This window comes from Numenius arquata, chromosome 8 (assembly GCF_964106895.1).
Source record: "Numenius arquata chromosome 8, bNumArq3.hap1.1, whole genome shotgun sequence".
In the NCBI taxonomy this organism is placed as follows: domain Eukaryota; kingdom Metazoa; phylum Chordata; class Aves; order Charadriiformes; family Scolopacidae; genus Numenius; species Numenius arquata.
In genome coordinates this window covers 57,796,476-58,084,833 of record NC_133583.1, presented here as the reverse complement: position 1 = coordinate 58,084,833, position 288,358 = coordinate 57,796,476, and the positions used below count along the sequence as shown (strand labels likewise).

General features: G+C 42.0%; 5 protein-coding genes and 1 long non-coding RNA gene across 7 annotated transcripts; 5 read left to right on the top strand and 1 right to left on the bottom strand.

Annotated features, from left to right (window-relative positions):
- Positions 1–51,578: 51,578 nt before the first annotated feature.
- On the bottom strand, positions 51,579–123,732 carry LOC141467036 (uncharacterized). The gene is made up of 5 exons (XR_012463326.1): positions 123,602–123,732; positions 90,151–90,286; positions 88,316–88,437; positions 81,748–81,812; positions 51,579–56,663 (listed from the first exon to the last, which is right to left on the bottom strand). It is a non-coding gene; the product is annotated as an uncharacterized lncRNA (long non-coding RNA).
- JUN (Jun proto-oncogene, AP-1 transcription factor subunit) lies at positions 95,998–98,030 on the top strand. Its single transcript, XM_074151391.1, has one exon. It carries the CDS (start codon positions 96,428–96,430, stop codon positions 97,370–97,372), a length of 945 nt encoding a protein of 314 aa, XP_074007492.1. The 5' UTR covers positions 95,998–96,427; the 3' UTR covers positions 97,373–98,030.
- LOC141467883 (CARD- and ANK-domain containing inflammasome adapter protein-like) lies at positions 119,503–121,767 on the top strand. Its single transcript, XM_074152588.1, has one exon. It carries the CDS (start codon positions 119,503–119,505, stop codon positions 121,765–121,767), a length of 2,265 nt encoding a protein of 754 aa, XP_074008689.1.
- A 64-nt stretch (positions 123,733–123,796) lies between the features above and the next one.
- Positions 123,797–143,398, top strand: MYSM1 (Myb like, SWIRM and MPN domains 1). Of its 2 annotated transcripts, XM_074151365.1 has the most exons (20): positions 123,797–123,893; positions 125,629–125,704; positions 125,908–125,978; positions 127,001–127,078; positions 127,206–127,232; positions 127,768–127,846; positions 129,250–129,348; positions 129,962–130,725; positions 131,771–131,901; positions 133,027–133,130; positions 134,104–134,181; positions 135,297–135,385; positions 135,709–135,763; positions 135,848–135,898; positions 136,618–136,692; positions 136,954–137,142; positions 137,379–137,511; positions 139,173–139,278; positions 139,402–139,459; positions 140,740–143,398. In XM_074151365.1, the coding sequence occupies exons 1-20, from the start codon at positions 123,817–123,819 to the stop codon at positions 140,902–140,904; spliced, it is 2,505 nt and encodes an 834-aa protein (XP_074007466.1). In that variant the 5' UTR covers positions 123,797–123,816; the 3' UTR covers positions 140,905–143,398. The 2 variants fall into 2 exon arrangements, with proteins under 2 accessions (XP_074007466.1, XP_074007465.1); XM_074151364.1 differs by having other exon boundaries at positions 123,800–123,893; positions 135,709–135,898; positions 140,740–142,189.
- Positions 143,399–146,015: 2,617 nt separating this feature from the next.
- TACSTD2 (tumor associated calcium signal transducer 2) lies at positions 146,016–148,295 on the top strand. Its single transcript, XM_074151820.1, has 2 exons — positions 146,016–146,092; positions 147,311–148,295. The coding sequence occupies exons 1-2, from the start codon at positions 146,016–146,018 to the stop codon at positions 148,293–148,295; spliced, it is 1,062 nt and encodes a 353-aa protein (XP_074007921.1).
- Positions 148,296–158,353: 10,058 nt separating this feature from the next.
- On the top strand, positions 158,354–177,342 carry OMA1 (OMA1 zinc metallopeptidase). Its single transcript, XM_074152380.1, has 8 exons — positions 158,354–158,876; positions 159,311–159,539; positions 160,592–160,765; positions 160,857–160,964; positions 163,026–163,154; positions 167,073–167,147; positions 168,868–169,017; positions 176,498–177,342. Exons 1-8 carry the CDS (start codon positions 158,368–158,370, stop codon positions 176,714–176,716), a joined length of 1,593 nt encoding a protein of 530 aa, XP_074008481.1. The 5' UTR covers positions 158,354–158,367; the 3' UTR covers positions 176,717–177,342.
- The last annotated feature ends 111,016 nt before the right edge of the window (positions 177,343–288,358 follow it).

The following is a 288,358-nucleotide window of genomic DNA, read 5'->3' as shown; positions in this document are numbered from 1 at the left end:
TGCTGTGAAATGCAACTGGTAACTTTTTGTTCTATAAAGGAGAAAGCTGAAGAAATGCAAGATTATTTCATAACAGTTTCTCAATAACAAGGGTTTTGATCTTCATAACATTATCCAGAAATTAAGACAGATATTTCTGTTCAGCTGAACCCAGCTGGCTCTGTGGAAAACATTTCAAAATCTGCCACAAATCTTTTTTTTTTTTTTCCTGATGTCTGTTAATTTAGTTAAAACAAATCAATTAAATGTCCTAATTACAACTGCAATACATAATTATATTGTGCACTCAGTTCAGTGCATACTAATGAAGCAATCACCACCTTCTTATTAGTCACTCTTGAAAACTAAATCCAAGTGGGAGCTGAAAGATGTTTTTCTGTATCTTCAAACAAGGGACTCGATCCGTTCTTCACTTGTTTCTAAACTTGAAACTTGAGCAAAAAATATACAGGATCATTATATAGTCTTTTTTTTTTCTTACAGTAAAAATTCAAGAGGAATTATCGTCCACTAAGGTGGATTAGCTCACTTATAAATTAGAGACTATTCTTCACAAATATGTTAATATTTTGCAACAAAAAAACTTTAAGTAAATTAGCATACATTCAAAAAGACAATAAACAGCTCTTTTAAAATGACTTTGCTGTAATGTCTACCTCCACGGACGCTCCTAAACAGGTAATGCTTGATTTTAAAAAATTGTAAACATAGTCTGCTGCTGAGTATTGACATCTCTTGGAGGTGAGAGTGCTCAAATTACGGCTCTTCATACCTGCTGCCATTTTGTAGGTAAATCTTCTCTCAGCTGCATATACATAACCCCCATGAATCCCCCAGATCTGCCTGGCTGGAGAAAGAACAGTTCAAAACAAAATTTCCATAATTTACTATGAAAAAAGAGCTGGTGAAACACATTACCAAAGGATTCTCATCTAAATACCACTGCAGCTTTATCTGGTTCCTCTCCTGTTAACAACCAAAACCCAACATGTCAATACCATTAGAAGAGATGGGTGCACACAGATGTGGTCTGTGACCTCCTTCACTCCACCCAGGCAGCGGATGGAGACGGGGCAGAGTCCTGTCCACCTGTCATACGCCCATGCCATTATCTGCAGAGAAGGACCTGGGAGTCCTGGTGGACAACAAGTTGCCCATGAGCCAGCAATGTGCCCTTGTGGCCAAGAAGGCCAATGGTATCCTGGCCTGCAGTAATAAAAGCATGGCCAGCAGGTTGAGGGAGGTCAACCTCCCCCTCTACTCTGCCCTGGTGAGGCTGCAGGTAGAGTACTCTGTCCAGTTCCAGGCTCCCCAGTTCAAGAAAGACAAGAAACTACTGGGGAGAGTCCATGAAGATGATCAGGGGACTGGAGCACCTCTCTGATGAGGAAAGGCTGAGAGACCAGGAAAAGAGAAGACTGAGGGGGGATCTCATCAATGCTTATCAATATCTAAAGGGCAGATGTCAAGAGGATGGGGCCTGGCTCCTTTCAGTGGTGCCCAGTGACAGGACAAGGGGCCACAGGCAGAAACTGGAACACAGGAAAATCTGTCTGAACATGAGGAAAAACTTCTTTACTGTGAGGGTGCCAGAGCACTGGAACAGGCTGCCCAGAGGGGACGTCAAGTCTCCTTCTCTGGAGAGTTTCAAAACCCACCTGGACATGATCCCATCCAACCTGCTCTGGGTGAACCTGCTTTAGCCCAGGGGTTGCACTAGATGATCTCCAGAGGTCCCTTCCAACCCCACCATTCTGTGATTCTGTGCTTGGGGCCCTGCACAAATCCTTTCTTTCCCTCCCTAAGCTGTTGCTGCCCTAATTATTGCGGTGCCTGGTACTTCAGGTTGGACAGGCACCAACACCAGCGGGGACACAGCGGGGAGCTGGGTGGGGAGGCACCCAGCAGCCAAGAAGAACAAAAGGAGTAGGAGGCATCTACAGCTCACAAAAGCCGACACATGGCATCGTGACAAAAAATTCAGTAGCCTTAATTCACCACTACCTTGAACCCTGTACAGCCATATCCAGCTGCATAAAGTGGTCATACATCTTTATGATATCAACTCATAGAGGCAAGGGTTATCTTCTGAATTTGTTCCAGCACACCATGCAATGGAGGAGGCACCGTTTAGACCCACTTACATCAGAAGTGTGCCACAGGGAAGGACTTCTCAGGCTAAGAACCTGAGACAGCCCCCCAAAATATACTTCTGCAAGGCTCAATATTGTTTTCTATCAGGAATGAGCAACTCTGAACTCTTTATACCTTGGACGTGTCCTCTGTTTTGCGACTACTTGAATATGTCATCCCAAATCTAATTTAGATTAAAAGTATTTTGGTGCATGTGCTTTGCCTGCCTAAACAGAAATATTATAGCAGCTACTTAAATGGTAATTGATAAATGCATAAAATTACTACCATTCAAACTGCAAATCAGTTAGCAAAATTCAATGAAAGTTTAAACATTTCATTGCATTAATGATATAAATGCATAAATTTACAGAGAACGGCATCCAGGCATTTGGCAGCCTTCCACTGTATTTACTTAAAGGTGATAATGCATTTAAAAAGCACTTGGAGCAGAATATGTATTAAGCGCTACTAAACTTGCATAGATTTATTAGCACAAGCTTTTAGACTGTCTCTGCCCTGAAGCAAACTCTTTTTTTTTTTTTTTTATTTCTGGAAATTAAAAAAAAATAGAGCAATACATCATGTGAAGACACATCAGAGAGGTCTGTATGGTAGTTATCTTCAAGTACTGTATTTCTTCATGACAAGCGGAGTTTTGTAGCCTTTAGCTTGTATGTGAGTGACTGCTAGGACTGCCGAAGAAATGTTGATAATAACCACAGGAAGTTTCATTTACACGCTAGCGAAAAAAATGATTGTTTGGAAAATTCTCTAGCATTTCCAGAGACTAATGATCTGACACCTCTAGCACCTTCAAGTACCCTGATTTTTCAGACAGCGTTGAAATCCTGTCCATCCAGAAGAAAAACTGGATGCCTTTAATGGTGCTGCTACCCAGGCATTTCAAATTCTTTTGGGGAACTTCAGCTGACGAACATTATTAATTCTCACAACAGATGCCAGCAAAGGCAGCAAGAAAATATTTGCAGGTATTTAATGGTATTTGCAAAACTGTTCTATTAGCATCTGCAAGATAAAGTGGGTGCAAAAAGAAATATCCTAAGCACTATATACATAGCTCAGGATAAACTCACAAGCTGGGTAAGTGCCTGCATTTTTATCTTCACTGAAGAGAGATCAGTAGAAGATCTTGAAAAGTAAGTGGGAGGCAGAGCTTAGGACTTCGCTCTGAGTTGGAATAAAACAACGTGATTTAGATAGTCACAGAGCTGTGTCACACAATAGTCATAGGCCACAGCAGCTTGGGATGGACTCCCATCTCTTCGTTTAAGGAACAGTATTAGCAAAAAATACTTGTGGCTGAAGAATTAAATTCAAGTAAACCCATCCACTGTGACGAGTTCACACCCTCAAGAGTTCTTTCCCATATGTCAAGGCTTCTAAATGCACCTGAACCTTAAACACAAAGGTCAGTGCCTCCAATTTTGTCCAGAGGACATGGAGAAAGGGTGGCATTTCTGGTCATCCAGCAATCGTGTAAGGCACAGCATTCATGTCCCCAGAGTTCTGCCTCAGGGCTCTCTCTAAAGGCTGCCATGTCTTCCTAATCAGTGTTCTTATCACTGTAAGAAACAACTGCAATTAGTGAAGATGTGCCGCGTGAACCTTCTCACTTCCCGTAGAGGTCAGAGATGCTGGCACCGTACGGCCTGCATCCCAACGCCGGCACAACTCCTTCAGGCTGTCATGACAGAAGTGAAACAGAATGTATTTCAAGCACCTGCATAAGAAAACTTTCAACATCCACTAGCTTTTTTCACTTTTTTCACTTTTTCACGTAAACCCCCCAATGAACAGCAGGCTCTGGTGTAGTGACACGGCAGTGCACGCTGGCAGCCCAGAAAGCCAACCCCATCCTGGGCTGCATCAAAAGAAGCGTGGCCAACAGGGTGAGGGAGGTGATTCTGCCCCTCTACTCCGCTCTGATGAGACCCCACCTGGAGTACTGTGTCCAGCTTTGCAGTCCTCAACAGAGGAGGACACGGACCTGTTGGAACGGGTCCAGCGGAGGGCCACGAAGATGATCAGGGGGCTGGAGCACCTCCCCTATGAAGACAGGCTGAGAGAGTTGGGATTGTTCAGCCTGGAGAAGAGAAGGCTCCAGAGAGACCTTATAATGGCCCTCCTGTACCTGAAGGGGGCTACAGGAGAGATGGGGAGGGACTTTTGATCAGAGAGTGGAGCGATAGGATGAGGGGTAATGGTTTTAAATTGAAAGAGGGGAGATTTAGATTAGATACTAGAAAGAAATTCTTTCCTGTGAGGGTGGCGAGACACTGGCACAGGTTGCCCAGAGAAGCTGTGGATGCCCCATCCCTGGAGGTGTTCGAGACCAGGCTGGATGGGGCTTTGAGCAACCTGGTCTAGCGGGAGGTGTCCCTGCCCAGGGCAGGGGGGTTGGATATCAATGATCTTTAAGGTCCTTTCCAACTCTAATGATTATATGATTCTATGACGCTATGACATGGCTCCGTTTGGAAGGAGTGCACACAAAAAGCTCAACACATCTTCCTTCTCTCTCATCAGCTGAAGCCAAATTCCCTACCATCTCATGCCTTGTACAGCCAGAAATGCCGAGTGCATGTGTAAACACGGCTCCTCTGATCTGCTGCAGATATACACGTCCTGCACTTGTGTTTTTGTGTCTACACTTAAAGGGTAGGCCCCCTTCTCTTGGCTGGTACAGGTTCTGAATGGGCGAACTGGAATGAGCAGATGACAGAGATTTCTCCCCATTTCAGTGCTTTTCTGGCCAAAATCCTCTCTAGGATTCAACTCAGCAAGATCTTTAAATACAACTGAGAGCAGAATTTGGCTCGGGGAGTGTTTCCCCGTTTCATTCCCTACAGCTTTTCATTACCACCTTCTCAATCTGTAACGAAATCAGGAGTGTTTTTACGGTGCTCTGTATTAGAGCACTGCTAATAAATAGCTCCATTAAAAATAGTAAACATAAATCATTTATTCATTTTATGCATTTCTAAGTCCACTTGAGAATATTTTTGGCTGAGCTAAGAAACAAGTAAGGGTGTTAATTATTATCTTACTACAGCAATCAGTTACTAAGGCAGTTATAAGAGATGTTTGTTAGGAGGTTCTGGGGTGCCCGGAGGCTACTGAAGTCATTGTCTGGGGAAGAACACCACCGCCGGAGCTAGCAGGAGTCTGATGGCACCAAACCAAACCCCTCGAGGCCTCCGTCTGCCAATTAGCTGAGAGGAGAGAGCAGACATCAGGTCTGAGCCGGGGAACTGTAAACAAGGGAGCAGGTAGGAACTCCCAGCACAGAGCGGAGAAGTGTCTGGGGCCCCCGTGGAGGAGGCTGGAAGGGCTCAGTCCATGGGGAAGGGGTGGGAGAAGGACAGGCAAGCGGGTTCGGTTTCTTTCCGCTCCCCCAAAACATCAGCAGCCTTTTCTGGGCTTCTCTGTCTCCTTCCAGTCCCCTTCACGGGCAAGTAAAGGCAGGATCTTACAAAGCTGAGCACCTTGACACAGCCCTGCGTTCCCTGATAGACCATTCATCTGGTGTGAGGACTTTTCATTCTCCTCCAGGAGGGAATAGCTCCTTTATTCACTCTCCTATTGCACCAGCAATGGACCGACATCCAGAATGATGGGGTAATGACCAAAAGCCACCATGGGTGGAAGGCCTTTGCTTCCACCGCATTACCAGAGAGGTTGAGAGCACAAAACCCACTCTCATAACTGGCACCTTCAATCCAGAGCCCAGGGCCAGAATGCACTTTAAGATTAAATGCTAAAGCTAAGGTTCAAGGAGCACCTTGCTCTTCTTCTTCCTGATTTCTGCCTGTTCAGTGCTCAGTAAGTTCTATTTTCCATTTGCCATTGCAGCAGCAGAGGTGACAAGAGCTAAACACCTCCATTAGAGACTTGCAGAAGGAAGGTTCACCCAGTCTCCTGAAGCCGGAGGAAAACCACAGCTGCCTGCCCTCAGCCGAGGGTGTGTCAAGGAATCTGTCCATAAGGGAAGTGTTTCTGGTTATGAATTATATGCTACAAAATCCCCGTGGCCTTATTAGAGATGCACTTCGAGGTGCTCCAGGGGTAGCCTCTACTAGAAGCTAAAATCTCCCTGTGGGACGGAAGAAATATTGTAGTAGTTGCCGGGGAAGGGAGAGAAAGAAGCCACTTCTTGATGTACTTCAAAGCTAAATAATCTGACTCCTTCTGTCCAACATCAACAGGGGATGATCTTATGCAACTTCAAAACACTTAAACTGATTTGCAGCATAGAAATCATTTTTAAAAAGCCCTTTTACTTGTCCTCCCTAATCCAGCCAGCCCTCAAAATATGACTGTATGAAAGATATCCCATTTAGCTTGCGCATGGGAGACCCTATTTACTTAAGACAAAACAGTCCAAGAATATATCCCAGATCTATCCTACAGTTGGGGATAGTACCTGAGCAGAGGACTGTTCCTTGTCAGAGAGGGAAATACTGTCATTCCCATTTTGCAGATGGCAAACTGAGAAAGAACGGGGTTGAACAGCTAATCCAAGGACACAGGAAAATCCGTAGTCAGTCCGAAAAGTGAACCGAGATCTCCTGACTTCATCCAGGGGGATCATTGTTGGGCAGATTATTTTTCTTCTCTCAGGAGGATCAGTAAAGCTTTCAACAAATCTAGCGTGAATGGCCCAGAACCGACACTGTCCCAGGGAGCTCCTCCTCCGCTGGAAGAACATAGATGGAAAATAAATGTTAGATACATCCAATTCATTATTTAATAATCTATCGGGGTTTTATGCTGGAACGGCTTGCTCTGAAGTACAACAGGATTTCTGTTTGAATGAGGATGGCAGGACTGGAGCCTTGATATCTGATCTCACTGCTGGAATTCATCTGGCAGAAAGACAGCTCTGTCTGCCCATATTGCGATTTTTCACTAATCCTTTGATTATTCTAACCTATCTCTGTGTGGAGTGTTAACCTGTGGTGCAGAGGCTGTGCTCTCCTTCATACCTCTTCAGCACCTGGCACGCTGAGACCTGAATTCGGATTGGAGCTGCTCTAAAACTGATATAAGAACAACAAAAAGAAAAACAACAGTAAATTTCTTTTTTTTTTGGTGCCAGAGAGGGATCTGAAGAGCATCCATCCTTGGACAATCATTGGCCTGACGGAGCTCAGCATCCTTCTGCTCAGAGAAACTCCTCCTTGATACAGACAGTGAGACATTTCAGAGCCATCATACAATGTAGTTCAATTGACACTTTACCAGACAACTTCACTTTTAAAGAGATTAAGTTGATTCCTTCCCCTAAATTCAGTAGTTACCCCAAGTATGCCTCATTGAGAAAACTTCTTCTGACGAGAGACATGAATTATAACCAGGATAAAACGTTTCATTAAAATACAGAGAGGGGAATTTAGGAAGCATGGGGTTTTGTGTAGATAAAACCAGTTCTGCTTCAAAAGCAAATACTTCGCTTTTTTCAGGTCAGTAAATTGAAGGCTGGGTGTTATAAATCCATCATCGATGTTTTCTTACAGCTGATAGCTGTAGCTGACACATCTGAATCACGGGGAGCTAAAAGCATGCCAGAAGAAACCAGCACCATCAAAACACATCAGAAGGAGATGTACAGCAATTGCTTCTCTAATGTACCTGCCTGCTGACGGATCAGTATTAGCTCACTCTCTCTGCGAGTGGCCCTGCGTAAAAACGAGTTCATAATGAACAAATGTCTGTCCATGAAGGAATTGATTTAAGTGTATCAATTAAAAATTAGCCTCAGTATCACTAGAGGGATGGTTTTAAGCATAATTAATGCAAAAAGCTTAATAGCCGCCTTCTTGAGGTTCAGTCGAGTATCTCTGATGATGGTGCACACGCACCACTCCCCACTTCCAGGGGAGCGTAAATGACTCCCTCTTGCACTGATCCATTTAAGTCGTTGTAAAATCTTGATTATATCCAGGTCGGATGGGTTTAGTTTAGAATAGAACTGCCCAGAAAATTATTCCTTCCCTCCCCCAGAAAACATTACCATTTCATTAAAAAAAGATGATGATGATTAAGGAAACAATTGCGGACAGAATCATCTCCAAGTTTTTGTTTTTCTGGTGAAAAATGCATGTTAAAAAGGAGCTTCCTCCTCAAAAAGTTCAAAGGTCGTGTTTATGTCTGGATTCAAGTAAACAACAAATTTGTTGGCAACATTTTGATTGAGAGCATTGTTTGACCTAGATAACAATACAAGTTAATTCACAACCAAAATGACGTTCTAACTTTAATCTCTGAAGGACGAAAGTCCCAAGGATGACAACTGTGGTATCATGAAGTGTAGGACACTTCTGCAAAGAGTTTCAAATGTGTCTAGTGAGCTGAAAAACCCAAAAATGGTGGTACCAAGATCTTTTTGTTTTTGGAACTGGTTTTGGCTCATACACCCATAGTGCTTGATATTTTTGTCCCCTTCTCCTCAAGAAGGTTGCTCTTACATCCTGCTGTCTGCAGTGGAGGCGTGTGATCTCATGATGAGGAAGGGCACGTGAGGTTCTCCAAGAAGAGGAGAGCTTGGGGTCAGCTGTAGGACATCAGAATAATTCATCATGATAACTCAGAGAAGTCCCCAGGAAAAAGCAGGGCAAAGAGTGAGCTGGGGGCCAGGAGAATCGCTCCGGCACACGATATTTCAGATATCTCTTACCTCTGTCCCAAAGAACCCATTTTTGTCATTCTTCCCAGAATTTTGTGATACTGATACTGGCATGTAAATAATGAAGTGAGAAGAAGCTGTGCCAGTGACATCTGCAAGAAAGACTGAAGTTCAGTATTTCTTTTCATTTTTTGATATAATTTGTACAGAACTGTAAGAATCCTGAGCAATTCGGTGCTTCAAAATCTAAATTTTACACTATGATTTTGGAGGCACTTACATTAGGAGAAAAAATGAGGACATTCTGCCACTCTAAAGGTGTTCATCTTTCAGGTGTATGATACCACCAGAGTTTCAAAACCAAACATCTGAAGAAATGTTTTTTTAAAACTAAGATATTTGTGGCTTAATGCTAAATGATGATGTTTGAAGAAATCTGGAATGGTATTAATCATTTAAACTACTCATTGATTTAAATACAAATGTACTGATAGATGAATACGTGTCTACTGGTCACATTAACCTGCCTTCACCAAAAAAAATATTTCATGTGATACAACGAAATGCTGCCAAAATGAATCATTACCTTCTAAATCTAAACTAAGACCTTTAAGAAACTGAAATGATGGAAGATTTTTAAAAGCGGTGTTTCCACATTTTTGGAATACCGTGCCTCCATTTTTAAGACTTGATTTCATTAGGAATTTCGAAATCCCTTCCCACAGCCGTTCAAAGGAATATTGAAAACTCAGTGCCTGATTAGTCAGTTCTTCGTGACTTGGGACCTCGAAGCCCTGTGCGGCATCAGTGACTGTCACATCAGGAAACAGGAGTGTGAATGCGCAATGCTTGTGCTCAGAACACCGGAACTAAAGCAGTCTTCAGTGGAAGAGGACGAGGCTTGGGGCTCAGGTCTTCAATTCTCAGTCCACAAACCTGAAACAGGAGCAGCAGGAGGGATACAGAGGCTTCTTCATGTGTTCGATATTCTCCATGGTTTAAACAGCATCAGTTTAAACAGCTGTAATTTATATCATGCTCACAGGAGGAGTAGGAAGCCGTAATCTGCTTCATAGCCGCAGCTCCCATTTCACGTGTTCCACCCAACGCCATTATTTAAAGATTGGCTTGTGCAACTTCTCTATTTCTTGCTGGTTTAATTTCCCTTTTGTTGCAAGAATCAAGCTGACTGCTAAACACGTGTACCTACAATGTGAAATCGCGCTCATCAAGAAGAAACTAATTAAGATGTTGCACTCTTGGCCCATGCCCCGAACACTGATGGAAATGCAGCACAACTGCGCTGCCCTAAGAATGACAAAGATGCAATGGCAGAATCGCATGCTATGGGGACTTGTGCTCCAGGACCAGTCCATGGTTCAGTAGCAGCAGCAGCTGGAGAAGACCGGTTCAGGCAGATGACAGGATGATGGATGGACATGCCAAGATGAACCCAGGGAATAGACAGATCTTTAGCTACCAAAGGGACCTTGTAAATAACTCTGAGCAGGCCATTTTGGTTAATCCTGGCATGAATCATAACATGCCAAGAGAGGCAAGTGACTTTCTATCCCATCTATTGCAAGAGAGTCTTCTTGGCATGGTCAGAGCCACCACCGCAGCCTCTCTTCCCAAAATGTGGTCTGCACACGACAGGGAGAACAGAAACACACTGCTTCTCATACAGCTTTTTTAACAAAGCAGTTCTAAGAGCCTAGTGACAGAAATTCTGGTATGAGACTGCTGAAATTCAGCTGGTCACACGCTGACCCTTCCTGTTGACTTCTTAGTCTCAAAGTTTAAGGTTTCGTACACCAAAGGTGAAGTCAATCTCCTTCATACCCTGGGTGGGTTGGTGGGTGGCCCATATCACAGAGAGTCAGCAGGACTGAACGGTGTCTTTCTGCAGGTTTCCAGCCCTCCCCAGAAAGGTGTCTCAGCTGAAGGAGTCAGAACCCACCACGCTATCGCAAGAGGATCACATTATTCCTGATGCAGTAGGAATAAAAATCTTTCTGAATTGTAATATGAACACAGTGTAGCCTTTTTGCACAGCAAAAGCCTCCAGCCACAACAGCAGCAAGAATTAAAACCACACTTACAAGATGTCCAGATACGGTATATGTTTTATCATTATTCTGCAGACATATGTTTTGTGTGACTTGGTTCATTTGTTTCCTCTTTGTTTTCAAAAGCTAACACATGGCCCTGAACAAAAATTACACTTAATGTTTTATTTGTTCAACTCACTTAAAATCACAGCACTTGTTTTGTGGAATTTTACATAATATTGTGCTGTTTTGTATGACTTCTGTGTAATTTAATTTCAGTAAACTAGCCAGAAATAATTTAGAAAGTCTACAGAGATTTTGTGAATTCAGTGTTAGGAACTTGCATTTTATACATTTACTCATGTCAGACTTAAAATTCAATCTGAGTGTGGGAGTTGGTTGCTTCCCTGTCCCTACATGGAGATAAAACCCAAACCATGCAACAGGATAAATTCTTCCATCTTATCCAGGACTAGAAGAGAGGGCTGCTAAATTCTGATGTTCATCTGCTCAAATGGGGGACTATGGGTAAAAAAGAGACGGTTACCATTTAAGAAAACCATTTTTTCAAGTGCAGACTTCAAAGAGGTGGGAACTGATTGTCTAGTGGAAGGCTGGGATTGCCTGATAGCACTGATGGACAGGCTGGACGAAGGAGATATGTGACAAAGGAGATGAGAGATGAAGAGATGACAGTCTCTCACCGATCACTCAGGAAAAAGAACAACAAAATGTCATCAGGAGTAGGAGAGACTGTGTAAACTGGTGGAGAATCCATGATCTGGAGGAAACCTGGACGTCTCAACAATGCTGACCAAGACCCACAATACGCCATAGAGCAGCGAGGAAACCAGGACAGGTTTCCTCATTCCTTGTTTTGTCCAGATCTGATTTTAGTTTTTGACAAATGTAAAGGATCTCTTTTGAACAGACCCCCTCCTGCTGACCAAGGCTGGAACTCTGGGAAAGAGTATGCTTGAACAGGGGGAAGTAAAGGGATTAACACAGCTTTGAGGCTGAGGTCCTAGTTTTGTGGAAGGGTAGCACACGTGGCTGGTGTTCCTGAAAGCCAGGAAAAATGCTAGTGTGGCCACATGGCAAGGAGAGTCGAAGAGAGGGATGACCCTGAGCGATGGGGCCAAACACATGGGTCAAGTTGGGGTTGAACCAAGGGGGTTTCTCCAGGGATTTGGACACAGCTCTGCTGCAGCACTGAATCAGGAACAAGACAGAAGCCACTCACCAAGGATGGAAACATTCAGCGGGGCACCCAAAGTGGCAGGAGGCTACACGGCTCTGAAAACCCCACCGTGTGTCTAACTGCAGCAGTGAGTACTCACACAGCATTAGGAAGAAGGTTCTAGACCACTTTTGAAAACGTCAATTGAGTCTATCTGAAATGGTTTCCCCAAATCTGTTTCTCCTGAGGAACCCCCTGGAAAACAAACCAGGGGTCAGATTTGTAGCACCCAAGACTGCATTTCTTGTCCTCGTCCTCCTCCATCCTCTTTCCTTCCTCTTTCTTTGCCTCTTCTGCTTTCGTATGGACAGCGTATCGAGCAGTGGGATTTTGACATCGGAGGAGAAACTGGTTGCGACAGAGAGAAGCATGACGAGCAGAGAAAGAGGAAAGAGGGCAGCACGCAGACGCTAAGGAGCTTGTCACTGCTCGTCAGCTGTGACTGCTCACTGCGCTCATAATTGCGCTTGCGTTCCCTCATTCTTGCTTCAGCTGAAGCTACGCTGCACTTACAGAGGTTCAGAAACGCTCAGCCTGCATGTTTTAAATTACAGATAATTCATTTTGATACGCCTTTTCTTCTTGGATCCGTAGACAAAATGACTGCAGCGGGGTTTGAAAAAAAAATAAAAATCAAAGGCAGGTTTCCCTGGGAGATACACATCAAGCTCTGCCTGTGTCTCTGGAGTGTTGCAATACAGCCCATAGCAACCAGGGAGAAATCAGTTCTCCTTTCCACGGCAAGGGCTTGAAAAACAAAACAATTTCTTGTATCTTAAGAAAAACAGCTTCAGCGGATTGGTCAAGATGACTTCCCTCTGTATTTTTGGAGGACTGGCCAACATCAGGACCACAGCTCCAACAAAGTCAAGATGAAGCCCACTGTCTAAAGAGATGGTTATTATACTTAGATTCCTATTAAGGTTTTGAGGTAGCGTAGCACTAATTTGCCAGCAAGAGGCAGGGGTGGGGGGAAGAGTAATGAAATTACAGTCCTTTATTGTACACATGCAACTCGAGACTTTTTTTAGGATGTTATCTATCAGGCTGTCTGGCAAATGTCTGTCTGGTAATAATGTATCCGTCTGCTGAAACAAGCCTAAATAATGCAACGTTATATCAATAATTAATAGGCACGTAGGTCAACGAGTTCAAGATTGTGGCCCAACTCCCAAGCACAGGGAGTGTCTGCAGCCCAAACGCCAGAGAGGAGGACACGTCTGTCCACGCTGACATCTGCCCGGTCCACGCTCACTGACCAAAACCAGGAACCCACCAGGGTGGCACTTCCCAGGAATTCGGGGACTGCTCCATCTGAGGAGGAGGGGCAGAACCTGCCCTTTGATTCCCACCTTAACTGAAATCCCCAGAAATGTGACGTTCACCACCAGAAGAAGGAAGACACAGCTCTAGAAGTTGCTCTTTTCACCATTGGATGTACAAATCCAGCACGAGATCTTTTTTTTTTTTTTTCCCTCTAAATAAAAGGGAGGCTTTATCTCATCCACCTTTACCTGTCTGATGGCTAGGTGCCAGAGACTAGCTAAGGTTTTCCCTATATTCAGGGAAACAGATGTGTTCAGATGACAGATCACGTCACCCCAAGGAGAGGTTTCTAAGAGGGACGGGGAGAAGCACCCTCTGAAGGTGCACTTCTCCACAGAGGGAGACCAGACAACTACCCTGTACTAGACAGTTTTTAGATGGTTAGACACGGTCAAACAAACAAACCCCATGCAAAATGTCAAACTCTGTTCTTCCCATGAATGAATGGTCCAGGGAACGTTAGTGAGATCACATCTCCTGGGATGGTGGCAGCAGCACCAAAGGCAGGTTGATCTTCAAGCCTCCAGAGACACAGCTCCATGTCCGGCCAGCACGAGAAGTCAGCTCACAGAAGAAAAAAAGCAATTAGGGCATCCCACGCGCTTGATTTGGGAATCTAACTTCTCTAAGCACATTTAATAGCCCCAGATTAAATGCGAGCAAATTAGGTACTGCTGATTTTAGTAGAAGCTGACAATAACAATAGCTGAGGTCACCTACCACCCAAGAAAATTTGTGCCTGAAGTAGCCTCAAGTATTTTAAAATGGAAAGAGAAAAAAATCAAATTTACCATATGAAAATGAAATCGAAATCAAAATAGAAATATGGAGAATGAGGTATTAAAACAATAATGTCTCTCTTCTGAGAAGAGTGCAGAAAGTCATGGTATTTTGCTAATTGTAATTCCTCGCCACCAGTCAAACCAGGAGAGTTGGGCTCCCACCTGATACAGAAGCCTCCTGATATTACTTGGCATCCAGGAACATAAATGCAAGATTGAGGTTGCTATTTGTAAAACAAACAAATAAAGGAGGCAGACTAAGGTAGTGAAGGCTTCATCACCTGCAGTTATGGTCAAATATCCACACACCAGGTGTTCCAGCTGATCCATGCACGCACACCCCCTACACAGTGGGACGCCTTAACAATAAAAATGTTACTAAAACTCTCAAAATATGCACAAGTATTTTGTGCGGTGTGAACCCAGTATCTTGGTGAAGCAATTATACTGTGTATGTTAAACTTGTCTTAATACTATTAACTTAAGTGCGTGGGGGAAAGGATTAGATTTTGGCTAGGGATTTGGGTTTTTTTGCTTGGTCATTTGGGTTTTGCTGGTGTTCTTTTTTAACACAGGTCTTGTATAAGAAAACACAGCAAACATCACAGCTACATTTTCAGAAAACCACAGCCTACTTAAAACCCGGGCCATACAGAAGGGAAACTGAAAGTAGAAAAGAGAATCCCAAGCTGCAAAGGCAATTCTAGTAACAAGTCATTTTAAAAAGCAGATGACCAAGATAGAAAAATCCCAAATTAATATTTACAGTAAACTTTGCTTTTAAAGTTGTATGATAAGTTAGTTACTGAAGATTCTGTCAGAGGGATTTTCTTCAGAGTGAAGTCCTAGAGTATATGGAGGCTGTGTTGTCCCCTAGCCTGTTTCTAAACAGCAGACACTGATTCTGCTCACTCACGGAATTCCAGCAAGCTCAGGGGAGTGACACCGACAAGTGAAGTCAATAAGTGATCCATTTCTGAACTAAGATGAATTCATAGTGGGAAAGTTATGCAGTGCCACAGCTCACAGCAGTCAAGGCTCTCGAGAATGCATTATGAAGCTTTTCTGTTTTCTTCTCTTAACAGGGCACATGCCTTTTGGGTTTGAGTCTGCAAAAGCACCAGAGGACTTGCGTGCATCACCTCATATTCGAGAGACCTAAGCACTTGGGAGTGGATTCTACAGAAATGAGTTCCTAAATGCTGGAACCCCTTTTTCTCTCAAACCCTCTGCCTAGATAATGCTTTCTTGGGTGTTTCTGACCCGCCAGGGAATCCACCTGTGGTTGTGCTTGAGTGGGGCTGTATTCAGTCAGAGTGCACACCCACGGAATTAAGGACATCTGCATTTAGCCTTACGACTGTAAGCTTTTACAATAAATACCAACGCAATCTATTTCTGTAACTTTCCCAAGGACAGAGGTACACATTGCCTAAGGAGGCTGCATCGCTGGCCAGTGACAGAGGAGCAGGAGCACAGCACCCTGCTCCTGGTAAGGACAATGTCTCCATCCCCTCCCAGACCCTTCCCAGCTTCCACGGGAGCAAACCCAGCTGCTTAGGAGCCCCATTTATGCATCCGGAATCCTGTGGATGATCCTGGACATGGCTAAAAAGCAAAATATACCTTTGAGGGCACCTGCAAGTGATTCCAAGACGCAAGACATTGAATAGGAAAAGGAAATATCTGGCACCTAGACTTAGGTGGAGTGTATATTTTCCAAATTAAAGACACTACAGTTCTACAGAAAGGATCAAATGAAAGGACTCCTGGCAAGAGGCGTAGTATGTAATTTTATAGAGCCTTGGGGAAGTAGACACCCAACTCCCTTTCAATCTGAGTGGCTAATTCCCTTCTCCTCCTTTGAACATCCACCTGGGCTATGTGGGATGTCATTAGGTTCCCTGCTTCTCTCCTAAGGGTAAAACAACGAAGGCCATTTGTTTCCAATGTAGAAAATGGGATTTCCAAGGTTCACTTCTGGAGTGAGAGCAACCACCCCATAGGTGAAAAGTAATTACTTTTAGCATAAAAGACACCTTTTCCTCAGCTTAGTTGTCCTGAAATCAGAAAGTACCTTCTATCAGTACACATGGTCCTCACCACCTTCTGACTCCTGCACAGTTATATTTCCCCGACCTCTCTTTATGCCAGCTCCACTTTTTCTCTTTTTGTACTAAGTTCCTCTGCTCTATAATGAAAAATACTTTTCAGCCATTTAGACAAAAGAACTGGACTGCAAGAGGTACTGTGTTCTCATAGGAGAAGTCTGGAAGTCAGCAAATTCACATGGTTCTTTTTGTATGTACAGTTACTTGATCCCAACTCTTTTCTCACCCATATGGTAGGAAGGATTATTCTTCTATTCACGCCTCACAGTCTTTTAATGGATTTAGGGCACAGCTCTTAAAAATGTATAAGAGAGACAGGCATCGCATGATTTTGCTATGGATATTTTATGAGCAAGTCTGGGTGCATGCTGTGTGCCTGAAACAAAAGACTGCACAATTTGCTACCAGGGCAGGATCTGGGTTATTATGTCTTGCATTCAAGGCTTCTGAGAAGTCTTGGGCAAGAAAAACAACAAAACAAAGGCATGGGAGAGACACCATGATCTAGTAAATGGGTCGAGGCAGCACCGATTCGCTGCATTCATTGTTATTAAGACCTATAATTCAGTTGTTTGTCAGAGAACAAATCCGATTTAGGAAGCAGCAGCCCAGCCTGTCCTTTTTTATTGGCTGTTATTAGGGGGTTGCATTTGTCAGTTAATTGACTTAAACTACTACCTTGAAAAGATGCTACTGGTACCCAGGGCTTTTTTACTTCTGCACCTGCAGCAGCCATCATAAGATGTTCTGGTACCAAGAACCACTACAGCCATTATTTATCAATGGAGTGATTAATTTGCATCTGGAGCATAGACTTCCACTGCTACTGGACTGATTAAAGGCTTTGGTTAACATTTTTCAAAGTATCCAACTGACAAAGAAGAGCTCAGTGATGTTCAGGCATCTGAATCTTTCAGATGTGTTTTCAAAGAAACACACCTAAGGGAATCTGCTTTTCTGAGGAAGATGGGACATGCTCAGCATCGGGTACATTCCCATTTCCAGCTTGACTCTAGTTCCTTTGACCCATCTTTAGGGTTAGACTGTACTCACCAAGGCCTCGATCTACCAATGGTTACTAAATGCAGCAGGTTGGATGCAACTTCCAGCCCAGCAAGTCCTGAAAACTGCTGACTGCCAAACGCTGGGAGGGCATCCCAGGAAGGAAAGCTACATTCACGGTTTCTTACCTTCTTTCCCTAAGTATCTATGGTGACTGGTCCCCCCAAGACAGGACAAGGGTGGGGTGCCCCTTCTCCTAATCCAGTACCAAATTTTCCTCTTTCATATCATCGCTGTGATCTGCAGGAGCAAGAGCATGATGAATAAGGACGTGATACTGGATCCAGACCTTCTCCCCTATGGAGAGTTTCCACTGCATACAACAGCAACAACCCAAATTCTCCATCAACTTCAGCCTGAGCCTGCAGACGCTAGCGGGTGGTGTTTTTTCTGTGGGTTGCAATCTCATTTATCACGGTGGGCCTATGCACAAGAAATGAAGCACTAAAGCTCTTGCAATGTTTAACCTATTTATTGAGAATGATGGGCATGGGATGGAAGTAGGGATAGACATGCACAATCCACTGCTTATCAGCCTTTCCAAATCTAATTCCACCACCACCATTGCAAATACAGCAAATGCTCTTTATATTTTCTTTATTCTATTTATACTGTTTTCACTAGTATAGAACTATAGAGCAATACACTGATGTGGTGCATTACAACTGGAGAGCTGAAGGAAACTGCAAAGTGAAGTATCAGGAACAAATACCCAAATCCTAACCACAAGCACATGCATATATACAGGCAGCACCCCATCTACAGCTAAAAACGTTCGTGTTTTTATTGTTACCGTACACAGAAATGCTTTTAAAGAATGAGCTCTGCCAGAGATATTAGATTCAATCTTCAGTTTCAGTGTAGATTCATCACCAAGGAGGGCACGAAGGAATTTTTACACATTACTTTTACATGACACTATCTCATTTTTCCTATGGGGAGACTGGAGTCTATTACAATATATTCAATGGATCCACGGTTTATACAGCAACCCCCTAATAATACTTAGAATATACACAGTCTTTTGTAAATATTATTATACCAAATGTAACAACTTCTATTTGCTGTTTATGGCAATGCTCTTTCTCAAGATGCTTCATAGTAGAGAAATGTAAATACCTCTGGAGTGGTAGTTTCTATAGAAACTTATTTTTCCAGCGAATTGATGAATAAGCAGCCTAATCTTCTACTTTGCTTTAAATCTCACAGAAACCTAAAGCATCTTTCCAAAGTGGCAGATAATAATACTTTGCCTATGTGTAACCATTTATGTCTTTGAAGCTTGCTGTAAATATGAACTACACTCCTTCAGGAGTATCCTTCGTAATATCATTAGTCTCACTAAGAAGGGGAGGCAAAAGAGCAGATAAAAGACTTTATACAGAGTAATGTGTCACAGCTTGATGTGCACTCTCAGTTTTACTGCTGGCTCTGTGGCGGTTCACCTTATCCCAAGCTCAGAAATCATCAGTTTCCCTCCCATTAAGAAAAGGTTTCTCTCATTAGTAGCTGCAGAGTGAGGGCTGAATACAACCCCAAAACAGACATCAAAAGAAGCAGTATTTTTCAGAAGCTCCATTGGATGTGTGAGGAGTTTATCTCAGGGTTGGCAGCGCCACCGCACAGCAAAGCAGAGCATGGGACAACACTGGTCTGGGGCTGGCTTGTCTACAAGACTTCCAGCTCTCCAGAAAGCAAATTCCAGGAACCCATTTTTCCTGGCATCGACACAGCACGAAGAAGCTCCCACAAGAGTGGCAGTGAGGAATCTGTCCACTCCTCAGCCCTGTCAGGAATGCTGTGCCCATCAGGTCAGTTGAGGAAGGAAGCTGAAACTCAGCTGGGCTAAGCAACCATTTCTGATTATTTTGGTACGACACTTTTTTTACAGGGAACAAACCCAACAACTTTTAAAACACGTCCCCACTTGCCCATGAACGATGCTTTCCAGTAAGGAACCTGCGATAGATGTGTGTCCTCAGACCCCTTTCCCACTGCACTGGGGCTGTTGCTGCTCCTTAGGCTGCTATGGAAAGCTGCCTGGGCATCGGGCACTTCATCCCCCAAGGTGTTTAGGTGCCAGCTCCTCGCGCGGCTAATTGGGCTGCACATCCCCGTTGCTGCCGTCCCCAGTCCCGCACAGATGCTGTATGTTAGTGCTGAGATCAGAGCCGTAGGAGTTGGCCCTCCTCCACACACCAGATGGCTCGCTCTTCTGCGTTTGTTTTTAGTGCTTACCTATCCGCTCCTCGACTTCTGAGAGTCATGTGCATTTGAGAAGGGAAAAAAGAAAGACTTCCCTAACAACTAACAGAAAAAAAAAAAAAAAATCAAGAAGTTTCCTTTTCACATGGTATCTCAAAACACAGAGAATATACACGAGAAGCATCGTGAAAAGCAAATCCAAACCTTCTCGGAAAGGAGAGAAATCAAGAAATAGGGGCAAGTCAGAGCAGAGGAAAGTTTCTCGTTATCTGAGCAGCGTGGACAGCTCGGTCAGTGCTCCCTCTGCCCCAGAGACGACATTGCCTAACGCTTGGGCTGGCTTCCAGCTCCACCGCATAACGAAGAGCAGGTATTTTCCACTTTAACCTTCTCCTTCCTAAAACAGTGGTATTTAAAAGATGGCAAATCTGTCTAAATTTAGCGATCAGAATCCATCCGATTTCACTCTCTTGCTTTTAGGAACGGACATGTTTTGATTTTATCTTTAGATAAAATCAAAACATGTCCGTTCCTAAAAGTGAGTGAAAAACCAGCTTGTACGTCTGCACTACCTTTCCAGTAAATAAGCACATAAATATATAAATAAATAGAAACTAGTGCAAGTGAGGCATTTTACAAATGTGTGATATTTCCTCTCTGGACTTTTTCAATCCAGTACAGTTCCTACTAACTGTTGTGATTTATTCTGCAAGTTGAACGGGATCCAGCTCCTGAGGGTATATAATTATGTCTAAAAAAAATTTTCTCCAACTGGATTGCATGAAGAAGCCTGAAAGTGCAACCCATCAGGCGAATAGGGAGGACTCTAAGTGAATTTTTTAAAAAGCATCTTAGAAACCTCTTACAAAAGCCTATCTCAGGTTTGTGGCTACTCGACGTAGGCAAGCGTGGTAATGCTTATATAATAAATGGCACGGTAATGGTAATGCCATTTAATGATAGCATTTGTACTGGTGGCCATGGCCAGCTCCCGGGGCTCCCTCTCTTAATAACCCTCACTTAGAATGATAAGCAGGTCAACAGCAAATCCAAACCATGCTGGGGTCAAAACTGTATCTTGTAATCAGGTTGTAGTGAACACAAGCAATCGGAGGCAACAGCTCAGTTCCTATCTCTGAAGAGATATGGCAAAGCATCCATTAAAAATAGGAAGCTCTCTAATGAAAATGCCCTCAACCAACTGTGCAAGAAGAGCTACCGTCCCTTGATCCTTCCTTTCCTGTTGCAGATCCCTCCCATCTCCTGCTTTGGACTTAGCAGTACAGCCGGTGCAATCGAGGAGCTTCCTCTGGGTGATGTAGGCCAGGTGCCACCAGTGGTTCCTGCTTCCTGCAATGAACTAAAAGGGTGTCCAGCAACCCCAGGGGTGATGGCACTGCTAATACCGTTGCTGTAGCCTGCACGGAGACGGCCAGAAATGCATCATCTCTTCCAGACAGGGATATCAGTTTTCGAAGGAACCAGAAAGGCAAGCGTTACCTCAAATAGGCAAGCTGGGGATCCTCGTGGAAAAAACAGGCTGGTTTTTTTCCCGTCACTGTATTTTCCTCCATTTTCTTGCTAGGGCTAGGGCTTGACGAACATCCAGTTTCCTTTTCCCCACTGCTAATGTCTCTGTTGCTCTCACTTAACTACATCACTAACTGCTCCCACTTAACTACATCGATATCCTTCCACACCACAGAGCCCCATTCTCCCCATCAGCGGTTTCATTTCCTCCCCCACTTCTCCCATCGCCAGAAGCCCTGTCTCCTCCTATTCCCAGTGGAGAGTGCTTTGCTCCCCATCTGATTTGAATTCCTCCCTCCCTACGTGGGCGATGAATCATTCAGAGTAATGGCATTTTAAAAACTCTACAGAGAAGGTAGGTAGACTCAAACCCGAGTGGGAGTGCATATAAAGTACCATGTTAGTGGGTGCCTTCAACCCCAAGACCAGAAGTTCCCAAACTTCCCTGGAGCATGAACCATGCCTAAGGGCTGGAGGCTTCCTCCTGGACTTATGTGTTGATGGCAACTACCACAGCTAAAACCAGTGTTGTGTTACATATATATGAATAGAGAACATTTAATAATTATTCTTTACTTATCATTTATTGTTATTCTACCATACCATTAACATAGCATAGATCACAGAAGATTCAGAAAGAAATTAGTTAGAAAGATCATCTAGAAGGAAAAAAATGTAAAAACTGAAAAAGCGGGTTTCCATTCCATTTTAACACTTGGGGGACAGATTTCTTACCATGAAATGCTTCTGTGTCATTAGTAGTGCCCTTTCTATCAAGAACCACTCAACGTGGTTGAATTTTTCAACTTGTGGCTTATCAACTACTGTCTTTCCTGATGAAAGTGGAGCTTAATTCTCGTCTTAGCCCTGCAGAGATTATCTTAGCTCACGCTTCACCAACAAAAACCCCTTCTAACTACAGGGTGATTAGAAACAGTGGTCATACAGTCTCACTAGAGCCCATGTCTCAGTGACATTTTCATTCTGAGTCACAATTTGATTCAAGGCAAGGAATAAAATTTTTAGTGATGGAAGTTCTGCAGCATTCTTTATCACCTGAGCACATGAAACAGAAAAGCCGCAGTTATGAATTTGTCCAGAACTTGATGTGCTTAACAAATAGCATGTTGTTTAATGACTTTATTCCGAACACCTACATGTTTTGTTCCTGTTACTTCTACAGCTCTTACATGTGACAAAGAGACTAATTTTTCAACAGAGGAGGGAGAAGGAGAGGGAACAGCTTATGGACTTTTAAGCATGTCTTTTTTTCTGAGAAGCAAATATAATAACAGCAACATGGGGCTCCATACCAGTCATGTCTCAGTGACTTCTTTTAAACTTGTTTAGCCTATAATTGAAGGATAATTTTTCTTATTGCCAACTCTTGCCAGCTCACACTGACATCAGAAAACCCAACAGTGTTCTTGCTGGCTTATGTTTCATCACCAGTAAAGAATTTTGAAAACTAAATTTTCCTCTCTGTGCATGAGTATAATCCTTAAAATTACGGCCTTGGTTATATTTGTGCAATACCCTGCAAAAACTCTGCGGTGCAGACGTACCCCACCAGTCACTAGATGCACCAGGGTCTCCAGCTCCAGGCACGAAGCTACAGCTCTGCCACCACTGAAGCTGTCAAGCTCGTTAGCTCAACCGTGATTGATTGACATTTGATGTTCAGAGCTCCCCAGCGCATCCCTCAGAGTCAGCTCTATGTAGCTGCATGTTCCTCTGGGATTTCAGCAGATACAAGTCATGCCTGCCTGGAGTGAGCCTGAATTGAGCATCTTTTGCTCAAAGAAAGGTGTATTTCACATCCCATCCAACTTCCATGGGTAAAGATCTGTTCCAACTGCCTTCTGTGTGCTTCCTGCCTGACCAGGATGAAGAGGGACAGAAATAAGGAACTATAGAGCCAAAACCTCAGGTCTCTAAAGAGCTACTAAAAACCAGTGTTCTCTACACCCCCCAAACAGTGCATTATACAACAGCCAAAAAGAGCTCAGGCTGCCATAAAAATCCTACAGCCTGTTACAGGACTGAGAGAAAACTCAGCAGACAGAAGGATGTCGTGTTGCCTTTTCAGAAGAGTCGCCTCTTGCATTGAAAAATCTATTTAAAACCAATAAAACTTCTGTTTTCCTTTGGTCATGCTTTTTCTGTCCCTGATCCTGCCACAGTTCAGATTGCCGTGGTGTAATTAAAGAGACCACAAGGGACGAAGAAAACAAAATGTGTGCAAGTGTTACATATAAAAGCATTGAGGATAAAAAATTCTTCTGAAAACTCATTTTTGAGCAAACTGACATTGCAGGGTTTGGTTTTTTTTTTTTTTCACTTGGATTTCAGACAGAGGCTAGCAAAATTTACAGTAACAAACATTTTAATTCTCACTCAAATCAGAGAGTGACTCAGCACTGCAAGGAAAAGCAAGACTAAATGTTATGAAGTTTTGACAAACCCAGCTGAGGAATGAGCAAGCAGGAGTCCAACTTGGAAGCAGACACAGAGTTTGCATCTGATGAAAACTTTGCTGATTATATTTTGGAGGGGGTTTGTCACAGGGCAGTCTCACTGCAAAGTCAAATCCCATGTGTATATTGAATCCAGTGCCAAATAATTCCCTTCTGGGTACAAAACCGGTCGAAGAATTCCAGGAAGCCCTTCCTTACCAAGGAAGCTAATTCAAAGGCCCCAAATACATACCAAAAAAATAACTTTCCTTCCATGTTTCTCAATCACAGGCACCTCTTTCTGGCTTCGGGGCGACTCTACCACTATTTTCAGACTTCTCATCTTTCACCCGTATCCACAAGACAGCTGGCCCTGATGAACTCAACAGCCCGGTCTCTACTTGTCTCCGGCTTGGGATAACTTGTACTGGTTACAGATAGTGTTTCCTGAGAGCAGCCCCTTAGATAACCTCCACACTCAGATAACCCCCGGTTCCCTTCCCGCATCTCTTGACAGATCTGTCGATTTGTCCAGCTTCTGGAGGAGACTCTCTGAAACCAGGAGCAGAGGGGTCAGATGAGGGGTATCTGAGATAAGAAAGATGGAGGGATCTGGGGGAGGGCAGGGGAAAGGGAGGAGGTTACGCAGGACCAGAGGCTGGAGCTGAATCATGGTGTAAGATGCTCTGGGGTGAACTTGCAGTGGGGCCTGCAAACCCCTGTGACCAACACAGCTGGTAAATCTCAGGGTGAATCCCTTTAGCTTCTACCCTTTACAAATAAACAGAACATAAATATTGTTCTTCCTCTGGCTAATTCTTATGCAAATAGAGTCAAGGTCCAGTTATAAGAAGCTGCTGCTTCCTTGTCCAGGTTCACATCAAGTCTCTGCCTCACAGACACCAAAACGTGAACACATCACGGCTGGGAAGAAACACGTCGTTCCAGATCCAGGCTGGAACACCAGAGGAAAGTTGGCGGTCGGAGCAGCAGCTGGCATAACCTCAAATTTGGAGGAGAAGCCACCATGGGACATGAAGACTGATCTCTTCCTCTGCCTATTGCAACACATCTGCTTGGGCTGGGATTCCAGGCCATTCCCTTACTGACAAACGTCAGCAAGCAGCGTGTGCTCTTGAAGGCTGTTACATCTGTGTCCTACTCACGCTCACTCCAGAGGTTCCTGTTTCATATCCTGTTCTGATTGCTCTACATTTATCACGTAAATTCATTTCAAGTACACACAGGGGAAAAAAAAATAAAGTCGGTACACATACAGATTATAACATACGAGAATTTGTTAGAGGTTATAATAAAGCTCGGTGTTAAAACTACACTCCCACTACACAAATACACATGGACGCTACGCGCCACAAGGGGTATTTCAGATGAAAATTAAGGAACAAAAGTAAGTCTTCATCAGCCTTCTAACATGCACTTTCAGAGACCTCCCAACTTTCAGAGTCCTTACAAACGTCACAAACCAAACGCTACAGCCAGCAACTCTTATTCATCCAAATAAACTGCACTGACATGAGTCTTTCAGAGGCAGTGGATCTCTGTGGGACAGGAACAGCGAGCAGTAACAGACACGAATTTGAAGGGAAACATTTCTCTCAAACGCTTGGAACACGTTGCAGAACTTTAGAAACCTCATGTTTCTCACCTGTGTGAAAGAAATGTTTTAATTTCCAATAAACAGACCTGAAGGCCATACTGGTGCACGGACATTGCTCTGACAAGGCCATGGGAGAGCTCCTGAAGGCTGCGCTGCCTATGCCTGCTATTCTTGAAAGCAGAGATGGGATTACAGACTTCTGTGGGGCGTCCTCAGCTCACACCCACAGAGACCCAACATGCAATTCTCTGCCGATGTGATTTTTCCTACCATCTACTCCTGTGCTGGGCACTAATCCAGGGAAGTTAAAAAACCCTCCCCCATGACACCCACTCAGCACTACAAGATCTGTTTCCCAGTCCTTCTGATAAGTGTGCTCGTTATTCTGCTCTAAGATTGTCCCAGACACAACAGTATGCCCATAAGTTAAACAGCAAAGGAGGATAACTCAAACTAAGCATTTACCTGCAAGAAATTTTCCAACAAAAGGGGTAGAAAAATATCTCAGCCCAAAACCCAACAGAGCATCACAGCTCCTGTCTTCAGTGCCTGTGACCCTCTAGCAGTCACCACACCAGGACATCGAGGGCTACGTTTAGCCATCAGACTGGAAATATTCCATGCAATAGAACACCAAGCGCAGGTTGGTTGACTCTGTTTTCCATGCTGTAGGTTACAAACGTTTTCACAAATTTATCTGCCTTGCAATCAGTAAATAAGTCCTAAGACATTCGATATGGGAACTGTATTTCCCAGATAGAAATACATTCCCACACCATCTCCAAAGGGAGTATAATTATTCAGTAAGCAATACAATAGTCCTACCCCTAGAGCTTGCCCAAAATCATAGCATCATAGAATCATAGAATGGTTAGAGTTCGAAGGGACCTTAAAGATCATCGAGTTCCAACCCCCCTGCCATGGGCAGGGACACCTCCACTAGAGCAGGTTGCTCAAAGCCCCATCCAGCCTGGCCTTGAACACTTCCAGGGATGGGGCATCCACAACTTCCCTGGGCAACCTGTTCCAGTGCTTCACCACCCTCACAGTAAAGAATTTCCTCCTAATATCTAATCTAAATCTCCCCTCTTCCAATTTAAAACCATTACCCCTTGTCCTGTCACTACACTTCCTCACAAAGAGTCCCGCTCCAGCTCTCCTGTAGGCTCCCTTCAGATATTGGAAGGCTGCTATGAGGTCTCCCCGGAGCCTTCTCTTCTCCAGGCTGAACAACCCCAGATTGTCTCAGAGATTACCGACACCCATCAAGCAAGAAGTGCAACAGAGTTACTGCTATTTTTCAGTAAAATCTGAGAATAGACCAAACTCTCCGAGTTACTCCGTTAACGCTACAGCTTACTGTGCTCCTACAAGCAATGCCTATACCTTCTGCCAGCTCCAAAGGTGCAGGAGATAGAGTATATCCATTTAAAAGATTAAAAGGACGGTTCTAGTTCCTTTTTGAAGCTAATCTTCATTGACAAACAGCATTTCTTATTTAGAAGTTGGGCTTTAGGATTCACATGCACTTCCTCTCAGTCTCTCCAAGACAACATGAAGACCTTTTTCTTCCAACTCCAAATATAAAATGTGCCTAAAAAATTCTCCTGGCTTGTTTAAATACCAGCATAAGGATTCTCCCAACTGAGGGAGAGAAGGAGGGGTTGTATACCACATGAAAAAGAGGATTCCTCGTGCATTATCAGTTCTCTTTAGAAACTTAGAGGAGACTGTTTTGTGCACACACCACCACTGTCTCTGTTACAGACTTCTTTAAAGTCTGCAGAAAGGGATGTTGCAAAATGAAACTCCTACAGTGTGAGAGCTTATTTCGTCTGCCTTTAGGTCAACTCAGCTGGAGGAGACAGGGTCCTCATGGCTCACTTCACCGTCATCTCTCCCCTGCTGGGAAGGGTTTCATCAGTGTCACTGAGAAGATGTTCAAGGGTGCTGCATTCTTGAAGCTTAAAAACACTCTTATTTCATGACAGGCACAGCAGACCCAAGTGGATCACGGAGAAGGTTATTTGCGTCTATTTATACAACTCAAATGGTTGAAGACTGAATATGCAAATAAATGCATCTGAGGAACCAAAGAATACACTTTTCTCAGTCACTAAAAATGCTCTGCTCTTTATGATCTTCATTTATGTCTGTCTTTCTGTCTCCTAAAAGAAATCTTGAATGGTGCTTATACATATTTAACTGTTTCTAATGTGAAGAGTTTACACTTCCCTGAACATGACCTGAAGGCTTCAAATTTATTTAGACAGGAAAGCACATACCTTTTTAAAGATAAATTATGTGACTACAGAATCAGATATAATTAATATAGTGTGTCCTCATTCTCTAAGGGGGGGGGGGAGGGGGGAGGAAGAGAGAGATTATCACCACGAAATACCAGCCACAGATTAGATAGAGTACGAATGAAAAAGATTAAAATGTGGCTTGTGGCTCTTGTTCAGATACACATCTTTAGCAGGGTAAATTTCACCTAATAAGTCATTTTTGCTCCATCAACCAAGCACTAATCTCTGGTAATGGCGTTCCAGGTTACCGACCGAGTTGGGATACATGGAAAATGAAGGCAGGGCGCAGATCCTGGATACCTGTATTTGGGATGCTGTTGACACAGCAGAGGCTCGGTGTACTCCTGCTGCAGCCACCTTTCCTGTTTCTATAAACACGCTCTGTTTGAAAAGGGGCTACTATGGGCACACATGTGCTCTTTATAGCTCATTTTGTGCCAACATAAATCAAGCCCAAATGCCATCTCGGTGACATAATGTAAGACTTATGCTTAAGGGAGTCCATATACATAAGTAAGCGGGTTCCAAAGTAATTAATTTGAGGAGTCCACTTACATTTCAATCTCACAACCAGACAGACTGCCCCATGGTTCCCTTGGCTTTTTAGCGTCAGGCTCCCCAAATTTCACTCTTCCATTTCCTTCACTTCCTCACCTTTCAGGGTCAGAGCTTAACACCGCAAAGGGAAATGAAACAGAGAAAAACAAAACAAAACAAGCTGTGAAGCAGATTAAAGCTATGTTTGACATTCAGAGGTATATAGTTCCTTTTTCAGCTACAGGTATGAAGTAGTAATAATCTTGTGTCCACAACTCACAGTATAAACATGGTTTTTTAAAAAAAGGAAGTTTCCTAAATGCATCCTCACTCAAAAAAATGTCATAGCTTGTTAAACGTATTCTATTTAATGTTCAATTCAGCTGAATTCTAAATTGTTTTTGTTGGGCTTTTGATTAGAAATAGTTTGGGAAGTAGACAGAAACCCTCTTACACTTTCCTCAACTCTCGGTGCTCGGCCTCTGAGGGGAAAGTGTTTGCAGAGCAAGCAACAGAAGTACCGGCTTCTGCTTGTTAGAAAGGATGGATCGGCCCACTCTGCTCTGTCTGCCAAACATCTTCTCCAGAGTGGGACCAAGAAGATCGCCATCAGCCTGTGGCTCTTGCAGAATTCCTGCTCAAGAGACCTGCAATCCCATATTTTCACTGCAGAGAAAGCTGGAACAGTTTCACACAGCCAACACAAAGGGTATTACCTTGGTCCCACATTTCTCCCTATAATATGCTCACACCTCATGAGGAGGTCAGAAGGATTACAGCATATTTTTGGAGATCCTATTATATTCTTAAACTGCAGTGTTTCCATATTTGTTTGCACAATACTAGTGCAGAACCTGATTCTACCAGACAGATGCTTCAGTCTCTATGTATTTTAAAGAAGAGAGTACAGTGATAATATGGACATGTCCAATGAGATCTCCTCTGGTTCATTTTAAATGTTCAACCTCACTTTTGGAAGGGATTTCAGCTTTGTTTCTGATTTAGTTTGATGAATGCGCAGCAAGTGCCAGGACTGCCTCAATACTTAATGCATGCATTTCCAGGAGTTTCTATAGAGATCATCATTCTAGCATGATCGATATACAATGAAGGAGTAAGAGAAGCCAGTAAGAGAGGTCAGACTTCACGGACCTGCTCAGAAAAGCCCAGAAAAACACCATGAAAGCTGGTAACGGAGTATAAGAAAGCATGGCAGTGATTAACCTTTCCTGATGAATAAGTGTTTACACAGCTAAACTTTTACTAAACTTCTAGCCAGGCAAAAAGGAAAGACTCTGACTTCCGAGCGGATTGTTGCATTTCTTCTTCTTTCTCATTTTGAGACCTAGAAAAATCAAATTTCAGAAAATGATGCCATGGTTTTGAAAGCCCTAATACAATTTGCTGAACACCATTGGTTTTTCTACAACAGCTTAAATAGACATACAACTCTTCCATGATTATAAAGATCTGAGGGAGAAACCAGATTTTTCTTTTTCCTGGTTACACTTGGAATTCTTCTTCTGTGCTTGCCTTGTGTCTGAAGAGATGTAAATAGAGGGGAAGAAATGTGGCTAAAGGAGTTATTCAACAAAATAAAAAAGTGCATGTATGCACTCATACAGAAGCAATAAAAATACACAGTGTTAAGTTTCTTATAAGAATGGCCTTTATTTTAGAGGAGAAAATGTAATGACTGTATGATTTTAATGTTTACTTAAAGATAATCACAAAATGAACAGGTAGAATAACTGAACAAAGCCATTAAACAAGACTAAACTTCCCAGACACCATTTAACTTAATTCATGGTCATATAGGACCTTTTGCTCATGTCGGAAGACAATTCAGTCTTCAGAAAAATGAAAATAAATGTTCAGAGTTTTAAAGGGTGGGCCTGTAGCTCAGAGGGGAAACAAAAGTAGTTTTTGAACAAGTCATCCCAAATTTAGAACCAATGCTTCTTCTGCTACAAGGCAAATGGACGATTCTTCTAAGTCGGAGACAGAAGAGTCCTGAAAGAAAAGGCGCTGCAGTCATCAGCCACATTTAACACAGAAACAAATGAGATGAGAGTGGAGGAGTTAAAATGAATGTGCAAGTAGGAAAGAAACGCAGCACAAACTTGAGGCTTGTCTAAATTTTTTTGAGTTCTTAGTAAAAGAAAGGTCTTCTATCACATCCTGTCTCTTGCTTCCATGATCATTTTGCAATTTCCATATTTTTACCAGCCAAAAAGAGAACAATATTCTGCCTCATACGTGATGGTAGGATACTCTGTGTCGATGAGATGATAAACTGTGCCAGATTAGGGATCTCTCTGGTCCTTCTTGTATCTGTGGTTTTAACCACTAACAAAAATTTAACAAGAAAGTAAAAAGAAGTTTGCAATAGGCAGCTATGGGCAAATCTGCCCACAAGAAGTTTCTTTTTTCACCCTAAAAGTCAAAGCCTGATTTGGATCCTGAAGTAATTCCTGTGCTTTACACAACTCTTAATTATTTTCAATCCTTGCTGCTGTCACTGTAAGTGTCCTCATAAACTGGATAAATGCACCTTTTTCAGGGTTCTCCTGAATTCTTCCTGGTGATATTTTGTGACAATTAATTTCTTTTAAGATCCAGATACCTTCAAAGACGCCTTAATCGACAGCACATTCTGGCCTTAGCACAAAGCTTCTGAAATTCATACGCATTAAATCCAGAGAAGCCACTCCAAAAATACAGCCAAGTGCCCACAGGAAGGGCGAAAACACAAGAATTTCTCATGCACTCCCATCTGGCTGGTAAGAATGTGGCCCTGCTCCCTGCCCGCCAGCTCCTGCCACAGATCTGGGCAGAGGAGGTTTGAATCCAGCCAGTTCCTCTTCCTTATCCTGCTCCAGGGAGCTGTACCCACCAGACACCGATCCCAAGAGACGTGCTGTGGGAGCCTACCTTCCGGCTGCCCCTGGGAACCAGCTTCTGGCTGCAGAGAAGTCCTTCAGCGAGAAGTGAGGGACAAAGGAAGTGGGAACAGAGGCAGCAGGGACTCTCCCTGCAGCCTCTGCTACTCCCAGAAGATGTCCCCTTGGGGAGAAGGGGCAGGGAGCCTGACTTAGTGGTTTTAAAGTTTGGGGAAGAGGTGGAACAAGTCTTAAGACAACGTGGGAGGACACGGGAAAGAAACCCAGAGAACTGCTGATACAGATCCTTAGGTCAGTATGATCAACACAGGATCATGCAATACGCCAGGAATGAAATCATGGCTTGAGCAATGATTTTGTGCCACCAGTAAAATCCAGTGGGGAGCAGTCACTGAAAGGGTAGGCTTAGCCTGGGTTCTTCGTGTTTAGGAGCACAGGCAGCTAAAGAGCTGAGGGGAAATGATTTATGAGGACAGAGCGAAATGCTTATTACTAGGTTAAACAACAAGTAAGGGCAGACATAACAGTCTACAAATACCCATAGGAGTGAATGTCAAGGAGTGTGAGGAATTGTTTTGAACAGCAAGATAAATTTCCTAAGACTGAGGTGCAGTGGCTTGTGATATGCTTGCCCAAACAGTTGAAGTTTTGTTGGTTGTGACTAGCCTGGGCAAAGCACGAGCAAATGAAAGGCCAGGAATAATTCTGTGTTGCTGGACAGGTGAAAGAGATTATTCTTATCTGTCCCATGTTCAGATGAGCTCCACATCTCTGTCACCCGAGAAGCTATCTGCAATGTTCAGCGAGGGATAGGAGTTGGAGACAGCATTCTGGAGACACACTCCAACTGCTTTTCCCGTTACAATTTTTGTGTAATTTCAAAACATATTTAATCAAAACAGTTTCAGGTTGATTGTATAAATGAAGAAGTAACATAGCTGCTATTGCAAACGAATAAGCACACAACATCACTCATACCTAGAAAGACTATCCACCACTACAATTAACAAATTTATCATGCACAGAGGATAAGTGTTAAAATTGCACCCTATGTCCTGCCCACTTAAGCCCCTGAAATAGCTCTTAAATGGACTTGAGCTTTGTTCTGTGCCGAGCACCTGCGTGAGGGGTGAGATCCAGTCCAAGGTCACGTTTCAGGGAGGTAAAGATTTCAGTAGGAGGCCTGGGGGATGTGCCTGATCCTTCACACGGGGGGAAAAGAGCTGCTGGGACAACGCTGAGCAGGAATGCAAGGGAAGGAATGCAAGGTGGAAAAAAACCCAAACCAAACCAACAAACAAACAAAAAGAACCTTTGAACTTCGTTTCACAACATGGCATTGACACCGCGGCAGGGTCAGGAATAAGAGGTTACAACTAGGCAGAAAGGCAGAAAGGGAGAATGGGGTTGCTTCCGAATCCCTCAGATTGCAAAATTATCGCCTAATTAAAGGAAACAAATACAGGCAGAGGGGAGGAAAGAGCTCCTCCATAGTCCTGAGTTGTGGTAAGGGGGAGGGGACAGGAAAAACAAAACCAAAGCAAATACACAGCCACAGGAAACAAATGTAACCCTAAGATACCTTCTATCTCCCTCCTTTCTGGCAGATGTCTGGTTCCCAGTCCCTGTGGATCACTTTGTGCCCTAAGGAGGATAAAGCTTCCTTACTTCTTCCCACCCTGCCTGAGACACTGGGTCGCTAATGCAGAGCGTTGCTTAACCCAGGGGCAGCAGGAACCTAATTAATTCTCACTTAGCCCTGACTCCTGAAAAACAATCCCAGTGCTGGTGCCCAGTGACAAGAAAAAAGAGACCAACTGTTCCTTGGCCCCTGCGTGGAGGAAGAAGGTAAATTCCATGCAAATACCCCACAAACTATACAAGACTGCATTTTTTTCAGAATGCAAAAGTGAGAGGTAAAAAAAAAAAAAAAAGAGGAGCCACATGTGACTCCTATGGTGGGGGGGGGGAGGATTGAGAGACACCCAGGAAAGCTGGGAGCCGGGGGATTTGTTTCTGGTGAGCACCATTAGGTGGGTCACTTGATGGCTGTGTGGTCTCATTGCATGCACAGGACAAAATACATCGCTAAAAAGTCATCAAGAAAAGAGGTGGATTTCAGAACTATCTAAAAACAAACCACAATTTGTCTCCCATCTTCAGGCTAGGAAAGAGCTGACCATCCTAGAGAAAATTCCACCTAATGCCAAAGCACTATGGAGATTAAGGAGTAGATTAGGGAGAAATTCAGGCACAAAAAAAAAACCAAAGAAGCCAAGGAACTCTTTTTGTCAAAGGGTTTACAAGTGGCAGGAAAAAAAAAAAAAAGTGTTGAGGAAGAAAGGCCTTGTAATTAAATCCTTACCTGGAGATTCAGGTTCTTCCTCTCACCTTAGCATAATGCCGAAAACACATTCACGACAGGAGGTGCCTTATAAATTTGTAAACACTATGTTGCTTAAAGGTACACGATACAATACAAAATGTCTGTGCTGTGATACAAAATCCATGGCGTGCTGTCAGGAGGCTACAGTGGGAAGAGCTGACCGACTACGCAGTACCTTTGTTCCTGTGGTAAATATATCTAAGCAAATTCAGGTCATGGTACACAAACTTGTGCCACTGAGCAATTTTGAGTCTATTGTGTCTGTTTCTGTGCTGAGGAAGGAAAGCGTTTTGCACCTTCCAGACTTGTTTGAGGCTTTTTAGTAGGAAGCTAAAACAATTACCTGAACAGAGCCATACAGATTGTAGACTCTGACTGTCCCAAAGAAGCATTTTCTGTTGTACAACAGCTTCCAGTGAGTGAGATACCTTCTGCCCTTTACTATTGTTTCATTAGTTTTTTGGTGTGTCAAAACACATCACACTAAAAAGCGAGGTAGGAAATAAAAAGAAGAAAAGAATCCTTATTGTGAATCTTTACTTTTGTCTGGAATCCTTTTCTGGATGTTTACGGCATCCCATAAAGTTGCTGAAACATGCCTGCTGTATTTTTAATTGTCATTTTAAATGCCAAAACCCAGAAGTCTTGCTTATATTGTATGCGAACACAGTGTCTGCTTATGTTCAAACCCTCAGGCACTTTAAATAACTCTACTGTACACAGAGAACGTTGTTCATTTTGTTTTTACAGTTTTTGCCTGTGTAGAAGGAGCTCTAACGTCTTGAGAACATAAATGTATGTTCATAACCAAGGAGCAAGATCACAGCTGGAATCTACCTGAGCCTTGGATCATATTTCAGCAGTGGCACGAAGTGAAAAAAAGCAGCTTATTTCTCTGTTTAATTTACAAGAGCTACAACTGGAACAGCACATAGTAGACGTACTGACGTAACGCACAGGTGAGTGCGTGTTACAGGTCCACCTCTATGCCTGATCCACGGGGAATATCAGACTCTTTCAGACTTCAGAGCCACTGTAAGCCCTAGAGGAACCTGTTCCGAACCCTGGTGTGTTAGTAAAGGTGGCAGCTGCCATAACAGACTTCTGTGTAGGCTAAAAACTTGGGGCATAAAATCAGGGTCTTTTTATTGATTCCAGTGAGTTTCGTACCAAGCCTCCATTGTTCTGTCTTAAAGAATAAACCATTACAGAGTATTCATAAGCAGATTTGCTTTTTTCTTTCAAGGATTAAACAGGAGCAGATCGTAATTTCCTTTAAATGCATCTATTATTCATCAGTATGCAATAAGCTTTATTATGGGCTTAAAACCAACAGCATATATATCTTTGTACTCAGTTTCAATCTGCTCCCTACATGTGTTCTGAAACTCACATTTTATGTTTAGACGTGATTGACCATGAAAGTCACAGGGTAATACGTGTTTCCTGAGTAAAGACAAATATCTGGCCAATGTTCATTTTTCGCGTTAGTTTGCTGTAAATAACCTTACATGCAATTTTGCCACTTCCTTTCTGTAGGAATCTCTGCGAGTAGGTTAGCATACAGTGGCTTGCAGAAAGCTGACACGTAGTATTTATGAAGAGAGGGGAAGTAAATTAATTTCAGTGTTTGATTCAACATTGGAAAAAGGCTTTTTGCAGTATTTATTCAGCCACAATAAGAAGAGAAGGTACAGTCCCTTCTGCTGAGTTACGAACACAGACGAGGGGTCAAAGAAAGATGCTTCATTTCTCGGTGTACATCCTATACAGCCAGTCCTGTAATAGCCATCATGATTTGCAACATGCACAGCAGAGGAATAGGTGGAGAAATGAAGCCACGCACGTAAGGTAACACCCTTTTTTTAAGCAACCACCATATTTTGCAATGACATGTACAAGGGTCATTTGGGGTTTTCCTTCCCTTGAAGTCTGGGTTTCCTGAGAGGAAGGAGAGCTGAAATACAGGAACAAGTGGCTGCAGACCATTTCCAGCGGCGTAGTAGACCTTCCTTATTGACACAGGTTTAGGAACCACATCTGAATCTCCAAACTTCCTGATGTTCCCCCTTTGAAAGGAGGGAAGACAGGGAAGGAGATGGGTGGAGAAGGTGAAGAGGTGGTTCTGTCCCTTCAAAGGCCTTGCAAACACAGCAAAACAGCTCCCATGCCCTTAAATCTACCATAAAAAGTGGATTGCGATACAATTGGGAAACCCAAGGAAATGGTTCAACCAATAAAATGTGCTGGAATAGCACCAAACTTCTGCTTAAAAAGTTGTTTATAATAAACAATGATTACTTACAGTATCACTGCAAGATCATTAGAGGACTCAGAGATCGAAGAGTATCTGGTTCATCTGGTTGGGACCTGGAAAACACAGTATCACATATCAGCAAACACCACCACAAATCAACCTATTTTTTTACGAGGGCTGTTAGAACAGGAGGAAATGTTCAAACCCACGCTGCTGGGACGCTCTGTGACCTAATCCTGGCCAGAGAGAAGAAACTGTGCCGTTCGCTAGATCACCACTGATAAAAGAGAAAATCTTCACTGGGTAAGAGCATCAGTTTGTCTGGGTTGTTTCGCAGATCACTTTTAAGCCTCTAAAAGGGTTAATGGGACCCTGGAGATAATAAATACATTATGCAGCTGTGTAGGTGCTAGGAAGATGAATATAGGTTGATTTTTACAAACTTAACCTATGCAGAGTGAGTCATAATTTGCGCCTTGCGTCATTCAATAAATGGGCCTTTTGAAAGTCAACCCACTGTGAATGGGCTGCTCAGCTCTCAAAAAGCAAGAACCCTGCTCTCCTGCCCACAGGCTCCCTAGTTCTAGGATGAAAAAAAAAAAATAAAAAAAAAGGTCTTCTCCCAAGGTTTCAATGGGATGGCAATAATAGGATCCAAACAAACAACTCCACGTTTGTGCGTTTGCTGCATCTCTCTCAAAAGGTCAAAAGGTTTTGACTGAAACAACTGTTTGTATTTCATGAAAGATTGATTCTTAATCACAAATGTGTGTTAATCTCATTGCCCCGGCTGCTGTGCCTTGTAACATTGTTTCTTTATTCAACTATGCCTCACATCAACTTTTTTAATTAATACCTTCACTAGGAAAACCTTGAAAGTTTAGATAAATAACGTTTGCTTTTGTGCATTTCAACCGCAAGCTTCGGTGTGAAGGAAATGTTTCTATTTTGTAGTCACCCAGGGGAAAGAAAGGCAAGTAGAGAGGAGGTCTACATGTTCGCAGGGATCTCAGCACCCAGGAGACAGAATAATCATCTTTTGTTGCATAGGAAAATAACGAAAAACAAAGTAAACAATACTCTTTTGTTCCGAACGAGAAAGGCAGGGTTTTAATAGTCTTTAAACAAGATAGAAAATTTCCATCCAAATGGAACCATGGAGTAGGTAGACACATTACAAGGTTTTGGAGTTCAGTGATTAAATTTAATACTGTGCCAAACAGTGATTAGTTGACGAAGGGCGTTCATAAACAGAATAGAAACAAGGGAAGTGTGGCTCCAGTATAACACTGGGCCTCCAGTGCAGTTTGGTGTTCATCTTTCTACTTTAATAACAGGGTCAAATGAGAAAAAAAAGTTTAATTTGATTTATTTCCCTAAGGAAACTCAGTGCAATTGTAAACAGAGGCTGACTGGTACATATTAGTAAAACTTCAGCATTCAGGGTCAGATCCAAGAAAAGGGCTTAGGTACCAACTGAAGCGCAGAAACATATCCTTTTCTTCAGCATTTTTCCAGCTCGCTAACTCAATCCCCCAGCTCAGAGTACTGGTACATGTGAATCCCATTACTGGACACTGAATTCTCCCCACTCACTGTGCAGGCATGGTAGCATCCTAATTAAGGCTTCTGAATCCCAGGCTCAGAGCTGGGTGCCTGTGTCCCCTGTGGATCTTTGCCTTAGTGCATTAAAATCCCCCGTTGAGCCCAATGTGACACATTGTCCTTAACACCATATATACGTGAGTAATGATCCAGAATAGGAGCATAAATCCTTTTTAACTCAGCTGTGGTCTCTCCTAAGCCTGTCCAACCCAGGCAGCAGCAATACAGGAGCCCAATGCGTACAGGTAGATCAGGTCAACTTCAGCAAATAGTCACTGGCTTTGCAGAGGAGGACAAACAAGATTGTCCCCTGGTTTTATAAAATGAAAAGTTACCCCCTGAATTCTAAGAAGTAGCCTTTGAAGGAAATGAAATTTTCACCTCAGTTTCTGCTAAACGAACTGCTCCAGCCCATCCCAGTATCTAAAGTATCGGTATCTGAAGTCTGACATAATATAAGCTTCACATAACATGAAAGCCTCGCAAAATACAAGTAAAATTAAACACATATATGTGCAGTAGAAGACAAGAATCCTCTGTAAGCAGTTCTTTCTTTTCTATCATCACCTACTCCTACAGCCCAAGCAAAGGCCATCCTCATTCTAATTTGAACTAAGTCCTCTTACTTTAAAATCTATTCTGGACCAGCCCTGCTCTTCCCTGCATTAGTATAAATCTGCTGTCTTTTCATGGACTTTCTCCAACTATATCCTGGTGTAACCAAGATCAGAATCTTATTTTGGTGATAATTTGCTGGGTTGTGCTAAAGTTCAACATTGGTGCAGGCCACAGATTTTGGTGAAATCCCATCTATTTACGAGGAAAAGAATTTACTGTTATGAATTCTTACAATAGCAACATGATTTTTTTTGAAAAATGATAACTTGTAGATAATGTTTCAAGCAACTTGCTTAAAATTTTAAACCCACCCATCAATTAACAGTAATTAATCACTGAGCGTGATATGTGTGCTAAGTTAGCTGCAGCTTTCATTACAGGAATATAAACCAAAAAAATCTAGGAAAAACTGTCTCGGAGTCTCTATTTAACACTTCAAATGAATGGTTTTGTAAAGCTCCTATCAGTATCCTCTGTCACAGGCAACATTCCCGGCTGCCAGAGGGCCCGGGAGCTTTTCTCATCCATGGGAGAAGCAAGTGATTTGCACCAGAAGAAAAATTTCAGACTTATTCTTTGCGTATGATTTGTGTTCCAGGTGGTGGTAAGAGGTAAATCCTAGAGGCTTTCTCCACGATGATCGAATGCCAAGAAGTGGAGCAGTTACTGGAACAGCAGCAGCTTCTAATGTCTTTGCAATGACAGTTTTAACTAGAAAGGTACAATATTTTATATCCTGCGAAGCTGAGCTCGACCGTTTTGGCAAAGAGTTTGTCTGCCTACCAAGGGTGGGGTAAGTATTTACTATCTATTTAATGACTTCCTACTGCAAGTGGGTCGGGTAATTCAAATAACTGGCCAAAACTGCCTTTGGTCGAGTCTGGTGGAAGTCTCGCCTATAAGTAAATACATCCCTCCCTCTGCTACAGAGGGCACATCCTCCGTCATGTGACGTCTCAGCCGTTTCCTGGTACTGCCACTCCAACAAACACTGCACTTTATCTCCCTCCCACTGTAACATCGGCAGTTTCACCGCTGAGGTTGCTGTTGCTGCACTTTCTGGTGTCAATGGCCTGCTGTGAACTGGAAAAATACCTACTGAAAAAAAAAAAAAACGGTCAAAGCACTTGAATGATACCAGAGGCTCCTTCTTTCTCTGCCGTGGCTGTAGCACGCCGGGCAATCATCCAGTTTGTCGGTTCTGCCTGTCCAGCTCCAAACCAAGTGTTTCAGAATCCAGCCTGCACAAATAATCAGGTTTTAAACAAATCCTGCAGCAGCAGATCAGCTCGCTGCGTGTGATCAGTGTACTGCACGGCTTTCCCTCAACCTCAGCCTGGATGCCGTACATCCAAACACATGGATTGTGATCGTTCTGGCGTTTGGAGGGAGGTAAAAGGTATTGTGTGTGCTTGTGGTGGGGTGGTAAATCCCAAACTCGGCAAGATTGCAGAGGTGCTGCCTTGCGCCGTGGTTAAGAAATAACCCATTTCTGGTTGAAATGTTAAAAGAAAGGTATGAAGCAACCTGAATGGTAAGAAATAACCACCAGCTCCTACGCGGTTCCTGCAGGCGCTCTGGCTGGAGCAGGCTGCCCTGTCCCTTGGCAAATCTCAGCTCTGCACAAAGCAGCGTCCCCATCACCCTGCGCCGCAGCCCCTGAGAGAGCTGCTGGGAACGGATACAGCAGTTATTGAAAAGCTCCTGCAAGGATTCAGAATACAGCTGTTTGCCAAAACCAGAGTGGTATGGCTTTGTTCACCATATACATTCTGGGCAACGCTGTTCATATTGCGCCAGTTCACTACATTGCCTAGCTCTGAAAGTGAGCAGAAATTGTGACAAGCTTTGTACTGAGCAATAATACTTGCTAAGAAAGACAAAGTTATTCCGGCAAACTACAGTTGAACCACAAAAAGAGAGGTCCTGAGGAGCGAGGAGATCCTATAGATACAAGTCAGCATGACCAAGAGGTGTCACCATGATTCATAACTCCAGTCCTTTACTGGAAACCAAGTCAGCAAAACAAAAAGGTGTTCACAGGCACCAGTGGGCTCCGGACTAGACTGATGTCTTCTGGGGAACAGCTTCATGAACCCTGGCGGCTTCCAGTAGCTCTTTTAAAACAAAATTTCAGAAAATGAACAAGTTATTTCATAGATGAGCTACATTATCATGAAAAGTTGTTGTTTGTCTTTCAAAACAAGCACGCTCCTGTAAAGAACAAATGAATGTCAATATTACCCCTAAATGTATTTGAAAATTAATACTGTAACTGTGTGTCACTTAGAAGTACTCTGTTTTGATCTTCACTAGGTTATCCCAGTTGCTTCGCCCCATAAAATTAACCACAAACACAATAGTGAATGAGTCAGAATCCAAAGCTGACTCTAAGCGAAGGGATAAAGGCCTCCGGAGAGCAGAGCAAACAGGAGGCACGAAGCAAAGTTAAGGGTGCAGCAGTGGGTGGAAACAGTTGAATGAACAGGGACTGGGACAAAGAGGACGCTTTTCTGTAAGAATTCTCATTTATTTCAAGCTCCTCCACCTCCCACCAAGGCAAACACCTCTCGCAGGGTCTGGAACACCTGACCTGACGGACCAAAGTCTGAGCTGGAAAGACGTGAGCTACAAGATGCAATCTCTGAGCAAGAAGGTGGCCCACAGGCTCCGGCACTTCTGCGCAGGGGCTTTGAAAAGAGTTTCCAAGGGGCTTACACAAAAAGTCCTTTCAAAAGTGCTCCATAAAATACACCTGAAGAAAGACCGTTAGGAGGAGACTCGGTTGAGCTCTGTTCTCTTCTGTTTAGCTCAGGTGTTGTTTTTTCACACACAGAAACACATGTAGAGACTTAGTACCCCATACAATGCCTCACTAAAGTCATCAAGCGGTGGTTATAACTTCATCCAAGATCAACAAGGTCTTTTTCCACAAGCAATCCTTTGTGTTTGGGAAGCCTTTGCCCTGAATTTTACTGTCTCCCAATCAATTAACAGGTGCTCGGCAGTCAAACACCAGCTATTTAAGGGCAACCTGCATAACAACTTTCCAGGCTGGCAAGCGATCTTAAATAGTAGTTAGGTACTGCAATGGGGGAGTTTTATACAGACAAACAGAAACACTCCCAACAGGAAAAGAAAGGGGGCAGGGAAAGAGGGAAAATGATATCTTTCTTGGTTTCCATTTAGTTTACTCTTTCATATGTTGGCATAATAACTCTCACAGAAGAGAACGAGGCTCCCAAAACCAGACACCGTGGTAATGTGAGATTATACAGCGGTTGTTCCTAAAACTTTCCAGTTTTGTTTTGGTCAACAACATAATGCGCTGATTGTATATGTGATATTTTCTCCACTTTCACAGGGCACAGATATAGCCATATACTGCTAACACTGAAAGCATGTTATTTCAGGCAATTTGACTTATATTCTTTTCCCTGGAGAAAGCACTTCGGGGTAGGGAAAAAAAAAGTGAAAAAGCTCTCTCAGCTAGATGCCAGATGTGTCATTTTGCATTGGAAAGCCACATCAGAATTTTATAAGCCATGCAACTGCCCATTTGTGTACCATTCCCATATCAGATTTTTAAAGTCTGTTTCTAGGATTGGTGCACTGTATAGCATAAAACAGGATGTTTCTCATACAAAAGTCCCTGCTAAGAGCATTGTATATACGGTGCCGTATGCCCCCAGATGGGTGGAACCACACCGCTGGCTTCTTTGGTCTAGTGTCACCCAGGAAAGGCTTCTGGATTCTTATAAATTCATGTGAACCAGAAGAGACTGTTGCTGTGCTCCACTACTGAAGGTCTTAAAAAGACGTCAGCCAAACTCAGAGCACGTGGGAAAGGTGTCAGTGCCTTCGAGTTCGTTCAGATGAGGAAACAGAGAGGAGAATATCAAACAAAGACAAAAAATGCCTCAAAGTCTGGCATATGCCTCCGGTAACTTGCTGAATTGCAAGGAGCAATGCAGTGCTTTCACTTAGGCTATGCAAGAGTAAGCAATAGGCTCTCATCACAACCTCATCACAGAATCACAGAATCACGGAATGATATGGAGTTGGAAGGGACCTCTGGAGACCATCTAGCCCAACCCCCCTGCCAAAGCAGGTCCACCCAGAGCAGGTTGCACAGGAACGTGTCCAGGCGGGTTTTGAATGTCTCCAGAGAAGGAGACTCCACCACCTCCCTGGGCAGCCTGTTCCAGGGCTCTGCCACCCTCACAGGAAAGAAGTTCCTCCTCATGTTTAGGTGGAACTTCTTATGTTCAAGTTTGTGCCTGTTACCTCTTGTCCTGTCACTGGGAACCACTGAAAAAAGACTGGCCCCATCCTCTTGACACCCTCCCTTTAAGTATTTATAGGCATTGATCATTTCCCCCCTCAGTCTTCTCTTCTCCAGACTAAAAAGACCCAAGTCCCTCAGCCTTTCCTCATCGGAGAGATGCTCCAGGCCTCTAATCATCTTTGTAGTCCTCTGCTGTACCCTCTCCAGCTGTTCCCCATCCTTCTTGAACTGGAGAGCCCAGAACTAGACACAAAACTCCAGATGGGGCCTCACCAGGGCAGAGTAGACAGGCAGAGATCAGAGTCCCTCCACTCGCAGAGGGCACAGGGTGACACGTGGACTAGAAGGTAAGTTGGTTCAAAGGTGCATGGGAAGGCCTGTGTAAGCAGCATTGCTGGAAAGAAGTTCTGCATCAACCAATACGCATGAGCCCTCATGATCTCCTGGATGTATAAAGTAATACTCATTGCTGAGATGCTACACAATTACTCAAGAGTGAAATACATCCCTGCGTAAGGGCTAAGTTTCCAGGCAATGATGGAATTATATTATGCAGGAGATTGTGACATTACTGTAAGTGCCATCATTTCTGCTCCTGTAATGTTTCAGTCTGCGTAAAACCAAAGCTCTTTACCTCTTCTCTCTCCTCTGTTTCCCCTATGCCAACACACAAGTACTGGCACTGTGTCTCTTTTATATTTAATGATAACTATTGATATTTATGGGGCATGTGAATACATGGGCAGGAGAGATAATGACGAAGGGTGTTCATAGGCATTGCTGGCTGTGAAACAAAAAAGGCTGTGTCACAGGGAGCATGTCAAACCCATAAATAGCACCGATAGTGTTATAATAACAAAAAAGAAAAGTATTTTTACTGTGTAGTCTTAACACTACAGGCCCACTAACACACACACACACACACACATATAGGAAGAGCTATACCAGTGAGAGCCAGCAGAGCTCCAGGAACTACTCCACAACAAAATCCACAAAGCAGCAGGTAGGCCACAGCATCAGGGATGCAGCAAGAAGACAGACAGCATCTTCCCATGCGCAACGGGACATTTACTAGGATAGATCTCTGCACGCACCAAAAAAAGGCATCTTTTGTGCACAACTGACTAACGTCTCAAAGTAGATAGGTGCGGGAGATGGCAGCTTACATCACTTAGACCTGGCCAGGCCTGCGAGACAGACCGGAGGTCAGCAGGTGCAGAGACTTGCTCTTTGAAGACTCTTACTCAGTATCAGTTGTGCAACAGGTTATCAGCGTGGGTTGGTGCTTCCGGATACGGTCATGACCCGTAAGAGTGGAAAAACTTGTTTTGTAGTAGTGGAGGGATTTTCCTGAACTAGGTTAAATAATATTTATTTAACTAAAGCCTGCAGTTGCTGGAGCTGCTCTGGATTGACATTAGCATAGCTGGGCTCTTTAATCTTCTTTCATCTGCCACAATGCAGAAAATCAGTGTCTATTCATTTTTGTATTCATTCAACGTTCAGACCAGAAACTCAGAACTGGTTTTCTGGATCCCTCGATTCTTCAGACAGAGAAATCTGACAATTTCTCAAACCACAGGAAACTTAAAAATAGCACTTGTTCCAGCACAGCTACACATTGTTGTTCTTGAAATCTGGGTTAGAAAATACTTACAGAGTCTCTAAAAGAGAGAGGCCTGAAGCAAAGCGTCTCTCTTACTGCATTCCTTTATTTAAACAATTAACCCTGTGAATAGAAGAGCTACTGAAGCCAGATTTGCCATTGATTTTGTTCCTTGAGACTAATTCCTACATGGATTCCTAGTCAGTCTAGTGAAGTGTTTCACCTTCAGCGCAATCATCCCCTGGGGAGGGGGGAAGGCACAAGAGTGGGAGGCCACCGCACTGTATTTGACTTCTTATTTTCACTAAACATATGGGATTTTAAGCGCTTTTTAGGATTACTTTCAGGAAAGCAGAATACAGACCTCACCTGGCACAAATCGACAGCCTCTACTGAATGCAGCAATTTTGTAATTATTTACCCTTCACCCTCATACTTTGGGGGTGGTGGGGCTAACAATGCTCTTTCCTCTGGAGGAGAAGACCCTCACAGACTCAAGTCCAATTAACAGCTCCAGATTTGGACTCAGATGGATGCTACTATGCAGTGCTCCTCCCTGCTAAATATACCCACCAAAGGGTTTTATTAGCCCACACAGCAACTGCAGCTGCCTCCTCTCTCCCTACCCAAGCACACTTGTAGTTAAGGATCTTTCTGGCCAGCAAACTTCGAGACATTACATGTTCCAGCACAGCAAGGGTTTGGTAAAGTCTAATAAAACAATGAAAAGAAGAGCAATAAATGTGTCACCTTAATCCAGTTTAGGGACCTACATTTAGTTGATAGGCATTTGCCTATTTTAAGCAGCCTCTCAATATTATACGCTTCTCCTCTTGCCCCCTTTTTACACTTCACCTACAATATTTCAACAACTAAGGGGATAACTCACTGCAAAGATGTTTCACAGTATTCTCAGTTATAGCCTGCTCATGAGGAGCCTACTGCATACAAACTGAACACTTCTTCATAATTCTTTTTAAGTACAGACTATTAAAAAAGGCCTGTAAGTGTCCAGACAGAATCTTCACAGAGTGAAGAGGTTATGATTTGTAAATGATGTTTCCTTTCCACCGTAGGTGGATCAGTATGCACTTGGGAGTAAATCTCCTATCTTTTGGGAATGTTTCCAGTTAACTCCATTCTAACCACATTTGCTTTCCTTGGTTCTGCTTCAGGAACTGAAACTAGCTTGGCTCCAGCATTAAATAACCGAGCAGGAAATAGCAGAAGGTTTGCCATATACAGACTGGCCAGGGGTGGAGCGATATATTGAACTAAAAATACAGCAAAGATTGGTTTTGGGAGATTCAGATTGGTTCCATTTTAATTAGGAGATATACAAGCTCCCAGTGCTGGTGATGCAGTTATCTTCATTGAAAACACATTCACATACTCAAATGTCATCATGCTTCAAAAAGGGAAGAGTCAAGACATAGAAGATTAATGCCCCAAAATGAGGATCTGGTCAAAAAATGCATCCTGCACTTCATCAGTTTGTCTCCGTGCCCTTTAGCCATTCAGGTGCCTCCCTCCACCCCATCCCACACACCAGCAATGGGGTTAGAGGAAACTTTCAGCTGCACATCAGAAACTTCAGTAACAACACTAACCTGATAGGGAGTTTAATCACGGGTGGGGACGGTGTTTATTTTGAAACTGAGGGAAAGATAGGAATAGTCTCAACCACTCAGATGAAAAGGGGCAAGCAAAATACAAATAAAATTTGAGGAAGTTTTTGCAAAGCAGTAGTTGCAAACCAAATCCCAAGTCATTAGCAGGAGAGAATAAAGTACCAAAATATCCTTATAATCAAGACTTCAAATCCTTCAAAATACTGTCCAATCTTTTAATTAATTTGTTATAAAGACAGAATAAAAGAGTGTTTGTGCCCTTAGTTACCTCTGATATACACTAAGGTAGCATCAGCACAGTCAGTGAATCAAGCAAAAACAAGCAGAAATGAAATCAAGTTCCAGACTTGAGTAGCAAACTCTAGGTTTGACCTTATGTTATACTTTGAACAATAAATATTTCCTTGTCTCCCAATCACATTCTGGAAGAATGAATCCTGCTGCAGACCTTAACTGGACTGCAAAAATAAAACCTAGACAGCTCATTTATTGATACTGTGAAATATCCAAACAAGTGATTTTACTGCTATTAAGCAAAATATAACAGCTGGATAAATAAACCTCAAGCTGCCATTGAGAGTTCAGCTACAGAGAAAGAAAGTGAAATGGTTGAAACAAACAGGAAAAAAAAAAAGCACTTCCCAAGGAACGCTGCGAATGGGGTGAGCCCCAGCGGCTCTGATTGCTGGCAGATCGATGCGGCCGTTCAGTTTGACGGATGAAGAGATAGGGAGTCAGGTGGGAAAGTGTCCCCGTGAAAGTAAACCTGCATTGTATCTAACCCACTAGGGAGGAAACCTGTGGGAAAAAAATGCTGTTGGCAAAGTCCGAGGCATGCAAGCCTGCTACGCTATTCTCACTGAACTTCAGAGGAAAACAGGAGCACAGATGTTAACACAGGGGTCTCCCCAGCCTGGAAAAAAAAAAAAAAAAAAGGCAAAGAAAAGAGTGGCTAATCCAAGAAAGTTACTCCTATCATTATAAGTCTTTCCAGTTCTATTTAAAGAAGGCAAAAGAGCCAACAGAAGAAGCTGTGTTTTGCAGCCCTGCATAAACACCCGCAGATAAGGGTGGTACCAGGTGTCAGCTCGCCCTGCAAAGTCACTGAAATGTCAAGGATTGTTTTTCCTCTACTCCCTTTCTCTTTCCTCCGACTGGGAACTGCCAATGTTTATTTAAAAGATATCCCTTGTATTTGGCAAGAATGCCAGCGGGGCAGACGTTAATGGATTATTATTTGGAGCTGGAAGGCTGCCAAGGTGATAAGGATAGCCTGCCTACCCAAAGGCCCAAAGCCATGCCATTAACAGTGGGAGTCAGAAACGAAATCGTCCTGCCAGATGCTTTGCTATACCGAGTACAGCAGAGACTTTAAAAGCGAGCTGCCTCCAACTTCTATTTGATCTGACCTATAAAAATAATTAAATAAGTAAAGAGGCAGACGCAGGCTGTAATGGGGGACTAATCCATCTGTAAGACCCCGGGTCTGATTCTTCTCTTTCGGAGCCGCGTGGAGAATTTGTTCAAACCACCGTGAAGTCGCTGCCAATGTTTCTGTTCCTTTCTCTGCCCTTGAACTAGATCTCAACCTGGAAGCCTTGAACTCAACTGCTAAAAGCAGCGCAAGTGAGAGACCTCATTGTACCGCTGCAGCTCCGACAGCAAAATGACAACAAAAACATACCTCATTTTTAGCTCTGCTCCGAGCAGGAGGAGCATGTCCTTGTGTAGCTTTCCCCACAGTAAAATGGCTAATGCCAGTACCCCCTGAGAAGGCGAGCCTGAAGGAATGTGATATTTTATGTCTGAGATATATTTAGATTAACATTGTTTACTATTAATCTTCTCTGCAAAGCCCTTTCTTTCCCAACAGACAAAAAAAACGACCAGTATCGCTCCACCCTTGTTATCATACGTTCTTTGGGAGACGACCTTTCCCGTGGCCCATCAGACAGCATGCACTGCAATTAAGGTGCTTATAATACAATTTAGTAAAAGCAGGAGCTGGGGTGCAGTAGCATTTACTGCTGTGATTGAAAGCCTTAAAGGTTATGTGGAATTTACCGAGTAGTCATTGTATCTGTTTGGAGCTGACAAAAAAAAGAAACTTTGTGCTCATTTGAGAAGTTCGCCTGCCTCTAATGAAGTAAATAGAGCTGCTTTTCTACTGCTCATGAATACATGCAATGAGGTATTACCCCAGACAGGTGTTCCCTCTGAAAAGAAAACACGCATAAAGATTTAGCTACTTTTTTTTATCTGGATTATTTTTTTTTCTCACCTTACATCTGCCTAAACCAAACCCACAGGTGCATATACTGGTACCTCAGGGAGAACACACAGCCCACCTTTGCTGGTGACCTCTCCTGGCTCCAGTGTGGACCACAGTAAAGTCAGGTTCAGAGCATGGTAACAGCCTCACGTAGAGCAGTCACTCATTTCGTACCAAGGGTGATGGCTGACACTTCCAAAGGAAATTCAGTGCCAAAATAAAAATACATTTCTTTACTTCTGACATTTCATTGGGCCTTTTTGCAACCGCTCCTGAGGTTTTTAAGCAGGATTATTCTCTGAAGCAGGACTCTATCAGCAGCATAAAATTCAGACATCCTCAGTATCCTCATCCTCAGTATTTTAGATTAATACCCAAAATGGAATACACAATTTAACCAACTCTAGATTTATTTTACTCCACAGTCCTCAAGGAGAATCTTCACAACAGGAAGGTGCTAATTGCTGAAACTCTGCTGGGTTGTCAGTTGTGAAAGTTATTGAATTTTTGGATGTAGCTTTGTATTAGCACCAATTCCTGTGGTGATTATCTAATGTGGAAGTTGCTTGGTTGGTTGTTATCTATGCGCCTTGATCTTGTAGCCATGAATTACCGGAGATTAGGAAAGGTAAGTCAGTCACCCATGTATGTAGTGCGTGGGGTCTCCAGGCTCTGATGCCACAGGCAAAACAGTTTGTAGAGAAAAGAGCACTGCTGCAAAGAAGGATAAACAACTCGGGCCTGTAAACACCATTTATTATTGTTTCTTTATCATTCACTAGGAAACAAAGATTGTGTTTCTCAGCAGCAGTTTTACCATCACAAACAGCAATCTGATTCCATGGTATCACAGCTTATTCCTAGCACTAGGAGTGGGTGCACCAAGGAAGGACAGATGGAGGCTATGCCACAATCAACATTCAGTAGGGTGTCTGTCCTCACCCACTCATCTGCCTTCTCATTCCTCTCTGCCTGCTCTGGGACTGCTCTGACCCCACCCCGTAAGCTGTTTCTTCCATGCTGTCTCCTTACTTGTTTTTCAAGAGCTTTCTTGCTGCCCACATGTGTCTCCTCCTCCTCCTCTTGGATGCTGTGTTTTGTACAGAAGCAACAGATTGCTGCGATGTTGTCCTTTTGATCTAATGAGAAAAACTCCTACAACAATGATGTGCATGTGTTTCTTTCCACATTATTTAGCAGCAGGGTTTGGAGGCACACATCTCTCACGGGGTCCTACTTTTTCTATAGGTCCTACCTTTACTGCCTTTACAGCTTAATAAGCTTTTTCCCCCTCCAGCCCCAAATCTACACAGCCTGATGTGCAATGCTTACTAAGTCCTTAGTCATTGTATATTTGTCCACGGCTTGAGCATAACGCAGGGCTTTCTGAAGTCAGACAGAAAAGCCTTGCTGGCTTCAGTTGGGGCAGAATGGGCTCCGGGGTCACTGCTAAAGCACTGGTCCCTTTTCTCTGCCATCCCACCTCTGACAACAGCTCATCAACGGGATGAGCTCTTTGTGGTTGAGCTTTACAGGGATATCAAGTTTCTTTGTCATTTTTGCTCGTGATCACTTTATTTCTGAATCATGGACCCAAGGATAGATTTTAAAACTGGCAATGATGATTCCTTGTACTGATGCTCAGATCTCAAAAGCCTATATTCTCACACAAATAAATTTAGCCTTTCAAATCATCTGGGAAAGATAAGAAATAGTTGTACCCATCTTACTACAGTGAGGGAGTTACAGATCTGCCAAAGGATAAGCCTGGGCAGTGGTGGTAAGAAAACCCATCTCCAAAAGTTGCTCCCCAAATCGTTTTCTAAGTCACTTGGAGCATCAACCAACAAATAACCTGAGTCTTTGTGCCGGGGTTAATCTCAGGGCAGAAAGCAGCACTGCTCAGCACACAAGCTAACTCTCACCGACCGAAGGAAGTATAAAAGTGCATTTTCTTAGCCATTAGAAGTTGTACCTATCAAAAGGAACTTACTGCAATGAAGAATATAAATTCTTTGTCTCTCATTCCCTTCAACAATGTAACACATTTTCTTTTTAGAAAATTGTTCTTTACATGTCTCACCTTCTTTCTCAGCACTTCACTAGATCCCTTATATTTCTCTGTACATTCCACCTGCCTTTCAAAGTCTCCTGTCTCCCCCCACAACAGCACTGGTGGGCTCTTTCTACCACTGGTACTGACTCAGCCTGGGACCATGCACGGTTCACTACAGCTCCCAGGGCTGCAGTATGAACCCCATAAAACAGCTACTTCACTTCTGGAGGCTTGAAAGACTATGTATGCCAAGTGCTAGCTCAGCTCCTCCCATGCACGCACCTGACGAGAGTGTCACAAACCAGTAAGGGACCAGTCAGCAAGGGTGCAGTGCTCTCTTGGAAGAGACAGAAAAGCGAGTCTGCTACAGCGTAGAAGATGTATGAAGCCACACATGAAGGCTGGCTGTTCATACCCCTTCATGTGAAACCATACATGAAGGCTGGCTGTTCGTACCCTTCTCCCTTCGATCTCCACTACCAAGGCCACAATATTAAAGTATGACATGTCAATGTATATATTGGGGAGCCTCATGGAAGTTAAGACCCATAAGCTCCCGTGCGAAGCCACCTTAAAACACCTGGCAAGCCCTAGGCACAGCAAGGGCAAAAGAGTCCGTGTTGCATATGTAATTAGTTTGGACTTATTCTATTCAGCTTATGATGCAGAGTCCTCTGTACATTCAGGGACCAACCATCAGCAGGCCTCCTTTGTACTGCTGCTGGGGATGGGAGAGGAGGTCTTCTCTACTAGGGTTCTGAGCTTTAACAGAATCCCACCGCACATGGGATTCTCATCCAAGAATAAAGTGCATTTCCATTACTGCCAAGCAGACTGAATCTCTCTGAGAGGATGGTGACACGCTACACAAGACAAATGTGTCCTCCAGAGGAGGGCCATGAGGATGATCAGAGGCTGAAGCATGTCTCCTAGGAGGACAGGCTGAGAGAATTGGGGGTGTTCAGCCTGGAGATGAGAAGGATCCAGGGAGACCTTAGAGCCCCTTCCAGTCCCTAAAGGGGGCTACAGGAGAGATGGGGAGGGACTCTTTATCAGAGAACGTAGTGATAGGATGAGCAACCTGGTCTAGTGGGAGGTGTCCCTGCCCAGGGCAGGGGTTTTGAACTAGATGATCTTTAAGGTCCTTTCCAACCCAAACCATTCTCTGATTCTATGTACATAGCTTTACTCTTTTCAAACTTCAGAGTGCTGATGTTTTTTTCTGGTGTTATAGTGTCTTCTTGGTCGCAGCAAGGCAGGACAGTGAGCATCCATTCTGAACATGCTCTCTCAGAGCACAACCATGAACTCAAACTGCTCCCATGCACTTCATTAAAGTGGAAGGAAAAAAGAGCAATGCTCCTGGAGCTCACTTAGGTCAAATACAAGGTTTCATTTGCCCATTTGCCTCATTTTGCCATCATCTTGAAGGCAAAAAATAGGGGGTGGGAAGGCACCAGGAGAGAAAAGCATCATAAATCATTCAGTGTATTAGCAGGAGGCTGGATCGGCAAGCCTTGCTCATTTAGCTACCTTAAACTTCATCCAACCTGCTTATCCCCCAGCTGCAGGAATAACAGACCACTTGAAAGGTAATATTTTTGCTATTAGTGAAGAAAGGAAAAAATGTGATCTTTGCTGTAGCATGGGAATAATTTTTCCAGAGCTACATAGAATGAGCCTGAGTGAACACTGCTATTTTTGGCAATAACCCTCCTGCTTAGCTCACATCAATAATTTTAATGCTTTATTTGTGGTTTGGGCTGTAAGCAATGGTGAAAGCCTGCGGAGAAAAAAAAAAAAAAGTGGCAAAATTTGCTAAATAATTTTGAGTTCATGACATTCATAAAAATACACGAACGTTTTCAAAATTCTTAGAGTCCATACATGCTCATAAAGCTGAGCTATGAAAGCATTTTATTTTACATATGCAAACATCACCGAATTACTCTTTATGAGGTTTTAATTGGACCTTTAAGATTTCAGTGGTTACAATGACAGACTGTCAAACACACTCTTAGATTCCTGTGTCTTGCAATGTCATTAATACAGAGAATCTCATGTTTTGTCCCAGTAGAGTTTTTCTCAGTATTTTTCACTTTTTATATCACAGCAGCACCCAGAAGCCCCACTCAGAGGTCAGGGCTCTGGTGTTTCAGGTGCTGCATAAACAAAGACCTAAACCAGACTTTCAAGGTCTCAAAGCACTTTACATTTTATGGGGAGATACTTCACGACAATAATTACAGCTTATGTTGTACCATCTTCATTGCACTCCTACAGCGGTTTTGACCCCTTTGTAGGTGGCCTGCTTTTCAGAGCTGCAGAGATCCCAGTGCTCCCTCTGAACATCACTTCTCCTCCTACGTGCCACTGCTTCCTTTTTCTTTTTCCAAATCTGCTTGGAGAAAGAAAAAAAAAATAGCAGTACCACCGGCCTATATTTGGAAAAAGATGTACCAGAGGTGGGGATTTGTCCAGTCAAAAAAAATGTTGTCTCCCAAAGCTCACTGTAGACCGGTCACAGGGCTTAAACAACTATTTATCTCAGGAGAAAAAGCTTGATTCTTAACTGGAGTAAATCGGCAAAGCTCAGTGAATCTACTCTGATCAACCCTAGAATTGGCTCAAGTCACAGTAATATGCACTAAGCAAAACTATTTCATCATGGAAAACCAGATAAAACTGCAGGCACATCTGAACACTTAGGAATAGGCAGAAAAGTCTTCCCTTCCTCTATTTACAGAGCTTATTCAAAGTGTCTTTAATTTGTCAAAAATACACCAAAAAAGTATATAGTTGGCCATCCCCACAAAATCCACATTAAAGCATGAACTGGCTCATAACAGTCCCAACCCACCCAAGTATTCACTATCTCTTAAGTACAAGAGGAATCATGCTCTAGTTAGTCATACTTCTCAGGTTACTGTAGTTAAGCATGTACTTAACTACTCTGGATCAGACAAGGAAAAGTGTTAGCTGGGAAAATTTTGTCTCCAAGAAAACCAAGCAATGAAGACCCTATTAGCATCTATTGAAGAATAAAGTTATTCTCATATTTTTAACAGGCAAACAACTATACAGAAGCACTGGTTCAGGCTCAGCAGATATAGTTCAGGACTGTTGCTAAGCGAGTAACTTGGGCTAGAGGAGGAATAATCACTTTTACTACTCCCTAGCAACTCTGTTTTTTCCCTAAAAATTACATGTTTAAGTTCTGTGAATTGTGCAGCCAACATCTAATTCAAAATGACCACATTAACAGAAGGAAGAGCAAAAGTGCAAGAAGGGAAATTCTAGTGCCTTCCTCCAGTCAACAAATACACATTAACGATGTCAGGCTGAGACTTACACGTACAGGGTTAAGTGACCAGTAAATTTTATTTTATTTTTTTTTAATTGGAAGCTAACAGGGTAGCAAGGCCATCTGCATCATGTTTACAACACCATGTACTGGTTGCAATTAGAAGCTGTGGATTTGATCATTAGTTCATTGGTTTAAAGACAAATGCATTGGCTGAAATACAGTCATGCTGAGTTTAATAACAGCAATTGCAGAGTGCATTATTTTAGTTCATGTTAGTACTGTGAAGACTTGGGGAAAAACTGCTTGGCAGACAAACCCATCTTTTAAATTCTGTGGAGCAAACAACCGACACGTTGGCTCCTTGCCCCTTAATCAATGTATACCCAGAAAGTACATCTGGACCAGTTTCCCAACTGGGCAGTACAGCGTATTCTGGGCTATTGCCCAAATAAGCCCCTTCTATTTGTACTCCTCCTTTGTTTGAAGAACCTCAAAAAGCATCAAGCCAGACAGCGAGAATGAAAATGACCTATAAATCAGCAGCCCTGTGGACTTGACATGCACCTCGAGGGCAAGAGACCAGTTCCAGCGAGTGATCCAGAAAACATAATGTTCTCTCTTCAAAATGAAAACCCAATCCTAAAACGTAGTGATTAAGACCATTCCTGGAAACTGGAGATAGAGGTTCAAGTCCCTCTGGAGAAAAGGGACTAGAGCTCAGCTCTCTTACAGCCTGGGTAAGAATTCTCTTTATTAGACTCACTATTATTTAATTCTATAAATCTAATTATTAGTATTTGATAAAATATTGATGCATTCACAACAAAGAAAATATTATCGATTATTAGATAAATTAAAGATGAAACTAACTGGGAGCAGTAACAACTGCATTTTCTAGCAAAATTACAGTTCTGAAAAATAAGCTATAATTATAAAATATTAATGCACAGCCACCTTGGTCAGTTGTGTGTGCCTCCTCAAACATTCATAACCAATAACTCTGCAATTGCAGCAGGATCTTCGCTTAGGAGAAGATACGAGTTTTCACAATGTCTCTCTCCAAGATGATGGGTTGTTCAAATTGTGTAGACCATCTTCAGCCCAAGAACACTCCTTCCTTTTCACGCATCTCTTTAAAACCAAAACTGATATGTGGAAGTACTGTAGCTTTGCCGCATAACCTTCTAGCTCAAGCCACCACCTCAGGCACAGTTACTGTGAATCATTATGTAGAAAAATATTACCCTACATAAGGCAGCAAAAGGACATTAGAAAGAATATCAATATCTATATACCTGGAGCCCGACACACTAGAGAGTCACTCTGGTATAACCTGATGAGAACGAGCAAATTTCCAATAGCATAAAGCTGGAATAACAGTGGTTGAAAGGAACTAAATAGGAATCAGCCTCAAACTGATTAGGGGCCATAAGGGAACATGTGGCCTCAATCACGACAACGCTGGGCTTTGAGAACAAAAGCTACTTCTCCCTTTCATAGCGACACTTCTTGAATTACATCCTCCTTTGAGACAGGAGACGTAGGCCGTGATACACAGATAACCACTAGCCTAGGCAAAAGACTTCCTTCTGCTCTACACTACTTTAATTATCTTGAGCAGGATTTTACAAATAAAAAGCACTACTTCCTAGCCCCTCGTTTCAGTATATTCGACCCGTCACGATATATTCCAGGGGCCACAAACCACATGCCCAATATGCCCCCAAACTGCAGTTCAAATAGCATATGGCCACGGGTTTCCGAGTTATTATTTGATAATACTGAAAGGTATGAGGGTGTGTGGTCCATCAAAGGCATCTGAACGGTTCATTCACCCTACAGCGAAGGAAGGTTTTCCCATGCTGGTATATTTTAGCCTGCCTGTAATTTGAAAAGGATGATTTTTAGAGCTGGTTACAATTTAAACCTTCCAACTTTGAGCAGTTTTTGGACTATAATGTCAATGTTCATTAGGGGAGGGAAATACGAGAAAAATTCCATTAAAATTTAAAACGTTTTAGATAACTATTTGTTTTACTTCACATTTGGAGGGCTTCAGCATCCTTGTACAAGCGTTATTACACTAAATGCAGCATAATGAACTTTAGTGCAGAAGGGAAGCACAGTCGAATTCAGCATCATGTCTCCTCACACATCAGAAATGTATATTTTAGCCTAATGTGCAAAAACATTATGTAAATGTCCTTTCCCCTTCCCATTCTTCCTAACTTTCAAACCAAGTAGTAGACTGCAAAGACATTTAACAGAGCAGGAGAGATTTCTAAGATATTAAACTTCTATGAACTGTGTGAAAATAGGTATGTGGGTAGACAAGAAAAAGGTGATTAGTGCTTTCAGCAAGGGAAAGGTTGCAAAATGGGCTTGAACTTAATGAGACATCGCTGACTATTTTCCACATTGGAAATGAGAAGCATGATGCTTTTCCCAGTGGTAAGATATTTAATTACAGTTTTGACCTTATATTCACTAAAAAAAAATCCAACATAGAAAGCCAGAGTCTATGTATTTTACTACTCCTTGCTTGGGCTAAATTCCTTGTTTAGAAAACAAGGTAACAAGAAAGTTTTCTGGTTAAGATAGTTAAAATGGGAAGTGTGCAGACAAAGAAAAGACAATAGCAGCATTTTAATTTAAAATTTAAAAAAAAGGAGCATCTGCTAAGTTTGGTGAGATTTCCTCCTCTCACCCCAACCTGCAAATATAAACAGATGGGGTGCCTCAGGTAAAAGATATCTGGCAGCACGGAGAGATCTCTTCCCACTGGTAATGAGTAGATGGATCATATTATCTTAGTAAAGTAAATATGATTTTTAGCCAAAATGTCAGTTGTATTTCATGGGTTTTTTTCCTTCCATTTCTGAACAGATCATTCTGGGTTCAAGGTGAAATCATTCGGCATGTTGCTAGGATTGATCTGTAGAAAATTACGGATTAAAACAACCCGCCCAAACCAATAGCAAATGACCAAATACCGCCACTGTCACACATTTCATTTGGGCCATTGCTGCAGCCTCAAACTTATCATTTGTACTGGGCAAAGACCTCCTGATGCAATTAATTCCTTTTAAAGAAGTGTAAAGACAAGTAACGTTGATGAGGTTGAGTGCAGAGTTTCACCTTGTCGCCTTGTCACCTTGGCGCAGGAGTCCCGGAAGGCTGCACAAAGCAGCCATTCAGAGAACAGGAGGGCTCTCATTGACAGAAACACTTTCCAAAACATTCTGAACTGGAATTTTGGTGGAAGGTGTTACACAGCTCCAAATATTTGTTTCTTTGTTTCCATGGGAACAACAGCACAGTGGTTTAATAATAAAACAACATCGATCCTCTCAGTTTGAGAGAGTTCCTTGATTTCTGTTTTGAGTTAAAGATTTATTTTTCCACGGCTTTCCCCTCTCCCCAACAACCACCAAGTTGCAGAGTTTAATGCCCTTTCAGTACTTTGGGGGGGATCCAAAACGTTAAAGACAAGTCTTGCAAAACTTGTAGTCTCCTGCTGCGTATTATAAGCCAAGCACTGCATTAAACACATTCTAAGATGTCCACATTTTGTAGATTTAGGTTATTTCATATCAGATTCTGAACATAGGCAATTCTTCAGTCGCTCTCCCTCTGTATTATGGAGACTTGACTTAATGTCATTGGAGGTAACTGGAGTCCAGAAGTTGGAGCGTAAAATGTTGTCAGCACTCGGACTTGTAATCCTAGTTGCAGAAAGAAGGGAGGAAGCAAAAACGTGGTTATTCACACAGTTTTATTTTTAAATTTTATTATTCCTAATTCAGACCTCCTCTCCGGTCCATAGGAAGAGGAAAACTCTTCCAGAAGGTGATTCAGAGCAGAAGTTTACTTGAAAAGCTTCTGCAAAAGGCAGCTTAGAGTCATCTGTTCGTTAACTACAGAGAGAACCCAGGGACAGTGCCCTCTTATGTCAGGCACCTAGATGAATGTTTAAAGTTGGGCTGCATTTACATTCCGCAGGGATTGTGTGTAGTTTTGCTCAAGTTACTGTTCCTAAGAGTGGTTTGTTGTGTGAAAAACTGGAATCGACACTCCTTTCATCGGTGGTTTCAAGACTGAAGGATTTTTTTCCCCAATGTGACAGCGATGTATGCTCATACCTTATTCCAAAACCTGATGTACAAAATTGAATATGTACAATTCTTACTAAAATATCTGATGCTCTTGAGCCATCAGCTGGAAGTGGAGATTCTAAAATACACAAAGGATGTTCTTGCCTCTCAGTGAGATGTAGATGTTTAGGTACATTCTCTGCCTTTCCTGCTCCTAAGCATTAGTATCACTAATATTATTAAAAAAAACCATGGAAATTGTGGCCCAGGTAGCTGCTCTGCTAGAAGTGAATCTTGTCTAATAGACTACGGAAGGGTACAAGGAGAATCTCAGCACTAGTAAATACTAACCATGCCACTGGAAAATAAATAGAGACTGACAAATTATTGTTGACGTAATCCCTGTGAGAGTGTCTAGACTAAGGGAGTCAAACCTACTGTCCGTAGGCTGAAGCTGGCTCCCTGGAGTCTTTCCACCAGCCTACAGTTTCTTGTGCAATATCCACTGCAATTCAGCCGACAGGCACCTGCTTGCTCGTCGGCCGAGAAGGCCAGAGAGCATAGACAGAGAGACGGGGAATGAATTCTGCTCCCCCTCTCCAGCTGTCTTGTCTTTCATTTCTGCTCCTCCAGCCCAGAAGCAATGCAGGAATCCCCAAAACATCTACTATCTCTCCATCTCTACACGAGGCACAGCATCTCCAGATCTGGAGAGCATCTGAGTCTCACAGCCTCACTTCGTGTTCACAGGTCTGAAAGCGGTTACTTTTCCACCAGCAGTGCCTCCCTTTTGTCTCCTGCCAAGGGAAAAGAGAGTCAAGATGCAAAGGAAAGATTTTTTTTTTTTTTTCAAGTGTAGATGAAGAGAAGGGTATTGGAAGAAACCCAAGCAAGAGCCAGAAATGACTAACATGGACAGAAAGGCCCAGAACAATCAGAAGTTGGAGGAAAAGCCGGGACAGAGATTCCTTGAGGAAGCAGCTCCCGAGAAGAAACGTAAGATACACAGAAATGTTTCATTAAGGCATTTTCTTCTTTAGGCAAAAAGCGACTTTTTTTTTACTTCAAATGAAATCTGTAACATTCAGAAATAAATAAATCTCTCAGCGGTGTGACAGGAGTGCAAAATGTGTCTCTTCACTCATCACCCACAGACTTGAACTGAAATAGTAATTTGGCCCTTGCCAAGGTGTACAACCACTTAAATAGCAGTGCTGTAAATCAAAAGGTCCCCACAGTCTCCACACAGGCAAGAGTTTGAAGGTCACTAAGCATGATGCAAGAGTCAGGCATGAAATATCTCTAACCAGACCTGGTACTTGTACCTTATCATCAATACTGGGGGGAAAATAAAAATATCTATGATCCACCTGCGGTCCTTCACATCTGTCAGAATGGGGTGAGGTAAGGCAAGCAGAAGCTAACAAATTGGTTCAGGTAGACAATATCCTACAGCCACTCTGCTAAAACATAACAAAAACAGCTTCCCCAAGCAGGGTGGAAATGAGAACTTCCCTGAGATTTGGCAGATCAAATAGTTGTGGGCAGTTTTGACATTTCCCTAACATTTATATCTCTCATCGGGCAGGTGACTTCATTCTTTATGCCAAATAAACAATCCAACGCTTGCTCACAGTAAGGAGGCTTTTGTAGTTATCTCCGTGCCATCACATCACCAACATCAAAGAGGAAGAACACCCCCTTCCCAGTGATGAAAACACCCCAGTACCTGTGGTAATTCAAGGCCTGATTTTGTGAGAAGTGGCACAACATGAAAGTCGACTGATAGGTAAGCTGCTAGAGACGGTGAGTCCCAGCAGAATCCGCTTTGTTCCCACAGATGCCCGTGGCCTCAATGGCCAGCCGCGTACACCACCACCGGGCAATGAAACGTCCTGCTGTTCTCCAGGCAAGTGACTATCACTGCCAGTTTGGTTAAATTACAGATGCTGCAAGAGACTTAAACAAATTATCAAAATGAGCACAGCAATCAAAAGCATCAAACACAAGAAATCACTAGTTGTCCTTCGGCTCAGGGGGGAAGAGGCTCCACAGCTACTTTGAGTCTTGGGAGAAAAGCGCTCCACTACTTGGGGAGAGAATCCAAATAAATCCCATTTCCTTGGGGAACTTACGTCTCGCTCTCAGCCCGCCTTTCAGATAAGTCACTATTTAAGCTCTTTCACTGGACTTTTGGCTGAAGCCCACCACCTATGTGTTGTTTTCCCAACAGAGAAAAAGCAGCTGCTTTCCCAAGACCTGAGAAGACCCGTCTGACACGTTGTACTCAGGGCAGAACAAGCAGGGAACCCTCCTGACTCTTGGTGACATTACAACCGATCTACACAAACAGACCTAATCTTTTGGTTTTCTTCCAGTCAAACAACGCTTTTATTTTTTTAGTTGCTTCCACCATCTCTGTGTTACCAATGACTAAGACCAAAGAGAAAAATAAAGCACAGAGAAGGAAAATTAATAAAAAAAAAAAAAAAAAGAAAACCCTCTGTAAAAAAAACATTGCCTATGCCAGAAGTATTAGTTCACGAGTCTGATTACTGGAAGGCAGTCTAAAGCCCTGCTTAAGTAGAAAAAAATAACCAAACTAAACCAAAACAAAACCTAACAACAATATGTGAATTAACTCCTCCCCAAGCTCTACTGGGGGCTGTAACCTTTCTGCAGACGGAACCATCCTCTCGGTTAATAGATCCCCGTTTCACACTGTGTGTATCTCTCCTGGCCCACGAAGGACTAACCATGTTCTGAGGCACAGAGAGAAGACCCATGAGATTGCCACGGTAAAGGTTTTTTTCTTTCTTTAAATAGATGTCACTCAATACAGAAATTCAGACCTTTTGAGCCATTCTGAGGTTTTGACTCCTGTTCACCTACATCTCAAACAGCTTCAAAAACTTCTCAAATTCTCCAAATTCCAAGGAGACATGGTGAGACTCCAACTTTTTGCTTTGAGATTTCCAGATGAAAGGCGATAGTCAAGTGCCAAATACCACAGGTTTCTAGTGGTCTCCAATATCCTGAAAATATGTTATTTTTAGTATGTGGTTGGCAGAGAAAGGAAGAGTTAAATCTTGGACCAGCATCAAATCTGACTGAAAATTAGCAGCTAGGAACATCCTCTTTGATTATTTATTCCACTTTCCCATATCCGAATAGCCCCAGAGGGGTAGTAACGATGACAATCACTAGGAAAACACCTGATGACAGCAGGTTAGTACAGAGCATTTGCATGGCTCTCCCCAGGAAAACATCCTAGAGTTTGTTTCCTCCTTTTTGACGAGCGGACTCCTGGGGCAAGCAGGACGGGCTGTCAGAAAAGGGCCCCTTGTGCTTCACTTCAACTCCTCCACTGCAAGACTTGTAAAAGAACAGAAGGAGACAAGATGAAAACCCCAGACAATCCACTTCCAGATGCCTTTCTTATTTTCTCAGAGGTCCTTATGGCGAGAGAACAGCCTGCGGAGCGCCGAGGCAAGTTGCTTGTATTTACAAACACAGCACAAGAAGCACATTACAATTTGTCAGTGCCCGTAAAGGCTTCAAGGCCTTTTCTCTCCATATCTGCTAGCTGCTTTCTAAATTAAGAAACATGATCTGCTGCAGTTTTAACAGCATTTTGTTCTTGATTACACTTGGCACGATGCTGGGCCAGCCCCGTTTAAATCACTGGAGTGTCTGCAGGCACCAGTCAGCATAAAATTGGAATTCACGCCACTTGCCCGCAGGGTGGACAAGGTCTAAAAGAGGGATGGTCGAGCAGGACACAGTTCTAGCATCGTATTTCTCATTTATTCAATGCTAAATCAAAATTCAGATGTCAACACCACTCTTGCAGCACTCTGGGTTTGCCCACGCTGTCAGACAGTAGCTGAGTCAATGGCTGTGAGTTCTTCAGCACCATCTTCAACAACCAGCACATCTCCTGCACCACAGGATGGTCTCGTTCATCTGCTTCCTGCCCGTTGTGTTCAAATCTCACCCCCACGCCAGTGCTATGCTGGGGTCTCTCTCTCCGTCATGCTCCCTGCTCGATAAAGGCAGCAGGTCAGCTTGATCGGTGAGACATCAACCAGCTGCATCTGCATAGGGAGGCGCAGAGCAGGAGGGGATCCACGGTGCGGCACTGCAGCTGGTGTAGGCATGTTTGCTCCCGAGGTGCAGAATATACGATGACATCCTTTAAAAAAGTTGTTTTCTTAGTGGCAGTCGGTGCAAAGCTATTTGGAACATTTTCCCTTGGCAAGCGATGAGGTCAAGGTAAATGATTTTGCCCCTCTACCGGGCTCTGGTGAGACCCCACCTGGAGTACTGTGTCCAGCTCTGGAATCCTCAGCACAGGAAGGACATAGACCTGCTGGAATGAGTCCAGAAGAGGGTCACGAAGGGCTGGAGCACCTCTCCTATGAAGACAGGCTGAGAGAGTTGGGTTTTTTCAGCCTGGAGAAGAGAAAGTTCAGGGGAGATGTTAACGCGGCCTTCCAGTACCTAAAAGGGGTCTACAGGAGAGATGGGGAGGGACTCTTTATCAGGGAGCAGAGCGATAGGATGAGGGGTAACAGTTTTAAACTGAAAGAGGGGAGATTTAGATTAGATATCAGGAAGAAATTCTTTCCTGTGAGGGTGGTGAGACACTGGCCCAGGTTGCCCAGAGAAGCTGTGGATGCCCCATCCCTGGAGGTGTTCAAGGCCAGGCCGAATGGAGCTTTGAGCAACCTGGTCTAGCAGGAGATGTCCCTGCCCATGGCAGAGGGGTTGGAACTTTATGATCTCTGAGGTCCTTTCCAACCCAAAGCATTCTATGATTCTATGACTGGCTGTCATCTCCTTTCACCTACTGAACCAGCCAGGTTTATCGTCACCATCAACCTGCTCCTCAAGCAGCAAAGGTTTGTGGTTTAATTCCAATTTTTGGCTGCCTTGCTGTAGCACAGATGAAGACTTAGCTCCAATACGCATGGAATGGTCTCCACTGTGCTACAAAGCAGCATTCAAACACTGCTCCTCATCCCCCCAGCTCCTGGCATGACCCCAACGAGGCCTCAGAAGGGCAGAGGCACCAGGGCAGGGCATTTCCTCCAGTCAAGGACACCACAGACAACTGTCACCCATGCACTGCACTAGAGGCGGTACGCGAATAGCTACAAAAGGCCAGGGGAAGCCTGCAGTGTCGCTAACTAATAAGGTCAATACAAACGACATCAACTCCTTTAGGTCAGAACAAATGACAACCGGGACACACCACAGAAGGCTGCACGGAGAATTCACAGATGGACAGGCAATCTCAATTAAACTGTCCTCCCCTCCCATTCTCCTCTGAATTACTGCTCTAAAACCCCTTAATTATCTAAACTCAATTAGTCTTAGAATATTTGAAGCTTCCTGTTCAGACTAATTTCTCTCTCCTTCCTCATTTGGAGTGCTTGACTTGCATTAAAGAACACTTAGTGCCTGTGGTAAGGAGAGCTTTACAAAGGCAGGTCACGACTTCGGGGTATTCACAATCTCCCCGCCATCCTCCCAGTGCCTGAAAAGATCGTGCACTCAGTCTACGCGTGTATCTATCCAGATGAAATTTCAGCATCTCTGACATGCTTTTTTTTTTCTTTTATACCTTAAGCCAAACATTTTCATTGCTAGTAGCAACTATCATCCACTGCAGCTATTTTCACTCTTAAAGATTTCCGTGTGTACTTCCCAACATTATTTGCAAAGCAGCAATTTTCTATTATTGCTATTATTATTCCCAGGAACAGAAAAACATGGTGTTAATTCCAACAAAAAAAGAACATCGGTGGCAAAGCAGATAGTAAGACAAGACAATAGAAGGAAGCAGTTAAAAGATTCCCTTTTGTTTCAATGATGCGACTTCTCTGTGCAGACAGAACCTGCACATTTTCATTCAAAGGGCAGCAACAAAATTACTGCGTTTGGAGCTTCGTCATGTTTTAGTCTCTGCAATGATGGACACCAATGGCAAGACCTCTCTCACCGTATTTCCTTCACTTTCTATTAGAGCCTTGTAAGAAACCTTGATCGTAAGGTTTTGTGCCTCTCCTGAAGTCTGAATACCTCATTCTCCCTACAAAACACAGGTGAATATAGTGTCTTTTCAAGTGGGGGAGCCCACAGGATAAGGGCCCCAACTAACAGGGTAGACTCAAACCTCCAGGGTTGCCTAGAAATTATTTGATCATTTGTGTGAGGAGCTGCACAAAAGGTAGTTTCTGTCCCTCCAGACAAGGTTTAGAGAAAAAAAAATGTTTTTTAGCTGCAAGCACATGTGTGCATGGACCTATCAGCTTCATTACCTTGATTCAATCAGATTTTTAGATGCATCTGTCCAAAATATGTACACTGAGTTGAAAATTGGCTACTTTAGTTTAGCTTAAACCTATTCCAAAACTAACCTTAAAATGGTTAGCTTGCTTAACAGGTTGCACTGAATTAATATCACATCTGCACTTAAAGCAGTTCACTGATGCCTCATGCAGGCAAACTCGCACGGATAGGAAACTGAAGCCCAGACAGATTAAAGGCATTGCTCAAGATTAAATAAGAAATCTCTGGGCAAGCCAGAACTGAACCCAGTCTGAGTCCCGATTCAGCACATTAACCACAAAGCTGTCTCCATTAGTGTACTCACTGCCTGTGCTTTGGTTGCCTTGTGGGATCGAATGCAAACTGCTTCATGGCGAGCTCTATCGGGGAACCAGACGTCTCCTCTGACTAAGGTGCAGCATACACTTTTCCTGTTTAAGAGGAAACCTCTCTCTCCAGCCCTCCAAAACCATAGAATTGTTCTGGCCCAGAACTGGCTGGAAAACAAAAATTCCATTTTGCAACCATTTTTGAGGTTTTAGTTTTATTCTTGCATTGGGATAATACTGAAATTAAAAAGTAGACTTTTTTTTTTTTCACCAAAGCCAAAGAGAAAAGTCAGGTTAATAACAAAAAAAAAAAAAAAGAGGAGAAACACAAACCTTTCTCTCCCACGTGCCTTAGAAGTGCTGTTACTGAGAACACCACCCATCCCCTGCACTCTCAGATCCTCATATCCTGCACTCTCTTCCCTCCACAAGTTCTATCTCTGAGTGAATAAGGTTTCGAAGACACCAGCTTCTTTGAAACTAATACTTTCTACCTAAAGTTCTGTTATTAGCAAGGTATGTTTTCCCAGCATTAGAGCGACATTTCTTTAGGCATGTAACTACAGGAGGAGGAGGTGGCTGTAAACCATGTTAGTCCTGGGCCTCAAGATGCAGATTATAATGCAAAGAATCATTTTGTGCCGTTGACGGTCGAAAACATCTTGCAGGTTTGCTATTGTGGAATGGCCCATTTATGTTTTCTGATCACATTTTGGGTTTGGTTTTTTGTTGTTTTGGATAGCTGTTGATACACAGGGAAATGATGAAGCTTTTAATTTGTTTTGTAGGTTTCTAAGCTTGAATCTAAAATACACTCTTCATATGAACCAAGCAATAGTGTAACTTCTCTTTCAGGTGAGCATCAGTTCATTGTTGTGCCTCTTTCATCTTCTACGGGGAATCCTTGTACAGTGTTTGGAAGAACGTAACTGAGGTTTCACAGCACAGGTACATTTCCACCTTCCAGAAGCCCAGCCGGGTTTCAAAAGTTCTTGCTGAAAATGCCAGGTTGTCATTTTATCAGAGAAATTTCTGCAGTATCAAATTCATATAAACTTAAAGCCTGGCCCTACAGGTATGAGAAACACTCACTTTAGCTAAAATACTATCATTTATGCAAATTAGAAAAACCTGTGAATACTGATTTATCCCAGACAGGGACAAGAAACTTTTCAGCTTTGAGTTGGGTAAAAGCCTCCTTCTTTCACCAATAAAACGTTGTGGAAAAGACTAAAGTAAAGCTAAAACGATATAAACCAAAGTTATTCTAACAGCTTGTAAAGACAGATGAGAGTCATTACATTATTTATGCACACGAGGGTACTGGGATAGACAGGATTAGATGATTTACCCAAGATCAAACAATGAGTCAGTGACACAGTTTTCTGCTGTCCAGTGAAAACACGGATGTACAGTAAGCTGAAAAGAATTCATTTATTCCCCATATCAAAAGGATAAAGGAGAGAGCATTCCCTCTGCTCTCCGAGCTCGTGGTTCCAATAAGTGTTGATAGAACCGAATTTGGCAAGCAGGAAATTAGCTGCACTAGTCACATATGCAAAGCATTTGCTGAAAACAAAAGTCTTGAGTTACTCAATTAACAGCAGTTTTCACTTGCCGAGGCCACAGGCCTCGCTATCACGGCACCAATTTACTCCTTTGCTGCTTTCTTGAGAAGTTAGAAAGGACAGAAGCCATTCAGTGTCCTCGGCCCGGCATAATCAGTCAGGAGATTGTGCAACGCCCGAGTCTTGCCTCACGTCTGCATTCAGACTGCACGAACTGACTTGGTTTCAGTCAACACCAACTCAGATGGTGGGATTTTTGAATTGTTCATGGCTCAGATTTTCGTGGGCTGATAGGATCAAGAGAGAGAAGGAACAATTCAGCTGAAGGCTTGTCAACCCTCAGAATGCCCTGAAGTGGGCCATATCCTGCCATAAATATTTGCACAAAAATCCTGCTGACCTCAGTGGTGGTTCTCAGTACAAAATGATGGCAGGATGTGGTCACAGTGATCTTTCTAATAATAGGTTTTCCATTGAGATCAATGGACATTGGGCCCCATTTCATCGCCAAAGCTTGGTTCTGAGCTCTAAAGAGAGACATTGTTTTCCTGCAGCAGGGAGCACACAATTGCCAAATTTACTTCTGGCAAAGGCAGGGGTTTATTTTTAATGCTGAATAACACCAAAAATGTCTGATATTAATTAAGAGAGTGTCTTCCTTCTGCATATCTCAAAGAAAAATAATCCTCCAATGTTGCTGTTGGAAAGACACACAAAAACCATGAATATATCCATATTTAAAGCCAGACATAAAGTAAGCAAAACCACTTTTCTGTTACCTCAATGCAATTCTAAGGCGAGTTTCCCGTGCATGGAAGTAGCAGGTGCTCAGCTCTTCAGAAGAGTTAAGTTGACTTAATAGAGGTGTTGAAGACCCAGGCCCCCAAATAAGTTCCTCACAGGCACGCTCCTAAGTCTGTAGGCAGCACCTTCACTCCTTGTTCCCTGAGCCTATCCCTCCCTTGGTGTTCATTACAGCTTTGATGCCTCTATGTAGAAATCCTTATCTCCAGGATGCTAAAGGATGACTAAATGTTTTCCAGGGTTTTAATTCATTATCTCAGTTCAACTTTTAACTGATTTTCATCTTGTGGTTCTGCTATAAAGATAAGAAGCAGCCTGCCAGGGAAATAAGCATTTCACAGGTTAACAGCACAACTCTTCTAAAGAGGAAGCAGGTTTGTTTTCTGCCTTATTTTCTGGAAAATGTTAAAACAATCAAATGAATGAGAAGCAGTGGAGAACAAGTTGTAAAGGAGCTAATTTCCTGCTCGCAGCAGCTCTGATAAATTTCAATCTTGGCTGACAGGGGCTGCAGAGAGCAAGGGGAGGGCCGGCTCTCTTCCTGGAAAGCCAGACAGGATAGGATTGATTTGAGACATCTTCATTGCCAGAACAGCCAGTATTGGCTAATCATCAGAAAACAGAGACTTCAACCTACAGGAAGCGGAGAGCAAGGAAGACGTCTGAATCAAACCTTCAGGTTCCAAATGTGTAAATGAACACAATAATAACAAAACCAAAAAACAAAACAAAAAAAAAAAGGCCCTACTCACACACAAGCCTTCCTGGAGGCTGACAAATGCCAAAGGAAGTGCCAGTGCCCTGACTAACAAAAGAATCCTGAAGTGCTGCAGGCTCCGGTGCCAGCAGCGGCAGAGCCGGCACCCAGTGAGAAGTGGGTGGCTGCCTGACACGGCTGCTGCCGGATGGAACAGACAACTCAGCATGAATCACAGGGCAAAGGATTCCTTCAGTCCGGGAGGAATCGGTACGATACTCAGGCTGCCTGATGCTTTTTTTTTTTTTTCACTTTTTTTTTTTTCTTAAATACTCCTGACTTTGAGAGACCAGCCGTTTCCTTCCTGATGTGCTATGTGGGCGTGCAGCCGGCAGATGACTCCTCACTAATGGCACCGTGTGTATGTGAGCGAGCGCATGAACGCGGTGCTGAGAGGTCCCACACTGAACCCCCCTTGGGACTTAAAACCCCCCGGGGTAGCCCACACAACCACTGCTCTGCCCGGCTACTAACAGGGCAGATCTCCCACCATCGCTCTCTCAAGGGGACCCCTTCACCCAGGTCACGCACTTTAGACACACACATACTCAATGAGATTACTACGAGTCAATCCTACAGAAGATTTAATACTCTTGGAAATCCTTCCCGGAAGGAGGAATGTCTCCATCTCCCTGGCCACAAGGCTGGAAGCAGGGCAGAGGGTAACAGTTTTCTTACACCTACAGGAGCTCCTTAATTAGGATTACAGGCAAAGATGTCTCTGGTTTACTGACTCCTCTTGCCCCACAATGGGGAGGGGAAATGCTCCTATGAGGCTGACCATGTATCTTCACTCTCATCTCTGTATGTCTGGGAACTATTTGAACCAGACTATCCTGAGTCTGGGGAAGCACTTGAAATTATTCTCACGGGCCATTCAGAATTTTGGTCTCTCTGTACATCCCAGGTCTATTTTCAGAGGTAAGGCTAACATAGTAACAAGCTTATCTTCTCTAGATACTTGGAAAGGTAGAACCATTGATCACAGTCTCAAGATATGAGACCACCACTGTGGAAGTTAAGTCCAAAAGACTCACTCAACATTTCAACTGTGTTCACTGCTATTATCTCTTGATTATTCCTTTAGATACATTTTGATTTGTGCTTTTCATAGAACCAGAAAGAGAGATTAAAAACACAGCCAAAGGAAAAGTGATTTTTAATCAGATATATACTGGTTCAATACTACTGAAATCAGTTTGGAGTCTTTGCATTTATTTCAGAGGGCTTTACCTCAGCTCTACCACCAACTCGGAGGCTACTCTGAGAAGAAACCGCTTTAAAACATAGACTCTCATGTGTGTTACAGGACTGCCTATATGGAGAGAAAAAATCACAGAATGGTTTGGGTTGGAAATGACCTTAAAGATCATCGAGTTCCAACCCCCTGCCATGGGCAGGGACACCTCCCACCAGACCAGGTTGCTCAAAGCCCCCTCCAACCTGGCCTTGAACACCTCCAGGGATGGGGCATCCACAGCGTCTCTGGGCAACCTGTTCCAGTGTCTCACCACCCTCACAGCAAAGAATTTCTTCCTAATATTTAATCTAAATCTCCCCTCTTTCAGTTTAAAACCATTACCCCTCATTGTATCGCTCCACTCCCTAATAGAGAGTCCCTCCCCATCTCTCCTGTAGCCCCGTTAGGTACTGGAAGGGGCTATAAGGTGTCCCCAAAATGAGACTACACCTCTCAGAACAGCCAATGCAAGAGACCCAGCCAATGCTGGGCCTGTTGGCACCCAGCATTCAACGAGCAGGAAGGTCACACTTCAGCCAGACCCTGTGGCTTGACAAGGGTGACAGTGACATCCACCTCTGCCCACATCAGAGGGAAGTAGCTGCAGCAGCACTCTGACACCCCAGCCTGATTTCATGGAAGCTTTTTGTACCTTCTGCTGCTCTGCTGCTGAGCTTCCAAGCTCAGTCATTGCCTAAGTCCCTTCCAGCATTGCTTGACAGTGATCTTTTATCTGCTCTTTCCCATTAGCATTAGCAACATCTTGTCCAGCTTTAATCTTTCTCCCTACTTTTATCTGCCCTTTCTTCTACCAAACTTGATTCTCTCCATGTTTTATCCTTCTCAATTAATCCTTTTATTTCTTTTCCCATACATGCCTCCTCTGCTTTTGCAGAGGAAATTTCCTGGTGAAAATCTACCCTTGAAGACTGATTTCCATCCCTTTCTGTCCTGCCACCTTTCTACCCCTAGAAATTCACCTCTAATTTAGCTGTAACCTACACTCATGATCTTAGCAGTCTTTTCAGCTCCTTTGACAAGCCCTCAAACTGTTGCTGCCCAAATACTCCCTTTCCCCTGTCCCCACTTCTTTCTCTGCATTAGACCTTGCTTATCACTTCCAAGAGATAAACTGATAATGCACAATGTGTTCTTTTTCTTCCCTGACAATAAGGCCCTCTCACATCCCATAAAGAAATCTCTTATCTGCTTTCCCTCCAGCCTCTCCACTGATCCACAAATCAACCTTGTTTTCTTTTTCTTCTGCTCCAACTCTTATTTTCTTTCTCTCTACAGCACATGCTTGTGCTCATTTAAATTTCTGTTAAATTAAAAGAATCCAAATCCATTCTTTGCCCAGCTTTACCTTTTCCAATACTGCCCACTCTGTGTCCCTCATCTCCCACCTCCTCCTTTTATTTCACTGAGCTCACCACTTGCAACAACATCTGGACGTCTCCTCCTCCAGATTCTGCTCAGTCCACCTCCTGCTCCTTCACTGCACCAAAATTATTATTCTCTCAGTTTCAAAAGGCACTTGCCAAAATTTCAAATCAATACTCTGTCTTTTCTCTCCATGGCTTGTCAGCCAACTTCAGCACTTCTAATCAAGCTCTTCTTGAAGTCCAGTCATCCCTTGGCTTAGAGGAGTCTTTCCTCTAATGATTCCCCTTCTCCCATTCCCATCACTGTGCACATGTTCTAATGAGGATCATCCACTGGCTTTCGTTAACCCATCTTCTTTGGGCTTCCCTTCTCCTCTACCCAGAGAGCACAAGCAGCAAAGAAGAAATCTCATCCACAGTCATGAAAAAAGTACAGCATCTTTACGCAGACAGAAATCCTTCTGCACTCTAGACCTTTAACCCAAGTTCAAGTTCCATTAAATAGATGCAAAAAGCACCAGGAGGTTAGAGTTTGGCTTTAAAATAACAGGAAGGAATGCGATGTTCAAAGAAGAGAACATATCACCAGCTTGAAAACAACTACAAACATGCCCAATGCATATTATTGGCCATATTCCTAACTGATTAAATCTTTTATCAGCTGAGAAATGCTTCAGAAGTACCCAGTATCCTAAGAGTGGCCACAGAGGCAGTCAATGTCCCTCTCTACCCTCACTCTCACCTTTTCCCACTCGTTTAATGAAACAGCTTGCAACTTGCACTGCTCTTTGTACTTGCATTTATCATGACAATCAAGGCCAGCAACAGCAGCAAGTTAATATATTTACTTTGGGAAGGGGTGAAAGGAGCAAGGTCAGGTTACGGCATCCCACATTTGGTCAGGATCCTGCTTGGCCAGGGGGGTGTGAATGCTGATAAAGGTCCAGGTCATGCCTATTTAGCCATGCTCTGCCATGACTCCTGAATCAACCCAGTGTGGGTGAGCTGTGGGTAGGGGAAGTTCACGGGGAATTGCTCACTGCCAACAGAAAAATGGTTTGCAAATGAGTTGCTCTAATCCCGGAGAAGGATGTTCTCCAGTGCCTACAATCTGTAATGGTTCCATTGTACTCTTTTAACAGGTGTTTTGCTCCCACTAATTAGTTCTGATTCTGTTGACAGCGGAGTACACTGCATCTTTGTGGAGTGACAATCTATCATTCTTTCTACCTGCATTATTTTTCCGTTTGCCTAAATCATACAAAGATATTGATTGATCAAGGATCCATCAGCCACTTATCAATTAGAAAAACCTAGAATGGCAAGTTAAATGCAACAGACTAAACAAATCAAAGTAAAAAGTAAATTCTTCCCACCTGTATTTCCCCCATGTCTGAAAATTCACTTATTTTGACCTGCCACAGGAGATAAATCCTTATATAACAACATCACATAAACAATTCTCATTCCATTTCTGTGGTTTCAAGAGCGTAATGATCACATCCTCAAAAGTATCGCCTAAGTTTATCTCCACATCCCAAACTGATTCAGTCTTTGAAAAAGGCTTCTGATCTGAGTTCATCTGACATTTCCAAATTTCATACGAGAGGCTGAAATAGAATATTGGCATTTACAGCAAAACCACAGCATGGTTGTTCCATAAACCACTCCTTTGGCTTCTAAGACCCAGTGCCTTCAGTGGACCACCACTTCAAACCTGAACTTTGCTGACTGGCTTAACAATTTGTTCCTGGTATCATGTGACAAGTTTTTGAAGCTCACATGTGTAATGGGGCAGTCGCTGCTAGTACAAAAAGAAATAAAAAAATTAAAAAATATAGTACAACATGAGGTTCCAATTGTCTGAAAACCAGAAACATCTGTTGGAGTCATGAGCAGTTGATTAGTGGAGTTCATTTCTAGGGTAAGGCTTCGGTAGATCAGCTCTTCTATCTAAGTATATCATTGTAGTCGCTGGAAGCATTACAAAGAATAGGCAGGAGAGATATAAACCATTTCTTTGGGTGCTAGTATCCTTAAAAGCCAGCTATAATGCATCGGTCTTCAGCACTGCTTTACGTGATACCAGCATGTGAAATTAATAGCTGTACTTAAAGCTTGCTTTTATCCACCACAGCTAAACATCTGCCAGTCTTTCAGTTATAAACCTATACTATTTTTGAAACTCAGAACTAGAGACTGTAAAAATTCTTTTGGAAGATACAACACAACGTACAAGCTGTCAGTCTGAGCACATTTCTTACTTGCAAACTAATCCCACCAAGTTGGGTTCGGTCTGCCAGTCAAGACAATGACAAAAACATTCATTGTTTTTTAAGATGCTGCTTGGATTTCAACCCAAGGCTTTTCCAGCTCATGACACTAACACAAGGATTAGCACCTGGGAACATTTTCACAAAAAGCAGAGGTTAAATAGAAATGCTAATTCAGCCCATGTGCACTTGAAAGCTCCAGTGATATTGGGTGGGTAGCTGACCTGTATATACTACTGCCATTAAAGCTGCTGTTGCAGATCTGTGATCATAGGACCACAAGCCTTGGCACTCAGGAGTACAAGAAACCACCAGGAAGAGGATGTCTTTAAGGTTAAGCTTCTCTCTCATTAGCTTGAATATCTAATTGAAGGTTTGCTAGGATTCCTAGCCCTAGATCTTGTTCAATTCCTGGTGCCGGTGGCCTGACCTAACCTCCCGGTTTCCTAGTGCTCCTTATGCATCCACCTGTCACCTCACAAATATTCCCCATCCAGGAATGGGGTACTGTTACATTAAAAATAACAACTAGAACTCGGTAGTAAGCAATTTCACTTCCCCTCCTGACTTTACTATTTTTTCTTTAACAACAACACAAAATAACAAACACAAAATAACTTGTAAGATTGGTGGGTTTCATGTTCAGGTACACAGTTTGGTTCAACACACTGTGCAACCCTACCATGAATTTGGGAAGACTGTTTAATTATACAGAAATTAAAAAATGTTCCCCTTTTATCATAAAGGGCCAGCTTCCAAGATGCTATAACTATCTAAGAAAATGGCAGTTACCGAGGGATACTCAATGTTTTGAGTTGCTTTCAGCCTACCCTAAAGCAGAAGAAATTCTTCACACTTTTTAAAGTAAAAAGGGTATTTGACTGGGGAAACTATTATGAGAGGTCCCTAAAAGAAACTGTTTCCATCTGAACAGATCCAATTTTTGCTAGTATTCTTCTATCTTTCAGAAGATATTGCACTCCTACCCCTGAAATCCTTTCCATGCTTTCCAGTTCTCTTAATGATAGGAAGTTTAAAAGAAGAATCCTAAAGACCCTGCGATGTCACTGTTTTCTCTTACCTAAGCTTATAGGCAGGTGGGAAAATCACCCGAAAGCACTGTTCTTGAGATGCTAGTGAAAGCAGAGATGACCGCTGTCCCTACACAACAGATCTGATTGTCCTTCCCAATTTAACATGGAATCAACTTCCAAACTCACGTGTGGTGAGCCTCTGTGGAGTGAATGAATTCCAAGCATTAGCCTAGTTTGGCTTTTCTAAGCACAAAACATGGGTCCTCTTTCCAGTGCTTTACAACTGTTTCATCCAGGAGCCTTCTGTTGATCCTGATGATTCCTCTGTAACTTGCACATACTCTTCCCTGTAACCTCAGCTGGGGGGAACCCAGCCCACTGTGTAATCCTGGTGGGCCATAAGATGGTGAAAACACAGCAAAGCAGACCAAATGTGAATTCAGAACTATGTACAAAGATTCCCTTGAAAGCCCAGAAATCAATTGTGTGCAGATTACCGTGTCTCAGCTTCATTATAGCTCTAGCAGGTTCTCCAGGTTATATTAGGTCCTCTGTGAGGGTACAGGATCCAGGCAGATGGAAGGACTTTCTTCTGAACCATACAGCTCCTCCAGACCAGCTTGCTTCCTATGAATTAGACTGGCCCTTCAGCTAAACCTAATTTCTGTGGAAAAGACACATTCATTTCTTTTCCTCTCCCATGTAGCCTGAGACTTCCAATGTGAGGTTTCCCGCTTTGTTCCTCCAACAAATCTTTTTACAACCCCTTCATGGTATACGTGAACTGTCCTTTACAAACTAAACTGAACTCACCGGATGCAAGTCAGATGGAACATGAAATTCAAGAGCCTACTCAGGCACAGCTGTATGCCAAATTAGCTAATTATTGACCTAATAAAATCAGGCCCTTAGCAGGGGTTATTGTTCCAGGCAAGAAGCTACTTTAGCATAAGCACTTAACTCCTCTAACGGAAGTAGTTTACACCTGGCTATGAGCAGACCTTGACACATGAGAAGACAAAGCTGAAGTCCACCCACAAAAGACCAATAGACCTGCCCTAGGTCACTCCCATCAGGGCTGGTGAGTTTCACTCCCTTGTTAACTTTACTAGATAAGTGCCACCTTTTGTCCAAAATGGCAAGCACTTCCCTGGATTGCCATTAAGATTTAATGACAGACTTTGCTGCTGCAAAGACATCTCATGATACAAAAATTCCATTGCATCAGCTTCCTAATATCATAAAATTAACACAAATTTATATCAAAGAGCTACGGTCCCAATATTATCGGTGCAGCTGCACCTCTAGCTCCATGATTGAGATGACGAGTTCTTAGCAAGAAATAAGGGCTGAGATGAAAGATCTTTGGTGAGCCACAACATTACCAGAAGCCTTGTGGACTCAGATGTTGGCTTTCTCTCTGCCATGATTTATGAACAATAGAAGCCTCTAAATGATCTGCTCATCGGTGAGTGAGCTGTTGTACGGCTCTGTGCACCTCTGCATCAGAGATGGAAGAAGGTCCGCTTAATGAGTGTAGAAAGATACAGAAGTGGGAGACGCAGCTCTGTCCCTTCTCCACGTCATCCCTTGCGCCCACTCACTGTCTCTCAAACTGCAAATAGTGGAGTTGTGCTACCAACGTAGAGGCACTGCTAGTATTCTACAGAAAACACACACAAGCCTTGGATGAAGAGTAGTGTGGGGATTTATCTCATTACTGGGCTTAGGAAGGATAAATAACAGCAACACTCAACTGCCAGGTTCTCTTTCATTTCTGCTTTCTCCTCCTGAGAATGGATGGAAACAGCTCCTGGAGGAGCCTTTGGACTAAACAGAACAAAGTGAAGGGGCATGTTCCTTCCAGCACTGAAAAAGCCTCGAGGAGCCACAGAGCAGAGGAGGGGCTGCCTGGTTTTGATGTCTGTAACCGTTATGAGTAAGCCAGCGGTGCCCTGACAAGAAGGCCTGAAGAAACCGGGGTGTGGCAGCTCTTCGGTGCAGCAAGAGAGCCCAGAAGCCTATACAGAGGGTTTCCTCTAGGATAGGCTGGAGTACGAGCCAGGGCAGGAGGTTCCTGTGCCACTGTGAGACGGGCTCCAGGCTCTGCCAGAGCCATGTGACTCATGGAGGGGGAGGAAAGAACAAGACTTGGCAACCTGGGCTGTCTCACACAGTAGTAGGTTTTGTTCTCCCCAGGATAACCCAAGGCCTCTGTGGCATGTGGTCAAACCCTTCAGTAAAGGAGTGCAGTCCTTGTCACTCTCTGGTCACCTTCTTAATAGCAGTGGACCGTATCACATAATTCACGTGGCATACAGGGCTTGACAGGTCCTGATTCTCCCCTGCTCCAGCTGCCCAAATGAGGAGGGCAGGCTGTGGAGAAGTGATGCTGGTGGGACTGTGTCTCCTGCTCCGTTTTCCGCTGCGGCAGCCAGACCTGCCAGGCCCCAGAAGTCGGCAATATCCGCCTGGGACAGGACGCCACTCCCACACAGCACGGCGAAACCAGGACTGTGATTCACAAGTGGAACCACTTCCCTTGGGACTGCTGTAATGGCTCCCATTTCCTGCTCTCTACCCTACCCAATTTTTAAGGTTCCCATCCTTACCACAAGAATCAAACAGCTTGCACAACAGACACTGGTCTGCTGTAGTTTACAGCCCAGCACTTCAAGGTGTTTCTGGTTAGTACCTTTAAAAGCTGGGCTGTACCCACTTGTGATAAGAGCCCCGGAAAATGCCACCATCCTTTTGGTAAACTCCTTGAGTATCACCGCATGTTGCTCTTAAGGCCCATGAAAAATACCTCAGGCCCCGTGAGTTGTATTAAGCACTCTGACACTATTTTACTACTTTGCCTGTTGCAATGCAAATGTCATAGAAATTGTACAACCCAGAAAATACAGAGAAGACATCTCACATGCCTCGAGAAGACATATTTTCCCTCCCAGCCCAAATAAATCCTGAAGCCATGATATTTAAAAAAGCCTAATGATACATTGCTAAGTTTTTGGCATGCCAGATCAAATATTCTTAATGAAACCTTTTTAAAATGTGGATAATATACATGTGGTCTAGCTCTTGCGACATGCTGAACATCCAGAGCTGTGGCTAGCACTGCCTTGTGTGCACAGTGGCGTACTCAATTGAGTAACCATGTTTAAAGGATAACATGACATCTCTTACCATTCCACTTCAGTGGGACTGACTGTGGGATTAGAGTTAGGCAGGTGACAGCGTGACAGCCTTTTCTGAAAAGTGACAATTCCAAAAAGGTTCAAAGTATGATACCCCAAATGAAGATTCAAAATTAGCCTTAATCGTTCTTACAAATCACAAGATGATAGCATAATTCATGTTGAAAGGGACCTCCAAAGGACATCTACTGCAGCCTCCTGCTCAAAGTAGGGGCAGCTCCGAGGTCCGACCAGGTTACTGAGGGCTTTAACTAGTCCATTTGCCTTCAGGATGTCTATTGCAAGCATTGAAGAGTTTGGGTTTTGTATTCAAACAGAAGAATTCACAATTAGCGAAAAAGAAATCACAACAGCCTTAGAAGTATCAATGAATATGATCCACAGGCTACTAGGAGTCAAGTAACAATATTTTTTTTCCCCAGAACTGATTTCCAACATACTATTTTAAAGCAACAACGAGTAAGCTGAGCTGTGATGGTTGATTCTCTAAATTCTGCAAGTTTGATTTTCACAAGTGGCAATGACATTGACAGCTTAGAACACATGAGCTTGTACTATTTACATCGAAACACACCTACTATGAAAGTGTATTTGCTTACTGACCAAATATACGCTAACACTAAAATGTTAGCTTTATATAAACTACCTACAAAGCCCATCCCTGGAAGTAATAAGCTATTCGTTAAGGATTCCTTAGATTCTTAGTGGCATTTCCTGATAAAGGTCCCATTTATAAGCACAGATGACATTTAATATGCACAGTTTTAACAACATTAGCTTGTTAAACCCATTTGTTCTAAAGTGTGCTTTAACCCGCGTTATCAGAATTGCAATTGAATTCCTCACATGGTTAAAGGGCAAATTCAGATACCTTTAGTCACCTTTTTCCACAACAAGTCTCCCTGAACTAACTGGAGATTGATGATTAGAGAATGAACAAAGGGCTGAGACTGCACACAGGGCTAACACCAGGGTTACCATGAGACAGTGGGGTTTCTAAATTTTACCTTCAAAACCTTCACAAGGTCTCACTGTTCTATCAGTAGGGTAAAAGCAGGGAAACCTTCTGAAGTCAGCAGGTTTATATCTTCTGAAATGTGCTTCTAGAATCCAACTTAATTCACATACTGGAAGGAGAACATGTCCCTGATTTCACTATAACTGTCTTCAGACACAGGAACGCAGCTGGAATAGTCTATAAAAAAATATTAACATCAGTAAAGCTGATGGAGTTGCTCTGCTACAAATTTGTCTGTAAACAAGGACTAGTGAGAGCCCCATGCAGAGCCGCTGCATTTTGGACTAAGAAAAGCAACACAATCACAGGTTGAGAATGGCACTACTGAGCACGAGATGGGGGTTGTTAATTCAGATCGACTGTAGTTCGGGTGCGTTCAAGTGCTTTGTGTATAAAAAGAACTTTTCTAACAGTCAAAAAAATTCTAAATTTTTCTAAAATTTCTAGAAGACCTTTTAGTCTGCTTTAATGACACGATGTGGAAGACAGGACAGTTTGCAGAAAAGTTGTTTTTCACTTTAAAAAGTGAACTTTCTGAATTCAGAGTAACTACTGTGCTTCTGGCAGTCCTCCCACTGTCATTTTGTGCGTTTGTCTTCCCAACAACATCCATCCTCCAAAGCTCTGGATCACAAAACGTGACACACGGTGCACATTGGGACCCCTACCAGCAGCCAGCCAAAAATGCTAAGGGGAAGAATTTATTTAGTGAGTATTTCCCATATTCCACCGTAACCTTTTCTGACTACCCTCTACCTTCTCTGACAGAGCCTGGAGTGTCCCTTTGCCAACCAGGATTTTGTTAAACCTTCCTCTTCTATATTTAGTGTCCAAAACCTATAGCTGTAAATGGGTTTTCCTCCTATATTATTAAATTCCATAGCTGTTGGTCAGACATGCCATCTCCTGCCTTGTCGTACCAGAGCTGCGATCGCTCTCTTCCTTATTGCCTGATCAACGTTTCTCTCTAATTACTCTCTTCCTTATTGTCTGATCTCTGTTTCTTCCTAAATATCTCCTTTAGCACCATTCAAGCATGTGAATTACTTGAGTTTTAACACGGGCATATTTAAGGAACCAACAGTATACAAACAACATTAGAAAATCTACAACACAGATCTCTGCTAACAACGTGCAGTTAATGAGGGCATGACATTCTCTCTTCTGTTTTTTTTTTATTTTAATCTACACCATCAGTACTGTTAACCCCACCTACTAAATCCACAGGCACACACCTAGCACTGGTACAAAAGAAAAATGAGCTAGAAAACCCCTTATGTTCTCAGAAAAAGAGAAGATGGTGAGGGTATGACAGATTCATAAAGAAAAGCAGTATTTCATCCTTGTAACCGTGGAATCTGGTTTTGTAATAATAATTGTTTGTGCCGCTCACTTCCTTCAACACCTGTGACCCTGCTTGTCACGGCCTCGTTGCCTGCTGGAAACTTGGCAAAAGACAAGAGAAGAGATATTAGGGAAGCAGTGCTACATCCTGAGAGAGGCCATAAAGTCCAAAGGTTGAAGAGAATTGCCAGGAGCAGCCTGATAAACGAAGGAAGCATGTGGCTCTGAAGAGACAAACTGCTGTGCCCGAGTACAACGTGTTCAAACTCTGTGAGCTGCGCCCCAATGTCTCACATGCTCGAAAGACCACGCTCACTGTCCGGGGACCTTTCCCAAATAGCCCCCTCAGAAAAGAAGTATTTTAAGCCCCTTTCTGAAACGGGTACGTGACCACTCAGTGCACTGCACATTGCCAGAATTTCACAGATCTTAAATCCAAAAAGCACTCCTCTTTAATTTTTCAAATTAAGCGAGGATGATTTGTTGATTTAATAAAAAGAAAAAATCCCGTGTAAAACCCCTTCTGAATTAGCATATTCAAGCCTTTCCAAAATCTGGCTCCAGTAAAGAACTTGTCCTTAAAAATCTATCAGACTGTAACTAAGCTTGTAACTTGGCATGTGAAATAAATAAGCCAATAAGCAGATCCTTCAGAAATTTTCAATTAAACCTGTAAAAATATCTAATAAAATATTCAGCAGTTGAAGAGTTTTTATTCAGGAGGAGAATACAGCAGCTTCGGTTTCTTGTTAGGAAGAGCATGGGGTATTAATAACTAGAGTAATTATCCCCCTCCTCCCTATCCACCACTCACTCTGTTCCACTAGCACAACTTTTTGTGAAGCCACACTGTAAATCCAAGCAGAAAACTCTGCTGGCTTTCAGAACAAATCAAACCAAGAACCCAGCATGGCCCCCACAAAGAACTAAGCAAGCAGAGGCAACGAGGCAGCGCAGGAACGGCAGCCAGGGGAGGGAGGAAAAAGGACGTGAATTGCTTTGAGCTCATATTGCTGCCGAGTACTTTCTATTATAAAACCATAACCTAATATGCTTTTAAGACTATGGCTCTGAACTGCTTCACACGGTGCAGCTCCTTCCCTACGCAGGACCCTATAGGGATCTATACCATGGTGAAATGTGCCTGTGCGGAGCTTGCAGGCTCAGACACTGCGCTCTATTATACTTTTCACTATTCAGTGCTTATTCACTAAAACGAGAGGATAACCCCAGCAGTGCTTGTAAACACAACGGCTTCCTTGAGAAGCAATGGCAAAATCCCTAAGTCCGGCTCTCCTTGTAAGTAAAATGCCTGACTTGGGGAGGGCTGTTCTCCCTGGGGAGTTCAGCTGTGGGAAGCGGGAGCAAGGAACTGCCTTTTTAGGACTGTGGCTGAGCAGAGCCAGGAAGCGCTGGGGCAGGAACGGGGCTCCCGCAGCAGCTCGTTGGCCTTATAAGGAGAAAGCCAGGTATTTCCCCAGCTCTGTACTGGGAGCTGCACAGCAAGCCCAGCAAGGTAAGGCCAGGCAGGGCTCCCCGGAGAACCTTGGCCCACCTCCGGTGGGGGGGGACCCTTGGCCACGGCCCCACTCCTGCTCAATGCAGACCTACAGCCCCGCCGTCTCCAGCCTGCGAGCGTTTCAAATAGGCCTTATTAGGAAGCGGAGAGGCTTAATTAATTAGAAAGATGGTTTTCAGATCAGTAAAGGCAGATGGTTTGTGGGTGAACCGTACTTGATTTTGAATGTGACATTTTTAAGGCATTCAAGGCAACATTTTGGAGCGCCAGTCTCTAATGTCAGGTATCTTTTTAGCCACCTACATAAGAGGGCAGGTTTCCAGAGGTGACGAGCAGCTGGATTTCCTGAAGACTTTTAACAGAAGGGGCAGGACACCTAAGCCTCAGACACCCAGCAATTCAATTAAGCAATCTTTAGGAACACATGATTAAAACTCCTCCCCAGCTGCCTAAAAATTAAGGCCTCTTGACAGAAAAGCACAAAGATCTTACTTTCATTCAGTTTAAGGTAACATTTCTTTTTATGACTTGTTTTATTTCTCAAAGGAGCAAAACAAACTAAACCACTTCAGGCCACATCCATCTATATAGGATATATGGGTAAGCACCCTTGACCATGAACTGTCCCATATCGTTGCTCTTTTTATGTTCCTGACTCTAGTTTTTAGAAGTAAAAAGAGAAGGTTGTGAGTAAAATAGAAAAAAAAAGTACATTTTTTTCCCAATCATATCCATTCTTAAATTTGATTTTTAAATCTTTCCCAGAAAATGGCAACAAAAACTGACTGTCCTTCCATATTTTTCTTTGGCAAAAAAAAAGAAGTAATTTTTCCTTTAGATATGCTTTTTAAAAAAAACTTAAACTGTAACATTAAAATGAAACATTACCCATCCAGGAATAATACAGCATCCCAGTCATGAAATGGCATATTGAAATTCAAGGAATTACCTGTATGTTTTATTTTGCCGTCTTAGTTTTTTGAGGTTAAACGCTGAATAGCACAGGTTTAACTGAAAGCAGCAACTTTTAACCTAGAGGTATGAGAATTGCTTGATAGTATTGATCTGTACCACTTTTTAAATCCACAGACAAGCGTCCTCTCTACATCACAAACTACTGCCATGATTAGTGCCTTCAGGTAACATTCGCAGCAGGAAGACCAAAATTTGGATGAATCTTGCTACATCCCACTTGCAACATATTGTCAAGAAAACACGGGAGAAGTGCTAATTACCCATGGATAATCATAGGGCATACGACTCTAGGATTCCTTCTGAGAGGCCCATCGGAGAAACAAGGCCACAGACAACATGAAAAATTACATGAAACAACTAAAAAATATCTAGAGACGTGACAAACTTATCCAGTAAGAGCTCAGACATTGGGTAGGGTTTTCTCCAACTGTTGACTGGGTTGAGGTTACATTTCTGTTGCTCCAAGAGAGCACCAAGGTAAGACCACTTTCATAAAAGGAATAAAAGTTTTGATACCAGGTTTCATATTGTAAATTTCTGCTTTAAAATAACTTGCTTGCCAAAGCAGTGCAGCTGCCAGCAAGGGAGAAAAGCAGGCAAACTATTCCCTTAAAAGCAATGACAGTGCTACACTGCTCAAGGTACACGAGGCATCGCTCCAGAACTAGGGAACGTTGGCTCATTAGGAGCAATTAAAAAAACGCTGAGGGGATTTAAAAAACAACTTCCAAAAACAAAACATGCATATGTACCACATGCATTTGTTTATGCAGCTGTAATGAGTGATGAAATCCATTTATGAGCTGAAGTCATAAGATTCTAAGCAGGTCTTTGTTTAATCTCAGTAAGTCGTGACATTTCCCTACTACTTATAATAATGTGATTTGGATCAACATTTTCAAACTTATGCACCTGGTTTTTAACAGCACTTACCAACTGCACTTCTCATCTGCTTCTCCGGAGACTGAACAGTCTACTGAGCCACCGCTTTAAGCATCCTATGGACAGATACAGAAACCTTTGTTTTAGTTTAAAATAAGCCTGTAATTCCTGAATTCAGCATACATTCTGAAATTCTTACTCAAACTGAGACTCTGTGCAACCTGCAAAGAGTATAAATAAAAATCAATGAGACCACTAAGTGGAACGAATACTTACGGCATCAGCCCTTCTACAACCACAAAGTCTATCCAGATGGATGCCCTTAAAAGACTTTAGAAGGTTTGCTATAGACAATGGCTTTCGTTCCAGCGTGTTGCTGTGACTTGGAAGAATAAAATGAAGATAAATGCAGAAGTTTGCTGCTTACATTAATGCAGCGTTAGTGCCCTCAGTAACAAAGGTAAAACAGAGTATGTAGTGAAAAAAAGATTCAGCATAAATAACTATTGTTACATATGTTTCCTGTGTTTAGAAACTGTGCTAGGCTTTAGATGTATTCTTATATAGCTTTAACAGTATATGAATCAGTAACCCTGCATATAAATCAAGACCCATTTTTAGCTTTGATATTAAGGAGGAAAAAAAATAGAAAAAAAGAAAAGATATTTGCCACTGCTGCTCTTGCCATTACACTTCTGTTAGTTTTGCAAACAGATCTGATGCTTTGTGAGGATCAGATCAAAACTAAATGAATCTAGGTCCACTGTTAATATAAACAGAGTGACTTTTTTATATTTCTCTTAAGAAGGGAAAAAAGATTAGACTCCTGATCTGGACAAAAAGTCAATCCACTTAATGCACAAGAGCAGGACATCACAGACAAAAAAAAAATTCTCTTAGCCTTTAAGGTCCGAAAGAAAACGTTGCTGTCTACGCCCATTCTCCGTTCTCTTTCTCATGAAAAATTCATCTGCTCTCCAGAGTCCCAAACGAGTCAGGAAAATTAGTGGATTTTACAGTGTGTCACCAAATGAAGATGGCAGAAGGATATAAGGAAAATGCAAGGATCTCTCACGTAGAACGTTTTGTTCCAAGCAACCTCTTGTTTATAGGCAAAAGCATAAAGTACAAGGTAATTTCTTAAGCGGCTTGGACCCTAACTCAAGAAGGCTCTAAAAGGCCAAAGCCAAATATGCACAACCAGCAAAGTCAATGTATCACCTATCTGGCACAAACAGAGTATGTTCCTATACCTTGCATTTTTTACAATTTATTTTTGTTGATGAAGGAAAATAATATACACTATTGCCAGTGTCTTTCCCGAGGTGAAAAAAGAAGTCCTAAAATGATCATCAGTATGAGGCAGCCAGGGAAGCACCGCAACTCCTGAGATGGAAAGTGGCGCTTTTCCTGCCATTTCAGATAAAAACACCACCTATAGGTGCATGTATGTTACACACAACCACTACGTGGACTTGGGAAGAGAGACAATATTCTCACTAGGACTCTATAAGGGCTTTGTTGCCTTCCATTTTCTTAGGATTTTCAGGTAAAAGTCACACAACGCATACAAGCCATATCAAACAAGAATCTGTAATATTCTTACTGGCAGCTAATTTATATATGCTTGCTATTTTCAGGGGAAAATAAACACAGATGCAATCTTCCTACCTAAATTTTAAGTCTGTAGGGATTATATTTTATATTCTCCCATTTACAAAGTCCTGTTCATTTATTTTCCTTTAGCTTTTTGGGATCTACTATACCACTGTGCCAGATGATAGAAAATGACTGTGACACCTGAAGTCAGAGTAACAACTGAAAAATATGTATCAGTAGAAAAAACATTATTTGATATGCTGGTCCACATGAACTAAACCCAGCTGAAAAGCTCTGAAAAGGCACATTAAAAAAATAACTGTGAGAGCATTAAGTAAACAGTTCCCTTACTGGATTTGCTCTAACTGACTAAAACCTTTCTTCCCCTTTCCACATTAAAAGAGAGCCCTAAAACCACATTTTGCATATTTTATTAATTCAAAACTTTTCTAACGTGGTTCCCAGGGCAGACCGAGTCTAACAAAGTTTAAAAAATGAATCTAACATTGTTCTAAAATAACAGTATTAGAATCTGGTGGAGTGTGAACAACAGGACTATCAATAAATGTCTCCTCTTATTCCCAGACCCAGAATGGAATTCTAAACAATTCTTAGCCCCTAAGATTCACAATTTATTGAACCTGAACTTGCGCACCAGCTTTAGTAATCAATGTTACCTATTTCATGCCTCTGACCGCTTTCATCGGAGAGAATAATTGCACATTTGGGGAAAGAAAAACATTTTTGTGACTGTTTTAAAAATCGCAGTTGAAAGTTTCTTGAAAGGTCAGAAAGCTGGGAGTTATCCTGCTAGAAACAGATTAGCAGGCAAAGGGTAGGCAAGGTGCTCAGGGGTGTATGGGAAGTATAATCTATCAGATTGATAGCACCACTATGTATATGGTACAATTATATCTTATCTTCCCAGCCCTGCAACCAAAATAAACCACACCGAAGTCTTGGAGTCTGATTCTGTTGTCTTTAAGCACACACCCCTTAGGGGTGGCGACCCAGGACACACCACACATCTTTTACTTCATGTAAGACAAAATCAAAACAAATATAATCAGTATTTTTCCTTTTAGGACTCTCACTGAGATTCTTTGATGTGTTTTCCCTAATTGTTTTCTCTTATAATCATCACACTCAGGGGTTTCTCTGAGCTTACAATGGTCTAGTTTTTATGTAACCTCTTCCATGCGGGCACCTTCCCAAGCTCCCAACACAGCAACTGCTGTAACAGTACACAGCAACACTACACCAAAGAATACCTTGTCCAAATGAAACCAAAAGGGAAATTTAGATGAGTACATTCTGCTTAGGTTGGAATTTTGGCTCAGACACAAGAGTTATCACTCCTGGTCTTACAAAAAAAGCAGCTCTAATGGAGATACTGAAAATGAAAGTATCTCTTCTACTTCAAAGCTGAAAATCTGGCCATTTCTATAACATGTTTTTCTGCTCTGGGAAATTTTACTTATCTGTACCTATTCACGAAGGGGAAATCCTTGGTTCTACAAGTTAGCAGTGGGTTTGCCATTCACTTGACTAGACCTGAGACTCCACCGGTATGATTTAGTACCCATGGTATAAAACTAGTTACATTTCTAATTTCTACCTGGCTGCTTGTCAATTTTATTTTGTCTTAGGAGCAATTATTCACATTTACATTTTATCTCGATTCTCTTTAGCAATATCCCTATTTACATCCTTAAACAGATTACCACATTCTTTTCAGCGTTACCCAAGAGATGCATTGCTGTACTACAGTTCTAAAATTTTCCAGATCCACTATTAATAAAATGCCTAAACTTAAAATAGGCACGGTGCAAAACTCGCATAACTGGAACATCTATAAAATGCCCTGTAAACAGCTGCCCTACATCTAAGTTGCCAGCAGATTCATGAGGTTCTAGAGTTAATTTCCATTTATCAGCTCAGATTTACTGATACCGCTGATGCTCACGTCTGTTTTCTCTGCTGTGTCTTGTCAAGACACTGCACATGGAGGAAGCAAGAGCTAAGACAAGAACTGGAAACATTTCCTTCACGTGGGAAGGTGCCCTGCTAAGAAACTGCTTATTGAACCTGACAGCGAGCTTATAAACAACATTAGAGGGAGTGCTCACACATGTACTCCCAATAAAGGGGAGGACAAGGCAGTGAAAGTCAGAGCTATTACAAGACAAATACAAATTAAAGACACTGTTTTTAATCTCCAGGATACTAAAATATTTTTGAGGGCTCCCAGTGTTTGGGGGAGAAGGGACGGAGAGAAGGGGGTAGGGGGAGCGGTAAGCTCTACTGAGACTTTTCTTATGGTTTGTATCACCTTTTGTGGGAAAACCACTCTAGAAAAAAAGCAACAGAGGATTTTGAAAGTAACAGAAAAGCACTTGCTAAGGTAGCTTGCTCTTTGTAAAACTTCCCATGAGGCCTGAAAAAGCACCTTGAGCATGCACTTTACCAGACAGCTTTGCATATGAAATGCTGTTTCTTTCAATAACAGTTGTATATTTTTACCATGGGGGTTATTCCTGTCAATCGTCCCTTGATTACTGATCTGTGAGAAGTAAAAAAAAAAAAAAAAAAAAGTCAAAGCTACCACAAAGATGTAAGCATAACTATTAAGGTTCATAAGATTTTTGACATTCCCCCTCCTTACCCTGAAACTTTAACCCTTGAGTGAATGCTGCCATATACATTTCCTTTGCTTGGCTGTCTGGTGGGCCACCTGGAAAGCATCAGCACTCTAAGGAGAAAACTGCTATTGTTTATTTGGAATTTCCTTAAAACAAAACCTTGCTGTCCATTACCATTTCCCAGAAAGGTATATTGTTTTATCACCACCCCTATCAAATTCAAGTGCAGAGACATGTTTACGGTACGTGCAGTGGCTCAGATAGGCTGGGCTGTTGCAATCCTGTTGCAATCCTGTGCAGAAAACAGAATGTTAAGGCCTGCGTGCTGCTCCCACGCCCTCCCCTTTTCAGGCTTTACATTAACTCAGTGACACCCTGCCAGGCACAAGGTTTATTTACACAACACAAAGTCTTGAGACCAGCCTTTGTTCGACTGCAATGTTGACAGGCTTATGAAGCACCACCGGCTATAGTAAAGGTATATTAAGAATCAACTGAGGACCATGTATGAATGAAACGTTTTGAAGCTCGCTTGATTGAGTTTCCAGCCGCGGCGCAATTCTCTTTTAGCCAGAAGCTGCTGGGACACACTAGGGACGCTCCTGGCTTTCACAGAGATCAGTGAATTGCACTAACACGGTAGTTCCACAAGGACTTTAATCCGGGATGTGCTGGTGACACCCTGCAAAGTAGCAAATGCCTCTCTCCCCAGCCATTCAGGTTTTTTGCTGGGATAGATTTGAACGGGGATGTATTTCCCAACACGTTTCACCTCATGGCTGTGTCAGCGCAAGGGAGGGGACAGCGTGGGAGCAGGAAGAGGGCAGGACTGCCTCTTTTGTCAGCAGCGCTGGCCGAAAGCACTTGGGGAACTAGCAACATCCTAAATTGTGCTGATTTACATCTGCTAAAAAGCACTCCTTAGTTTTCCTTAAAAATGATTGCTATACGGATAGCATTTTAAGATGTAACACTCATGTAAAAACAGGCAAGAAAGCTTAGGTGCAGATTTATTGGGTGGAAGCATCCAAGGGGGCTGTAAACTTCACCTCCCCAGTAGTAGCGATACCCACTCCTGTGAGGAAGGAGCTGTTGTGGCGCTCGCCCTCTTCCCCGAGGGGTGTATAATGCAGAAGAGTTCCCGTTTTTCACGTGATTTTCTTCTTGTCAAAGTTTTGGACTAAGTATCAAGGCTTTTTCTTCAAAGAAACTATCTGTGTGATTCTGGAGAGTTGCTGATTGCTGTGCCTCACCTTCCCCCTTCTGGGAATCCGACATGTAATACTTCCTCCTACACAGCATTTTTGACATTAACAGCTCCAAACCACTGTCAGAGCCTCTCGCAGCACAGACTCTGAATCTGAAGAAAAAAAACCCCAAACCAACAACAAAGCCCCTCCAAAAAAAGCAGGCCCATAGCAACCGGAAGATATTTGGTGAAAATGTCAGAGAGTGAGCAGAGAGTGAAAATGGTGTAAATCTAGGTGCCAGGACATGCTCTACACAGTCCTGGGTCAGATTCAAAACACATTAAAAGGCTGATGAACCAATAAAAATGTCAATGGTTGATATCCTAAAAGCAAACGGGGCCAGTAACAAATATTAAGTTAATCCTAGATCTTCTTCCAGATGAAATTCCATTCCTTTTCTGCTCCTTTTTTCTTAATGCATTTTTTTTTTCAAATAAAAATAGTTCATACTACTCGTACAGCATTTATTCCCCATAGATCTGCACGCTTTACCAGAACTTCCGTCTCATTGTGCCCATTTTACAGGCAGGGAAACCAAGCCACAGAGATGCAAAAAGTGATTAAGGGTCATTCAGCAGAGAGGTAAAACCAGGGAAGATTGCAGTTCTATCCCATTTGAGTTGATTCTGTTCTGTTTGTCTCTGATGGTATATAAAAAAATAAGATTATTTCTCATTAAACTCCTGAGGTTACATTAAAGAAGTTAACACATTTTTCTTCACTTCGTACATTCTCTTGGTTGTCTTGAAGGGATATATATTCCCCACCGCTACTGCTACAGGGTAAGGTAGATACTTCGCAGAGCAGAAACATAAATGTGAAGTACACCACTGTTCTTATTAATATTTATGTAATCATCTCGGGCTGAAATTGGCTATCATTGAATTGACCTCAGATCTTTGACATAAATGCCTATTTGAAGCACCTGGCAATAGGCTGTAAGCATCCACACCCAGAACTGCTTTGTCCGGGCTTGCAGATTTGCCAGCCACACACCTTTTCCTATACTGACTGTAAGGAACGCAGTAACTGGAAAACATCAGCACAAAACATGCTTATATAGAACAAGGCTACGTCGTACCATTAGCTCTTACAACACACGTGCTTAACCTCTCTCACAGGACTTACCTGAGTCTACAGCCCGTTCTTAGCTGAACAGAAGCCTCTGCAAGTATGTGCACACTGCAGCTGGTACCCAGATTTCTAAACACCATACAGCCTTTTTTGGAACGTCTTTCTAGTTATGCTCCCTAAAAATAAAATAAATAAAATTTTTAAGAAAAGTAAAATTTAAAATTTCAATTAGCAGCCATCACAGCCATTAGGCCTTTGCTTTATTATTGTCCTTTTATCCTAAAAATTTTCCTTCATCTCGTGAACTTGTTTCTAATATATTCAAATGTTATAGCTTTTTATATGTTTCATATGTTCTCAACAGACTGTGTAAACAGTCCTGTGAGCTGACCAACGCGTCTGCCAAACGCAGTGCTGGCTGTTCATGCAGTACTTCCTCCAGCACATATGTGAGTACGTGAGCAGTGCTCCTCAACCCACTGTGAAAAACAAGATCTCAGGTAGGGATCAATACTGACTCTGGACTAAATTTTCCTTCTCTGCTTCCTCAGGAACGTATAGACACTGCACCGTCGGCAACTACATATAGTTTTTACTGAAGAAATGAGGAAAGAAGAGCAATTTTGAGGGTTTCAGGTATCTTGGTTCTTCTATGAAAGGCTTAAGGGGCTGCTGTGGACAAGACCAGGACATTCCCATCCTGGGAGGGGACAGGGCTGCCCAGATCAGAGGGGAGCAGCTACACAGACGCTGTGTGACATGTCCGCTGTGATCAGAGATCAGGTTGTTTATTATTACTCAGATGGGATTGAGGAAGAGTAGCAGTTTAGTAACATCTTCTCCAAAACTGAAATCTTTAACTCTGGTTATGCTTTCAGGTATTGCCCTACCCAGGCCGTGCCCTTTCCTTCCTCCAGTGCCTTCCTGGGCTATTTGGCAACCGTCACTGCTCCCACACCATGACTCCAACACAAATGACTGTCATCCAGAGTGAATGATTCTATTTGAATTACGTGAGCAGGCACTCTGTAAACTTCCCCACAGGCTCCACCACTATAATCCCTGGGAAGGAACAACCTGCAGGACCTACTTTCACTGTTCAATGCTTTCCTTGTTTGTCGCTACTACCGTCAGAAACATTACTCGAATTTGGACAGGTGTCCTTACGTCTGTCAGCCACCAGCCACTGGTGCCATTCAGTAAAAGAAAGTCACCGTCCATGTCCAAGCCTGAGCCCACAGCACAGCGAAGGAAAGGTTGATTGCTCACTGGAAATCCCTAAGCTCCATGGTGCTTTACACAAGGCATTTTTGGTCTCATGCAGACTTGCTTCCTTTCCTTCCCCTGTTGCAAACACCGCTTTATCCCAGGTTGCCAGGAGCCTACTGTTCCAACAGCTGCTAAGACAGAGTGAGGTGTCAACTTTGACAGGATGCCAGATTGTTTATTAATTAAAAATCCATGCATTTTGTATCCGTTCTGAGACCCTAATCAAAACTGAGCTATTTTACCAAAGTCTCTGAATGGTTAAATCCAGTTATTCTGAGACTTTGGTTCATAATTGTCAATCATAAATCAATGCATTTTGTTGCCACTACTTCTTTTAATATGTGTTTATTGAAAAATCAAAATGCCAGAAAGATAACTTCAGTTCTCCCCAGTGAAACCACACCTCAGTAATGTCTGAACAAATGCCTGCTTCCAGCGGGACCTTTGTCCCAAAACACAGTAAATATCTTTTCAAAGGTGTTCATCCGCCTCCCCAGCACTCAGCATTAGCGGGCTTCTATTTGTATGGTAAATTTTTCATGCTGCCAGCTCACAACGCGGAGCGCAGCCGTCTGCTTCCCATATGCCACCTGTTCTCCAGGGCCTCCTCGACTGCTTACCTTCACTCTTCGGGCTCCCGCTGCGGATCAACTGCTATTCTGCCAGCCTTGTTTCTGTGTGGAGGATTTTTCCGACTGTAAGCTCCACAGGACAGGAACTTTTCCCAACTCTCTATTTCTTGGAGCACCGGTTATTCTATGGTATAGAAATAATGAACACAGAGACGTTAATGGTGTGACATTTGGATTTGTAACACCTGAAAAAGCATGGGGAGCAAGGCCCCAGTGTTCCTTTCAGACTCATCTCTAGACGATGTAGTTAACTTCTGTTTGGTCATTTTTTTGATTAAAAATTATACAATACATACAGTTTGAATAAAGAAATATATAGTTCATACCTTATTTGAAAATACGTTTTCAAATACATGAAAATACAAAATACATGACCACTGAAATCCTCTATAAAGCTACCTGGGAATGGGAAAATAATAGTGAGAAATCTAGTATAACTATCAGGTAAAGAGAAGATCAACCTATCTGCTTTAGAGACACTCATATCAAATCTTTGATTCATATGTTGCTGCACATCATAAACATTCAGCGTTTGAATCTCTCAGACAGAATTCTTAAGAAAATGGAAAATGTTTTAAGTGGTTCCTCCCCTACTTCTGCAGTCTTTCTCTGTGTTTACAGTGTTGCTGTCCTGCCCCAGAGGTAACCCAACAGGTCTTGCAAAGTCTCCAAACTTTGCCCCACCTCCATCATTCACAATCTTGTCTCTCTAACCTACTCATTTTCCTCCGTTCCACAAACTAGTAGTTTCAAAGAAATTCAGAGATTAATTAAAATGATTGGTGGGATGAGTAGGTGAGGGGGACAGGCTAAAGGGCTTGACAAGAAGAAAGATGAAAAGGACTAAACGCGTATAGCTTGGTTATGCGATGACTAATTGAGGGTGGAGGAGATGGACACGATATTCATTTACAAGTGCCTGTAGTTCTGAGGAGCATTTTTCATGTGCAAACTGAAGACTAGCTGAAGACTAGCTTTTGGTCTTCTACAGATCTGGTTCCAGGGTCCTTCACTTCAAGCTGTGAGTCCCACTTTTCCCCTGGCCTCTGCATTCCCACCCCTCCCTTGTATCCTCAAATATTTTTATATTTTTTTTATTTCAGCTCAGCTTTCAGCCAGATTCAATTCCTGCATCTCTACCTGACCATGTGAGCCCTACTGGGGGCAAAGAGCAAAAGGAGAGGCCACGGAAGCTGGGGTGGACAAGGTGGCACCTCTTTGCCACACCTCTGCCACGGCGCAGACTTAGGTGGACTTGAACCAACCACGAAAACACACCTTGAGGAACCAGGGAGGAATCGGGGTCAGGAGCATCTGTGAATTATTTTCCTTCCATTTAGCCTGAGGAAACTCTGCTCCTTGTGCCCTCTCACTCCAGCTTCTTTTACTATACCCTGGTATAGTAAATAAAAGAAAAATACTTGCTCCTTCTGACTCTTCAAACTCTTGTGCCCCTTAGTTGGGGAAACCTGCTCTATAGTAATTCCTTAAGCAAGTGGAAAGCAGCATGAGAAAATTCAATAATTCCCACTCTTACTCACTTCATGCAGAGGTGAAGCAGGATATCACATTTGAAAGCAGGAAGTGAGTAAAAACAAACAAAAAGAAAAAAAATCTATATAGTAAAATAATTCTCTACATAGTAAAAATGTTGTGGAAACATCTCTTATGAGGGTAAAAAGCGAGATGGTATAATAGATCTAAGTTTAAAGAAAAACTGCATGGAAACAAGCATTTTCTTTCTGTGAGTCCTATTTCCAATATAAAAGAGCAGAAACTGTCATTTATCCTTTTTTTCTTTTTTTTTTTTTCCAAAATGGTCTAGAAACAAGCCAAAAGATTTGTGATACAGGAATGAAACAAAACAACGAACCCATTTATTCCTGGACACCAAACATAATTTAGATGGATGTGGCATGTATAAGAAATTTTAATTTGTCCCTGAAAAGCCATTTAATTATTCAGATTATCTGATTCCCTCAGTCAGTCTTGTATTGATTGATTAGAGAACTTTATAAATCAAAATTTGCATTACTGCTGCTGCTCAAAGCATCTGCCTCTCCCAGTTCATTTCCAATCCCTACCCACAAGTTAGTTTATTGAGACATGTAAATGGCTATGGTTTATAAATGGGTCAGTAAGTGTTCTTTCATACTACTAAAGGAATATTTACTTAAGGACATCAGGAAAGGGGGGTGGGGAAAGCCCCGAAGTAATAGCTGTTTAATAAATCAGGGCATAGTCACCAAAATTCCCAGCTCCTTGGCTAATGGCCACGAAGGATCACTGTCTCTCTATTCCCAGGGCCCACTTCTGATCTGCGGCTCTCAGCGAGTCTCAGGTGGTGAACTTGGGGCACCCGGCTGAAATCTAAGCCGAGACCTCTGTAAGCGCCCGCTCACCAGGCAGTCCCGAATTAGGCAGAAAATCCCCTCGGAGAAGCAAAGAGCATTTGTCTTTGATTTCAGAGCTCTCCTGCTATGCACAACCTTTATGACCAGCTTGACTGTCTATTGCCAGCCTCAACCAAATAACCTCTAAGTGAGTAGCAATTAACATAATGAGTGGACTGATGGGTGTCCCCCATAGCTACAGGCCTCAGTAGCAACACGTCTTTGGCAAACTGGAATGTCTAGTCCTGAAACTCCACCTCTGTAAAAGGAAGGAAGTAGAAAACTAAAATGGGTGGGGGATTAAAAAAAAAAAAAAAAGCACCATTAAATTACTTTAAATTAATATCTCCAGCCTAATCCAACACTCACTGAAGCTAATGAAAAACTTGCATTGATATCAGTGGACAGACTAGAAAGGCTGAGTTTTTAGGTTATACAAACATGTACTAAACAGAGTGGTTAAAGCTACACTGACCATATTCCTTGTAGTCTGAACTTCACTTTCTAGGACAAAAGAAACACACAGAAAAAAGCCCAAAAAGAGAAATCAAAACAACAAAATTCTAACAAATTAAATGTCAACAATTAATCAGAACAAACTTAATTAGTATTATTTGTCTATACAGAAAACTGAGTAAAGCAAATTATTTGCATGGCTTCTTATGTAATAGAAACCAGGAAAAAAACCTTTTTTTTGGCTGAATTTTAAAATAATTCTTATTTCACAATAAAAACCTCCACACAGCAACCTACTTAAAATTCGTATCTTACATTTCTCCAGAATTTCTTCCTTGCATAGACAAGCCCTTTATAAACATCAAAATTGCACGCTGACACAACAGAGACAGATCAGTTATGGACTATCTCAGGGGAGCTTTAACTCAGCCAGGACCGCCACATCAGGTCTGACTGGATACCCTATCTCTGAGAGGAGCCGAGAGTGGATACCTGGAGAAGCACAGAAAACCAGGGCACAGCAGTTTTGCCTCGGGATGCTCTCCCAGGCACAAACCATCTGCAGCTTTGAGATTTCCAGAGCCAGAGATGCACTGCATTCAATAGCCCTGAAATGGTTTCTCTTCTGTGAATCGCTTTAAAACCCCTCAGTCTGCACAGCACTCTTGCCAAGGAGTTCCATGGCTTAACTACAATTCTGTGAAGACGTTTCTCTCATTTGTTCCGAACCTTCCAGTTTCATTTGCTGCCCCTTGGTTCATGTGCCAGAAGAGTCAGTCATTGGCCTTTATTTACCTTGTGCATAAAGATTAAAAAGGAGTTAAACAACTGCTTGTAGCATTCACTGCATTAATGGGGTTCAGAGATTTTCTTATGCATATGTGATAACTTACTGCTGTTTGGCAAAACTATTTGCAGCTGAAGCTACAGCAGCAGCTGAGTAGTTTGAGGTATCTGCAACACAGAAAGATGCTGCCCGCGTGAAGGTTGTGAATATACCAACAGCACACAGAGAGCCCCCCACTTCCAGGCCAAAACTTTGTGCCACAGACTGTTCACACAAGTGTACAAAGAAGTGCACGTATTATTTGCATAATTCCAGTGAGCATACAAAGTAACACCAGTGCCCACCATGTGGTCAAATGAATATAGTGGCTGAAGTCAGGTGGGAACACCAGGGGACAAAATCAACAACTTCAAACAGGGGAGCTAGACCTTCACTTTTCTTTTTCAGCTGCTTGTGTTTGTTTGCTTCATTGTTGCTTCCTATACTATAACTGGTAATTATGTCATTACATCCAGGAAAAAATAGCACTGGAGAATTTGAAAGTGTATTTTCAAACCTAGACATAAGTTTGTCAGCTTTGCATATCGTAAAAAAGTGCTTTAACCTGATAGACCAAATTCTTCACTGACATAAGAAGCTGGACCACCCTACGACAGCAGGTAACAGCTTCACGTTGCAAGCGTTAAGGAGCACTTGTTGCACTGCTGGCAACAAGATACAGGAGTACACCCCTGTCCTATCCTGTGTTGTCACCCTCTGTCCTTAAATAGCTGCTGCACTTTACTCCAGAGGTGGCTGCCTGTCCGCATTCACAAATTCACACCTCCCAGAGAGAAGGGGGTGGGGAGAGGGTGAGGAGGAGAAAGGTAAAAAAGATGAATCCAAGCAGTAGGGCACACCGGTTTATTAGAGCTACGCACTATACTGTGCCACGTTCAGCATTGGGCAGTTACAGCGACCCAGAGATCACTGATCTGGTGCTCTGAGGTGAACATGCCAGCACAGACTTTTCTCCTCGACTGGAGTCCTTCAACTCCAGCCTTTATTTTCCCTCCCGACTAACCTGTACTTCCACAGTAATACTAGGGCATTCTTTCTAAAATTAGGCCGTCGCTGTCCCCTCCCCTTGGAGGACGAGTTTATAGAAGCCCATCTGGAACCAGGCTTTTTCCCGTCAGGTTTTATTTCCCCCTGCTGTTACCCTGGCGCGTTTCTGAGACCGGGAATTGACATCCCCGATAGCCGTAACGCCAAAGCCGTGCCCTCGCGTACACCCCCACAGCGGTCGGGCGGTATCGGACGAAACCCACATCACCCGCGGAGCCGGGCGGTGAGGAGACGGCCCACGGGGGCCCCTCGGCCCCGCCAGAGGCCAGCTAAGCGCTCCGGGAGCCGGGCCGCCCTTCCCGCCCGGCGGGGCTCCCCCAACAGCCGGCTGTGAAGGCGGGCGAGGGCGAGGCCTCGGCGGCCGCCAGCCGAAGGCACGCCCGGCCAGCGGGGAGGGGAGGGAGGAGAGGCGCTGGGCCCCTCAGCGGGAAGGGGGCCGCCCCGCGGCGGTTGGTGCCCGCCCGAGCCCTGCCTGGAAGCCGCACAGGCGGCGGGACGGCGGCGAGGAGGGGAAATCACGTGAGGCCTCCCCCGGAGCGCCACCTGAAGGGCCGTACCAACAGCGGGGGGGGTTAGGGGGGTGGAGGGGGGAACACGAGACGCACCACAGGCCGGAGCGCGGCCCCGCCTCCTGTACCGGCCGAGAAAGACGCAAACGGAGGCGAAAACGATCGGGGAGAGGGCGACGGCTGTGCGTGGGAGGGCGGCGGCGGGAGGGGGCCGAGCGGCGCCCCCGCCCCTCCGGAGGGCGGTTGGTACGTGGCCGTTGAGGAGGAGGCGCCGGCGGCAGCCAACCCCGCGCGCGCTCGGGACGCGGTAACCAGATATTCAAAAACAATACGTCAGCCCACAATGCCCCGAGCCGCCGCCAGCATTACCTCATCCCACAAGGCCCCGCGCCCGCCCTGAGAAGCTTCTAGGGGCGGGGTGGCCATGGCGACCGGCTGATATGCACCGGGCCGGGCCAGCGGCCCGCCTCCCCCGGGAGAGGCGGCGGCAGCCAATGGGGAGCCCGCGGGGTGACATCATGGGCTATTTTTAGCGGGCTCCCGGTCGCTGATAAGTGAAGGGCTCCACGCCGGGAGCGGGCTCAGAGCGCGGGACGGGCGGGCAGGCGGCAACGCGATCTGCGGCCGCCGAGTGGAAGCGAGCGGAGCGGGCGCAGTGAGCGCGGAGCCGGGGAGGGGAAAAGGAAAAGTACTCGTGGCGGCGGAGCCACCGTCCCGGCCCCGCGGCAGCAGCAGGAGAAGAAGGGCGGCAAGGCGCCCCGCCGCCCCGCCAGGCCAGGGGGACTCGCAGCGCGGCAGCGGCAGCAGCAGCGGCGGCAAGGACCGCGGGCCCGGCCCGCGCCGGGAGGAGTTTCCGCGCCCCGGCGAGAAGAAGTAAGGCTCTGCTTTCTCCTTCCCCCCTCCCTGCGCGGCCGGGAGGGTTGGGGTGACCGGGCGGAGCGGGGCGCAAGCGGCGGCCGGGCAGCTTCTCCGCGCTGCCGCAGCTCCCGGCGCCACTCCGCGGACTCTGTTCTATGAGTGCAAAGATGGAGCCTACTTTCTACGAGGATGCCCTGAACGCCAGCTTCGTGCCGCCGGAGAGCGGCGGGTATGGATATAATAACGCCAAAGTGCTGAAGCAGAACATGACGCTGAACCTGTCCGACCCATCCAGCAACCTGAAGCCGCACCTGAGGAACAAGAACGCCGACATCCTCACCTCCCCCGACGTGGGACTCCTGAAACTGGCCTCGCCTGAGCTGGAGCGGCTCATCATCCAGTCCAGCAACGGGTTAATCACCACCACGCCGACCCCGACGCAGTTCCTCTGCCCCAAAAATGTCACCGACGAGCAAGAAGGGTTTGCGGAAGGCTTTGTGAGAGCCCTGGCGGAACTGCACAACCAGAACACCATGCCCAGCGTTACCTCCGCCGCTCAACCTGTTAACAGCGGCATGGCACCTGTGTCCTCTATGGCCGGCAACAGTAGTTTCAACACGAATTTGCACAGCGAGCCCCCGGTGTACGCCAATCTCAGCAACTTCAACCCCAACGCACTCAACTCCGCGCCAAACTACAACGCCAACAACATGGGCTACGCACCTCAGCATCACATAAACCCCCAGATGCCCGTGCAGCATCCCCGGCTTCAGGCTCTGAAAGAAGAGCCTCAGACTGTACCTGAAATGCCAGGGGAAACTCCTCCCCTCTCCCCTATTGACATGGAGTCGCAGGAGAGAATCAAAGCCGAGAGAAAACGCATGAGAAACAGAATTGCGGCATCCAAATGCCGGAAAAGGAAGTTGGAAAGGATTGCCAGGTTGGAAGAAAAAGTGAAAACTTTGAAAGCCCAGAACTCAGAGCTGGCATCCACTGCCAACATGCTCAGAGAACAGGTTGCACAGCTTAAGCAGAAGGTCATGAACCATGTCAACAGCGGGTGCCAGCTCATGCTAACACAACAGTTGCAAACGTTTTGAAGAGACTGTCTTCAATGAGAACTGTGATATTGTGGTATAACTAAAACAACAACAGAACAAAAAAAAAAAAATACCCAAAGTGGCAGATGCATAAAGCTCACGGTAAAAAGCTGAAAGGCTGAGTCCTGCCTGTGCTCTGCAAAGCGCATGTGTGGAAAGACTGCCGAGCCTTCAGCTCGAGTTCGTAGCAAAGCGGCCAGCACCGCTCCGAGAAGTGCTGTTCCTGCCCAGATGAGACGTCAGATCTTCGTTTAACATTGACCAAGACCTGCATGGACCTAACATTCGATGATCATTCAGTATTAAAGGTTAAAACTGCAATAGAAACTGTAGATTGCTTTATGTAGTATTCCTTAAGAAAAAAAAAAAAGTGGGAGGGAGGTTTGTGGGAGGCTGATAAACAAAAAAAGAACTATTCTGCCTGCCTTCAAGTAAATTGTGTATGTACATATCTTTTTTTATTTTATTTTATGAAAGTTGATTAATGTCAATAAACTACTTCATGACTTTGTAAGTTATTTTTATGTTGTTTATTTGGGCACTGCCCAGTATTGTTTGTAAATAAGAGGCTTTTTTTTAGCACTCTGAGTTTACCATTTGTAATAAAGTATAATTTTTTAATGTTTCTGTTTCTGGAAAAATTCTAGAAGGTTCTATTATATTTAAGAAAAATAAAATAATTAAAATGCATTTCCCCCTCACACTTTTATTTTTTTTGGCTAGTACCTGAGTTGGGAAAATGCTCTTTGTGCTGAACCCTGAAGGGTAGGGGTTGTCAGACTTACTTACTCTGTGACTACAGGCATGTCGTGTAGAATGTGTGAGGAGAAGGAGAAGTTAGATCCTGATGACCCAACTAATAAGACTTTTTTATTGTCCTGAAGTTGTAGTTCCCAGTTGTAACCTGTCCAGCTTGCCCAGCATATCCTAGTGGTCCAGTTTAGACGGGTAACCTCAAGCAGGTTGTAGAGGGGTAGAAAGCCAGTGTATGAAATTGCTCCATAACTGGAGCAACTGACTGCTTGATCTGACATGCTTTTTATTAAATTAATGGCCTCAAGAAGATAAGGCAAGTGATTGTATTTTAAAAAGACAAGATATGCTGTAGACTTTGAAAATAGAAATATTAACCTTTATTCCTGTGTCCCTTCCTAGGTAGGAGGTGGTCCTTGTTTGTTGGTATTTATGACAATGCTGCTGTCAACAGTAGAATAATTTTATAACTCCTTCCTTATCTTGAAATCCTTTCCCTTTTGGGTGTCACTGTGGGTTCTAAACTTTTTAGCAATAGAAAAGCTGGGAAAACTGAACCTGTAGGAAATGAAAAGGGCAACTTGTTGAAAAACAGCAACTCCTGTTGCTTGTTTTCAGCAACTTGCTGAAAATAGCAACTTCTCTGGCACTTCCCATCTATTTTTTATAAAAGAATCTTGGATTTTAGTATAATGACAATATAAATATATACCTGAGAAACATGCTGCTTAAGTCATGGGGGGGTGGAATTACTATACTAGGATTTTCAACACTGTACCCGTTTCATTTCATAAGCATATATTTGAAGGGAGACCAGATGTTTTCCTGCTTGCTGTTTAGAGCCAACCAACTAAGAGGAAATAGATGCTATCAAAAGACAGCCAAAATATATATATTATACAATATTATTAGTGAATGCTAATGTTTTAGAGCATGTCTTAAAAATGTCTTTTTTTCCTTAAAATAGGAATAAGCATAACTTTAATTGAAGTGACAGTCTTGTTTAAGGTCACTTCACAAGATGACTAGATAAGTGGATATCTACACCTTAACAAAATGATACCCTGAAACTTGCAACTATTGTGGGTAAGTTCCTGACAGGAAGCACAGAAGTATCTTTCCTCTATTCCCCCCCACCCCCCGACTGTATGTATTTTATCATATGAAGGGTTGTTTTAATGTTTAAAATATGATAATACGGTGATCTCCTTCCATCATCATAATCCCAAGTGTCAAGGTGGGTGCTATTTAGGTGGTGTTTGCTGCTGTCAGAGGAACACAATTGTAATAACACCAACCAAACAAAGGGTTACTAGGAGGATACTGTAGTTTGCCAAGAGTACATTTTGCTGATGTCAGCAACCCGGAAGGTAAGTTGATTTTGACCATATGTAGGAATAGACAGCAGAGGGATAATACACAGCACTGCTGGGTGTGGTTTTACAGGGATTTAGCAAGTGCCAACTAGCAAAATAAGCAGGGCAAGGAGATTAATTACATGCAAAGGTGCATGTTTAACTCTCAACAGTGCTGGGTTGTGGAATAGATGTTACTAGCAAGCATTTTGCTTAATCACCTAATTACGTAAAAAATAAATACATTATATAAAATACTATGTTAATTAAATACAGCTGAGTGACAGTCTGCTCCACCCTATCCTAATACGCGCACACAGACATTTAGCGTTGCAGTTATGTGTTTTCTCTCTCAAGTAAGACTTTTCTGTAGCACAGGCAAAAAAAGTTACTGAGTAATAGCACTGCTTGTTCCGTGGGCATCATCGGACAGGTTGGCTTCTGTGACACCAGTTACTCGATTGGGTCCAGCTCAGGAGGTACTGGTGTCCAGTCAGAGAACCTACCATCAAGCAAGGTGTTTTTTAGTGCCAGTTATGCAGCTTCACAAGGAGAAGGGGGGTGATTTAGACGAACCCTTTCTTTGGTCCCTCATTTGGATAAGGATCAGGCCTAAAACAGGGCAAAGTAAGTTTATATTCCCTCCACCTGTTTTGTAAACGGTGTGGTGGGCTGTGAGCCTGTTGCTATCTGGTTTCCTTCAGCATAGATTAAAATTCAGCACTCTTAGTGTATTACTAGATCACTCGATCAATACGCACAACTGTAATGAAAGACGTGCGTGCATGTGTATGTGGTGAAATGCAAAGTTTTAACACTTACTTTACTGCCAAGACTAAAATTGCCTAATGCGCTATGTGCCTTACTTCTGTAAGGAATAGTCAGTTCTCTCCGAGATTCAGAGAGAAACTCTCTTTTTGTTGCCCCAGCTGTACTCACAAGGGAATATTTTGCAAATAACAGCATTGTGAACATGTATTTTGTTTGGCTGTGAGTGTTGTCAACGGATTCAGGAAGTGAAGTCAGAAAAAGGCAGGGTTTCAAACAGGGCAGGCTACACAGAAATGCCTGGGCAAAGAGCCTCTAATCAGAACAACATGTTTGGGACGCAGAAATATTAATTAGAATTTGGGTCCATACTGAAACCAACAAAACCCTCACACTTCTATCCCATGAACAAAAGTGAGCTACAAGGGGAGGGGGGGGTTGACCATGATTACTCACTGAATAATCTTAAATCCAAAATACATGTCATTACAGAAATAACAGTAACAATCTAACTTATTCTTCAGTGGGAAAGAGTAACATACCAGCCAGTTTCAACCTCAGAACACAGTGGAGTCCCCATCCTTGAATCGCCTACATCTCTGTAGGTCTAAAAAACACTGACCTCGAAACATGGCACTTTAAATACCAGCCTAAGGCAGCACATACCCATTTAACAATGAAGTCTAGCGACCAAGAGATGTCTTAGCTATTTTTCCATTTTATAGGAAGCTGTCAAGAAATACAGATAATCTCTCTCCAAACCTATGTGAAAAATGACTGACAGTTTTGTCCCAAGCAGAAGCCTAAGAAATCCATTATAATAATTAGTTTCTGAAAAAGTAAACAGGCCTTTCAATGAAGTACATCGCTGCACCCCCATTAATGATCTTATCCCCACAACTCTGCAGGAAGCAAAGAATCTAACTTAGGGACGCCCAGGTTACTGCATAGCAGGCTGACATCACTTATCTAGTATCACACAGCACGGATGGATGCTGCACGGTGGAGTGTGGTGCTTGAACCAACAGCAAAATTGGAAGTTATGGATGTGGATCAGCACAGAGCTCTGCTTGAGTGAATAACCCTGACCCAGGCTCCAGGGTTATTAGCCCGGGCGGCATTACTGAATAGAGTGCGGAGGCAGACGGACCAGCTCAGGCTGGAACAAGCTTGGAGCACACCACAGAGTGCGGTATACCATGTCCATGAGAAGTACAAGGCAGAACTGAAAAAAATGAACACTTATCTTTAACATCAAGCCTCGCGCTTTCTCTGTTCTGCATCTCTTCCTCTCTACCCCTGTTCCCAAGACTTAGGTATAACAGCGTGGAGTTACCCACATCAAGAAACTTAAACCAGTTCAGGCAAAGTTTGATGTCTAGAAAAAAACACTGCAAACATTGTAAACAAACACAAAATATTGCTAACAGGCAGATGGACAGCAAGGGAATAATATCTGAAATACCATATACACAAACCCATTATGAAAAAGAATATACCTTAGTAACATCTAGCCTTAGCTTAGGGACAGACAGAAGGAAGGCAGTATTAGCTTTCTAACTAAAGAAAAGGAAAATTCAAAATGTAGGTGGTTTGGTTTTTAAGAAGGTTAATTTTTCCAGAGAAGTGCTAGAATTACACACCAGTGTCTGCACCCAAGGACTGGTGGCAATCCTAACACACATATACATGATTGTTGACATGAACATTACAATATATCCTCTGAACAGAGAAGGGTGCTTCTTACAAAGAAAACGTGTAGAAAGTCATCGTATAATTTACCGTGAAAGCCTCTGACTACTTAAAACAGTTTTAGAGTGGTTTTGCACAGCAGGGCCCTCTTTTCCAATTTTGCACATTATTCTTTGCAGTACATTTTTGTTAAGGAACAATGGAACTACAAAAATCGAATCAGATGTTCATCACAGTCCCTTCTGTCCTTAAACATTCTGAAATACTAGAAACACAGTTACAATGGGGAAGAATGGCTTTTTTAGAAGTTAATTAAATACTGAAAACACTGCTAATTTTCCTAGTTATAGAGTAACAACAGACATTAGGGGAAAACAAAACAAAAACAGAATTCAGAAAAAATGAGTAAAGTAACCTATTTTTGAAATCTCATCCAGAAGTTGATAGGTTACAACTGACCTGATTAATCCAAATCTCTATAAAATACCTAGAAACTGACTCTGTAAACAAAAGTGGAGGAAGAACTAGTATTTCTTCTCCTCTGTCTCACAACTATTTTGTGTTTCAAGCCTTGTGTTCTCCAAGCAATCCTTCAGCTGATTCCTTAAACAAAAGGACTAGCAACTTGCTAGAAATTCCTTGGAACTGTGAACTTTGTTCCTTATTCTCTTTCAAATTAAAACGAATTCCTGTGAAACCTGGCAGCGTAATACCAAAGATGTGGGAAACAGGACACAATTCCAGCAGATGGAGCTCAAAAGCAAACAGTCCTGAACAAGCTGCACAGATGCCTGCAACAGGAGCTTTTGCTCAGATGGTGTAGTAGCCAGAAAAGTCTTCAGACAAACCCGCTATCATACAAGTGTACTAAAAAAAGATTAATTTTAATAGCTTCCCCGAATTCTTAAAATAATCACTGCAATGAGTAGGGAGATCCTGCATCATTTCAATAATAGAATAACCGCAGTTATTTCAGAGGACGCTAAGGGTTCAAAACTGAGCATCCACGGGTATTTTTCCGAATTCTTATCCACGATGACGAATTAGTGGGGGTGACTTTTACATGCCTGCTGTTATCATGCCTTTTATGCCTTTAGTCTCTGGTAACTAGTCATGAAAACATGCAGATACAGGCATAATCCAGGGAATATTGCTATTTAAACTCACAAAGCCATTCACATAGCACTCATATTGCAAAGAGATGTGTCCAGTTTTGGGCCCCTTACCACAAAAAAGACATTGAGGTGCTGGAGCGGGTCCAGAGAAGGGCAAAGGAGCTGGTGAGGGGTCTGGAGAACAAGTCTTGTGAGGAGTGGCTGAGGGAGCTGGGGGTGTTCAGCCTGGAGAAAAGGAGGCTGAGGGGAGACCTTATCCCTCTCTACAACTCCCTGAAAGGAGGGTGTAGAGAGGCGGAGGTCGGTCTCTTCTCCCAAGTGACAGGCGATAGGACAAGAGGAAATGGCCTCAAGTTGCACCAGGGGAGGTTCAGATTGAATATTAGGAAAAATTTTTACACTGAAAGGGTTATTAAGCATTGGTATGGGCTGCCCAGGGAAGTGGTTGAGGCACCATCCCCGGAGGTATTTAAAAGATGGGTTGACACAGTACTTAGTGACATGGTTTAGCGATGGGGTTTTTTTATTGGAGTTAGGTTGATGGTTGGACTAGATGATCTTAAAGGTCCCTTCCAACCTAGACAATTCTATGATTCTATGAGATAACTTAAGAAGTTCAGAATCTCCACTGAATGGACTACTGGTAGGTTTAAAAGCATGCCCCAGCACTACCAAAAACTGAAGCCTATTTGAAGTGATGCGATTCTCAAAGCTGCTGACTTCTGTGCGACCACAAATCAAAGCACCTTGACAACTATGAAAAGTTCATTTTCATTTGTGTCCAAAAGTACTTTTAGAACTTTTAACAGTAATAAAAATTGTGAGTTGCTACACCCAAATTGCAGGCTCTGGTGGTGGTTTTATTTTCACCTTGAGAAGTTGAACACAAAAAGCTTCTCTTTAAATCAAGCCGTAACACTTTAAAGATAGAGCTCAGGATTTATTCATCTAACTAAGTTACCTAGGTTAGGAGGCACCACAGGTTCTTCTTATGGTTAACAAGAAAGCACAGGACTCTACAGAGAGTGATCTGGGTAAACTGAATTGCTAATTGGAAGTGCCTGTGCCTCAGCAGTCTGCTTTTTTTTTAACTCCAGTTAGTTTCTAGTTAGATAGCATGAAACCAGGGTGTAATGATTATCTGATTAGAATCAGGAGACACTTCCTTTTACTAAAAAGAAATGTTCTGCAAACATCCACCATGTGTTAGTGATGAACAAATTTCCGTATGCAAGGCTTTACTGCATCATATACATAATGTACAATCTTTTTTACTTATACAAACACTAAGGTATCCCCAAACATTAACTGTTCAAAACTCCTTACAAGAAGTCATGAAAAGCAAGACTTCCTATGAAGCCTCCAGTGGTGTCTCAGGGCCCCAGTCAAGATACGATCCTTATCATGCTAATAATCATCAAGTGTCTGACCCAAATATCTGAAAGGGAGAAAAAGAACCCAAATTCTCAAGGCAAAATCCATCTCTAGATTTCTTGCTTGGATTTGCTATGACAGATTGTCCATTCTCCCTGCTTCCTGACAAAGGGCTTTCATAAGCAAAATTACATAAAAACCATGAAAACCTATACAGTAAGTTGAGCTGACTTCAGGACTGACAGCACAAGAGTTTACAGTTAATCTACAGCAAGGTCACAGACCAAAGCTAGCCCTTGAAAAGTTAACAGCAAAGTTTCCTTCTTTAAGTGATGGAATGTAAACAGAACTCAGTGATCTTTGCCCAGGCCCCTTCCTCTTGAACCAGAGGTTTCTAACCAGTATCTTTCCAGTGTGGCACTGCAGGTCTGGTTTCCCACTATGTGAGTTTCCAGGACTGTGACCCGTGAAAAGGCAAGCTGCTTTTCTCTGTGCAGATTAATCAATGCTTTTAATACATTAGCTTGGTTAGAGACTTCTGAATGCTATTTCCCACTCCTGCACTCCCAAAACCACCTAAGCTTAGCATATTTAGGGAAGTGCCCCTGACTAAGCGTCACAACTACTGACAGCTTTTGCTTCTGTGTAATTCTGCAAAAGTAACAATAAAGTTAACCCGTTTGATTCTGTGTCAAAATACTGATTGAAAGGTAGAAAAAGGTAGCACAAGTCCTAAATATATAGTCCTGGATATACCACCACTGAAAATCAGGCCACTGATAGATACTGAGAAGAAAAGATGTTTAAGAATCATAGTATCTTCTTATGTTGGGAAACAGGGATGTCAGAATTTCCAGAAAAGAAAGAAAGAAAATGAGCAACGGCAAAACATTTTGTCCCAAGAGACTTTCTTGCTTATCAGGAATTTACTTAGCCTCAGACCAAACTTTTGTTTTTGTAAGAAAGTTACATGGCTCTAGCTTTTTAAAACTGATTGTTTCAAACTGGTACACAATATGCACAGTCTTACTTTACTGATTTTATATGTGGCCTTGCCGCATGACCTCGGGTAGCTTTAGCCAGTGTGTTTTAAGAAGCTACCAAGAAAGCAGTTCAGGTTTACGTGCCAGTCTGTGGGCTGCAGTAGCTGAACACTTGGCCACTACTGCTCCAAGGGCTGGTGCTGCCAGGCGAGCACTGACACATCCACCTCCTGGCCTGAGGCAGCTCAGCTTTGATGTGTGTAAGCAGGTTTTTCACATTGGTGCCAGCCTGAGCAGCCACCTTTTCCCTCCTCCTTTACCTCTTCTTTTCCACTCCTTCATTTGTGCTGTAGTACTTTTGGGAATATTGCAGGATGCTTATTTTAATCTGCATTGCTTCCCTTATTCAGTTAACCACACAGCTCTACAAACACCTGAAATAATGGGGGCAATGGGGGAGGTGGAACATAAATGCAGGTACAAACAGTAGGGAATGTGGCATCTTCTAAAAGAAATGCTCACCAGCAATCTTCAAATTACCAGAGATTGAGTCAGAACACTTAAATTCATTCTTCCCGATTTAAATTACACTACAAAAATGCCCAGGCAGATTTTGCACCAGTTTTACTAACTTAATTTGAGTTCACACTTTTGGTTAAACAAGCTCAACGTCCCATATGGACAAACCTATAAAACGTGGTTTGACTTTCACGGTGAACATTTTTTGTACACCCATTAACTTGAACAAGAACTGTGAGTCCTTAGTATACCTGCTTATGAAACTGTTTTTGTTAGATGGCTAACTTTATGCATATATATTTCAAATTATTTAAGAGGGCAGTGAGGTTATTATTCAAAATCTTATAAATGGAATTTCTTGCACATGTTCCTGATATTGGCTTCTATGTCTGTTTTGAATTTACTTACAAAACCCACCAGCACACCCAAAATTAGTTTCAAGCTGTTTCCTTGGCCCCCTCTGTTCACTGTGTTATCATTCTTATGTGCAGAAATTGCTCCTGTGTTTTTCATGGGACAGGAAATGCCAGACTGGCAATATAAGAAAGGCTTGGGTTTTAACTGAATGTTAACTGTTGTTGCTTCCATGCTTATGAGCCTGTGGGTTGAATGTGGCACTCCCAGTTAGTACCAGGAATATCTATTTGCTACTAGCAAAGTCAGTTACATCTGCAAGCAAACACGAATGGTAACAATGACAAAGTATGGTGGCAAAAGCAACAAATTAATGAGCTCCGGGAATGAAACATCGTATGAAGTTACTTCTTTTCTGTTAGAAACACCTCAATGCCCAAATCTGTTGCAAATTAGGAACACCGGCAGTTAAGAGCCAGACCAGTGCTGCCTGATTTTCTGTAGCCTTTCTAATGGTATTCTCTCCTGAAATTTAGTTCTAGGTGTTTTGACACATCCACAGTCCAATCAAAGGAAAAGCTAATGTCAACCCCTTTGGGAACACATTGCCCACCACAGTACAGAAGTGCAGGCCCATCAATCTGTGAAAGCTCATTAGTAACAATCTCACCTTTCCCTGCCTCTTTAGGAGAGCCTAAATTCCATGGTGGCAGTAATGTTCTGAGGGCATTAAGAAGAAATAAAACTCCTTGTCTTGTACAACTGTATAAAAACAGGAACAAGCAAGACCTAGCAATTAACATACAAAAATAAAACCAGATTCCTCAGTGTTTCTGGGGTTCAGCTGACACATCAGGCAATAGCACAATAAGTAATGAATCTGAGTTCAAATTCCACCTACAGCTTTACATGGGGAGCTACTTCGTAGTCCCACACCCGATTCTCTGTAACTCCTGGTTGTGTGAGGCACAAGGGAGATATACAGTGCAGAAGGGAAGTGCTGAACTTAATTCTCCTTTTTCCAGGCAGTCCAGGTCTTGGCTTAAAAAATAAAACCAAAAAGTCCCAAATCAAATAACTATATCTTGGTCTAAATCCTCCCCCTCGTTTAGATCTTCAGAATAATACTGAGTCCACAGAGATCTACACTCTGATTTAAATGACTCTATGACTCCATGAGTCTGTAAGTTAAAAAAGAGAAGTTTTCTAAGTACAGGTTGAAAACAAAAAGAAACTCTCCGTGTAGCCAGTAAAAATTATCACTGTTGCCGACACAACCAAAAATGATTATTTATAATGATGAAGCTCCAAAAATATATGAAAGGCTCTTGAAATTCATGAGAAGAGTCAGAACAAAAGTAGACCTCTCAAATACTGAGAAATTTTAAGGGCTTTCTACTTCTTTCATTGTCACCCATCAGTATTTGCATAATCTAAAGCCTGTCACCTATGAACAATGATATATTAAAATGTATTTTAATTCATTTATCAAACTGTATTATACTATATTTAAACATTGCTGTATTTTGATCTAAAACTGGAGTACTATGATTCACAGCATTACAAAAACCCTATGATTCTTTAAGTTCATTTCCCTGATATATGCTTGCCGTGCCTAACATCATAACCCTCACCGTAATCTTGAATTTAGCTATTATTTGATACTTTATGCTCTGGGATTCCTTCCTTAAGTCTGAAACCTTAATTTAAGACAGCTGTTCCAGAGTAACTCAACATGTGTGGGATCTTCCCACTAAATGAAAATGATAGTTTCTTTGTCTTTATTTAAAAGGAGCCATCCCACATCAGACATGGTATCTCTTTAAAAAAAATATCCTAGTTATCAAAGTTGGTTCATCCATGTAATATGAAAATGATCCTGTGCAACACAGCTGTATGTGTTGTTTTCATGCCTTGACCATATTATGGTTTAATTTACAAAGTTATACTGGCTTTTTTAGTTTTCCATTTTTACTGAGCTATACAGTTTTTTTGATGCTGTTAATTAACATGTGAATATTAATATATTTGCCTTTTCAGCATCATGGTACAAGTCTGTTCTTTAAGGCAGTAACATACTGCTGACCCTGAAGTTCATGTCCAGTAAATCCAGTAAAAGCATAGCAGTCCCACTGCCATTCAGAGACTACTACCCTAGTGCCTAAAGTACATGGGAATTGCTGTCTGTGGGAACCTGCTATTTTGCCTCACTTTTATCCGAGACAGTGTGTATCTCAAGAACAGAGAATGAATGTAAGCTGATAAATGTAACTTAAAATTTTACCTTTGCCTATTGCTTAGTAGTTTACTTGACAGTGATGGCCATCTTTCTAACGACAGCTGCAGAAGAGGACGGGTGATAGGTCTCTACTATCCCTTCCACAAGGTCACACATTGATGGCAGTGTCCTGTGCCAGCACATGGTGTTGTGCATCGGCTGAGCTGGAAACACATATCCCAGCTACTGTCCCATCTCTGGGAGCGGTAGGTGCAGAAGGGTGGGAAGGTAATGGGTTAACCAGCATAACCACACACGGCAAAGCCTGTTTGTCAAAGCTCTTACTGGGCTTCTGTGAACACCATTTTTTTTGCACCGAATATTTTAAAATACTTATACTGTACCTTATATTTTATACAATATATTTGTATGAGAATTAACCATATATATGCAACTATAAAGAAATTCTACATCCTGCTATTAGAAGCACTTGGTTCTCTTACATCCAATATAATATTCTAAAACAATATTTTTTCTTCAAATTAATTTTATTCTGAAGAGCATACACTGAAGACTGTTGGTGGTCATGGGGAAGGGTGTATACGTACACATATGTATATATAGAATGCTAGTGGTATATTATTAAAATAGAGAAAATTTTAGCATTGAAATATATAGTTTTTCAATACCATTTTGATCACAAGAAATGTGAAACGGGCTCTAGAAAAAAACACTGGACTATCAGATGCAATGGCATGTAAAGGGTTAAAAATCAACGCGTATTTAAGAGTAACAGAATGTTTTCCTGTAAACTCCTTCTACGGCATGATCTAGGGGAAGGTCCAACTTAAGTGCTGGATGTTCATACAGGATTTCCTATGACTAATGCTGTCAGCATTCAAAACTTTTAATTTAAAATGTGGGCGTTATACACAGATAGGAAATTTACCATTTAAAATTTCTTATTTGAAAATGAATGGAAATTACTCTGATTTTCAGATTCATTTGCTGTACATGGAATGATAGCATAAAATAAGGAAGTCACTAAGTGGCATATGCCAGGATTGCCTGCCAAGCTTTTACACAAGTCTTTTATATCTAGATAGGATTCACAGGAAGCTTGTACAGGAAGGCCTTTTCCTTCCTTATTTTTGAAAAGCTTTGTTGGATGGAAAGTATGCCACTGAGTAAAAGAGAGGAAGGGGGAACAAACTACCATCCTGGTGGTTTTGGTGCCGATCCATGCAAAACTGAAAGTCACATCTAGATAACATTAATGCAACCTGTTGTAAAATAAACTAACAAAAAGCAAGCCTATAGAGCGCAAAAGACATTTAAGTTTTTGATTTTAAAGATTCAAAAAGAACGTCATACAAGTACCAAAAAAAAACCAGTATGGAAAGTGCAAATTTGAGACGTAATTTGCTACTATTAAGCTAAATTTGCCAATATTTCTAGCAAGCACGCTATGGCCATCTATACTCTTCAGTAGGTTTGCTCTGAATTCTATTGCAAGCTCTGGCTGCTTCAGATACATTTTAAATAGTGATATTTTATTGAATTAAACATGAAGATGCTAATAAAGCCTGAGCTGTCACTACAATATCCCTTCTTTCATTTCTTAATGTCATGTTGATCCCATTTTCATGATGTTATATTAACTTTTAGCTGAAATTAAGCTTCCCCTATGTCTTGTGACACAAAGGAAAAAGGAAGTTGATTCTATAGCTCATCTCTTCACTTATTGTAGCTAATTCACTGCACAAGTACTTGTTAAAAATTGCTATTCTTTCCTTAATCTGGGTCTCCTAAAACCCTATATTACTATTCTGTGTACTATTATGCTATACATGTTGAGCCAAAGAGTATGCTTCACTGGAAACCACAACAGTAGAAAATATACCTACAGGTAGACTACAGTGGGTCCAGATGCCTCTTCAGCATCTTCCATGTTACCTGGCAGCAGTCCCAGAAGTCTCAGAGAATACAATTTAATCCTGAGAGTCTTGTAAACCCAGAACTGCTCTTTAGGCAAGGGCAAAAAAAACCCCACAAAACAAAACAAAACAAAAAACAAAAGCAAAACCAAAACACAAATCAAACAAAAAGCCCCAAACCTTAAAAACTCTCTCAAATAGGGAATGCTTCTACTGCATAGTAAAGGAGACAGAAGTTGTAAATGAGTGGGTTTGATGATAGAGGAATACTAGTGGACTCAAAAAGGCATCAGGTAGTAATATGCAGAGGATGAAAAGGAAAGTAGTACAGGGGACAATGGAAGACACCAAAAGCATTGGAAAGAATGACTGAACAGCATACAGCTCTTCTAAAGACTGTTGGTGAAGGTGTGCAATTCTCTCCAGCTGGACATCACAGTATGAAAGCTGTTATTAAAAAAAAAAAGGATGCTGGTATAACAAGTCAAGCTTGTGCTTTGTTCACAGAGTAGCTACAGCACAGGTAACAACCATATGTATTCATCTGCTGTGAGAAAAGGCATTCCTAGGGGAAAGAAAATCCATGCTGATGTGTTTTCATTGCTCCTGTGACCAAAGCTAGTTTAAAAAAAAAAAAAAAAGCAGCCTCTTTATGCAGCAAACATTTCTCTCCTCACAGTGCAGACTAAAAAAGTAAGGAATAAAGAGTTAGTTCCAAGAATGGGAATAGAGAAGTCTGAAATGAAAGCTCCGGTTCAGATGAGACTGCACATGATTTGCAAAGCGATGGAAACTGAGGGGGCAGCTAGGTCATGCCTTTCCCCTGCTGCATGAATCACTCTTTGAATGGAAATTTGAGTAGGAAGACATAATGGCTTGGGAACAAAGAGAGCTGCTGGAATATCACAGGTGCAGCTGAACAGAGAAGGATGTTTTGGGATATGCCAAGGAAAGCAAACACCATGAATCTGGAGGAGTTGTCAGGACTTTGTGATTTACGGAGCTATCCAAATCAACAAGGGTACTTCTCACGGAGTCAAACAGACAGGAAAATAGCTGAGGTCCCGATTCAGTGCTCCAATTAACCAATTCCTTAATGCTAAAGTATAATTCAGAAAAAGACAGGAGGTGCTAACGTCCTACTCAGTTTCTGGGAGTCAAACTTACACTCCACCGAGGCACCTCTCTATAGATAGATGTGTAATTATATACTTTTCTGAATTGGAACTAACGTGAGGTACAGGAATCCAGATCTGACAAACAAGAGGACACACACATTCTGGGGGAACCAAAAGAGCTAGTCAAAGCCAGAGGATGCAAACAGAAGACAGGGGAAGTTGTCAGAACTAGAAAGAGGAGATAACATGAAAGAATCGACTCTATGCGCCTCAGAAGACCTTCCAGCAGTGAGAAATACTGTGAAACCGAACAAAAGATACTCACCAAATTAAAGAATTGTGAACAGATTAAAACACGAATAATAAAGAAATAATTACATGTCTATGATTTTCTAGCATTGCTACCTTCTACAAGATACAAAAGATGTATCTTCAAAATACATCTATACCTTCTACAAGATACAAAAATGTATCTTCATTTTGATGTACAACAAATATAAACTGAATGCAACTGAAAATACAAGATGATTTTAACTAATTGATCAGGATGGAGTACAACTGAACCAAACCAAACCCAACATGCTAAATGTTTCCATATCTTTTTCCAGAACAGGGAACAAAGAAATAACATTTAAAAAAAAAAAAAAATTGGTTACAAGCAAGCCTCTTGAGCAATTTGAATTGTCTAAAGACTAGGAAAATGCTTTAGATAGAGAGATTTAGATAGAAAAATGAAATTGAACTGGTGATAGATATCCGAATAGTAAGACAAACAGAATTTAAGTGGAAGTTATATTTTAGCCATTTAATATGAAATAAATGAAATCAACTTACTACTTCTCTAAATATAGAATTCTAGACAAAGAAAAAGTGATGAAGAGAAGCTAAAGCAGCATGCCAAGCAGTCTTTCTTAATCCTGAGCTGCCTTGCTTTTCCGTACCGCAGTGAACAATGGTATTGAAAAACCGAGAAGCAAAGAATTAATGTAGGAATTACAGTCACTCAAAGGTAACAAATAAGCTTGCACAGATATTTTTTTACATGGTGCTAATTACTATCAGTCTTCTGTAGAATTATGGGAATAAAAAAGCCCTAAAGGACTCATGATGTAACAGCCACCTTCCCAAGCTCTGAGAGCAGGGAACACAGGAACCGTTTTCAAGGTAAACAGAGAGACAAACAAGAAACAAAGCTAGAATATTAAGGAAAAAAAAAATAAGTAAGGCTTATGGAGGCCTGAAATGACAGCTGTGGAGAAGGCAACAGATGCAAGGAATCTTCTCTGATGTATTACAAGAAGTCTACCAGGAAGACCAATTAGACTCACCCAGGCCCAACTACTTCAACGGCCCTCTAACAGGTTTAAAGAGGGAATTAACTGAGCCCCTATTCACTACTATCTGCTCTCCCACTTGCAAGACCACAGTACCTTTTTGCTGCTGGTGATGTTACTGGAAACTAAAGCTTACCATCGCTAACTCAGAAGACATACTGCATATAATTACAGAGTAATTATAACATATTTTTTCTTACCAGAATAAAAAAAAATTGATACTGTTTTCCACATTGAGTTGAAATAAGTTTTAAGATTTCTTCAAGTTCAGAAAAAAAAAAGAGCTATGGAACTGAAATAAATTGATTTGAAAATTATTTTGACATAATAAATAAAATTTATATACATGTTACTGTAAATGGATTCCTCAGAGAGGGCAAAATTTCAAAGTGCATGTGTGGAGACTTCATTAGCAAGACATTGTTTACGTAAATGTCTGTACTATGTCTGATGCTTGACATCTAACTGTAATAACTTAATAAATAATAGCAATTAAAACTGGTTTATGATGTGGCAAAACATTATTTCCTTTCAAAGTCACTGTAGTCTCTAGTCACGTCTACAGCATTTTATAATCAGTAAGAACAAAATTCAGACTAGTTTTTCACAAATTACTCTACATCTACAAAGCAAATTTGCCAAGAGGCTTCTGTGGGAGATCCAGTGGCACCACCACATTCACCTTCTGGGAGTAATGCTGCCAGTGAGGTTACCCTGCTGAATGCAGGGGGTGTAAGGAGGATCTTGGTCTTCAATAGTTAAAAAACTTCTATATAGTATTTCCTTCTGCAAGATTTCACTGACACAGTGTATGTTCCTGACTCAAAACCACAAGGGCTTGTTTGGTTTAAAATGAAAAAAAAAAAATCTGCTCATTTTGGAGAAAAACCCTGGCCCTCTCTCCATTTGGTTTTGCTGAACCTTGAAGCTGCCTCAGCATTTAGTAACTTAATACTTTTACATCATTTACATTTTATGCTAACGATATGAGGGCTAGCATTTTGCCATAACCGCTTTCTATTAGCGTTGGTCTGAAAGGACACATATAAACCTCTTAAATTAAGATAATAATCATGACACTGATACAACTTTCAGCCAATGAACTGGAAAATGGTATCTCCTCATTAGTAAAATCAGTATTAGTGTGCAGGTTTAGTCAATAGATTAACATGCAAATTAGTTCTTAAATTTAAATTAAGCTTGTGACAGTAAAGACTTCTGCAGAATAAATATTTATAGAAACGAATAACTAATAATAGTTATTACTTAGACACAAAAATTGTAATATTTCTCTTTCTTTACTCCGTATTATGAAAATTGCAGTAACTAAATATATATTTCATCATATCACCACTAACATTTTTTCTGTTTGTTTCAAACCAACTTTTATTTTGTTATGTTCCGGAACAAGAACATTGCTTTCCTTAGCTCTGTGAAACTAAATTAGAAAGATTTTATCCCTTCTACCTCCACTATGTAGCTTCTCAGAAAACTATCTGGCAAGTAAGTCCATGAAGAACTTTGGAAAAAATACTTAAATCTAATTATTCAAAAACCTCAGTTGCAAAAAAAAAAAAAAAAAAAGGTTCCTAAGTAGCTTGGTCACTCTTCTTAAACTTCACTAATATGTGTGTAGAACAATCCTAATCTTCACTTTGGCTGAGTTATATACATTAAGCCTCATTCCTACAATTCCATTCAGACAGACAGCCTGCTCTATCAGCATTTACAGACATCAGGGGCACTCTGCAGATGTGTATTATCCACTTATAATTACCCCAAGTTGGGAACCTCATAAAAGTGCACTCTAATCTTCAGAAAAAAGAACATTTTGCATTGCACGGATGCAGTGCTTAACAGGATCTTAATTTTTTTATACTCGAGTAAATAGTACTATAGTGTTGGGATAACATTGTGACTAGTATTGGAAATAGAATAAAATACCTGAATTATTGTGTCAGCTGTTGTATTACTTAGTATTTTGAAAGCATCCATGAAGAGGGGACAAAGCTAGGAGCTGTGCCTCCTGCAAGGTACCTCTTTCAAGCATGGGGCCTGGCACAGGACTCTGCAGGGTGAGTTGCAGAGAGGGTAAGACGGGAGCCCCCTGTGCTCGTCTCAGATGCAAAAGGTGAGACTGCACAGATCAGCTTTCCCCTCCCTCCAGCAGCCCCCGCTCAGGCCCCTGATGGTACAGGTTCTGTGTGTGCCAGCGCCACTCAGAGGACGGCACTACTCTAGGGATCACCTCATATTTAAACACCAGCCAGGGTAGAGATTTCTCAGCACCAGGAAGGCCCCAAGCCTACTCTCTACAGAACTATGACTAACACAAAGATCACTCAGTGCCAAAGCTCCCCTTTTGACTTCCCTAATTTACTACAGTTAATCTTTAGGCAGAACTAAGCACTACATTTTGTCTCTCTTGCAGACATTCTGACTAGTCAGATTCTCTTCCAGTCTTATAATAAGTCAAGTACACTCTAATCATCTTCATGAACACTTCTAACACTGCTGTGTCTCAATCAAGCTATATCCAAATATAGTTCAACCTCAGCCAGCGAGGCCACACTTAGATTTCTGGTTATCCAAAGCAAAGCTTTATTCCTGAGCCATGTTTATTAATGAGAATGCCTTGATTACCCAGATATATTTCTCCATCCCTCATGATGTTTAGATAATGATGTTGGCTTTATTATCTCTTACAGACTAGTTATTCTACAGCGAGATATGTTCCCAATAAACAGTTGGCATTACTGCAAACAATTGTCTTAAATGAAAATTAAAGTACACATTAGAAAACATAAAAATATCACGGTGAGTGAAAACGTGTTACTAATGTTTGGCTTTCTATCAATTTTATCAAGAAAATGCCCTAGAGAACACAAGCAGTTACTGGAAGTCATTCAGTTGCATTACATGCCGTTTCAGCAGAAGACAGTAAGCCCAGCTGCAGGCTGCGGGCTGACTGGAAAAGCCTCGGTGGAGAAATGGTGACCTCTGCAGGTTCCTCACTCCCACGGCCACAGCACCTCACGTGTTCCTTTGACAACGTGCAAGGTGCAGTTTGGGTTGCTTTCATCTTTGAGAAATTAAAATAGAGAAAATTAAATGTATATTTGATGATGACATAGCAACATAAAATAAGCTAGAAAACATAGGCACGTGTTAATTTCAGAAATAAATGTTCACCTTTGAAAAGTCAGAAAACAATACTTCAAAGGACAAAAACTTCAAAGCGCTCTCTAACTTCAAAGCACTGCACCAACATTAATAAACACTTAGGACATGTCTGTGAGGTAGAAAAAAATTTCCTTTTTTAATGCTTGTGTAAACAGGGCTAAGCGATTAAGTGATTTGCCCAAGGACACAAGTTAGTAGCAAAACTGAGATTGCATGTCAGAAATAACTGGCTCAAGACTCCCAGCTACAGCTGGGTTAAACCAGTTCCCTATACAGACATGTATTCCGCAGAGGCCAAAATAGAAATCTTTCCTATCAATAGCATCACCTGCCCTTTTAAAGGCCTGCTCTAAACTCACCCATGTTGTTTTCAGCTGATATCCCCCCACAAAGTCAGTGCCGAGTGTACATAGGTCTATCTGAATTAAGGTAATCTTAGATATACACAGAGTCTTACTTCCACATTTAACAATGACACTAGAGCTTTGATGGTCTACGTGAAGATTTTCAGTATCTCTATGTCATGAGAATCTACTCACTACAGGCTTCTTGACAACACACAATTAAAATACAATTAGCACACCTAATTAGCACACGGCGTGAAGTTTCTCTGATGACACTATTGAAGCTGAACCTGTACTAGTACCAATCGGAATTCTTTACTAAGTCCTTCTAGAGAAAAACATAAAATTTCCTCAATGCATATAAGCTGATCTGCTGTATGCCCATACCGCTGAACACAGAGATCCTTAGGGTTATCTGACGAAGACAGAAGCAAACCCCATCATTTTCCTTTAGACATAACCTAATAAGGAACAGTCCTTGGATATGTGGAGCTAAAGAAACCAGCAGAAATTAAGTGGACCTTAGAAGTACTTAGCAAGAAAAAAAAAATCACTTTATGTCCCTTAGACAACAAATAAATGTAAAAGATAACAAAGAAAGCCAAGGATTTGCCTCTTCCTCTCTCCAACTTCTTTCCTTTCTTAGATCTTGAGTAATATTAAGTTTTGCCATCCTTATTTTAAATGAAGAACTTCCTGGTGATCCTACGCATATGTGGCCTCTTGCACTTAATTAAAGAAGAAGAGGCGTGGAACCTTAACATATTTCCCTTCTCTAAAACATTTATACATTGAATAACTAGAGTTAATAAGTTAAAAGATACAAACAAAAAGCATGTTTCAAATAGCCAATTATGAATCTCTTTTCTTCTCAACTGTTCGGGTTTTTATTCTTTTTTTGAAGTCATTGTTGGAACAAAGGCTTAATTCTAAAAGTAGTTTAAAATACTAATTAAAAAATAAAGGCTTTTAAAACATAATTTCTAAAAATGAATCCATAAAACAAGCTTCCAAAATTTTCTTGTCAAATGTGATTCTTGTTTTAAGAGAGACTTTCCTCATGTTACATACATATAATGAAGAACTTTTTTTAAAAAAATATCCATAATTATATTTTGAAGACAATGATTTGCATCTAGTAACAAGTAATTTGCTGCATAGTATTTTCCCAAAACAAAGTCCCACAGTGGCTCTGAAAGAGATGCTGCCTGCATATGTTGTTCAAATGTTCCTCCTCAAGGCCAGTTAGGAGTACTGCACCCTTTCATTTGTCCTGTTTATGAGCAAAATTTCAGTATTCAGCACATTAGCAAATTACTGCCCCACTACTAAGACTCTTAAAGAATATAACAATTTCTAGTTTAAAATTTTAAATTTTTCAGTTCCAAAAAAATCTTGTGCTATGTTAAGGATACTGTTCAGCGCTCACAAAATATTTTCCATTGCTAGAACACAAAACTTTCCTGGGAGGTTAATCGAGTATTGCTGTCTCTATTTTGCATGGAAACAATAATAAGGATGACACAAAGGTCTCATTTCACCAAACTTTAAATAAGGACCATCGATTTACTCAAGACACAGATAGATCTTCAGTACTTTGTTAAATCAAATCTGAAGACTAAATCATTTGCAGATCACAGACCGAGTCTTCAGCAGATTTGGGAACACAATTCAGACCTCCTGACTCCTACAACAAACCATAGTTTTCCGTGCTATGTGTTAGCAATCATTAACTAAATGACAAAGGTTTTGCTGTTCTTGGTGTAGTGCCCTTCTTTGCATTTCAGAGGAAATACTGGGCTCTTAAATTGGCTGTCAAATTTGCTGACTTGGTAACTGGCTGGCTCTCAAAATATATATTAAAAGTCTTGCCTTTCCCAGCTGTTTCTTCAATAAATCTTGTTTTTTAATAGAACAGGCTTTGAGATCTTGCTTATAAAACTAAAGTCAACAGAAAAAAATTTAAAATCTTATCAGTCACATTGTACGTACTATTAAAGAAAATACATGGAAAGGCAGCCGGGCCCAAAAGAAAGGGCACTGAACTAAGAAACAGATGGCAAAATTTCCCATTTGCTTAAATAAGGTCAAGCTTTCAGCTTTTCAGGTCATTTTACTTCGAGCTCCTACAGAACTCTGTAATCTCAATTTCTCTCTCAATTGGTTTCAAAATGCGTAGATGATTATTATTTTATTTCCTTCTCTCCACAAGGAATTTTAACACCAATAAGTTAAATTAATTATGGCTAGATTCAAAGGTCCTGCATCCATATTGAAGACTATACATATTCACAGATCTGAAGCTCTATTTAATCATGCTTTAAATGTTGCAAACTGAATCACACGCCTTGATCCACCTCACGTAAAAGAATTAAGTTCCAGACAGACTCCAGGTTACAGCAGAAATTACAAGCTAAATAGCCTTTAAGTTAAATATACCTCATAGACTGAAGTTGTAACTCATATTAGAAAGGCTGGATCACTTTTTATAACTAGCTGCTTACACAGTTTATTTTTATCTAGGTCTTTATGTTTTTATTTCATTACATTATAGGGCTTTCACCTATGTAGCTGGCAATGTGTACTCTTTCATTTAAGATCATACAGGGTATGTAATCACGGCAACAGTAACTATGCTGTGGATTTTCTTTTGTCACGTTTAATAGCCTGGTCATTTAGGCACCTACAAAAAACAGCTTGGCCAGAGGAACAGGGGAACTCGATAAACAAATATCTTCTATTCAAATATTAGCTTCACAAAAGCATTTTTTTCTCCCTAGAGAATCTGGAAGAAGTCTTCCAAGTGGAATATCTTTATATATCACAGATTTTTGTTTTGTTATTAAACTTCACCTGTTGCTAAGGAAGAACAGAGGAGATCAAAGGACTTCTAACAAATAGAAAACCAAAGGTGAGGGAGTTTTGATTTCTTTCTCATTCTTTAAAGATTTATCACTGAACTACAACGGTTGCTGGTTCATAGTGCTATGAAAAGAATGTGTGAATGATGTGATCCTGCTTCGCTATTTCATATTTAACCTCAAACATCAAACAATAGCTCGATTCACTTTTGGATGATCAACATGATCATGCATTCAACTAGCCTGTTTACAAATCCATACGCAATCGAAGTCCTAAGGACTAAAAAACAAGAGCTAGTAGAAGGCATAAACAACCCAGATCATCTTCTGAACTGGCTGATAGACAATGGTATTTTTACCCCAGAAAAAAAGATGGTCATGAGTTTCTACAGGACAAGAACAGAAAAGAACTCTCGAGTTTTAGACATACTAATTTCGCAAGGTGAACGAGCCTGCAGGCTCTTTTTTTACCCATGTCTAAAGCAAGTGGAGCCAAAACTTTACAGCAAGATGAGAAAATATGTCAGTGAAGTAAATGAAAGCATTGGAGATGCTAGAAGACAACTGGTAGGATATTTACTCGAAAAAGACAAGGTTTGGTTTGAAAATAGCAGTGAAAAGCACCAGGAAAAAGACAGTCCTAGAAGAAAAAAGCATGGACGGGCTATTAAGAAGAAAGAAAAAGAAACTCAACTTTCAAGAGCAGCAAAACCTAGAAAAGATCATTCTGATATCAGCATTTTTGATGCAGTCGCTAAAGGCTATCTTTCTGAGTTAGAGAAAACATTGAAAGATAATGATATTAATGCACTAAACTCTTCAAGTGAAACACTTCTGCATGTTGCAGCCGCTAATGGACACCTAGCGATTATAGAATATTTGATCAGCAAAGGTGCAAAGATAGATGTGAAGGACAAGAAAGGAAGAACACCACTGCACAGGGCTGCTGAGAATGGCCATGGTGATGCAGTGAAAGTGCTTCTCCGATGTGGTGCTTATATGTACAGTTTGGATACAGAAGGCAAAACACCACTTCATCTGGCCACACAGAATAACCACAATCATATATTGAAGATGGTCCTGAAAGAAGAGGAAAGAAGCTACAGGAACCAACACAACTTCTTGCACATGGCAGCTCTTAAAGATGAGAGCAGTCTGGCAAAAATGCTTTTAAAGGCTGGCGCCTCCGTTGATGGAAAGAATGAGAGAGGGCAGACTGCTCTCAGTTATGCTGTTTCCCTGGGTTCTGAAAATACTGCAAAAGTACTGCTAGAAGCTGGAGCCAGTGTTGATTCCAACATGGTCGAAAGAGCCTTCAACAGCAACCACCCATCCGTCTGCAAAACACTGCTAGAATATTCTAAAGATTTGTCATCTGACATAATGGAGTTGGCTCTTTTTAGAGCTGTACAGGAAAATCTGCATGGCATTGTAGCAGCTTTAATTGACAGAGGTGCAGATATAAACACCTGCAATGAAATGCAGTACACTCCTTTACTCCTGGCGTGTGAAACAGGCAAAGCTGAATCAGCAGAAGTTCTACTTGAAAAGGGAGCGAACTTCAGAATAAAGACTCCGGCTTCAGACACAGCTTTGCACTTGGCGGTTCAAGCTGGGGCTGCTTCCATCGCAAATCTGCTCCTGCGCAAAGGGATGGAAGTTAACCTCGTGAATCAAGGCGATGAAACCCCGCTCCATGTTGCTGCCCTTCATAATAAAAGAGCATTAGTTGGTCTTTTAGTTAATGCTGGAGCCAAAATTAATGCTGTCACTAAAGAGTTTGTTACGCCCCTGCATATTGCAAGCCAAAGAGGTAACGCCGATGTGGCCCAAGAGCTGTTGCGCCACAAAGCCGATGTTAATGTTAAGGACAAGCAGTCAAAATCCCCTTTACATTTTGCTGCTGAAAGGGGAGACAAAACAATGGTGGAGATGCTTCTGAAGGCCAATGCTGACCCTAACGCACAAGACAAGGAGAAAAAGACTCCCCTGCACATTGCAGCTGTGAGAGGAGACCTCGGTATCATGAAAATTCTGTTAGCTAAAAAAGGAAGATTTGGAGCTAAGGACATGGATGGATGCACTCCGATGCACTATGCAGCCATCAAGGGAAACACAGAGATCGTAAAAATCCTTCTGACATCAGGGAATAATAAAAATATTGATGATAGAAACATTTGGAGAAAGACCGCCCTGCACATTGCAGCAGAACATGGACACAGCGACTTGATAAATCTGTTACTGAGCTACGGGGCTGCCATTAATGCCTTAGACAGCAGCAAGGATACTCCACTGCATTGTGCCTGCAAGGCTGGTCATTTTAATGCTGCATATTCCCTCGTAACCTGGTCACAAGGAGAAAAAGCCAATCTGCTAGCTGCTAATAGTCTCAAAAAGACCCCACTGCAAGTAGCAGAATTTAATAAAACAGAAAATCAGGCTCAAATTGTAACACTTTTGAAAAAGAAAATGTTAATAACAAAATGAAAATGTAAAGAAAAAACTTGTAAATTTAAATGCAGAATTCACTATTAATGTAATTTAGATAGCGCTGTTGCCCAGAATGATTGAGAATTATGTTAGGGCAGGAAGAATTAAGTCAGCAATCAAAGGTAGCCATGGAAAAAAAGGATCATAAAGACACTATTAAACTTCTAAGCATTGATTAGTCTTTTGCTTCTCTCACGAATCTCATACTTGGAAGCTATTTAAAAATTCCCAATCTTAAACACATTGTGTATGACCTCCTGTAGTATAAATTAAGACTTAAAAAAAAAAAGATAGAAAATAACCTTTCATTTATCTGTGAATATTAATCTGTATGGATAGCTTAGCTAAGCACTGCTTGGTAAAATCACATTTTTAAAAAGCCATCTATTATGAATAAGGAGACACCCGTATCCTCGAGGATATAGAGCATAGAGATGTTGGAGCAGATAATGCTAGTTTTGTTTAGCTTAGGTGGACCTAACTGCCGAGCGCTGCCAAAAGAGATTGATCTGCCCTCCCTTTCAGTCGGGTCATGCCTGCCTGCTCCAGGTTGTACATGGGAGCTGATCCAACTCATTCCACAGCTATAACTGAACACAGGGAGCAGCAAGGAAGCAAACAGCTGAACTGCACTGGCTCTCCTGAGGGTAATGTAATATTAGCTTGGTCTGTGCGGATTACAGTATTGCTCTCTGAGCTAACTGGAGATCAGAAGGTATCTCACTGCAAATTTACTAACGTGGGGTTGCTCTACTTTAGACATACTAGACTCATTCCCCACGCTAATAAATTCTATCCAGAGGCTTGGTATAAACCACCCAGAGTAGTGTGTGCCCAAAACTTTGCTAACACAACGATGCCATTTTCAGGACGCTATTATGTGCTACACTGACATTCAATATTGGACTGGACCCTCTTTAGAAATTTCTATCTTATACCCTATGACATGGCATTGACAGATCCTGAGACTATAACAATTATTTTTCTTTCTATCTTTCATCATACCATTTTTCTAGATTTTGCGTTTTTAAGTAGCGATCATGCAAACAATCATATTTGCTGTTATTAATTTTACTTTCAAATCAATTCCAGCACAAAGATGAAATGTTCAGAATGGTTGCAAAAGAGTTTATTGGTTCAAAATATTTGTACTGTCATCTCTTAAAACAGAAACACTTTCTTGAGTCGACGGAAGGTTCTCTGTGGTCATTTTCTATATAACAATAACCAACCCTCATGGTTCTTCACATGTCCCTTTAGTATATGACTAGAAGCCTGATTACCACGAAGGGCCAAGTACGTTTTGTGAAACGAAACACAGATTTAAGAATGTAGGGGAATAAAACTATGATCTTTTTTATAGCCACGTTACAACACTTTGACTCTCATAGCACCCTGCTGCTGTCATCTTCAGAATGAAAAGACACGACTGCACGCTCGGCAGTACACAGACAGAGGATAGCACAACCGACATCTGCAGCACGATGCACCGAAATAGCATCCTTCTTCCGTCAGCGCATTGCACTTCAGCGGGCCCGGCTTCACCCCGGCCAGCTCGCAAACCGCTATTAGCCCAGCGTGCTTCAGCAGCCACCGGCGAAGAAAGGCGAATCGCCAGGCGGGTTTCCATCCACCCCGAGGCACGGCCTCCCCCTGGGAGCACTCCCATCCCCTCAGCGAGCGGGGCGGCCCGGAGGAGCAGCAGCCGCCGGGACGCGCGGCCTGCTGCCTCCCCGGCCTGCTCCTTCCCCCTCACACCGGCGCTTCCCCCTCCGCGCCCCGCGCTCTCCCGTCCCTGCCTGACACTCAACCCTTTCCCCTTCGCTCGTACCCTGGGAGCTGCCCCTCGGCGCCCGGCTCGCCCTCAGCTGCCCCTCGGCGCCCCGCCTACCCCAGCGCCATCTCTCCGCCTCCGCCCCGGCTTCTCCTCAGGGCGCAGCTTCACTCAGGGCTGCTGCGCGCGCGCGGCGCCCCGCGCATGCTCAGACGCCGGCGCCGGCGCGCGGCCCTCCCGCCGTTTCTCGCGAGATCGAGGGGGCCGGTGTCATGGCGGCGGCGGCAGAGGAGCTGGAGGTGGATATCGAAGGCGACCCGGCGGCGGCGCCCGGGGAGGCGGTGGCGGGGTGAGTGGAGGGCTGGCAGCTGCGGGGAGCGCGCCCCCTTCTCCTCCGCCTCGGTGTGAGGGGGCGGCGAGGGAGAGGGCGGCCCCGGAGCCCCGCGCGGTGCCGCCCCCGCTGGCAGAGAGGGGTCTGCCCCGGCAGGGCCTTGCTCGCCTGGGGCCTCAGGGGAGAGGCCTTGGAGTCTCATTGAGGGCCCTTTGAGCGGGGGGGGAAGCGCTAACGTTGATCACCATCAGTCAGGGCAGTGAGAACGCGGCCTGTGAAATCGGTGAGGTGAGGTGAATACAGAGCTGCTGTCAGAGGATCCAACAGTACTTGAACAAGGGACACTCGGTGGTGAGACTGCTGGGAGGCTTCTTTAAAAACATATAGGCAGAAGGTACCGTGTTGATTAGATTTTAGGAGGAAATTCTTTTCTGTGAGGGTGGTGAGACACTGGAACAGGTTGCCCAGAGAAGCTGTGGCTGCCCCATCCCTGGAGGTGTTCAAGACCAGGCTGGATGGGGCTTTGAGCAACCTGGTCTGGTGGGAGGTGTCCTTGCCCAGGGCAGGGGGGGTGGAGCTCGATGATCTTTGAGGTCCCTTCCAACCCGAACCATTCTATGGGTTCAGAAAACTGATTCAACAAATTAATGGGCAAGGGGTCTGTAAAGAGATGCTGAAGCGAATAGAAAGCAAAGACTACAAATCTATCAGCTGCAGATTCTATGAGTATGAGAGGATGGTGTCACAGACGGTGGCCGGACTCATGTTCTGGAGTAGCATCTGCTGTTGCCACTGTTGGAGACAGAATACTGGGCAAAGGGGGCTGTTGATCTGACCCGTTTCTTGAATGCTTTAAAAAGAGACAGGAATTATACTGGTTTCTGGCTGTATGTGAGGATTTATCCTTACCTATAAAGAGATGTTTGAACTGCTGGCAGAAAGCAGTTCAGAACAGTAAGTGAATTTAATTTTAGTAGCATTACAAGGGATAAATTAGTCTTTAGTATAAAGTCTGAGCATTCAGAAGCAAAGAGTGACAAAAAATTGCACTAATTACTAGGGAGATTTTATGCTGCATTAAAAGAGAAGAAAATTGATCAATGGTGTTAATCAGTGACAGCTTTCTAAAAGTAATAAGTAGTTACTTACATAAAAGATCGAGCATAATCTGGATGAAGTCCGTAAGAGCACTAACAACCCCGTATGATAGGATTCTATTAAACCTTTTATAAGTATGAGCTTTCCTCAGGGGGAAAATAGATTTTTCTTTATAAGGGGGTGTTTTTACCTTATTGGGGGAAAGATGTAGAAATGTTGAGTGGTGATAATACAAGTCAATGACACTTTTAAAATTAAAAATATGCTTTTTTAATTATCCGTAAAATTCTGGCTTCTTTAGTTTGTTTGTATTTTACACAAAATTACATTCCTGCTTTCAGTCTTTCTGGATGAGAGTTTTTACTCTTCAGGGCTTCACTGGTATCTCGTGCAGTCTGCAGTGAGGTAGGTGAGGAGTTGCTACTGAGCTTACTAAAAAAGATGTCTTACTGAGGGGGATTTATGCTAAGTCTAATGGAATATTACAAGAGAGTAACGTTATATAATAGTCTGCAATGTATGATTTTAGTTTTAGTATCTAATTCTGGCATTTTCTGTTAAAGTTTTTGTTACTTACTACACATTTTTACTTTGACAGCATTCATGTTGTCTGAATAACAGTTTGCATTGTTTTGAACGCTGGAATCTTTTTCAGAGATCATGAAAACACAGCTTCAAGTTTGCTGCAGGATCACTATCTTGATTCATCTTGGAGAACTGATAACAGTCTTGTAAGTATGTTTTAAATGAACAGTACTTCTAGCAAGGTTATCAGAACTTTTGTTTTCTCCTTTTCCCTCTATGTTCATGTTCTTTTAGGTTTTTAACCAGTGCTTTTTGCTTACTTTAGAAGCTATTTTATATTGATTCTTGATACTGAAGTTTAACAGTGTGACAGAATTAAAGTGTTAAAATATATTTGTATTTTTTGCAGCCATGGACGTTGGACAGCAGCATCAGTGAAGAGAACAGGGCTGTCATTGAGAAAATGTTGCTGGAAGAAGAGTATCCTTTTGCTGATTTGCATGTATGTTTTTCTGTAGAACAATAGAAAACTTCCTGTTTCCAAAGGAACTGGACAAATCCTTGCTTGTTAGGGTGACTGAAGCACCTGAAATTTTGTAGGTAGATTGCAGAAGTCAGGGAGGACCCCTGAATTAACCCTCTGGCTACCTGGAGCTTCCTCTGGTGCTTCTGGTTGTTCAGAAAATGACTCTAAAGCTTGTCAGATTTAAGCTGACACTGACACCAAAAATAGCGATATTTGTCCCCACTTCAGCTGTTTATTCGTTGTGCTGATGCAGCCATTTGTGTGGTTTCGGAGTGAGCCTCATCAAACAGCTGATCTGGCTGAAAACAGCTAGTGCTTTTTGCTGGATTGTGGTTCGCTTGGCCTGGTTTACTCTCAGATTTTGTCAGGCTCCGTTCATACTTGTGTGCAAGATGGAAACGGGAAGGTACACCTGCTGCATTTTTTATTTTCCTCTTCTTCTTTTAAAGCAGTGTTGCCCGAAATAGTCTTACCATTAGTAGCATTTCTGGTATCAGTTGACTTCAGAAGACTAGGTAGATTATATCAATAATAATCACGGGCTAATTTATTTTCATGTCCTTTTTGTGATTGAGTGTAATAATAGTCAGTAGTAGAGGAACAAGGCAATAAAGCAATTGAATTTTTCCTAATCGAATGAATTATTTAGGCTTAATTTGAAAACAGATAAGGTATCAGTATGCTGAAAATTCCTTTAGTATGTTTTTTAAGTTAAAAAAAGAAAAATGCTGTTGTAGAAACAGGATATCTAATTTGCTGCGAGTAAAGTGAGCACAGGGATTCAGCTGTCAGATGTCGCTTCCTTATGCATTAAACTGGTAGGAGTGTGTGAAATTGTGCATATTCAGTTTTGAAAGCAGTGCAGCTTCTACAGCACAGTAGTTATGAACCAGTATAAGTCATATGATGATTAGAATCCTCACGTGTACAAATATATACTCTGATGCTTCAAAAACTTACTTAGTAACTATTTCAGATATTATTTGTCTAATAAGTCACTTTCTGAAAAAATATGGCTCAATCAAAAGGAAGCAGAGAAAAGATCTATGAAAAGGTAAGCTGTGTCCAGGGAAAAATTCTCAGTTAGATGAGAAGGAATGAAAAGTCCTTCCAAAATGAGGTTAATTGCTGAGATATGCACAATTATTAATTTTCATTTTCACTTTGTTTTTTATTTGCAGCCCACATAAGAAAACTGGAAAAGTCATGTACGTACCTTTTAATGATTGAGTTGCATTTTTAAGTGTGGCATCTGAATTTGTTAAGTTTCTGGACAGTATTTTTTTTTTTTTTAAGAAGTTACAGTTTCTTAGTTCCTCTTGTTTGGCTCTACAAAATTATTTAAGACACCTTTCAATGCAGAGAAATATTGTTGTGTGTAATAATAGGCCTGCAGCCTATCTGTTTTAGAACATTGGCCTTTATGAAAAAAAAAAAAAACCCAGCCCCAAACTTGTTAATTCTAGTTGACTTTCTTACCTGAGCTTTTCTGTTTGCTGCTTCTATGGATTTTTGTACCGTTAGTTACTGGTGAATGTTGTGTTGCCTTGGATCTTCTTTTATGATGGAGAAGGTGACACGATTTTCGATATTTTATTATCAGCCACATTCATCTTTAAAACAATACCTTTGAGTTTTACAGAAGATGGCGAGTAGTCCTCCTGGAAGAGTTGCCTTCAGTTACTGGGATTTGGGAATATATATTGTTAAGAAAGCACTAACTTCTCTTTCCTATTTTCCTAGGGTGCGATCGCCTACAAAATCAGCCAGCTACTCATTAAAGTGGACGTCAGAGGAAAAAGAACTGTTTGAGCAAGGACTGGTAAGTTTGTTTATATATGTAATATTTTGAATAGAAGTCACTAGTTTATCTTAATTTAAAAAATAATAGTTAGTATAAATAAGCATGTTATATTTATCTGCTTCTGCTTTTGTACTTAAAATGTCAAAAATAATTGCCACTTCCTAAGAGTGTAACGGTAAATCAGATTTATATTAATGAATCCCCCAAAATGGCTTTGTTTACCAGATTTTGTTCATGTGAGGCTGATGACAATTTGCGATCACAAAATGTCTCAAATATACAGCTTTATGAATTGTATAATCATAATGCTGTAGTTAACTACAGGAAGCATAGTGTGTGCTTAATGCAAATCAGCTAATAAAGTGAAATCCTTTAACTACTATTGTAACGTCTTTAGACATTACATGGTTTATTTTTTTTCTTGGTAGAATATGAGTAGTGAGGTTCTTTGCCATGGGTCTGCTGTACTGTTTGTAGGGCTGGCTGGCACTCCAGAGGGCTGTGCCGCCATCCAGCATGACCTGAACAGGCTGGAGAGCTGGGCAGAGAAGAACCTAATGAGGTTCAACGCGGGCAAATGTAGGGTCCTGCACCTGGGGAGGAAGAACCCCAGGCACCAATATAGGTTAGGGGTGGATCTTCTGGAAAGCACTACTGAGGAGAAGGATCTGGGGGTCCTGGTGGATGACAAACTTTCCATGAGCCAGCAATGTGCCCCTGTTGCCAAGAGGGCCAATGGGATCCTGGGCTGCATAGGGAAGAGTGTAGCCAGTAGGTCGCGGGTGGTCATTCTCCCCCTCTACTCTGCACTGGTGAGGCCACAACTGGAATACTGTGTCCAGTTCTGGGCTCCCCAGTTCAAGAGAGACAGGGAACTATTGGAGAGAGTCCAGCGTAGGGCAACTAAGATGATTAAGGGATTGGAGCACCTCCCTTACGAGGAAAGGCTCAAAGAGCTTTAGCCTGGAGAAGAGAAGGCTGAGGGGAGACCTTATCTATGTTTACAAGTACCTAAAGGGTGGGTTGAAGGATGATGGAGCTGGACTCTGTTTCCAGTGGTAGGACAAGGGGCAACGGGCACAAGCTGGAACATAGGAAGTTCCATTTAAATATGAGGAGAAACTTCTTTCTGGTGAGGGTGCCGGAGCCCTGGAACAGGCTGCCCAGGGAGGGTGTGGAGTCCCCTTCTCTGGAGGTTTTCAAGACCCGCCTGGATGCAGTCCTGAGTGATGTGCTCTGGGCAACCCTGCTTTAGCAGCGGAGTTGGACCAGATGATCTCTAGAGGTCCCTTCCAACTCTGACAATTCTGTGATTCCGTTTGTAGTGAATAATTGAGTTTTAAAACTCATTTTTGGCACATAAAGTGCAATGTCTGGAATGTTAGAGTTTGGGTAACTTTAAATGTGCTTTGTTGGACTAGGTGAAATTTGGCCGCCGGTGGACGAAAATTGCCAAGTTGATTGGAAGCCGTACTGTGCTACAAGTAAAGAGCTACGCTCGACAGTATTTTAAGAACAAGGTAAACAGAGTATCTCTGTCGTTAGCAAAAAGGCTGTTTGCCAACTCTGCTGTGGTACGTGTAGCTTGATGTTAATCCATCTTTTCAGGGTACTGCTGTTAAAGTATATATTCTGTTTATTCCCATATTCACAAAAGCAGAATATGCTTATTTGCAGATTTAAATGCGAAGTCGGACGTGATTTCAAATTTCTAGAATGACTTCAGTATTTTTATTGCTGGTATAACTAAATGAAAAATGTAGAAGTGTAGTCTCTTATACTGTTGGTTGTTAGTCTGAAAGTATTTGTGTTCCACTCTACAGCTGTTTCAGCTGCCTGTTGTATTTTTAGCATTAGCCTTACTTGAGACTTCAGGGGCATTTAAAAAGAAATTACTACTGTGTGTTGGGGTTTTTATGAACGGAAATACATATTAATTTACACTTAGGCTAGAAGTAAACCTGTAATGCTGCATAAAAGTCAATTGCAATGGATTAAAATGTATTAAAAGGGTAAAATGAGCAAGAAATGCTTCAGAGTGTCTGCTCTTCAAGTCAAATAATTTTGACTATTTGCAAGGTAGAGGGGTTTGTTTTGTTTTTCCCTCCTAAAAGTATTTTATGTTTTTCTAAGGCAAAAAATGGTGATTCTGAAAAAGAAGAGCAAGGTCAGTGTGGTAGCAGTCTTCCCGTTGAAGATGGGATAAGGGTAGAAGCGTGGTCGTCTGGAAACTTGAGAGGCCGTGCAGACCCCAATCTGAACGCGGTGAAAATTGAAAAGCTCTCTGATGATGAAGAAGTAGACATAACCGATGACATGGATGAACTACTTTCTCCTACCTTCCAGCAAGAAACTGGAAAATCTGAATTATCCGTTATTTCAAAAAGTCCAGTTGAAGAAACGAAAGGAACGGAACGTGCTCTTTCATCTGTTGGACATGGTTCTGTAATTTCTTTGCCTAAAGAAGATCCTCAACACACCAAGCAAGATACGGTGGATGCATTGGTATTTCCAGGTGTCGCAGCAACGTGTTCTCAGCACCTGAATGGTGATAAATCAGTGAATTTAGATTACCAGCAATGCAATAATTTTATTGAGAAAGCTGAACAGGGCAGACCAGTAACATCTCATGGTGCTGGACAAGTAACTGATGGGGAGCTTAATGAGGAACAGAGGGACCCGACTGATAATGGGTTGCTTTTTCCTTCTTCCTGCCAAGCGGATGAAGATCATCAGGAGGAAGCGGAGGAGCTTAAGCCCCCTGATCAAGAAGTGGAAGTTGACAGAAGCATCATTCTAGAAGAAGAAAAGCAAGCTATTCCTGAATTTTTTGAAGGGCGCCAGGCCAAAACACCAGAGCGTTATTTGAAAATTAGGAATTATATTTTGGATCAATGGTAAGATGCATTAATTTTTACATCTTCACTGAAAGAAGTGATTAAGATGACTCATGGCCTGCTTTTTTGTAATTAAAACACTACTTAGTACCAACAGCTTACTTCTGAGAAGAGGAAAATTAATTTTAGGGTAGCATTATAAAGATTGCCAGTGAACAGCCCTGATTATTAATACTACTTTTGTGTCTTCCCTTTTTTTTTTTTTTCCCCTGGTATTCTGGAAGGTAAACAATGAAAAGACTTTGAAGCATTATGAAAATGAGTGTCCTACAGCACAACAACCTGCATCCATTTTGGTTATGTTATTTTCTTCCAATTTTTGTCATCCTCTATGTAAGAATGCATATATGGTTTTAATAAATGGTTCCTCAAAATAACTGATAAAATTAATTCTGTAATGAGGGCTGTAGCGTTGTGGAACTGCCTTTACAGAAGGGGAGCTAGAAGAGGTAGTCTGTGTCAGAGCAAATAATGTTGACCAAAAAATACTTCAGATTAAGAATCAATTTGGGGTAGGGCTTGTACTTCTGAGAGTTTTGTATTCCATCTCCAAAGAATCAGTTTAAGGAACTTTAGTGATTTGTGGTTGCAGGCTCTAAGTACAGTTTGTTCAGTTAACAGTTTTGTTTTGCATCCTGGCTGTGTTGGTTACTTCGTTTTTGAGTAGAAAGAATTAGAGAGTTTAACTCTCTCATCATTCAGTTGTCTTATGTATTGACAGCTTCTTCTAGTTGCCGAGAAACTCTAAAATTCCATTTTATTTAAAATTCCCCTTCCAAGAAGCTTTGAACTGAAACGATTCAGTATCAGCTTAAAAGCAAGTAGTGAGTGTGAAACCAGGCTTATTTATTATGCCAAGGAAGCCTGTGATTATATGAGCTCTTTAGACTGACCTAATGCAGACGTTCTTAGATCGGTTTGACAGTATCGTAGCACTTCTGAGTAATTCAGTGCTTCCTGGCACCAGGCGTGTTGAAGTCATACAATTCCTTCCTCCCTCCGTGTTTTGTTTTACTGTTTGACGATGTCCTGTACTTTATTTTAGGGAGAGATGTAAACCCAAATACCTGAATAAGACTTCAGTACGTCCAGGCCTTAAGAACTGCGGGGATGTTAACTGCATTGGACGGATCCACACCTACTTGGAATTAATAGGAGCCATTAACTTTGGCTGTGGTAAAGATATTTTTATTGGAATCAATTCAGAACTTAAATTCTGTCAGTACTTTTTGTTAAACTGAATCTTTTCCTGTGAAGGGTAAAGATGAAGGTTAGTAGATGTGTCTTTAAAAGAAAAGCCGTACGTTCACTTCATTGAAGCGTGGATGACTCCACTTAATCGGAATCAAGCATCCCTGTGGATAATCTTCCAACATCTCTGTACTCTTAGTGTCTTAAATAGTAATTGTTGTTACATTTCTGTAGAAGAGAATGTTTGTTAGAACTGTGGTTGGTATAGTTGTGTTCCAACCTATGTGGCTGTAGCCTGTTTTGGTATTAATGGTGAAGGACTGCTTGCACAGAAGGGTACATGTTAATCCTTACTGGGAAGGACCTTCTGAGCAGATTGTCTCTCCTGACCTTTGAAAATCTAGAGGAGTTCGTAACCTTCTTACAGGATTAAGGATTTCTAGTTTTACAGAAGACCTTTTCTTTTTTTTTTTTCTCTCTTTCCCCCTTATGTTTACTGCACACCAGCTGGTGGGGTGGGGTTTTTTGTTTTGTGCTTTTCTGTGTGTCCAATGTTGGATTATTTATTTTTTTTTCCCTGATACCTGCTGTATCTGAAATTCTGCCCTCTCTCTGCATAACACAGAATTCAAATAGTTGTTTCTTTTCCCATACCGAATTATAACTATTTCCTAAATAAAAACCAGTATCTTCATCCTCAGGGCTAGTTTTTACAAGATCCAAATGCTAAAGTATATATAAAAAAATTAAAAGTACATTAAAAGTATATATATACCTATAAGTAACTGTTGGTTGAGTCTCTCTGGATTGATTTTGGTGCAGAGCTGGATGACAGTCCCCTAGGAGAGGAGGAATGGCCTGTAAATACATTTTGTCTGAAATAAATTAGCGAGGAGGAGGGAGGTTTTCCTGTCTTAAAAATGCTGTGGTAGTGGGAGAGGGCTGTATAATCCGTCTGTGATATGACCATCAGGAGATGTTTTTTTGTTGTTGTTTTTTTCCTTATGGCATTTGTCGTTACGACTTATCTGCCGTTCTTGGCTCTGTACCAGAACTAAGCGGCTTCATACTTTGCTGAAGTAGAGTGTCTGTCTCTTCTGTACCCTGCAGAACAGGCCGTCTATAACCGACCCCAACCGGCTGATAAAACCCGCTCCAAGGAAGGCAAAGACACTGTGGAGGCGTACCAGCTCGCTCAGCGCTTGCAGTCCATGGTACGTTTTGGGGGGGAAGGCGGGGCGGCAGGAAAAAAATCCTCCAGCATGGAGAATGTCTTTTTGATCTTCATTTTCAAGCCAGAGCATCTCAGGAAAATTCTCCTCTCGTTGAGTTTGCGGTTTCATTAGGAAGCCTGGTAATTAGAGTGTCAGTCTAAGTACAAGTCCTGCTCTGACAGGTGTCTGCCCCGGCTTCTGCTGTCTTACACATTTGATTTCTGTACAATTACGTACTACTTAAATTACTTAACAGAAGTACAGTTGTGTTTCAGTCTGTTCTCTGCAGCCCCCACCCTTCCTCCCCACCTCTCTGTAATTTATTAGCCTTAATTAGCCAGAAAATAGCAAAGTGTGTGATTAAGTTGCTTGCATTTGAACTGTTAAGCATACTAGGTATAGGACAGGACTTTCTGACAGCCTTATGCACACAATTTGTAGTAACTTATTTATAACTACAGGAATTACTAAGGCTTGCCAGATTTAATTTTTATACTCGCAATTAATGTAGCATTTTTTAAGTACTTCATAGCAAAATAAATCAGTTGATGAGAGGAAAACTACATCGATCCCACTAAAAAAAAAAATAAATTGAAATATAAAGAAGTGTAGGGTACACTAGTTGTAAACATAGTGGTTTTATAGCTCGTAGTATTGTCTGAGCTATAATTCAGAGCTGGATAATAATGCACCATTGCTGTCAGAACTGATGATCCATGGAGCATCAACCAGGTGTTACGCTTTACAGCCTTAAAAACAGAAACCTTCACTGGTGATATTTCATGACAGACTGTGAACTGCTTAATTCTACAGAACGCCAGGGTGTTCTTGCTTTTCTGGAAATACGGCAGGGTGTTAGTAATATTCATGGGGCAGTAACCTTTTGGACGATGTTCTTATGGCTGGTTGAATGAAGTAACTGCAGTTTTTTCAGGAGTATGACGCTTGACTCACATTGATTTGCTCCCTGCAGCGTACGAGACGACGGCGAGTGCGAGACCCTTGGGGAAACTGGTGCGATGCAAAGGATTTGGAAGGACAGACATTTGAGGTAACCCTTCTGTGTATTAAACTTTCCTTTACAGAATTAATTCTTGCTGATTCCTACCAGGTGGTGTTGCATCAAATATACAAGGGAAACGCTTGTGTAAGAGGTGCTTAACCTCTCTTTGTGGAAGCAATAATTGGAAAATAATGGAACAGCTGTTACAGCTTTATGGTGCTGATAAATACAACTGCACTTCGGTGTTTCCAGTGACGTTCCCATTGTATGTACCACCCTACACTGGTTTATGCCTGTAAAGCTCTTTTCTTTGCGTTGTCTTGTAGGAGATTTCATGACCCTTTGTTTTCAGTTAACTGCCTTCCTAAAGCTAACAGTAGGGGATAGGAGAATAAGATTTATATTTTACTTCTTCAATCCTGTATGGTCTCTTTGTGCTTACAACGGAGGTGATATGAGTTCCTGATATTAATTCTGCCACTGGCAATATCCCCAGAAATACTGTGGCTTATGAAGTGCTTAGAAAAATTCATACAAATGTTAAATATTTTATAGAAGACTTGGAAAGAAAATATCTGCTTGTCTATTCCTACAATTTCAAATTATACAAGAAAATGAAGAACTGTAAACATTCTATTTTTCCCGTATAGAAGACCACGTAAATTTGCAGCCTTCAGTAATAAGTATCTGTAACAATTGCTTCCATAATGTTACAATTTTTGAGTAACTGTGGTTAATAATTCTAACACTTTCTGCAAAATGTATATTTGGGTGGAAATAAAGTTTGAAAACCCTCATCCCTTAAGAGGAGTCGGGATAAATTCTGGCCATGAGTTGTAACGGCACATTTTCTCCTTAGTTATCACACTTGGGTTTGTGCATGGTTTGTGATACGGGCTGTGATTTTACTCAATTTGATTGACTTGAGGATGTAAGAATTCTCTCATCAGTGGTTTTGTGGAGGAGATGTCTGTTTGTCATTAATTTCACACTGTTCTGCTGCGGCTGTTGCCCTCTGTCTTGTAGTCTGTAGCACACACAAACTGAGAGCGTATCAAGAGGACACTAATGGCAAGAATTTATTCTGGGCTGGTTTTGGAATCACTACTGAAAGGCCACTTAAGGCATTAAGACAGATTTCATCTTTTTTTAAATTGTTTTAGCATCTGTCTGCTGAAGAATTAGCGAGAAGAAGAGAGGAAGAAAAACTGAAACCTGCAAAATCTTCTAAAGGTTCAAGACAAATAAAAAGGTATTGTTTGACGTACGTCATGTTCAAACATAAATCATCTAGAAATGGAACAAAAATCTTGGGTTGTGTCAGGCTGTGATGCTGCAAGTTATTAATATGTATCATGATCTGAAATAATATGTATGCATTTCAAATGTTCTTTGTTGAATTTCACAAGTGTGGATAGTGGAGTTTCTATATTCAGTGGAAGTCGTCCTAGTGTGGGATGAGAAAATCCAGTAAAGAAAACAAAGTTATTCCTCCTCTGCCAAGGAGACAGTGGGAAACTTGAAACGTTTCCTGACTGTCCTACATCTTTAGAGACGTTTTCTTTCGTTTTATAGTTCCTTTGATCCCTTTCAGCTGATACCGTGCTGTTTGTTCACTGAAGAGAAACAGGTATGTACCTACGAGAGAATCGTCAAGAATGCTTTGTTGACTACGCTGCTTTTTTTATACTCACTGTTGTGTTTATCATTTCAGGAACCTTTTCAGGTGAAAGTGTCTTCTGAAGCACTTTTAATAATGGATTTGGTGAGGATTACATTTTATCTTTCAAAAAGCTACCATGTGTATGTTGTGTTACTTTTTTTGTTTAACGGGCAGCATCAGAAGATTGAGAAATACACGACTTCTTTCCATTCAGAGCTAGGAGTGAGAATCGAGTATTAAATAAAGCCCCTAAAGAGCAATTAATTTTTTTATATCATGCTTAGTTTTTCTAGAAGGTAAATGGTTGTACACTAATAAAAGTGTTACTACTTTCCATCATACGTTAAATATAATTTGCTTAAAGCTACTTTCTAAAAAATTTTAATCTATTCTAAAATGGGCTGCCATTTTGCAATCTTATGGCTTCATTTCCTACGACTCTGGGGATTGATTTGGTGATTATAAAGCAATGCGGGGTTTTTAAATAACAACAAGTTGTACCAAAATTGGTGCAGTTGTTCGGCACTGCGGAGGCTTCGGTTTTGAAGCTGGAATTGCTTCATGTATGGAAGCGTTAGACAAATAATACACTATATACATTCATGTATATGATAAGCAAACATCATCTTCACTATCTTTAAATTGAAATCTCTAGCTTTAAATTGAAACACTGGGTGTTTGGGAAGCTTTAGCTGGCCTGAGTTTTCCTTCTGAATGTCATTGAGAAGTAGGTGTGAAGCCAACGTGTTCTGTTGTGTGCAGATCAAAACCGGGAGAAATTCTACAGCTTGAATTTTAATAATTGTTTAATGTCCTTTTAGCACTCTCACGTGTCCATGGCAGAAGTGATAGGGCTGCTGGGTGGAAGATACTCGGAAGCCGATAAAATTGTAGAAGTAAGTGTTTGTCTTTTTTCCATTTTCTCGAAAGTATTACAACTGTTAATACATAATTCGAATAGATACAAATGTTATTTCTGAAGGGCAACTAGTTAAATATATTAAAGGTGAAGTTATTTGCTGTAGACTTGAAATGTTAGAGTTACGCTTACGTTCAAGCGTTGGCCTGTCAGCTCTGTCATGAGGAAGGTATGGTGTATCACTTTCAAAATTCTTTAAATTTAAAATTCTTTAAACTGATGGAGGCTTTTTTGACAGGTTTGCGCAGCGGAGCCGTGCAATAGCCTCAGCACGGGGCTGCAGTGCGAGATGGATCCGGTGTCTCAAACGCAGGCCTCGGAGACGCTGGCTGCGCGGGGATACAGCGTTATTGGGTGGTACCACTCCCACCCGGCCTTCGACCCCAACCCCTCCATACGGGACATCGACACTCAGGCCAAATACCAGGTACTCGCTGCTCTGTACGTTAAAAAAATAAATAAATAACAGAAAAAATCCAACAGCCTCCCCGATACTTACAATGTTAATAATACACATGATTGCTCCAATGCATCTTAAAATCAGTTCCTTTATAAATCGACATAGACTCTATTTTTTTTATTAATTTCAGAATGCTGTGCTGAAAAAGGTTGTATTTCTTTTATGTGGTTTTCTTTGTGTGTTTGTGTTTTTGGTTTTTTTAGAGTTATTTCTCCAGGGGTGGCGCCATGTTCATTGGAATGATTATAAGTCCTTACAACCGCAATAACCCGCTTCCGTATTCTCAAATTACTTGTCTAGTAATTAGCGATGAGATCAGTTCTGATGGTTCCTACCGTAAGTACCAACATTTTTATCCATTGTCTTAATTTTTCTTTTCGTCTTCTTTTCTTTTCCTCTTTTCACCCTTAAGGGGAAAAACGTTGCCTATTCTTGAACTTGAGAAATATTTATATCTTTATGTTTGTAACTTGTGCTGTGCAAAATGAGGAATTTGACTTTAACAGTAATCCTGCAAGTAGTCCCTGCTGTCACGAGGGGACTATACAGGTATAAAAAGATTGTTTTTCTCTATTAGTGTTTCCCACAATCCGTCAAAGAACTTAAAAGGTTGGGCCGAGGCTCACTGTTATTTACATATAGTATCCATATGAATAGCTGAGAAACTGCTTTAATAAGTATTTAAGAAGTATTACTTACACTTTGCTGCGTTAGAAAATCTCAACGGATCCTCTGATGAGGAGACAGAAGTACAATAGCGAAGAATCGTTTGTTCCAGCAGCCGGAAAATCCTGATTTGAGTAACGTAGTATTTAGAAGGTCAAAGGACCAAACCTGCCAGCTGTCCAGGAGAAGACAAGATGCGAAAGATGAAATGATGTGCTGGCACGAGTCCCAGCCGAAGAACAAATTCTCTATTAAAAATCATGAAAATGGAGTGTCTTCCTTCCTTGAATAGTTAAGAAAATACCATATTAAATGTGTGGGATTTCAAGTGATGATCAGATCTTCTGCTCGTTCCCTGACATTAATTTGAGGGAAATTCCCCTGGTAACAGTCTGTGGTTATGGCAGCTGCCTCTTCTCTCTCCTCCTCCCTGCCCCTGTTTTAGTCCTGATTTTTGCATCCAGATTCCGAGGTCTCCAGTTTTCTTGGCAAGGCAATCGCAGAGGCCCTGTGAGCCGACCGTTCCCCCTCTGTTTTTTCCTGGGGAATCAGGGAAGGGACACCATCTGCCTGGAGACCAGCTCCGTAGGCCGTGGGGAAGTGAAGTGGTGGCCACATCTGTGCAGAAATTCCTTTTTTCCTTACTGATAGCGTTGTCGTTTTATCCTCATTTCCCATTGCAGCGTGGAGTTAAAATACTTAGAAATTTTATCTGCCCTTAGAAGTAGACTCTTTTTTTTTTTTTTTTTAGTGGCTTACTGAAATTCACGGTATTTTTCTCTCTCCCTGATTTTTGCGAACTGAATTGTGTTCTGTGAGTCATTTTCTGAGTCTGTTTTCTGCTGTCTAATGCTTTCTAAATCCCTCTTCCCCCACCTGCAATAAACTTGGAAGAATTTCTTCTTTTAGGAACAAAATTCCTCTGAAATCTGCAACAATAGTTCATACGTGAGGAACAAACCCCTTTTTTTTTATTCACATCATAACCAGAGAGATCTTAGTACCGCTTACGCTGCTGGAGTCTAGGTTATAAAAACTCAATTTATTTTGCCATTTTTCTGTTAAGTTGTAGATTTTTGGGTGGTTCCTTACGAGGGCAGGGAGGAGAACAGCTTTGTTCCCTACTCCCACCAAAATTAAATTTGGAATCCAAAACACGTCGTACTTTTACTTTAACCTCCTCAAGGTTGGCGAGTGACGGGACTGGGAGCTTCTGCAGTCAGTAACGAATTATGGCCAGTTCTGGGGAAGGAAGGGATTGCACTTAAAATTGAAAAAGAAATAATAGAGTGTACTAGAAACGCTAAATAACCATGTTCAATTGATTCCAGGCCTGCCCTACAAATTTGAAGTACAGCAGATGGTGGAGGAACCTCAGTGGGAATTAATATTTGAAAAAACAAGATGGATAATTGAAAAGTACAGATTTTGCCATAGGTATATGTCTATTTGTATTATAAAGAATAGCCGGTTTTGAATTTTTGCATGTTTTATTATTGATGTTTCAATGAAGACGTGTCCCTGCTTCCTACAGCGCTGCTCTTGTTTTTCTTTCAACAGCAGTGTCCCCATGGATAAAATTTTTCACAGAGATTCCGACCTGACTTGTTTGCAGAAAGTAAGTTTTCTTCTTTTAATTTTTAGCTTTTTTTTTTAATTGAAAAGGTTTTTTTTCTTTAAACGCAAATCATCAGAAATCACCTGAAGTTACGTTGTTACAAATTAGAGGTGTAAAGTAATCACGATAAATGACTTCTGTAGCGCAGCTTGTTAACTTAAAACAAACACAATGAAAATCCGAGTGTTATTTGAGGGAGTCGGGGATGGCGGTTCCACGCAGACACAAAGTTTTAACCGAGAGCTGCACGTGTTTCGAGAGGATATTTGGACTTCCTGGTCCTTTGTTGGATCAGTGAAGTCGCGCCGTGTTTGTCATCCGTAAGTGGGAACTTTCATTTCGGTGTAGTCGTTACTGTGAAGTTCTAAATAACTCCAGCTGTGACATCCATTGCCCAAACAAGGCAGCAAATCCACCCCAAGCAAAAGACATGGAAGGAAAAAGACAGGAAGGACATGGACCTGTTGGAGCGGGTCCAGCGGAGGGCCACGAAGATGATCAGAGGGCTGGAGCACCTCCCCTATGAAGACAGGCTGAGAGAGCTGGGGTTGTTCAGCCTGGAGAAGAGAAGGCTCCGGGGAGACCTCATAGCAGCCTTCCAGTATCCAAAGGGAGCCTACAGGAGAGCCGGAGAGGGACTCTTTGTCGGGAAATGTAGTGACAGGACAAGGGGTAATGGTTTTAAACTGAAAGAGGGGAGATTTAGATTAGATATTAGGAGGAAATTCTTTGCTGTGAGGGTGGTGAGACCCTGGCACAGGTTGCCCAGAGAAGCTGTGGATGCCCCATCCCTGGAGGGGTTCAAGGCCAGGCTGGATGGGGCTTTGAGCAACCTGGTCTGGTGGGAGGTGTCCCTGCCCATGGCAGGGGGGTTGGAACTCGATGATCTTTAAGGTGCCTCCCAACTCTAACCATTCTATGATTCTATGATGACATAAACAGAAGACACGTACACCATCATTACCCACATCTCTTTATTTCTTTTCCTCTCAACATGACTGTGCCCATAAACTGCTTAAATCTGAAATTGAGTTGGTAAAATACCCTTGAATTTAGCTGTTGCGTAACTTGGTTTTAAAGAATTGGGTTTAAATCACCCATGTGTTCCTGTGTGACCGTTCCTTTCTAAACTCTGTATGGTACAGTTGAACGCTTTGTATAGTGTTAATCCTAAATAAATAAATAAAAATCCCTTTGGAATACTTAACAGCTAGACAGGGAAAAAAAATAAATTCAGGAAAAGTGACGATTTAAAAACGATCTCCTTTTCTTGTGACTAGCTGTTGGAGTGCATGAGGAAGACTCTGGGCAAGGTGACAAACTGCTTCATCGCTGAAGAGTTCTTGACTCAGATAGAAAACTTATTCCTCTCCACGTACAAGGGTGAGAAGAAGAGCAATGCCGAAGAGAATGAGAATGAACGTTCAAATGAATCACCGATGTGATGGCTTTAACAAAACAAAATTAGGGAATTTTGATTTTATTTTCAATTTTTCTTAAATTTTCCTTTTCCCCGTTATGTCAACTCTTTCAGAATTATTATCCATTTTAATAGTGACTGTTACAGAATCCAGTGTCATCTTATCGTTATGAAAAAGCTCCTGCTGTCTGCGACCTGACCACACGAGGATCATTTTAATACGAACATTTTGTAAAAAAAAAATGAGTGCTACAGAATTAATTGCTTGACCAACAGTCTGCTGTTTGGGAAGAAGGACAACCCGTCAAGAATCCTGGGCTTCGGTCATCAAGGAGAGAGGACACGCTCTCAAAATCTTCCCATTTGCAAATTTTCTCTTATTTTTTTTTACCTACAGGTCCCCATCTAACTCTGAATGAATTTATTCCTGAGCGCTTTAGAGATTGTAAGCTTGAATGAATTCATAAAAGAGAAACTGCACTGAAAGGAAAATCTTGTAGCTCACTGATTTCACACTTTCCTGGTATCCAGTCTGAAGTTTTATTCAGTTGTAGTTTAATACATCAGCTGATTAATTTTATTTTATTTTTTTTAATATATTTTTTCGGCATCTCCTTTGCCATCTTGCTTCTATATCGGGGAGAACAAGCTGGTAAGTTTTCGTGACTTCTCAGTAGCGGTTGTGCTTGTTTCCAGTGGAAATGATAACTCCTGTCTTATTACAGGTCCCAAACTTTCAGCTCTTCCGTTCTGCGGGGAGAGAGTGTGTCGTTCTGCCACGTGGTTGTGATTTGTCCACTTCTAATTGCCGCTGTTTCCCGTGGAAACAAGAGCTTTTGATTGATGGTGACTTTAGTGCAACGAGCAGAAAAATATTTGTCTTTTTAAAGCAAAAAAACCAAAACCCACCAAGTTTTCTATTCGGAGTCTTCTCTATGATGTGCAGTTCAATAAGAAAACCTACTGGTTTGTATCAGTTCTTCAGTTGTAATTTCCCACAAGGATATATTCAGATAAATTAGTCATAAACAGATGGAGAAATTTCTTGATTGGGAATATTTCGTGAGCTCTGTCACTGTGAATCTTTATAGAAAAAAAACGTGCTTAAAATTTTGCTTTCTAAATCATGAGGAAACTTGGGACTATTGTGCCGTTATTACTCTGTACACAGCTTTATCTTGGGCAAAGTTTGTCAGAGAGGTCTAAAATATATTTGAAAACATGAATTAAGCAAGACCTTGAGTTTATATCTAGAGGGGTGACAATGGACTCCATTCTTATTTAAAAAAAAATAAAATATGCGTGTATATATCTAGTTCTACATAACATAAATGGAATTTTAAGATTTTATATGTTTACGTTTTTAACTTCAGCTTTTCCTTTGTATGAAGAATTTGAAAAGCTTTCAAATTGTAGAATTGCATCCCAAGGAGGGAAGTTAACATCACTTTTTTTATCATGCCTCGTAAAACGTTCGTCTCTCTCCGTTACTAAGTGGAAGGTGCAGAACCTGATCGTGTGAAAATGTGAGCCCTTGAGTCCGCACCGGGAACAATCCCCGCGTACCGAGAGCTGCGGACTTAAAACCGGTGGTGGATGTTCTCCGCTCTCTTCTCTCTTCGGATGTGCTGATGCACAGCTTAAATCCCAGCGCTGTGTGGGATTTAATTACAAACTCGGGGTATCCACCTGCGTAAGGCACGGAGTCTCAGGCTGCGTAGATTCTAAAATGTCATCTTTGGCACTTCCTAATTAAAAATATTGCACGGCTTTCTCCGTTTCTAGTTTAAACTCCACTCTTGAGAGAAAGCGTTCCTTCCCTGCGTAGTCGTGGAGCGCTCTGCGGTGGAAGGTGTTTGCGGTTTGGCGTAGGTTACTCTCTAGGAAAATCACACAGGATAAATGTATGGACTGAAAGCTGTGATTTGGTTCTGGTTTGTAGGAAGAGAATTTTAAACCTCTTGTGTAACAGCAGAACGAAGTAGACGAATGTTCTCTGTCCACAAATGGGCTATTTCCAGCTATTTAAGGATGGATGTTGGTATTTCCCAAGCAGTGGTAACGATGTGCTGGCTGCTGCTCTCTTTAATGATTAAAACGAGTTAAAGTAATACTGTTGTACTAATTGGATTTAAGAGGGATGTTACACAGAGAGTTTGTCTCTTGAGAGGAGGAGGTGGTGCAGTATCGAGCCTTTGATCTGCACACAAAGACTCCAGATTTTCTAGGGAGTTCACGGGCAGGGTGCTGGGGGGGGGAAATACAACCGCCGGTACCATCCTAATCCGGTATTATCACCTGATAACGGCTGGGACTTGGAAATGCCACGTTTGTGATGCCAGGTCATAATCTTGTTGAAAATAACGAACCTGCTTTTCATAAGTTATTTTGACTGTGTGATAAATAATCTGAGTTTGGAAGTTGCATGCTTCTGAAAAGATAAAAATCTCTCTTATTAACATTACCAAGTTCTGCTACCAAACACATATAAGGCATTAAATGTTTTTATTGGGAAGCTCATTAGGGTTTGAGTGTTTTGGTTTTTTTCCATCCAGCAATTCTTTTCATGCCGGCTTTGTTCTTGTGTACCTGTTGCGGGACTAACACGCTTGTTCTTTCTGCGAGACCAGCTGTTACACCTTGTCAGGTTGTTGCTCAGGAGATGGGAAACGGGTCGAGCAGCAAGTAGAATGATGCCATTTAAACTGGAAGAGTCAACAGTTTAAAAAACAAATAAACAAAAAAGAAAGAAAAACAGGGGAAAAAAAATACCCAAAGCTCTAAGATGTAACTTTTGGCAAATATCCTTTATGGGGGTTTGTGGGCTGGGTCAAGTTTTGCTGTCCCAGTTATCAGCAGTGCTTATACACAGGGAGATATTATATATATATATATATATATATATATATATATGCCTTGCGTTACAAAGGAAGGGAGGGGAATACCAGTATTTTAAATTATTTTTTTTTTTAAATAAGTAACTTTCCAAGAAGAAATCGGTTGAGGAAAAGAAACAAACAAAACCTGGAAACAAACAAACAAAACCAAACCCCCAAAACAGCCAAACAAACCCCATTAGCGCTGTTGCCATTGATATTAAATACTTATTTTCCTTTTGCTTGCTGCTTTGATGCTCCTGCCTGATAGTAAACACCAGCCTGGTAATAAACCTGTACATGCAGTACCTTGCAGGCTGTGTTCCGTATTTGTAACGGCTTCTTGTCTCCTGAGCTCAGGTTTGGTATTTTCTCCAAGGCGGGATCAATAACCCGGTGCTTCAACTGAGTGTGACACCGCTAGAGGGGGCTTTGTCACCGCTGATCCAAAAAGGCTTGAAGTAAGATTAAAACTCTTCTTACTCGCGCATGTAAACTTCTGGCTGGTGACGGCATGTTATGGGCAGTAGCCGGGTACCTGGGCACAGATTTGTTTCTTTCCTTTGTTCTTACAAACCCTCTGCTTTAGTCTCCTTCGGGAAATGATCCCGTAGTACTGTGTGGCAGGGATGCTGGGATGGCAGATCCGTATTTTCCACGTGGTTTTCATAGAGTCCTGGCTGTAGGGTCACTACAGTACCATAATGGGTTTGTTTTCATGGGTAACTCTAGTGAAATCTGAAGGAGATCACCAGCTCACCTTTCAAACAACTAGACGTTACCCAAATTTGATACAAGTGTGTTGGTTGTAGCTCAGTCTCTGCCAACAGCAGGAGCCAGGTGAACTCTTTCCTGCTGTGCCAGCAGAGAATTGGCTCTGCTGGGCATCACTGAGCAGTGAGGACAGTGTTGTGTTGGGGAAAGGGACACGTGGAGGTGTAGAGAGCACCTCAGCGTGGCAGAGCACTGCACCCCGGCCTCTGCAAGGAGAAGGAGAGGTGCTGTGCCGCTGCCAGCCCCGCCGAGGGACATTGGGGTGCGGGCAGGGTGACTTCATCCGGCCCCACGGAGCCGGCGCTTGGGAAGGAGCCGGTTGTTCACATCCCAGTGAACACCGTAACCATATTTGATACCAAACAAAGTATTTAATGGCCTAGATAAAAGCATTCTGGTTGTTTAATTGGAAATGTCTTGCTGGTTTACATAGACCTAGTGCCCTATTTTTATGAGATTTAGAATTGTGCCGAGAAATTGTTTCCATGGAAGCAGAGATCACTAAAGAAATAACCCACTCCATGTTTCCTACAGGATTATTCCTTTTACAGCCTGCTGTTCTAAATAATTAACTCTTGTAGTACCATTACAGCTTAGCATAGATTAAAGGAAATAATAGTCTTTTTTGGTTTTAGTGTCATAGATATATATATGTATATGTATACAGATATTTGGAAAGAACTTTATCTCTAAAATAAGTCTGTTCTGTCCTTATTTACAGAGGGGGAAGGCCACTAGTGCAAAAAAGTCAATGGAAAAGTGCACTTTTTTTGGCAACTTAGCAGCTCCCTCAAGGAAACTTGAAATTATTCCCTCTTTGCCCTTCTCTTGCTGCTGTTCTACACTTTTTGCTTGGTGATGGGTATATTCTGAAACCATCGTTGTGCTTCTGGCAACCTTTGAGGGAAGAGACAATGCAGATTTTAATTAAGGTAACAGTAATGAGGATCCTCCTCCAGTAGGGAAAACACCATCTCCATCAGTTACCTGTGGTTCTTCTTCCATATGTTACTTTTGACAAACCAGTTAATTTTTCTCCACTGTGTCTGTAAAACCTGTCAAATGATAGAATCATAGAATGGTTAGAGTTGGGAGGGACCTTAAAGATCATTGAGTTCCAACCCCCTGCCCTGGGCAGGGACACCTCCCACTAGACCAGGTTGCTCAAAGCCCCATCCAGCCTGGCCTTGAACCCCTCCAGGGATGGGGCAGCCACAGCTTCTCTGGGCAACCTGTTCCAGTGTCTCACCACCCTCACAGGAAAGAATTTCTTCCCGATATCTCATCTAAATCTCCCCTCTTTCAGTTTAAAACCATTCCCCCTTGTCCTATTGCTATACTTCTGGAGAAAGAGTCCCTCTCCAGCTGTCCTGTAGGCCCCCTTCAAATACTGGAAGGCTGCTATAATGATAATATGAGGTTGAGTCCCAGCATGAATGTCTGGAAATACACAATTACCGAAAAGTCCTGTTACCTGCCCGTCCATATGGGGCTTTCTGAGCACAAGGGCAGCTCTCGGCCGTATAGAAATTGCCATCGCTTCACCGAAGCCGGTTGTGGGCTGTAAGTTGACAGCAGTTGAGGCTTTGTCCTCCAGAGAGAAGAAAAACAAAATCTACTCTCTCTCTGAAGTTCATAATGTGAAATAAAATAAAGACAAGATATGGGTGTGTAGGTGACAGTTGAATGGATTTTGACTTTGAAGGAGGGATGTGAAATTTAAAAAAAAAAAAGTAGATTGCTATAGGCAAATGAATGACTTAGAAATTAAAAGTGGGAAAACAGATACTAAACTGGTTATCAAATTATCATCAATATGACAACTTGAAATACGTAGCAATTTCAATAATAATTTTAACTGTAGATACCAATTATTTTCTGAGAAAGGTAACTGCTGTTATTTTTATCTGAAGGAAGGGGAAACGGAGAGCTGTGATAATGATCTATAAAGGAGCCAGGAATAATGTGAAGAACTCGCCTATCTTTGCTCCCTCAAGTAGCGTGTGTTTCTGTGGCTTATTTAGAAATAGGCCTTGCTGCAAAATTCAACTCCAGATTGTGCCCTTCTCTAGTGGCAGAGGGTATTTACATCTGGAGTATTTAATTTTAAACTGATCCTGTGTTATAAATACTCACTGGAAGCCACGGATGCAAACGGGAAGTGATCCCGCTGTTCCCACAGATGGAAACCATCGCTCCGTGTGGCCCAGGCTGCATTGATTTGAAGCGGGACAGGCCCCCAGGAAAGCAGCAGCACAGGTAGAAGGAGCTGACGTATACGCTGTCCTGTGGTCCTTACTGGTCCCAGAATAATGATTTATGCACTCCCGTGCCGTGTCAGAAGGAGAGCAGCCATCAAACTGATGAACTGTGGCTCCTCGTGAGCCGGCAGCTACTTCAGGGCTCTGTTGCAGCAGCCACAAACGTGTATTTGCATAGTCCATAAAAAGCCTAAAGAAGGACAAGGGCGAGCTGCTGGTGCTTTAGTCCAGGAGGGAAGCCCAGGGTAGGATCTGTGCTTCAGGTTGGATTTTGTCTCTTCCCTGCTGTTTCCTCCTCAAGGAAGAGGGACTGGGGGCAGCTGGAGGAGGGCACTGGTGCCACTCCCTGAGAAGAACCAGCTGAAAGTGCAGCTTGTGGAATTCTCTAGGATTTGAGTACTAGATGCCAGTTGTTTTGGAAGGAGAACCTGTTTGGTGGGTCTGATTTCAATCTCGATAAAGGGAGCAGCACATCAGTGTGTAGAAACGAGTAGACTCCATGAGTGGATTAAAGCTTCAGCTATCGCCTGCCGTCACCTGGGACTCCATCCACGCTTTTCACCTGCAACACGGAGCTTCTCCTGGGGGTTTGGCTGGGTTTGATTCTGGCGGTGGCTTCAGCAGAGCAGAACAACTGTACCTGGGCGACCAACAAGTGGACAGTCTGTGCCCAGGACGGCCCTGGGAACTGCACCTGCACGCTGGTAGGTTCAAATCGCAGGGTAGACTGTTTCGCGCTGACCTCAAAATGCTTGCTGATGAAGGCAGAAATGATCCCCCTGCAGGAGAAGCGCTTCTGGGGCCATCCCCATGGGCGGGTGAATAAGAATGGCATTTACAATCCAGACTGCGAGGACAGCGGTGCCTTCAAAGCCCAGCTGTGCAATCAAACCGATACGTGCTGGTGTGTGAACACGGCTGGAGTCAGAAGAACCGACAAGGGTGACAAAAGCCTGAGCTGCGGCGAACTGGTTAGAACGAGCTATATCTACATTGAAATGAAGCACAAAAAAAGCTCCAGCGCCTTCAATGTTTCCGACGTAGCAAACGCCCTGAGAGATCTGTTTGAGAGCCGATACAAACTGCACCCCAAGTTCATCACAGCTGTGAAGTACAATTCCCCGCGTATCCAGATCCGCCTGAACCAACAGCTCTCCGAGAAATCTAGGTGTGACGTAGATATAGCTGATGTCGCCTATTACTTTGAAAAAGATGTGAAAGATGACTCCGTGTTTCATTCCAACAGAACATTAACCATCTCTGTCATTGGAGATGCTCTGCATATTCAAAAAATAAGGATTTATTATGTTGATGAAAAGCCACCAGAGTTTTGCGTGAAACAACTGGCTGCCGGCATTAGTGCCGTGGTGACGGTGGTGACACTGACTGCTGGCCTTGGCATCGCTGTGCTGCTTGTCCTGAGGTGGCTGCGGACGAGAAAATATGAGAAAGTTGAGATTAATGAAATGGGTGAAATAAGAACACCGAGCTTACAGCTGCCCTGATCTGGAAAAAAAAAAAAACCCAAAGAAAGGCATCCGAGAAAAGAAAGGCAACAACAGGAAGGGGAAAAAAAAAGGGACACAAAATACAAATAGTAAACAGATTCCGGGGATGGATTTGGAGAGGGTTTTTTTTCCTTTTTAGAGGAAATTATACAGTGATTGCTCTGAATTACTCTAGTTTAGTAAGAATGACATTTTGGGGTATAAACTGATTTGTGAGTCAGTCACCTAGATGTTTCAAATGAGTCCCAATTTCGAGGCAAAGAAAACAGCCACAGCCGTCCGTTCAGCATAACGTGGAAGGCTTTCACTCGTGCTGCGGGCCCGCTTCAGCCCGCTGAGATAATCTTTGAGTGGGTCTGGGTGTAATTGGGTTATACAGCTGCTTTTCTGTCAGTAAAGACTTTATTTTTTAAAATGTGGGTTGGTTGGTTGGTTTTAAGTTGCTGGAACGTTTTTTATCAACAAATAATTTTGGAAATATTACTAAATAACTGAATAAGGTTGTGATAAGATACTCTATAGCACCAGAGGCTTTTATGGATGGTCATTTGTTACGAAATGTTGCTGCGGTCCCTTCCAGGGACCCTCTTCACTCTTCCAGGAGCGGAGATCCCGAGTTTCCCAGTTTGTATTCCGGCAGCACCGTGAGCTACTCCTGCTTGTGCTCTTTCACAAGGGCCTGACATTCCCTGTCAGCAAAGATCCCTTGATCCCGCTGCGAGTGTGGGTTAACCTTGGGGTTCTGCCCAAATTCACGCTCTGGTAACAGCTTTCTGTCTACCCAAGTTCCCCTTGTAATTTTGATGGGAGGAGGTGTTTTTCAGCGTTGTGCAGCTTCACAGAAGTACTACACAATGCTTCAGGACAAGCTGAAAAAGAGCTTTATTGTAGTAGAGCTGCAGGGGGAATTTAAGAGCAGAGTGTAATTACTGGGGCTGGAATTTGGCCAAGACACTAGAACTGGACTTCTTCGCGACCTATTCATCTGCCGGAGGTCACATCCACCATGAAGGACATTTTAAAGAAAATAATTCTAGTTGTTAAATGTTGAAATGTTGGCAGTTATAGTCTCTGTACGGTGTTTGCGTGTCTTGAAGTCCCATCAGTCTAATCTGCTTACATGCAAAACAAGACCGCAACACATAGACACAGCTCTTTTATTTTGTTAATTACCAGTTTGTAATTCTAATAACAGTCAGTAATGAGCTACTTCTAGGGCAAACTATTAAATATGCGTCTCTGATTCTACTGAATGGAGAGGATACCAGGAATAAAGCGAAGATGCTTTGATTCTGTTTCTGCCTTTGTTTGTATCGAAGGGGAAGAGACTTGCTGGCTGGGGGCGGCGTGAGGGGGTTGTTTAATATTTTTTAGCTCAATATCCACCATCTCCATTTAATCTCATTCTTGTTCACTTACCTGCTGGAAAAACCGGGGCTTTGGATACACTGGATGGGGTGGATGCATCAAATTTCCCCAAAATTAGATTTTAATGCAATTGCAGCAGTATTAATGCGCTCAAAAACTTCTGGAGAAGGGTCTAAAATTTATTGTGTGCCTTACAGCAACATGGCCAAGGTGGTGTTTTTCAGTCGAGTATATACATTAGCACTGATAGAAGATGAAGTGAGAATTTAATAGGTAGGCTGAATTTTCCCAAGTCATAGGAGAATTCAGAACTTAGCCTAACTCCACAGAATTTTGCAAGTAAGCTTTTATGAAATGGATTAAATTAAAAACCTAGAGCTGAGTAGCCCTTCAGCGCTGAAGAAATGAAAATGCTTAACCACTGTCCTAACTTACGCAGAGTTGATAAAAGCTTTGTGCTTGAGAGGTTGGTGCTGTCCTTTCATCAGAGAAGATCACGAGATGTGCCATCTTTTCTGGAGATCCGCTGTTGTGGCTTTCAACATTTTTTAAAAATCTCTGCATTTTTCTCATTTCTGTCATAAGAAAAAAAAAATCAAGGTGAATGATGAGATTTTGGATTAAAATAGAATATAAACATGTAGACGTATTTTGATTAGGAGAGGCAAAAGTGACTAATTGTTGAAAAAAAATCTTAACAGGTAACAGTTTCAGCATTTCTTTGGCTTCCACTTTTCTTTTAAGCAGCAGAGATTGAGAAGAGAGGCTGTTGTGGTGCCGTTTATATTTTTATTAATCATTAAAGGATTGCCCCATCAAAATCCTGTGTTGTGGTCAGTTATTTCCTTGCTAGTCCTCAAGCACCAGTAGCCTGCGTGCTGCGAGGAGACTGGGAATGCACTAGGGTCATTTAATAGGAGTGGTAAGGTATGTGTCTGCAATTAATCAAAGGAGCAGGAAGATTAATTGCAGCGCAGAGCTCAGAGAACCTCTCTTTTGGATTAGAGCATCCTACTTGAATAAAGCTGTGTAAAGCTACTGGAGGAACTGGACTTTAATAAACCGAAGATACCCATTGCTTCTGCTAAGTACTCATTTCTCTCCTGCTGCTCCAGTCATACCGCCTCTCGGGCTATATATTAATATCTTTTTTGCACATGGTAAATCAAGTATTGTACCGTAACACTCCACGATGTTCAGCTTGTTTGACTTTCTGTCCACTGCTGTTCTCACTAAAAAAGAGAAAATGAGCTCCTCATCAACTTTAAATTTTGAAAAATTAAAATGCTTTTTTATTATTCATTCTAATTTAGACATTTCTACTTATCCCTTTCCTGATTACATCATCCTGGTTTAGTGGTGTGTTTGTTCGTTGGATTTAGGTAATTAGGCTTTCTCCTGTGCAGTGGGATCTGTGGGTACAGCCAGTGTGGTGATGGTGGGTTTCTGCTGTAGTCGGCACTGACTGACAGCTTTTAAGTAGTGCCCTGAACAACATGATTAACATCAATCTCGTATCGGTTTCCACAGGGTCTGCTCAGTCACAAATGTATTCAGGGGAATGTTTTGTTTTGAAATGCTGTTTTAATACTCTGCGTATAAAAGTATACATATTTATGCATCTGTCTATGGGCAGATACAGAAATAAGCCCGTAGCTGGTATGAAAGTGTGCCTTTGTGCTATCACCCACCTGTATTAGATAAGAGCGGCTACGCTTGCTTTAACCATGGTAGAGCTGTCTGTTGTCTAAATTCTGTTCTGCAATTCCAATCTGAAGGGCTGCCTTAGAAAGCTCAAAATAACCACTGGCAAAGAAAAGTAAACCCCTGTCTCTGTGCTATGACTCTGAAGAGGATGGTGCTGCCCTTCCCATCCAGCGCTACAACCTTTGTGCCGCTGCACAAAGTGGGTTTGGGCCTTTGCTTTTAACTTTTACTTAAAACTTTTTTAACAGCTCAAGATGTGAGGCAAGTGCCAGAAGCGGTGCCAGCACTGGAGCAAGGAAAGGAAAGATAAGGATTCATGGAAGGATTAAAACCCTCTTAAACTCTGTTCCCTCTATTCCCCCTGGTAAAACCCACGCCTGCTTATATATGCAAGTATGTATTCTCCAAGGCATGGACACAAAATCCCTGCATTAGTTTGCAAATGACTGGTGTGTGTACACACACGGCTGTTCCTACACCTGTACTTAAAGACACACACGACTGTTCATGTCAGAGCAGGCAAGCCCGGGGGACAGCTTTGTGGCAGCAGCTCCTATGTTGCATTCAGCCAGCCTGCAGCTGCCTCTAACCCTTATCAGTGGTAAAATAACCCAAACCTGCTGCTGATTTGGAACAACAAAGAATCCTCTCCTTGTCCCATCTTCCCCTGATTAAGAATAATCTCTTTATGGATGTTTAGACTGGGATTATGACCAGATTAGGTTAACGATGTGAAACAAAATGCCTGCCACATAAACACCCCCAACCCCTCCCTCCTTGTTTAGATGGTAAAACACCAGCAGGTCTGTGACATTGAGCACTTAATGACAACTAGAGACAAGAATCCCTCAATAGTCCTTAAAATGTTTAAAACTCAGGGAATCACCTTGGGAAAAATAGACCAATTCCTATCGCTTGTAAATCAAAACCACTTTTTCAGTGAACAGTTAAAGAAGTAAAAAATTGGCCCTTCCTCCACCTTCTCCTTAATTGGACCAGTTAATGCTATTAAGTTGATAGTCTTCCTCACGCAGGTATAATTATCCTTTCCAAAGCATTTCCACTGATTTGCCTCAGGGTTTTAAGTACTGCAATTACCTCTTTTTTTTTTTTTTTTTAAATGCTAAAATTAATCTTAAGTCATTACAATTACTATCAGAGCAGGAAAAAATCAACTTCCAGAACTTTTACAATTATTATTCAGCAATTCTAACAAAATCCCTTGTACCGGGATTTATCTAGTTAAAATTTCATATACGCCAGGGCAGCCTGAAGAGATTCACATCTCATTTTCATGACGATCCCTATTCTCCGAGGGATAACACTCTTACAGTCCCACTCCAGCAGAAATCAAGCGCCACAGAAACAATTAGGGAGATTTTGTATTATCTAAATGAAAGACTGAATGAGAAAGCATTTCTAATTTTCCACTGAGATTTTTACATGTGGGCCCAACACTTTTATCTTTTTCAGCTTTTTTGTTTGGTTTTTTTTTTTTTTTTTTTTTTTAAATAAACCTCTGTCCTTGTAAGGCTTGAAATGAGAAATCTCAGCATTTTTGCTAGTCTGGTTGCACTCAGAAAAAAGAAGTGGAACTTACTAAGAAAGTAACTGGTTGCGGCTGTGCTGTAGCCAGGGCACTCTGCAGCGCAGACACACTCATTTTTAGCACAGGGCTGTTGAGTTCTCCTTTTTTTCTTCCCATCTTCATGTGCTCTTTTCTATTGTTGGAAATAAGATTGCTTTATAATTGTCTCAGTTCTGCTGAAGGACTTCAAGCAAAATCCCTCCAGTATAGAAAGTTAATTAGTGCTCCCTTTTTTCAGTCCCTCCAAATAAATTTTGCATTTTAGAAAGCTAGAAGAATAATTCTGTGGTATTTTCTGTTTTCACTGGTGGTTTCATGCAGGTCAGCTGCTTTAAAAGCAGTTTACAAAGTATGTGCAAGAATTAGAAGTTAGGAGAATAAAAAGTAAAATTAATAATAAATAAAAATAAAAAAATTCTTAAGTGATAGATTCTCAATTTCTGCCAGTTTCGCAACTACTTAGCAGTACAAAATGCTGGAGTTCATTTTCATTACTTCGTCTTAAGGTCCTCAAAATCAGTAGTTCCTAAAATGTATTTAATCTGAATGTTTGTACATGTGGTTCCTTAACTCCCAGTACCTTGTCTGTATTTATCTCAACCCAGAGAAGAAGAAAAATAGCTAATGCACTTAATTCTGGGCTGACGAGCATCCATAGGTTATTACCTATTAACAAATTCTTAAATAGCATCTACTAACTGATATGTCAGTGGGGCAAGGGAGAATTAGCACACAGTACAATACACTCAGTGGATCAAGACAGGATATTCTAGTGAACAAGATTTAGAAAAATCTTGATATTTATGAAAAGTGTTGCCCAGTCTTTTAAGCACATGTGAACTCCTGGGATTTCAAATGGCCAAATCCAATTTCCGACTTGCAGAGGGCTGATGGAGTGCATTGTTTCTCTCAAGTTTTTAGCCCAATACTAATGAGCAAAAGCGAATTACACTGAAACTTGAATGACAAGAAGTATCAATTAATACTCAGTTTTCGCTTGGGTTTATATAAAAGCCAAATATTTTATAATGAGGTTTTCATTTGAAGATGAAGACTGTACATTTTAACTGACAACTTTTTAATTGTGGTGATCAAAATTGGTAGCAGGGAGACTGTTTCCACCTGAATATACAGAAAAATATTTTCTTTTATTTTTACAGCTGAAATGTTTTTCACTACTTTTATTGGATTCGTCATTTGCTTGCATGAATAATTTCATACAAAAATAATTTCATACAAAATCTTATTCGGTTCAGTACGACTACTTACATGGAGATAAACAAATACGAATGGACTACACAGGAAAATTCTATCTTTTAAAGTATTAATTGCTTAATTGTACTAAGGACTACTGCACGGTGTATTTGTATTTGTACAGTTTATGGGGAGAGCAAAAGCTTTGATGATAAGCTTGTATCTAGTCAGTCAAGGGGGTTTGATATTAAGTGGTTTCCTCCACAGCAACTTGAGGCAAAGATCTGGGGACAGGAGATGATAAATGACCCTGTGAGCTCCATCCTACCACGAACAGAGTTCACAGGTGTTTCGTATGCATTTCATCTCTAAGAAAAAAAAAAAAAAAGACAGATGTGAAAATGCTTCATGATCCAAACTCACTCTATAGGTCAGTCTTTCAGCAATGAAATTCAGTGCCACGCTGAGGTTCATCAGAAAACCTATACATCACTTATGACCTCTAAGTGGGTCTTATGCAGTCTTAAGGCAGGAAAGCTTGCCTTCTGCCCTTCTTCAGAAATGTGAATTACAGTCTTTTTTCGAAGAAGAGAGGAGGCTAGAAAGCAAAATCTCAGCTACAAAACGAGTCTTAACCTATCTCTCTAAAGCACAGAACTTTCTTATTTCCTCAGAAGAAAAAAGATCTATGTGTATATATTCATTAAAAATCCAGAGAAGCCCTGGTATAAATGACTAGTTAGAATGGTTTTTTTAACTGTATGTTTATTTAGAGAAAAAACACCACTTTATAACTATCCAATTGCTCAACTGTTTACCAGATTTTCATATAGAGAGACATTTAGTGTTGATATCTGACAGAGAGGTCCTGTAATTACCTGTGCTGTATTTGTTGCTTTGAAGCTTTATTTGGAAGTAATGCTGCTTGGGGAGATTTTAGAAGTGCAGAACATAGAACACAATTTTTAGCCCCATCCTCACACACTCAAAACATCCTTTGAGTTTAACAGGAATTTAGGCGAGTCAGGAATGCAGAAACAGCTCCTATACTCTCTATGCAGAGAGTGTTAAATAATGCAACTGGAGAAACAAATAACAGTAAAAAGAAATATGCAAAGAAAAAAAAAGCCATTTTCAGCAGACTTGAAATAAAGTGGAGAATTTGTGAGGTGAAGGAATGGCATTTGCTCCATGGGAGAAAAGGTAGAAAGCCTCTATGCTTGGCTTAGGAACGGAGAATTCTAGGTAAAGAAGGCAAGAAAAGCAGGCAAATACAAGTCTAAGAAACAAATGACATTAAGCATCAGGAGACATCCATAAAAGCTTCCATCTCAGCTCTTCATTTCTTCACAGCTGGGACACACACAGGCCTGAGGTTGGACAAAGTGCTTTTCTGCTGCTACAGCTCGGCTGGTTTTGTGACTGGAGCTGATAGTCACAAAAATCAATGCTGTGCTAATTGACTTCAAGGTTTTACTCCTCGTGCCTCTTATGATAATGGAAGCTGGGCACCCTTAAAGGAATTGTATCTACTGAAAACAGACTTTCTACCTGCCACTACGTAAGGTCTCTTCTCTGGACTCCAAGATCTGGGTCAGTATGTATTTTCCTTGGCATCAGAGCTTAAGAACTGTCACAGGAGAAAACCTCTGTAATAAAAAGGGATGGACGAGTGAGTACCTCAGCAAACACTGAACAATACTTGTCTGTGCTCATACACAAAGTATGTGGCTGCTGAAGGCAAAGATCTGTGTTTCTTTACCTTTTACAATGAGAGGGCCTTTGTTTACATGCAAAGCCCCAGGGCTCGCATGAAGCCTGGGCGGCCCTGTCATTGCCACACATCCCAGCCTCATCCTTTCATGCAGCAAATATAACCTGTTTTTCACATCACATCATTTAAGATGTATTTCTTTGTTATGGTTTGAGGAACCCACAACAATTTATTGCCATATAGACAATTATTCTATCACCCGATGACCCCTCCCAACCCAGGAAGGGGAATCAGGAAAAAAACACAGAAAACTTAAGAGTTGAAATATAAACAGGTTTAATAGAACAAAACTAAGTATTTAACATTAATAATACTAAAAAAACAATATTGATACCAATACCAATATAAAATATACAAGAATTATACTCAGCCAAGTACATCAGCAGGAAGCTGTGCACTCCCAGGAGTGCTCTATGGCTTTGGGAGGAAGGGAAGGGCTCAGGGGTCCGGGCACCACGGCAAGGAGTTCTCAGGATGGCAGCCATCAAGGGAGAGAGACAACCCCTCAGCAAACTTTCTAATTTATATTGAATGTGACGTTCATGGTATGAAATAATCCTATTGGCAGCTTGGATCAAGTGCTCAGGTCTCACTCCTTCTCATCCCTGCACTTGGCAAGGCTTGAAAACACTAAGAACTTGAATTCCACATACCACAGCTGGCTATAAAGTATTTTCACAAATTCAGATACTCGAGACTTCTAAAAGTGCACTAAATGAGACTTTACTGAAAAGTAAAATGGCTGAAAATTAGTCCCACATCACTCAAACCAGGCCATTCTGTCAGCTAGATGAGTAGGCCAAAAGTTACGTATCGGGTTAGCAGCTTTCCATTTTCTCGGATTTGGGAAAAGCCAAACATCACGTCCCCACCTACCACTGTTGCAGCAGAACCGACTGCTTCCTTCCACAGGAGTATCACCAGCACCTGGAGACTTCAGGTCTCCAAAACCAGCAAGCAAGCCCAATGCATAAAGCCCATGAGCTCTGAAAGCTGAAGGTCTGGCTTGGGACCTCTTAACAGCCAGGCCCAGGGACAATCAAGGCCAAGCCCTGCTGTGAGGTGAGGCAGCGCAACACTGAGATCTCACAGCAGCACCGTGGGGAAAACCGACACAGGAGAAGGGACGGCAGAAACGTAGCTCTACGCCTCCCGAACGAAGGGACGGCCCCGCTCGCCTCCCCCCACAGTCGGGCCGCCGCCGCCCTGACTGACACAAAATGGCGGCCGCGGCCGCCCCAGCCACCTCCCCCATCCCGCGCGCCGGGGCTCGAGGCGGCGGGCGGGGCCACCGCAGGGCGGGAGCCGCCGCCTGAGGAACGGGGCGCGCGCGGCGGTGGGGCTGCCGCTGGGGCGGCGCCGGCACCGTCCCGTCCTCTCTCGGCCCGGTACCGGCGGCGGGTCCGCGTCGGCCTGGTCTGACTCCTCCTCCTTCTCCGCCGCCGCCGCCTCCCGGCGTGGTGAGTAGGGGAGCCCGGCGGAGGAGGAGATCCCAAGGACGTCCAGCTGTGAGGGCGGCCAGAGCTCTTCCCGCTTCCCCCCCCCGCCCCGCTCCAGGCGGGCCCCTCAGAGTGACACGTCTCCCCCTCTCCCCTCCGGCCGTCTCCTCACGTCTGCCCGTATCACGATAGTCGCCGGCACCGAGGCCGGGGGGGCTGCTTGCGTGCGGGATGCCGGGCGCTGAGGGCCGGCAGCGGAGGTCAGCCCCCAAGGCCTCTGCCAGAAGGGGAGGATGAGGGAAAGGCGGGGGGAGCCGGCGGTTCTTGGCCCTGAGGAGGGGAGCCGAGGTCTCTGTTAGAGCCAGCGGGTGAAAACGCCGCCGTGGGGCCCCTCGGGCGGGGTGACCGGTGCTGAGGCCTGCCCGGCCCGGTGGGAAGGTGTTTCCATACTCCTTGAGTCAGGGGCTACCGGCTGGGAGACGCTTGGTTTCGCTGTGTGGAGTCGTTTTGTTTCTAGGCCGGCTGTAGCAGATCGGCATCCTGCGTTCAAGAGCAAAGTATTAGCAAAATGCTCAATAGATTCAGGTTTTCCTCAGTGTGTGTGACTGGCACCTGTGGCAAAGAGCCCAGCACGGAAAGGTGATGGTGCACACGTGTCTTCCACAAGGGACACCTGCAGTCATTCTGATCTGGTGGTAAAAAAAGTGAAAGAAAAAAAAAAAATCACATTTTTATTTTCAGTGATATAAGACATGGACTTTTTCACAGTCAAAAGCAGATTGATACCTTAAAACTACAACAGGCTGCAGTTGTAACTGTGACAATTCTTGTGCAATTCCAACTGTTGGCAAACAAATACATCATATCTGTTCAGCTGAAATGAAGAAACATTTCAAAGTTTCATGTTTGGGTGGTTTTCTTAATACCTCTGCTTGCTTTTTTTTTTTTTTTTTTTTTTTTTTTTTTGTCTTTGTTTCAGGGTAACCACCCAAAGAAGTTATGAATATCATCTGTGGTCTAAAGTTGCCTGGCAGGAACTGTATTTTCTTTCATTTGGCTTCTTTGACTAGGCAGAGGAAATGCAGTAACCTCTGTAGGTCTTACTCAGGATATTGCCGAACTCAAGTCAGTTGTACACGAGATAGATGCCAAAGGCTGGATTTGAGTAGAAATACTAGAAACTGTTTTTTGACTGGAAGGTCTGACTCCTACAGAAACTTCATCGGTAAAGGACAGAGGTGTCTTTTGAATGTCTCAAATACAGAAGTATACAAGAATGCAAACCACAGTTCGGGACGGTTTTGCTTCCAACCTTCTCAGCTGTTGGGGGAGAAGACCACATCCTTCCACATCAATTCTGTAGGGCAACTCCTACATTGTTTTTCTGCTTGGAACACTCGGATCATCAGGTCTTTTCGCACATCACCATCATTTCAGGCTGCACCAGTTCCTCTTTTCTGGATTATTGTTAAGCCAGCTCAGAAATTATTTGCTATCATTCTTGGCAGGTAAAATACTATCTTACTTCCTCTCTCAATGTAAGACCCCGTTATGCAAAGATATGTGCATGAGTTTGTTGGTTTTTCTGGAGAGTGGCAGGTGTATTTGTAGTTTTTTCATTTTAATACCTGTGCAAAATTTTGTAGGACTAGGGCGTAGACTGACAGTTTGCTCAACAAGAAGTTGTTTCCATTATCAGAGGTGTTAGGTGTATCTTTTGCTCTTCTCATTCTTGTTTACGTGTGGTAGAGGGAGATGAACCAGACACTATGGGGCATTCCTTCTCATTTGGGAGGGAAGAAATGGAGTAGAAGCCAATTAGAGTGTAACCTTCCATAAGCTCTTACATGAGGTGAGACTGTAATATAGAATACAGCAAGGACAGACACTAACAAATTCCTTTTTAACTATGTCCTAAGTTGACAACGTTTGTATCTTACAGGAGCATAAGAAATTGGTGGAAAGCACTTCCTCCTAATAAGCGGGAACTTTTTAAAGAAAGTGCAAGGAAAAATAAATGGAAGATACTCCTGGGTGTTAGTAGCTTAGGAGTTTTATTTGTCATGTTTTATTTTACACACTTGGAGGAGACACCCATCACTGGGCGCGCTCGACTGTTGGTGTTCGGAAAAGAGCATTTTAGGCAACTGTCACAGATGGAATATGATATGGTAAGATTTTTTAATCTAAATAGTCTAAAATTGTTAATGATTTTTTTAGCGATGAGATGGACACAACCAGGTTTGTTCGCCCTAATTCGTTCTGAATTTCATGCTCAGAACTGTGCAGAGCACCCCCATCAGCTACCCCCTCCTCTTGTCCCCATCCTCTGTAATAGTTCCTTTTCCATAAGCAAACCATTCAGGGATACATGATGGTTAAAGAACACGTTATATGTATGTAGCAAATGTTTTTAACTGTGTTATTGTAATATAACAAGAAATATAAAAACCTGGTAGAAGCAATAAAAGCATAGATAATAGGTACATGCTCAGATCTAATTTTCTGGGCTGATTTGAGCATTCTTTGGCACTTGTTTAAGGTCCTTTCTTCTAAGCTGTCACTTTCTAAGGCAGTACTCCACCTGCATTCAATTCTACTTTTTTTTTCCATTGGATCAGCTCATTTTTCTTTAATTGCTTTCTTTTAAACTGTCTATTTTACTAATTTCTGTACCTTTGAGTTCTGTGATTTTCTGTTCTGAAGTCAGTAAAGCTTGATAATCCAGCCATATACATATGTCACTATTCCATCAGATGGAGAATGTGAGATAAGAACATAGCAAAAGAAGTACAAGGATATATTCAAATTACATCTTTTGTATAAATTTACCCACATTATGAATTACAACAGAAATATACAGATAGATAAAAACTGTGAATTCAAATGGAAATTCAGGAAGGTATAGAAAGGTTTGTTAAATTGTGATGCCAAAGCTCAACTGTGTATTAGGGAAACACCAGATACAGGAGAATGTAAGACCAAGTTTATATTATCTTATTTTTGATCTGTGGTCAGTTTACTTCCTTTTAAATTTAACAATCCTTAACTTGTGTGTCTGAAAGCCTGAATCTAATGTATTTGCTTTGGCTATATGAAAGAAAAATGTATTAAAACTGAGATTTAACTAGGGTGCGTGTAGCTGCTAAATTAGTTTACCAATTAGTCATTTACCATGTGTTTCTTCTGCATGGCCATCAGTGATTTCATATTTTTTTTTCAGTGGATGGAGGAATTCAAAAATAAAATGTTGCCTGAGACAGATGCACGCTATCAGGTTGTGGAGAGAGTTGTTGGTCATTTATCTGAAAGCAATAAGGACATCCCACAGGTCTCAGCACTCGAGTGGGTTATCCATGTGGTAGACGAACCAGGTGTAAATGCTTTTGTGCTTCCAGTAAGTTGAACCCAGTACAAAAAATATTAGTAATATTGAAACAGCATTTTATTTATGTCTTCTACTTAATTTTCACTCTTTTTATTTACAGAATGGCCAAGTGTTTGTTTTCACTGGGTTGCTCAATGCGGTTTCTGATATTCATCAGCTGTCTTTCATTTTGGGACATGAAATAGCTCACGCTGTGCTGGAACATGCAGTAAGTATTTAAAGAAGGCTGTCTAAAATTCTTAAATGAATTCTAATTAATTTTTTCCTATCACCAACCAAGTCCTTTAGCAGTCAGTGTTAGCACAAAGTCTGCCAGTGCTGCCAGTTTTCATAACTGTACAGATGGATTATGGCCCACTATTAACAGTCATTAGAACTTGGTCTGGAGATGCCTCTCCTCCTGTAGCACAAACATAAGGAACTAGGAGGTACTCAGCAACTCAGTTTGTTACTCCTAAACTTGTTAGTATCTACAGAAGTGGATATACTTTAATAAATGATTCTAAAATACATGATCTTCTTCTTATACTAGCATACAGTTGTAGAATGCTAAACTGCAGAATGGCCGCAACTTGATTCTGCATTTACAGATGATTGCTTTCATAAACTTAATTTTTCCATATCCTGTTATGGGTATATTGAAATTGGTAGTTCTTTGCCTTTTGAACAGAATGGATGGAATAATTTTGTTGTGCTTTGTAGGTACAACTGTGACAAAAGAAGATGGTATGGAAGTGTGCCTCATACTGCTCTAGATTGGCTTGATTCGCTAGAAAATGCTTCTTTGCTCACAAATTGATTTCTTTCTGTGTATGTCATTTTTAAAAATTGTATTCATTATCTGTCCATCCGTTTGAGAATACATAATCATAGAATCGTAGAAGCATTTAGGTTGGAAAAGACTTATGATCATTGAGTCCAACTGTTAACCCAGCACTGCCAAGTCCCTCAGCACAACATCTGCATGTGTTTTAAATACCTCTAGGGACGGTCTCTCAACCACTTCCCTGTTCCAATGCTTGACAACCCCATCAGTGAAGAAATTTTTCTTAATATCTATCCTAAACCCCTGGTGCAACTTGAGGCTGTTTCCTCTTGTCATATCGCCTGTTCCTTGGGAGAAGAGACTGACCCCCACCTCAGTTCACCCTCCTTTCAGGGAGTTGTGGAGAGCGAGAAGGTCTCCCCTCAGCCTCCTTTTCTCCAGGCTGAACAATCCCAGCTCCCTCAGCTGTTCTTCACAAGACTTGTTCTCCAGATCCCTCACCAGCTCCGTTGCTCTTCTCTGGACATACTCCAGCACCTCAATGTCTTTCTTGCAGTGAGGGGCCCAAAACTGGACACAGTATTTGAGGTGGGGCCTCACCAGTACCCAGTACAGGGGGACAGTCACTGCCCTAGTCCTGCTGGCCACATTATTTCAGATAACCTTGTAAAAATAAAGATCCTGCTAAAATTGCAAAGCTAATCTGGAAATGGGTAAATACATTTTAAAGGCAGTGGAAATATAGGAGAATTCCTTTACTGCACCTTGTATGACTTTGGATAAGCACCAGTTCACATTATAGTTTCTTGGGCTCAGTTGGGCCAACTAACTTGTTAAACTCTTAAAAAAACATTTTTTATAATAAAAAGGACTTACCTTGTTTGTATGGAACTTGTGTCACCCAACTGGCATAGGGAAAAGTATTGCATAATCTGGCTTATAATCAATTTGTTGCATGTCAAATAGAGCTCTGGAAAACAGAAGAATTTAGATTTCTTTCTTCAGGTTCTTTTAGTTTCTGAAACTAAAGGAATGCAACAGAAAATAAAGAATAAATATATTATGCTTAGTGTCCCCTTATCCCATTAGTGTTCCTGTCTAAATGACGTCTATCCCTTCTCAAATTAATGTAAAGAACAGTCTTCTAGGTCTTTTTATAGATTTTGTTGTTGTTCCAGCTGAGGTGTTTCATGGCCTTTTTACTAAAGAACTCTGTGTGCATGCTGCCGTCATCTTACCTCAGGCTTTGCATCTCTCAAATTGAGAGATTGCCAAGGTGTACTTATTCCAGCTGTATTTATGCAGTTGTGGTGGATTCTAGACTGAAAGTACCTTTTATCCAACTGAAATTTTTGTGTAAGCAGGTGAGCTTGTGCTTGCCCTGTCCCTGTGGCTGCGTAGAAAAAAAAAAAATAGTGATTTTTACAGTGTTTCTAAATTCTATTATGTTCTCAAGAAACATCAGACAGTAAGGAGTGAAAATGGGACAATTTCTGTTTGCAGGCAGAGAAAGCCAGCCTGGTTCACTTCTTGGATTTTCTCTCGCTCATCTTTCTCACAATGATTTGGGCCATCTGTCCCCGTGATAGTTTGGCAGTCGTTGGCCAGTGGATTCAGAGCAAGTTGCAGGAGGTAAGACTGACATTTCGTGTTATTCTTCCCCAAGTTCCATGGAAAAACATTTTTAATCTTGGGGAGATAGTACCACTAAATAGTATGTTTGGGGAAAAGGGCAAGAGGAGAAATATTAAAAGCAAAAATTAGTATTTGAGTATTTTTTGAATGAAATAGATTTTTATAAAAATCTGCTTTAGTTGATACATATTTTCTTTTCTTATCTTGAAGAACTTTAGAATCCCCTTAGTGACTCTGTGTCGCTGAACAGGCTCTGAGTACCTGATTGCCAATGAAGTTAGATGATTGTCTTTCTGAAATGTAGCTCATCTTTTAAAGCTGTATATGTTGAAATGCCATGTTTTTATTTTGAGTAGTTGTTAAATTGTTTCTAAATGAAATAAAATGTATGGATTTCTTTAAATACATTGTTAGTGGTAAGATAAGAAAACTGAGAATCTAAACACTCTTTAAAAGTATAAACCATGCTACAATAAAGCTTGCTGAAATAATCTTTTCAGACAGCATATATTCCAATAAAGTAAAATTCAGAGGCTTTGTGGTGCCATTTTTCTTCAACAGTCTAATTTACTCTCTGCCTCCAGACAGTTACTGATCCATTTCTTTTTTAAAAAGCGGGTGTTTTTAAAAGAAATTTTGCTTACATCATAAAACTTGAATCTGAAGTGAAAGATTTAAGTGAGAGCTCTTTGGTTTCTTTGACTTCTCTTGATGCTTTTCCTGAGATTTCCCCTGGTTCCTCAAAACCATAAAATTAAACATAACCAATCTGTTTTGGTAGTTCTTATGCTAATTAGTAGACGTGTGGATTCTGAACATAAATTTTCTCTAAAGAGCTTGGATATTTGTACGAGTAGCTAAGAAACCAATACATTGATGAATGCTAGCCAGCATTTTGAAGAGCTGAATTTGGAAAAAGCAAAGTGTGAATCAATCCTGAGACTGCTCATAATTTAGACAGCAAAGACTTAACTCCCTGTCAGCATCTTTTCTCCTCTTCCAGGCTAACGGCAACTGATATTTTGGCATCGTGGATTGGAGTTGTGCTTTACGTTGCAAATGCAATCTGGGTTTAAGATGATAGTCCTGGTCTGCTATAGATAAGATCTATCACATATGAGATATTGTATAGTAATGTCCTGCTTCAAAACTCTGATCAAACTCATCTTCAGTAACATTAAACATATCCATAGGTAATGCAGAATGGATAAGTGATTAATATTGGCAAAGCTTTCATCCCGTATACCAAAGATGCTGAATAGAAATTTTTGTTTCTGTTACTCACTCAGGACTGCAATATCTGTTTGTTTCCTCCATTCAATGTTTTCCTGTTGTGCTTCTGTGAAAATGAACCTTTCTGCATGTTTTCTCAGGATGTTTCTTTTCCTCTTCCATGACTGTATTTTACTTTCTGAAGTTTTAGCATCCCACTCTATGAAACGGTTATTTAAGCCACGTTGTGATACTTGCTTTTGTTTCAGTATTTGTTTTTCTTTTAATGTCCTCAGAGGCTTAACTTTTTTACCTACCGACTATTGTTTATTTTTCCTTATTGACTATAGGTAATTTCCAGTGACTCTTCATAGGCCTTTTGGCATGCTGTAGCTCCAGTTCTGCTTTTTTTCTCCGAAGCTAGTGGGTTTGCTTGCCTTAAGAAATTGTTAAGTTCTCTTCTGGGATTCATTCATGGTTGTTCTCTAGTCATGTATTTCTGAACTGACACGTGTTGGCTTTGGTTTTACAGCAGCAGTTATTTTATATGGGAACTAAAGCATAGGAACTATTCTTGGAGTGGCGCAAAGCATGACTCTCAGTTTTACTTATGTCCTGCACACTGCTATGTATAGTTACAGTACTTCATATTCCCTTTCTTGTTCACCTAGCACCATTAGATTTGTATTTCATGTGGAAAATGGTGATTTTGTGTAGTCAACTTACCTGAAACTTCCTTTTCTTTAACATACACAGAAAGCCCTCATAATTGATTTAAAAAATCAAATCCATCTTCTTTATTATGTCCAATTTCTGAGAAAGATTTTTAGATCAGAGTTTGAAGATTTAATTTTTCATTCCAGCAGTCACAAGAGATTTTTTTTTGTTTAAATTCATTTTTCAGTAGCAGATGAATAGTATTGTATGTTAGATGCCTCAAGACCCTTTGATGTGACCACTGCTGAGACTTTATTGGTTAGGAGCACACTGTGAAAGAGAACCCGGGTTTTCTCAAGAGATTCAGATTATTTTACAGTTTTAATTTTAGATCTGAAGAAGAAACACATGGAATTCTGAACTAGATTCTTTCCAGATGTTCTATTAAGACACATGCATTCAATTTCTGATTTCCTAAATTTCTGCAAATCTTTTTTAGAGATGGATGATACCCCTTCTTCTTAAAAATTATTGTAAACATCCCAGAGAAGAAAACAACAAGTAGTTGTAACTGAAGAAATAGGAAATTGCCTGCTTGTGTAAGCCTCTGCTCTAGTTAGTGCTTTGGGTAGTCCTGTTACCAGTTTCATCTCCCTGAGAAATGTTTAATAATTGAACAAATAGTTTATCTGGCTAACTGGGAAATGGTGCTTCAGGAATATATGACAGACTAGCCAGGGATATCTTTGCCTTTCGGTAAATATATGCACTCCAGTAGACCCAGAGCACTTTTCAAGGCAATAGAAATATATATATTCCACTTCAAATAATGACTTTATCTTCAGAGGATTGTGAAAATAGACTTGTAATTGCAGTGTTTAAGGTCTGTAAGGAAATTGAGAACTCGGAGAGTGACCTCGTCTACGCTTACTTGTAAACCAGTGTATTTGACTTGAAAAGACCTGCAGAGCTTTGGCTGGCTTTTATTTTTGGCCTTGTAAAGAAAAACTATCAGGAATACTTTAGAAAGAAGCTACAAGTTACAGATATCTTTAGGTACTGAAATGATTGGACCACTTCTTTTGGTGCTCTTCATTTCTATCTGCTTTTTGGCTTGGGTTTGTTGTTTGTTCGTGGGTTTTTTTCTGGAACATATAAGGAGGGCATATTTCTTTAACTAGTTAAAGAGCTGATAAAGCCTCTTCCTTTTCACTAACCACATCCCCGTTCTTCAGTTGATATTTTCTAATCGATGCCTGGACCAGAATGTTGCGATGTGTTCCTTATCTCTGCGGGAGCAGGGTGTTTTAACAAGTCCTGATTTGCATTTACTGTAACCTGTTATACAAGGGCAAGGCTGCCCAAATCTACATGAACTCTATGTGCTAGAAGATCCTGCTTCATATGGCTAAATAACCCTTTGAGAAAACTACCACTCTCTCTTAGTGTGCATTAACACAATGTCACACCCTAGAAAAAAGGGAGAAGAGTTGGTCAGGTTTACATTTTCTAGTTTGATTTCTCAAGGGCCATTTGCATCTTGTGTTGGGGAATAATCATGACAAAGGAGTAATTTCTGCATGAAAATGTTTATAGCTACATTCCATACCGCGGGCTGTTTACCATACAAAATAGATCATAGCAGGTTTAAAGAAAGTTGTCATAAAAATTCAAGGGAACCACTGGATTTTTTTTACATACTGTTGCTACAACAAAAATCTTAATGCCAATGAAAGAGTGAGGTGAAAAAATCCTAGTTTAAAATTGGCATTAACTCTTTAGTTGCTGCAAAATGCAGTGAGACTGGCTGATGAGAGGGGCCATGAAAATATGTGTAACTTGAATTGATTTCCACTGAATACAGGATCAATGAGTTACATATAGGAATTAAAGATTGCATTAAGAAAAATGAATACTGATCGCGTGCAATGTGAACATGATAGATAAACACCTTTTCTTATGAGAAGGTTAGAAAAATAGCTACAATGCTTTAGCTTTGAACCTATTCAAAACCAAGAAATAAAGCTTTGATGTTTTTCTTTGCAGTTTATGTTTGATAGACCGTACAGCAGAACATTGGAGGCTGAAGCTGATAAAGTAGGACTTCAGTTTGCAGCAAAGGTAAACTACAACTGGCTTGTTTTATTAGCAATTTACCAGACATGTTTTGATTTCTATTATAATCAGAGGGAGTTTCACACTTATTACAGAGGTAAATTGTGTGTGGGAGGGTTCCCAAATTTTTGAAGATACAGGGGTTAATGAAGTAGTGAGAAATAAAACAGTTTGTAGGGAAAGACAAAGTCATTCTGGCTAAACTGTATGTAATAAAATTGAAGTTTATAAAGTTGTGTATTAATAGCTGCATAGTATACTTTCTATGTAGTTTATTACTATTAGGAAAAAAAAAAAGGCACATATTTATAAAGAGGAGAATACCAAATAGTGAGCATCCCTAAGTAGGTAATAGTTAATTGTATGTAAAGCTATAAATTGACCTTTAGATTTTTGGTTTTCTAGTTTCCAACTATTGTGAGAAGTTCTGAGGAATGCTTTACTCTGTTGTTATGCACCTAAAATAATCTGATCTATAGTATCCTCATAACAATACAGTAAAATTTAAGAACATTTTGATAGTGTGATTATATTTTCTGTGTTTACTGATAATTACAAAATAAATCAATATTGTTCTAGTATTTAAAGATTTGGTCTAAATAAATGTGGCTTTGCTAAAATAAGATAAAAATTTGGTCAGAAACTACTCAGCATTTTTTTTGTTATTTGGTTTTTCGGTCACTTCTTGTTTGGTCCCAGTGGATTTTAGTTCTAAAATACAAAACCAAAAAGAACTTTTAATTCTAGCTCAGTGCAATAGAGCTAGATAAGGGTTAGATAATTATGAGAGCACTGCCATCTAGTGTTAATATTTTATAAGGAAAGTTTCCTTTTCTTAATAATTACTAATATTTCTTCAAGGAGGAGGTTTTAAAATTAACTTCAATTCTGGGATTGCAACTACGTTTGTAGTTTAAAGTTATCTAAGGGAATAATACAATCCATGAAAAAAATATAATTGCTGTGTGGGTGGTCACTTAAACAAGTGAAAATTTATGTAAAAAATTTTCTTTTTTTCCCCCTTTTCACTTAAATACAAATATAAAGGAGTCTCTTGGTGATACACAAATGCCTCTCTTAAAGTTAGTGTTCCACGGCTTTCTATGGTTAAATATATACCTCTATGGAGAGAGAAAGGAATTCTGCAGAATTATTATTGTAATTTGTTGTGGATTACACAGATCACCCTTGAAAAAGGCAGTGTAATCACTTATAGAAAAGTTCATTTTTAGAGATATTTAAGTATGAACTATTTTCACTTCGTATCTTTGACTCTAAGCTTCTTTCTGTAAATCTGCCTAAATCTGTAGAGATTATTAAATTTGTTGTTCTGCAGTGCTGTGTCTAGCAAATATAGCTTCAAAGCAGCAGCAGAGGTTTGGGGTTGTTTTTTGTTTGTCTTTTTCTAAAGAAGAAGTACATGCCAGAAATTGTGAAACTGTTTGGTTTTTTTCCTGAATTGTCCAATTCAGGTGTAAGTTTTTTAAGATCGGTGGAACTGCATATATACTAAAAGGAATTAATCCCGTGTCTGTCTGGATGACTTTTTTACTTCCTTTAGATATTTTAGAGGAGCTTTTTCCTGTTTGGTCCCCCTGAGGGGGACGTCTAAACAGGTTTTAGAGATTTAAAACATAAGATATCTTTTGTAATTCAGTATCCATTAGAATGTGTATTGTATTACTTTAAAAATATAGGGGTGTCTACATTTCTTTTCTGTTTTCAGGCTTGTGTGGATGTACGAGCAAGCAGTGTATTTTGGCAACAAATGGAATTAGCAGAAACCATTCAAGGGCAGCCCAAGTTACCCGAGTGGCTCTCCACGCACCCTTCTCACGAAAACAGAGCTGAGCACTTAGACCGGCTTATTCCAGAGGTGAGCAGAGTTGAAGGAAGTGTGTCTTTGTCTCTTAGGCCGGTTGCCAGAATTGGTTTGGTATTGATTCACGAGCTACTTTGGTATTGATTCACAATCTGCTCTTTTAGCATCGTGCTTATCTTTATCCTTACACAAATTTTCTGTTACAAACTCTCAACCTGAAAGATTTTATGAAATGAGGAAAAATTAAGAAAGCACAAGGAAAACGTAATTTTCTAGGGTTTTTTTTCTTTTCTGTCCAATTTCTGATCAAAGAGTAGTACTTTTGCTCTTGAATGGGCTTCCTGGTATAGATGTGACAGCATGACAGCTCTTATTCATTCTTTTCTGGGTTTTTTGCCATTTTGTAAGCCAGTGTTGGGCCCTAAACTGTCCTGACTTTTCTTGCTTTGGTAGCTGGCCTTAGGCTGTCAAACAGAGAATGCTCCATCCTGTCCTGTCTCTCTCATTGATGTGGGATTGAATACACCTCAAATAACTGTGCCTCGAAAGAATGTCAGATCTCCAGTAGCAGATTTCTTAATAGCCCTAGTTACGATAGGTCTCTGTAGATTTTGCAGCCTGCTTTTTCCTTCACATCTCTGTTCCGTCACATTAGGGAGCAAATTTTACCAAACTACGAGGAATTTGAGCTAATTCACAAAATTGCTCATCAATCTGCAGTCTTTTCTCTGTTCTTTCTTTCAGAATTCCTCTCAGAGGAATGCCAAGTGGATAACAACTCGGGGATTCTCTTAATTTGATGCACTACTCGCTGGTAGCTTGAGAACAGAGAACTGTTCCAAGTTTAGTAGTCTTAGTTTGTTTACTATTTCTTTAAATAGGGAGGTGTTTAACTACGGAACAATAGCATGGATTGGTTTTTGCCTAGTTTTTTCTTTTTAAAAGATAATGTTAAAGCACTTCACAACAGCACTGTTTTTCAGCAATCTAAACTGCATTGGGAAATTCCCTTTCTTATAACCGACTGGTAATTTCTTCTTCCTCTTTTTTTTTTTTTATTTCTTAAACTCTCAGTCACTTTCAGTCTTTCTCAGTTCCAAACTGTAAAGACAGTTGAAGATTTATTGGCAGAGGGAACACTAAAATGTTGAGGTGTTTGCTGATTTCAAAGGAGAAAAAAAAATAATTCATGAATCCTTTGAAGAGAATGAATGCAGTAAATATTCTAAATAATGGCATAAATCAAAATTAACATTAGGGGTAGGAGGACTGGCTGGGCTGAATATTTTAAATTAATATACAGAAATTCTGTACTTCGCAAAAACAGGTTGTGAGACTATTTTGATGGATTTTCTAACACATTAGAGCAGCTGAATGGAAAATAGTACTTGTTCTGAAGTCTCAGTTTAATTAGATTGAACACAAAGGGTTCACAATCTTTTATTTTCATACAGTTGTTGACTGGCTTATAAAGTGGTAATGACATAAGTTACTACTTATGTTCCATCTACCCCAGGACCGAGCAAATAAGTTAAATAACTGAGCAACTGTGTAGAACTGGCAGGTGTGTTATTTCTGTCTTGTCTCTTGTAGTTTAGCAGGTGGAGCAACCTTCATCTTTTTATAGCCACTTTCACTTCCAAAAGCAGTGGAGGCTTGGAAATTTTCTTCCAAAAGACAATGGAGGAGGAGGTGTTTTCATTTACCTTTAACCTTAAACATTCTTTGGAGTAGGACGAGAAAGCAGGGGCTGAAGGCTTCGTGTTTTTAATAGAAATTCACTAGATATCCGAGGTTAATATCCCAAAAGTGGAATAAAATGAAAGAAGGTATGTAGAGGTGTTGGAGGCTTTTTGTCTGAAGCATTGACTCCCCTTCATCTGAGACCTGCCTTGAAGCTGGATCCTCAGATATTTAAAGGGAATCCCAGGACTTGGTTATTGTTCGATATCAGTGCCTTTTTGTTTCATTGTTCACATACTTAACACCTTTTAAAACAGTATTTTTACAATATATTGATGGTCATTAGATATTCAGAGGCTGGGGGAGAAGCCAAATTTCAAAAGGAGACTTTTTCTCTCTCTAGTCTCTCTCCGTGAAGAAATTGTACTTCTTGGACTTAGTATCAGATCCAGCATGAGCAAGAAACAAGGGTTTAAATCCTAAAAAAACCCAAACAAACCTCTGCTGGGTTTTACCTTTGTACTTGACTTTGAATATTACTTCAGTTGAAATTGCCCTTCCTCTGAAGATATGAATGAAACAGTTGGGTTTGTATTAATGATTCTGTTACAAATATTGTTCTGTTTAATATACTGATGATTTTGAAGCTGAAATGATTTCAGGACAATATAATATCTATTATTAGACCAGCTACTGTAGCTGGGGGTAATAGGGACAAGGTTTTGGACTTCTCAGGCCACACAGGTGTTTCTGTACAGGCTTCTAAGCAAGTTCATAGTAAGATGCGATCGTATAAAGTGAGAGATTTTCTTCAGGTAATGAAATGGCATGTCTCAATGAGGTGACTTAACAGTCTCAGGAAATGTAAATTAAAGCAGGAATATCACAGGGACTCTCATTTCACATAATTAAACCTCATTTGATTTGCTCTCTGTCTTTTAAAAATCTTGCATCTGGTTTTCTGAACAAGTTGAAAGCTATCGCCAAGCTGAGGAATTAGTAAATAAGAGAGGTATAAGCAGTTACCAAGTGGTACTGTCCTGGAAAGGAAATTTTAAAAGTTTTACCATGTTTTTAAAGGCTTCCCCCCTCAGACTGGGAGGGATTTGGATTGTAAACTAGAAAAACAGAATATACTGTTAAATATGAAACTGAAATATCCTAGAATTCCTACGTGGAAGGTGGTGAGATGCTTGGTAAAGGCCTATGCATTTTATTTTCAGAAAAAGAAATCTTAAAATAATTTTGTGCTCCTGAGAAGGATGCTTACCATTGTTCTGGAGAGAAAAATTGTGCAAGTGTAGTGCCAGAGAGAAGCTTTAGGATCTTCTAGTTCATCTCTGTACCTTTTATTTTAATGTTCTCTGACCTGCTACAGTTTGTCTACCTTTCTCCTACTATGCTGTCCACATAAAACACTGTACATCAGCTGAAGCCTCAGCTCTACTGAATAGAGCAGAGGGTTATCTACTGAGCTTTGCCTGCAACATGAAAATTCATCTTGACGTGACATTTGCTTTTTTGGCATCGTGTTGTTGGCTCAGATTCCATTTTTGATTCACTGTAACTCCCCTTTCCCACTCTTTCTTGTGGAAATGCTGTGTCGAGATCATTTCAAGAGTAATACTAAGTTGGGATATGTCACCTCTACTGCTTCTCTTTTGTTATCTAGGTCAATTAACTTGTCAAACAACAAAAAAAGTTAATTTGTTTACTTTGGCAAGACCCATTCTTGTCAAACCCACATTGGCTGTTCATAATTCTTATTACTGTTTGGGTAGTTATTGCTTATTCCTCAGTCTGCTGCCTTTTGGGATATTGAAGAGACATTTATTTTGCTTCCTTTTCAAAAATGGGTTGGTATATTTGCCCTTTGCTTAAGATGTGAAGATTACTTCAAGTAATTCTAGTACTAGAATATATTAATTAAGCCTTATCAATGTGAAAACTTAAAGGAAAATAAGGATAAAAAATACTGACCTGTTGTTCCCATAAAGTTGTTAAATATTTTGTCACTATTTCCATTTATATGCCAACAGAAGCAGTGAAAGATTTGAAATATTAGCATTATATATAGCTTGCTTTTCTTCTCTGTCAAGTAGCATATCTATCTGTTCCTTTAACCATCTTCTTACTAGTACTACCTTTGTAGAACTCATTGTCTTCCTTATTCCTGCGGATTGTAATTCATTTTGCAACTCAGTGTTTCTTATTTTTTAATATTTTTTTTCCTTTTTTTTTCCCTATATGCTTGTGCTATTTCTTAGTTTTTGTCAGAACTGCAGGGTCAGAGCATAAGTCAGCCCTGCCGAGGTAATCGCAGTTAATACACAACAGACTGTAACCCTTGGCCTGGTTTGTGGACAAGAGCATGATGTGACTTTTATACGGGGAGAGCTGTCAGCCTTGAGGAGTAGGATGCACTCCAAAAGGCTGTAAGGGGTCGAGATGCAGCAGTTAGCCTGGTGTCTGTGACAGTGGTGAAGGATTAAGAGTGAGAGCTAAAAATTACTTTTTTTTTTTTCTCTATAGTTGTCTCTGCTGGTAGGCTTTGTATGAAAGCAATAGGACGAGGCGGACCACCCTAATTCCTGTGCCTTCCCCCCTCCCAGCATGTTGTAGGAGGTGATTGCAATTGTATTGATAAGAAAAACAGCTTCACCTTTGTTACTTACAAGCAATAGTTTTGATGTTTTATTTGAGACCTCCTGAACCAGTAAGGATGCAGGTGGTCTTTATTCTGAACAGCAGTACTCCTCTCTTAAGGTTAACCTGAAAAGACCAGCATTAAAGTATTCTCAGTTCCCAGGTGAATCTAGGTACTCACTCTACCTAGTTAACCTTGTCTCAGTTCTCTCCATCTTCTCTATTGAGAACACTCTTCAGTATAAACAGTCAATGAAACATTCTTATTATAATACCAACATGCATGTGCTTCATTAAGAATCCTTTTACTTGTTCTCTTACCCAAACTGTCAAAAACCAATTTAATGGAGCAATATTAAATTACCAGATTTGAAGTGGCTAGTGGTTTCGGAAGTACAGTACGGCTGACCATGTTGGGCTGTTCTGTCTTTCAGGAAAACTCATATTGTAAGCTCCTCAGCCTATTAATGGCATTCTAATGATGTTACAGAGCTACTGGCATAAACGAAATAGCAGCAGTTAACTGAGTCAGGGAAAGAGCATTTTCTAACCAGGGTTGAATGTCGCATGGCAGCCGCAAACATACATACAGAGGCTACTTCCACTAGAGTCCGTAGCGAATATAGCTGTCTTTAACAGCGAGATGACGTGTCAACAGAGCTTTCCACTCTCATAACTGTACTCTTTTTAATGGCATGTGAGTTGATGGTGTTCAGTAGATGCTTTCTACCCCCTTGCACAGCTTTACATCTAGTGAGGATGCAAAGACATCAACAGGGTTAAAACGTTAACTCTGAAACGTTGTTTTCTACCTTTGCTGTTGTGACTTTAGTATTTTGGATAAGTGAAACCATGGAAATAGGCCAGGCGCTATATAGCCACAAAAACCAGAGATACAAAATTGCTAAATTAGTTTAAAAGAGGATTATGTTGCCCTTTCCAGGATACAGCCTAAATCTTCATATTTCCATTTGCCTTGAATAATGCTGCTTGACATTAATGCAGTCTTGCAGCAGCTTATGTTCTGGAAGAGAACAAGAGAAAACTCTTGGTTTGTCATAAATGTCAGTTTAGAAATGAATTGGTCACTGAAGCAGAAGAGTGTTCAGCGGTACAGTTACATTTGGTGACTACATGGACATTCATGCTGTAGAAAAACAAATCCTGAAGGCTTTATTCATATATTTTAAAAGTTAGACAAGAGGAATATTTGCATGTCTAATCCAGACTTGTGTATCCAGGAATTTGAATGTTACATTTCAGCAAGAGACAGCTGGAGGAATTCTTGCTGCGTTCCTGGAGTGCGTCTTTTTCCAAAACCAGTTGTTAAATTTGAATTCTATTTGTTTCTAGCCATTTACAGCAAACTCTTTGTTAGTTGACTGTAATAAAGTTAGGGAGAAATATGTTTTGGTACCTCCTTATTACAGAGAAATGAGTTAAGAAGCTCTGTGCTTCTATTTTAAAATCTGCTGTAGTAAGATGTATCCAGTGTCTCCTGTGGAAGAGTACCAAATTGTTTCAAAATGATGGGCAAATACTTATGCATGGGGATACTGGAATATTTGATTTGATATTTCAGCCAAATCTGGTATATATAAAGAAAATTTAAAATTTCTGCTGTTTTTTTTAAGTGTAGTGCTAGGACTGCTATGAAAAATGTGTTACTTTCTTTGTCCTCTTTAATCCATCTAGAACTAATGAATCAACTCATGCTTTCCGCTAACAGGCCCTGGTACTGGTCAGGAGGCACCTGGCTACAGCTCAGGATGGGTCTGGCCATTACTTTTCAAGAATCCACGGTTAGGAAGTGAAGTGGAATAAAATATGCATTTGAACTTATTGTCCCATTAAAGGATTAAAAATAAAGATGGACATTAATCTGCCCATAGTTTTATGCTGTTAATTGAGGCCAAGATGCAGATAATATCACATAAAAGAGACCGTACCACAGTGTCCGTTGATTAATGCTAAATACCAGGCTAGTTTGTGACTTGGTGTTTTCTTGGTGTTTAATTATGCAAATCTTGAAAAAATAGTTCTCAGCGGAGATGTAGAACCCTCTAAAATTGTACATATAATATATTGCTATATGATCCATAGGATCTTACTTTTCTTGATTAGTTTAATTGGGTTTTGTAGGAGAATCCATGGATACTAGTAGGTCTGTGTGCAACCACTTGCAAAGTACTGCATTGGACTTAGTTGTGTGATATCCATTGTTAGCTCTAAAATGAGCTGCCAGTTTGTATGGACTAATTAAGGTATGTTCGGCTTTGTGAAAATAAATGTCAACCTAAGCATCCTTTAAAACAGCTGAGTCTATCCAGGTTTATATCAATTTCTCCATGGTGCCTTGAGACGTTAGATTCATCCATTGTCATGCCTTTCTCAGATTGCCCACGAGACAGGATGATCTGGGGGGAGTGCGCTCGCGTTAATGGATTTTTATTCTCTGGGAAATTTTTTGGCTCCTTCGTGCCTCTACTTTCTAATCCATAGAGTGGAAACAACGGCACTCATGCAATGAACAGGAGTAACTTAAAGTTTGGTCTCTTAGCACTAATCTGTTGATTTAGATAAATGTTTACATTCTAGAGGCATTATTTTCTGACAATACTTGGAAATATTCAAATGCTTCTTGGAGATGAGATCGCCTGTGTAACTGGACCTTAACTGTATGGATCAACCATCTGGATCTCTGTGCTGACCAGTTAAATGTCCATTATGCTATTGGAGATTTTTCCCTCCATTGTTGAATCAGACATCTCTATATAGTTACTTCAATAACAGAATGTATCTGATGAAGTAAATTATTCATGGCACTTTTTTTCTTGATGCAGTCATTTTAGTTTACACGTGAATGTGAATTAAAAGGTAAAAAGTACCGATGTGGACAATATCACATAACATAGCTGGAGAACTTCCTATCTATTTATGCTGTACCTTTTAGAGTATCCATTCTTTGAGATTTTCATTCTTCATTGTTCTTTTTTTTCCCATTGTTTTACCATATTGCTACATTTCTTCTCAGGAATTCTTGGTTTCTGTTGACAAGTTGTTTGGTAACAACTCAGACTCAGTGTTACACTCACTAAGCTTTATGTGCAAATGCAGACCTTACTGGAAAGCCAAATCGCTGTCTGAAACCTCTTGTGTTTTTCTTATTTAAATGAGCTTGATTTGTTTTCCTATGTATTCACAGGCTCTTAAAATAAGAGAGAGCTGCAATTGCCCATCTCTTTCTGGACCAGATCCTCGCCTCATTTTCAAACTTAACATGCAACATCTTCTGGAATCATCTAAAGATCAAGAAACCCCAAATTCTACAAAGCCAGATCTCTCAAAACCAAAACTGGATTTTCCTCACACTCAAAAAGTGGAAGATATGCCAGTAACTTTTGCAGTCAAACCTACAAACTAATGATGATAATTTTCACGTTTTATGGAACTTGTGGTCCCTGAAGGTCTGTCTTATAACACGAATTTGTCTTTGAACCATAAAGAAGATGTAGCTACTCATATTCGATGTTTCTTTTATGTGATCTCTCACTCAAAACAATAAGGAACCATGCCCACACAAGAAGAGCACTGTGCTGGAGCAGAAAGTTTCTTATTCATCAAGAGTTACTAAAATAAATCACTTCTCAGGGGAAAGATAATCTCATACAATCCAGTCACACAGTGTAATTTTCAGCTTTATCAGGCTCACCTTGATCAGAGGACAGATAAACCAGAAGTGTCCCTAAAGCAGAGGAAAAAGTACCATTTTCATCACTTAATTTGTCTGGTTTATCTTGCTGTAATTTGGGTTAGATCTGTTCAGCTTCATTTGAGAAATAATGAGGGGAGCCTACCACCTGTTCCACATATAGAATGTTTAAAAATATTAAGCTGAGATGCGGTAATAGCCTATGGGCTAGATACACCCCCACTTAATTAGGTGGAATTACTGCTGGGATTTTTCTTCTTTCTAAGGCGTTTTAGAATATGGATTGATTCAACATTTCTCTTCAAAGCACCCTGGAAGGGTTGCGCAAAGTTCAATTTAAAGAAAAAAAAAAAAAGGAGTTAAATAATTTTCAAGGAAGTCTTTCTTCTGAAAAAACCCCACTATATAAGAACCACAGTTTGTAGCTTGCAAGGATGGCTGTTGTCTTTTTAAAATGATCAGCGTGCCTTATCAGAGGCTGGATTTAGTGCAATGACATTTGATTTGGATATATCCATTTGGATAGAAGTGGTTGCTGATGTGGAAATATATTATGTAGTAGACATACAACAAGATTCCTTGACTCCACAGCTTTCTCAGCTGTACCTTATCCTAAAAGGTGACTTCTCTTCAGGAAACTGGCATCTAATGCTGAGCATTCCCACGTTCCTCCAATCCCCCTGAAGCCACATGTTTTATACTGTGAAGACCAGTATGCACAATATAGGTAAAGCTCAGTATAGCCAGCATGCTCATCTTCATTTGCAACTGTTTTGAGTTATCCTTGCTTTGCAGTTGATGAAAACACTGAAATGTCGATTTTGCAGGAAGACATAGAAAGAGGCAGAAGTGAATGAAACCAAAACCAAACGGAAACCCACTTCCTTTATCTGTTAAGATGTACTTGCTATTAGATTTTGCAGCTCGCTTGTATTAAAACAAAAATCTGTTTTATGCATGGTAGTGTTTTACATGAAGGGGGACACTGAAAATATTTTACAGTGAATTGTATTTTGAAAGATCCTTTTTTATATATGGAGAGGGACAGACTTTATCATATTTCTTCAATTAAGGCAGAATGCAAGCTTTTTAAAAGGAAAAAATAAACTATTCAGTGCTGTCAGTGAATATAGTTAGAAAAAAAGATTGTGAAATAAGTAATTCCTTTACTGACTTGAGTCGACGAACCGGGGTCCTTGGAGAGACGCCAGCAACTACCTAACTTATCTCTATTCAGAGGTAAGTTGATGTGTCTGTAATGTTGATGATTCTAGCTCCGATTATATAGGTCTAGATTGGCTGCTTATTGCTTACAAGCTGGTTTTAAATCTCTGCTCAATACTCCTGGCAAGAAGCAGAAGGTCCATCCTGACCATTATTCATCCATCCATTTTTATTCTTAGTGACAGGGGTTTTTGTAACTGCCGTTCAGTGATGTGTTGAAGCATTTGGACATTGTCACCTGAAGGTAAACAGAAAAATACACCATTTAAGATTTCCCTGTGGACCTTATAGTTTATACTGCAACACCGAGACTCCGACACTGCTGCCTCTCTCTGGCTCCAGTGTCAAAGCTTGTTTTGTTATCCAGGGCTCCTGGTTGATGTGCAACTTGATGCTTGTGTCTGTTAGGTCTAAGGAGAACACAGAGAAGTTTTGTAGCATTCAAGATGAAGTATGAAACTACACAAGTTTCATATTTCTACTGTTTTAAGTGGCTTAACTATTGCAGTGGAATGCTGAAGATGTAATTTTTAATTTCACCAAGGGAGATTGGTGGGGTTTTTTTTGTTTGGTTTTGGTGTTCGGGTTTTTTTTTTAAATTTGTATGTAAATGATCTTGTGAGCATGATCAGGGTGATGTGAGAGAAGAGGTTTCAAGGGAGAGGTAATAGTTTATATTAGACCAACAAAGGGCTTATGGACTTTTTCCAACTGTACTGGTCTAATAAAACATATCTCTCTCCTTACAAACCTTACATATGCATACACACACGTATGTAAGTGTATATATGTAAAGTGCACACACAGACACAAGAGTTAGGCTTCTACACTAAAAAACTTTAAAGTCCAAAATGGGATGTTGAAAATTTCAGTTTTTAACTTTAAATATTAAATTATCCCTAATATTTTTTTCAAGTGCTTTTGGAGAGATTTCTTCTTTCTGCTTCTCTTGACTGGCCAACACACAAAACGCCTTGTGCTCATCTGCCTCTTGGAGGGCATTTTTTCCTTAAACTGTTACTGAATACTATATATGGCATCTGGCTATCTTGTTAAAGTATTTCCTTTTTTTCTTTCTTGAACATAAAAATGACCAAAATGTTGCTTTCCAAGGGTTTGGCAACTCATAGTAAAAATTGCACTTTTAAAATTAAAGAACATATAGTAATTGAAGTTGTGTGTGTATATATCATAATATATTCTTATATATAATACAAATAAACTATAATATATTGAGATATTATTAATCATAATAATTATAATTTCAGAATAAGTCCCTTAAGAAAATACTACAGTTGCAAGCTTTTCATTGCAGAAACTTTCACTGTAGAAACTTTCCATTGCAGTCGTGTAACTCAGTGTGTCACAGGAGAAATAGGTCTAGAAAGGTTGTTGAAGGAATTCAGTACCTGAAAGAGACATGTCACAGAGGAGGGAGAATTGCGGCTAAAGTGAAAGAAGGTAAGATCGATTGGTACAAATGCATCTGCATTTCCACCCCCAGTACTGCATGCTGTACTTCGCTGCTTCCTGTTGAAAGACTAAACATATAGTACAAATTTCACTAAATCTCTTAATGCATTTACTGCAGTGGGAGTGTTGAGAGATTTGATAAGCAGGGAATGTGCATTCAAGGCAGTCCTGTAATAAAAACAGCTCCGTATAACTTTTGGTTTGTCATGTTTACTCTTTTTTTTTTTTTCCTTTTTTTTTTTAAACTTGATATACATAAGTGCCAGGAAAGCAAAGCAAACATCTGTTAGAATGCTCTTTGTTCTTGAATTCTGTTTGTAGTCCTTAAAAGAGAACAATCCTGCAAGCTTGATGCTTTTTTCATACATTATGTAGGCTGCCACAGATTTATTTTTTTTTTTCTCAGTGTGGTGTTTATATCTCAATATCCCTGCTTGAAAACCTATTTCCAATATAATAGTGTGTTGTAAGCTGTTTTACTGCCATCAAAATTCTCTCTGCTGAAAATCCTTGTTGTTTTTCTAGACCTTGAGAGCTTTTGAAGGGGGAGCGGGATGATCACAAGGTGTGGTTGGTAGCAGAGGTAGCAGGGTGAGACTTTCCTGTCGGCAGTACGTTGTGACTTCTTTAGCTTTCCATTCCATATTGCGGAGTGTGGTTTAGTCCCCTACAGTGAGGACTGCTACTAATAACTTGCATTTCTAGATCGCTTGAAGCACGTAAATACTCGTGAAGCTTTTCCATAATACCTGCATAGGTGAGCTTTTGAACAGTTTTACTGGAGATACTGAAGCTCAGTAAAATAGTGATTTTTAGCAAAACTTTGTGAAGATCAGTGAAGAAATCTGGGGCTAGAACTTTGGCGTTCTGAATCATTCCTTAGCTTAGTACAGCACACTGCATAACGTCTGCGCCTCTAAAACCAGAGTCCTCACAGCAAATTGAAGTGATAGGCTTTGGGTGATTGTTATATTTATACAGTTTGTCACCTTGATGTGTATCTGCAGAGGTTAGGTGTACCTCTATGCATACTTAATGAAGTACAGTTATTTGTTCTTGATGTAGTTATTTCTAAATTACTTTCTTTTATGCGTAAACTGGTTATTGGTTTGAGGTTTTTCACTGCCCACCATCACTAAGGAGGCAATGCCTAAATCTGTTGACATGGTGATTATTTAATCTCAAAAAAAGTTTAATTATTTCAAATCTCTGTTTCCACCACAGAACCAGGGTTTGTTATATATTTATTGTCACATTAGCTGTAAGATAACACTGCATAAAAGTTGGCTACAAGTCTTCCTTTCCCGTGCCCCCACCCCATCTTTTTCTTGTGCTGCGGGTGTCTCTGCTAGAAGCAGGCAGAGCTGCTGAGGGAGGAGTCAGGATTAGCAGAATGGACTTTTAAATAAGTCAAATAAAAGATAGAGTTGAATGTTCTGCCTGTGATAACTTTATTGCTGGGGTTGGCAATTGTTGGCAGATCTGTAAAGAGAAGTGACTGAGTGTCTCTGGTGTCCCTCATTGCTGCCTGCGCATATTGCAGGCATCCAGTAAATGCGCTGTTTGATCTCCTGGAGCCTAAGGCTATATGCCAAATGCAGGGCTAGCATAATATTCCTGGCTACATTCTTCTGGCTGTGCTGGTTAAAGGCTGTTGTTCTTGGTACGAGCTGGGGGCTCTTACCCTGATTTATGAATGGATGCAAAGAATTGTTATCTCCAGCACATAAATTTATTGTAACTATTAAACTCAGCTAAAATTGAACCTGTTGACCTGGAAGTGAATGGCTCCATAACATTTCATTAATCCTTTGAGTTGTTTAATTTCTGCTAATTTGATATTTCAGATATGATCTTCTCTACAGATATAATGGCTTAATTAGTATACATTACATGATGTCTCTTCACACTACGGCGTGTACAGTATTTATCCACTAGAAAAGTAATTCAGTAGAGCTCAATTATAATACATTGACTAAAGCATAAAAGTTGAAAAGAATATGTGCAGTAGTCATTATATTTTAAGCATAAACATTTTTCAAGCAGTCTTCTAGTTGTTGATATCTATCACCTTCTAAAAACGATGTTCCAAACCCTTTTGTTACGGCTTACTAAAATATTTCAACTTAGAATGGGATTCTGACAATACTGGATTAATTAGCAAATCATAACCATCATTTGGTGGGACAACAGTTGACAGGAAACCTGATGTGTAACTTAGTCACCTGCATAGTATCCTTAATACGGTCTTTCATGCTGAAATAACAACAAAACAGACATGAAAATGCAAGTTTGAAGAATGGCTTTCTATTTGATAAGGTTGTCTTCTATATCCTAATTTGATAAAAACACTGCTGGCTGACAGCACTTTTTGGTAATAGATACCAAAATACGTGCTAAACAAATTTATTTTGTAGCATTCAGCTTGCAGATCTTTTAGATGAAGACACAACTTCATGTAACAGTTGAGGATGGTGGTTCCAGTTGGAGCTGCAGGGAACAAGCAAAGAGAAAAGTAGTAAGTCTTTGGAATCTGGTCAGTTTGCTGCTGCTGTCCCATGGAAAGTAAGTGGAGGCACAGATACGAAGAAGCTCTGATAGTTCGCCTTAGAAACAGTGCATTTAACAAGTGGAAGTAAAAATTTTGCTTGTGGCATATGCTATATGATCCGACCTGCCTATCTTTTCCTTCAGCTTTCACGGGTGTATAGATTTTCATGGGAGAGACGTGCTTGCTGTAACTGGATTGGGACATATTGTGATCAGCCTGGTGGTCATTCTGTCTTTTGTTGCAAAGACTGTTTTCAGAAGTGAGTTCCGTAAGAAATGATACAAGTTGGGTTTTTTCCTCTTCATGAGTGAGATTGTGGTCAAGGCCCTCCAGTGTCTCTCAGGTTCTTCTCGTGCCTTTTCTACACAATCCAATGTAGAAAATTCATCAGGTGCCACAGAAGTAGGGTGAGCAAAGCAGCATTTCAACATCAAGTCAATGTAAAAGAAAGGTGTAAGGTGTTCCATGCATAAGAAACAGAAGCTACTGAAAGTACTAAATGGGCTGAAAACTTGACAAAGGTGTAGGAAGCTCTAAAGTTCTTGTGCAAGTTTCATTGCAGCTTCTTCATAGTCTTAAATACCACTTTTGACCTTGTCAAATGGCTGTTGAGGTCAACCCAGGGGGCCACAAAAGATGCAATAATCTGCTGGAAAAAGGGTGTTTCTTAACTCCCTTGCTGCCTAATTTCTAGAATTGCATAGAGGATTGGCTGTTTGACCTGATGGTCAAATGAAATATTTTCCCCAAACTTTTAAAGGATGTTTTTTCATGCAGGTATTAAAGTTGGTTTTCTTTTGTCAGATCAGTGTGTACAGAATAGTACCCTAACTTAGGTTACTTCTGCCCCAACCCAGATGCTCCCTCTGTTACCACTCTCTGCAACCTAAGATTTGAGTTAATTAAACCTATCTCTTTATCCCTTCTAGCAACATTGATCTATGTTGTATATTTGGACTCTAGAGAATCAGAGCTCCTTATTCCTGCCTGGGATACATTGTCATCAGATTTATTCCATATGTCTATGGAATAATTAATGAAGGAGTATATGATGAAGGAATAACGTAGGGAGTTGCAGCGGGGTGATTTGTTGGCCACAAGATGGCAGTTGGGCTGCCTGAGCCGGTCTTGGAAACTGATGCACTGCAACACCTTCGGTTTTAGTCTGGCTTTAGTAAATTATCAAGGTGATTTTTCCCTTTTGGCGCTAACTGCAATGACTCTTCCCTAGAGTAAACTCAAAACATCATCCTTGTGAGCCAGTGAATCTCATGGGGTTCTGGTGAAGGCTTTCAGTTCTTTATCTGGATAGCAAGGAACTTTACAGAGAGCTGCTGTCTGGGAAGCCTTCCTTTCCTTTAGCAGAAATGATCAGAAAGGAGTGACTGACTGTGTGAAAAATTGTACATGCAAGAATTAAGTATGCACCATTGGATTTACACTTGTAGTAGCCAGTTTTGTGCCCCTATTGCAAATGTGGTCTGTAGGGTAACAAATGAAGACAGAACATTTTATTTTGATGCTGATGGCATGCTTGTCTCTGTCTAGTGATTAAAGCAGGATCTGTGCTGTAAGCAGATAAGAGATGTGCTTCCACCTGTGTTTTTCTTGTCCTGGGGCTTGTGTTTTGTTTTCCTCTACAAGCTGTCAGGGATCAGCGAGAGTGATGCTGCTCCATGAGGGAAAGCGAGCCAGGAGCTGAGGGTGACCACAGTATGGGCTGGTCATCTCACAAGCTGGGTGAGCAGCACGGGGTTGGTGACAGAATCGGGTCCCATTGAGAATCTGGTGATCATCAGACAAACTCTAGGTGACAGGTCTGGTCCAAGGTCAGAACAGGAGGCCCAGCCAAGGACCAGCGGGGGACAGGGCTGTGTTCGGGCTTAGCTCCATTAAAGCTTTTCAAGGCCTGGAGGCTGAGCTGAAATGGAGCCCTGGGAGGTGGGTACCTGCGCAGAGGCCCCTGCTAAGGCTGCTCAGGGGAATTAATGCCTGCTGGTGCATTTGGGTCCCACAACCATCCTGGGGTAGGAGAACCTGTTTGACTGTACAGTGTGAGAATGGGCTAATGGCGAAGTTCCTAGCTAAGGAATAGAGACTCCAGATTTCAATTTCCTATGCCGTCTTGCAAGGGTCACATAGATTTTTAGTGTGTGAGTTTCTCCTCTGTAAAACAGAAATGTGAGAGAGTAAATTCAAGGATATGTCAGGATGTATATGTATCTGAGGTGAGAAGAAAATGAAAATACTAGGATAGGCTGGTTTTATTTTCTTCTCTAGAACTGTGTTTTTAGAATATGAGGGATAATGGAGAGAGGGAGAGAGTGGTTCCTTAACATCAGCCAGCCCTACTTGCTCAGGAGGGGGTGAAATGAGAGGACTCTGATTTTGTTCTGTGGTCTCAGTGCTTAGTGTTATCTCTCTCTTTCTGTCCTCCCATTCCATGTGAAGAATTTCATGAACTAAAAGGGAGAACGGAAATAATTGAGCTTGGTATTTGGAGGAGCAGAACATGTGCCAGCTGAATTTCAGAGGCTTCCAGGTATACAAAGAGTGTCTTCAAATTCTGAGCCTGCAGAAGGTTTCTATGTCTTCTTTAAGCACTTGAACAAAATGGCAAATGATTCACAAAGCCATCAGAACCTCAGCTAGCACTGTGTTTGGTGGGGGTTTGCCCACTTCTTTGCTCTATCCTCAGCTGTATCACCCTCCCATTACTTAGATAATTAGATGAGGCTCTACTGGTCTGTGCTCCACCATTTTTTTCAGCCAACAAGCTAGAAGGAAACAAAACCCTTGAGAAGCAACAGGGTCCAATTTTCACTGTCGACAATGAGGCCTCTATTCTGGTCACACTGAAATCCCTGGCAAAAGTCCCAGTAGTTAGATCTGGATTTCTCCCTCCTTAAAACAATATTCTTCCTTTTGTGCTTTATCCTCTGCTTGTCAGAATCAGCTGATTATGAGCTCCTGCACAGATGACATTTTATCTTCAGTAAGCAGGAAGGAGGCGTGAATTAGGGCATAGAAAAAATGTTCAATAATTAGCCACAGAGGAAGGAAAACATCCAAAAAAAGTACACAGAAGGAATTGACTTAGTTCATTTGACTGGGCTGGAAAGTTCAGCTGTAATGATAGTGGTTAAGTTAATTATGATGATTTGGTGACAAGGAAGCTAGCTTATTCCCAAATGATGTGTAGTATTTTTTAACCAGGATGAAGTAACTGAGTGTTGCTGCTGTGTGTCAGAATCTCAGATATTGGGTATTCCTCAAGCCTTGTACGCTGCGCACTCACTCAGGGCATGATGCACAATGGCCCAATTTGGTCACACTCTAACCCTTAAGCCAGAGTTTGGATAAGTCTCTGGAAGGCTTTAGTGCTTTCTCTGAAGCCTTCATTATTGTGAATAGCTGTGATGGATACAGGCTTGGAGGATATGCTGGGTTAAAAGGGAAAATTCTTATATTTTAGCTGAAGTGTGTCCTGGGGCTGTGCCAAAAGCACTGCCCTATCTTTAGTAGTGACTGCTGTCATGAATCCTGCTGATCCCACATCATCATCTGCTCCCACACCTCTGTTACAGCTCCATCCTGCCTTGGCTGCAGCTTTAATGACTGACATAACATACAAATTACCCGTGTCCCCGAATGGTACTAGAGAATTCCTCGTGACTGTCTCAGGGTGTAGTATTTAAATGTGCCCCAGCTTCAGTTGCTCATGGCTGTTTGGTCTCTCTTGCCATTCTGGCAAACTATTTTTAATACTAACTTACTTTTGACATGCTGACCTCTCCTTATGTTTGATGTTGTTATTGCAAGAGAGAGGATCCATTGAAATGACTTTTCTCTGTGGCTATGGAAGCTATTGAGACCTATGAACTTCTTGATTTTTCTCTGTGAGCAGGTCCCAATCTATCAGGCTATCCCTGAAGAAATCTCCATCTCTTAACTTTAAAAAGATAAAACTGAAAGTCCAATGTTTCGTAATGCCTGTGGGACATATATGTCAAGAGGCATTACATCTTGGAGGATGCTTCTTAATGGCCATCATGAGCTGATACATCTAGGACTTTCAGAAGGAGGACCTTGAATTTGATGGGGATATTAAGGGCAGCCAATAAAATGAGCACAGCATTAGCAAAGGGAAGTGTTCGGAAGGTGCTCATGCACTGATACGGTGACACACTGATCAGCTCCCAGAGCAATACCAGGTTTGGGGATCTTTAAACAACTTTTATTGCCGTGGATGTGGAGTCAGGCTGTAACTCACTGCCAGCATCTGCCTGCGTAGCTGTCAGGCGTGGGTGTGAAGGGACGTGTCTGCTGATGGTCAGAGCGGTAACATCAAGACGCCATAATGAAAGCGTAGCTTTTTTCCAGGAAAAAAAAACCCAAAACAATCAACCCACAAACACGTATACTACTTTTGCTTCATTTTAGTATACTAATAGAAATGCATTTTTGCCATGTGTACCTTTGCACAGAAACACTTTGCTATAATGGTTTACAAGTTTCCCTATATCAGTAAAACGTTCCTTACCTCATTTGGACTTGGTGTTGTTTTATAGACTGTACACAGTCCTGCCTCCTGGAATGGTAGGAATAAAGCACATGCATCAAGCCTCTCCTGCAGGAGCTGCAAGTACAGCTCTCCCTCTCTAACACTAGACAGACCTGCTTTGTGACCTCTGTCTTCCTCTAAGGCTTCTTCTGCCTAACCTTTTTTTTTTTCCCTGTTCAAGCTTTTCCACTTTAAACTTGGTTGCTTGTGAAAAATGTAAGGATATATCCAGGTAGCTACTCTAGCTGCTAGTCTTTTCTGCCTTTTCTGTTTTAAAATAACAAGAAAAGCTTTTGACAGCTAAGAGCCTGGGTGAGATGAAGTGGCTTAACCCATGGAGTATGGCAGCGGCTGCAAGTAATGCACGGCATCGTGAACTCTTCCTATAGAGACTTTCACCCCAGGTGCTGATACATCAATGACTCTTAATGTGCAATCTATTAGCATGTTTCACTCTAACACTCTAATGAGTTGCAGTAATCCAGCCTGGAGGTCAGAGATGAAAGGCTTGCTGTTGAAGCTGCTTATTGAACCTGATTCCCCCATCTTTAGGAGGTCAGAAAACTCATCCACCAAGAGAACGACCTTTGCCAGGTCACGGAGACCAATGGGCACGTCGGCCTGTGCAAATCTGAATTCTGAAACCGGTCTGGGAAGCAGATAGGAGCGATGTCATGTTTTCAATAAGACAAGGCTACTCGGTATCTTTGTTAGTTTAAAAGGCTAACATAGGAAATCTTGCATCTTTTAAAATAAAATCGAATATAGAATAGACCCTTTTGAGATTAGTATGCTGATGGGTTTGGACTGCAGTACCTCCTTTGACTCAATGAGATCATGTTTTTACGTGTCTGCTCCATTCCATCAGGCTGACCGAGTGAAAAGGTAATAGAAAAAATACAACAAAGAAACTGTCAATAATGAGACAATTTAATTAGGATTTTTTGGTACTACAAAAATTGCCTAAATAGAGAATGCAAAAAATACCTCAACCCCCTAAAAAACCTTGGCAAAACTACAGCTTGCTCAGGGTTCCTGAGGCTTTAGAGGTTCTGGTGCAAGGGTACCTCATAAAGCTGGGTGTGATTTATAGAAAGGAAAGAGTTCAAAAAAAAAAAAAAATTTTATATCTGTATCTCTCCTCCCCCACAGGTGGGTTTCAAAGACCCAAAACTAGTCAATTAGGAAACTTAAAATCTTGCAGAAATCTCTCCTTTAGTATAAACAATTTTGTAAAACCTCAGTATTGTGATTAATTCTTGGCAATAAAACGTGTGGATTTGCACACTGTTTGTGGAACACAAAGGTGAAGTGTCTGAAGTCCCTCCAAGTGGGCGGTTGGAGCTTTTTGCTCTTTCAAATCCAAAGTTTTTGGCCAAAGCTTTGTGGAAGAAAAAGAACCACCTTCTCCACCCCTCCTCTTCTCGTTTCATAGATACCATGTTGTTGGGATTTTGTTCCCTCTACTTCTTTTGATTTACACTGTCACATAGACAAATCAAAGCCTACTCTTTATTTATTGCAGCTAGCAAGAGTGTGCTACAGACTTAATTCAGGATATGGACTCAAATCCTTCCCTGGAGCAGAGTAGAGTACTTTGTCATTTGCAAACACTTGGAAACACAGTGCTTCAGAGTTCCTGTAAACAAGAATAAATTCAAGGAAAATTTTGAATTACATGTGTAGTTTGAATGAATACATTGGAATTGGAGTAGCACACAGCAAGATGAATCTATCCATCATGGGCATTTAGTGTAAAGCCTGTATTTGCTTTTCTTTACTATCCACATAGATTCGATCAACATAGCAGTTCTGTCATTTGCTAAATACATGGGCTCTGCTTTCCAGGACACCAGCTCATCAGTTACCAAGTGAGCAGCCTGTCATAGGGCCTGCACAGACCATTTGTAACTGTCACGTACCCAGAGATCAGAATCTTCCCAGAGTCCGATCCTTTGATGGCTTGGAAATAGGCTGGTTGGGCCTGATAACAGGCCTTGCTGGTGAGAAGGGAGGGTGCTGGACCTCAAACCTAGACGTGAAATTGGCAAGTTTGGGTCTCTTGAAGTTAGATGGTGGGCACTAGCTTTTAATTTTTGTATTCATTTTCCGTTGATTTCTGAGAACACAGGCGATCACTTCAACTTGCTATTTTTTAGAATTCTCTCCCTTGAACCATAGGCCGCTCTGTTTCCTCAGAAGAGCTGCAGGAAAGGCGTGGAAATCATGTCAAAACCTGGGCTACCGTCTAGGCAAAATTTAGGCTCAACAAAAAAATGCTGAGAAAGCTGCGCTCCCTGAACTGGACTCCCCCAACTCCAGAATGGTTTGTCAAGCTCTTCCAGATGCCAAACTGCTGTGTGAGTTCCAGGGTGCAGATTTTTTTTGTTGTTGGTTGGTTTGGTTTGGTTTTTTGTTCCATATTCCTGCTCTCTGGAAAGCGAAGAGTTGACATCTTTTCCTGAGTCTGTTTATGCCTTCAATTCCATTGTTTTCTAGTCCTTAAGATATGGTCAGGATGATAATTTGCAACCGATAACTGGTTTGGATCTTAAAGGTGGAGTTTTTTTGCACAGTTCAGTGTTTTCAGCTCCTGCTGGTTTTCCTTGTACTTTTCTTCTTAGTTCTCTGCAGAGAGTCAAGGAGTTTCATAATGATGATGCTGCTCAGCAAACACAGTTTTAACATCATTTAACTCTCCTTTATCCTAAACACTGCTCTAGCATGTATCATGTTGGTGATTTCTAATGTAGACTAATTGAGTTCTGTTTTATTTTCTGTCTTTTTAAGATTATTATTTTTATCAAATGAGTAGCTGATACGTTTAACTTCAACAGAGCAGGAATTGCATAGTGGCTGCACGTAGCCCAAAATTTCCCAGGGATGTTGTAGTAAGGCCACTTGCCATAGATTTAGTGCTCTTTGAGGATGTTGAAATACTAATGTTTATTTGCATTAAAGATTCCCTGAATATTGTTGACGTTCCAGGCCTTGTGAATTCTAATACATCTTTGGGAGCATCTGTATTCTGTCACTGCAATAATGGATGTCAATAAAAGAGCTAGGGTGCCCTAGGTAATGTCAGTCGTGTATCTCTCCATCCCTTCCTTTTATCACTAGCAAGTCGAGGGGAAATTTCAGTGTCCCTTATTGTTCCTGTGAGACTTCTGATAAATCTCAGGTTCTTCTTCAAAAAATGATAATAAAATATTTTTGTGTCTTGCAGACCTGTTGCTCGTTAATTCATTTAAGGTTTGTGATTATCTGGGAAATTGTTGTCTACTTGCATTTTTCTTATTATTAAATATATGGAAAAGTGCTGCAGTGGGAGGATGACCACGGCTCTGGGCCTTTCTGCTTATGACCTTTTTCCAGCTGGAAATGTTGCCTAGGCAGACCTTGAGACCTCAAGGTGTGTAGTGAAGTGTCCATAACGTTACCTCCAGCATGGCTGTCAAAAAGCCAAGTTTGTCATATATTTCTGTTGCTATTGCTGAGGACAGCTGCAGGGTGTGCTTCATGAGGATGTCACTACTGTGATGCTACATGGCACATGAACATGTATTTCTGTCCTAGGGATCCCAGCATGCCTGGTATCGATCCAGCTGAAACTTCCTGTTTCCAAAGGAGATCCCGTCACAGCCCAGCGGATCTCACTAATGCAAGACTGTTTGGGGTATTCAGGCTGATAGTTCTTATTCTCAATTTTGTGCCATTAGATAGCTAGCATTTTGCACCTAGATAGCTCCCCTAAGGACTAAAACTGGCTTTTTGCTCTTTCACACCTTCAAATATTTGATGATGACATTGCATTTTCACTTCCCCCTCCCCGCCCTCAGTTCAGACTGGATCACTACATGGTCTTATCATTTATGTTTTCTCATTTCCAGTGAGTTTGTCAACATCTTTCTTCGACTATGCTAGAATACTCATAATTGGGCGATTGTGTATCACCAAGTTGTTTCAGTGACATTTCCCACTTAGGAAGGAGATGCCAGACTTCCACGGTGTCTTTGCTTTTCACAGCTTAGGTCAAACTCTGCCTGAATGCTACCATACTTTCCTGCATGTTAATTTTAGTTAATAGCTATTCAGTAAAACAATGCATCCAGCTCAAGATATATGACACAAATTAAGCTTAACGCCCAAACAAATTCAGCAACAGACCTTGGCCTCAGTGGGCTCTTTAAGTCCAGTGTAACACACATTTACATTGTTTTATTTCTCTCTCAAACTGTAACTTGCTCCCTGTGGGGTTACATTGAGTTAGTTTCATTTTCACATTGTACTAGTGCTGCCATAGTCTTGCATTTAAATAGTCTCATTGCATTTTGATATCATGATGTCATCTCCACAGAGGCGTATTGAGACTGTCTGGAGAATTTAGTGATAATGCCGAGGCAGAATCGAGCAGCACTACCCAAGCTCGCCAGTTGGCTAGAGACATTGCTGTGCTGCCCCGTAAGCTCAACTTCATTTTCTGAGTCCAGTCCTGTTCTCTGGACTGATAATGCAATATATTTTTACATCCTTAGAGCCCAGTTCACTCTCTCCCTGGCAGGAAGCAAACGTGTGTGGGAAATAAGGTCTGTGGGAAAACTGGTTTTGGTCGCGTGCAGGTCAGCAGGAGCTGGGAAAGGACACAGGCTGGGGTGGTTCTCTTCTGGCAGTGTTTCTCCATGGCTGTAGTGTCCATTTTCTGTGGTGTCTAGTGATGGTTAAAGCTACCTGCTGGAAAACCTTCTGGGAGGGGTAAGGAAGGGTGAGGCCATCCCCCAGGATCCCATGGAATATGGATGACTCTGACCTACCACCTGGCTGTTCTGGAGCCAAGAACAACTAGCCATTAATGAGCAGATGCCCAGGGTCCTCTGAGAAACGTGTACACACAGCTACTGCAGTGCCCCAAGTGCCCTGAACACCATGGTAACGCAAAGCACTTCCAACTCTAAATGTCAACATCCTAATGGCAATCCCTGTGCATCTGTCTGCAGTCTGCGGTTCATAAACAACTCACAAGTTGTGTCCTGCCACAGGAGGATTTGGGCTAGACCACCCTGTCCCAGCTCAGCATGAGCTGCTCAGAGGAGGAGGAATCCAAGTTTCAACTGTTACTAGAACGTTTCCTAGGCCAGGATGCAGCTCTGGGACTTTGCCCTACACCCTCAGCTCCAGCAGCATCTTAACTTCATGGTGACAGCAGAGCTGGTACTTGAGGTCAAGGGGTTTGTTTATTTATAGAGCTGCCATTAAATCAATCTGTCACAGTCATACAGTATTTATGGTAAGATCAGACCCATGACGTCTGAAGCAAATAAAGAGATTCTTGCTTCTTGGTGGAACATTCACTTGGAAGGGAAACCCTGGCTTTAATGTGTATTTCTTTCCCTACTGCTGTAAGATTTCCAGGGACAAATTCAATCAGGCTGTTTGACTCTGGAGGTGAAGTCTTTGTTGTTAGTGTTTTTCTTTTAATTATTTTGTTTAAAAATGAATGAGTTCTGCAGCTTTTGAGCTTGAGGGTTAGTGGTTTGGTTTTAATTCTCTCCAAAAGCAGTGAGACTACTTAGTGTGAACCTATGAAAGCAATTCCGTGAAGCTGCTGGTTTTAGGCATTTCTAGAGTGATGCGCGAATAAAACCATTTGTTAGAGCTACCTCTGGGATCCAGTGCCTATATACATTTGTCAAAGGACACAATATTGAATGCTTCATTTTCCAAACACTAGGCCAAGATAAATTATATCTGGGTGTTGAGCCTTCCTGATATAAATCAGTGGCATATCAATAATAGGATTCAGCTTCCCTCTGAAATTTTAAAGCAAATATGCTAGGATCCTTGTGGGAAATAGTAGGTTTCATTTCATGGACTTCTGCAAGGGGTGTTGTCAGTGGAGCCTGCTTTTTAATCTGGTCAATAGACTAATGGGAAAGTAAGTGTAAAAAGACACAAACTAAACAGGATCGGGATGATGCTTTCTGATTGATAAAGCGGTGAGGCCATTTGGAAGGCCAAACTGATGCAAGTTCTTTAAGGTAAGAGATGAGGAAATGAACACTTTTGAAAGGTCAGATGAGATTTGGAAGTTAAACTGAGTGGGGAAGGAAGACAAACAATACACAGAACTGAATATTTACTGCATTAGTCTTTGACTCTAGAGGCCTGAGGCCAAATCTTCTCCTAAGTCTTAAATAACAATTAGTTTGCTGGTTTGATTCCAAACTTCACTTTTCACATCAGGCAAAAGCACAATTCTGAAATCTGTTTGTTATGATTGACATTTTATATTGATTTTAAAGTACTTTTCCTCAAGTATAAGGTCCTCAGTAGGGCTTTCATGGACTGTCTTTCAAGGCTGACTTTTCACTTATGCTCCCCAAAGAGTATCTGCTAGTTTGCTGTGGCTTTCATATTCATCACAGCCTGGAAACAGTTAAGGCCTTATGCCCTATGGCTTTGAAATCATCATTCTCCTTATAGACAGAATACTGACTCCGCTTTTTCCCACTTCGAACTTGAAAGCAAATTCTACAGTGGCTGAGATTCTCCCAGGACTTTAAACCTTGATACACAGGTACCAGAGATCGCTAGAGTCCTTATTTATCCCTTACGCACATACCCAAGATCCAAAAAAGAGCTGGATTCATCTTATCCCCTGTGTATACTACACATCAGCCATAGGTGCACAGTTCCTCCAGTGGCTTCTGTTGCAGAGGAGACACCACACAAAGATATGATTATTATGCTAAATGGGAGAAAAACAAATAAATAGAAGCAAAAAGGCTGTACCCCAGATGGCAGAGGCAGCAAAGATTAAAAATGGAGAAACAAGCCAGCGGAAACAAAAGAAATTGAGAATTTCAGCGAAGATTGAAAACATGTGATTAACGTGTGTGCTGCAGTGGACAAACCATCCAGTAACACAGATGACAAAATAACAAAACTTCACGAACACATGTATTGGGTTCCTTTTTTCTTCTTTAGACAATATCAGAGAATTAGATCTTCTTTCCCACTCTTTAACCCCAAAGAGTGGGAGAATAAATAGTTCAGAGGCCAGGGACTATACTTAAGAGTCCTATATTAATTTAATTGCTTTGTCACAGGCTTCCTATATAACCCAGGAAAACCAGTTCCTGTCGTTGTGCTCCAGTCCAGCAGTAGCGAAGTGATAGAATTGCTTCTTTTCCTTCAAAGAATATGAAAATACATGTTTTATGAACTGCAGAGCCGATTGATGTGGACAAGGACCAAAGTGTGTCAGGTGGTGTCATGTAATTAGTCCCTTGCTATTTGCTTGCAATTTTTTGTTCTTGTTGATCAAAACAAGAGAAGGTAAGAATATTTTGGAAGGAAGATGCTGGGACATTTCACCTTGAAATACTGTCATTGTCACTACAGGAACCTCCTCTCTTAACTCATACTTGAAAAAGTTGAGGTTTTTTTCCCCATCAGCTCCATGCAGATGTTCAGGCTGGACTCGCCGATTCCTAAAGGCTGTGTTTTATTGTGAATTAATATTTCACCTGTAGCTGTCTTCCATGTAATGTGAATTAATGCTAGCCCTCAGTGACTCTACTTTTATTTATACTCTCCAGGGTTTAGTGGCTTATAGGATTATAGAGTTGAATTTAAGTGAGGAAGGAAAAAGAGAGTGAGAAATCATAGTTCTACTAATACTGAGAAATGTTTATACAGCTGCATGTTTCTACTTCTTTTACAGTAAACATTGTTTTATTCATGCTTATTATAATACTTTCCTGGGTAATATTCATACAATGCAAGGCATCTCCCTTCTCTTTTGTATTTAATTATATTTATATTATTTGTTTACTGATAGCAAATGCTTTCATAGATGAAAGCAGATAAAAGGAATAGATGAATCAATCATGGAAGATAGGAAAAATGTGTATTAGCAACAATCCGCTGGTTTTGGAAAACTGGGGCAAGCAAGAAGTTGATACTTTCTGGTTACACTTGCTACTGTTACTGTACAACAATACAGTATCACAAACAGAGCTTATCTTTGCCTCTAGAACTTTACAGAAGCAACAGACCTATTAGGTGAGGTGAAAGGAGATCAGGCTGGGAGAGGAAAGGCCACGAGAGTCACTGGTGACCAAAAATGCAGCCTGGAATCCTTGGGTGGTCAAATATCATTGGCTTAAGCGATCTGTAGAGTCAATGGACTACCTAACAAATGTTGTTGTGAAATACACTGTTCGCACTGTAAGAAAGTTGAACTGTTTACAGATTTTGAAAAACTTGGCCATTGCAGCTTCTCTTTAATATTTTGACCTATTAAATCTAATTGTTAGGCTTCGTGAAAATGTTACATTGCTATCAATGTCTCAGCTCATGCCCATCTCTATTATTTCTGAGTCCTTAATATTAGCTTCTGTTGTGTTTTCACATGTGTTACCTTTGCAGCTATAGAGTACCTTTGTTGTTTTTATGTAATGCTAAATAAGGAGGAAATTTATTGCATCAGTAAGGAATCATTGCCCTAGAATGTTATCTATTACTCTAAATATTTTAAAGAGTTGCAGCAAAAACACGGGACGCAGAAGTACCACTAATAGCTATGGAAGTTCATTTACCAGTCACATGTATTAACTCATCTAAAGGACCAGATATAGCATTTGTGTAATCTGGTACAATATGCTACAGTTATGAAGCAATAAAAAGGAATTTGGTGAAAAATAAAACCAGAATGTTTGCTGTGAAGATCACTGGTCCCTACCCCATATGGTACAGTATCACTAGCTATCAATAAATATTTTTTTGTTAAGGTCCCTGTAGCAGAGCTATTTTCACATACACAAAGTAGCACATTGCTTTCAGATAATTTGTAAAGAATCTCTGCTATTGTTGTGCATTTGCTTTTGAAATGTATCATTTTATTCATTTTTCAAAATCTTGACACTTGAAATAATTATATTAGTCATATAAACATCAGTGTTACAGCATATTTGACTTTAATGGACACGTCATGGCCTGTAAGGCCCTTCTACACCTGTAATTTGCTGTTTTGTATAAATCTATCACGGACAATCAGTTCAGTATAAATCTTGTAAAGCAAGATTCCTGCTTTACTGAAACCACTGGCAAACTCTCACCAAATGTAAGTTTTCTCCAATCTAAATGCCACGATTCAGAAATTATCTCCAATATTTAATATGAATATTGTGCCAAAGGCGATTTGCTGAGGTAGGCTACAGTTCAGAAGCCTCTTATTTGTCCCAGAACACATTCCTCCTGTTGGTCAGCTGCCTGCTCACCAGTTACTGTTATTTTAAAAGGGAAGCCCTCGAAATCGGTCACCTTCAAGTTCTGTGTCATTTGGATGTAGGTACACATCAGCATCTAGGCTGCAAAGCAGTCCTGAAATATGCTCTTGCTTTACACAGTTTATATTTGAATAGATGTATTGTGTTCTAAAGTATCCATAGAGGGGGAAAAAAAGAAGTCCCTTTGATTTCTCCTTCCCCCCAGTATTACTGTTATTGATTGGTCCTTACTAGTGAATAATGACTTTTTTAAAGTGGAAACAGATTACGAAGTCAAATCCAAGAGCATTCAGGCCAAATTCTGCTTTCACTGACACCAATATAAATCCAGAGGCACTCAAATGGATTACAGATTTATACTGGTGTAACTGAAAGCAGAATTTTGCCCTTAGTCTTTAACAACTCATTAAGGATAAATAGCCTTTTAGCTAATGAAAATGTAGCATTTTTGTTAACAGCTTCATAATGATATACACCGAGTGCTACATTACCTTGATAATTGGAAAATTTACTTGCCTTTTTCCTTTGGTAAAACATGGGCACTGTTGTAGTTGTTCCATAGTAAAATAATTGAGCTATAAAATCCAGACACCCAAAACATGCTCAAAGCATTAAAGGATATGCAAAATGCAACTATATAAGCACTAAGCCCTACTCAAAACTGGCTGAAAACAGAACTGTGAAAAATATGATAGTGTTGAGTTCCCCAGTGCCGAACGGGGACGTGTGCCTTTGCATGCGATTTTTCAAAAACCCTTCCTCCACCCCCAACTGGAATTTCATTCTGTGTCAGAAAATGTGCAGTGAACCTTGAAAAGTGAACGACCATGTCAAGAGTGCGAATGTCAAGTTGGATGCAGGCTTTTGACTTCTTTCTCAATCCTAGCTCTTTTTTTGCTGCTGATCAGTTTGACTCAACCTTGACAGGTTATTCTATAGAGAAACAGCCTTTCCCTTCCCACACACAACAGGAAGTTTTTCAGGTCTGTCCTCAAACAAGTCCTGTTTGACTCAGCAGTGCTGAATAACTGTCCTATAAAGTTTCTAAATGGCAATGCCAATATTGGAGGCAGAGTATTTTGTTTGCTTGGCTCCGGGGTTAAGTTTTCCATTCTCTCAACTCCTCTTACCTGTTGAGGATATTAACAAAACCCACTTGTCTTAGTTTCAGCCAATCTGTTATCAGAAAATACTTCCACTTAAACATATCTCATTAACATCTTCATTAATGTTCTGTTACAGCATCTTTACCTGCTCTATCAGGGAACAGGGATAGGGGGTCAAGAGCAATAATAAGCAGCACAGCAGGGGCTTCACCAGCTGGAGGGATACATCCCACAGTATCTATGCCAGTCAAACAGGACAGATGCAAAGGTGGTGGCCAGATCTAATTAGGAGTCCAGATCATGAGACATCATGGTGACAAAACAGGTCTGAGATCAAGCCAAGAAGTCAATCTATAGGTCAGGATCAGCACTTGCCACATGGACCCATAATGATGAGGGAGGGTCAAGGTCAAGTTCAAGGTCAGAAGTTAGCCTGCAGGTAGATATCCAGACCAAGAAGCACCAAGGAGCATCAAGGAGCCAGGAACAGGCATGGCTGCAGTCACATTGGAAACCAGTGCTCTTCCAGGACGGAGCTTAAATAGAACTTGTGATCTCATGGGTGTGAGTGGAAGCCCCAGGTGAGGCTGGTCAGGGCCATTAAGGATTTTAGTGCCCTCAGAGTCCTGATAGTCTGGCAGATATGTGATATGGTCTCTGCCAGGTGGTGGTAAATTCCGCTAGGAAATGGTAAACCTGTACATTGTGGCATACCATGGTTCAGTAAATCTAAGGATTTTAAACAGTGAAATGTGATTTGAATCCCCAAGTTGTCACAAACAGCACACAGAACTGGTGCGTGGGTCTATTCCTGGCTACAGCAAATTACATCCCCTTTATGTTGCATTGATTTCCCCACTGTTGTCTTTTTCACTTGGAAGTTCTTTGCTTTGGGGATTAATTTTTGCTGTGTATTTGGAGTGTTTAGTCAAAAAATTTACCTGAAAATGCAAGGTGCTTCTGTACTATAAATCATAATTTGATAATACTTTGGAGAAAACATGACTGGTATGTTTCTGTAGGGAAAAAGTTTCTGTTGCTTTGATTTATTTGCTATTCCAATTAACTCCTGTATGTTGAAGTCTGAGTTATTCACACTGGAGTCAAGCCCTGTGTTTGGCCTTTAGACCAAGTACAATTCATAGACCGTGCCCTTGTGGAACAATTCTTCCAAATATTTAAGGAACATAGCAGTTAAATGACATTATGTCTGTCCATGGGACTAGGTGAGTGTGTCTTACATTAATTACCTTAAAAGCAGTTTTTAATCAAGTATTTAATGCTCACCTGTGGCAGTAGAACTGATGTTAAAACATTGAGGATTCTTTGCACGTATTTCCATGGGTTTTCAGTCTTTCTGAGTTTTGCTTTCCCTTTGTTGCTGTATTATTAGCTATGGAGACAGATAACTCAAAAAGCAGAAAAATGATTTTGTTGTCCATTTCTCAAAATCTGCTTATTAGTTTAAAGTCAAACATTTCTGCTTTCTATTGTATTTACAAAAGCAATAGTAATAAATATTGACAAAGCTAAACAGCCTCTGGGAAGGAGCAGCCTAGAATTGCTATGCAAACATGCTTTTAAAATTACCTACAGACAATACTGCTGTATTAAAATAATAATCCAAATGAGAGTACTTGCTTGAATACTACTTGTTTTGCTTCCCTTTACATCAAGGAATAATGACGGATCTTGTGCTAGTTTTGAATGAAAATATCAATCGGGGAGTGGATTTACATAATAAAATTAATAGAGCACGGAAAGCTTTCAGCATCGCTTTCTGATTTTCCTCAGTGTGTGTCACAGAAGTTATATTTAAAAAGACAGATGATTACAAGTTTGTTTAGGAAAACAAATCCTCTGGGCTACATGTATGAGATCTTTACATATGACAGCTGGCCCAACTCACAAAACACTCAGGTTCCTCCTTTTCTGTTCTGTTCCTATAAAGAAAATCTGTAATTGTGCAGAGTGCCACGTATGGGGCAAAATGTTGTTATTTGTCCACTTTTTCACATTCACTAACCTGGTTCTCTCCATGCAGAGATGCATTTCTTAGTTATGCTCCCTGGAATGCACCCACCAAAGAGGAGATGGAATCAAACATCTATTGTCCGGTCCAACATAAGATTTTATTTCTTTGCACTTACAAATGGAAGATTTTGCAGGAAAATAACTTACCATCTTTACACCATAATTAACCACTGGTTGATCATTTCCTGGTTATCTGTGTCTGGCCTTTTCTGTTACAGTAGAGTAAACCTAGCAGTGTCTTTTTCTGGTGGTGCAAGTCAAGAGATCTTCTTCCAGAGTCTGATGGGAAAGGGACTAGTGTTGGAGTGGAAGGACCTTGGTCTGGAAAGCCTGGTTTCTCATAGATCATGATGTGTATGTCACTTAGCTCCAGATTCATTACTTCCTCTGAGAGATGCCGCCATCCAGCTTTACAGCAAGCAACGATGGTTGGGGTTTTCCACTACCTTTGAAAACCTTCATACCCAGAAATGTGTGGCTCTCCATAAAACAGAAAGGAGGTCTGTGGTGTTGAGCCAATTGGCTGGACAATGAACTGGCTAAGCCTCAGGAGAGAAAGACCAAGGGAAAATAGGGAGGAGAAGAGTGGTTTCAACATCTGAGCTGCTGATTTGTCGCACACAGACCCCTTCACTTATTTGCCCCTGCATCACAGTCCTCCATCTGGAGAAAGGAGGTGTAAAAGTGATGCCTCGTCCTGTAGCCAAAATCTGTCTTACATTCATGCCTGATGCCTGTTTTACACTCTTCTTTCATTATCCTGTAATGCTGCCATTTTTGGATGGGTGGTGAGTTGCTGTCGGTGGCCTGCTTCTGGCTCTCCAGATGGGGATATCAGGTGAGCTTTCTGCACTCCTTTGAGACTGAGCCTCTCTGATGTGCATTCAATTCACTGTCTGCTTTATCAACCCTGTTTTAAGACTTCTAAGAATTCAGTTTGAGCTAAGACCAAAGAGGAATTTACTAATTTTGAGGCAGAGACAAGTTTACAATTAGCTACTAATGGAAACTTCATGGTGCCCTAAGGGTGATGAATCAAGGAAGGTTCAAGTTAAAAAAAACTGTTTCAGGATCTGTAGAAGAGTGAAAAAGTGGTTTCCTAGATCCCATTCTCTTTTGTCATAAATCAGACAGGCAATTTCTGGTTGGCTTCCGTTGTTTCCAGTCGTGTCAATAAGGACCTACTTAATACTCAAATCTGTTTTGTTATTTTTACATATAAATTCCATTTCATAACAACAATAATACTTTCCAGGCAGCTCATTTGAAGATGATTACTTCGTAGGTAGTAAAACTCACTTGGTCTCATTATACAGTTCAAGGTGTGTGAAACAGACAATTGCCTATAAACATGCTGCCTGATGGGTGTTAATGCTTCATTATATTTACTGTTTTCTTTTCATGGCTTCAGGTACCATGACAAACTGTTTCCCCAGGAATAAAATTTGGAAAATCTTTCACTTTTTCTTGGCAGAGCATTCTTCCTAGTCTGGCAGTTAATGTGCCTCAAGTATTCTCTAAAAATTGAAGAGAATATCCTCATCTTCCCACTTTGGCTAGAGGTTTTACAGTGTAAGAAAAATGACTGATTTGTTGTTTATGTAAGAGAGAGTATCTTTACAGAAACGCATAATTTATGCCAAAGTGTTTTAACTTGGATGCTTAAATTAGGCACCTAGCTCTGCTTAATTTCCCAAATAATGTCCCAGTTTACATCAGCACTTAAACATGTGCTGAAGTGTTTTCTTGAAAAGACAAGTGATTTTGCAGTTGTTCATAAATGAGGTGTTTATCAAAGTTCTGGAGTAGATCAGCACCTTAGAAGCCAGAGATGCTCAGCTAAAAAAGGGTCCCCTGCTTATCTGGCTGGATTTGAATTTAGATGTCTGGATTAAGGCATCCATGGCTGAACATTTTGGCCATCATGTTTTCAGTGCTTACCAGGGACGGTTTTAATTATTATAATTATTAATACAAAAAACCCGAATATTTGACTGCTGCTTCCCCACTCTGCAGTCATCATTGAGAGGTTCAGCGTGTCTCTTCTTGTTTGGAAATGGAAAGATTACCCTGGCAGATGAAAATAGAAAACCTCATACATTTTTATGCCTGTTTAGAGGATCCACCTGATTCTGCCTGGCTATTGTGAAAATATAAGTAGTAATAAGAATACAAATGTTGCTGGCCAGCGGTTTTGACCTTCTGCAACACAGAACATTTACAAGGATTTAAGCAAACTGAGGCAGACTCTTATAGGAGAGGTTCATACAATGACAGACTTTTGGTGGTTTTGACATTTTGTGGTCAGGGCCATTCATCCAGGATGCAGGTACTGTCATGCAGAACATTGTGTAACCCTGAGATATCCTCTGTTCATTTCTATGAGCAGGAATCTTGGGCTTTCACATCACTTATGTCTTATACTTTTATACCTTACTTAATGGAGTGCTGTGTTCTTTGGGAAAACGGGGCTAGGAAAGATTTCTTGAGTCCCTGAGTCCTGCCTGTTGCTGGCTTCGGCATCAGGTGCTGTAATCCCATTCACACATAGTTAGGTTATCTTGCCTCCACTGGAATTCTTCCAGAATCTTGGTCTTCTCGTGATTAGAAACCACCTAACTAGCTTCCTAATTTTGCTGGTGGCTGATTTATGCAGATAGTTTTTGGGCTGATAACTCCCTTTCATTTCATGCTTGCTGCTAACGCCCTTTTCCTTTGTGCTTCTTCCTTGAGGTATTTTGTCTTCCTGAGGTATTTAGAAAAAGCGTTTGTATCACTTTGACTATTTTATGAGGCGCTTTTGGATCTATCCCCCTAGCGAATCTATCCAACCTGTCTACCTCTTCTCCTCAGCTATGATCTATAGACATCTGACCCGCCCCTTACCTCTTCTTTTCATCTGCTCCTTTCTGGCAGAACTTTTTCGTGAGGCGGATCATATAATCTAAACCTCATCTGGTCACTTTCTACCGAAGCTTAAATAATTGAAATGTCAATAACATACCATTTAAAATCTATTCTACTTAATCTCCCAGAGTGGTGTGTTGGCAGATTGTGAATGTCACACTACTGATGAGCAAAGGACTTGGATAACTATGAGCTTCTAATCAAGAAATTCATCTAAAATTGTATATCTGCGTAAAAAATGCTGGCACGGGAGGGTGAAGTACTCACTAAAAGCAGTTGAGCCTAAAGTGATTACTAAAGCAATTCAAGGCATCAGGGACTCTACAGAATATAGGTCTCTGCAGTGATTCAGCCCTCGTAAGTCTGGCTGATTCTTCACAGGCTGAGAGAGTTGGGGTTGTTCAGCCTGGAGAAGAGAAGGCTCCGGGGAGAGCTTATAACAGCCTTCCAGTACCTAAAGGGGCTACAGGAGAGATGGGGAGGGACTCTTTATCAGGGAGTGGAGTGATAGGATGAGGGGTAATGGTTTTAAACTGGAAGAGGGGAGATTTAGATTAGATATCAGGAAGAAATCGTTCCTGTGAGGATGGTGAGACACTGGAACAGGTTGCCCAGAGAAGCTGTGGATGCCCCATCCCTGGAAGTGTTCAAGGCCAGGCTGGATGGGGCTTTGAGCAACCTGGTCTGGTGGGAGGTGTCCCTGCCCATGGCAGGGGGTTGGAACTCGATGATCTTTAAGGTCCCTTCCAAATCTAATCATTCTATGATTCTATGATTCCCTGCTGTGGTGCTCCCCAGCAGAGGCAGTGCTGCAGCATCCTCCTCTAGCTGATGCTCACTGAGCTGACTTCAGGAGCAGCAGGGAGACCCAGGACTTACCCCACCAGGTGAAAATTGTCCATTCAAATTGGGCTGGCTACACTGTTGTCAGCAGGCTCTTCCATGTGTGTCCTAGTCCTCCTGAGGAACCTTCAAAGTAACAAGTCTTGACGCCGTGGATATTCACATCTCTCAGATTTATTGTCTCAAGGTATCTGAGATTTCAGATGGACACCACCATATCAGTTGCATTTAGAATATATTCTCAGGATTTTATTTTCAGTTGTAAAAGATAGTAGATTCCAGCCAGACACTCAGTAATGCTATTCCAAGTTTTTACAGTTTATTCTAGTGATTTGAATAATGACTAGAATAACAGTTTATCCTAACCATTTGAACTGCACATCAGCATGGTAACTGAGAATTTATTAATAATGCTTAGAGCTTACACATTGCATTTCAAAGAGACTTACAGACAGTAGGTAATTAATAGCCTGATGCCACTGATCTATCTATAAACTTCAGTTCCTGTCACAGACCTTATTTGTTGTGAAGCACAGTTATGATGGCTGAGATCTAAAGCCCAACTTTGCAGAAGATCTCACATGTCTCGGTGGGTAAATAGTAGACTTTGACTGTGGTCTTATGAGAGCTGGAGTGGGGCACCCAAGCTTCAAGTCGTCTTCTCTCTGGCCAGCAAGCAAAGGGAATGTTCCTTAGTATTTTTTCTTTCTTTCAATGATACTTGCCATAAGCAGTTTATTCCCCGCTGCCTGAAGAGGGGCAAACTCCTTCCACAGGAGCCTAAAAATCCCAGCATGGGATGGTGAGGTTGCTACTTGGCAACTAAGCGTTTGAAGGCCCGAATATGGATGTTAACTCTTCCGTGTGAGTGGTTTTCCAGCACAGACCTTTTGGCAACCTGACAATTGTCCTAAAACCAGGCCTTTTCTGCAGCAGGACTTACTTAGGGCAAAGGTATGCCTGCCACAGAGCAGATGAAGACCTGAGCAGTCCTATGTTCCTTATCACTCTCTACAACTACCTGAAAGGAGGTTGTAGAGAGGTGGGTGTCATTCTCTTCTCCCAAGTAACAAGCGACAGGACAAGAGGAAATGACCTCAAGTTACGCCAGGTGAGGTTTAGCATGAATATTAGGAAAAATTTCTTCATCGATATGGTTATCAAGCATTGGAACAGACTGCCCAGGGAAGTGGTGGAGTCACCATCCCTGGAGGTGTTTAAAAGATGGGTAGATGTGGTGCTGAGGGACTGTGTTAGTGGTGGTTTTGGCAGCATTAGGTTAATGGTTGGACTGAATGATCTTAAAGGTGCCTTCCAACCTAAACAATTCTATGATTCTGTGGCAATCAAACAGACGTGCTGAGAGGTGGGTGGGGTGATGCTGGGATAGGGAGGGTGTCCATCATGTGGTACAAGTTTAGTACAGTCTAGTACAGAGTAAATTTTGGAGTCCAGAATAAGGAGGGGCACTGCCAGTGCCAGAAGGGAGTGGTACAAATAGGTCATGGTAGAAAGGTACCTTATTCCCAGAGTCAGAATCTTTCCAGGATTTATCTGTGACAATTGGCTCAGTCAATATGTAGATGAGAGATCTCTCCTGACACCTATGAGCTACTGGCATCAATAGTTTGTAGTCAAAGGATCAGAGATTCAGGCCTAGTATTTTAATGCAGTTTATTATTTTCCCAATTGTTTCAGGATCTACCTGTCAGAGGTCAAATCCTGCCGGTGTAGTTTATTGGCTTTTGATGACCTTGACATCTGAATGTGGATTATCCTTTCCATGCTTAAAGATTGACTTTGGTGGTCTGGTTATTCCCTTTACTGAGTACTCCGTACAGCGACTTGGTATAAATATTCATGATTAAAGATAAGTAAGTAATCTACCAAAAGATCACACAGGAAAACTATAGAAGGGTCAGGAACGGTAACCTGGAGTCTTTGCTTAGCAGCAAGAGTCACTTTATCTTGTTCCCTAAAATATTGTAAATAAATAAACCAAGTCAACTTATTAGCTTTTAATGAAAAAGCATTCTAAACCACAGGTTAAATAGATAGTTTGCAGTTACCTTTGACCATCACAGACAGGATAAAAAAAAAAATCTTTTAGAAAATGTTAGAAGATAGCTTTGCACTCTTGAGCTGTTAAACGCAGAAGGAAATGTCATTCTTGCAGACTCGTGCTTTTTCATCTGATTATTGCTAATGCAAATTGCCAGTAGGGAATGCATAAATCTGCACTGCAGTTCCTGAAATTGATGCAAACAGTAAATTTTTTTTGCAGATGTATCTATCCACTTCAGTCCTGTAATGCAGAATGCTATTTTCTTACTGAAAGACTGGATAGACATTGGGTTGTCACAGATGGATGGTCAAAATGTTATCCCTTAAAAATTGTGCTATTTTACTAGGTTCTCACTGAGTGTGTAGAACAGCAGAATTTAATCTCTGTACATGGTTTGGGAAGACGGACGTTGTACTTGAGGGGAAAGTTTTACTCCTGATCACAGAAGGTAAAGAGAAAGCACTCAGCAAAAACCTTTAATAATGGATCATTTTGCTCCTCTCCTGTAGCAGGAGACAATTAGAAGAAAACGTAATGTGGGGGAAGGGAAAAGAAAACAACGCTATAGAATTAGTGAGCTGAACAACATCCTCTCTTGCATTTCAGAGGGAGGATTGGAGAGAAGTTGACATTTTAATATTTTCTAAATTACTCTGCAACATGTTTTCTGATGAATCTAATCTGGCGCCTCTTCCAAATTGATATTTCATCCAAGAATGTTTGGGCAAATATGTTATTAAGCTGGTAATTTAGATTTAGCAAGTTTTATATTTCAGTACATTTAAAAAAAGACAGCCCAATTTCCAGAGTTAAAGGAATAGGGCTCATTATTTCCCATACATCGAGGTAAATTGTTTTACTAGCAAAACTCCGTATTGGTTTTCATCCTATGTCTAAATATTGAATGTTGTTTACACTAAAAGATGCAAGAGGCAGAGTGGGTGCTGAGGAGGCAGGAGATATACAAAAAGAGCTTTTTTATGGTGGGACTAACGTTCCTACGCTACCGATATCTCTGATAGTGACTCACAGTTGTGGTCGCTATTTGAAAGCCAATAACAAACTAAGTAAAACGGTTTGTCTCAACTGTTCTTGGTAATTCTCAGTAATCAATGAAACCACCAGCTCTTCAGATTTCACCTGGAGCTCTTACATTTTGGTATTTGAGCCTTGTTTTCTGCACCACTTTGAGACAACTCCTGATACAACAAAAGGCAATTGCATAAATGCTTCCCATTTCTACACTTCAGATGACTTTGACGAAGAGAAGAAATCTCTCCTCAAAAGTAACTGAACTATCAATATTCAGGCTCTCATTCATTACAATAAGCTTTCGGGTGACCTTGAACCTATCACCCCTCTCTTGGCCAATAGTGTTTTGCAATATTTCTGGTAATAGCAGCATATTTTGTAATCTTGAGGAACCTATTCAAACCTGTGAGCGAGTGCTATGGCTGCTCAAAAGTGTAAGGGAATGGGCGAATATTTCTCTTCGTCCTGATAATTTAGAAGTGTTGAGGAATAATACTTCAAATCACAATGAATTTTGGAGTCTGTTGCTTTTGATTGAAATTTAAAATAAGCTATGTCTGCTAGAAAATATACTGCCTTACTTTTTTATAAATCACAACTTTAATATTCATTTATATACATCCCTTCGCATATGATGAGAAAATTTACTTCTAAACAACAGATACAATTCATCACCATTACGATCTCACCAGGCTTTATTCGAAATTAAGTTTTGAATCTGGGCTTGAACTCACTCAGATAATTTCTCTGCAGAAACGATCTTGGCCTCTGCTACTTATGGTTAGGAAGCAACACTGTCTTCCAAGTGTTGATGTTGATGCAAGATTCCATTTTCTCTTCTTTATCTTCCAACACATTAAATTACTCGGCGCTTGACAAACTGCTGTGATTTGGTTTTTCGGGACAGCTGTTGAAACAGTCAGGTCAGAAGGAAAGTGGGCATGGTGTTTGGGATACACAGGGGATTTTTTATAGACATTGGCTCGGTGGTTTTGTAGATCAGTGGCTCGTAGCTGAATCTAGGACTGTAAAAACGATAGGATATATAGTATCTGATTTAAGGCTATCAACATGCTGATTGTGTAGAGCCTTTTATGGCGTTTGCTCATCACAAGGAATTTGAAACCCATCAGCTGACAAGAGGGAAAATACATTAAAAAAGTTGCTGAAGGACTTAAAATCAATCTGCTTTGCACCAATTTGACTTGTTGCTAGAAAAGTTTAATTAAAAAGCGAGCTAAATTTTTCAAAGGCCTGCCCATTCAGTGTTTACTTGACTTGTCTACATTTGATGGAAGAGAACTAGGAATTTATTAGGCATCAACAGAGTGGGCTGAAGGATTTTCTCCAACAGTGGACTGAGCTCAGTACCACGTAACATCAGGTTTTCTGTATCCAGAGTCAAACACATTTACTATTGCAAAGCAATCAGTCATTTAATCACTGACAAAACAAAGCAGGAAGCTCTAAAATGTACCCACAGAGTATTAATCTTTTCTTCTGCCTGTTCACTCTTTTGTCTTTGAGCCAGACACACTGTATGTCTTCTTTGTCTGATGCATCCCCTTTATTTATATTGTAGTCCTAACACTGTTAATCTGCTCAATAATTTATAAGACAGCTGACCTCAACATTAGGTGAGCTATTGAACAAACATCAGGGAGTGTTAAATTCAGTTTAGGCACCATAGTCTGAAAACCCCTCAGAGTCCAGAGACTCCTCTAAGCGCATGAAAGGCGTGGAGGGAACAGGCATCCCTGGGCTTTGGCACATCCTTGTCTTCTGTTGTTACCCCGCTGATAAATATTTAAATCACAGACTTAGGTGGGTGGACCACTTTTTGTCCTATTGTCTCCTCTTTCACTTCTGTGGCTAAAGGTATAATCTTGGCACACAAACCCTGTTTAAGTACTCTGTTACTAAGGAAACAAACTTGTCAAGCATGGACCATGTGGGAATAATGGTGATTTATTTAGAAAAGGAAAGGTTTGTCATTTTAAGCTCACTACTACAAAATTGCTTTTTGATTACCTTCAAGCTTATTGCATTGTCTTGTCACAATAAACTATGGGAACAAGTGGAAAGGTTAATAATTGTGGGCTTTGTTCTTGTCAGTTATTCTGCAAAAGATCATACCGGAGACCTGCACCCTTAGCTCAAAAGAAACAAATTTCAGTAGGACTGAAGCAGGATCTTGGACTCCATTTTTTTGGTGGTGTTATTATCTATTTATTTCCTAGCTGCCTCCAAAGGCAGCATGGCTGAGATGATACACAGATTTGCAGACCGGCTACAAGGATGGACTCTGTGATACACTGCTAAGGGTGGGCAAGGTTGTTTACACATATTTTTCAGAGTGGAGGAAGGAGAAAGGTCTGAGCAGGACAGGAGAAAGACCAGGAGATTTGAGAGTGCTTTGTAAGGACTAAACTGTAGTACATTTTCCGAGCCCCATCACTGGAGGTTCCTTGTCTGTTAGGAAACATCAGTTTGGTTGTGTTATTGTATTTTATATTTAATTTTATATTTTGTTTTATTATATTTTATTTATTTTTTCTATTTTATTTTTCAGGAAGTCCATTTAGATCCTGATAATCAAGACCAGGCTGGATGGGGCTTTGAGCAACCTGGTCTGGTGGGAGGTGTCCCTGCCCAGGGCAGGGGGTTTGGAACTAGATTAGCTTTAAGGTCCCTTCCAACCCAAACCATTCTATGATTCAGATAGAAAAAAAATCCAAATAATTGCAGAGTGCTTTGAGATAGGTCTAATGTGCCTTTTGTCAGGATAACTTAGTAGTAAGTCCAGAACTTTCTCCTGGAGAATGGATCACTTGCCCAGGAATGTGTTCACTAGGAAGCACTCTTCTGCTGTGAGCTGCCTGAAGATGAAAGAGTTAAATTATTTGAGGAAGAATAGAGTGAGAGGTTCAAGTTATTGTTGAGTTTGGGGTACTTTAAGGAATGATCGGCATTAACAAGTCATCCTAAAGGCTTCTATATTTTCACAGTACGACAAAAATTTAGCATGATGGAAAGTATTTGAAGTGGCAGTTTATTAGAGCGTAGTTGTTTTTACGGTAAAGTTTTGAGGAGAAACCCAAAACTATGAATATAGAATATTTTTGAAAATGAATAGGGTTTGGGGGGATTTTAGTGTGAAATGATGACTCCTTTTGAAATTTTTATTGAAGTAACTTTAAGAATATTTGAAATCTAAATGAAATGTTCCACAGGACTGAAAGGGAATTTATTTTCATCTATAAATCACGTTTTGACTTTCTATTCTTATTGGGATTGGCAAAACTAAAAATACTTGAAGTATTTCCCAACAGAGGAAAAATATTTCCAACATACTTCTTGGAGATCTGGCCACTTTCTCCCAGTAACAGCTCTTTCCTGCTTTCCAGGAAACCCTGAAGGCTGACTGGAAAAGGAATAACATCCTTGCTAATATCCATCTACAGTCTTTTCCCATGTGAAATTACTTGCCTCACTTTTTGCTAGAAAATGAATAATACAGGAGTAAAGGATGCAGCATAAAGTATTTATGGCGAATTAAAACTCATCTCTAGGACATTTTAGATAATCGGGACGGGGCCACGCCTGTTCTGTTCTCACTGAACTAAACTTCTGAGGAATTATTTATTTGTGTGAGTTATTTTCATTAACTACAAATATGAATGAAGAATAAATTAATCACAACATAACAGGAGTTTTATGTTGTAATTATGACCAATTTGGTATTATTTGCTGCATTAGAGTCAGGTCGGGTAGTGCGTATACTTAATGAGCAGGTTCATGCCATTGTATTGTGGAATCTATATTGAGACATTATATTGAAGCTCTGTAATTGAATGCATCGAGACTGGGTCAGTAGCTTTTATGCAAGAGTGATGTCAGACACTAATATATCTCTATTTGTAATTTGGGAAGAACTAAAAGTATTCTAGGGTGTTCTGTAGTGCATCAGCTGCCCTGTTCTGCAGCCCTTCTTTACCTACTGCTCAGGATCCAGATTTCTAAAAAAGGACTTAAAAATATGATAATTTGACTCAATCTTCTGAACTTTTGTATGACTCTTCTGCCACCAGCCTCCAGATTAAAGGCCCTGAGTGATGGGCTTTTTTGCTACTTGGAAACTGTTGTTCTGAAAGCTAGAACCAGATGAATAATTGAATTTTCAGATTTCCCCCGAACAGAAGAAAGGAACAATGAGTTAAAAACAATTGCTAGGTTGGCCAAATGATTTTACATTTTTTAAACTGAAACACAGATACATTTTTTCTTGGAAATGCAGTTTTAAATTTAAAATCAAAAAATGTCATTTTGATGAGGATGATTAGTACCATTTAGGATTTCATCCTGGACCTTGGTGGTTGTGATGTCCTTGCATTATAAGAAGAAAAGGCATGTGGGGATTTTGTGGAGTGAGTCTCTGTCTCCTATTGCTTCACACTGTAGCTGAGTACCAATAAATTTCTTATTTTCATGTTTTGAAAAGCATGGTTGACAGCTGATCATGGCAGTAGGAGACTGTCGTGCTACCAAAGCTCTTGCAAGTGCTGCAGCCTTTATCTCTGGTAGCACCACTTCTGTTGGGAGCATGAACCAGCTTCCTAGCTCCGGCACATGCACTTTTCCAGAGGTCTCTTTTCTACACTTACATGGAAAAACGGCATTCTTGTCTCTCGGGACATGGCTAAAATAGTTCTGCTGGGACTGGGAAGCCATCTTCAGAAATGTTGCTGTTATATGAAGGTTTTTCTGCTGTGCTTCTCCTTTCCTTCTGGAGTTAATACCTTCTTTCCATTTTTATCTCTTTCCAAGGGTGTATGTCTGTCTTTTTTTCACAGCCTTGGGCAAACGATGAAATTACTCTTTATCAGACTTCTGGTTGGGCCTGGGTGTTTGAATGTGTGGCCATTTGATTCTCAACAGAAAACTTTAAGTGGAAACCCTAGAAAAGAGAATCTTCTGCTCTCAAAAAAGGAACACTACCTATCATTTTTTTGCCCCATATTCTACCTAGAGGTGACTGCATCTTCCAGAGAGCCTCTCTTCAGCCTTTGGCTGTGCTCCCTCAGCCTGGGAAGAATTGCTCGCCCGCAATATGAGCTTCCATTTAAGAAGAATGTCTAAGCAAAAGGCACTGTAGGTTTGTTAGAGGGATACAAATGAATGGTTGAATGATTAAGTAACTCGAGCTTTTGTTTGTGGTTTTGTTTATTCTAAATGCTTTTGAATATATTTTTATTTTGGTGATAGATATTAAACACACTGTGGCAATCAAATGCTAAGTCTTGCGACTTTGCTTTAAAATGCACCGACAGAGGTGATGATAAGGAATAAAAAAGATTTCACTCTCATGCGTGGGGGCCGTACTATAAAAGCCATCTGGCTACTGTGGCCAGCTATCAGTCTGCCTGCCCTTCAGTCTGCTCAATCAATACTTGTATAAATATATTTTCCCAAGAGATGAACACAAGACACTGCCTTGTTCGTTGCTGGAAGTATTGCCAGTGAGCCATGACAGCAGGGTGAGGACGGTGGCCTTCAGAAAAAGTCACTAAAGCAGAGATTCTTGACCTGTTTATACATTTTCACCAAAGAAATATTATTCTGCACTTACATATGTCCCTTGCAACAAGTATAGCATCTACCCACATTAAAAGCCAGAGCACATTTCAATAAAAGAACACAATAAAAAAAGGATTAATGTTACTAACTTTGATGGAGGGAGAAACTCCTATTTCTAATCTTCATTTTGTGACAGTGCGATTGATTTCTTCGCTGTGTGGTGTGGGGCTGGCATTGCTCCTGAATCCGCCTGTATTGCCTACAGCTCCCACTGCTCTCATCTCTTCAGGTGACTTTGCAGCTTGATTACGTCCTGCTGTGTGTGTGTTATACCTCCTCGGCAGAGCTGTCACCTCTACATTTGATCACAGCTGAATTCCAACTGTAAGAAACACCCAACAAAGTCACGTCATGTAGGGAACAGAGTTGTTTGGGTTCCCGTTGCTATAGCTACGATGTCTAAAAAGCCTTGGGAAACCATGGCTGGAGTTGAGCAGGATGTGACATTGCTTAAAAGTGACTACATTGTAAGGATTAAAGTATATCTATGAACCCCTATTGATCCCATCAGCTTTAGTCTGAGACTCACTGTTGAAAGGGGCAAGTGTCCAAATCCAAGAATCCTATAAGTTTCCCGCATTTCATTTTATTTTTTACATTTAATTCATTATGCGTTAAAGAGTACGAGAAAATGGCAACGTTTTCTACTGGTAATTTCCTGCCTTATCTTCAGAGCATCTCTTTAATGTGGGACCAAGGACATGGGCTGTTTTCAGAGTTGTCATTAAGGTCTTCATTCACTTTTTTGAATTCCCTCTGGAGCCAGAGGCGGAGATAGACAGCTGTGTAGAGTGATTCATCCCACTCATTTGAAGACTGTGAAGTGTTTTGGGGAGGAGCCCATCCTCTCTTCACTAAGTATAGTGGGATCCTAAACAACTAATTTAGACTTGATGTTCTGCTGAAGTTAGACTAAAAATATTAGTTGAGATAAATCCCACATGAGGTGCCCATGCTACCCCGTGCCGTTAGGTGCATGCTCTGCTCAGAGGGGCAGCGTGTGCCTTCAGCAACCTGCCTTTTAGTTTCCTTTCTGACAGCAATCATGGTATTTGCACTCAACCAGTTTAGCTTAAATAGCCAAGGATTAATTTTTCTTCTGTAATTAGACATCTAAGTTCCTTGTTCATGCAGTACAGCTCTGGGCTTGAACCTTGCACCTTTTTAGAAGTTGATTCAACATTACACTGCATATAAAATCACAGTAATATAGTTGGTAGCAACCATGAAAGCCCTTTTTCCTGCTTCAAGAAAAGACCAACTATAGCTAGAATTCTAGAGATGCTATCAGCCAAGTTAGAAATTAGAATACTGTCACTACTCAGGATCTCGAATAAGGCAACCATACAAAAGCTTTGTGACTGAATACCCATAGCAGGCTGGCTGGGAGCTCAGCTTGGCTCCATAGGACTGTATCTTACCTTCTTCTTTAAAAACATATGTTCTTTTCAAGTTTCTCAGATTTTCAGAGCCATAAATTACTTTTCAGGCCTTTCTAACATTAAAATTGCTGCCTGAAGACCAGATATGATTTACTGAAGAATAAAGAAGTCCATCTTCATGAAGTGAGCCTCTGTAAATATCTTAGGTGTAATTTCATAAAGCTAGATGGCATCATTTCAATTTGTCTCTGCTCAAGTGGGAGTAGGCCCAGCAGAATGAACAAAAGGGAGGAGATAGGATGTCTTACAAGTAAATCCAATTAAATTTCTATATGTGAATTGATTGTATTTTATTTACCCAGACATAAACCAGATCCTAGATAATCAAAGCTTTGGCTTGCTGCACTGTATTTGCTTATTCTCAACAAGTTGTTTTGTGGGAGGCAGACTGTATACAAGCTTATTTTGTAACCCATTTTGTTTTCCTCCCAAACCAAGCTAGAGTAAATGGAAAAAGTTTGATGTTGCTGGAAGGTATTCTGCTAGGATTATTTGTCCTACAGCACACCATTGGGACTGCCATTCGGGAGATACCAGGGCACTTCAGAAGCCCGAACAGTAAGGTTCATGTTAGGGAGCCTCTATTAGGGTTGAATGTTAAATAGCTTAGGTATCTAATATTTTTAAGCAGGTGTAGTAAAAGTTCTCAGTGGGGCACATGAGAAACACCAAGATGAAGTTCTGGGTTTTGCTGTTGCTTTTTCTCTGTTACTAGTTTAATACTTTGCAAAAAGAAACTTTGTTTTTAAAAACCATATTTGTGCCTTCTCCTTTTAGGTGCAAATTTAATTCTACTTTAGGTAGGAGTTACCTTGGAGCTGAAATCAGAACCTTTTTTGGTTCTAAAACAATGTGTGTGGTGGGAGGAGGGGAGGAGGGCAAGGGCTGAGAGGATTGGCAAGGCTGGAAATAGAGCAGTCCTGATGTTTAGTTCTAAATCATCTGCGATGGTCTGAATGGACAGACCATAAAGACCTTAATTTCCAGATGATGTCTTTTGTGATGACTCAGCTGATTAACAGGATCACATAGGTTGATACCAATCTGACTGCTATTTCATGAATAATTTTCCCGAGACTTTTAACCCTGTTGCTGCTGACGGTCAGTCTTGATTTTAATGCAACTTAATAGTTTGCAAGTAGTCTTGAAACAGTTGTTACCCGCTTTTTAAGCCTCACGTTTTTCTTATCTCCTCTGTCTCTCCTTGCCTCCAATATTAGCCTAAGCGGTACCATTTGTCTTGGAAAATACACAGGGCATTCTAATTTTGGAAATCAGCCCTTTTAATGTTATTTTAACCTCTTCCCTATATTTCTGCTCTCCAAACACTGAGGAAAAGTCCTTCACCGTTTTATGACAAAGCAGTGAGCATTTGCTATATGGTAAGTAGAGTCAGCACATAAATAAACAGCGCAGTCTCATTAGTATTTATTGTCAACTGTCAGCAATGGCTGGCAGTTGCAGCTTTGTATATTATAACCTGTTTTATTCAGCAAGGGTAGGTTAGGATGCAAGGGCTATTCCCTGTGCTGCTTAAAAAGTGCCAGGACATCTTTAGCTTCCAGCTGGAAGAACCACCAGAGACTCGCAGGAGGAATCTTAGTTTAAACACCTCATTTGAAGGTCAGAACCTCTAACCGTGTAGCAGAAGTACATTGCAGTGTCAGCATACATGAGCCCAGAGCCTAATGTAGGGCTCAAAATCATGACCTTCTACACCAGAGGCAAGAATGTTACCAACTGAGCCCATCTGACATTAATTAAACCTTCATTAAAAAGAAGGGCTTTTTTCATGGTTTGAAATGTGATTTCTTCTGCAAGGTTTTATCATGCATATTTTATTACGAATTTTAGCATGTGGACTATAGACCCTGTTCTGATCTTTTGGAATCACTGTACATGGCATATGTTTCATGCAGATGGGAACTAGAAAAGAGAGAAAAATATACATATTCATTTGTTCTGGTATGTAAGATAGGTGGCTATGTTATGACATTCAGGAGCAGCTTAAGGGGTGAAATTTATTGTCTATTACCACCTACTGATACGGGGAAATATTCCATGTAGTACTAATGAGGCATGAACGCACGAACTCTGCAAGATTTAAAGTTATATTTGAGTCCTCAGGATTATCCAGAGTTTGACTATCACCCGGCAATAGGATCTGGGAAAAATCCCAAGCCCTTTCTGCTTTTCTCATGAGCTCCTCTGGGAAGCGTATTTACTCACAAGCCTGTTTTACTTGCAGTATAACACACATTGTCCTTTAAACCAACCAAGTTTTACAGTAAGTACAGGAAAGCAGCAAGGCAGAGTTCAATGTTAACAATGTCTTCATTTCTAACAATATCTAGATGATTTATCACTATTACTGGGGCTCTTTCCAAGCTGGTGCTGCAGGGGTTAGTGGTGTGTGGCTGTTTGGATGCTGTCTAGGAACTTGGATGTCTGGGATATTCTTAGTGTTGCCATTTATTCTGTGTTTAATCCAATTTCCCCATTTTAAAAGAGGGACAAGTCTTGAAGCAACTTCACAGCCACGTACTGCTTCACTTCTTGCAGAGTTAATACACAGCAGTTCAGAATTGAAGTGCTACCCAGTGGAGCACCCTTCCCTCCCGCTTTGGCACTAAGTTCCAGGTCACTGAGTTCCAGGACTTTCTCTTTCAAACATTGACTCAAGGATTCTGACACAGCTGAGCCGTGTGAGTTCTTTCCAGCAGAGGACAGCACTTCTTCCAGCTGTGCTCATCCGTTACTGCTTAGCTGGGCGTGGGGTGGTTTTTTTTACATATTCCTCCCTCCTCATCACAACTTTTCAGTTTCCTCCCTTTTAATGACACACTGAGTTTTTCCTTTCTAGTAGGCAACTTAAAGCTCAGCCTCTGCTCCTGTCTCTTTTTCTGAGAAGACAAGATTCATCACTCAGGATTTCTTGACCCTCTGAGGAAAGTGGCTGATCTTTCTTCCCAGCTCTGTGGGAATCCCTAATGCCAAGACACACTTCACTGGGAAATCAATATAAATAAAAAGCAGTGAAATGTCTTTGTTGTGAAGCAACCTCTTTGCATTGCTTGTGAGCTCGTGCAGAGGGCACATCCCAACCGCTGGCCTAACTGAGCAAGTAGCAACACCATCGATTCAGAGTCCATCTTACTTCCCATCCTCTCCTGCACATCGATTCACCCTTATTCCCCTTCTCAGCTTGTCCTCTTTGGTCAATTGATTAATCATCAATATTACTCACCGAAGGCGGCTGCAATTAAACAGACATTAGATGACTTCCCCTCGCATTTAATAACACTGAGCTCAATCAGACACCTCAAAAAAAATTTTAACCAATATCCAATTGAAATAAAATGCTGTAAATTTGGTAGAGCAATTGATCATTCAGAGGAAGAAATACACAAAGATTCAGACTACAGAATTTCCAGACAGTCAGTTTGTAGGTTAGGTTTCTGTTCAGAGCAGCATTTTAGTTCTTGGAATCCCTTTTTATTTAATATTGTAGTGTTACATAGTAAAGCATCATCTAACAAAATCATGATATTAATCACATCACCCACAGCCTCTTTATTTGCAAATCGTGGTGTCAGCACACATGACAGCATATATTTTAATATCAAAAGTCTATGCAAAAGTGCCTTCAGCTTATAAAGATATACTTGAGGTGGCTTCAAACTAACAAGTCCTCCCCAATTAACAACATGCATTAGTGGGAAAGTCAGCACCTGCTCCCAAACCCCGATGAGAAGCTGGATGGTTGGACATTTCATTAAGCACTGGCTTTTATCATTTTGCACATTTGTGCTATTGAGAGTTCACCTGTGAGCTGCTGTAACTGAGACATGTATGGATCTCAGAGCAGTCCAAAAGAAATGTCTTATAATGTATAGGAATTAGTTCGTATAGGGACAGAAATTTGTTGTGTGGAGCAGAGAGGAGAAGACTTAAAATCTGTCAGAGGGGTGGCTGTAAACCAGTGACAACTGCCCTAGAGCTGCTTTATTCTGAACTGGGCAGCATTAACTGGCACAGACTCCCCAGATAACCTTGTTTCATTTCATGGGCCTGGACCTATCTCATGGTACTTCTCACATCTGATCGAGACTTAGCTGCTTGTCTTTCTTCCCTCCATGGGCACCAGCCACAAGTTTCTCCAGCGGCGAGTACTGATCAGCTCAGCCCCAGGCTCACATAGTGCCCTGTGAAGGGAGGCCCCTACCTTACGTTTTCAGAGAAATAAGTAGAATATCTCAAGCCTTGACTACCCTCTGCTCACTGGGAAATGGATGTATTTTACCTTTGCCTGGGTGTAAACGGATGTGTAAGGTGAGGGCAGGGAAAGAAGAGACCCATTTTGTTCTCAGTGTATTTGAACCCCCTGATGCTTCCACAGACTGTTGCAGGTACATAACTCAGTGAAAACCAGTAAAGCCGCTACTCCTCTGCAGATGCTGAAATTGTGCCTTTTTTACTGGGGACTAGGATTTATCTGTTAAACTATGTAGTGAATTGATACTAAAATACTTGAATAAACTCATAGAAAATAGAAAGAAAAAAAAAATTATAGATGTGAAGCAATAGAAAGACTTGTCATTATCATAGCCTGGTAGAAAGTTTCTGTTCTTGTATGCATTCATCATCTAAAGACTCACTGTTTTTATAAATTTCCTGCCTGGCAAGTTTTCCATCCACAGATTTCTAAGAGGGTTGAAGCCCTAGAACATATATTTAGTGCCTGCCGACAGGTCCCTAATTATGGCTTGATTAATCACAGCAGTGCCTGCACCTGTCTGTGCAAAACATCTTCATTTTTGCTTTGTGAGCCATGCAGGATCTGGGAAGGCATGTGACAATGGCTGGGGAAGCACCCAGCTTTGTTTTCTTCCCTGCCCTTAGTTCTGCTTCTGTTCTGACCAGAACAAATAATTTCTGTTTTGCGGGAATGGGGGGGCTTCTTCCTTTGCTGATGTTTCTGGAGAGGCTCATACGTGCTTTGGAAGCTTTTCTCAGGAATTGAAAAGGGCTAAAACCTGGTTGTATTAAGAGTTAATTTTTATACACCATTCCTTCCACAGAAATAGGTTCCCACCAACCCCAGTGACACTGATGGGAAGGTTCACAGGATTTCCCCTAGATATGGACAAAATGCCTTCATCTTTCGAAAGCCATTCGGTGCACTGGGAAACCTCATAGGGCCTGAATCGCTGCAGGCTTATAGGGACATACAGGACTGTGGCTTTAACTGGTTTTCCTTTTTGAGCAAATGCAATAGATTATTTTTCCTTTTGCTTTATTTTGGAAAAGTCTTAAGGGACCATTAAGGGCAAACCAGGCCCTTTTCTAGGGTGTAGGACGGGGTAGTTTGCCCAGGACTTGGCTCAATGCCCTGAATAAGGAGAAGGAATTCATAGGGCACTTGAGGGGAACGTGAGGCTCCAAGCCATTTCCTACTGGGAAATACAAAGAGCACAGAGAAGGCAGTGAACTGCCTGTGTTGGGAAGGGACTCAAAGGAGAGGTTAGAGAATAGTTTTCTGCAGAGGGTCCTTTCTCATTTTTCAGAGAAAGACTGAAAAATGAGAGACACTTGGAAGGGATCCAGACAGAACCGAGAAAAAAAGTCTTTTTTATACCATTGAGATGAAAAGGCCCAACTGAAACTACTCTTAGAGAGGAATGGGAGCAAAACACATCAGCTTTCATCTAACGAGCTGAGGATTTGCTTTTCATTTTGGCGGCAACTGAAGAGTAAATCTGGAGGAAATAAATTTGGTGTGGATCAAAACGAAGTAGATCTGATGTTTTCCATTCTGAAATGAAAACCGGGAAGTTAATTAGTACAAAACAAAGCATTCTCTTTGATCTTGGAATGAACTGGTTTTTTTTCAAGATCTTGTAAAAATAGCCCAAGAAATGAAAGGTTTGATTGAACAAACAGGAGGAACTGTGGCATGTCCCTTTTACTCCACATTTTTGAGACCCCGTCTCGTCTGCCTGCTCCAAGAAATAAAGGGGTGTCGTTCTGTACACCTTGCCTTGTGCTAGCAATCGGCTCCTGGAAGGGCTGCCCAGTGTGGCTTTGGTTGATGCTAACATTCCCTGGGATGGTGCTGGAGCCCTTCTTTTGACTTAGATGCGCCCTAAATATTTCCCCTCCCCTTTCCCGTGCAAGAAAGCCATGACAGAACACTCGTGTTTAAACACAGATTTGAATATACATGGAATTACACCGAACATCTACAGCTCTACAGCTAGAAAGGTCTCGGTGCGTTGTCAGCTGCTTTTTGCAGGAGTGAAGAACAATTCTTGCAATAAAACTTACCTGTCAACATTACATTTGCTTCCAAACAACATGGGCTGTCATACTTCAGGAGAGGATTTCTGGAGACAGTAAATAGCTTCAGTCAAGCCCCACTTCAAAAATAAAACAAAATTTCTTTTGTTGTGGCTTTTCTATTTTGGACAGACAAAGGCCCATTGTTATTTGGAATCTGTGAAGCACAGAGAATGCGCTCTGTATAGCACGAGGCGTGGATGCCAGGATTGCCCCAGCTGGCAAACCAAAGGGACAAAAAGGAATATAGGAGAAGGGAGGCTCTTTGTGTAGGCAGAGCTGTAGATGCACAACTAGAAAGTTGTTACAAGTCAAAGAAACACTCTACAGAAGGAGCACCAAGTTCGGACTGACGGGCTGGAGGGGAAACATCGTGGATCTTAAACAGCCGGGAGGGAGGGAGGGAAGGAGGGAGGGAAGAGGTTGTGGGTGTAGAATAGTAAAGTTTTGAAGATGAAAAGGGCATAGGCAAAGTTTGAATTGATATGACTGAAAGGAAGGGTCAAATATTATGGAGAAGAGAGTTCACTAAATCTTGCCAGGTTGCATGTGAGAAGGAGGTGGCAGAAGAATAAAAGGTAGTGCTGACATCGCTAGCCTGGGAGAAGGGGAGGGAAGCAGGGAGGGAGGAGAAATTAAGAAAATAATGGAGAAAGGCAGGAAGGGGGAGGGTGGAGGATATAAGAAATAAGGTGCTCAATTTTGTCCAAGTTGCCCTTGAGCTGGCAGGGGGGTTATGCTGGATGATGTGCTGAAGAGATTTATGTGTGTGGGGTAGGGTCGGAAAGGCAGATTTGTGAGATGTCAGCGTAGAGGTGATAGTGGAACAGCAAGAGAGAGCCATGAGACCGAGCACAGAAGAGAAGAGGAATGAGCCCAGGCCAGGCCCTGGGGGATTTCCAAAGAGGAGGAAGGAGCAACATCACCAAAGAAGTCTCCAGGGAGCAGGATGTTCACCAGGAAGCAAAGAGCAGGAGGGACTCAGAGCCTAGTTAAGAAATGGCTGGAGAGTTTGGTCTACGGAGGGAGCATGAACATTTAGAAGTGAGTTTTGGGAGAATGAATCAGTGTTGCAGTTATTACTAATTAGTTTTTTATGACATGGGTTTGAGAGAAGGATTGACTTTGGGTAGCAGTTGGAGTTCATGGATTGCTGTCTAGGCTGGAGTATCCCAGAGGAAACCTGTGCCTTGAGTCAAAGAGGCCTAAAGGGAGGGAGGGCAGAGGCAGCATGAATAAAACCCAGGAGAAAGAGAGACTATGGCCTCTCACTGCAGGTCCCCTCTGTTTCCTATGAGTTGCTCTACTAATGGACTCCCGTGTAAACTCTTCTCTAACCCAAGCGTCTTTCCACAGCGTAGTTGAAAAATGTTAATTTTAAGATCTGCACCCTGAGGATCATTTGAAAATGGCAATCAATTGCCATTTGTGAATAGCAGATAATGTTATTGCTCTGATTCACTCCATGCACCTGCTACACACTAATGTGTATGAATAACCACTGGATGTTTTAATACACCCATCTTTTAGCACAAAGTAGCACCCCTCTTTTGAAGAGAAAGATTTTTAAGTGTCCTACTTGTATGACTGGGAAAATATGGTTTTCAAGACAGCTCAGGTACCACTTCAGGGAGTTAAAAGGCAAGTTTTCAGGAGCATTCCAGCCTTCATGGGTTCCACCAGGAGACATACACCCAGATTTTTGGTGGATTTTGGGGAATGTCATTCACAGGCCCTGATTTTAAGAGGTGCTGAGTGATGCAGTTGCTCTGCGTGCAGTCAGAACGGTGCACGGAAATCACCTAAGTGGGAACTAGATGTCTAGGAAAAGTGAAAAATCCCAGTAGGCATCTCTCTGCATCTTTAGGTACCTAAATACCTTTAACCATCTGGTCTTAGGCAATAAGGTCTAATAAAATGTTAGGCAGATGTAGCAGGTAGAGAATTTGATTTTGGCGAGTAGACAGACAATGTGATTTCAGATCACGTATTTTTTAGCTATTTTCAGCAGGTCTTTTTTGCTTGACTTTTATTTTGAAGTTCTTGATTTTAGGCTGTTATTTTAAACCTCTCTCAGCTGGTGGTTCTGATTGCTTTTCAAACCTTCTATTTTATAACCTTTGTACTTTTATGCATGAATCTAGGCCAAGTTACCGCCTTCTGTTCGCTTTCCAGTGTCTTTGACGTTTAAAGTAAGCAAAATGCAATTTCGGCCTGCTGGGGCTAGGAACCTCAGGAGACACCATTGTTGTGGTTTAGTTTTTGGTGGTGTTTTTTTTTAATTGGCTTGTATACATTTGGATGAGTCACCGTCGATGTGAATTGTTCCCTACACCTGTATCTTCTTTAGTCACGTACAATTAAAATAAAATGTTCGTAGTTTTTTTTGCCTAGCCTGGAGGAGGGCTTGCTCTTGAGTGCCAGTGGAAAGCAAAGGTGGATGCTGTCACATCTTCTTGGTGCTACAAGAAGAAATTAAGAAGGGAGCAAATTTTACAGCTCTCCTGTGATCATTGTTCAAGGGAGAATTCTCATGAAATGAGAATGAAAATCTAATTGATGGCCTGATTCTCCATGGCTGTGCAGCCATCCTTTCCTTCTCTGCTTCTAATAAATGCTCTCTGCTTCCACCCCCACACAGGCAAGAAAAATCCATGTGACCAGATACGGAGACCTTTAAGAAAAGACCAATATTTGCATATCTATTATGGCTATACTCAGTGTTATACTTGTTTCATTAAAATTTCTATTTGGATAATATGTAAGGTCAATACTGTCACTGTTCTGGAAAATTCATTTATTTTAAAATTAAAGTTAAATGCAGGAAGTATGATTCTCCTCAACCTCCACCTCTATAAATCCACTAAGCCTGACAGAGTAAGTAGGTAAAAGCAGAATCGGGCCCAATGTGTTTAGAGAAGGGGGTCTGCTGTGTGGGATAAAAGCGTGCTAGTTACATGAATCCTAATTTTCAAGGTAAATCACTTGTTATAGATGCTCTGAGCTCCTGCTTTTCTATATTCAAGGGATGGTTATTATTTCAGCTGGGTGCCTACTGAGGTCCATTAGCTTTTACACACCAGTTAAGGTTGTCAATTGCTGGGATTGAAAATACGTGAAGACATACTTAGGACTACTTAAAAGTACGGTGCCTCCCTAAGGTTACCAGCTTTCAAACCTCAAGCAACCATTTTCAAATGAATTTGCCTGCTGAGAAGGCTGAAGAGTTATTATCCCAGAAAAGAGGAAGGGGATAGTGGCTTTCAAAGTCAGGTGTCAGTGGGTTTCTTGGTCTGTTTGTGGGCCATTAACATTTCTTAGGGCCTCTGTCTGGTCTGGTCTAACTATTTCCAGAGTCTGGGCTCTTTTGTGTGGTCAGTTGTTGTTTACAAGTATTGCTTAACAAACCTTAAAATGGCTTCTGGTTCAATTCTCAGTAATCAGGGAAGGGGAAGAAATGATCTAGGACAGCTACTATGGAAGTCACCTTTAAAGTCTTACAAAAATATATTGAAGGCAAAAGCTATTTTCAACATGCACCAAGGGACAATGTGTATTAAGATGGATCTGTTTTAATTTTAACATTTCTGGTGTAAAATCGTAGCTTTTTAAAGGTTTCATTTTGTATACAGGGAACTTCTGTGTGTCTGTTCAGTCCTACTGAAATTACAGATCTGTTTGTTAAATGACCGTGCTTGGTAAATAACCATAAACTGGTTACCCTAACTTCCACCCTTAAGGCAGCTGGCTCGAAAGCAATCAGATGGTGTCTGTTACCCTTTTCCAAGGTGGCAGTGGTCTCTTATATGTCAAATGAGCTCAGTGGCTCTAATCCCCGTCCCAGATGTCCACAGCACAAAGAGCAGGATCTCAAGCAATAATCTTCATGTCAGTCTCAACAGACAGAGCCAGAGCTACATTCACCCAGGGGAGCAAGAGGCTTTCTTGTCAGCAAAGATTTTTCCTCCAGCAGAAAAGAGGGAAAATTTACATTAGTGCTTACAGTGCTTGGTTCTTTCTCCAGTGCTATTTCTGAAAATTATTGTCATTTGTAGGTGAGAAACTGGATGAAGTGGAAGTCCACAGCCACCTTTTTCATCCAATTTCAGATCCTATGCAGCATGTGGACAATATTATTGTTTTATAGGAGGAGATGGGGTACAAAGGTGGGATTCATCTCACTGAATTTAAGCATCTAGAAGTTAGCTGTAGGTACCCTTTAGAGTTAATGAGAAGGAATAGGTTTCTCCAGAGGGTGAATCAGTGACAGATAAATTGTCTTTCAGAGCCTGTGGCAACTAACTTGTAGACACTTAGGGTTGGGCCGTGTGAATGCCACCCTGCCTGACAAAAATCTTTATCAGGGCAAAGACAGGAGCTGAAGAATCCAAAGTCCACAGCTTGCTTGCTGTACGGTTATTTAAATTCCTGATTTATTAATGAAACAAAAATGTGAGAGTAGCTTCATGCACATTATTAGGCTGGGGAACGGGGGAATGCAGATGGTGTTAGACTGGGTAACCCACGGTGGCTCTAACTGTCACATTCAGAAAAGCCACCAGGGCAGTGCTCAGCACTCTGTTTATGTTCTGCAAACCAAAAGAAGCCTAAAGCAGCAGAAGCTTGCACCCTGCCAGTTTTTCTGTGCTGTAGGCATCAGGGATTGGTTTCCTTTACATGAGACTGTGCTGGAGATGAGCCTAAACTCATCATTTTGAATGTGGAGGTCTTTTGAAAATTCAGATCTCTGTTTAGATCTTGTAATCTGAGCTCAGTAGCTATGAAACTCAAGGACAGAAATAACTGCCTCAAATATATTTTAAAAGTGCTGTGAAATGGTAGTTGAATGTAACCAGGAAAAATGTTTAAAGGAAATCAAACACAAACATTTGCTACCAAATCGAAATCAGGCGAGGTTTATATTAGGGACATGGAAATTATCCCTTTCCCTTTAAATATTTTGAATTCTTTCTATCAGCAAAAAGGCTAAATTGGACAACATTTCAACAAAGTGTTTATTAACCTCATGCAAAGAAATGGATTTTGCATCACAAGTGTATATATGTATTTATCATCTGGTTAGAACTGATCAAAATGGGTTTTGTTTAGCTTGGTAAGTGCCAAGATCTAAAAGAGGCCTGAATGATGGTAAAATAATATCATCACTTTGACATCAGTGAGCAGGAGTTGTTGAAATGGTCATTTCTTTTCAGTGCAACCCATGAGTTGAGAAATCCAATCTTATGCTTGTAGTAACCGGTGTTCACACAGGGAAATAGAGAGGAACATCTGGAGGCAGAAAATCCATGGCATCGACCTGGGGAGGTCAAATTGTGATACTGGCTGGGACTGGGGGAGAAGGGGTGAGCGAGGTTAAAGGCCAGATTTGAATCCTGATAGATTAAATGCAGCTCAGAGAGGGACTCGGGGAATAATAAGGGATTCCTAACCCTGCCAGCGAAGGGATTCTGTAAGCCTGCAGCTTCATCGTTCTTCTGGGCTGGGAGATGAAGGCTTTGCTGATTAACATGCAAATGCAATAGCACTGTAAAAAGTTTCAGATGATTTTACGACTAAGCCTTGCTGCAGGGAAAAACATGTTTGACAATATGCATTAGGAAAGGAGAGGTGAGCAAAATTAGGTGTCAGCCTCCCATCAGTGCTTGGGGAGGTACATAGCAAGAGGTGCGGGTACGTGGGACATGAGAAAGAGAATTAGGAGCACAGACTGAAAAGGGGAAGCTCTTGCTGTTTGAAAAAAAAGAATACTGGTCTAATAAATGCAACTTTCTGCTTGGCACTAATGAAGCAGATTAATAAGGCTACTGGAGCCCATATGGCCACAGAGATTTCCTTAGACTAAACATTGCTAATGAATGTTTTCAGAAAGTAGTGTTTACGCTCAGACATATTTCACCCTTGGAGTGGCCCCGTTCGTGAGGTAACCGCAGTGTTTATCCTCATGCATCAGATGCATCATCTCTCTGTGGAATAAGCATTATTCCCGTTTCACAGATAGGAATCGTGAACCAGAAGAGCAAAGACCGACATTTGTGAAAGCCACCTCATACGTCAGGCCTTGATTTTTAGTAATCTCAGAGATTATAGAATGAGGCCATGAAGAAGGTCAACAGCAGAGCAAGGGTTAGAGCGCGAGCGTGTCCTGGTGTCAGTTCTGTGAGTGACCAGGGGTGTTGTAGGAGAGGTTATTTTGGCTACTACTTGTTAGAGCCAGCTCTGCTGCGGGCACCGACTGCCCAACAACTGCTGGAAGTCCCCAGAGCGGCAGAGGCCTTTCCTACAAACACATATCCCTCTAAAAAGAAATAACTCATAATCTTACCAAGAATGGTTTGGTGACAGGACTCCAGCGCAGGTTGTCTGGGTCACAGATCTGTTTAACTCTATGAGCTTTATGGGTTTGACCTCCCGACACACCAGCTATCTTTCTTTCCCAGCACTTCTGGTGGCCTAAAGGGAGGCCAGTCACATTTAAGTTCAAAATTACGGGCTGGCTGCTTGGGTTCAGGCAGTCAGATGTGAAAACATACTAGTTTCCTTCTTAAATGGAGATTCAGTTGGCTGCTTATCTGCTGAACAAACATATCTGCAAAGATAAGAGGAACACCAGCTCCAGGCAGCAACACGGAGCCCCTGTTCCGCTTTCTCCTCTCACAGCTTTCTCAGCTCTCTTGTCTCCACATCCTTCCCTGTCATTTTGATGTCTGTGTCCCTACGTAGTCCTGACCAGTCAAGATAAATGGCTTTTCTTTTGCTCTCTCTAGAAACGGGGAACCTTATGCCCTAAATCTCGCTGGAAATAACTCTGTTGTAATCTTTCCTTAAAGATTTCTAAAACTTCTTGTCCCCGGTTGTGCAGTTTAGATTGAGGGTGTGATGCATATTCAGACTCTATTTTCTTTTAGCTGTCTCCGTGTGAAGCTGCTGCTTTGGTGGATTTTCCATACAGTGAACTATTGACCGAACCCAAGTCCCTGCTCCAGCGTTAGTGTCCAAGTCTGGTGAAGTGATTATAAACGTGAGTCCTGCACTTGGGTCACAACAACCCCAGGCAGCGCTACAGGCTTGGGGAAGAATGGCTGGAGAGCTGCCTGGCAGAAAAGGACCTGGGGGTGTTGGTCGACTGTCGGCTGAACATGAGCCAGCAGTGTGCCCAGGTGGCCAAAAAGGCCAACAGCATCCTGGCTTGTATCAAGAACAGTGTAGTGAGTAGGACCCGAGAGGTGATCGTCCCCCTGTACTCGGCACTGGTGAGACCCCACCTCGAGTACTGCGTCCAGCTTTGGGCCCCCTACCACAGGAAAGACATTGAGGTGCTGGAGCAGGTCCAGAGAAGGGCAACGAAGCTGGTGAGGGGTCTGGAGCACAAGTCTTACGAAGAGAGGCTGAGGGAGCTGGGGTTGTTCAGTCTGGGGAAGAGGAGACTGAGGGGAGACCTTATCGCTCTCTACAACTACCTGAAAGGAGGCTGTAGAGAGGCGGGGGTCGGTCTCTTCTCCCAAGTTACAGATGATAGGACAAGAGGCAATGGCCTCAAGTTACGCCAGGGGAAGTTCAGGTTAGATATTAGGAAATATTTCTTTACTGAAAGGGTTGTCAGGCATTGGAATGGGCTGCCCAGGGAGGTGGTTGAGGCACCATCCCTGGAGGTATTCAAGAGAGGAGTTGACATGGTGCTTGGGAATATGGATTAGTGTTGGGTGGTGTGGTGGTGTGTGTGGTTTGTTTGTGGGTGTTGTGTGTTTTTTGTTTTTTTGTGGTGGTTTTTTTTTTTTTTTTTCATCGGTTGGACTAGATGATCCTAAAAGGTCCCTTCCAACCTAGGTGATTCTGTGATTCTGTGATTCTGAGTGCTAGTATCTCACATTTAACTGTTTGTGAGTGCAAATGTGTGTTTAAAGACAAGTTATCTTTGAAAATCAGACTCAAAGTACACATTTATCCTGAAAAGTTGTGGAGAATTCAGCTCAACACCGGCACATAAATATGTGTGCGTTAATGTATGTGTGTGCATGTGTATGTGTGTCCTGTTCAGAGACAACTCAGAAATGCACCTAAAATCATACCCCGTCGATGTGAAGGGCAAGGTAAGAGCAAAACCAGATGCATCGGCTGTCTCCAAGGCAGTTACCCCGTGGAAGGAGGCAGACCAGCACAGCAGGTAGCAAATGTCTTTTTCCAGTGCATGGAAGTGACTGGTGTGTAGGCAGGCATGAAGGAAAAACCCTGCATTACTTTTATTGTCAGTCTGCCTGTCAAACTACCTTGTTAGGCAGGGACAGTAGGATGGAAAATAGACCAATATTTAGTGCTTTTTTATGTGTACGTCTGAAGGCAGCAATTTTTAGAAAGGGCTTATTTCAAAAATGTACTTGGTAGTGCCAGAAATTAAATGTACAGGGCTAAGATAGAGAACTATACACACGGCAACACAAAGAGCAAAGAGTTAGACCTTCTCCTTAACCCAGAGCTGCTCGTGCTGAGAGATTTTTTTTTTCCAGTCTCAACTGGACTCTTTTCAGTGGTTGCCAGTGAGAGGACGAGGGGCAACGGGCACAAGCTGGAACATAGGAGGTTCCACTCAAATATGAGAAGAAACTTCTTTCCGGTGAGGGTGACAGAGCACTGGAACAGGCTGCCCAGGGAGGTTGTGGAGTCCCCTTCTCTGGAGATTTTCAAGACCCGCCTGGATGCAGTCCTGAGTAACATGCTCTGACATGCTCTGGGCAATCCTGCTTCGGCAGGGGAGTTGGACTAGATGATCTCTATGGTCCCTTCCAACTCTAAAAAATTCAGTGAAATTCAGTGAAATTCAGTGAAACTGTGCTTGAGCCGTTCCATGGGAGTGCCTTATGGAATGGAGGGGAGAGGGTCCTCTTGGCACAGGACAGCTGAAAGTAAAAGAAAGGTAAATTAACAGGCAAGGGCAAAGAGAGCTAGAGCAGGATGCTCTTTATTTTCCATCCACCCTCACGTTGCTAAAGGACAAGAGAGGGATAGAAAGGGGAATCCCCCGACTATACCAGCTTTTGAACAGAGACCACTTGCTCTTCCCTGTTGCTTGGGAATGTCACAAAAGAGAAGGTGACAATGGCACCCACATCATAGGTCTGATAAGCACAAGCTCTTGCATGGGAAACGCTGCTGCGGGAGCATTGCTGATGCGTGTGTGTGGCCCCGCAGCTGATTCAGGATTGTCAGAGTCTCACTGTGCTCCGTGGAGAGGCTGAGAAATAAAACATTTTATCATTAAATCACATATGGCTGAGATTGGCTGAATTAACATATTCCAGTGCATGAGAGCTGTATGATAGGAATGGAGATCACTCCTCAGCTGCTCATTATTGCAAAGGTTCCTTCCAGTGTCTGTTACACAACTGAGGTGGGACATTAATAGTTCTAGTTGCTGGCGGTGTTTGCGCAGCAGCTTTAATTCTTCAAATATTTCACACCTGTGGCAGTTGTTGGACCTTTTGTGCTTTTGGTTTGATATGGGGAATACATCTTTTTAAGAAGCTTTTCTTTTAAAAATGAACAGTAAAGCAAAAAAAAGCCTTTTACATCACACATATACATTTCTGCAAATTTTGTAGAAGGTTCCTGTTTTCCACTTTTTGACATATGAGAAGTAAGTCCTGATTTTGGGGTTTTTTTTGCTGAATAAGTGGCTGAGGCCGTCACTGCACGGCAGCAGGTTGCAATGAAAGCAAAGACGAGTTAAAAAGAAGGTCATGTTTAGTGAGATTGTTCTGAATTCTGTTAGTATTTAATACTCACTTGCCCACCTAAGCTTTTCAATACTGTTTGTCACCATGGCACCTAGGTGCTTCTCAGACATTAATAATGTATCCTTATTAATAAATGTATTATTCTGAGATAGTGTATAGCTGTTCTATTGGGGTGAGACTTACGTCAGAGACAGGTCGAAGAACAGATTCTGCAAGTATCAAAGTAGGAAAACCGATTATTTAAGACTTCTGAAGGAAAGTCCAAAGTTGTATGTCCAGAGCCACACGAGATTGTCATGTCTCTGTATCCTGCAAGTGCCCTTCAGTTCCCAAGCCATGTGGTCAACTCCTTTCCCTCTTGCTGAAGCCTTCGAGGAGAGCATTCTCTTTGGGAAACGTTCAGCATCCTTTTCCCTGACATCAGTCTGGCAGAGTTTCTATTCCAGTTCTGCCAGTGAGCGGTCAGTAAATACGTGACTGAAGTAGAAATATGTTAGGGGCAAACAGAAAGAGATCTCTTCTATCAATTTCCCCTGTATCTTCAGAAAATTTAATATCAATCTGTCTCTTTCAGGCAGGATTGTGTGAACAGTAGGTTTATTTGAGTTTAGCATTTCACTGTTGGCAAGAAGTGTTTTTGCATTAAGCACTCGACCATTTGACCAGCAGATTTTCCTGCCATCATTTAAAATGAGGTGAACATCATTAAAAAACCCTCCCAGGTTAAAAATGGACCATAAATATAGGTAAGAGTTTGCACAGAGTAAACGGACTGCCCAGTGCACATGTACTCAGCTGGGTGCCCTTGTCACAGGTACTGGTTTTGTGTCTGGTTCCCCAGCGTGCTGTGGAATTTGAATTCTTCCCTTCACACAGCATGGACAAGCTCTCACACTCGTTTTACTTCAGGCTCTTTTGCAAAGGCAAATGGCACTGCTGGAAACTAATCAACGTAATTTTTTACTCTTTGCAGAGGTCTATTAACAATCATTGCTGCAATCTTGGGCTGTAAATGGGGACAAGCGTATTCCTAAATTCAAGCCCAGAAATGTTTTGCGTTTTCTATAAAAATATTATTGCCTTGGCTGGTCTCTGGCCAATTTTGTTGGGGGCTTTTTGTGTTTTCGCTTTTTCCCCAGATGCTGTAGCTGGCTGTCACATGGGGAGATGCTGCTGAGGATATTGGAAAAGCTCAAATTATAACGAATAGGAAAAAGCTAACTCTAATGTCACTGCTATTGCAGAAGCCTTGCGCAACCTCTTCTTATATATGTGTACAGGAACAGAGTACAAATATTAGTTTTATTAAATGAGACACAGACACTTAGTTTTTATGTTGTCTGCCAACGGAGAAGAAAATAATCGCTTTCACCATACAAAACAGACACGGCTTTCCTGGTGTAAAATCCCAGCAGAGACAAAGTGCTGCAGATTTATCACGGCTAAGATAAGCAAAGCTGTCCTTAGGGCAGACTTCATCTAGTTTTATTTCTATAGAAATTTTGTTGGCCAAAGTTTACAGCTGAAAAACTAGTTTGTGTTACAAACAAGCAACTTGTTTATAGTGTAAGAATGGGACCTAAGTGATTTGCCAAATCCCATGAAGGAATTCTGTGGAGTAGGGGTGGGTTTATGGTGCTACATTCCCAGGTGTAGCAGGAACCACTGATCAAATTTCCTTTTCCTATTGGTATTTATATAGAGAGCAGTTAACTTAATTAATAAATGCATGTTTGGCTAAAAGTTTCTCTGGGACTCAAAGGGAAGCCATTTGATTTCCATCCCTTGCCCTGGCTTCTCTGAGAGCCTGGGGATGAAGGCTGTGGTTTCTTTTAAACGTGCAGCCAAACTGCTTCACTGTGCCCATTTGGATAGGATTTAAGCCTAAAATGAGTGTAGAAAATTTAAATTCTCATGTATTACAAGAGCTTGCCCATTTATCAGAATAAAAATTATAAGGATCATTAATTTGTGCATATGTAAATTAGGAACTGGAGAGGGTTTCCTGATAACCAGTGGTAGCGTGTGATATACTCCGTTGCAGTCATGCCAAGGATGAAATGTGTTGATTGCCTCCAGGGTTAACCCTGCAGCTTTCATGCGGCGCAAAAGCAGCTTGTTCTGCTCACCATGTGGCACTGGAGCACAGGCAGGAAAGGTCACACGAGCAATCAAGATCAGCGCATCCCTTCTCAGGTAGGGACCCCCTGTGGCTGCAGGATTAGCTGCAGAGGCTGAGCTGACTTTGAATACATATTTACTTTTGAATGTCCTGACTCTCTTCGAGACATTTTTTTGATTCGCTAATCTGTGTCCATATTTGCTGTGAACTTGGACAATGCTTGTTGTTTCTTGCTGTTTGGCTGGTTTTCGTCCTTGCTGCGGTTTTGAAAAATGAAAACAGGAGGAATTAAAAGGTTAGATTATTTTGATAATGTGTCTCCCTGCAGGAGTGAGGCATAATCTGACAGGCTGCTTTGAGAGCTTTGCTGATGGTGTGACTTTAAGAAGGATTCTATGAGAAAAGTAATAGTAAGCAGCTGCAAATATCAGATAATATTTTTTTTAAATCTGAGTAAATTTTTCTAAAATATTTGGGGTTTTAGAGGCATGAATTTGGTTGGGGTTAAGAGGAGCTGTACATCTGACCTCCTTGCATCATATCTAGAATTTTGCCACACTAATTTCAGGTTGAGACTTAAAAGCCAGAGAGAATTCACTCTCCCCTTTTGTCTTTGCCATTCCCACAACATTTGGGTAAGCAGTAAAAGCACATTTGCTCTCAGCACCTACCCTGCCCAGCCCTGGAACAAGGGGCAGAGGCTCGTATGTGTAGTGCTGTCTCCAAGGCAGATATTTGTCAGGGAGAAGTCACTGACCTCCTTGTTTCCTTAGCCCTGCAGACCCTCGTGCTCTCATTGCTGGGTCTCCCCCGGGAGGTGGGGATGCTGATGCCTACCCTGGGAGGAGGATGGCATTTAATCTCATCATCTGTCTCAGCTGACATCTCTGCTGATGCTGGAGAGGAGCGCTGGGGGCAGCCCCCAGACAGCAGAGCAAGAGATGTCCGTTCCAGAGCAACCTCTAAATGAATCCTCAACATTTTCATTAAAAAGAGACACTCCTGCAGGACAATTATGGATTGTGACTCTCCCATTTTTCCACAGGCGGAGAGCTTGTGTAAAAACTGACTGACATTTAAAAATGCCAGCAGTCTTATTAATTCTTCTGTTCGAGAAGTGTTTCTTGGGGCTTTGTATGTGGAATGCCAGTCGGAGGACAAAAGGGTGATGCAGCCACACTGCCAGAACCAAGCTCTTTACACAAAGACTGGGTTCCTTTAAGTCTTACGTCTTCAAAATTATGTTTACCGTGTAACTTCAAACTAACTGGGAAATGCACCTGTGAAGGTTAAGGCACCTGGTGCCCCTGAGAGTTACAGCTGTGTGAATACAAGCTCTTTTGTGCTCTGTCCCATGATTGACCTCTTTCTGCCTGGAGAAGAGCCCCTTCTGCAGGAATTAAAGGCTGTTCTGTCTTCTCTTCACAGAGATGTGCTGCTGCTCTTCCTCCTAAGCAGAGTACACTAATGCAGGTTACTGTCCACCAGTAATTCCAACGGCATTGCTAATGTATTGCCCTTGTTCCAGGATCACAAGTTAAACTCAGACCAGAGGACAGTGTGCATCAGGGCTTTTTTCTCCTGGAGGATTGAAAGGCCAAGCACATTAAAATGTCTGTTTCCTTTTCTCACTTCCCAATTTGTGGTAACTGGCGCTCCAGAAGAGCTGTAGCACTTGTCTGAGGAGATCTGGGTTAAGTTAAGCATCTGCCATAAGAAAAATGCAACCTCTCCCCCACCCCACCTTGATTATTAGCTGTGTGCTGAGTTGCAGTTCTTTTCTCTGCGGCGGTGGCAAAGAGAGGTGGTTTCCAGCAGATGAACTATTCTGTGAGCTGCCTTTGTGCAGCTCCTGCTGCCTTCACCGAGGCTGTCGAGAAGAATTGGTCCCAGGCTGGACTGACAACGCAGCTCAGAGAATCCAGCGCGTTCCCCTTCTAATGGCTGCTTCGGGAGATAACTCTGGTGCTGCCGCCAGCTTAGTGTTACTGCTTTATCTCGGGGAGAGCTGGGTGCTGGGGTGGTGATTCACACCAGTTAAATTGACTGGGATCATATGTGTTTGCTCTGTGCCAGATGTACGTATATTTTAATGTCATTTGTTATTCTACATTGAAAATCATTCTCAGTGGTTGGTAAGTATATTGTTTTGTTCGGTGTAAATCTAGCCATGTGCCGCACACGTAGAACCAGAGCCAAGGTTACTTCACTTCTAAATCTCCAGTGACCATCCAGTAAATAACAGCCCCTGAAGTCCTGAGTCTATTGGCAGAAAACACAACTGTAGATCACTCTTAAAGGAGTGACTCATTGCAGTAAAGGTTAGGAGAGAAGAGAGTGAAGAGGTTTCTCTAATCGGTTGATTTGGTTTATTAATGCAACAGCTACTACTGCATTAGCAATTACATTTAGTGCGTAGCAAATGAAAAAATCAGATGCCTTCCAGTTCCTGCCATTGGTGTGGAGCTGCTTTTTGTTGAAACTGGGAGCGGTATATGAAATTATCTCAGGGTAAGAGGTTACACGTGCATTAAGGTGGCAGCCAGCCTCATAGAGGCTGAGCCATCTGTAAGCCAGGGGTGCTGGTCACAAATTGTGAAGACACTGCCTGCAGGTCAGCGCAAGGTCTTAAATCCTGCTTTTGAGAGCTTTTATTCTTTGACCTGATTCACTGTGGGGGAATGAGTTTCAATTTGGCATAAATTTTGACCCAAATAATTGAAAGTTAATCTCACTTTATTTTACATAATGCTTTATGATAATGCAATTGTAACATATTTAGTGTGGGGCATAGAGGGCAACAGTCCACAGAAGCTGACATTTTGCATAAAAGAAACAAAAAAGGGGTCCCGAGTTTATCTATTCAAACTGATAGCGGCAGTTGAGAAGATTAACCTTTTTAATAATGACTTCCCCTCTTTTATGTATTTTTGGGGGTGGTTTCTTGTAGGTATTCATTTGTGACACTCAACAATGACATTATGTGCAGTATGGTGTATGTGAGCTGAATAGTTTACTAGGTCAAGCAAATGCAGAAGAGATTGAACCAAACAGGGGAAAAAATGAAGTATAACAGAATAAGGGTATTGCAGGTCAAGTGCTGCTTGAATGAAGCGATGTATTGGTGTAAGTTGCTAGATACAAAATACTTTCCTTCTTGGGGAGTTATCAGAAAATATGCACTCAGTGAACCAGAAAACTGCAAAATTATTTAATAAAATTAATCCTCAGCTGTGAATAGCAAAAATGTCAGACTTATTTTGCATCTAGATTTTCATCCCAGCAAATACATATTTATCCCTGGATTCTTTTGTCCTGATTTTAACATTTTCTCTGTTGTACTGAATGTGGTTTTATACCCAGTCCATGTTTACTTAATAAGTGTCAAGTTAGCATAAAGAAATAAGGAAGCATGTTTTCAAGTAGGATTTAAAACCAGAATATTTGTGTTTAGATAAATATTTTCAGGTGTAAGCCAAATCATTTCATTGACAATTCCATGATTCCGTGATATCCTTCTAAATCTAATACTTGCTTTCTTTAACTTGTCAGCACGATCTTGTGTTTTCCACTGGGCTACTTGTGTTGCGGAGGGAGCACCTACATGGATAAGGAACAGAAGGTGGGATGGATGCAAACTAAAACCTTGCAGTCCTTCAGGAAAGCAGGGCCCCTAAGGCTTGGGTGAAGAAAACAGTTATTATAGAGCTTGCTCCTGATCCTCTGGGATCTGCGGGTCTTCTCTGTAGCACTGAGAAAGGAAGGCAGTGTCCCTTACTGTATTGCTTACCCTGTGGCTCATTCCTTTGAGAAAGGGACCTATTCTACCTCCCCATTCCCTGGTGCTTGTCCAAACTCCTGTCTGCAGGCTGGTTTGGTTGCTGCTGTAGCTTTGGAAACGGACCTGAATGTTATGGGATAGGCTTATGGGTGTTCAGGCTTATAAGCTGCACAAAAGAAGATGCAAATAGCAATACAAGCCTGCAGAGAAAAAGATAAGGAGCTCTTGGAGTCTTAGAAACTGATCATTTGAGTTATATATTCATTTGCTTCTCTACAGATATGTCCATTCCTCGATCTAGAAGATAAATACATTAGTTTCTCACTCCCCTACCAAGGTGTCCTACGGAGTATTTTCTCTACCTCCAGTCATATTGGAAGTTGGAACTTTTCAAAGAAGTTGACGCCACTTTGCCCAGCTCTGTCAGTCAGTTTCCATCTCTGCATCCCCTTTAGTCGTGGCATCTTTTACTCCTGCCCCAGCCTTCATCAGAGAGAACGATTTAACTGCCTGGTCTGTTTTGACTCTTCTCTCCACATCCCATGATCTTGGCCTCCCCAGGCCACCACCTTTAAAAAAGCAGTTTCTTGCTCCTATGGACATGCAGCATAGATATGTCCAAAGGATAAGGGAGTTTTTCCTTAACTGCACCTTCTTCTTCTGCAATATTTTCTTTGTAAGTAGCCAGAGCAATTGCAGTAACAAGCACACGGAGGGACCTTGCTTCCCCATTGACAGAAGTGGCACTTCTGATGTCTTGCCCCTTCCTGGATCAGAGCGCGTTCTTCTTGTTAAACAGTGGTCACCCCCTTAATGAACTGTGCAGAGCCTGCTTGACTTCTCTTCCAGTGCTTGTGCGCTGGATCCAAAGGGACACGCTTGCATTTGGTACTCGCAGGGCTGAAGGACTGGCAGCTGCCAGCCCCATTAACTCCTCTCACAGCCCCGTTGGGGATTGAGGTGACCTGTGTGCATGGCTGGAGTCAGAGCTCCAGCAGCAGGAGCTGAAATCATCAGCATTGCCTCTCTTCAGATGCTGGAGCAGCCAGAATTAATGTTCTTATTCTCTGTCCCAGCTCCAACAGCTCCCTTGAAAAATTCTCCTTTGAACTCCCCTCTGCTTCATTTTCCCTGGGTGAAACCATCGCTGCGTTTCAGTCAATGTCAAAACACCCCTTGAATGAACAGAATTAGGACAGAACGGGGAGGGCGTTATTTCCCTGCCTACATGGGAGCGGTTTGGGACCGAAATCATCGGCGCTCTTTGAAAGCCGAGTTATTTCCATGAAGACGCCTTAGGAGTGCAAAATGTTATTAGAATATGCATTATTATTTTGATTTTCACCTGTCAGTGCTGACATCGGTGACAGGAAAGGGCACCACACTGGAAATACGATCTGTTTGCTTTTCCCCGACATGATGCAGCACAAAGACAGGTGATTGTTACGCTCTGCTTTTACTTGGTAGCTCAGTCCCAAAGGGTATTGTATCGCTGGATGACATTGTGCTAGAGTCTCTGGGCTTGATTTTATTTTGAGTAAGTCGTACCTCTTTATACATAGATAATGAACCCACTGTGCACCTGGTACAGGCTGCACGGGATTATTTAAAACATGAGTGTCTGAGCATGCCTGAAAGTGAAGTTATCTCATAAGTATAAGCTGCAAACCCTTATTCGACATTAAATCAAATCAATGTTAATTTGTGAACTAATTAGCATTTCAGGCTTTTTTTCAGCAGCGTGGTGATTTTGTATATAATGCTATGTGATTGTACCGAAGTACATAATTATGGAGCTGAATACATTGTCTCCTGCTGACATGTTGCAAAAGGAGTTTCTTTCAGCCAAGGATGCTTGCTACATCTGAATTAAAATAAAGGCACACATCCGAGTCCCATGCATCTGACCCATAGCTGAATTAAATTGATGTAACGCCAGAATCTACGGGCCTTGTTGAACAAATGGGCTGAATATATATTAACTGAATTTACTCGTTCATTATTCTACTTTATTTTAATGAGGAAATGGCAGGATATCCTTTGGTGTGAGACAGATTGATAAGACAGGTATTTTCTGTGAGGAATATGCATCAAAGAAAATAAAGTGGTTTGAGGAGAATTTTTTTTTTAAACTCCGAAGCCTGAGTGCTGGAGTACAGGAATTGTCAGTACTCGCTCAGGTCAGTCTTCATTCTCGCCCAGAATCCTCCCTGGCAGCAGCCAGAACCAGGCAACTGGAAATAGGGTAAGAAATTCCATCGGTTCTGTAAGAGCTGTCTCTCTTACAACAAAACTGATAGAAGTCTCCTCTACATTTACCTATATTTACCTAACAACATGCATTTCAATTTAGATACCACTGCCCACACTCTATTTTTCTTTAAAAAATAATTTTAATAATATTTATGGTCTTCATGATCTGTCTGTTGTCTTTGGCGACACTGATTTTTTATAAGTAACATGGTTAAAATAAAAGCCTCTTTTTTACCGTAATGTGGAATGCACAGTCTGCATTGAGAGCCTGGGCTCTCGATGGTAGGTAGGGCACCTACCTAATATAAATATATGAGATAGTAATGCAGCCTCACTTAGGTGTACAGTCAGTAACCTTGTTTAAAAAGCCCCAAAATATAAATTGTAAAAGTTTTCTGCAAAACTGAAGGTGAGCGTGTGAATATAGTTCCCTATAAGATCCTTGAGTCAACCAGCAGAATTTCATGTCCCCAGATAACCTTTGCCCAGGTGAGTTCCTGCTCAGCTGCTCACAGGAGTCACAGTGTGATGGGTTGTTGTGCTGGGGACTCATGGTCTCCTCCTGCTGATTTTGTCTTGATGGAGCTGAGTGTGGGACTCTCAGAAACTATTTTGGGTGTTTGTCCTTTTGGACTGACAGGCTATTCTTGCACCAAACTGACTCAGACTGAATTGCACAGAGCCATGATTCACACCCTTCTTCATTATTTGAAGAATTAAACACTCAAAAGTGTTGGAATTTAAATGATTGGCTCCAGCTGTCTGGGTTAGACTCTGATTGAGTTGACTGTGACAAGTCATACTTCCGAGCTGTTGTTTTAGCTCTTTTTGTGGACTGTTTTTCTTGGTTCTTCTTCCTTCCTAGATCTGGAGCTGATTGCAATCGGAAAAACTAGAGACTTTAATTCTTAGTCTAATATTTTAGGAAAATGAGGTGTATTGGATCTCTCTATCTGTATGCATTATCTACCGGTCTTTCTTTGAAACATTTTGAAGCCCTTAGCTAATTTCAACCAAACCTGACAGACCACTAAGTTCTCTTAGATCTCATACAGACAGATCACCTCAGAGGAAAACACAGCAGCGTGGACTCATGGCTTTGGTAGATGTCCAAGATCTGGAGGTAACAGGCTACATAGATTCTTCAGCCCTGAGAAATGCAGTAGGAGAATGAGATTCCAAAGGTCCTGACTGACTCATCTGAGAGGTGCTGGAAGTACTATGGCTGGTATTATCTTTCTCCAGGTCTTGCCTGCGAAATTCAGTTGCCTACTGAATCAAATAAAGTAGCCATGACAGTGCAGCCACCTTGTTCTCTTCTATTCTTCAGTCCAGCAAGTTGTGTAACTTCACGTGATTCAGCTGTACTTATCTTCAAATCTAGTGCCATTGGCCTTAGAGTAAGACAAACACCAAAACATGTTTATTTATTAAACCTGCCTTTCCCCTAAATCAGTCAATGAATTATCTCTGTTAAAATTTAGTAAAATTAAATTGTTGATTTTCACTTTCAAAGTCCAGGATATCTAGCAAAGGGCTAAAAATAGGAGCTTAGGTTTAATGTGCATTGTGCCCATTGGGAATCTCAGCCCACCTTTTACCAAATACTCGTGCTAGTTCTGGACATCTGCATTATTAGATACAAACTGGAGGAGAGGAGAACTGGCCTTGATTTTCAGGTTTTACTATAACTTTCTTACATTTGTATGTTTAAGGCATTTAAAGCGTTTAACATTTCCCCCAGTTACATTTTATGGTTGATTGTACACAGTGCTACCTTTGTGCAAATACCCCAACATGCCAATGTTTTCGATGCACACAGCAGAAAGTTGAACTATTTAGAAAAATGCAATTGAGCCCAAGAACCATTCTAATTATATCCTTGGTTATTTTCACACAGAGAAATATTTCAATCTACACTCTGTGTTTATATGCTAAAGATGTTTCTTCTTGTCTGAACTAGCAAATATACCTCGGGGAGCTTTATTTTTGGTTACGCATTTAATGCAGAACATTATTTGCATCACAGAAAGATCACATCTTCCCCTTGCCCATTTCAGCTTTTCCATACCAAACCTCAGGCTTTCCTATTATTTGTAAAAATTGCTTTTGTTTTCAGTTGGGAACAGATTTAGAAATGGAAAGATCAGGGCATATTAGAATACGTAGGTAGAGGAGAATTCTGCTCCAGGTGCAGAATGCTAAACCATGGAGGGGGGAGAAAGAGATGAACAAGACAAAGGAAAGGGTTTAGAACAGGGTTTTTTTGGGTATCTGATTGCTATTACCCCACAAAAGAGCAAGAGATGAGGGCAAGAGGAGTACGGTGTAGAAGCAAGGAAAGAGAAGTATATCCTTAAATGGTGTAGATAATGATTTTATACTTCCTAAATTTTGAGCTAAGTGATCTTGCCTATTTGGGAAGAATGCTGGCACTGGCTTATCAATCAATTAGAAACCCTCAGGACATATTTCAGGGAGAAGGTGCAGAGAAAATGTTCATTTTTAGATATTCATGGAGAAATTGTAAGAATGTTCCAATTTGTGTGACCACCACTGATCTGCTTAACCATTTCCCTGTCATCTCCCTATTTGCAATGAATTTATAAATGATTTTTTAATTGGATTCTACTGTTATTTGCAGGCTTTTTTTTTTTTAATTTTAGGCAAATATCACAAAATGACTGGCAACTCAAGAGATAAGGTCTGCTCTACATTCTAGCAGCAGCTGCAATATCAAAGGGGTTAATTTAAATCATCAAGGTTTCATCTTCTTGCCCTCTAAGGTCTGATTCATAAAGCTGAAGAGATGAATTCAGAAATTTCCGGAGACAAATGGGGGAGAAAATCAAGATATATGAAAAAGGGGGGTGGAAAATTAAGTTTTGTCTCAGTGTATGTGGTTACCAAGCAGGGCTTGAAATTCACTTAAGTTCTTGTGCAGATAAGGTGTTGAGATGTTTCCCTCAGCGAAAGGGCAGTCTTCATATCCTGGGCCAATTTTCAATATTGAAACAGATCAACGATCCGTTTAGTCTCCGTCGCTGCCTAATTCCAGAGAGAAAGGCAGAAATCCTTGATGATGCATTTAACAGCTTAAAACTACAGAGAGGAGATTGCTTCCAGCTAGCGTTTGTCTTCTGCCCCTAAAATATAGCTACTAATCAGTCACTATTGTAATGCTGTTCTAGCTCATGTATTTGTATATGTACTTGATACTAAACATCTTGCTGAGCTTTTCTAAGTACCGTGCTCTGCTCTCAACATCCCACGGGTTCCAATTCAGCAGGTTAATTAAACACGGTTTAACTACCACCGTCTTTAACACAACACCATCTTTCTATTAACTTTAATAGAGTTTTGCTCAAAATAAGCATTTAAATCTCTATGAAAAAAAGAAAAAAAAAAAAAACAGCCAAAACTTGGTATAGTTCTAGGACTGTGGGAGTGGGCGAGGAGGAGGAATGGGGGCTTGGAGAGGCACTGAAAGGCTCAGGAGGAGCACTGGGGGGAAAGGCAAGGCTGGGCCTTGGTTATTTCTACCACAAATGTTTTCTGCTGTTCATTGTCCACTTGGTTATTTAGACTAGAGTCTAAACTCGTGCTTGCTCAATGCAAGCAGGGTGGAGCTTTGATATTGCCTGAAGCTGCACTTGTTACTCTACTATATCATGATGATCAAAAATAATAAACATGAAAGGAAGAAAATAATCAAGGAACCAAGATTTACCAGGGACTTGGGGGTTGGAACTCAATGATCTTTAAGGTCCCTTCCAACTCTAACCGTTCTATGATTCTATGACTTCTGGGTCTTGTATTTAGGGGCAGAAGAAGAGGTGATCAGAGAAGGAGAAAGAGAGGGCTTGGAGTGACATTCTTTGGTGCGTTTTCACTTGAAACATGAAGGCGGGAAGAGAAAAAGAAGATGGTTTTGTCCATTTGAATCAGTTATGAGAAAAGACCAAGCCTTTGTGTACCATCCTTATGCACCCTGTTTTATACCTTAAAAATGTTATATGCTCTGAGAAAGGACAAATTTGTAGAGCAAACAGTGAGTATTCGTTAAATGCAAAATAAGCTCTTAATTGAACAACCAACTCCCATTTGGATTAACTTCACAGTGGTACCAGCATTCAGATAACCCTCTTCTTTCCTTCACGGACAGCAGACAGCGAGTAACCCAGTGAGAGCCCTACATTTAACCTTTTTCATTTTCTTTTGTAAATGCTGATTTCAGTTCTATCTAGTATATAGAACAGTTTAGACACAAAACCAGAAAATGCCAGTGATCTTCTTATTCTTTTCATTACGCACAGCAAAAGTCCAGGCTATTTCTTCCTGCTTGCTTTTTGCAAACACAAAGGACAGAAACGAGCTAAATTTCTGCCTGGAGAATTGTCAGCACAGGGTGTGCAGTCTGAGGGATAAATTCACTGAGCAGTGGAGAAGGGGAGCGGTTGGGAAGCGACTTTGAAATTTGGGGGTTTGTTAATGCTTACATTATTGACATGCCTTAAATCATCAGATCATGTTGGTTTATTAGCAGAAAGAATTTCTCTCTGTTATTCTGCCCTTTAAGCTATACATTCCGGCAATTTATAAGCATAACTTAGAGATGGCTGGATCTCTCCCTAAGGAGTTGATGAACAGGACGATAAAGTGCAGCAAAAGATGAGGAAAGCTTTTTCACTTCAGCTCTGCCCTTACAACTGCATTCAGCAGTTAGGAGCGGCTGGTCTGCTGGGGTATCTGGTCTCTGTATGATGGCACAACTGAGTTACAGACACTGGTATGGACTCAAGTTGTCGCCTATGGAAATGATGGTCTATAATAACACTTCTTCTCTACCTAACAAATAACTTTTTCACATAGGGATGCTCCTTATTCTATGAGACTCCTCTGCTGGAACCTCTAAATGACCTTCTTCCCATTACGTTTCTTAGGTCTAGGATAAATAAAATCTTAATATTGGTCTGTAATGTATTGAGGGAGGAATGCAGACACATAGAATCCAGGATTGAGTTCCGATAGCATCTAAGGCTGTTATCTTTTCGCATTTGCTTTTTATTGTGTGTCTGTAAATCCATGTGGTTTTGTAAATTTTTCCTTCCTGATGCTTACCTCTTTGTTCTTTGAGGAAAAAACAGCTGAGAATGTATGTATTGTTGAATTGGCCTCATCAAATTCTGTCCACGGCTTTTAGGAAGTTGAAACAGAAAGTCATGGAGCACCTGCACAGATTCTTGTTTACTTTAGGAAATCTTAAAGATTTAATAACAAGCGTTGTCCTGGTTTATTTCTGAGCTTCCTGACACCATCATTGCAGAGAGAAGACTGTTCAATGTGCTACATTTTGAATTAACAAGTTAATCTATAGTTTCTCGCTGAAAGTGAGGGGAAGCAATTACTGGTATGCATTAGATCACTTTAATTTCAGGTATATGTTCAGATATATCTTCATTGGCCCAAAGAAGGACTGGGGTTTGGACAGAGAGAGTGAAGAGTGATTAGCCAAAGCAGCCCATGGTCCTTTTCGTCATGAAGTTTAATCAGTTACTCGCTTACATGACATTTTACAAAAGCTATTCATTACTCTTAAAAGGTGCTTGATTCTGTGACAGGGCTGACTGGGTTGTCTATTTTTGCTGCTTTTGCAGACAGGACGGTACTCATTTATGGGTCATATCCAAGAAGATGCCATTAGCGGGAGTCCCAGATTCAGTAGTTTGATGCCAATATGAAAATGACTGATGTTGACCTACGTAAATGATACAAATCAATTAACAAGAGTTTTCCAATTATTCTATAGCACGACTGACCTGCCATGAACAACCACAATGCCCTCTTATGCACAGCAGCATTTCCGTTTGCATTTCTTTTTTTCTAGTTTCTTCCTGGCACAAATGTGGGGGTTTTTTTGGGTTGTTTTTTTTTTTTTTGCCTAGAATTATTATAAATCAGGTATTCTCAATTGCTGGGATTTGCCTCGCTTGTAGGATGAGAGTTTGTAAAGGTCAGGCACGGGGTCCCTCCTCCCCCTGGAGAAGCAACTGAGCGCACTGCGGTAGCTGGATATCCCTCCTGCCTTTTCTCCCTAGTGTCTGCAGAATTTCTCAGTGCTGCAGGGCATTTTCAGCTGCGTGGCTGAGTGCTGCTGGAGTTGCCACCTCATTTGCCAGGCTGGTGACCAGACCTGCATCCCATTATCCTTCCTGGTCCTTTCCCTCACAGCATTCTCAGAGCTCTGCACTTTCTAATGACCTCCTACTTATATCCTCCTTTTGGGTCCCAGGGTGAGGAAGAGGAGAAGTTAATGGAGATGAAGCTCGTTTAAAAAAAAAATTAGAAACTGCTAATGTACGTGGTGGAATAGCGCTTTTCTGGGCATTACAAACAGGGAGGGCAATTTGGTTTATCTTATTCTACTCTTTTTGCACAGCCAGGGGCTACTTTGGGTGCAGGGTGTTTCCCGTGGTTACTTAGTGCTCTATTAGCGCACGTCCCACTCCTTGGACCTCATTATCGGCTGTAAGTTATCTCACTGTGCCACGCCATTACTGAAACCCACTTACTCGAGGCTGAATTTAGCCCTTAGTCTGTACATTTCTGGGTTTTCTGGCCGGGTGAAGAGTCTATCATGAAAAATACGAATTATTTAGAAATAGAAATTTGAAAGGGAGCAGGTAGGAAGCACCTGTGACTGGGAGGACACAACAGTCTTCTCCAGCTGCATTGTTTCGATTCGCATTTTATATTTCTCCAGCACATGTACTTATTTTGAGGTCATTTTGAGGTAAGCACCAGAGCAGAAGTGTTGTGTGGTGCCTGGGGAGGTGCCTTAGGAGGGGAGGCAGGAGGGTTGCACGTTATGGTTATGCCATGCCTGGTTGGAGTGAGTCTTACTGGGTTCTTTAAACATGGAGCCTTCTTTTCCCGCACACCCAGTATTTACTAATGCAGGTGACTTGCAGAAATGAAGCCAAGGCCATGAAACTGGGTAATAGAGGAGCTGCTCGATAGGCAGCCAGTGAAAATTCCTGGTGGAAACTGAAGCAAAGCAGGTACAGAAGATATAAGCTAATGGGAAACACTGTGCCTGCTAATGAAAGGGAAAATAGTGGTGAGGGAGTGTGAAGGGGGATTATTACTGAAGCATTCAGACTTCTTTCCAGAGCTCCTGCTTTTATATTCAGATTACTTGATGATACGCTGACTCATGGAGTTTGCAGAGTTACTCTTTCCCATGGTATGAAACTAGCAGGTGATTTTTTTTCTTTCTTTCTCTCTTCTTTTTTTTTTTTTTTTTTTTTTTTTTTAGCCAACTGTTTCCAAAGGCTGGCTTTCTTTGCTTAGAGTAAACGTCCTAGTTTTAAATTCAGTAGTGTAAGGCATCCGTCTCCGTCTTTTACCCCTGCCTGCACTGAACTGTGTGCTTTTTGATGTTGAAAAAGATAGCTCACACAGATTGCAGCTCGCAGTTGGTAATGAGGAGGAGTTATCGTCACCGTTCTATTCTAACGTTTCAGGATGCTTTCTGTAATGTGAGAGGATTATTACTGATGCTCTGCTGGCTCTATGCATTGTTGTGAATGAATTATGCTTTTAAGCTGGGCATTAGCCTAAAAATACCTTCAGTAACTTAAGTGGGGATTATTATTACTGATCGTGTTTATGGTTGGTCTTAAAAGCCCACCAAGAATGGAGCCCCGTTGTGCGAAGCTCTGCATGCGAGATGCTCTCTGCCCCAGTGAGTGTCTGTCTCAAAAGCTACATTTAGGGTGGGGCCAGGGATAAAACATACAAACAGGGTGATTTCAAACAGCAGACACCTTAATGCTAAAGAATATAAGAAAGACTGACATTTTTCCTCTTGGTACTCTGCTTTGTCTGAAGAAAAGAGAGCATCTCTCCCCTGTGTAGCTCTGGGGGTGTGTGGTGTGGGGTAGAGTCCTCCCGCCGTGTATCTTAATGCTGAATCCGTTCCTCCGGGCTGCAGTTTGCTTTGCTCTCTGTGGACTTCCCTCAGGTGTCACAGGATTGTGGGGTGAGGGATGGTGGAGAAGCAAAGGCACTGAGTGATACCATGCAAGTCCAGCTCCCTGTCTTTCTCTTCAAGTCTGCCACCATCTTTTAACGCTAAATTATTGAGCATTTGAATCTGGACATGCATTTCACCATAAACGGGGCATTTTAGAGAAGAAAGTGAGGAGTTATGTTACTCAAGGCATCGCCGTTGGATGGCTTATGGGGAAAGCTGTTGGGAGGAAACAACACAGACTAGTCCATGGGCTTTCTCATTTGCAAAGACTCGGTTGCTGTCTTATTTCTCCCATCATAAAATTGTCTCTCTGAGTTTTCCAGGTGGATGCATCACAGGGGCTGGAATGTAGCCTGACAGGTAGAAATCAAAAGCAGCATGTCTTGGTGATGCTTTGTCAGCTGTGAATAACAAGAAACGTTTGGGGGTTTGTTCTGAAAATCCAGATGCCATCCATTGTCAGCTCTCAGCTCCTGCTGCCCTGGGCAAACCTCATAATTTGTCATGGGTGGAACTTCTGCTGTGCCACCTATTTCGCTCCCACAGACATCTGCCTAATCTGCCTGTATAGCAACTCTAAATCGGGTGTCACCTTCTTTCTGGAATGAAATCTCTATTGCCCTTGTAACCTGAAATCCAGAGGACAATACTGAAGATATTCTGCGGCTACCAGGATGATTTGTGCTTAATTCTTAAAAATTTAGGTGACTAATTGCATGAAATTAAAAAGCAAACACAAACTCTCTAGAGCATTGTTTTTTTGCACAGTGATGCTGATAAATAAATGGACAGTGGAGACCTGCAGCAGTTCCTCAGAGCTTGGCAGTGACCTCCCCACCCCATGGCTGTGAAGTCTCAGTCCGTATAATGGACAACCTCTCCCTTTTCCAGTCAAGCATCATTTCCAGTACAGTCCGTGAGCAATGATCTAAATATTACTCTGGGGTGTGTGTGTTTGTCTATGTATACTTATATATGATCTGGAATTACTTAGCCTGGGCATTTTAGGATGTTTGTTTGATATAGTGATATATGTGACAATATATACATCTATTAATTGGAATAGAGGTTTATGTAAGTGCATTGCGTGCTGCACTGCACTTACGCTTGTACCATTGGGTATTAAAAAGTACACCATGGTTCTGCTTGACAGTGCACTTCATGATATATTATAGGATTAATATGCTACCAACCAAATACTCTATGATACTAATTTCTTCTGCTTCTGTTCCTCTTTCTTTTAAACCTCTGAACTCAAATACCAAAAGGAGCGGATTCACCACAGGACTCCTTTCTCTTCCTGTGCTTAAGACAGGTTGTATTCAATGTTCAGTAAACTCCTTGTATTTTAAATCCAAAAGATACCTCTTTAGAGATGTAACAAAATTAAAGTTTTGTTCTTCATGAATTACATATCAATGAGCTAGAGGTTAAGATGTTAATTAGAGCACCCTTTCAAACTCCAGTCTTCAGCTGGTAAGAGTGGAAGAAAAACAATGAAATGCAGGATAAAGCCATACAATTTCTCCAAATTAAGATCATTAAAGTTTCTGACAAGGCTTTGATGCTGAAACGCTGCCTCGTTCGTAGTAAACATCCAAGTGAAGCAAACACTCGACCTATCTGACAGGCCCTGAATGCTTCCATTAGCATGGCATAATTCTAATGCATTTAGCGTGTATGTTTAATGCTAAATGCATTAGCACTTAATGTCAGGAGCTCCAGACCTGCCAGAGTCAAGGGGTTAACACAAATTAAGAATTGCAAGAGAGATTTGTCACTCTTTATGGCTTTGTGTTAGAAGTCCTAATTTCATTACTGAAGCTCACTCTGTAAGAAAAGAGTATTATTTTTGTGTTAGGCTCTTTTTCTTTCTTTTGAAAGTAAAGACCAATTACCCTGCTAGGATTTGTTGCTGCAGTAACACCTCCTGAGAAGCCCCTCTGTAACATCCTGTAAATACAGATAGTAAAACCTGCAGAATATGTTACCTAAGAATATTTAGCTACCCACTTTAATTAGCAGATTGACATTACAAAATTGTCTGTAATGGACATCTGTGATTAAAGGTGGGGCTTTGGCTTTTTTTGTTTAGCCTCTCTAAAACCAGAACATTTCGGACTTCAGTTGCGTGAGAGAGTGAGACCAAAGTATGAAATACAACAACACAGACCACAGCTCCAGGGAGCTTTCCCTCAGCATCCAGCAAGGATTAAGGAGCCCTTAACCTTTCCACTTGACCTTGCCCCTCTCCATATTTCAGCACAGAATGTGACACAGCTGTGTAGCCATCCTTGCTGGGGAGCAGCCCAGCTGAAAATTAACATGGGAGGGGGAAACTGGTACCACAGAGGAGCTGGCTTAGGGGCTGGAATGAGCACAGAGGGGTGAGCATCAGTTTTTCCCATATTGCTGGTGATTGCTTAACTGCACAGAGCTGGCTTTATTATTCCATGTGTGATGAGGAAGATGCACCTGATCTCTTTTACAGCACTGCAAAGCAACAGTTTCGTTGCCTTAATAGTAATTTCTTCTAGCAGTAGTAGTGTTAAAGTCAGTGGGACTGCAAACAGAGCCTAAAGAATATGCCAGTCTCGGTAGGGTCAGGATGAAGAGCTGTTATGTTGATTGACCTCAGGAAGAAATTATTTTCAAGAGTTTTTAAAATTATTTTAATTAAAACATGTATTTAGATGAGTGGGATTTATGCTAATTGGCACTTGTACGTCACCCTCATTCTTTAAAAAGTTTTAGAAATCTTAAAAACTTTATCTTCTCACAGTGCTTCAGTGAGATGATGCTTCACTCTTCCTCACAGGAAGGCAGTAAGGGAAATGTTTGCTTGCCCGTGGCCAGCGTGTCAGGGCCCAAGGGCACCAGCAGGTCTCACTTGCCTTCACCAGGGTCGTCCCTGCAGCCACATGCTGCCCAAGACCAGGGTTTCTGGTCGTCGCTGGGCCATGCCAGAGGTAGATCCGTTGGAGGAAGCTGAAGTACAGAGGTAACGTGGTAGGAAGGAAGGAAGGCTTCATCTGCCACTTGGCTCCTGTTCAGACACCTTTGCTCAGTTTTCCATGCAGGTAAGTTCTTGTGCTTGGTACTTTGCTACACTTAGAGTATTTTGCTACTGATAGCAGCTGGATGTGCAGGTGTACTTTACACAGCATACCCTGACTCATAACTTGTAAGCCAGGTCCAGCCTCAGGAATATTTCTATGTTGTTTGCTACCTTTTCCCCAAAGAAGGAGTAAATACTGCTATAAGAGCTGACATCTCCTCTTGTACCCTCCATCTGCCTTTAACATCTGCCAAGGTCTGGAGGTGGATCTCAGAGGGTCTGATCCCACTCTTGTGTCTCTGTGAACGATTGCCTCAAGATCCCAACAATTTGTTTCCTTCTGTCACTGCATCACTTCCCTGCCCCAGTGTCTCCCGACTGCAGTCTTGGTTCTCCAGCACACACGTGCACCAGTAAAAAGGTTGGGGGTACAACTCACGGAATCACGGAATTGTCAGAGTTGGAAGGGACCTCTAGAGATCATCTGGTCCAACTCCGCTGCTAAAGCAGGATTGCCCAAAGCACATTACTCAGGACTGCATCCAGGCGGGTCTTGAAAACCTCCAGAGAAGGGGACTCCACACCCTCCCTGGGCAGCCTGTTCCAGGGCTCCGGCACCCTCACCGGAAAGAAGTTTTTCCTCATATTTGAATGGAACTTCCCATGTTCCAGCTTGTGCCCGTTGCCCCTCATCCTATCGCTGGAAACCACTGAAAAGAGTCCAGCTCCATCCTCCTTCAACCCACCCTTTAGGTACTTGTAAACATAGATAAGGTCTCCCCTCAGCCTTCTCTTCTCCAGGCTAAAGAGCCCCAGCTCTCTCAGCCTTTCCTCATAAGGGAGGTGCTCTAATCCCTCAGTCATCTTTGTTGCCCTACGCTGGACTCTCTTCAGTAGTTCCCTGTCTCTCTTGAACTGGGGAGCCCAGAACTGGGCACACTATTCCAGTTGTGGCCTCACCAGTGCAGAGTAGAGGGGGAGAATGACCTCCCTTGACCTACTGGCCACACTCTTCCCTATGCAGCCCAGGATCCCATTGGCCCTCTTGGCAACAGGGGCACATTGCTGGCTCATGGAAAGTTTGCTGTCCACCAGGACCCCCAGATCCTTCTCCTCAGTAGTGCTTTCCAGAAGATCCACCCCTAACCTATATTGGTGCCTGGGGTTCTTCGTCCCCAGGTGCAGGACCCTACATTTGCCCTTGTTGAACCTCATGAGGTTCTTCTCTGCACAGCTCTCCAGCCTGTTCAGGTCACACTGGGTGGTGACACAGCCCTCTGGAGTGTTGGCCAGCCCTCCCAGTTTGGTATCATCAGCGAAGTTGCTGAGGATACACTCTGTCCCCTCATCCAGGTCATTGCCGAATATGTTGAACAGGACTGGGCTGAGTATTGACCCCTGGGGCTTCAGAGGGGACCAAGCATTCATCTTGCTAACTAAGAGGATAAACAGTGTATTCTCTTTCCCTTTTCAGGCCTGCTGGGATTCTTAACCTTTCAAAGTATTCTTAACATCTCTTCCTTTCCATAAGCATGTGTTGTTGGTAACATGCCGGCATATTCCTAGGGTTATGGCTATGTCCTCAGAGTACAGGGCTATCAAATGAGACATTCCAACATTTGCTGTGTGTGGAAGAGCTTCAAGTGGTTTTCCTACACCTGGTCTGCAAACCGGCCATCTGGTCAGTTATAAGCTGGACAACACAATGTTAAAATAACCGAAGCTGTACCACTAATAGAGCCTAAACTGACTATAGGCAGTGTGTGGGCATTGAGCATTCCTCTGCTTCTCTCAAACTGATTGCGAGGTACTATTTTAAATTAAGGGGAAAATCCAGTTTAAAATGTATTCATGGGAGGAAATCAGCACAAAGTATCTACTGTTAAAGTGTGCCTTGATTTTAATTTTTTTTTTTTGCTTTCATTTCATGAAGTGTTAGGCAAGTGGATAAGAAATTATATGATAAAGTTGTCTGTGTTCTGCATTTACATTTGGGTAGTGATTCCAGCCCCGTGATTTGACGTGCACCTTGTGCTAACTATCATGGCGCATTCCGAGAGTCTGATTTAGTTGATTTGGGATGAGGTGGAAATTAATTAACAGACACCAACATGCATGAAAATCTGAGTGGTGAAGTAGGATGGGTCTCTGGCTCTGCCACCAAAAGGATTGACATGATGAGTGGGAAGCAAGGGTAACTGCTGATTTGAAATGAGAAAGAAACCTGGAGGTAGCAGGAGTTTTATCCTCGTTCTCTAATAATCCCAGTGGTAGGTGGCATCAATAGGACATCCCCAGGACAGCCTCTAGCAGCAGGGTGGAGGTGAATGTCTAGGAATGTCTAGGGTTCTGCACCTGGGCTGGAACAATCCTCGTTATCAATACAGACTGGGGGATGAGGTATTAGAAAGCAGAAAGCAACTCTGAGGAAAGGGACTCGGGGACGCTGATGGATGAGAAGCTGGACGTGAGCAGGCAATGTGCACTTGCAGCCCAGAAGGCCAATCACATCCTGGGCTGCATCAAAAGATGCATTGCCAGCAGATCCAGAGAGGTGATTCTGCCACTTTGCTCTGGTGAGACCTCACCTGGAGTACTGTGTGCAGGTCTGGAGCCCTCAATATCGGAAGGACATGGACCTGATGGAGCAGGTCCAAAGGAGGGCCATGAAAATGATCAGGGGGTTGGAGCACCTCTGCTACGAGGACAGGCTGAGGGAGCTGGGGTTGTTCAGCCTGGAGAAGAGGAGGCTCCGGGGTAATAGCGGCCTTCCAGTACCTGAGGGGGGCCTACAGGAAGGCTGGGGAGGGTCTGTTTACAAAGGCCTGCAATGACAGGACAAGGGGCAATGGTTTTAAGTTGGAGAAGGGGAGATTTAGATTTTTTAGGAAAAAGTTCTTTACTATGAGGGTGGTGGAACACTGGAACAGGTTGCCCAGGGAGGTGGTTGAGGCCCCTTCCCTGGAGGAATTCAAGGTGAAGCTTGACAAGGCCCTGGGCAATCTTGTCTAGTTGGAGGTGTCCCTGCTGACTGCAGGGAGGTCGGACTAGATGACCTTTGGAGGTCCATTCTGGCCCAGACCATTCTCTGATTCTCTGATTCTATGATATGCAGGTGTGGGAAGGAGCTATTTCCCAGCTGTGGCTTCTTAACAGTCACTGGAAATGCAAAGGGCTTGGTCAGGCCTGAGGCTTCCCACTACAGTTGGGAAGTGTAATAACTACTTCTCATCTGGGCAGTGACAGAGATCACTGCTTTCCTTCTCAGTTTCTTCTTGGACCTTGAGTTTTATTCCGGTCTAACCCTGGTTGTCTCTCCATTCCCCTGGTATCCAGCTCTGGCCGTTCAGCTGCCCAGCCTGGCTGCCTGTGCTCTATAAAATGAGACCTTTTCTTCCTCACGCGTCCCTGTTTTAGCACACCTTGAAAGTGAAGAGAGTGATAAATTGAGCTCAGGCTGTACCTTGGGAAGAATTACAGCTGTCTCAACAACTATGCATGCGGGCCAAGTATTTTCCTCTGTACATTGCCATTTTAAAGTGACATTTGCTTGATCTAAGCAAATCGTGCATCTCAGTAATCCTTGTTTATTAGTCTATACAGTAGTTGTAAGCTCCAATCGTAATACATTTTGCTGTGTTTTTGGCAGAGTCTTCCTTATATTTGTTGAAATATTTAAATGCTGTTTAAAAAAAAAAAAAACCAACCCCAAACCAACAAAAAAACCAACAACCCACCAAAACCTGGTAAAATTCCTGATTTCTTAGATGCTGTATCAACTCTATAAATAGTCCTCTGTCTCAGGGTTTTTTCATCTGTGACCTCCCCAGTATAAATTTCAATAGACAAATTTAGATCTCAACACAAAATCAAATTGCTTGCTGTTTATAAAACGCATATATTTGTGTTGTAAATGAGTGTAATGGATGTAATCCAGTAACTCTACTATTGGCAGGATCCCTTTCTTTTTGCTTATTAAAATTACATATACATTTAAAATAGATTTATAACAGCCTATTTCTATAGCCGAGCAAAATCTGGCATTTCACTAGCTGTGCCTTTGATAGCTGAGACTTCTGTAGATGTTGTTGTGGTTTCTTTGTGGTTAGTGGAAACAGGAACTGTTTATTTTGAAGGTTCTTATTTTTAGCATCTGCAGCTGAAAATGTGTCTACTCAGTTATGTCAGTGCCACAGTTGTAATTTATTAAAAATACATATAGATTGAATATCATATATCAAATATATATATCAAATTTATATTAAATATCATAAATTTTTTTGTACTCATAGCAAATATTCTGACTCCAGGTTCAATTTTGCTTCTAAAACTTGAGTTTATTGGATGGCCAAGAAAACACTAAGTTATCTGTGTCTTCACTGATCATATCTGCCAGTGATATGGGCTTGGCATTGCCAGCTCTTCCAAGGATCCCTCCCTCATGGGCTCCTGGGTCCTGCTGGCCCTCTTGGGTGCTGCTCTTTGTCCAAGGACTAACAGAGGGGACCAGACTTGCTTAGACTTGTCCAGCCACTCAGTATAATCCTCTTGTGCATCCACCTATTTCTTTTCTTGCTAAGTGGTTGAATATTTTATTTATTTGCAAAGTGTGCATGCAGGCTTCATTTATATTGCATGCACTGGGTGTTCAATGCATGCTCTATGTCTTTATATGCTGCGGTTGTGCACTTCCCAGCCTGTATCTCTTCATCCAGGTGACACCACGATGCCTTGTACAGACCTTTGCTAGTCCTTGGACAGCTGATGTCCACCTTATTAGCCTGTCCTTCAGCTCTTGATCAGTCACTCTAAAGCTTCCTTATTATTTCAGACTGCATATTCTTAAGAACTTCATAGGATTGTTCTAACCTGTGCCAGGAACGACCCAAAGAAATGGTTGCGACCGTTTTTTTCCCTATTTTCAATAATCTGTTTGCAGCATGTGCATCTTTGTATGCACAAGTCTTTTGGGGGTCAAGGCCTCACTGGTGTCTTCCAGGTTCCTCCAGCATAAGCTTGAATGAATTACTGCTTTGGGCAATCACTAACCAGAGAATGTAGTATGTTCTGGCAGAGCAGAACCTCATGGGCAGTAATTAGACTTAGCATCTGTAAATTACTTTGCAAACCACATCTGAAAGGTGCTAAAGAAGCACCTCTACAGGGATTATTAATGCATACAAATAAAATGAAATTTTGAATGTTAAATAACTAAACAAAACCCAAAGACGGATATTCAAGATTTTCTAGAAAGGCTATAAATCAGTTGCAGCCAGTAGGTTGGAACAGAGGGTGGAAGCGCTAGAAACACATCTGTCATCAGTGTAACTGCAGCAACCTTGCTTCCTGACTGCAGAAAGAGAAGCTTTGATCACGGCTGTCACTGAAGCACTAATTTCTTAAAAAATGAGTTAAAAGCCAGTATAAAGTTGTTTTTTTTAAAAAAAGAGGAGGTTTGTGACTTTGAAAACTTGTTTCAAATGTTGACTTTCTTTCATTCTTAGTAAAATGTATGTTAATGAAAGTAACTTAAGGCCCCTAATATTTTGAATTTGTAAGTTGATTTCATCCTTTTCTTCTCGCTTACCTGTCGACCTCATTTCATCAGCTATCTCAACGTAATATTTCTTTAATTAGCGAGTAGTGACTAACATTGAGGAACTGGAACTGCTCGGATTGTATTATGCAGTTCTGTAAATCAGGTCAAAACCGTACTTGGATACAGAAAAGAAATTCTGTTTGTCAGGTGGGTATTTACCGTGATGTTTTAATTCAGGTCAGCGGTAAGCTTTTAAGGTAATCTCTCCTTCACTGCACCGTGATTCTTGGAGTGCACAAAGTGGATTTCTTGAGTATGAAACTAAGTCAGAAGCGATGCTCTGGGAGTGCACCTAATCTGTCTGCTAATGGACACTTAGCCCACTTAAAGCTTGGGCTGGTCTGAAATAACCTCCCCAGAGCAGTTTCCAGGCTCGGCAGATCTGCTCCGATCACACTCAGGTAGCCTGGGATTCCTGTGAGCATCCTCCGCCTTTACTCGCCACCTGGGAAAGAAGACGTTAAGGTCATGGGTTCTTTTTCTTATTGAGGACATGCTCTGAACCTGTGAGGTTTTTATAGCGTTTCAGCCCCAGGTGAAAAGGGACCATGAAGGTTTACGTTTAGAGAAGAGGGAGGGGAATAAGCCTGTGTTTATTCCTCACTCCATTGACCCTAGACAAGTCCAGAGCATCATAACTGGAGTCAGAAAAGTCCTGCTGTGAGGAACGCGTGGTTGTACTTATTTCTTCACTTTGAAGTAGGGAGAAATGATTTAAGAGCTGACTGTGAAAGCAGGCATAGACATAAAGTTAGACATAAAGAAATCATTCTGACACCGCTGCTTCCTAAAGACAACTGGGAGCTGGGAGTGAGTGCTTTAAGGGATCCTATGAAGTGATGTTTGTTTTTGAAGCTGTTCTTCGAACTCTTCTGCATTTTTGCCAAGGCCCTGCATAATAAACAGGGCATCCATAATAAATGATACCTTGGTGGAATATTAACAAGTCAAGTGTCAGCTTGGTTTTAACTGCTTCTTCTAGATAAAAACCACCTACAGCTGTGCGTGGAATTGCACCCGTTGTTTGCGTGGTAACAGTGATAAATTAGAAGATTGAGTCCAACCATCAACCTAACACTGCAAAAATCACCACTAAACCATGTTGCTCAGCACCACGTCTACCTGCCTTTTAAATACCTCCAGGGATGGTGATTCAACCACTTCCCTGAGCAGCCTGTTCCAATACTTAATAACCCTTTTGGTGAAGAATTTTTTCCTAATATCCATTCTAAGCCTGCCTGGTGCAACTTGAAGCCATTTCCTCTTGTCCTATCACTTGTTACTTGGGAGGAGAGACCAACCTCCACCTCGCTACAACCTCCTTTCAGGTAGTTGTAGAGAGCAATGATCTTAAAGGCTCTTTCCAACCTAGACGATTCTATGATTCTATGAGCGTTGTCCTTGGTGCATCCATTAGCTCATGTTACTCCACTAGAGCATCTTGAGAGAAAGGGATAATTCAGCTATAGGAAAGAACTTGATTAGAAGCATGGAAAAATTGGACTGACTTCCGATCTGACTTGATGTAACCCCTTGTGAGGCTGTTCTGTCTCTACAGGCAGGTGTCTGCTGTCTCTGCTCATTCCCTGAGCTAGGGTGACTTACAGATGAGCATCAGGCTGAGAAAGAGTTAAGTGTGTTTGGTATCTGAGCTAGAAAGACATGAAACAAAATAGAGAATCACTTGCATTTATAAATGTTGGATTCACCCGTATTTTGAATGATAGTATGTTAGAATAAGGAAAGGAATGTTTGGAAATAGTGAAATCATTATCAATAGAATGATTGGTATAAACCAAGATACTATATGGGAGAAGGGCAGAAATATGTGATGGTGGTTAAACAAAGGTGTTTGTGTTTGTACTTGGAGGTAAGGAAATGTTCCAGGGGAAGAAGACCTGTATGGCTTGGGTTTGGATCCAGTACTTAAAATTTGCCTGTGGGGTTTTGTTTTGTTTTACCATTTTCAAATGATAATGATGAGAGGTATTAGGATACGATGTTTTGAACTGAGATTTCAAAATCTGCAGAAGGAATTTTCTCCTGGATATTCTCTTGAGCTCAGGACACTAACACTCTGGCTAATGTGTTAAGCGTTACATCTCTTATCAGCATGTCAGACCTACTAAAGCAAGCACGTATCTTCTGGATTTGAATATGTGTGAATCCTAGATAATGTTACAAGTGAATAAGTGTAGGAGAATCCATCTTAAGTGACATCTCATTTTTGCCTTTTGTGTAGTTAAAACCAATAATAGGCTGAATAAGGAGCAGATGCAAGCTCAGATATGCTGTGGTATTTCTTATAGTGCTTACTCAGTAGTACATGTAGCGTGAATATGTGAAAGCTCTGAAAGATCTTCTGAATAATACCCATGCAGGTTATCTGCTATCGTATCCTCGTATCACATCTCCAAAACAGGACTGGGAGTGGAACAGCTTTTCTGTCCTTAAAGACTTCAGAATTTCAGACTTCCAGTGCTGGTACATCACTGACGCTGAAGAGTTTAGAATTCCTTTGGTATGTGAGGGAAACAGAAAAAGCTCAACCAAATTCCCACAAATTTGGAACCTCCTCCCATTCCTGTCCCAGAACGGGTAATATCTTGACCATCTGTTGGGATAACAGAATTTATTTAGATTTAATTTTTTTCTGTCGGGGGGTGGTGGTGGGTAGGACATAATTACTAATTAAAAAAAATCTATAAAGCTTCTATCTTCACGAGTACCTGCTGTTGAATGAACCACTCCGGTGGTTGAACTGCAAAGGGTAAAAGCACTGATCTGGGGAATTTAGTAGCAGAGATGTGTAACATTAATCTCACATCTTCAGTGGATCATTAGCGCAACAGTCACTGTAGGCAGCATGGCTGATGCTTTGAACTATCCAGGCAATCACGTATTATGCTGCCACAACCACAAACAAAAATACGGATCCGTGCCTAATAACAGCAACTACTTTCATGTAACTGGTTACTTTTCAGTAAATACTTACATGCATGGTATGTTTCTGTGCTGTAAATACAGGCTGGAAGACACAGGTTGGGGGTGAAGGGAGTGAAATATTCTTTGAGAAGTCTGTTTTTTTATATTTGCTTGAACAAAGGGGTTTAGCAAACACTGAGAAAGGGAAATTGCCTTTCCACTGAAGATTAGAGAAATCAGCATTTGTTTAAGCAGTCTCTCGTGCCGTGCTGTAAAACCCCTGTGCCTTTCAATTGAAAGAAACGGGAAATGAAAGGTTTGCATTTTAGGATGTACTATTCCAATGTCTACCCGCTGGTACAGAAGTACAGAGAAGTACTGTATCTGCAGTGGTGAATCCTGCCCTTCTTTTAAAGACAATCAAGGAGTGAATTTTCTGGAGCATATCTGGAAAATCTAAAATATTGAAATTGTTACTGTATTGCCCTCTAAAACATCAAATGCAAAGTTTCTGTGTTAACCTGAAGATCTGGCCCCGCTTGAGATATTCAGCATTTCTTTATCATTATTCTAGACAGGAAGTAGGGACAACTAAACCTTTACACTGTCTTAACAGATCACTTGGATTTCTGAAAAGATCCTGAAATTCAGAATATGCTGAGTTCACATTGCTCTGCTCCCCCTGTGAATATACATGATGACTGTATTGTATGTGAAGAAGGACCTTGCTCTGAGTTTGTCTTTAGGGTTTTCATTTCCATTGACTTGCTGCTGGATAGTTCTTCCTTTTTCTTGATTCAAGCCTGGGAGGGAGGGTTGTCTGCTAAGTTTAGCAGTAGCTGTGTAACCTTTATTTTGACTTAGCCGTGTTATTTCTTTCTTATGACTCTTGCAATCGCCTGCCATCTGGGGGCTTCTGGACCTGCGTCAGTAAATTGCATCCTCTTTTCCTGTTGCTCTGAGGATTTGCAAAAGGAGGGGAAACTGGCTGGGTTATGTAGTGGGGAGCAAGCTGTGGAAGGAACATTAGGCATAGACTTGTTTGTGCTTATGTAAAATTGCCGTGGTAAGTCCCCACAAATGACAGCCAAGGAAGAAATTGGTGGCTGAGAAATTTTTATTTGACAGGTTGATACAATGTGAACAGGGAGCTTCTAACCCTCTTCCTTCTTTGCCTGTAGTAGAGCATTATTGCTGACCTTTCTGAACGTACGTGTGCTCTTGGGTGGATCAAAACCTTGTCAGGAACCATCCCCGAAAGTACTAAGTAGTGCCTACCAAAAATGTCACCTTCTGGAGGTGCAGTCGTTGGAAGCTGCATTGGAGAGCAGTTCCCAGGAGACCCACTTGTGCGCTACAGCCATATGCTTCTGGAAGATTCTTGCAGCGGAGTCCTTTCCCTTAAAAATCAGCTCCTTCTGCTTACATGCTGAATCTGTGGTTTTTTGTAAATTTGGTTTACACCTTTCTTAGGAGTCCTTATTTATAAGTTTCTCTGTGAAGCCTCAATGTTTTGCACATCAGTTTTCTTTCCTGAGAGACTGCAAAATGACTCAGACCAGCAGCCTTCTGTGATTCCAGCATCTGTATTTATGAGCTAGAGGATGTGTGTGATGCAACATTTCATTTTCCTTTGCTTTGTGTTTTATATACTTATTTTTCCTTGGCATATTACTCATTCCTCCCTTTCTGCAAATATACCATTGGTGTCGATTGCCTCAGACCAATTTTTACTTTCCTTGCTCTTTTGCCCTGGCTGATGGTCCTGCTCGAATAGTTTGTTGGCCTTACGGTCACCTTTGGACTAACTGGCGCATCATCGTTCTATCAGCAATTCTCACTTTCCAAATTGCCGTGTTTAATAATAGTAGTTTTGAGATTCACTATTGTCAACTTTGACTGTTCCCTTGACCTCCTCATTTTCCTGGGAGGTTATTGGGATAGAGATATAATGGGAGAATATGTTAAAAGAAATGCTGTGGCTTTCATTACTCTTCCCGTGAACCTTCATTTGTAAAAGCTGGTTAATGGTAATGTAGCTGCTGTCCAATGCACTCTCAGTTAGCATATGTCACGCATGCAAAATAGATATGCCTTTCTTGCTTCACTGCAAAATAACTTCCCATTTGCTATCGACCAGCACAGGAGTGGGAAATATGCTGTTCTGTCCCCCTTTAAAGTAATAATCCATTTAATATTCGGGTGGATTAGTTCAAGTGGTTGGGTTAAAGAAATGTTTTTGTAAGAAGAAATAACCACAGGAGGTACATAATTAGCTTATGCTTTTGTTTTTAATGAGTTTAATCTCAGGGTTTAGTCTTTTGGGACTTTTTTTAGAAACATAGGTATTGCAGGCGTTCTCTTAGTGCTCTTCCAACTTCCTGACTTGGTGCTGATGCCTTCTTAGAGAGCTAGAATTAACACGGCTTCGGCTTCAGTAGGTCCAGAAGAAAGATAAACACTAGAGTCAGGTCACTTCAGGTGCATTTATTCCTAATGGGAAATACTAACTGGATGATAGTGTCTGTTTTACATCTCATGACAGGGTCAGATCCCAGTTGTGAAGAGTTTTCTGATAGGCTTCATGCTTCTCTTTGGAGCAATTAGTCACCTAATTGAACTCTTGCTTTCTCTTGGGGAAAAAGCTACATGTTACACAAAAACTCTATCTAAGACACTTTCAGAAATCTTATTAGGGGCATCAGAATTGTGTGACCTTATATTTGGACCTCTAATATTACTTGAAGATGGCTTCTTTTGTCTTCTTTTGCTCAGTTACAGGGAAGTAAAAGCTGTACAGAATTGAGGTTCTAGTGAAAATTTCTTATGTCAGCTTCTTCTACTTTTTAAGTGGCATTCTCTCTTGCCTACCGAACGCTTGCACATCACAAGCATTGGGACCCTGATCCTTCTACCCTTTGTGCGGTCAAGAGTATAGTGAGATCATCTACAAGCAGGTTCTACAAGCAGGGCCAGACTACCAGTAATTGATCACAACTCCAAAGACACCTGCTGGTGGTCTATTTATAAATCCAGTCCACATTGAGTGAAGTCCTTGGGGATAAAAGAGCTTTATATATGCAAAATATTCATTTTTCTTCTAAGTGGGGTAAAGCTGTTTCCATCTCAAGGGATGAAAAACCTGGGAGTGTTCATGGAATGGAGCCCATCTTTTTATGATCGTATCGGCAGAGTTGCCAGGCTGACGTTTGATTATCTCCAAGCAGCGTAGTGCCGCGTTACCACCTCTCCCAAATGGATGTTGGATTGCTTATCCGTGCCTTTTGCAACATCCTGGCGGAATTAATTCAACTATCGCTGGAGTGCTTCCAACAGAGACAATTCACTGGTAACAACTGATCTAAAAGTTTCCCTTCCGGGATTTTAACTCTGTTTTTGCATGGTTTTGCTCATCCAGGGGTACGTGGTGTTGACTTACAGGTGCAGAATAATGGAAAAAACATAAAACAGAAAATTCATCTCTAAAAACAAAGCTCTCAACAGACTTACGGTCACGAGTAAAGTGAGGTTGGTGGCCTTGACCTCACCTCAAATGGATGTTTGTCTGCAATATAAGGCAGCCACATGGATTGGTGTGGTTCCTGATGATTGGCACCCCTCTCTCGTATGAGATCCAGGGAAGGGCTACCTGAGAGTGCTAAAGGCCACAGCTGAGGTGAACTAGCAGAGTTCTGTCAAAAGCTTGATTCCCAGGCACACCTCATTTGGTTCCACTCCAGCTCTGTAGCAATTCATAACTATTAAGCAATTGCCAGTCTATTAAAGGGAGCTGAAACAAGAAAAAGGCCGTTGGTATATGTTGCTGGAGTTTGGTGTTTTTATAGAATCATAGAATGGTTTGGGTTGGAAGGGACCTTAAAGATCATCGAGTACCAACCCCCTGCCATGGGCAGGGACACCTCCCACTAGACCAGACTGCTCAAAGCCCCGTCCAGCCTGGCCTTGAACACCTCCAGGGATGGGGCATCCACAACTTCTCTGGGCATTTCAGTGCACCCATAGTTCTGTGCACACCTTTTATAAAGGTGAAGCAGTACTTCCACCTTCAAACTGTTCATATTTTCCTCTCTGTAGCTCTAGAAGTCAGTGTTTTCATTGTTTACTGATGTTGCAGAAAGACTTGATATGGCTGTGGCGGGTTAAACTCTTGTTTGCATTCAGGTAACTTATACAATCTCTCTGTTATTACAATTCTAAACAGTGTGGCTCTGCTTCTAACTAATGTTGACCTGAATGCAATGCACCTGTTGGAAAAACCTCCATTGCTTTCAGAAGGAGCAAGCCTGAAAACCAGCTTTTCATCAGGACACATCCTACTTCAAGGAAGCTGGGATTAGATCCAGTTTCAAACTTTATGGATAATGCTCCTGTCTGATTTCTCATTTGTATCTCTGCCATTTCTATTGGCAGAGCATCAGATCTGAAAGAGCCTCTGACCCAATAAATGCATGAATTATTTAAGATGTGAGTTAATTTTCTTTGGGCATTGTAACAGATTTAAACGTGATACCAGCAGAGAACTGTTTTCTGGAATTCCTTTCAAGTATCTTTTAAACGTTTTTAATATATTTGCATTATGGTCAATTAAAAGGAGCTGAAACAATTCTAATAGTGGATTTCTTATTACTAATGCTTTTAAAATTCCAAGATTTGTGCTTCATGCTTGAGGGTATAACCCTACCTTTAACTAATGAGAGCTAAGAAGAAGCTTCCCTATGGGCAGATTATTCCATAACTGCTGTACGGTTGCTGGCTTGTCTCCCCAGCTAAGGAAGGGCTAACATCTTGCCAAAGTCTCTTCCAACCTCTTCCCTTAGGGCATTGTTTATTAATTCAGACAAAAACCTCTGAGAGTAATGCAAAACAAAGCTATTCCTTGAACACTACAGTCTTTGTTCCATGCCCTCTTCTTTATCTCTCTTCCGCGGGGCTAGTTGTAGAGGAAAACTACTTAGTGCATGTTCATCTCTCTCTCTCTTGGTCTTGTTTGAGCATCAACCATTCCCTTTCCATCTGGATCTCAAAACTGCATGTGTTGGTCCTGGCTAAAGTGGGCGGGATCCTGGATAGACAGTCCCTCTGTCTGGGGTAGGTCAATTTTAATGTTTCTATTTTAATTATCAGTTATAATAATTAAATACCATCACGAGGGCACAAAAGTGCTTCAGAGATGCTTCAGCAAACCCAGGGAGATGTGGCTGCCTATCCAAAGGTTCATTCAGACCATGGTCACCTTTGGCTCTGATGACTGTTCTTGTGTGGTCCAACGTAGTGTCTCGGGAGAGCAGTGGAGCTGTCTCTGAAAATGCAGTTAGATGACTGAAAAAATGAACAGAGATGGAGTGGGAAAGTCTCTGCTTGTGTTTGGATGGCAAGATCAGGACGAGCAAGCAGCAGATCTGGAGCCTCAGTGGAGCATTCTGGTCTGGCAGCAAGTGTGAGGAGTGCGCAGTGAGACAAGCTGGGAAAAATACATCTTCAAACCCCCAAATACACACAATGCCTAGAAATCTATTTTCATACCATGTTTTTTGCAAGCGTTGTTTGTTATGCAGCTTGTGTCCAGCTAGCGATCACATTTATAGCAGGCACTGATGTCTGAAATTATCAAGAAAAAGAAGTATAGTGCATTCTAATTTAATTATATAAATCATTAAAATTATTTATAAGGGCTGCTTTGAATCTCTGTTCTGAAAAATCTTTACAAACTGCATGTTATTTACTATTAACACAACTGAGATGCAGGGAGGACATCAAGTGCTCCTCCTAATATTTTTTTTATTTTGGAAAACATAAAGAAGTCAGTAATTGTGCTGCAACTGTTGATTTAACCTTATTTCAAAGCATGTTTGAATACAGAGAGCAATTCAAAAATCCTTGTGAGCAGCAGTTTTAGCAGCTACCATAGCAACAAGTAGAGTATCCAAGCCCTTTCTCCCCACCGGGGGCTAGAAACCCCTGGAAAGGACACTGCCTGCAGACATTTAGACTCAGTTTTGCTCACACCACTTGTACTAGGACAAGTCTCCAGGAGAGCATTCCATTGGAAACCAACACATTTTTACTTGGAAAGCAGCAAAGCATTATTCATCAAATGATGGTGGTACTAATTGAGAACAGGGGCAAAACTTTGAAAAATAAAATAAAATTTTAATACAATTTGTGTAGTTCCTGAAATGATCAACGTATGTTCTAGTACCTTCTAGTTTAGTTTTAGCCTCTTCTATCTGTATGTTTTAGTCTCTTCTCTTGGTACATTTTCCTGTTGTTTGGAAGCCTTCATCTCTATTATGTTATTTGTCTCTACTATATTACCTGTGCCAAGAAATAAGGAGTCGTGTCTTATTAATGCTGTCGCTGCCTGTTGCTTTGTCCTGATGATAATGCAGAGGAAGCCCAAGGGCAGAGGTCTAAACAAGCTCTATATAATTTGGAAAGAGGAGAGTTTGAGATCGTCACCTGCTTCTGGGACCCCTGAACTTCTTTGAGGCTTTGGAAGCCAAACAGAACTGAATTTCAGGGCTGTCCTTGTCTTAACAATAAGCCAAATCAGAATCCTGGATCTTAATTAACATTTCTGCATTTAGAATTACTTTTGTGAACATAATAGAGCTGATTATTACTGAAAGCCTCTTCAAAGAAGTTAAATTAATCTGATAAATCAATGTGGCCAATGCAGATAAGTCTTGCGGAGCGTTTTCAAGCTGTACCGGGATCTGTCAAAAAGAGTAATGAGTACTAAATTTCCAAAAGTACACATTTTGGGGGGAGGTGGGGAAGACTAAGATAAATGACACACATAAACATCACTAGCTTGCATGCCGGTTAACATGAGGATGCAAATATGAAATTAAACTGGGTCAGCAGAACCAAACCTGATGACAATAACGGAGATGCTGAAGTTGTTTTGACTGACGACTCCAGGAGCAGATGGCAAAGAAGGGGAAGTGATATATGGGAGCAACGGTATGACATTTGTGCTCCTTCAGATGTATCCAGCTCAAAAATAATAATAATAATCCTGCTGTGAATGAAATTTCATTCCCTGTCACATCCAAGTGAGGAGCAGCACACCAAAAGTGGCTTGGCGGTAAACTCATCACAAAACTGAAGAGATGCAAAGGCCCCAGACTGTGGCTACCACAGAAGACTACAAAGAGCAAGGGGCCAGCTCTGTGTGTGCAGCAAACGACGAGGAGGTTTCCAGGGAAGGTTCTTACCACTCTAGAGGAAAACTTTGCATCTTATTCTTGTGTAAGATCATCTTTTCACAGTGCCAAGGCTCAGACAATAGGTGATTTTGGATGCCTGCGATACATGAGTGGAAATATAAGATAGTCAGAGCAGCTATTTTTATCAAAAAGTGCAAGTGATGAATTCCTATTGATAACAAAGGCATTATTTCTCTTTCTTACATATGAAGTCAGAGAAGCAAACAGAAGAGCGTTACATACAGAGAAGTGTAGAAAGAAAAAAAGCCTAGGCTGAAATCAAGAGGAAGAAAGAGGACATCCCTAGAGCCAAAGAGCAACGGAAATTGCAAGGTGTTAGAGGAAAGTTAGCATTCCCCTCCCAACAAGCTCTGGCTTGGAGGTCATGTCCCTGACCTCCCCTGGTGCCAAATGTCAGGCCTGACTGGCCTTTTTAATATTCTAATATGCCTTTGTGACATTAAAGGATGGGAGATAGGCTGGAAAGCACTCAACAAATTAATCTGGGGGGTGCTGCGTGCCCACATGCTGTGCTGGCCCTTTGGATCACCTCTGGGTTACTGTTAGACCAGTTACCTCTGCGGTACCGCACCTCTTTCTGCTCCTGCCCGCAGCCGCCTCCTCCATGACATTCAGCTGGAGAGTTTGTGTGATTTCTGTTAGATGGATATGTGTATTTAGACTTAAAGGTTTGTTTAATTTTTATTCTTCGTAGATTTCCTGACCCCCTGGACTTTCAGGTTCTCACTGAACTTTGAGCAGGGAGTATTGGAAATCTCGCAAGTCTTTAGTCTCAAGACTTCTAGTTGAAATCCTTTATTTGTGCACGCGCCAGATGAATATCCAAAGCAAACCTTTGGTAAGTCACTACTCAGTGTTCCCTGATGATGAAACCAGCTATGCCTGTTAGCTTTTTGAGCACGGCTGTGCTCCTTTTTAACAGTTCTGTGATCTAGGATGATCTTCCTAGAGAGAAAGAATCACAGGGGAACCTGCCTGAGTTTCATGGAGCGGTTCTCAGACTTGGAGCTGGAGGAGAAGCAACTGCATCCTCTGAAAGATGCGCTGCTGTTTCTCTCTTTGGGATTCGGGGACAGAGTATGAGAATAGGGAACTTGTTTACAAGTTTTTCTTCTCTTTCAACTCTCTGAGCAATTGATGTCACCTTTTTTCATAGGCGATGCTGAGACAGACTTGCCAGCTTGAGTTGGAAGATAAAATAAAACAGATGAAGGGAGTGGAGGGGGGGAAAGCGTTCCCTTTTTTCAGTTCTGTACAATGATATAAAAAGTGGGTTACGGACTAAAATACTGAATCACAATTCTTCAGGCACTTCTATACTTAAATCATAGTCTTGTCAAGCCTGTGTTTGATATGGTTTAATTAATGCTTCCCTTTTTGTTTGATTTTGATGTGTATGTGATAGATTCATACAACCTCAAGTGATCAAAAAGAGGCATTTGTCAGTGTCAGAGTCTGTGTTAAGGCCTCAGCTGGCTCCATGTACACCCTAGAATAGGAAGGTGGGGGTGGGTTATTAGAGGAATGTGAATCAGCTATTAAGGAATCACCTAACAGTAAATGAAGCTAATACTGTTTTCATTAGGCTGCACGTGGTACCAGGATCAAATGAGTCTGGAAAGTTAAGTCAAACTGAGTGTGACATTCCCTGTAATGCGACGGGGGCTGTTCACAGCCCGGAGGTTTGCATTTGTTTGTAAGGCTTGTTCATTCTTCCGGTGCAAAATCCTTCTTTTGAGCAATCACCATCTGAAGATCCTAGCTTTTTGTGAGGCAGTTAACATTCGCAAACACCTTTATTATGTGAGACAATCCAATAGGAAGGAAAGGAGCTGAAGCACGTAATTGTTCTCGTAGGGCCTGGTTGGGAGACAGAATCAGAATGGTTTGGGTTGGAAGGGACCTTAAAGATCATCCAGTTCCAACCCCCTGCCATGGGCAGGGACACCTCCCACCAGACCAGGTTGCTCAAAGCCCCATCCAGCCTGGTCTTGAACACCTCCAGGGATGGGGCAGCCACAGCTTCTCTGGGCCTCCTCTTCCAGTGTCTCACCACCCTCACAGTAAGAAATTCTTCCCAAGATCTCATCTAAATCTCGCCTCTTTCAGTTTAAAACCATTCCCCCTCGTCCTATCGCTCCACTCTCTGATAAAGAGTCCCTCCCCATCTCTCCTGTAGCCTCTTTAGGGATTGGAAGGGGCTATAAGGTCTCCCTGGATCCTTTTCTTCTCCAGGCTGAACACACTCTCAGCCTGCCCTCACAGCAGAGGGGCTCCAGCCTCTGATCATCTTCGTGGCCCTCTGCTGGACCTGTTCCAACAGGTCCATGTTCTTCCTGCACTGAGAACAGAGATCATGAGAACAGCAGAAGTAGTTGGGAAGGAGGCTCCAAAGTCTTGTAGTTGGGATTTGCTCGCAGATGGAACTGGCGGTGACAGCAGACCCTGGATTGGTCTCAGCCAGTGGCTGAGACCTCTTTTTCTCCTGTTTCCCTGGGTAACCTCCTTAATCAGTTAGGATGTACGGGAACCTTCCGTTCCCGGCTCGCTCCAAGTGCCTTGGGATGTTTCAAGCATCCTCATTGCTCTTCATTTCCTTAAGTGTTAATAAAAGTAATACCTGTTATCTGTAAGGTAGTACTTGATGGGATAAAGTGCTTCGATAAGCTCTTAATTATACAGTTTCTTATAATTTGTTGACTTCCCTTCATTGCAATAGCGGGAGCCTTCTAACACGAGGCCTCGTTTTCAGCGGTGTCATTGGACATAATTCTGCTGATTTCATTAACTTACACTCTGATTTGCGCCCCAGTTTTTTCAACCAAGTCAATCACAATGATTGATTGACCGGGAAAATAGGTTTTATCATCCTTCGTCTCCAAATTGAATAGTTGTAGCCGTTGGATTATGCTAATCCTGGCAGTATCCTCCTTTGGCCGATTTGCATTGCTGAACAGAACCGCCCCCGTCGTGTCCCCCCCTCCGCCTCCCCTGCAAATTAGGGGATTAAGCGAAGAAGTGCTTAAGCTTAGCTCGCGATTGATACACAGGGTTATGCAAATTGTGAAGGAAATCAGGAGATTCTTGAAATTTAGCTTGAATATTGGACATCTCCAAGGTGAGAGCACACAGAAAATAGCACTAGATAGTGGAACTAAGGCCCAGTTATAGCAAAAAATGGTGATCCTGAGCCCATTTTGTTTAACTCTGCGCTAGGACAAAAAGCTCATCCTTTCTAGGCTGTTGTGCAAGCGACTTTTAAAACACAAACCCTCCTTTTCCTTCTCAGCTTGCCAATAACAAAGCTCTGCACCAACCAAAAGGAATGACAAGTGGTGATACGCAGGATGATTTTTTTTCTTGTCCTGGATTTTATAGTGCTGTTGCTGCGGTTTGTGTTCTTTATCAATAAAAACCTCCGTCTGTTCTCCTGCGCTGGTTGTGCTGTTGTGACCGGTTCGGTTTGCCTTGGGAGGTGACACGTGGCAATTAACAGAATCTCGGTCCAACGTGCCACCGAGCGCACCGGCTCTTGACTTGAATTTCCTTTGAGGGTTTTTCCCTGCTCAGTAAGAGGAAGAGCTGTGGAGGGATCGGTGCCAGCCTGCCTCCCAGGGACCAAAGGGACGGGGACTCATCTGTACTCGGCCGTTTCATCTACCCATTTCTTGCAACCCCGAGATCCGTGTACCCCCTGTGAGCAGGTGGAGGGGAATGAGTACATTTTAAACACAGGGAGGAGGCAGTACCTTGCGTGATGTATACGAATGTTAAATAAACTATATCATTTATATTCATACATGGCAGGTGAAAGACGGAACAAAATGGCTCTGTCGTCTACCACGAGGCTACAAGGGAGACTCAGTGTGTGATTAAATAATGAATAAAATATCATCGCAAATGATCATAGAATCATAGAATGGCTAGAGTTGGAAAGGACCTTAAAGATCATCTAGTTCCAACCCCCCTGCCATGGGCAGGGACACCTCTCACTAGAGCAGGTTGCTTAAAGCCCCATCCAGCCTGGCCTTGAACACTTCCAGGGATGGGGCATCCACAACTTCCCTGGGCAACCTGTTCCAGTGCCTCACCACCCTCACTGTAAAGAATTTCTTCCTTATATCTAATCTAAATCTCTTCTCTTCCAATTTAAAACCATTGCCCCTTGTCCTGTCACCACTCTTCCTGACAAAGAGTCCCTCTTCAGCTCTTCTGTAGGCTCCCTTCAGGTATTGATAGGCTGTTATAAGGTCTCCCCGGAGCCTTCTCTTCTCCAGGCTGAACAACCCCAGCTCTCTCAGTCTGTCTTCATAGGAGAGGTGCTCCATCCCTCTGATCATCCTCGTGGCCCTCCGCTGGACCCGTTCCAACAGGTCCATGTCCTTTCTGTGTTGAGGACTCCAAAGCTGGACACAGTACTCCAGGAGGGGTCTCACGAGCGCAGAGTAGAGGGGCAGAATCACCTCGCGAGACCTGCTGGCCACACTTCTCCTGATGCAGCCCAGGACACGGTTGGCTCTCTGGGCTGCCAGTGCACACTGCCTGCTCATGTTGAGCTTCTCATCCATAAGCACTCCCAAGTCCTTCTCCTCGGGGCTGCTCTCCAGCCATTCTCCACCCAACTTGTATTTGTGCCTGGGGTTGCCACGTCCCAGGTGCAGGACCCTGCACTTGGCTTGGTTGAACTTCATGCAATTTGCACGAGCCCACCTCTCCAGCCTGTCTAGGTCCCTCTGGATGGCATCCCTTCCCTCCAGCGTGTCAACTGCGCCACCGAGCTTGGTGTCATCAGCAAACTTGCTGAGGGTGCACTCTATCCCACTGTCCATGTCACCGACAAAGATGTTAAACAGTACTGGTCCCAGTACCGACCCCTGCGGAACACCACTCGTTACTGGCCGCCACCTGGACATTGAGCCATTGATTGTAACCCTTTGGATGCGGCCATCCAGCCAGTTCCCTATCCACCGAGTGGTCCATCCATCGAATCCATGAGTTTCCAATTTTGAGACCAGGATGTCGTGCGGGACAGTGTCAAATGCTTTGCATAAGTCCAGGTAAATGACGTCAGTCGCTCTGCCCTTGTCTACCAAGTCTGTGGCAGTATTGTAAAAGGCCACCAAATTTGTCAGGCACGATTTGCCCTTGGTGAAGCCATGTTGGCTGTTTCCAATCACTTCTTTATTCTCCATGTGCCTTAGCAAGGATTTCAGGAGGATCTGCTCCATGATCTTGCCAGGCACAGAGGTGAGACTGACCGGCCTGTAGTTTCCCGGGTCTTCTTTGTTTCCTTTTTTGAATATTGGAGTTATGTTCCCTTTTTTCCAGTCAGTGGGAACTTCACCAGACTGCCACGATTTCTCAAATATGATGGAGAGGGGCTTAGCAACTTCGTCCGCCAGTTCTCTCAGGACCCGTGGATGGATTTCATCAGGTCCCATGGACTTATGCACCTTCAGGTTCTTTAAGAGGTCTCGAACCTCGTCTTCTTGTACTGTGGGTGCTTCTTCATTCCCAGAGCCCCTGTTCTTGCCCTCCGTGACTTGGGCAGTGTGGTTAGGGCCCTTGCCAGTGAAGACTGAGGCAAAGAAGTCATTCAGTAGCTCAGCCTTATCCACATCCTGGGTGACCAGGTCTCCCGTTTCCTTCCGGAGGGGACCCACAGCTTCCCTCGTCTTATTTTTATCCCTGATATATCTATAGAAGTTCTTCTTGTTATTTTTCACATCCCTGGCTAGATTTAGTTCTGCCTGGGCTTTCGCTTGCCTGATCAGGTTTCTGGTGACTCGGACAGCTTCTCTGTATTCTTCCCAGTCTACCTTTCCCTGCTTCCACCCTCTATAGGCCTCCTTTTTGGTCCTGAGTTTGTCCAGCAGTTCCTTGTTCATCCACGCCGGCCTACTGGCTATTTTGCCCGATTTCTTCTTTTTTGGGATGCACCTCTCCTGAGCTTGGAGGAGGCAATCCTTAAATACCACCCAGCTTTTTTGGGCCCCTCTCCCTTCCAGTTCTTTTTCCCACGCTACCTTACCAATCAGATCTCTCAGGAGATCAAAGTCTGCTCTTTTGAAGTCCAGGGTAGCCAGCTTGCTGCGCACCCTCCTTGCTGCCTTATGAATCTTGAATTCTATCATCTCATGGTCACTGCAGCCGAGGCTACCCTTGAACTTGACATTCCCGACCAGCCCCTCCTTGTTGGTGAGGACAAGGTCCAGCACTGCTCCTTTCCTCGTTGGTTCCTCTATTATTTGCAGAAGAAAGTTGTCGTCGACACATTCTAAGAACTTCCTGGATTTCCTGTGCTCTGCTGTGTTGTCCTTCCAACAGATGTCGGGGTGGTTGAAGTCCCCCATGAGGACCAGAGCGTGTGAGCGCGATGCTGCCCCTATCTGTTTGTAGAGGGCCACATCCTCGCTGTCACTTTGATCTGGTGGCCTGTAGCAGACTCCTACTGTAACATCACCTGCCCCCGTGCTCCCTTTAATCCTGACCCATAAGCTCTCTGTCTTGTCTTCACCCATCCCCAGGTGAAGCTCCATACATTCCAGCTGGTCCTTGACATAGAGGGCAACACCCCCTCCCCTTCTGCCCAGCCTGTCCTTCCTGAAGAGCTTGTAACCTTCCATTCGAACACTCCAGTCGTAAGAGCCATCCCACCACGTCTCGGTGATGCCAATAATGTCATAGCCCTGGAGGCGTGCGCACATCTCTAACTCCTCTTGTTTGTTCCCCATGCTGCGTGCATTTGTGTAAAGGCACTTCAGCTGGGTGCCTAAAGGGGCCGACTTATTAGCTGAGATGGCAGGTTGAAGGCTCTCTTTGAGTTTTTTTCTGCTCAACCTACGCTTAACCCCCTCCCCCTTCGATCCTAGTTTAAAGCCCTTTCAACAAGCCCCGCCAACTCACTTGCCAGTATCTTTCTCCCCTTCTGAGACAGGTGTACTCCATCTGTTGCTATCCGACTCGGTGCCATATAAAATTCCCTGAGTTCAGAATACCCAAAATTTCGGTGATGGCACCAGTTTCTGAGCCACTTGTTTATCGCAGTTGCCTTTTTATTTCTTTCAGGATTTCCTCCTGCAACTAAGGGTATTGCTGAAAAAATTACCTGTGCCCCTGATCCCTCAACCAGTTTTCCCAGTGTCTTAAAGTCCTTTATGATTGTTTTTAATTTCCTGGATGTATTATATACATCATCACTGCCTACCTGAAAAACTACAAGGGGGTAATAGTCAGAAGGGTTGACTAGAGCAGGAACTTTGTCCAACACGTCCCTGACCCGTGCCCCAGGGAGGCAGCAGACCTCCCTGTGAAGCGGGTCAGGACGGCATATTGGTCCCTCTGCCCCCTTCAATAGAGAGTCACCCACAACGATGACCCTTCTGCTTTTCCTTCTTGAACTAGTTGTGATGCCAGGTTTGCGGCGACATGGTCTTTCTGGCACATCCTGCCTAGTTGTACCATCCTCCTCTCCAACAGTCAATTCCTCCTGCAGGATTCCATACCGGTTCTGCAGGGGTAACTGGGGAGGTGGGAGAGGCAGGGAGGGGATTCGCCTGCTTCGCCGACTAGGGACCTGTTTCCATTCCCCCTCTTCTCTGAGATCCCCTTCTACTGTCGGGCGAGAGATGGGGAGAGGGTCCTCTGGCTTATGTGGGGCCTCAACATGTTCTTTTATTTTCAGGGAGTGGGCCCACCAGTCAATCTCCCTCTCACATTCCCTGATACTCCTCAACCTTTCCACTTCCTCCTTCAGCTCAACCACCAGGCCGAGGAGGTCATTCACCTGTTCACATCTGACACAGGTGTCATCACCACTACCCTCCATGGCAAGGGCCAGGCCTCGGCACTCCCTGCAGCCCGAGGCCTGGACACCCACGTGTTTGCGTGGGGCCTCTGTCTGAGTGCCCACAGCTTTCTTGGCAATAGCCTTTGACCTAGTTCTAGCCATGGCTGGATGTGTGCAAGCAAGAGGCAGTGGAAAGGTCAGTTGGAGCGAGGAATTGAACTTACCTTGCACAACGGCAGAGGCTCAGGACCCAGCTGTACAAGTTGCAGCGGCGTTAGGCACCGACCAGGACACCCACCCAGCAACTGGTTGCTGCTCGGTGGGCAGAAGCTAGCTTCTGCCCTCCCCCGGGGCTTCTTATAGGATGGCGGTGTGATGGGCCGTGGGAGGCGCTGGCTCCGCCCAGGCTTAGTCAGCAGCCGGCCCACCAGCTGTCAGCCCCCACCACGTGGAGGCGGCTTTGCCCGGCGACAAAAAAGCCCCAAAAAGAGCTTTCCCTCGGCCTTTTCAGCTACAGATCGCTACTCCCAGCGCAGTCTTACCTGCCCTGGAGCTGGTCTCCGTCGCAATGACCGTTAGGTACGTTAATGGCTTGTTTAAATGTGCCGCGGGAGGCGCTGGCTCCGCCCAGGCTTAGTCAGCAGCCGGCCCACCAGCTGTCAGCCCCCACCACGTGGAGGCGGCTTTGCCCGGCGACAAAAAAGCCCCAAAAAGAGCTTTCCCTCGGCCTTTTCAGCTACAGATCGCTACTCCCAGCGCAGTCTTACCTGCCCTGGAGCTGGTCTCCGTCGCAATGACCAAATGATAATGTTATATTGTAAATAATTCCATTTGTTTACCCTACTCTGGCATTGAAGTTCGTCTCCCTTGGAGACTTCCTTGACTTTTGATGCTGTTTTGCTTTGCATATGCTTGATTCTTTTTTTTTCCTGCTTTCCACAGAACCTTTATAAAGGTTTGGGAACTGAAAGAACTAAGTGAATAATTCACAGCAAATAATTTTTTGGCTGAATTTAGCATCTTTATTTCAGTAAAATAGTCCTACACGTGTTATATATGTTTTGCACTAATTTATTGTTAAATTAGTTTTAAGTATGAATTCCCCTCTAGCCACCGTCCTTCCATTTTTTATGAAAAGAATAAAAAATCTAGTCTGGAAATAGCTGATTTTAAAAATGAGTTTATTTGTGACTGGAGAATATGTATTGTTTTTGTTTCCCGCTTGGATGATTACAGTATTGCTACTGGTATAAATATGTCCAAACATAATATTAGGCAATGTGAATCTCAATTTAGAGGTTTATTTTTCTTAATTCATATTTAAGCTATTAAAGTTTGATATCTCAAATGCTTTAGAAAAGGGAACACGAAGCAGTCAAAAGAGATCTTCTGTGTTTTCCTCTAGAGAAATCATACTGAGGAATATATTTTAAAGAAGAAATAGTGCAATTATTATTAATGGGTTTTACTTGACTTTTATTTTGAGAAGTAGTATTTTTTGGAGCTGACTACTGCATAAAATAGTAAATTATTCTTTCAGTGGATGAAGGAGGTGGGCGTGTGTATTATGGATGTAAATCCAGACTAATGTTTACACCTGAATATTAATCTAAAGATTGGAGTTGTGTGCGGTGGATGCTACAGTGATGCTATACGTTTTATTGGGCAGTATCTCCAAAATCCCTCTTAACTTACTATATCGGTCTGGGAATCATAAAGAAAATGTTGATCGTTTGCCTCTGATAGAAATGGAATCTCTGTGGTACCAATAATCCCAGAACGTCCCTCCCCATCCCCTTCTTCTGCTTGAGGTGGAAGGAACCTGGAGCACTGGGAACAGCAGGGACATAAGGCACTACGATCTACTTAGTGTCACCCCAGCAAAGACTGCTTTTAATTCTTGAATACAGGGTATTTTTTATAACAGAGGTGAGAAGGAAACCTCCAGAAAGAAAGATCTTCTTTGTAGTACAGCTAAGGATCGAAAGCATTCTCTGTGTGTTTGAAAGATGGCAAGTCTAGTCATGCTACCTCATCTTCTAGATGGTCCCACTGCTCAAACACCAGCTACATCACTTCGCTTGTCTTTTTGGTAAAATTGTGGTACTGACACCTGTATCAAGCTCTGTCCACAGATGGGAAGTGTCAAGTAAAAGCATCGCAACATAAAAAGTCAGAACGTTTTTCTGTACCTATGAGACTTGTAGTATTCCTGGGCATGTATTTGATTATGTATTTCTGTCTCAGCTAAAACAGAGATCAGAGGGGTTTTTTTTTGTTTGTTTGTTTTGAGGTGCCAGCAGCAGATGCGTGTCCTGCCTGAGAAAGCCAGGAGTTTCCTAAAGTCATAATGAAGAAGGAAAAATCCGACCCCGAGCTGTGATGAAGGAGGATGACAAGGCAAGTCAAACTTCTCTTTTTGGCAGAGGTAAAAGTTTGCTAGACGTTTGCATTGATCCTTGCCTGGAAGTTTTGAAGGTTCGGGGAGAACTGAAGTACATCAGTGAAGGTGGGTTTGGTTTCCTCCTAGGAATTTTGGGTTGAGTAGGCACTATAACCTGAGGCATTTTCAGATGTGCCTGACTGCAAAAGGAAGACTCTGCAGCTCAGATATGAGGCCTTTTGAATTCCTGGCTCTGAAGGCCTTTGAAATCCAGAATCATGGAATTGTAGGGGCTGAAAGGGACCTTCAGAGATCATTTAGTCCAACCCCCTGCCAGAGCAGGGTCACCTAGAGCAGGTTGCACAGGAATGCGTCCAGGCAGGTTTTGACTATCTCCAGAGAAGGAGACTCCACAACCCCTCCGGGCAGCCTGTTCCAGTGCTCTGTCACCCTCAAAGTAAAGAAGTTTTTTCTCATGTTGAGATGGAATTTCCTGTGTTCCAGCTTGTATCTGTTGCCCCCTTGTCCTGTCACCAGGCACCACTGAGAAGAGTCTGGCCCCATCCTCTTGTCACCCGCCCTTTAGGTATTGATAAGCATTGATGAGATCCCCTCTCAGCCTTTCCTCGTAAGAAAGATGCTCCAGTCCCTGATCATATTTGGAGCCTCCACTGGACTCTCTCCAGCAGTTCCCTGTCTTTCTTGAACTGGGGAGCCTAGAACTGGACACAGTACTCCAGATGGGGGCTCACCAGGGTACGGTAGAGGGGGAGGATGACCTCCCTCACCCTGCTGGCCATGCTTTTTTTAATGCACCCCATTCCATCGCAGGCAATATTTTGTTTCCAAGCCCAAACGGATGAGACTTGTGTAAGGAGCCGAGAATTTGCTCTGCTTTGAGTGCACAAGCCGAAGCCTCCGCATGCAGGGAGACCTCAATACCGATGGCAAGGTGTGAAGATAGAACACTAGAAATAGGTTTTTCTTAACGTTTCATTTCAGTATGGGACTTTTTGAGCTACAATTAAATGAACCACTGAGATGAGCTGAATAACGGTGAAACAAGACAAAGTCCACAGTGCCTGCTTCCCTCTTGTCTCCGAGCAGCGTTTGCTGTAGCTGCCGGATGGTGTGGCAGGGCAATCTTCTCCTCCTCATTTCCATTTCAAACTCTGCCTGCTCGGAGATGAGTATAATCAGTCCCTCGCTGCAGTTGTGCACTGCAGCATCTTTGCTCCTGCTCCCTCTCTCGGGGCTCGCTCCTTTGCTGGCCCAGCTGTTTGTGGCTCTCCGCTTCCCAGCTGACTCACAGGCGCCGAAGCTCCGACTGGGAGCACTCCAATGCTCTCTTATTCAGAGGCACTTATCCGGCTTTTTTTTTTTTTTTTTTTTTTTTGCTCAGACATCTGCGTTTTAAGGAATGGAAATTAATGTCGCTTGCATATAGATCTCTTTCAGTGATCTTTTGCAAGCCTTTCCCGGTTCTGTATCTCTTTGTTTGGATGGGATTGCAGATAAGCACTTGTGCATTCGATGCTCTCGGTACAGACATCCATCGTTATGCTCACTCCTTGGGTTTTTTTTTGGAAGCCTTCCCAAGGCTCGGGGAGTTCATCATACCAACAGCGAGCTTCTGAACCCAACCAATCCCCCTCTCTGTCTTCAGCAAGTATTTTTGCTAAAAGTGGGCAGGAATCTGTACTGGAGTTGGAAGCCAAACACCGACCTCTCAAATCCCACTTTGTACCCGAATCGCAAGCTGTAGTTTTAATCCAGTCACTGTGGGAACCCCAGGGAGTTCCTACCAAACTTCTCCCTCCAAAACCGGGCAAGAAGACGAAAGCGAGAAAACTGTTGGGGCCTCAAAGTCAGAGAGGCCATAGTTTAACACTGGAAGGATGCAGGGCTTGAGATTTGACAAATATTTTTGCCGAGAATTGAATTCCTCCCATAGACAGGGTGGGATCGGAGAAGGTTGGGCAGAGAGACCACAGGTTCAGTGCTGGTTTGTAGCCATGGTTCCTCTTTCCATCCACACCCACATCCCAGAAAAGAAATAAGAATGGAAGAAACTCAACGTAGGAAGGGCAATCAGGGTACATCTCAATCACATAATCGATAGGGTATTTGATGGCTTTATTTGTCTTTTATCACCCCTGACTTAAGGACAGCGAAATGTCTGAGGCAGCCGTTGTCAAATGGCTCAAGGTTTGCATCAAAGCAGCTTATTAAGCAGGAAGGGCTATTACTCCTGCAATAAATATGTGACTCGGGAGAGCTGGGAAGAGATTGGGGGCAGGAAAAATGGTTTAGTCAAATGTGTAGGGTCACACTGACAAAAGGTTAACACCCTGTCACACGGCGGTAGTCACCGAACTCAGCAACCATTAACACCTCCGGCGAGGTTCCCTCTCCTACGAGGTGCAGTAACCACAGATGCTTTGATGATCTTACGTATGAAGGAATATCTAAAGCAGCTTAAGCCTCATTCTCCAGCTATTACAAGCTCCATCTCCTAGAATTAGACAAGAACTTTAATTGCTGTCTCACTGCTGTGGTTTGCAAGCTCACACCTGAATTTCTTTCTTGCCAGGGATTAATTTTGCTGTTTGGCGACATCCCCATTGGAAGAGAGGACAAGAAGAACAAGACAGATACCTGTAGACAGATGGGAATTCTCCTTCCTGAGCACTGCCCAGCCGCCCGGTCACCTGCTGACAGAGCTGGGAGAGGTCAGAGCTTCCCAGAGAAATGCTGAACATCAAACGGCGAACAAAAAGTGAAGTTTGATCTACTGGGACTATAAACCGTCACGGGAAAGTATTTCTGCCTTCAAAGTCCGTTTTCAAGCAGCAAGAGCAGACGCCCACTCTTCCTCCCCGCACAGGAGAAGCAGCGGCCAGGAAGAAAAACCTCCTGTGGGACAGCCAGGCAGAACCGGCCAAGGAAAAGAGGTCCATGTGGGAACGAAGTGGAAGGCCACATCCCAGCGGGCCCAGAACACCCTTAGGGTCTCCGTTGATCTGAGGGACCTATCTCTGCTGGCCAAAGGCACGTCAATCTTCACAGTTACTGCCTGTTGTCAGGCCACCGCCGGAGAGGGACGATGCTGCCTGGTCCGGGTGACAGTTCAAGTGTCCCATGCCCCAAAGTCAGCTTTTGGCTGTACCCCCCCCCTGCCACCGAGCCGGCAGCGATGACCAACCCGATCCCCCTGCCACCACCTGTGCGCTGGAATGACTTTCTCCAGCTTTCTCTGGAATCACCGACCGGCCCTTGAGGCAGGAGGAAGGAAAGAGCAGCCTGGGGAGCGTTTGTTGGTGAGAGGGGCTGTAAGAACGGGGTTGCCGGGGGTCGGTGAGGTTGAGGGAGGATGCAGGGGGGCGACCAGCGAGTTGGAAGCCGCGGGCCCGCACTCGCCCTCCCCGGGGTCACCGAGCCCCGAGCAAGAAAGCCGGGGAAGGGCGGCCGAGGGGCGGCTGCTGACACCCGTAGGGGGGGGGGGGGGGGCGGTGCTGCCGGGCCTGGGGGGGGGGACCCTGCCGGGCGTCTCCTCCTGCCCCCGGGCCGGGCCGGGCCGGGCGGGGCGGGGGGTCTGGCAGGCGCGGGTGCGGCGCGCCCCGCTATTAGGGGGAATGCGGTAGCGCGGTGGCTGCAGGGGACCGGCGCTGCCGCCGCTGCGCGCAGAGCGCCGCGGGTCCGCTCGCCGGGGAGCCGCGTCCGCCGGCGCAGGCTGCGCGCCCAACCGCGGGAGCGCAGCGGAGGAGAGGGGAGGGAAGGGGGCGCGCAGCCCTCCACCGGCAGAGGAGGATGAGCGGGGCGCTGCGGGGAGCGGCGCCGGCTGCAGGTAGGAGAAGGAGGAGGAGGAGGAAGAGGCGGCGGGGAGGCGCGGAGCCAACCGCGGGGCTGCGCGGGGGCGGACGCGGGGCTGCGCGGAGGGGGGTGGGGGGGAGTCACCCGTGGCACCCCCCCACCTTCATCCTCCGCGCTGCCGCCTTGCGCAGGTGTGGGGGGGGAATCCCGGCTCTCTGCGGGAGCCGCTGCCGGGGCGGCCGCGCCCGCGTAACTCGGTGCGGAAGGAAAAGCGCAAAGTTTTGTCTGCCGGGAGGGAGGCGCTGGCGCGGCAGCGGAGGAGCCGCCGAGGAGGAGGCGGGGAGGGATGCCCGGCCAGCCCGGTGCCTCCGCGTCTGGCAGCGAGGGCGAAGTCGGCGAGAACTGCGCGATCGGGACGTGCGGAGCGGGGAGATGCGAACCGCGGCTCTGCGCGGGGAACCCGCCGCTGCGGTGGCGTGTGGAATAATTTAACACTTTCCAGAGCCGGGCAAAGCCAACTTCCAGCTGTAGTGAGCATCTCCGCGGCCGTAGTGGGAACGAACGTGAGACAACCGGTTTCTTCCTCATTTTTCTGTGTGTGTGTGTGTGTGACTCTTCAGCGGGGTTTTCTCTCCATCCACCTCTGCCTGCGCAGCCTGCGAGGAGCAACTTGCGCCAGCTTTCCTCTGTTGGTTTCATATTTGCGACCCGAATAAATATTTTGTTGCCCTTCAGCTTTTTTTTTTCTTTTTTTTTTTTTTTTCTCGACGCCTTCTTATAATGTAGGTGATTAATCAGTTAGGTTGGTGGCCAATTAGGCATAACCTTGTAGGAAAATAATTATGCCAGGATATATGGGGTTTGACTAGTGATGTGATACAGCATACACCCAGGTTTTAGTAGCTGCTTCCCACTGGGTGCAAATTCAGGCTGTTCTTGGTTTTGAATGAAAATCAAAGTGTAATGACAAATGCGTTGGCCAGTGAAATACATGGCAGCTTTAAAGTAAAATGGGGGGGGAGATGGGGTGGGGGTAGAGAGGGGCTGTTTTTTCTGGTCAGTCACAAAATGTTTTTTTTTCCTTTTAAATATGGTCTTTCCAGTGCTGCTGGTTGCTTTGAATATTTGGTTTGGAGAAATGAATTTCATTTCGGTGCCCTAGGAGTCTCATGAGAAGAGGTGCACTGCTATGTCTTTTGAGGATAGCGATTGTAACTGATCTTGTTAAATAATGCTGTTATTAAATGAGTGCAAATTGAAGCAGATTTATTTTTCATTGCCCACAAGTTGTGTTTCTGAGCTAAATTTCTTTTTATGACTAGAGAGGCTTTTGCACTGCAGTATTACAATACAGCCATATTAAAAAGGTCCTTGGAGCAAATAACCCTCTGATGCTGCAGCGATGTTTTCAGTAGACTTCAGTAGTTCTATGGGAAATAATTACATTGGATTGAAGCAATCTGGACTGAATTGATTGTGCCTTTTTAATTGTGGTGTTAAACTGCTTGTAGGTATTCATGTGAGTGGTTCATCTAAACCCAAAATATAAAAAATGCCCCAAACCCAAAGCTTTAATCTGAATTAAATAATTTTTCTCTGTTTTTTGCAACAGGTCCTTCTGGTCTCTCTCTCTTTTTTTTTTTTTTTTTTTTTCCTTCCTTTTTCTTTTTCCCCTTCCTTCTTCCTTTAATTGAAAGTGAGGTCTCCTGCTTGAATGTATTTCCTTAACTAAGTAGAGTGCAGTTTCTGTTCCGGTGATGTGCAGTGGTACATGATACCATCATTCCCTTCTGCGTATGGTGTACTCTGTCTGTGATGCTGCAAGGGAGGAAGGCACTAAAGATAAAGGGGAAAAAGATTCCTGAGGTTGATGGTGTTGGCAAATTGAGTGATGAAGGTTTATTCTGAGGAACCGCGACACGTTTTAGGTGGTGGTTTCTGTGGGATGTAAAGCTGAAATCCCAGCGTAGGTCAGCATGTATCCTTCAGCCATCTCGCACCAAATCCTCTGGTGTGGACTTGGAAGGTGTGAAAAGCAGACATTGGACTAAGCTGCTTACCTTCTAATGTCAATATTTGGTGCTAAAAATTTAATTTTGAGTGGAAGACAAGCAGGTTGCTTACTTCTCTCTAACTGCAGCTCTTCATTACTATTTTTTGTTTGCTATAGTAAATAAACACGTATCTCTTAAAATTGAATTAAATGTATAAACTCCTTGAACCAGAGACGGGGAGAGAGGATGACTCTGTTTGTTTTAAATAATAAATAAAAAATTATAGTGCCGCTGGCTGGCTGAAGTATAGCTTTGGCCTGATCCCTCGCTCAGTGCCCCCGGCAAACCCTCTGTGTCCAGCACCTGCTCCTGGGTTGGAGGACAGAAGCGGTTGGGGTGACTTGCAGGGTGACGCCTGCTTGACTGACAGACGCTTATTGCAGAGCGGCACCCGGTGCTCTCCAATTTTGCCTCTGTAATGATTTCCTCCAGCAAGCTGACAGAGAATTAAAATGTTTACAGTCAGGTTTTGGAAGGGCTCATCAGGATGCAGAGGGGAGGGCAGGGAAATCCTTCCATTTTTAGATCTCTCTAATCCCAAGCTTCTGTTCCTGTAGTCATGCTAATTTTTTATTGATTGTTGTGGCAGTGACTGCTGTGTCTCAGAGCACAGTAATGCCAACGTCTCCACTCCAGATAGAGTAGTCTTTAAAAAAAAATGAAAATGGGAAGGAAGGAGTGGCTGAAAGAGACATCTTACTCCAGTCTTTTTTTTCAGGTTGTTTGTGAAACTGAGGCCATTGATGAAAGGTTGTACACTTTTGAAATTAAATTTTAGCTTTCAATCCTGTGTTTCCTGTAGAAATGTCAGGTAATCTTGAGCACTACTTATCATAAGGATGCGCTCTCTGGTGTTCTCCAGCCCAAGCGCATTTCTCCACTGGAGTGAAGCTATGGAACATGTGGTTGAGGATGGGTATTGCTTCCCATGTTGATGTCAGCTACTGTGTACAAAAAGAGCTGAGCTGGAGTCAGGACTGGCACCCAGAATCATAGAATCATGGAATCACAGAATGGTTCGGGTTGGAAGGGACCGTAAAGAACATCGAGTTCCAACCCCCTGCCATGGGCAGGGACACCTCCCACTAGAGCAGGTTGCTCAAAGCCCCATCCAGCCTGGTCTTGAACACCTCCAGGGATGGGGCATCCACAGCTTCTCTGGGCAACCTGTTCCACTGTCTCACTACCCTCACAGTGAAGAATTTCTTCCTGATATCTAATCTAAATCTCCCCTCTTTCAGTTTAAAACTGTAACCCCTCGTCCTGTTGTTCCACTCCCTGATAAAGAGTCCCTCCTCATCTCTCCTGTAGCCCCTTTTAGGTACTGGAAGGCTGCTATGGACCCTGGAGCCTTCTCTTCCCCAGGCTGAACAACCCCAAATGGCAGTACATGAGCAGCAGAAAGTTGAGTCAGTCACTTCTGATGATCAGCTTTCTCCTTCCCAACTCCATATGTGCGCTGCAGACCAGGAGCATGGTCTGTGTTTCTTTAACCATCTGAGTCTGACATAAAATTCCTTTGCAGAACCATCCGTCCTCATCAGATGAGCCTAAGTCGTGCTTGTGCCAGATATTCACCCTCTGGCACCGACCTTTAATTTCACCACTCAGTTCCATACCTTAGTAGAAGGAGTGTTTGCCACTGAAGCAGGATGCTATCGGAGGTCCCACATCGTCCCTTATCCGTGCTTTGTGCAGGGAAGTGAGCGTGATGGTGTGACTAACCCAGCCTGGAGCTGGCAAACGCGGATGCTTTCACAGTGACGCCTATTAAGTGAATTTACTGTCTACAAGGGGGAAAGGAGAAGGGTTATGGTACTCGTGAGGAAATACCAAAATGAGTATATTCTCCGTGTTGCCCGTTCATCTGGCTGCAGGCTGCCTGCAGTCACTCTCTCGGATTTTTAAGGATCTCCTTCTGCTGTCAGGGCTCTAAGGAACCAAGTAGGTGGCATGTTTGTGGTTTTACGCTTTACCAGGGATGCAGAAGCAGGCTGGAAATGAAAACAAGCCATTCTCAACTGTTGCTAAGAGTCTGTGGAAGAAGAAATGAGAAATATTCTTTGGAGTAACCTGGATAGCAGATGGAAATGACCCTTTACACAGTGTCTATAAAACAGCATTTTGGATAAAATAGTCCTATTACAGGAAGTGCAGAGGGTGAAAAACCTAAGCAGTCTTGACAATCGTTTTGGGATTGTTCTACAAGAAAATCAGAGACTTGTCAGTTTTTGCTTTTATGCACATAAATCACCTTTGCTCCTCCTGTTTCATAAAATGCATTGGGTCAGGACTTTTTAGTTTGCCTCCATGGTATGATGAGTACTTACAGTAGAGTACATGTAACAAACAACGGGAGATTCATATTTCACAGCACTTTCATTTTTCATCCGTGTGCGGAGTTAAAGAACTTCCACCTTTCCTTTAAAACTGCGTGAAGATTGTGCAAGCCAGTTAAAAGCAAGGAGAATACGTTCCGAGATTCCTCTTTTATATCTGCACATTCAACAGCCAACTTCTGTGATTCTTGCAACATTTAAACTATGAGTGACTTAGTGGAAAAATACTGTATGAATATTTACTCCTGGTTTAATGCGGTGGAGTCCCAGTAAAGTCAAAGCAACAGCGTCTGGTTCCTTAAGATGAGGATATGGCCCAGCAAAGGACTCTTCTAGTTGGCAGGAGGTTGGGTTTGATGCCCTTGCCCTTCCTTGTGGGGCAGTATTTTAGAAAACAAGGAATAAATCTTACTACCAGCAGTGGGATTTCTTATTTGAAAAGTTAACTACTCCTCGGTGAGAGGAGAGGGTATTACTCTGGCTCACAGAGCATTTTCTCTGACTAATGTATACAAAGTGTATGTTGGGATTGCCCAACACTGATAATTCACGCACCTCTGGAGTGGAATACAGCAGCCATTCTGGGCTAGAAACATTATGCAGGAGGGGTTTGGGGAAGAGAAATGAAGAAAAACTAATCCAATTGAAACTGCAAAGGGAATTTAGGAAGCAGAATGCAATTATCCGAGTTGGATATTGGCCAGGACATGTTAGTTAACATTTTTACTCTTGCAAGAATTGCCTTGGGATCTTTAATGACGATGAATGGTCAGGGCTCTATTTTACATCTCATTTGAAAGCCTGAGCTTTCACTCCATCATGAGGATGAAGTGAATTCTTTGCCTTCCTTCAGGATATGTTGCTTTGCTCAATGTGCTTTCTTCCCCACGGGCCCAAGGCTCTCTGGGCGCACCTCCCTGGCAGCTCCGTGTGTCCAAGGCTTTTCTTCACCTTGGGCTCCTAAACTGAGAGGAAATCCAGACGCTCAGCATTACTTGATATTTCCTTTCTACTTAAATTCCTTTTTGTGGAGGTGGTCTTACACCATCACTCCTCCCTTCTCTGGAATTTTGTCATGTTAGCAGTAATCTCTTTTTGTGCGTATAATTCGTTACAGGTTCTTCTAAACCAAGTCAGCCCTAGCGTGATTGAGCATTAGGACACAGCGCACCTTGGTAACTCCACGTGGTCTTTGAAGTGGATTGTGTCAATGCATAGAAATCATTGTAATTACTTATTACGGGAACTAGTAAGACATTTTTTGCAAGACCACACATCAAAGCCCAGTTCCAAGTTAGGTAACTACAGACTACCTGTGGAGAAGTCCCCGTTTGGTTGAGGTTGGCCATGGCGTATTTCCCTCTCCTTCTAGTGTGCTGGTTCTCGCCCATGTTTTATGAGCACCAGTGGATGGAAGAATCATCTGTCCATAGTAAAACAGATGATAAATCTTACTGAAACTGGTGTTTCAGGGGAAAGTAGTTGATGTGTAAAATATTTTCTCCTCTATAATCATGATTTTCTTTTTAGCTATCTGAACTTGAATCTCTTCCAAAAAAAAATAAAGCACCTCTTCTTTGTAAAAAGTCATTGTTGAGTTACGAATGGGTTTTAATGGTGGTGCTTTTTGGTGTTCAGGTTGGAAAAGGAGTAGGATGGCAGGATGCTTCTCGGGAGGAAAAGAGCCTTCAGGTTATTTTGGAGGTTTAGGGACGGTGCGTTTCTTGTGATTCAGTCAAAATATGGTCTGGGAACTCGGGGGATTGCCGTGTATCTACCGGGCTGCCTTTTACTCCATTTATCAAAGAGCTTGCAGTCTATCTTAGAGGTCATGAAGCAGTGGCAGATGCTAAGAGAGAAAATTAGGTATGCATCCAGACTTTAATATGTAATTTTATTAACAAAGTATGACAAGTAATGTAGTAGTAGGTACTTATATTTTCTTTTTCTATTGGAAGACTTGTCCTGAGATTTTATTTTCCTGCAAGCTGAACCATAAGGAGGCTATGCTTCTAAGCTATGTATGTCACTAATACTCATGTGCAACACGGATAATTAAAAGATAATAGGGTTAATACTTTCTTTATAGCAAAGGTTTTTACTATTTATATGGAAATTTCTCCCAAAATGCTCATGATGACATCAATGTCAATAATTTAAAATGCTGTTTCATAATCCCTCAAAATATACATAATGTATAAAGTGATACATTTTGCATCCAAGGATTGCCTTTCTACTTTTTCATGTGTTTGTGGACAGTTTAGATTGCTCTGTAGGCTATGAAAGGATGGGTAAAGCCAATATCTGCATCATGTGTCTTGAATTTCTGGTTAAAAGAGAAGAGCTGACCACTCCAGCCTGTGTTACCCAGGATTATTGGTGCAGTTTCTACAGAATTTGTGGGGTTTCACCAGGCAGTTGTGAGTGCTGGGGGGAGTCTCTGTTACGGTCTTAATGTACAGGTGGGTCTTAATTGCACGGATTTTCTCTTACGATGCGAATCAAAATCCAAACTCTGAGTTTTTTAAGATGTTCAGGGTATGTGGAATGTAATGTTAAGGAACAAAATGAATGTTTGTCGTCATCCAGGAGCCTGGGAGGAAACCACTCTTCCTTATCTTTGTAAAATAACAATGTCTCTGGTCCAAGGCTTCTTATATGACTGTGTAAGGCCAGATTTTGTCCGTCATAAATAAAGTGAATGGGCTTAGGGACTTCACATGTAAATAAAGTGCCCGTTCCATCTGCCTCTGTGTGGCTTGACCCACAAAATAACAACAAACGTTTCCACTGCTTGAAAGAATTTGATGAATATATTATGTTGGCCAGGTGTAAAGCTGTGATCTGTGACATTTCATGCCTCATGTGGGCATTACGCTGTCATGCGGCACAGTGGGCTGCATTAATAGAGTCTTTGGGGATAAAGAGAGAGAGAATATGGACAGAAGCTGTTGTTAGGCAAAATAAATTATAGAGTAGCTCATCCAGTGTGAGAAGGATTGTGAGTGATGTAGTCTCAGACATCATTTTTTCAGTAATTGTGCTGTTTGAATTGTGACCTACTTTAATAACATTCTATCGTTTTTAATATTTCTTTATTCATTACATTTTATACACACTCAGGTGGTTTACTGAAAGCTGTGTGGAAATTACAATGAAGGTCAAGTGCTCTTTGTGAAGACAACTTATTACTGAAAATATTAACTTGTTGTCATTATTGTTTTCCAACGTGAAATTTTATTTGTCTGGCGGATGAAGAGATGATGTTGGGCTTGTGTTAAAGTGTGTGATTACCGTCAACAGATCAAAGTCCCTCCAGTCATAGGTCTGAGATGTACATGATCACTGGACAAGTTTCACTTTGATTTATTTTTCCCTACACTGGTAAGCTGGAACAGGCCCTTCTTGGAAACCTCTTCAGATTAGGACTGGCTTATATAGATTTAACATTTAAATGCCTTCAGTTAGCTGAAGCTAAACTGAAAATTGCAACCTTACTATTGAAATAACCGTGCCTACACATGGTTTTGCAGCCTTTCAAATGAGCTTAAATTCATGCTTTAAATTATATTAGTTCAATATTTTTCATGTGGAAAAGGCTTTTGTGGCTTGGTCCGCAGGAGGACTGCGTAGAGTTGGAGTCAAGCCTTGGTTAGGGTTGAGAGGATGCTCTTTATTACTAATGCTGGTGTCACTTGAGTTAAATCACAAGGTCTCCATAGCAGTTATCCATACAAGTGACCTTTCCAACAGTTGTCCTGTGGTTAGGGGATGTGTAATTGTAAAATTTGGAAAAACGTATCCTGGGATCAGGACATCAGGATCGCCAGCTTCTCAAATCATAATCCCACTTCGGTGCAGCACACATATTGCTTGGCTTAGAGCTATGAAAAGACATCCTGCTGGAAAAAAAAGAAAGCTTTTCAGCATCCCCGCTATCTTTACAAAGCGTAACAGACACGTTGGGTACTAATGCAGCATTTCTTACACATTATCGAAAGAGAATAGTTTTATGTAAAGGTCAGCTCTGCTTAGTGTCTAAAATGTTCCATTTTTTTATTATGCATATTTGAGGTTCCTCTTAGGAATCACGTCTAGAAAGTGTAGAAAGAAAACAGAAGGGTTGCAGTGAATCTTCACCATTTTGGCTGTTTTAGCAGGTCAGGGGGTTGAAGCGTTACGGTCTTTCTCATTGCATGACCAAAATTCTCGCCTGCTGGTTTGATGTGGTGAACCTGAAGGTTTTCCTGATCCAAAGCCAGAGAGATCTCAACTTAGAAGTCATCGGTGTCCAATTTTCCTTCTGAGCTGTGTAATTTGAATTCTGTAGAGTCATGTCTTCTAAGTATAGTATAGAAGAAAAATGGACTAATTAGGTAAATATCCTGCTTTTAATGGTTCTGGGCTGCTGTGCTAAGTTTGGGTTGGACAAGTAAGTTAGGAAGATAAGAACTGTTTTACAGAAATAGAAGCAAGAGATTTTTAGCTGAATGTCTATTTTCTGAGAGCATTTGAGCCACCCCAGACAAAGATTTCACGTCTTCTCAGCATAAAAAAGGGGTAATGGAACAGGAGAATGTTAGCCCAGGAAAGAGAGCACTTATGATAGAGACCTATCAAAACCAGATGGAGAACTGAATAAGGAATTGTCTTTTCCAATAAATTAAGTGAAGGGTGGCATATGCCATGAGCAAGCAGCAGATAGAGAAGAAGTAAGATGCTTCACACAAGGTGGTGTTACGCAGGAAAGATCACTGCCTTGAGATGTTGTGGCTGCTAAAAGCTTACATGGACCAGTCTTCTGGAAAAGTTTGTAGTAAACTGAGGACTATTGTGTGGAGTGATACAGCTTCTGGTGTGGAAATGTCTGGAGGCTGGAATGTGTTCTGGTGAATTATTGCAATATGTGTCTGCTCTTGGGGACTGCCAAAGAGTCAACGGCACCGAAAATGGTGGTCCATTGCTCCCAGCCAGCAGGGCTTTCTTACCCATAGGTGAAGAACTTAGCCAAGAGCCAGGGCAGGACAGTGCACCATCTCCTCTCCCCTGCTGTCACCTTTAACTCAAGAGAGCCCTGGCTATGGGAGATGCTAGGAGTCATTTCTAAGGGACAGGTATCCACGTTGGAGGAAAGACATTAAGTTCTAGCAAGACACTCAGTGTCACAAAGGTGTAGAAAACTGACGTCGTTCCTTGTGCAGGTGACTTGTTTTGCTGTAGTTTTAACCAGTGACTTTGGTTTAAGCCACTTACTTGGTTGTACATGCCCTGCCCTTGCTGTTTGACAGTGTGATGAGCTGTCTGTTGGAATTGCTTGTTCTTAGCAAACACTTGTGTTATGTATATTTGTATCCATCTATATCTGGCTCTACAGCTGAAAGGAGCTTGTAAAGTGACCCGGCAGAATTTTAAATGTATATATTTAGAAAAAAAGTAAATAGTGTCCTGGTATAAAGTATTGAAATGAGAACTTGAAATGCCCTAAAGATGGGTCAGTCCTGCTCTTCCAACCTATTTCTCCACGGGCCGTGGTCACTGTTGGTCCTGGAGGTTGTGGTTTGCCCAGTACATTCTGATTCTGGAGTCCAAGGAAGGCCTTTTGATTCTAAATGGCTCTCTTACTTTGAAATAGGTTGTTTTCTGTGGAAATGCTTGTCTGTTTGTGTAACTGTCTGTGTACAAATTTTGAAG

Coding starts and splice junctions, on each gene's coding strand:
- LOC141467883 (XM_074152588.1), top strand. CDS start 119,503: ATGATCATGCATTCAACTAGCCTGTTTACAAATCCATACGCAATCGAA.
- JUN (XM_074151391.1), top strand. CDS start 96,428: ATGAGTGCAAAGATGGAGCCTACTTTCTACGAGGATGCCCTGAACGCC.
- MYSM1 (XM_074151364.1), top strand. CDS start 123,817: ATGGCGGCGGCGGCAGAGGAGCTGGAGGTGGATATCGAAGGCGACCCG. Junction 127,079..127,205: donor GAGAAAAGATCTATGAAAAG/GTAAGCTGTGTC, acceptor TTTTATTTGCAG/CCCACATAAGAAAACTGGAA. Junction 137,512..139,172: donor CAGTTCTGATGGTTCCTACC/GTAAGTACCAAC, acceptor AATTGATTCCAG/GCCTGCCCTACAAATTTGAA.
- OMA1 (XM_074152380.1), top strand. CDS start 158,368: ATGAATATCATCTGTGGTCTAAAGTTGCCTGGCAGGAACTGTATTTTC. Junction 159,540..160,591: donor CACAGATGGAATATGATATG/GTAAGATTTTTT, acceptor TTTTTTTTTCAG/TGGATGGAGGAATTCAAAAA. Junction 160,965..163,025: donor ACGCTGTGCTGGAACATGCA/GTAAGTATTTAA, acceptor TTCTGTTTGCAG/GCAGAGAAAGCCAGCCTGGT.
- TACSTD2 (XM_074151820.1), top strand. CDS start 146,016: ATGGGGCTTTCTGAGCACAAGGGCAGCTCTCGGCCGTATAGAAATTGC. Junction 146,093..147,310: donor ACCGAAGCCGGTTGTGGGCT/GTAAGTTGACAG, acceptor TTAAAGCTTCAG/CTATCGCCTGCCGTCACCTG.